The 288358-nt window shown below is 40.2% G+C and overlaps 1 protein-coding gene and 2 long non-coding RNA genes across 6 annotated transcripts; 1 reads left to right on the forward strand and 2 right to left on the reverse strand.

Annotated features, from left to right (window-relative positions):
- The first annotated feature begins 95405 nt into the window (after positions 1-95405).
- Positions 95406-112959, forward strand: LOC119153806. Its single transcript, XR_005106226.1, has 7 exons — positions 95406-96580; positions 96698-96790; positions 97090-97180; positions 102083-102223; positions 103551-103641; positions 106547-106653; positions 108530-112959. It is a non-coding gene; the product is annotated as an uncharacterized LOC119153806 (long non-coding RNA).
- An 82-nt stretch (positions 112960-113041) lies between these two features.
- Positions 113042-162421, reverse strand: LOC119153805. 2 transcript variants are annotated; one of them, XR_005106224.1, is made up of 13 exons: positions 158149-162421; positions 157852-157985; positions 154130-154283; positions 146591-146790; positions 129912-130026; positions 129582-129817; positions 128155-128324; positions 127673-127787; positions 126931-127093; positions 123955-124162; positions 118429-118570; positions 117387-117432; positions 116412-116436 (listed from the first exon to the last, which is right to left on the reverse strand). It is a non-coding gene; the product is annotated as an uncharacterized LOC119153805 (long non-coding RNA). The 2 variants fall into 2 exon arrangements; XR_005106225.1 differs by lacking the exons at positions 116412-116436; positions 117387-117432 and adding an exon at positions 113042-113971.
- A 15338-nt stretch (positions 162422-177759) lies between these two features.
- On the reverse strand, positions 177760-223981 carry WDR11 (WD repeat domain 11). Of its 3 annotated transcripts, none has more exons than XM_037400067.1 (29): positions 223765-223979; positions 222375-222486; positions 218545-218698; positions 214713-214886; positions 213411-213597; positions 211325-211490; positions 210508-210622; positions 209348-209543; positions 207358-207461; positions 206036-206212; positions 204145-204229; positions 198886-198992; positions 196680-196755; positions 195082-195190; positions 194632-194756; positions 194053-194200; positions 193094-193200; positions 192518-192632; positions 190629-190800; positions 188954-189062; positions 188095-188157; positions 186824-186889; positions 185895-186066; positions 185528-185623; positions 184046-184211; positions 183043-183140; positions 181897-182042; positions 180999-181078; positions 177760-179947 (listed from the first exon to the last, which is right to left on the reverse strand). In XM_037400067.1, the coding sequence occupies exons 1-29, from the start codon at positions 223848-223850 to the stop codon at positions 179790-179792; spliced, it is 3669 nt and encodes a 1222-aa protein (XP_037255964.1). In that variant the 5' UTR covers positions 223851-223979; the 3' UTR covers positions 177760-179789. The 3 variants fall into 3 exon arrangements, with proteins under 3 accessions (XP_037255964.1, XP_037255963.1, XP_037255965.1); XM_037400066.1 differs by having other exon boundaries at positions 206036-206215; XM_037400068.1 differs by lacking the exons at positions 177760-179947; positions 180999-181078; positions 181897-182042; positions 183043-183140 and having other exon boundaries at positions 184061-184211; positions 185520-185623; positions 206036-206215; positions 223765-223981.
- Positions 223982-288358: the final 64377 nt, after the last annotated feature.

Below are 288358 nucleotides of genomic sequence, written 5' to 3' on the forward strand. Positions count from 1 at the left end.
CCCAGCCCCTGAGCTGGAAGACAGGGATGGGGAGCAGCGTGAAGCCCCCACAACCCCAGGGGAAATGGTCAGTGACCTGCTCCACCACTGAGACACACACCATCCATGGGGCCGGATGGGATCCACCCGAGGGCACGGAGGGAGCTGGCGGCAGCGCTCACCGAGCCGCTCTCCATCATTTATCATTGTCCCGTCCTGGCTGAGCGGGGGGCCCAGCTGGCTGGGAGTTACCAAACGTGACGCCCGTCTACAGGAGGGGCTGGAGGAGGATCGGGGCACTACAGCCCTGCCAGCCTGGCCTCGGTGCCGGGGAAGGTTACGGAGCAGCTCATCCCGAGTGCCGTCACACGGCACGTACGGGACAACCGGGGGATCAGGCCCAGCCAGCGTGGGTTTGTGAATGGCAGGTCCTGCTCGACTGACCTGACCCCCTCCTGTGACAGGGTGACCTGCTTGGTGGATGAGGGAAAGGCCGTGCATGTTGTCTGCCGAGGCGTGAGCCAAGCCATTGACCATTCCCCACCGCATCTTCTGGAGAAAGTGGCTTGCTCATGCCTCGGATGGATGTATGCTTCCCTGGGTAAAGCCTAGATATTAAGAAAAACTTCACTGAAATGATTTTCAAGCCCTGGCACAGGCTGCCCAGGGAGGTGGTGGGGTCACCATCCCTGGAGGTATTTAAAAGACATGTGGATGCGGTGCTGAAGGGGACATGGTTTAGTGGTGGGCTTGGCAGTGCTGGGTTAACAGCTGGCCTTGATGATCTTAAAGGTCTTTTCAAATCTAAACTATTCCATGATTCTACTATAGCATTTGGCTTTATTCTTCATTGTTTCAGGAACCTTGTAGTGAACGTAGTTTGGTGGTTTTTTTTTTTTTTGTTTTGGTGATACTGTGAACAACCAAGCATCTGTTTAGAGAGGATGATTTGTAATAACCTTTATTAGGTGCTCGTCCAACTACTCAGAAGCCTTAAGTGGACTAAAATTGAATAGTGGTGTGAAATATACTCACAGAATGATTGTCATCGTTTAGATGAAACTCATATTCTTCCTGAAAATGTTATTTGAATGAGTCACCAGGTAGTAGCACATTTCCTGTTAGTGATAGATACATTTTCTTATTTGAGTTTTTTATTCATACAAAAGGCATGTGTTGGCAGAGTTTGGCACAGTTTAGAGGAAGTCTGTGAAAAGTACATAAGAAACTCTTACGTGAAAATGTCAGTGAGATCTCTCCCTTCCCTCAGATGTGTGTCTGTGCATGACCCAGAACCCACTGATGTGTGCTTTGAACTTCACCTGCAGTGCTTACTCACAAAATGTATTTTAGAGCAAATTATTGCAAGTTGCTGCTCAAATGTGATGGATGTCACCTTGCAAGAAAAGAAGAAAATCCCTTAATGTATGTTGTCACATATTCTGGCAGAAAATTGAATGGTAGCATGTGTGTGACTCAACACTTAACAGCATTAAGGTTTGAGAGAAGCTGATCGTTTCTCTGAGGAGGTATTTCCTTCTGTCTTGCTTAAACTTTCTCTTCAATTTTTCAAATTGGAAAAAGCTAATGTGTATCAAGGAGCTAATAGTTTAGTAGTTAATCATTGATTTCTGACTGAGGTCATGCCAGTTCTTAGTACATTCATTCTGATAACCACAGTCTCAACCTGGAATGTTTCTTAATATATCATTGCATGCAAGTAGAGCTTGCAGTTTTGAGCAGTTCATGTCACAAGGACAGCTGCTTCTTTTGGAGTGGTTTAAGAGCTTTTGTTTCTTTGTGAGATATTGCCGAAAGTTTTCAAGGAATGGGTTTTCTGCAATAGGTTGTTTTCAGGGCGATGTTACTTTTAGGAGATCGTGCTCTTGCCAATCGTAGGTTCCCAGCTAAGCACAAAAAGTGTGCTGGTGTGCGATATACAGGAGCCAAGCGATGGGAAGGGCAGCTCAGGTACTCTGAGGGATGCCCGGGCGAAATACAAGTGAACAAATTGTGCCAAAATCTCATCAGTGGAGACTGCTATTTCATATTTGGTATATTTCTGCTTTGGAATAAACCTTGTGTTGCAGCCCCAAAGACTGTGGCTGGCCCTTGCTGGATCAGTGCTTGGGGGCTTTCCTTCGCCTTGGGTGTGGAGGGGAAGCACTGCCTTCTCCTCCCTCCTCTCTCTCCTGTGAGCTGTATGAGCAAGGAGAGGGCTGACATCTGCATCAGAGCTGAGCAGTCTTCTTTTGAGTGTATATGTTGAAACACCCAGGGCAGTGGTGTTAAAAAAGGAAATGTCTTCCTGGCACTGATGGCCCTCACTCCAGCTCTGCAGACATGGCCAGACTTCTGAAATTTAAGTTCTCTGGCTGTGATTGTGCAGAAGTAGTAACTGATATAATGTCGTTGCTCCCTGGCTGGGTGGCTTTGAGGCCTTGGGCAGCAGAAGAGTGCCCATGATCCCCAGAAAGCTTCCATTAGAAACTTCGCAGAGTTGTGTGTGGTGAATTATTTTTGAAGCTTGGGAAGAGAGCCCCATGCTTGGGAAGGGTGTTTTTTCAGGTAGTTACTATAACCCAAAGCTTATACCAGTCTGCTGCTATGGCCTCAAGGCCGTCTTTTTCACCAAGCACAGAGCTGTGGTTTTGTAATTGAGTCTAACTGTTTTAGACATATATATGTAATGAATAAGGGTCTTGAATGTTGAGACCCTAAGGGTTAGGGCCAAAAGAATAGCTTGGGATTGACATTGCAATACTGTAATGATAATTTCCTGAAATACGTAGCGTTAAGTTGGGAGCCTGGGCTCCCTGCATCCTTGGTCTCCCCTTTGGGCAGGGCACCACATCCTGGATTGGAGAAAGTGCAGGATGAAATACTGTCAGGCAAAGAAAGCTTCTGAAACCAGCTGCTTGTTGTTTTTTATTTTTTTTTTTTTTATCAGTAGCTGAACGGTAGTTATTTCTTTGGTCTTGTTAGGAAATGGGGTGATGAGCTGTGAGGAACCCTCACCAGTGCAATAGATACGGGGTGTGTGTGTGATGTCAATCAGTTTTGAATATCAGGAAGCTGATACACAAGACAGAAATCAAGGTTTGCTGTGATTTTGGGTTTGGGTTTTTTTGTCAGTAGTGATATGATTTTATTGATTGGAACCATGGGATCTGTCTTCCCAGTAGTGACCAGACAATCAGAGCTCCTCTGACCTGGTGCAGAGCCCCTGGGAGGTGAGGCAGCTCTGGATGAGAAGCAAGGCAGACACCTTAGCCCTAGCCACAGGCTTTCTCAGTTGGATTATAATAGGCCCATCTGACTCAGGGGCAGCACAAGCCTCTTCTCTGTCACTTGTCATTCTAGACGTGCCTTAGGTCTCCCAGGGTTTTAAATACCTGCAAAGTTCAGCATTGTTTCAGGGAATGAATTTCTGTTAGGTGCCACTTTGGGGAACAACTTTCCCAAACACAAATATTGAGTAAGTGACTGGAAAGAACGGCACACAGAGTCTTCTCGTGTTGGTCCCTTGTATGGCTTTCCCTGCGTTTATTTCCCTCTATTCAGTTAAAAAAGAAAAGCTCTCCCAATCTTGGCAAAAATCACTCTGTTTGCCTTGATTTTTTTATTATTTACTCAGCAGGAAGGTTTTGGAGCTGTTCAGAATTTTATAGGAAAGATGCCAGAACAAGGGACCAACTAATGGTTTGTGAACTTGCATAAACCAAGAAGAAAAGTAAAGCCCAAACTTCTCTGCTCTGGAAGGTCTGTTATATAATTCATGGTCTTGCTAGGCTTTCTTGCAAAAACAGGATATAGCAAAATCCTTTAAGATATACAAAACTGCTATTTTGGTGCTGAAAATATGGGAAACTAAGATTATATACTCCATGGTGAATGTCGTAGATGGAAAAAAAAAAAAAAAAATCATTTAAATGCCTAAGTCCCTTTAGGGAGAATATGACAGATTCAAGACAGATGCATGTGAATAAATCTTCTTTTAATGAACGACACTTAGCTCTGCTGGGTTGTATCAAAAATATTGCCATGGTGTCTGTGCAGCTTCAGCAGCAGGAAGCTGAATTGCCAAAGAGGTAATATCCTGAGTCTGATCAGTGTATCATAATCAAACAGACTCTAAGCAAGAAGGATAATGTGTCTCACAAACCATATTGGATTAAACAAGCTTGCTAACTATCTGTAATTTCTGTGGGCTCCAATAACTGTCTTAAAGGGCTAGACAGAGGCAGGATCATGGACTACATTAGTCTGGAAGATCACCATCTCCCTGAACATTGCCCTTACTGTAATATAGCGATGAATGCATCACGAGAGTTAATATTCCATTATAGACCTCGTTTTCCCAGGGTCTATAACTCACCCATAATAATTTGCTGAAGGTTGAAACTTGGCAGACAGGGCTGCAGACCGGGAATTAATTTTGGTAACACTATAATAAGTGCTCTTTAATTAATGTTAAATGAAAATGGAATTCCTAAGAAATTACACACAGCAGTCATGCGACATGCTGAATGAATTCATCATGATTAATGTTACTAAAATGAATCTCAGTAGTAAGTGGGATTTGCCTTTTATTAAAAAGTGTTGCCAGCATCCTTTTATTGATATTTGGCACCAAATTGCTTTTAAAGGGACAGCATGAGGAAAGCACCACCTGTTTAAAAAGGAATAGGAAAGTGCGCAGGCAGGTCTTGTGTTAGTATGCGTGTAAGGACATCTTAATCTTGTGAGCTCGGGTTACTCATGCAGCCTGGAGTCATTCAGGGTAGCCACCTACAACCTGCTAGTGCTGGTGACAGCTTTGCTTCAAGAAGGAAAACTCAACTAAAGACTTTCATCAGTCCCTTCCAGCCAACATACCTATGACTGCATGAATAATAGTAAAATTTATGGTCTGGATTATATGGAATTATATGTGGAGATATCTGTGCAAAAATGTTTCAGGGATGAAGGCATTAGCTCTTTCAAGGCATTCTTCTGTCTCTCAAAAAATAGTGTTAATAGTTATTCCCACGTTACAATCAGGGAAAGAAGAAAGAAAAAATCCAAAAGGTACTATCCAAGGAAGTCAACCTTTTGATGACAGCCAGGAAATTTAAGGTGAACCTATCTGTGTTATTTCCTATGTTAGTGAACGTCCCATCCACGCTCTTTACCTAATAACATCTTTGACTACTGAATAGCTTTCTAAAATTCAGAGACTTTTAAATTACTTTTCACTGCTTAGAGATAAACAGTTATTTACCAGTTTTGGTGTTAATGTTACTGATCTCAAACAACAGTACCATAAAGCCCAAGAGAACAGGCTTGGAAATTCTTCAGGGAAATACACTGATGAACACTGGATGGACCAGAAATGGCTTGATGAATGCTGCCACAGTTTCTGCATAGGAATGCTGGGGATTATCCAGGCTGCCAGATTTCCCCTTACTATGGGTTTAGTGAAACTCTGCTCTGGAATGGAGGGAAGAAGCCACCTGGGAAACAGCCATGCTTGTTAGCAGGGGACGTAGGAATAAATTGCCCCCAGCCCTTAAATAATCTCTTGTGATGGTCTACAAAGAATCAGTTTTCCTGGCACAGTAGTTAGAGTACCTCATGCAAGAAGTCCCTGTGAGCTAGACCATAGCTTCAATGAGGTAATAACATGACTCATCTGTTCCATCATATGGCTCTGCCAGTGTATCCCGGTCTACCCAAGGCAGGATCCCCTCATACAGCGAGGCCATAAATCACCTGAACTGCATGTTCTGTGAAGCAGCATGGCAGATACAGTATGCTAATGAGATGTCTTGAAAAAAAATTATCATGCAGTTCTCAAAGTGAAACATTTTGATTTTGGTTGAATTTATCCAGAGAGAAACAATCTGGTTATGTGAATAAGAAATTGAAAAGAAAAGATATTGAAATAATCTGCATTTCAAGAGGCAACGTGTTAATTCGGCCAAAAAACATATACACACATTTCCTGGAAAATTTCTGACCAGACAGATTACTGTTGCTCAGATAAATGGTGGAACTTATTTCTAAATTGCCTGTTTCCTTAGAAGTAAATACAGGACAATGTTTTTGTCAGTCAGGCTGTTAGATTAATTGCTTGCTCGCATGGCATTGATGGCAGGCACAGCAGCCAGACTCTATGCTTCTTCCTGGGCATCAGAAAATTTTCAGTTGGTTGCAAATTGATTACTCATTTTAGTAGTGTGGGGTTTTTTTATATAGCAGATCTGCAAACCTCTCTTTCTTTCTGTTTATTAGTACTTTTTAAAGTTTATATGATATACAAAAATGTCATATGATTATCCTTACCAATATATTCTGTTCTGTCTCCAGCGATGTTAATGTTATCACTCCAAATGTCACAAATCTGGCAGGAGGACATGCCACTAAACACAGACACGCCGGTGCCAAAGAAAAGAAAACTAAACAAAATGATAATATCTCAAACTGCCTATCTTTGAATGTGCATTGTGTCTTTTCTTGTAAGGATAATCAAGTATAATGATGAATGAAGAATAAGATAAGCTATATTTTTTGTGGCAGATGTAGGTATGCAAGAGTCTGGATAAATTCTGGTATTCATAGAGGATCCTTTTCTAAGCCAGAGGATTTGAAATCCAGAAATATTTGAAAGGAACCAAATCACATCACCAACACCACTGTGTCAAGGAAATAAAACACACTGGGAAAATGAATAAAACTAAACCTCTTTTGACAATTACTGATGACATACGACATCACCAGCTGTACAAAATAACACAGTTATCTGGAATTTTCTGTCTGCATTATAAATCAAAACAGAGAAGATATCTTTACTTCAGATCTTCCATATTTCACCCAGCCTAGGGCAAGGGAAACTATGTCTTTCTTTTCAATTTGCATTCTTCTTAATTGCCCCAAATTATCTGTTATGGTGATCCCTTTCCTTCCTTCTTGCTTATCCCTCTGTAGCGGGGACCCCTTTGTGCTGCGCAGTTGGGGCAGAGTCATACGGTGATGTGCTGGGGTGTATGATTCCATGCTGCTCCATGCTGCTCTGCTGCCTCTTGCCCTCGCAGCCAGCCTGCCTGCCCCACCCCCACCCCCAGATAAGCAGCAGTTTCCCCTGGTCTGTCACCTGGTGTTGTGGTTGGGCTTTGAACTTGTTCCTCCCACATCCCAGTGGGAGAATTTTAAGAGGTTTTGTATTCATCAGGACAAGAGAAAAGTGGCAGCAAAATATTGGCCAAGCCCAGACAGCGGTGACACTGACGGGCTGATGGGGCACTAAGGCACCACAGTACTGGTGACGCAGCATAAGGGTGGCTCCTTATGGATAGCAGCACACCTCTGGTTTCAGAAATGACTTTCTGTTGCAGATGACATTGTCCTTGTTCCTCCTGCTTCGTTTTCAGAGATGCTTCCAACACACCAAACCTTAATATTTTCCCAATTAATGTTTTCCCTGAGATGAGGGGTTTTTTGGGGTTTTTTTGTTTGTTTTTTTCTAATTTGTGCTTTACAGTCTATTAATTTTATGGTGAGCTAACAGTATATTTCATGGAGACCTAACAGTATATTAAAAACTATATTAAAATATATCTGCAACATCATTATACTGCTAAAAGAAAAATAAAAAGGAACTCAAATTGGCTGTTTCAGTAGCCTCTAGGCAAGATGCTTTCTTCAGATAAACAGCCTGTCTTTTAAGATTTTTGGATTTATTCTGCTATTGCAATCAACTGTGTATTAATAGACCAGGAAAAACCAAACAAAAAAGACCAGACTTTAACAGATGGCTTTCAGGTCCCACATGTACACCTCTGTCCAACAATCTGTTTACAGTTCAGGTTTATTTTTCTAGTGATCATTTATTTGGACAGAGATAACAGTGTTGCTTTCCCCAAAGAATGAGTGATATCCTCTGTGAAGTGGAGGAGAAGGCTGAATAATTTTGGCCATGTGATGTTAATTCTGATGTGCACAGAACTGTACATTACCTAAATTTTGTGCAAATCTAAATAAAGTTTGTAGAAAATGTGAAGGCAAACTTGCTCTGTGCAGTGCATTCCATGAAGATATGATTCAGAAAACCTCTACAAAACCATCAAAATGGTCAAGTAGAGGGAGACCAGAGGTTTGTCCGTCATTCATTCTCCCCTTGCTGACAGTGCCTTGTAGGAGAGGCCTAAAAGAGTTTAGGACTACAAAAACTATACAGGAATAAGATTGTAGACATCCAAATTTTACTAGCAAGAAAGAATGCAAAAGGAAAAAGAACACCCTGAATTAATGCTGAATTTCTAATGTCTTGAGTGCTTTCAGTGGCACATATTTTAAAAATAATCCCTTCAAAGAGAACAGGAAAAAAGAATTCTGCATTCAAATAGTAAAGGTCTCTCAGAGATCCAGCCTGCCCTGCATACAGAATTCGTGGGAAACGCCATGGTGATTTTCTTCTGGAAAATCCAACAATATTTAATTTCCAATGTCTTTCTTCAGACCACCACACTTGTATCTGAAGTAGTACAGTCTGCAAATCAAAGTGAAACATCATATATGCTATGAATGAATGAATGAAAAGTAAATAAAGACTAATATACCATTTTAGCTTAAAAAAATAAGCTTATATCAAACCACGTTTGTTTTTCCTTACTCTGAGGGTATCCTAAATGCCCAGAGAAATGACACATTTAATAAGAATACTCAGTCCCTTGTGGGTACTTGAGCTTATTCCATTGTAAAAGTTTGTAAGAAAAAGAGGATAAAAAAGATAGGCCTTCATGTCTTGACATAGTGGATTGGAAGGTGGGGGAAATTTGTTGCTGGTTTCTGTGTGCTGAGAGACACGGGACAAGCAAGATCAGACCTTCAGAAAGCTTTGAGCCCTTTGCAATGCGCAGGAAGGTGCATTGCACAATAAAAAATGTTTTCCTGCTGAGTGGAATAGCTCAGGGGTACAGATCTTACCGAGGGTGGTGTTCCCAAAAAGCAAGACTGGAAAAGACTGGGCTGGCTGGTTACCCAAGGGGCTTGCCCTGTCACAAATGACTAAGTAGGAGAATGTAATCTGAAGGCTGAACCTAACTGGAAAAGATCCAACAATTTAAACTCATTGGTGTGGAAAATAATTACATACTGACAGGTCTCCAGGGCAAAGAAAGAGAGAGAGAAACAGGGGCTTATATTAAGTCTCCATGGTTTCAACAATCAATCAATCATTATTTAATTGAACGGTATTTGTAGGCATTTTCATACTGTGTACAAGGAATGACACATTTATTTTATTATTATACAGGAGATAGAGGTATTTAATGGCTAGCAGAAGGAATTAAAACATGATGTTTTTGGAAAAATCAAACTTCCCTGTACCACAAGTTTTAAAAAGTACCTTGATTTGACTAGATCTTTTAAGCTAGTTATCAAGCGTGGTGTATAAAGCTTTGAGCAGAGGGAGCAAGGGAAAGGGAAGTGAGAACAACGTGAATCAGGTTATCTGGGAATTTCTTCCAAATAAGAAAATTCAGCTGTTTGTTTTCTTGGAAGGTTCAATGGATGGGCTAAATTGTTGCTAGATTTGAGGGTCTCGGAGCTGGTTATAGAAGGTTTTTCTCTTGCTCCATTAAAAGCTGAACTGAAGAAAACGCCCAGAGTGCTCAGTTAATAAAATTCAGGTATCACTGAGGAAGATGTATGCAAATGAGACCTCAGTTCCTCGTGTTGCCAGGTTTCTGGATCCTCAATTTTAGTTTCTTTAATAATGATGCTGGGAACAACAATATCTAGTGAGACAAGATGCAAACCTACTTCAAGGCAAAGTGGAGAACATTGCCATTAATCTTATTTCAGAACTGGTGCCAGAAATTCTGGATTCTGTGAGCACCATTCAGAGGGTTATCTGATTGTCCTCCTCAGCACACGGCATGCAGCAACCTATAGCAAGCAAATTAAATATAATCATATCAGAACACTGAAATTACACTCCCTTTCCATATGGGGCCTGTGGGTAATAATCATGTTGTTATCCGTTTATCTGTTTCCCTCTAGGAAGTTTTCAGCCTAACTAGCCAGAACAAATTCGAAGGCTCTGTCATAATTTCAGGAATTGCGGTGCCAAAGGGCTTCTAACACCTCTGGTATTTCTTGCTTTCCTGCCAGGGAAGGAGGGGCTTCTAGGGCTGGTTGTTTTTTGGGGCTTTTTTCTTCCCATGTAATATTTTCTCGTATTCTGTTTTCAAGGTGGAGAAAAATAAGGCTGTAGTGTTTAGTCTCTGCCCATGGTCACACTAACAAATGTATGTATTTCCTCAAAATGCTGATATTATACAAGGTTGAATGACATCACGTTGCTGCTTCCAGTTCATTCTTCCCTTACAAGGGCAAGATTGTATGGCGAGTAATTTGTCAGAGATACTAAAAACGGCTTGGGAGCAGCAGTAATTGTGAATAGGGTGAGTGGGTTCACTGTTCTGACTTGTTTCAGGGGCTTAACTTTTGGAAAAGAGCCTAAAAAAATATCAATTTAAAGAAAGAAAGAAAAAAAAAAAAAAAAGAAAAAAAAGAACCTGGAGCATTTGCTAGGGCCAGACATTAGTTCCATTTAGACCCTAAACCAGCCCACACTTAATTGAAGGTCTGCTGCATTAGCTTGTAGGAGTAGTAACAGCATGTAATTCGATCTAATCAGATGGGCAGAGGAACCTGGTACTTTGTGCCAAGTGAGCCTCAGGAGCAAAAGGACAAATGTGACTGCAAAAACAGTAGTTTTACAGCACTGTAGGAGATTCTTGCAGCACTGCTTGATCTACACAGAAAGCAGCGTCTGAACAAAAATACGTAAGAAAATGCTGGTGTCTAAGCTCTTTGTGTCCTGTCTCAGCAGGGCATCACTTGAAGTCCTCACAGAGTTCTCACTCTTGCATGGACCAGCGCTGCTGGGATTTCCATCTCACCTGTGCTTGGTTGCCTAAATAAAAGCCGGGTGCCCTTTGTGCATTCGGTAGAGATACCTGTCTCCAAGAGGCAGCTAATTCCCTGCTACACTGGGTGTAAAAGAGGTACTGGGAGTTGTCCTCTGCAATTATCAGTCATTCTTGATTCACTGAGAGGAACTTTGATGAAGAGCTTAGGCTGGATGCCTTCTGGGCTCTCACATCCTGAGTTGTCCATCTGGGACAGCTGCTGTGCTGTAAAGTCACACCTACTTTATTAGGAATTAACTTTCCCATGCAAATGATCTGTAGATGTGCCCTCATTGTGAAAGCAGAATACTGTGCAATTCACATAAATCATTCCTGTGAAAAGATTTTGCTGGGAAATTCCGTTATACTGAATAAAGCCCACATGCGGCAATCAAGTAGCTGTCCTCTAGTCTCTTAAAGATGTAATATTGTCTGCATGATAACTTCTTGAAGTGATAAATGCTGCTCTGAAACTTTTCTTGAGGAAATTCTTTGCCTATTTCAGAAATTTTACATAGAAACTTTTTGATATTTCTGCTCTCTGTGCTTTCCATAATATTATCTTCTTGCCGAGATATGACATTTCACATTGTCAGTGAAGATTATCAAATGTGTCCTATTAAGATTCTTAGTTACAGCGTTGCTTTAGATGTTCAATGTGTCTACATTAGTTTGTTGAATATAAGTAATATTTCCTTTTTTCCCAATCTAGTTTAAACATTTATTATTTCAAAAAATAAACACCAAATGAATGTGTAGGAATGGGGGTTTTCCTCTAGAATTTTTTTAGATGCGTTAGAGTTGCAGTGCTGTGGTTCTGCTGGTCATGGTCGATTGCTCATTTTGCATTGAAATCAAAGTTTGAAAGGGAGAATTGAGAAAAAGTATTTTTTCTCCCCCTGAAAGAAATGTGGACAAAAGAGGAACAATAATAAGGCAAAACTTCATGAAATAATTCTATTAAAAAAAAAAGAAAAACAAAAAGGAAGTTGGTTGGCTTTAAGCTGAGATGCCAACTAAAAAAGTAAACAAACAAACAGAACCTAAAAATGTGTTTAATTCATAATGGACTCTTCCAATCAGGAATCAGGAAAATTTGAGAAAATCAAGCACAGTTCATTAAAATGCCGTATTTCTTTTGAAGTAAAGATGAATGAGCACTTTTTTTGTCTGCCACTATTCACCGATCAATTTATTTGAAGGTCAGAAGACTGCTCGACTCCTAGGTCCCTCATTGAAATAGAAAATCAAATCAGTTCAGTGAGTTACTAGAACAGAAAATCACTTCAAATGGGAGCAAGCTCTGTTGGACGGCAAAGGCTGGCTTGGCCAGGGTCCCAGTCCTTTCACCAGTAACCCCTCAGGAGGTCAGACCCACCAGCCTCCTGGACGCCTCTCCCCGACCCGCTGAGGGTTACAGACTGTTGTATCCTGGCGGCTTCTCCCCTGGCATTAGAGAGGGATTTCCTCTACATCCCTGCTACTTCTTTCTCTTTTCAGCATGCCCTCGTTGGGACAATTGTAACATGGCCCGTAAATTACAGCATCACAAAAACTGACACTAGAATTATTTAGAAATAGAAAGTGTGAACAGATTAAGTGGAGCATTAAAAAAGAGAACAATCTGATCTGTCAAAGTACAATGACAAATCCTATGTTTAGGAACAATGAGCATATTATAGATGTGCTACACATTTGTTTGAGTGTGCATGGTTTGTATAAACATTCTTAGCTCACTTAAATAGAAGTTCTGGCTTTGTCTGCATGACACTTTTGTTTCTTACATCCTAAAAAGAGGCCATTAAATAAAGCAGAAATTAAAGGGGAAAACCATGACTTTGATTGTGATATAATTTGGTAGACAGTTAATTGGTAATTAAAGACTGGGTTTGCCTTAGAGCTTATTTATTAATATTTATCTGATATTAGGTATTAGACCAACACTTAAGGAAGTAGAAAGATTTTCAACAGTACTGAGCACCTTTTGAGGCAGAGCTTGAGGATAAAATAGAAGTTTTATATTCTGGTATTTCAACCTTTATTTTATTTCCATTTGAGAGAAAATATCCTGAAATGGAAATGCTCTATTATGAAAACAAATAGCTTACATTATATAGTAAAAAAGCACAGTTTTGAGATCAGAATAGTATCTCTAGACAGCAAGTGTCTACTAGGATATGTAATTGAGACCTTGCATTTCCCTATAACTTAGCTATCCAGCTGTGCTATAGGTCCTTGATAAACTGTGTGGTCTTTTCATATAGCTGAATCACTGTGGCACCTCATTAAAAATGATTTAATTGAAATGTCTTTCTCTTCATTTTTTTTAACTTGGTCTTATTATGCTGTCAATTAAGTCAGAAATCTTGCAGATTCTCCTATAAAAAATCACAGTCATTTGTCTTATTTGCTCAGGTAACCTATGCTGTCATTTCAACTTAAATTCATGACATAATGAACCACTATAACTTTTTAAACCTTCCTGTAGAGATGGAAAAGTAAGAATGAAATGTTATTATGGAACCACCTCTGTGCATTTTAAGCTCTTAATATTTGTGCATACATCAGGTTAGCCTTGGTGATTAATTGCCATGTCCTAGCCATTGAAGATACCATGACTTAGTAGGCAGATAAGGGAGAGCATCGCTAGGGGTGGAAAGAGATGCTTGCAAAGGTACAGTGATATCCAGACATGTTCTTAGTCTGAGGAAGGAGCCCCTGGTCCCCTGGGGACACAAACTCTACCCACCTGCAAGGGATGTGGCTTGTGTCCCCCTCTGTGTTCAGCCAGCTGCTGCAGACAGAAAGTTGGAACCTGTATGTCCTTCCCTCCTGCTGCAGGATCTGATCCTGCACCATCAACAGCGAGGTTTCCACTCTCTGCAGTGGGTGCAGAGCCAACCAGTGTTTATACTGTTAAAGCATGCTGTAATTTGCCTTTGAACACCAAAGGTTTTTTAATTTCTAGCTTTTTGTATCCTCTGGGTCTTACTTTTGTTCAGCTCTGCTGTTTTGGCGAGTAAAAAACATTGCTCTGTAAGGGTGCTATCCACTGGCTGGAGAAATCTTACAGGTCACTTTACCTATCAACTTTAAATTTGGCTGTTGCAAGTTAGACAGCTTTTATATTTAAAGAAGTGCAAGTCCTGATGCCTGACTACTCACCGGGATGGAAAACTTGCTGTTGCAGAAATGTCACACTGCCTTTTATTGATATTTTTATTACTCTCTGCAGAGATATTTTTTCTTTCTTTCAAAACAGTGAGTTAGAAAGATTTACTTACTTACTCTTTTTTCTGTCTAAGGGACAGAAAGAATGACATTGCAGTCAAGTTTAAACAGGATAGGTATTGGTGATATCCACAGGTTACAGAGAAAGTCATCAAAATGGAGCCAGAGGACAAACAAACTTAGGCTATACGGGTACTGAGAGGCATTTTTGTTGCAGCTAACGTGACACAACATGTTTGCAGTGCCATTCTGTGTTTGAAATTTTCCTTTATCCTGGCAGTATTTTCTTTTCTTCTGTAAGATCTTCACAACAGCACAAGTTAGAAAATACACAAAACAACTGTGGAAATTGCTGCTGGGCTGTCAACAAAGACCTTGGGGTCTTCAAAATACAGAGGCACAAATGTACCTCTGAATGTACACCCTTGATCTTAGACAGGCAGTGCGGTTTTGGCACACCGTACATAAAAGAAACCTGATCTGATTAGCGGAAGGTTGGTCACTCTGCTGGGTTTGAGCCTTTCTGGGTGGAGGTTCACATTTGGAGTTGGTCCAAGAAAAGTCTTCATGCTTTGCTGAACCTGTAGACCTCACCAGTCTGCCTATATATCAAGAACCTGTTCTTTTAAAAACACTGGACTTGTTAGATAAAATTTTGATGCATAGTTAACTTCTTGTTGTAGTGCTGCTGGAAAATATATTACTTCATATGAATAAAGAGGAACAGGATCAGACCTTTGGTCATGGCCTGTACAGCACTAATGAGAGCTTTAAGAGTAGATGGGGTAGCGCTGCATACATGTTAGATTTGAGAAATATGATAACACATTGAAAAACAGGCTCCTACTGTGACTTTACCCTTTAATTTTAGCAGTACAGCAATGCCAGGTAGTTAAGAATAGAAATGTTGTCTAGAATCAAAAATTTATGTACAGCTGGAATGTGGATTTATTAAAAAATGAGCTGTGTTTCAGAACTAAATTCAGTTTGGTGTGTATATGATGCATATATGATATCTTTTCATTTGAGAGTACCAAGTTCCCTGTCATTTTGTCTTTGGCTGCTCTTTTTATTGTTTCTTGTAATGATAAGGAAATGGATCATCTCAGAATAAATGAATGCCACATGTACCAAATGTACATGAAAAAGTCAGCTTTTGTGTTGTGTATCACTAAACCCCCACCAGACTTCCATGTTAAAGAAGTTCAGAGGATTTCTTCATATCAGCCAGCAGCCACTCTCTAGCTTCTGTATAAACGGTAGTCAAACCTCTTTTGCTGAAGCAAAAGTTGCTGATGACTCAGTGACAGAACCTACACTGCACGTGGGCTGCTCTTTTATTGCTTACAGAAAAATAAGTGAATGGTTCATTAAGTTTCCAAGGTATGCTTTCTGTTTGGACTGAAACAGCCTGGATGTGCTTTAAAGCAAGGAACAGTGCATTAATCTTTCTATTTCCCATATATTTTTTTCAGGGAAATTTGTTGCTAAGTAACATGAAAATTCTGCATGAAACTACAACGGTTCTGCAGCAAATCCCTTATTTTCTTGTGCTTCCATGTTGATGTGACATACAGCTTTTCTGGAGTTCATGTTAGAGTGTAAGATACAGTTTTATTCTTTTTTCAAATGTCAGCCAAGGAGTTGGGTGAAATCAAGTACAGTTAATAACACAAAGTAAAAAATTACTGAGGATTTTAAATTTTGACAGAGATATAATTTAAAATGTGTATTGTTGTCACTTTGCTGTTTCCAGTTGAGGACCCCTCAAAAAAAGTAGATAAATAGTTTAATTAAGCAATGCAATGTGTATGTCATTTTCATCATTTCAGATAGTGAAAAGAGAAGATTTCAGATGGTCTACAGACTTGAGAAAAATTGTTGAAATTTTGAATAATGAATAAATATATAAGAATTTTTAGGACCAAGTGTAAAGGTTGAACAGAGGAATTATTATCTTACCTTATGTGAAAATCAGTCTCAGGTTTCGCAGCTGTAAAATGGGATAATGATTAAAAATTTCAAAAGCATTTTAAAAGAGATTTAAATGCTTAACTCTAAATAAATTTCACCAGGTCTTTCTTTAGGATTTTAAAAATCCCTGGACTTTGAATTTAGTCACTTAGCTCCAGTCCTAAGTGCATATTTTTTGTATTCCAATACTCCTTGCTGATGTTTGTTAATTGTCTTGTACCATGACTCACATTTTATTCCTCAGTTGATTATAAAAAGAAAATGCTGCACTGCAATAATGGTTAGAAGTTGTTGAAAATTTTCAACTGAAAAAAAAATAATTAACTCCCGTAGCAATGCCTGCTACTACTTTAAAACTCTTATTTCTTTTTATATTTACCAGTTTTATATTAGTGTCAGCCTCACTGTGCCAGATGCTGAATAAAGCAAGCCAGGGGATGACTGTGCCCCAAAGAGATTATCTTCTACACAGAGGAGTGATTGTGTCCTTCAGACTTCTCACCTGTGTCAGAAGACAGTTATGGTAGACCTTTAACCTCAGCTCTGCTGCAGCACTGCAAAGCCAGGAGCACACGCCGCCCTGTCCTGCTCCTACCTCTTCACAAATTCCCCCTGCTCCCTCCAATCCTTACGTGGGCTCTTTGTGCTAGAAGTCCGTCAGGAAGGAAAAATTGGCCCCTGGGGTGTAGCAATACTTCTGTGCCTCATTGGGCTTTCAGGGCAATCCTCCCCTGGGCAAAAATCTGTGGAATTGTCCAAGTCTGCTAATAAATGATGTGCAGGATTGGGTGGTGAGCACCCACAGCCGGGTGCACTACTGGAGCAGGCTGCTCTCACTTCTTGCACCTACACAGCAAAGTCCACTGCAAAGCTCTGGCTGGGGAAGGATTTCATACATGACTGCAACACGAGCAGATCCCCTGTGACCTGTACCACTACAGGTGGAGAGCTCTCCAGTGAACTTAATACAGATCAATGTCCGCAACGTTTTAGAAATGAAACAAATGTTACCGGAGAGGGTGGGCTGAGATGTTGCAGTGTCCATAGTAGCCCAAATGGCATGCTCCACGCTTACGTGTAGTTCAAGCTCAAATGGAAAATTCTTAATAAATATAGCATGCATTAAATCAGGAAGACTATGCAGGTATTTAATAAGGTTGTGTGAAAATTGCTCTCTAAACCCCTGGGATTTATCAGAGAGGGATCATCTTTTCAGTAGAAGTTTAGAACCGTGCACTCAGGCAACATTTCCTCTTGGAGGGCAGTGAAAATTTATTAAATTTTTGGAATATATTAACAACTGCCTTGGGATTTTTCTGTGCAGGAAGAACAGTTGAACAAACTGCTTCTCTGTACATCTGCCAAAATCTTATCTGAAGCAACAAACATTCGCTAAGATTTGTATCTGTTGTTTGAGAAAGCATACCTACGCTTTGGGAGAGAGCACCAGGGCTTTGTGTGTGTACAAATACTTTGCCAGGTTGTTTACCAGAGAGGTTATAGCAACAGATGCTGTAAACAGACATACATTTTCCAGAGCAGGAAGAAGAAACCCAGAAGGAAATCAAGATTTCACCAGAATACTGTAAGTAATTTTAGCAAGTCGAATAAATGTCTGAAGGCTGACGAGCATTAGGCCTTCATTTCCACAAAGCTTTTAAGCGCAGGCTTAATTGTAAACACATGCTTATGAATGTCTCTAACCAGCAAAGTACTTGCACAAAAGATTAATTTAACAATAATATAATAGCTTCACAATAATAATTTCTTGTGCTTTTCAACTTAAAAATCTGTAGCAAATGTAAAAATAAATAGCGTGAGGGAAACATATATGACTTTGCCTTTCCATGGCAAAAAGAGTCATAAAATAGGAGAGGTCATGTGGTTAAGTGTGATTTACCTGAACTATAAGTACTTTGAAAATGAAACACCAGGAACAGCATAATCAGTCAAGAGAGCAATTAGGGACTCCATTACCACTCAGGAGAAGCAACAGAGACCATAATCACTTGCCTGAGGAAACAGTTTTCACATACATGCCAAATTCAGCATGTTTTCTAGGCGTATCAGCGCTGTGTAAGTAAGGGAGTGTCTTAAGCTCTTGACAGGAGTAAGAATAATACATAGGGAATGAGGTGGTTATTGAGGGAATCTGTCTATCTTAATTTATTCGTTCTGCTTCATACCTGGAAGTAGTTGCTAAAAATGTTCAAAGCCTGGACTTGCTGAAGGTATGTGGAGTGTTTCATTTGCTGACCAAGTTTGAGGTGTGTCCAGCAGACTGGGGACACCAAGGAACCTGTAACTCTGTTGTACAACAGGAATAGCTATGGCTGGTTGCTAGACAGGCCAGTTCTCTCCCATTTTTCTCTCTTTAAGGGGAAGCAAAAAGCCCAACAGGAACAAATACGAAAAACCCCCAAGGTTTTTAAAAGCATTCATGCGATGGATATTTGGGGTGGAAAAGAGCTGGTGACTCAAATATGCTATATACGTACCCTCATACACACACAGGAGAGAGATAATGAATATAGGGTCTAGTTTAACTCCAGGCTAAACATATTGCTCTATGACAGAATGTTAGAAAGAAAATACTTGACTTGGAGGAGGACTGTGGACTCCCCCAAATGTCATGTGTAAAAGCCTAAAGCGGCCAGGAAGTGCATGTAGGACCTATTATCTTCGTTTGTTGTGTATCTTTTGTGTTGACACGTTAAAGCGCAATAGTATTTTAGACCCCCACACAAAGTCTGTTCGCTTCAAAAGAAGCATCCCAATAGCTGGAGTTGGGGTGAAAGGGTTAACAGATATGACAGGGACCAACCAGTTAGGCTGGTGGAACCCTCCCCAGAAGAAGGGCTAGATAGGTTTCCTTCTGGGCTATGCTGCTAAAGGACTTAGAGCAGTATATATTGTCTGAGAGGAGTCCAACTGTTTCAGGATCATAAACCTGACAGTTCATGGGAATCATGCAGATGGTTAAATTTTAGGACGGGTTTCACATTACTGAAGGTGATGTCTACTTCCAATTGATTGTTTAATTTTGCGTTTCTGTTTAAAAAAATGAATATCAGAGGAAAATTCAGACATGACATAGTGATGCAATGCTTTTAATAAAGAACGGCAAAAGATTTTGAAAGTATTGGAAAAGGGTCTGTAGCAGGAAAATATGGCATGCACATCCATAGAGAGTGAAAAGTGAATTACATGGTATCTCAAGCTAGGAGGCTTAAACACTTTCTTTTTCCTACCCTTTTTCATTTTGATAAAACAAATGAACGATTTTTAATTCCCATGAAAGGCTAATCAACAACTCTATGGTTGCACTCTAGTATGATGAAAGATAATAATATTTATAAAGGATTTATATGGTAAATAGACTTAGAGCAACTACAGGTCTATAATTCTCTTAGTAAGCCCTCTGTTTTGCTCAGGTATTTTTCTTTCGGTGTGGGTTTTGTGCATTAATCATAAATGCTCAGACATCTAGTAGCCCTACTGTTCTGACGGGTTGCTGGACATCTGGAAATCCGGATGTGCCAAGTGCATTATCATATATGTGCTCTGTAGTTCATGCATGGTAAATCTGGAACATCCAGGAAGTCTTTTCTCAGGTCCCATGTGCTGAGCTGTGCACATGTTCAACATCTGTTTGCACATCAGTGACTTCCTGGCAACTTCCTGGAAATCTTTAGGAGAAACAGAAGAAAACTGCATAGATGTCACTGCAACTGGGGTAAAAGAAACTCATTTTGCTGTAGCACACATGTGTAAGACTAGTGTGTGGCAATTTTCAGGACTGAGTTTATAGTGAAGGAGAGTTATTTAATTATATGTTTTTTTTATTTCTGGGCAACATTGGTTAGAAGAGACCTGAAAGGTAAACTAGAGCTGCATGCGTAGAAATTTTGACTGTGAGTCTTAATCTAACAGCAAAACTCAGCACAGCCTCAGCTTCAAGCTCATAAGTGGTTTTCAGGCCAAAGGTAAGCACACATCAGGGTATTCACCTGCAGGCAAGATTAAGCTAGTAACACTAATCACATGGGCACATACAGTAAAAAGAAAAAAAAAAAAAAAAAGATTTTGAGAGCAGCAGCTATGCTATCAATTGCTCCCTGAAAAACGACACCCTAGCTTATCTGGGCTGGTGACAATGGATGAATTTTAGCTGCCTTCCTTGGGTTTTCTATATCATTTTCAGACTGCATTCATGGTCTTCCAAAACAACTTTGTGTTATGACAGAAGGCATATACCTTTACCTCCATACTCTTCCAGTGCAGTTTTTGTAGTCTCCCTTTGAACGTAACGAGAAAGAGTAATGTGCTAAATAGTGATCTTGCCCAGGTGGGAATTACGGTTTTGTTGTATCTGCAATACAGCAGAATGTGCCAGGATGCCCACATTTACCACTTAGGTTAATAATTAAGGCAGTGGGTGTGGTGGGGTGCTTGCTTTATCACCAGCCTCAACCTATCATAAAAAAACCTTTTTCATCATGCTTTTGCTGCTTGGAGTAGGCTGTCCTTAGAATGACAAAGTCCTTTATTCATCCTTTCATTGTGAATAAGTTTTGGCCAAAAGGTCCAACTGTAATGTTCATATATTCTTGTTAGTTCAATGTACTTACTTGTTTAATATACTCCTTGGGTCATTTTTTCCTTTTGTGTTTAGCATGATCTTACTATATCACTTTTCGTAACTGGCTCTCAGCAGATTCAGTGCTCTGCAGCTTGAAGTGTCAGATTGTGGGTGGTCTGTTTCATTTGAGGTATTTTGAGCCAAATGTGAATAGAAAACAGCTTTTGTTCTGCAATTTTGGACTTTACCCTTAAATACCTACCAGACTGTAATCATCCACACATCACCCACTGCCAATAAATAACCTATTTTATTATCCAAGTCTCTAGATGGAGAAGAACATTTTTGCTGAATTCAGCTAGAGGCAGCAATATACTGGGTCGTCTTTCCTTTTTTCCATATGAAAAAGAGTTAGATATTTTGTTAGAGCGGCAGCAATGTGATTATTTAGTTATACAAGAATACTGATGTCGAAGTTAAAAACATGTAGTGGAGTTTAAATGTTTTGATGTTATATATTGGTATAAAGGAGAGCAAAATCTGGCCAAGAGAGCTTTTTACGTGTATGGGGCCAGAATATATCTGCAGCAGAGAGATTAAGTAAGCACAGAATTTGATAGCCATGATGATATAATTTTACAGGAGCACTGAGGAATCTTGGTGAGATCTAGGCTGCATGGGCGAGGCATAGTAGAGGTGCTTAAAATAGAAATGCTCTCCAGCTCTCTGAAAGCTCATAATCTAGGTGTCAGGTAAAGTCAAACAGGTGAATGAAGAGGGTAAGCAGTGCAGAGAAAGCTGGCAGATGAATTAATGCTGTAACATGCACAGTTTAACAGAAAAGCAGATGCTTGCGCTAACTATTCTCCTAATCAAAGTTCAACAGGAATAATACATAGCTATCCCCACAGAGCTAAGTTTAAAGAAAGAATTTAAAAGGGTATAAATGTGAATTTAACCTTCAATTTTTCTTCCCCCACCCCCCTTCAAATATTTAGAAAGTCCTTGTTTTCCTGTCTTCTTGAATTCCCACAAGGATACTGACGGGGCAGTGTGCAGTAGCTTGGCCACACTGCTACAACAGCTCCTGATTTGAAAGAGTTTGATTGGATTCTGTCAAAAGTTTTCATTCCCATGGGGCTTTTCTATTATTTTTATGATACATCAGAGTCATACTTGTGATGCTGTTCCCCTTCACATAATCTCACAGCTCCGATTTGTGGGTCCCGAGAGAGTCCTTAAAGCACAGATGAAGGGCATTGGGTTAAATCTCATTTTTCTAGGCAACCTGCTTTGTATCATTCTGCTTTTTTTTCATAGATCAAGAATGTATTTTTGGCATATTGTACATAAACAAATGCTGTTCTGGGTGGAAGCCTATCTAGCAGTTAAAGCAACAGATTGTGACTCATGAGTGATTTGAGTCAGCCTCTGGATTCCTGGTCGAGCATTTTCTACTGATTTATAATGTGGCCTTAAACAACTAGCTAATATCTGCCTCCTATTCTCTCTTATTACTTTTGTGTGGGTATAATAGTACCACACTGACCTTTTGTTGTCCCTTTTTCAAAAAAGGCTCTTTTAGATCAGGTGAGAGACTTGGATGGGAGTGGCCGTGACCTGGGACTGCCTTTCCTCTGCCCTGGGCAGGGTTTTGGTAGTGCAGGCGCTATGGCAGACCATTGCAAGGGGACCTGTTGCAAGCATGGGTGCAGGGTGTTTGTGTCTTCACTGTAGGGCAGAAGCATGATCCATTCCTGGGTCCTCACTGTTAACTTTGGGCAGGTCCTGGCTGCATGTTATTCCAGCCACATTTGGAAGGCAACAAAATTTTATAGACACTATAGACATAGCTGCTGCAGCCCACTCTGGTGGTCAGGGAACCACTGGTATTGGTAGGACACACAGTAGAGTGCACTTACTATAGTGGCTGTGGTCTTGTTGGCCAATATTCCTTGGGGGATCTCAGAGATGTTTAATGAATCAGATGATCCTCAGGGGTTTTGAAACTATAATGGGGCAGTGGGAGGCTGGGAAGCAAGGTCATTGTCCCCTATCCCTAATAAACTGTAAGTCTGTGCTGGCCGTCTTCTAGGTACAGCACTAACTCTGCCCTGCAAAACATACTTAGAAATTACTTCAAAAGCCTCTCTCAAAAGAACTACACTTCCTAAAGGAAAATCGCAGGAACAGTTTAAAGGAAATTGCCTGGTTGTGTTAAAAGACGTTGGAGTCAAGGGTTGCTGGACTTGCTGCATGCAATGGCACAAAGCTGACCTGACTTCTGCAGAGGTTACTATGTCATGCGTTCAGGGTGACCAGGCAGCTGGCACATGCAGTGCTCAGATCCTCAGCCACACGAGACAGCTCTAAGATGGTGCATTCTCTGCATCTTTACAGCTCCTGGTTACCTCTCACAAACATACAGTAATATGCTAGGTCATTCGTTGTGTAGATGATGAACGATAGATCAACTTGTAACTTGGGGACAGCTATTGGAAAGCCAGGTTTTACATTTACTGCAAACCTCTTTATGAAAGAAAACAAAAAGACCCTTGAAACAGCAATACATAAACATTGGTTTTTTTGATAGCTACTGTAAACTGATGTTCTGTCAAATGAAACAAGACTTCGCAGACCAAACACAGGCGTGATTGTGTACCTGAGACTTACCATACGCTGTTTACAGCAACAGTATTTTCCTTGACATGTTAGAAAATCGATTGACTAGAGTTTGAATTAATCTTGCCCTTCTTGGGACATGGAGGGCACTGAGCTGTGGGAAATTGAAGGTGTCTTATACGTGTCAGCAAGTCTTAGATATGCTGAAACAGCTGCCTGCTGCAAACTGAGCTGCTGTTCATCAGACCCAGGTGGCTGTTCTTGAGATGTGATATGAAGAGCTATGCCCCACCGTTTCAGTCAGAAGCTGGAAAGTATCTCTAGTAAAAACAGTTTGGGCCTGATGGAGTCAGGCAAGGGAGGTGCTGCGTCATGAGAGGAGCCAGACAACTGAGGCAGCAAAAAAAGTCTTCTGTGTCAAGTTGCCTTCACCAAGCTGTTCAGAGCTGTGTGCATACAACCCACTTGAAAGAGAACAGCAGCATGCTCAGTGACCAGCAGGCTTTGTATAAAGTCTAAGTTGTTTTAAAAGTAGTGGAAGCATTCTCTCATGGCAGCTTTTGCCATTAAAAATAAATAATTTTTTTTCTTTTCTCCCCAGTTTAATTAAAGTAGTTACATAGTAGTAGGCGCTGACGAAGTCCAGGCATTTTGGGACTTATACCAAATCATACTTTTATTTCATTTACGTGTTTTAAGGCTCCACATATTTAAAAACTTTAAGCTTCCTATCCATCCCTTCAACCGGAATTCTGCTACAATGGCAAAATCAACCAGTCACTAGTGGAGCTCTGCCTCAGAAACTGCTAGTCTTGCAATTAGAAGGTAATTTCTGAAGCAAAGAGTCTAAAACTGTAGATCATGTGTTTAGTTTGTAACTATTCCATTGCATGGCATATCCCATGCATAGTGCTAGATAGTTTCTTCTGCAGCCATAAAAAGAGTTGTGCAATTACTGGTCTCCCACTCAGCCTAAGGAAGCTATTGTTTTCTGGAAAATGCTGTAGAAATATAGCAAATAAATCAAAAGAAAGCCTTATTTAATTCAAAGTTATCATTAATAAAAACTATATCTGGACAGCATAAGAGCTACAAATTGCTGACTGTGTCAAGAGGTTGATGTTCACACTTAAAGCCTTAGTTACAGTACTTGAAAAAACAACTTTGAGATGACTACATTATACCATGTACCAAAATCATCTTTCTTTCAGAGTTACTTAGCTTTGATTTGAGAATTTTCTATCTTTGTTAAGCCCTAGTGGTTGATTTCTTGAAAATCTTAGTTAAATTATACAGGTACAGAGGAGAAGAGAAAATATTTTTAAGGAATATGCTAGCAAATAGGAAAAAGTTTACATAAAATCATTGACTTCTTTGGGCCCTTTGAAACAGAAACCTGTTCAGCATTACGCAACTTCATACTGTTTACTATCATACTGATTTGCTAACTTTAAAAAGGCACATCTTTTTTCCTGTGCACTGAAGACACTGCCCATTCTGATTCATAAAAACATTTGCCTGTTCACTTTAAAGCCATACTTCAGCCCCACTGAAATCAATATGATTTAAACAAGTACTTAAGCATTTGATCAATAATGTTTAAATCCAGAAGGAAGTATTAGTATGTATAGTCTGACCTATACAAGACAGGTTTGTAAGATTTCCCCATAAGCTAATAAATTCATCTTTGGCTAAAGAACATCTTTGGAGAAGGCTATTTGATCTTGATTTGGAGGCTAAGACTTGTATCACTAATATGCTCCAACTGTTAGTTATCCTCAGTGTTTTAAACATGCTGCTCTCTACCATTTCCCCCTTGTTTGGCTTCATCCTCCTGTCATCACTTCTTATTTTTCTTTCCCAAAACAGTATTTTCTTTCTTGTATAAATGCACATTGTAATCAAACTACTCTTGTTTTTATTTTTTGTAAGCTTTAAGAGTAAGTCTCAATTTAAGTATTTCAGCTTGCTGTATTTCTCTTCCTATTCAGAAGTAAAAGGAGAGATGTCCAAGCTTAGGCATGTGGACATATGGGCTTGAAGCATGGCTTTGAACACCTAGTTTTCCCATACAGAGGTAAATCCACACCATATATCCATGGAAATGGTTGTGGGTGACAATAGGACTGCACCACTGGACCTAGTTAAAGAAAAATAATTATATATGTCATGGGCCCTAATACAGCCTTCTGACATGGATTCAGGGCTTTTTGACATCTGAGTTCTGAAAAAAACCTCTTGCAATTTAATTCTTCTGTGTCTGTGCGTTCTTTCCCCCTTAAAATCTATTTCAGTGCCATGGATTCTCCAATAATTGCCAATACAACTTCGCAGTGTGACTCCACAGTCCTGCCCAGCCTTCTTCTTAAACCTCCCGCTTCTGCTGCAGGTACATGGTGTAGCCCAGGGCTGTCCTTCAGCGTTGAGCTGTGTTTCCCAGCCATCTCCTTGCTGTGCAGCAGTAGTGTTTTTTTTACGTTGTGAAGACAAACTCTAAGACTGTGAAGAGAATATGCTTACATATGGCTTTGTTATTAATATTCTTTTTTTTTCTTTTTTTTTTTTTTTTATGGAGAGTGTAGCAGAGGAGCAGACAGACTTTGTGATGTGCTGTCAGGCAAAGTGTGGCAGGATGGATCGGATAGACCCCTTGGTGTTTTGCTGGCACACAACTTAGCCCTGTCTGCGGCATGTTTCTTTTGTCATCTGTGATGTTTTAGTCCAAAAGTGCTGCAGGAGGAACAGTGATGTGTAAGAGTATTTTCAGAGTACCATTATGTGGTACTCCCAAACATCAGAACATTATGTGGTACCTGGAATCTTGATCAGCTCTGCAGAAAAGCTTTCCTCTTCCCTTTCCCCAAGCAATTATCCTTCTGTGAGGAGAAGGAAGAAAACTAAACATAAACATATAAGCAGAAAATTAAATCCAGCCTCATGTCAGGTAATGGGCTTTAATTATAAAAACTGTAGATCAATAATATGCTGAAAGTTATTTGATATACTTCTAATTATGATATGTGTTCACCTCATCTGCCCAGAAAGCTGTATAGCAGATATAACCAGACCGTGTGTCTAATCAAAGGAAAGCTGTCTCTGGATATCAGGAAAGCAAGTATTTTTAGACTGATGCTTCAATCTGTTCTTCAAAACAAGTATGAAGCAGTGTGAGCGTTTCTGCCCTTATCAGCTTGCAATAAAAGTGAAATTTTACTCCACAAATCATTTAGTAGAGCTGCATGTGAATATATCAAGGATCAGTGTGGAGGAGCCATGAGGTGAAAATGAATTCACAAGCAGTTACTAAAGCACTCTAATATCACAAAAATATTTATTAGGTGTATTGAACTGGAAAAAAGTAATGGGCATGCCTCAATTGTAGTTCTGGAAGTTATCCAAAGTGACCAGGCTCCATTGGAAAGCTGGTATGCTCGTGTATGTTCTCAGCTTTCTGTGTCTAGTCTGGGTTGAGATTTGCATCTAGTTTTCTGTTCCTCTGTTGATGTACAGGTTTTATGCAACATCCTCTGGGATCACTCTACCAGTTATCCCAAATGCTGCTGAGCAGAAAGGCATGTGAATGTCCCATGGGGTCTTGTTATGAATATTAATATCATCACAAATTTATTGGAAAGCTCACTGAAATTCACTAAAGTTTTAAGTCAAACTGTGCCCAGTTTGAGCTTGGCTAGGCCAAGAAATGTTTCTGTGTTCTGTTCAGTGTCAGTTTAATGCAAAATGCCGTGCAGGGCATGCCCAGAAACACTTCCCGGTGTAGAGCAAACACTGCACTGAAAAAGGCAGGTGCTTCTGGAGATCATATTCCCCCAAGATCTATTGACTGCAGGGTTATAGATCTGGATTTAAGAACCTGTATTATCTTTAGACTCTGTGTAAAGTTAGTGATGAGTCCCATTTTGGAGTTGTCCAAAGTCCAACTCTCCAGTGCTGTCAGCTAGATCTCCCACGCGATTGATAAGTCAGAGTAAAAATCAATTCACAGATTTTTAGTAATGTTCTGAAAAGTTCAGACTGCATTTCTTTACTAGAAATTCATCTTCTCTCTGCTTAATGTTGTTCATTTTATCTCACATTTAACTAAAACCTTTATAAATTTGTTAATCTCGCATATATGCTCAATGTCACAATAGATCCTCTGCCACTGAGGTACTGTATCCATTGTACCGATGTGTTCTGTTCCATGCTATTAAACACTATTGCTGTAAGTGATAAGCAGAAAGCAAATTGCATAGAAAAGTCATCAAATATGATTATACTACACTACGCATGATGGGACAATTCAGTAGTGTCATAAAATCCCAATTGTATCTCAGTCTTGTCACCCGCAAGCATTCAAAAATCCTGATAGGCCTGAAAAAATCATGAGTGATTTAAAATTCTGAGATTATTTTAAAATTACTCTTTGCCTCATTTTCTGAACTTGTCGAATATGCTTCAGATTGAGTTTTCTGCCAGTGACTACTGTCAAAGCTTACTTTCATTATAAAAGTTATAAATGGAAATTGCCCGAGTTATTATTCAGGCAATCTCTTGACTGCAGAAACCTGCAAGTATCACAAGGGTTGTGGTGAGCTCTGGTTGATAACAGACGGTATCTGCTGAACGATGACATGATCGAGAGAGAATTACTTTCTCTGGACTCAGCATTTTTGTGTCATCTTTTCCCAATTTAGAAGGAACCAACAGTGGTGGAGAGAGGAGCAGAGCTGAGGCTGTTCCTCCTCTCAGATACACAAGAAAAGGGGAGGAGAGGGTGCAGAAGTCCTTAGACTCCCTTTTATTCCCCCTCTGGCTGTCAGCTAGCATTGTGTCGGGAGGAGGGTCCTTTCCCCCCACCTCTGTCAGCTGGCTGGGGATAAACGTGCAGGCAGCAATGGTGTGTCTCCTCCCCGGGCAGAAGCCATCTCGGTAACCAAGCTCCTGGGGAAAGGGAGGCCTGGGGGCGGAAAGGTGACTTCCGCTTTTAAATCTCTCATTCTCTAAAACCAGAGAAATAAAAGCTACTTTCTGCTACAGCTCGTGAACAAAGCTATCTCTGAAAGTTTAGCATCTGGCTTAGAAATGTTCACAGGGCAAGACTAAGATGAAAACAGTTAACTGAACACCCACATACAGTTCTTCCCTTTGGTCTGTGCTACCCACCCACCCATCCCACCGACCAAATAGGTCTTCTCCAAAGACTAACACAAAGAAAAGCCCTCACCATGGTATACAAATAGCCAGAACTACGTGAGAGAGGCCCAAGAGTGATAAAAGGGACAAAAGCAAAATGCCTGTGAGAACGACTCCTGTGTGGACTGTGTGAATTCAAAACCTTAAAGCCTAATCCCTACAAAACCGGTCACTTCTAGCAGTTAATGACCTGCTAGTCTGCTAACCATCAGGAGAGGAAGCCAGGGGCAGTTAACACTTTCAGAAACACAGTTGTTGCTAACAATAGTAATGAACCATACCTTGGGCTTGTTATTGTACACAATGTGGGAGAAACAGAAGTGCTTCAGAATGACAGTGAATAATTTAAATATTAAGGCACAGAGGTGAGGAGAACTGTGGAAGTAGAGCATTACAAATATAGTGGGCATGCAGAATAGTGCTGGCGTGACTCAGGGTTTATTTTAAAGCTGGGGACAGACCATTTCCTCCCCACAGTAAACACACAGGAAGAGAAGGAAGAAGGAAAGGGGAATGCAAATAAATGCTGGCAGTTACTTTATGGGCTTACTATTTGCTTGTCCTTCTGGCTGTCAAAGCAAAAGATCTTACAAAACTGTGGTGCCCCAGAGAGTCCAAAGTTTCCCAGGGAACACCGATCATGAGAATTTATCCCTTCCAAAAGCCTCCATCCAGCAGCTCATGTTTCTTTACTTCCCGAATATTAGGACCCTTTACAGGTACCTCTATATGTTACTTTCCCAAAAGAGAGTTGTGTGCATGATTTCCCCTTGCCTAGGGCTAAACCCAAGGCCGTGCTCTAGACAGTACTCACCTTAACAGAACGATGCTTCAGAGCTATTCATGCTCTGCTTTCAGCCTCTTATTTGTTTTCTTATTTTATGAAAACAGCCATAGGATGCAAAGGAAGTATCAAAGGATATTTTGAGGGTTTCTGTGGTTGCCTGTGGAGTTTCAAGGACAGACTCTTCCTATTTGTCTACATTTCTTTGGTGTTCTGTGTGTAGTGACCTGACCTCTTGCTGCTCAGTACTTGTGAGACTGCAAGCTGAATGCTTTCATACTTCTTAAAAATAGATTTCTCTGATGGCTAAAGTAGGACCTTGAACACCCTTGCCTCCATTTGCCTCTTCTTTCAAGAAGTCAATTCAATTATATATAAAAAATTACAATGCAATATTTTTGAAACCTTGGCTCTGCTCCTCCCAGACAGCATGGCTATCAACAGGAGCCTTATCATTACTCTGTAATATCTCATTATTTATATATACCAAACAACATTATTCAAACAGTTTCTGACAGCACCACTGCTATGCAAACTTGTCAGGTTCTGTGATGGCATTGTTTGAGATTAATGGTATAGTGTTCCTGGGACGCTTTTCTTTCTCAGTTACCAATATCTGTGCAAAAAAAGAATTTTACTGTTCCATGTTAGATCAATTATATTAACCAGCATAGAGACGGGGACAGCAGAAGCAAGGGAAATCCACTCTGGAGTTGGTATGGAGTCAAATCTGGGTTCGTATAATTTCTGCTGTACTGAAGCTTCAGAAATTGGGAGTGGTGATTTATAAGCTTTTGACAAATTTCCATCTGCTCTCATTCCATGTAGTTTTTTTTCCCCCTCAGAGTTCAAAGGCTGTCTACTGCAGAGCTGCACTGCTTTTGTGATATATAGCTGTCTCTGAGGCTGTCATACATTCTAATTTTAACACTGATGGAGCTCTATGCCTTAATTCAAGAACCACCCTGAATAGCTCCAACAAGTAGAAAATCTATTCTGCTAAAACCCAGCCAACTGATTAGTTTATGAATTTTGGTGCATAACAACATTTGCGAAAACAAACCTAACAACATTCAGAAAAAGCTGAGCAATGAGTGTTGTTGGGGGTTGGAAAGAGATTAATGATGATGTCATTTTGTAGAATTTCTTTCCTGAGTGCTGTGCTACCTTCTGCTGCAAAAGTGATTTCATTTTTTAACTCTGTGTAGCAATCAGCATTTAGCAAAGCACACTCTGCATTTTTGAGGTTTATGTAGCTACGTATTCCTCAACTTTTCACTCTCTTATTGTGGAAAGTTAAAATCCAGACATGGAAAGAAGAACAGTATTTAGTAACTTGTTCCACCTTTATTGATTGAACATTCATTATAGTAGGGATTCTATAACACACACAGACAAAAGAAGCAAGAGTCTAAAAATCTGATAACAGGACATATTGTTTAACTAACACTATTAACGCTGAATCCAATTCCTCCCCCAATTAGAAATACACAATTCCTAGTGTGACAATAAGGGGCAAATGTAGGAAGAATTCATCATAGTCAGTCATTAGCCTCAGTTTCACACTTCTCTAAGATTTACTTTGTATTTTAATATTTCTGGGAAAAAAATCATGTGCATCATTCTATTAATCCTGCAAACATATCGAAAGCAGCTTTTAGATTTTCTCAACATTTTCAAATAAGAACCTTTTTCATGGTAAGTGCCTTTTTTTCAAAACAAAGATGAACAACAGATATTCACCTCCTTTACTAATATTTAGGTTTTTTAAAAAACAAAATTTTATTCTTTATAGCTAGAGGTAAAAAAGGAAAAACAAAGAAAAAATCAATAAAAGCAATAAAGAACACTATTTCTGCCTTCTCTTCCTCCTTCTCTGCCCTCCAACCCCATGATTAATTTTTTAGAATCATGCACAGGGAAAACAACTTCCAAACTGTTGAACAAAAAAGCTTTTCCAAGTTTTGACCAGATTTCTCTGGTCTGCAGGCTCACAGAACTGTCAGCCACAATTTCCTTTGTCTCTTTGTTTCTGATGCACACTGAGAAAGTCATTAGTGATATGTTCTCCTTTAGGTGCAAAACACAGAAATCAACTCAAACACATTGAGGTGTTGTGCAGCCCTGTTTTCCAGGACGATTGCTCTTACCTTCCTCCTCCTGCCAGGGGATGAATGAAGCTGGGAAAATAATGTTTAGAAACTGGAAAAAGAGCCAATCACAGGGTGTAAGAAGTGAGAATTTGCAGTTAAACTAAGTTGCTCAGAGGAAGGGCAGTGACGGGGAAGCAGAGCTTTTTGAGAGATAAGTCCTGTTAGACAGAAGATAGAGGAATACTTTGAACTTGGGCTGGATGTAAAATGGATGAGGGCTACCAGGGCTGACCTTTTTTGAATTATGATGATCCTAACAGAGAGAGTTAAGTGAAAACTGATGGAAGGAAAGCAGGACTGCAGTTAACTGAAAAAAGAACGCATTTGGTTGTTTGAAGGTCCATATGTAAAAGCAGAAAATCTCAGTGGATATCCACAAATAATGAGAGGCATAATTTATCCGAGAAACATCCTTTCAGTTGACAGCCACAAGTATAGTACTGTGGTCTTTCATTCTGTGAGTAGTCCAGGGGCCTATGTTTTCTTCTTATTTCTTACTATGGTACAAAATTTTTTTCAGTCACAGCTTCTTTTTAATGTTAGAGCTTCAAACAGCTATTAGAAAAAATAAGCAAAAAATTTAACTCTTTGAAACTCTTTTTCATGGCTTCCCATTTCATTTCCAGAAAGTGCAACAGAATTTACTGTTACACTCTCAAGTGCTACCAGTGATGTTATTACTATCTTTGTTGCGATAGCAATGCTTAATAATTACAGTATCAAAGAGTCTCAGTTACAACCCCTTTATTATAAATAACTAATGAATAAACCCAGTTTTTATTATGGAAGAATTCTACTGTAAGCGGTGTTTACTTTGAAGGGCAACGTAGAGGCCAAAGGTAGCAAAAAGGCAGTGATTTTTTTAAAATGTTCTAAACAGGTGACTGAAATTATTTTACATATTTAACACTTGTTTGTTATCTGAAATAGTAGGAGTCGGCTTTAGATCGAAAGCTGCTTAATGCTTTTTAATTGCCTATTAAACTATGCAGATTTTTACTAACATGACACTCAAGGTTTCATGAAACCATATTCTGACCATCTGAAATACTTTTTTTTAATAAAGTTCCACTGATTGTCTCTTTTATATGCTGCAAAGTGCTCTGCTGCTAAGCTGGACAGAATTAGGCGCAAGCTATACAGGATTCCAGAATTAGTTCCACTGCACGACATATGTTTTCAGAAATGGAAAAGCACAGCATGCAGCAACATGCATGTGATTTCTAGGAACCTCAGAAAAGACTTGAGAAAGTTTGGATTACAGTCATTATACACACGGTTCTCGTGGTTTCTGCTGGAGAGAAAGCTTTCGTGAAATAAATTTTATGTACAGCCTGTCAGTTTTAGTACTTCTAAATAATTTATAAGACTCTAGGAGGTAATCTTTGACCAGGCTTAGCCATTAAAGCTATCACAATATTATGTAGCAGGTCAGATTTCCATATTGTAAAGGGAGACCTGATTTGTCAGGCTGTGTCACAGAAGTTAGGACTTTAAGTCCAGATTTTGCCTATGAACTTCAAGTGTGTTTTAATTTATTACTTGCCTGATGCAGCTAATGTAGGTTTTCTCTATTTTGATTCAAGGTTGATATTTGACTAATGAGCAAGGCCCATTTGCCCTTGTGCTTGTGTATATTAACTTTCTTATCCTTGCAAGTGTTCAAGAAGTTTTATTGGGAAAAGGCAAATGTCAAAAGTGTAAAGCTACTTTAATAAAACTGACCGAGATCAAGTTTCCTTGCTGGCTGCCTGCCACTGAAAATCCCTATTTTAGCTTTGTAAAATTTCCTGTGACAAATAGAACCCTTTTTGTTTCTTTCTATCAGACCAAACACATTTAATTAAAATGTGAAAAATTTGACTAAAAATTTCATAGCATAGAAACTTTGGGGGTACTTTCCTTTCAAACCCACCTGATTTTGAGGTTACTGTTATTTTAAGGACAGTTCTAAACCTCATGGATGTAGAAAGCATGAAAGATCAAGAAAGAAAGATTAATTATATTACCAAATTTTAAAGTGATTGTATCCTCCCATTTTCCTTTATATCTCCCATTCCATGAAAAACAGAGAGCATGAGCTGCTGGAAGGAGTGGGGGTGGGGGTGTGGGGAAGAAAAAAGAGAAAAAGAGAAGAAATATGTTAAATGTGAACACAATGAAATGATTAAAGTAAATGAAAGCATTACTGTGCAGCTGGAACAAACGATTGATATACTGTGCACTGGACTGATAGTTGTAGGAAACACTCGTTGTCCCCAAAGCTGCTTTGATTGGCAATATTGAAGTTAGTAAGGAGCTAGCAAGAGCAAATGCAGCGTCCAAGTAAATGTTCCAGTATTTGACTGGAAAAAATCGTGGTTATGGTTTTGGACATCCACTGTTTAAATTGCACTGGGTTATTATGACATGTGAAGTACTTGGCAGGAACAAATATTTTTTACCGAAACAATTAGACTCCATTAAAATGGAGTCTTCTAAAATGCTTGGCATGTCTTAATATTTTGTGCATGAAAAGAAATGTGATGAGGAGAATAAATACAATTTTGGTATCACGTGTATTAGAAATGTCATAAAATATTAACAAAATTGTTAAAGCACAAGTTAAACTTCACAACAAAATCAGTTTATTTAGGGTAACAAGGCGATGTGTTTAATTTCACTTCATAAAGTAGTGCACAGCAGGGCAGGTTGTAGAAATCCCAAGGGATTCAACATTTGGTCTCCTTAGTCTACATCCTTCATTTTTCTGTCCTGTTGATGTGTTTCAAAAGGAGCACAACTACCAGACAAAACTTGTTCTGGCACCCCTGGTATCTTGATAATGTTGAGTGTTCTCACGTGTTCTTTGTTTTGGACTAGCTGGACCTATTCACAGTGGCTCTGTGTGCTCAGGAAGAATAGATTAGTAGTGAAAATGATGCCTGGGCTCTGTGCTGTCATCATGTCAGATAACAAAACCCAAGGCCGGGGAGAGATAAGGTACTTTACAAACAGTACCTGAAGAAGTAGGAGATAGAGACAGGCCTAACACTGGCAAGTGTGGACTCATTCCAAACATACTTTCTTTTTATCCTCTAATCACCCTTATTTGATTCTCTTTGTTCCACTCTCCTCCAAAGGAATAAAATGTCCGTGTGGTCCTTTCCAAATGAGGAACAAATAGGGTTCAACAGAAGTTTTTGCCAAAACCAATAAAAAGAAGTGGCAGTAGCTGCGTTAAAATCCTCTCCTTTTTAAAAACACAAAAGGAGAATTAGTATGACCTAGCCTTGGGCCAAAACTGCTAATTTTCTGCAGTGTGGTGTCATTAAGAATTTAAGAAGGATCTCAGGAGTTGATGCAAACCATCTGAGCCCAGAGCTGTATAATTACAAAGGCATTCCAGTGACTCTGATGAAAGCAATTAACAGGGAGACTGAGACAGAGGTGGGAAGCCCAAAAGGTATTGGAGGCTCAGACAGAGGGAGAGGCCCAGACAGAGGTGGAGGTCCCGAAAGGTGTGGGAGGCACAAAGGTGTGGGAAGTCAAAGAGGTGTGGGAGGCCTTGACAGAGGCAGAGGTGGAAGGCCCAGACAGAGGTGGAGGCCAAAAAGGTGTAGGAGGCCCCAAAAGCCATGGTAGACCAAAAAGGTGCGGGAGGCCTCAAAAGTGTGCAAGTCCCAGAGGTGGAGGTCAAAAGGTGTGGGAGGTCAAAGAACTTTGGGAGGTTGTGACAGAGGCGCGGCCTGAAAGGTGTCGGAGGCCCAGACGGAGGTGGAGGTCTGAAAGGTGTAGGAGGCCCTGGCAGAGGTGGAGGTCAAAAAGGTGCGGAGGCTCAGGCAGACAAATCGTATGCTCCCAACAATCAGTACATTTAGTCCTATTTTCTAACCTTTCCAACCACTGCTTTGTTTTTCCCATGCTTTGAAATGAAATTACCTCAAAAACATAATGCTGGTTCCAAGACTACTCTGAGCTCTGGAGATAGCTTGAGAATCAGAAATTATATGTACATCGAGTTTCCCTGATATTAGATAATAACATAGAATAGGTGAGGTATGGCAAAAGTTAGAATTGGGTCAAAATACAGATTTCTTTGGTCCAAATTTAATTTAAAGGCCAGCAGCTTAAGTTCCCTTTTGGACATCTTTAACTATCAACTGATTTCTTTGGGTCGTTGTTCAAGGTACTATCCTGTTTTGTGGAAGTTAAGGAAAGGAAGTCCTACCTTTAGCTACACTGAATGCGAGACTGAAAGCATATGTCCAAGAGTACCACTACATTCTTCATCTTAGGTATATAAAACCTGAAAGTAGATGTATAGAGAGTTCAGAAATACGTTCCTAGGTAGAATATTGCTGCTACATTTACGACAGTTTATGTTCACTGGACCAATTTTTAAAAAACACTTCTATTCTTTCATTACAGATGAAAGTCATAAAAGTAGGCTAGGTGGAGGATATTTTTTCCCTGTTACATTCAGGAAAGGGGGAGAAAACTACGTGCAAATAATACCGTGTGTTTAATTTTAGCTAAGTGTGGGCAAGCTTCACCATGTCAGTTAAAACTAAGAATAAAATATGCTATGTGTATACAGTCTTTCACCTTCAAGAATCTCAGAGCACTTTAAATACACCAAAAACTCTTCACCCCATGTAGCCACAGTGCTGCTCAAAGGTACAATGAAGCTGTTGTTCAGCTGCATGTAGAAATGCTACATGCCAGTGGAGGGTAGGAAGTTAAGAATAATACAGTATATTCAAATATAACTTTTAGAAGTATTTAGCTAGGCTGAATGTAGCTACCTGGAATTTGGCCACAAGACTCAGCTTAACAGCCCTGCTCTTGTCAAAAGTGGAATAAGATCTTTAATTTTTCCATTCCATTTCCATTAATCACCACAAGTGGTCATGAGGTTTTCCACCCAGCCAACAGTCAAGCTTTCCAACAGCACGTTTCCTTTTAGCAATACATTACCAGGGCACTAGATCAATGTTGCTTCAGAGGTAGGAGTGCCTCCTACTGAATCACTAACCCAATTTCCCTTCATTTCATGACTTCCCACCTAAAAATTAACCAGCTACCCAGACCATCTAGATGGTGATCTAAGAGCCTAAGATACAATGATAACACAAGCTGAGAGCCTGTGTCTTTTTAGAGAGGCCTTTAATCCACATTCAGAAAATCTTTTAGTTGGGAAGATTTCACTTCTCTGACAGGCTAAGTTTAATATAAAACATCAATTGCCCTAATCTATAGTAATTTGCTATTTAAAACATGAAGGGAATTTGGATAATAAAGAAGATATAAAAGACAGCTGAAACTATAAAGGCAGTGGTTTTTTGCCAAATGACCTTAGGTTCTTGAGGGTCTTTGTTAGGTTCTGAATCCAATTAGTGTCTCTATGTAAAGAAAAAAGGCAAAACAGAACAATAAAATCCTCTAATTACATAGCCAAAAGTATCTAGCATACAGTATACAGAGACAGGAAGGAGAAAACTGGTGATATGTGGCATGATAAGGAAGGACAGCTCTGTAGCTCAAGAAGGCACAAAGAATTATTGACAGAAATATTTTGCTGTGAAATTCAATCTATGTAAATAACTTCATTGCCAGATGCTGAATTTAATTAAGATAACTTTAACAAAAATTGCTCCCCCCTGCTCCCCAATTAGAGGATAGTATTTACATTTCTAATCAAAGAGAGTGATGTTCTATAACATTCAGAATAATTGCCAGTGCCTGATTTAAGGGATGTTCCTAATTGGACAGTTCTGTACTTTAGGTTAAAAATTATCTATTGTGTCTTGCATTTATTCTGATCACAGGACATTATGGTCACTGTGTATCCTAGCAGGACTGGCAGCTGTTTCAGTGTCATCTCTTCAGGCTGATTTACTTTCAAGCAATACATGCAACAGAAATGCCATATTTACAAACACATGCTTTGCATTTGAACTAGAAAAAAGTACTGTGAGAACTGTGGAAGTACAGCTTTTTGCAGACAAAGATTAATTTTTACACAATTTGTAATAACTTCTGCTATTGCTGTTGGTCTTTGGATCTTTTGGAAAAGAGAAAGTAGAAATATAACATTTAATTTCTGGAATAGACTTCTTCAGATGTCTCTCTTCCCTGTCTGTATTTATATTTTAATAGTATTTTAACATCTACTGTAAGAACAAGTCTTTGTTCACTAGCTGCTGCACATATCCAAACTCAGGAAGACTTGAAAAACCTTGGAACTGTATAATTCAGCTAAGCTTGGTAAAATGTGGGTTTGATACACATACGCTGCTTTGAGATCCAGGTTATTTCTGCCTGGTGCTGAGCTCTGGTGTTTGAACACACTGGGCTGTGCTGAGCCACATACTTTTTTTGTGTCCTGTGGACAAGGTGGGAATCAAGATCCTATGAGACACAACAATTGATAAGGACCCTCAAACCTGAGTCTGCTCAAGGTTTTCCCGAGTTGGAAAGCACTTTGAAAACCTTTCCAGATGGTGACTGTAACAGAGGCACCAGCTGTAGCTGGTAAAGGTCCTTTCAGACACGGTGAACCATGATGCTGCTCTTGCTGTGTATTTTTCCTCTGAGCTGCCAGTCCTTACTGCTGTCCACACCCAGAGTAGCCCTTGGTCACAAGGGCTTGCAGCACTCATTGGGACACTCTTCTTAAGTTCTTTTTCCTCTGAGTATCTCAAGGGAGATGAAAGCATAGCAACACTTTACCTTTTTGAGGGCTGAACTCAACTCTTGGGTTTATAAGTGGTTTTGATGATGTTGACTTTGATAGGCATTTACTGCCAATATCCCAGAAGTCTTGGCTTTAGGATATGAGAAATCCAAGACAAACGTTAAAAGGGACGGTTAAGCCTACCTGACATTCTCTTATTTCTAAAGTCACTTCAATAGTAAAGTTTATGGGTAAACAGTTCTAGTAATGCTGTTTTCTAAGGCAAAGTCCACATCTATTTTATTCTGTAAAAGGAATATGGAACAAGCCAGTATGAAACAAGGAACACTGACGTTGCTTTTTCTGGAAACTTGCTAAAAAAATAAAACAAGGAAAAGATGGATTTACTAAGGATAGACAGAATTGAAGCCTTTTAGCCGCTGGAGAAAATGACTGCTCACCTTTCTGTTACATGATCTCTTCATGTAGTTTGTCTAATTCACCTGTATTTGTGTTTAGATGAGCAGACATTCACTTTGGTGAGGGCTATTTATGCATGTATTTAAATGATTAAGGCCAACATTTTCAACCTAAGGTGCCAGGAATGCACCTCAGTAGATCCTGTGAGGGCCCAGCTCACCTCCTGAGGGCCTGTCATTTCCGAAGATGAAACACTTGTACTGAATATGGCTTATGAACAACTGTGGTTGGGATGTTCAAAAATGTATACATGAAGTTTTATTTCCAGTACTTGCCTCTTGGGGACTAGTGGTTTATTTGCCATCTGATGCTACCTCTTGGAGGTCAATGGAAACGTTTTTATTGACCTTTGTGGGCACTTTTGAGTTACCTGCCTTGGAACCATGTGAAATATGTCTAAAAACATTCCGCTTCATCTCATGTTGTTTCAGAATAATTTCCAGTCCATTAATTATGGTCTGCAAGCTCTTCTTTCATGGGGCCATTTTAACGTTGCTGAGTCATACTGTTCAAGCTTTCCTCTTCAAGGCTGCGTTTCCTTAAAGTGTAACCTTGGTGACATCTGTGCCAAGAGGCAAACGGCTCTGTGGCAGGATTTGGCCTTATGTAAATACCCTGAAGAGCCACTTCCCTCAAGGCAAATACTTAAGTCCACTTAAATAAGATTTTTAAAAGATGTTTTTCATCTGATGTAGCTCAACACAGGTATTCAGCGCCAGCTAACTCTAATCCAAGCTTAGACTAAGTATTTATGTAGCTCTGTAGCTCATGGGTTGTTATCTCGTGTCCCATTAGCTATCATCCTGGTGTACACGTCTCTGAACTGCTTCTCAGGAAGAAAAGTGTTCGAACAGATGTGTCCAGGAAAGCATCTACTAGTAGAGGTATTGGCAGTGACGGCACCTATCTCTACTCTTGGTACACCTTCCCCACCAGCATGAGGGAAGGTGGGAGAGCTTAACCCTGACAGGGGAGAGAGGTGGTGAAAAAGTGCTTGCGCAGGCAGACACTGGCTGCAGCTGTGCTATTAGAGATCGTGTTCAGGGGGAGACTAGTGCTGATTTTACCGGTACATCTCCGCTCCAGCTCAATGTGTAACAGGTTAACTTCAGCTGTGTGTGACTTCACACCTACCTGCTTGATTATAGGTTGGAGCAGAATTTAGGAGAAACCTTAAGCAGCTCTCAGGGATCTTGACTGTCAGAGATCTATCAATTAAACCAAGACGTGACTCCAGCGTTTGCCATCTCCCAGCTGAGGCATACATCTGTCTACCTGCTAACTTGGGCATCACTGCACTGAGTCAGGAGGCTGTACTGGGCTAATGCCACTGCTCATGCTTGGATCACACACACTATGGACGGAGGCTGTGCTGTGCCTCTGGCCTGCAGAATCAGGCCCTGTGCGCTATTCTTGTGTAACCTTGACATTCTAAAGTCTGATAGTTTTGCAGTAATCAAAGCAGTTGCTTTACTTCCTCCTGTAAGGAAAGGAAGAGAGAGGTTGCAACAGTTTAAGTTTCAGCAAATGGTTAATTCACCTATGAGCCACTTGTACAAGCCTTTTGCAAGACTGGGAAAAAGAAGATCCCACAGTTATGGTATAAAAGGGGGGCTACATGCTCAAGAGCACTCTTCATCAGATCAGTCTGTTTCCTTGTTCATGCTGAAATAGGCTTGGGCTTGTACCTTATGCACTCCGAGGTAACATATGCCTCTTATAAAATCTTGTATTTTGTGATGGGTATTAGAATTCTCTTTTCTCTGTTTCAAGGACACCAGTGGGAAGAAATCAAAACTTTGCAGAAATGTGTTTTCCCAGTTAACTATTATTCTCAGAAGTTACTGTCTTCCTGCTGTCTAATTCAAAAAAGCAGGTTGCTTGTTTCACAAGCATCGACCTGTTTTGTAATATGAAAAAGTCAGTGCAATCACTTATCTCGCACATTATCTTGGAGCAAGCTGCTCTTCCAGGGTAGCCAGCTTGAATGGCTCGCTTTGTTGTCCACAAAGCAGGGTGTCTCTTCATTCCACTGTCTCTATGCCAAGAAGTGGCTTCCAATGAGGTAATTGTTTTGACAGTTTGACAAAAAAAAAAACCAAACCAAAAGCATTAAAAAGTAACAAGTCATACTTTTCTGGACTGGGGGCATTTGTAAAAGGAAGACAAAATGTATCCAAAACTTTCCTTAAAACATCAAGATGCTACTGAATATTTTGATTTTATAAAAAAAGCAACATGTTACAAACCTGGTATTTTAGCTGATGATTTAAATTCCAGTGACTGTTTCTTAGCTGTTGTTCTTAACCGCTGTGCTGTTAGGGTGTTTGTGTCCCCACTGCTGTGCTAACTCTGTTTAAGGGAGATAAAATAATTTCAAAACCTGACAACTATTATTTCCATTTAAGACACAGTTGGCAAAGCATAAATTGCTTTTTTTGGAGCTCTGCAGACTTTTTAAATTGAATCCAAGGTTCTGCTTCTATTGGGTCGTTTATGTGGCTGTGAGACATTTGCAGTGAACCTTGAACCAGCTCAGACTTAGCTTGGGTTCAGCGCTCGCTGCAAATGTGAGCATCAGCCTGGGCTGGTGGAGTCCCTGAATACAAGCTGGGGTTTGTGTTCAGGTTTATGCAGCGGCTTTTTGCCCTTAGGTTAATCGCTAAGCATGTCCTGCAGGTTCTGTGTGTCCTCAGTGCTTACTAATATTCTGTGGTATTGGAGACTTTGACATCTTGGAGGCTTTGCTATTTTCAAGGCAATGCATACTTTTCTGCACGTTATCCAAGAAAAACATGATTAAATCTAGAGAGGGAGAAAGAAGGTAGCATTAACAAGTTTTATATTGATTAAGAACTTGGATATCAATAGAGTTTCAGGGGCAGACATGGGAATATATACACATCGAGAATGTGAATATATGCTATTTTCATTTGCATTCTCATCTGAGTACAAAGACTTCATGATTTTCACATCTTATTGTGTGAGGGTGCGAGAAATGTGGTGGGTGAGACACCACAGACACTTAAAGTGTTTAAGACCCAACTCAAGCTCAGATATTCATTTCTCCAATTTCTCTAGCCTGGAAACCACTTACACTGTTTTTAGGGATAAAACTTCCTGGCTGATCCTTAGTGCAACTCCATTGCTTTTAATAACCAAGGTGGTCACAACCACAGCTACGAAGTTCCTGGTATCATCTACTGCATCTGCCAGTACTGACAGTACAGAAGGTATTTGATTTACTCTCAGGTTCTCTACAACTTAAGGTTTTATCACATGTTTTCTCAAACCCTGCCCATACACCTGGTAACACTAAAGGTGCAGAGTTCATGTAAATTTTATCACAAGCTCATCTGCAGGTTGTTTGAATATGCATCACTGTATTTCTGCTCATTATGGGAATGTAAAGCTGGGGAGCATGGTGGATGTTTTGGAAGCACAGGATTTGCTGGGTTCCTGGCAGGCACTTTCACTTCTCCAGGCTTGAAGCCAGCTTGGCTCTTTGAGGCTCTGCCTCTGCTTGTTCCCTGTCCTAGACAAGGTAGAGTCTGGATCACATTATATGCACCAAAACCTGACTTCTGCTTGGGAAGCCACCTAGTGCTGTTAGCTGGGGCTTCTGAGGCTGGCCTGGGGGCTGCCTGCCTGTGCACAGGGGTCTGGCTGCTCCTTCAGCACCCTTCGCACCACCGCCATGGCTGCGGCAATGCTAAAGGCAGCTTCATCTGGGTCTCTGCCTTCAAGCAGAATTAGCCCCCAGCCCTACCATACAGAATAAACTTCTAGGGCCTTATTTCTTGATTGCTGGAAACTAACCTGATGTTGTATCTGGAATTGCCAGCTTGCAGGAAATTTTAGGTGTTCAGTAGGAGGGGGCTGCAGCATCAGGCCACAAAATGATCTCATCTTCCCCCCAGTCCCCCAAGGGAAAGCTCTCTGTCAGTGCATGGTGACACGGAAAGAAGAGGTTCATCTTCAGGACAAAAAATCTACCCACGAGACCTCCCAGCATTCATTGGTCTGGCGTACCTCAGAATAATGGACTGCTGTCCTCTTTCTGTGTCCGCCACATGTGGGGACGTTTGACCAAGCTTTCTTGCTCCCCAAATCCCCGTTTCTCTCTGTAGAAAACACTTGATCAGATTGATTGTTTAGCTCTATGGAACCTACAAGTTAACCTCCTTTTTCCTTCACTTTTCTACCCATATTATTCCTATTCCTTATCTCTAAATGGGACTACACCTTTTAGCAGCTATTGTCATGATAAAAGAGCTCATGTTGGATATTTTTAGCAAGAATTGAGCAAGATATACTGGAAAAGGCGGGACAAGCAGCTACTACTTATTTCTAAGTCTTCCCAGGAGCGATTGCACTTGTTCCAGGAAAGGGCTATACATATTCGCCCTGCTGACTTTGCCAAGAGCAAGCATATCTTTCCAAAGAAGGTTGGCAGAGTACATACAGGCTTTGAGAGAGGAATAAGCAGACCCAAGGTGTTTGGCTCTCCTCATGTGTCACCAATGATTTCACACCCCTCTGTATGGATTTCATCGTGAATGCTCCAACATTGCCAGTAAAAGAGCAAAGCAGGGAATTAGTATGAGGGATCATACATGCTGGACCAGGACACTGCAGGCTTTGTGGCACTGCAAGATGGTACCAGGCACTGCCAAGCCGGACTGTACTTTTCATTCTTTCTAATATTTCACTTTGGAAAGCGCTTTTAAAAAATGCATTGACTTTAAAGATTTGGTGCAGGTGGTGGCAAACAGTAGAGCACTTTTTTTTGCAAATTGACTTGTCTGGAGGAGCACTGGGCTCTAGCAGATAGCGTCTGCCTCAGCCACAAGTTTGAAAGGCAAACAAGCCAGAAAGGAGGTTACCCTGGATGCTAGGTGTGCCGTTCACCTAGACATACCTCAGTCACCGCTAAGTCTGGAAGACTTAAGCCCATGCTATGTAAAATATGTCTGGTCCCTTGCCACAGACACTGGATCTAATTTTTAGTCTTGCTGGCAGTCTTGCAAGTACATCAGTAACTGAAGGAGTATGGGGATTAAACAGACTGGAATGCTCTCAGTACACAAGGTAATGCTGAGGGGCTGGCTGTGCAGCTCTGCCTCCCACCCCGGTGCTTTCTGCCAGTGGACACCCCACGAACAGACTAGCTTTTCGAGTCATGACTCAACTAATAATTGGATGGTGCTGTGTTTCTGGCTGTGCTCAAATATAAAACTACTGTTCTGCTACAACTGCTTGTGGTCATTAAAAGACCCCACAAGCAAGTTTTGTAAGAGTTTGGGTGTTAGGCCCTGTGCTCTGGCTGGATTCCCAAGTGCCTTTGCTTAAATTCCCACTGCATTTTCAACTGAATATGTTATTCCTCATTCTGGTCTTTGCAAATACAGTGCTGCACTTAATAAGGGCTGTGTTAGCACCCGCTGGATCAGCATGTACCAGTGCCGGGTGAGGTCATTCTCTTAGGTGCAATTTTTAAAGTGCATTAAGATCCTCTGAGATGTAAGTGAGATGCAGCATAAGGAGGTCTTAATATTTTCATCTACCCTTTGACATTTCAAAGAATCAAAACACCCTCTACAATAACAATGCTATATCTTCCCTTCACTTAGCACATTTAATGTAGCATGCTTAACTTTAGAAAACCATAAAACATTAGGCTTAGCACTGCCATAGCCTGGCATGGTTTATTTTCTTCTCTTAGCTTTCAGATAGATCCAATACAGCATATGTAAAACAAGAAAGGTTAAAATAAACAATCAGATTCATTTTACTTGCTTTTAAAACTATTTAAAGACTTTTCTGGATTTATAACTGTAGCAGTAACAGTTTCTGCCTTCTGTCATAAGGGGTAAAGTTATGGCTTCATTTGAAACTGTCAGCCCTGTGCAAGAAGCATCACTGAGAGAGATACTTGGGTCAGGCGTCACCATTACCCAGTGCTTATTCACTGAAACCTGCCACTGAGTTGATTTAGGCCAAGAAGTCTAACGAGTATCATATTTTTAAAGTAATTACATGATTTAGGGGAGGAGTTTTTCACTAGTTTTTCTGTGGGATGTGTCCTCCTAAATGGCTTGTGAGGTACTGATAGGTATTAATCCCCTAAAAAGTCAGGAATTTCTGAAAGGCTACGTACCTGGTAGTTCTCCAATACTAGTCAGATAAACAGCTTTGGAAACCATCTCCCAATTTTTTAGGAATCTAGGCTTGCTTTGGGGAAAATCAGTCTCTGTTTCTGTTTTTCATAACTATGACCCTAACTTTCATCTTCAAACTTTACTGTGATGCATGCTTTTTTTACTTTTTAGTGGCATGAGTCAGGATGAAAAGGGAAATAATCAAAGAGAAGCAGAATCTCAACTTGCATTGGTGAAACTTTATCCTGTTTATTAACTCTGCTCTGCGAGCCACAGTATATTGTGCTTGGATCTTGTAACACTCCATTTAGAAAATAATAGTCAAAGTGAGCGTTTTAGTCGGAGTATGAGGGTTTTCATATAAAATGTGCCTTTCCTTTAAACTGATTGCAAATGTACTTTCCAAATATTTTAATTTTAAAAAAGAATTATTGGAGGAATTCCAATGACTGGTACTTTCCAGCTAGCTAAGTGCAGATAATTCCCCTTTTAAAAACGCCTTGAAAGGTTTTGCAAATCCTGGCTGTATCTTTTGGAGCAATGGTCTGTAGGAAAGGGTGCAAGTTAATCCTTGCAGTGCTCACCCCTGTGTGAAAGGTGAGGTTCCCACATGGAACGTAAGGCAGAGGATCTTACTTGGCATTGACTGCAGGGAACACACACGCTGCAGATGTGCAGTGCGAGCAGTAGTGGTTACAGCTACGCAGCGTCTCCCATAAGACCGGGGCTGCTCCTTGTCCTGCCTAATCCCATGGAAAAGCTGCATTAGAGCTTCTGAGAACTCAGAATCTTTTATTACATATATGAAATGACTCTTCCCAGGCTGTAATGTTTCTGTAGGTGTCTGTCGACCCCAGGGTTTTGGTGGGTATAGGCAGAAGACTCCAAGGGACTTATTAAAGCTCTTTCAGAAATACAGGGGAAGAGGGGAAGAGATTTCAATTATCAGCTCAAAGAATAAATGAACCTTGTGTGGTACAGGCATTTCACGAGGTGAATATCTGCATTTCTTTCTTCCTATATTATTTGAATCTAAGGGGAAAATGGGGGATAGTAATCCACTAAAATAATTTTCTGTAGCACCTGCTTTTGACTAAGTCTCTCTAATGGTGTTGAAAGAAGTCAATTTCTCCTTCCTGAAATATTCAGCAAAGCCTTCATCAAACAGATGGGTGAATATAGGCATGATTTCCATCTTCATTAAATTAACGTCAGGTACTTGAAAAATCAGTCCTTTAATAATGTATAAATATTTTCTTCTTGAAGTAACCGCCTGATTTTCCCCACAAGGACTGGTTTGTCTTTTTGTAATAAAACCAACTTATGATGGAAGAGCTGCCAGTGCATGTATACTTGCAGATGTGTTCTTTGATAAGACTTAATTAGCCATCTTAGTAATTTTCTACTTAATGTGTTTTTAACATTCTTCAGAGCTTGAAGTGAGATATATCTGGGTTAAAGAAAACACGCTAGCTATCCATATTCTTGCCTTGGTCATCGTTTACTTTGAGTTAGGCTAAATGACATATAGAACATAATTTTCCCAAACCTGCCTATTTTTAGTCCTGCAAGAGTTTTCTTAATTTTCTCTCTATCACCTCCAACAAATAAGTGTTTATTTGAAAAAAATATATAAAAAAATCCTGAGTGAGTCTCCAGTTTTAGAACAAGTTTTAATCTCCCTCTCTGAAACAATTTTTAAATCTCTCACTTAATATGCTGGTAAGAAGTTTTTGATGGTACGGGCAATCTGAAACAGTTACATGAGCAAAAAAGATGTTTTCCTGTGATTTCATTTAGAGGCTTAAGCACTGTGCCACCACTTGCAGCAAGTCTAGAAAAGTAGTTTTCTATCTGACCGCCCAGTTCTATAACCATGCACAAGTCCCAGCCAGTTGCTCCAGACTGCACTTGTGCAGAAGGGAAAGAGTTGTCAGCACTGGGGACCCTGCACAGAGCCTGGGAATTTCATGCATTTGATCTCTCAGGATGCAGTGTGGCATGTTGTCTTTATACATCTTTTTGCTGCTGGGAGAAATGGAAGAGAAGAGGATAAAAGCAAGTGGAACAAACCCAAACAAGTACTGGGAACCACTAGGCCTGTGTGCTGGGGCTGCATGCCTGGCCCCTGCGGACTTCTCCCCTCAACCAAGTCATTATGTTTCATTAAGGCTTTCCAGTTAACACTTGTTTGTGGTTTATTCAGAAGAAAATAACGTCTGATTACAAACACAAGATATTCTCATGCAGGTTCCGCGTTTGCTCTGGGTGTGGGTGGGTAGGTATATAAAACAAATCCATTTGTACCAGAGAATATACTTTTAACGTTCTCTTTTAGAGACAGGGGCCAAGCTTATGTTTTCATACTGTTCGAAGACTTCCCTGCCCATTTTGCTGATATGCAAAAAGGTTCATTGCTCGGGATAGGTTGTCACTGGCAGCAGACAGACATCAGTTTTGAGGGTCCCATGCAGACCTTGGCGGTGGCTTGTATGCATGGGCTGTCATTCCTCTGTCCCCTCTTACCTCTTTCCATCTGTTTGATGGAGGTGAGAAAGGTAATGAGTCTGATGGATTCCTCCTCCTGAGTGAATTGGTCATTGCCCGCCTGGCAGCTGATTTCAGCTGAGATCTGTCTGCCATCCTGCTGTCCAATTCAGCAAGCTTCAGCAGCACATAGAGCTACTGGCTTTATTAAACCATCTTTATTACAGTACATCTTACGATAATCAAATCAGTTATCTAGGAAACTTCTTCATTAGTTAACAACTAATTAGTTAACAAAACAATTAGTTAAATTATTTTCATATTGCAAGGCTGCACTGCTAGTACTCATCTCGCTAAAGCTCTTAATAGGGATGACTGAGGCAGGTAGAGAAAACACCTGCTGCCCTTCATGTTTGCTTCTTCAGAAGAACAGCCTTGATATACCCCCTGCCCTGCACCCATCCATGTCACTGAGAGCCAGGGCCCTGACAAAAAACATGGATTGCTTTGGAACTTACCACTTGAAAGGTGACGATTGCTCGAGAGGTCGGTGGTAAGGTATAGTATCGGTATATCTGTATTTCTGTATAGGTCCTCAAATGTGCCATACCAAGGCACATGAAAAGATAGCTTTGCATCTTCCCTCTCAGGTTTCAGATCTGAGAGGCCTGTGTGACATGGATATTTGCTGGCTTTGATCAAAAGTCACTTCTCTTTTGCCACGATTCTACTTTCAGCTCACTTCTTCAGCACAGCCCATGTCCCTGTGCACAAGGACACAAGGGGAATCACTGATTTCTATTTTTCTCTCTCTGTGATAGATGCAGACACTAAAATTCCCTGAAACCGTCTCAGAGGCAGCAGGAAAATCTTGGGGAGGCAGGTCTGTCTCCAGAGCCCTAGGACAGTATTCACGATCTGCTCTCCAAAGCAGATGAGACTAATCTAGTACCCACCCCTGAAATGGAAAGAGCTCCTGTAGAAGAGTTAAAATGTTCTTAATGAGAGCAGTGGTAGGTGGAAATAGGTAATGACTGCTTACATATACACAGTAAAATCTTTTATAGAATTTTTACCATAAGAAATTTAAAGAGGTCTCATTTTCCTTTCTTGAAATGATAAATGAGTATAATCTTATGTTAACAGCTGCAGGGTCTGTTCTACTATAGATATTCCTGCAAAGCTTCTGTTAGCTACCTCAGTAGGAACAGCATGTATATATCAAAGACAATAAAACCTTTAAAACTTGCCATAATTTGCCTTTTTCCCCTCATTATGCACACACATGAACCACCAGTACTACTGGAAATTGCACATATTATTGAAACAAGAGTACCTTGTACTTGTGTGATTATAAATGGGGGGGGGGGGAGGGAACCCAATTCCAGGGAATATATACTGATTTTAAATACAAAGTAACTGCCAGATATTTTCTGATGTAATCTATAGCATTAATAATCCATTTATCAATATGGTAACTTGGGGCCTGTATAAGGTAAAATACTTTAAATTGACTTTTTTAAAAGTTTTTCTTGGAAGATACTGTGTTAGGAGAGCACCTGACCATAGGAAATAAAGCTTGTTTCTTAATATGTTTTGTATCTTTACAAAACCCTACTTTTTTTTTGTAATTTCAGCTTTTGGGTAGTAATATAAAATTGCAGAAATATTGTGTGGCAAGTCTTATTTGTTGGCCTAACAAGAACTCAAAGGATTACTAGATGAGTTATTTAAGTTTACAATAGCTGTTGAACTAAAAATGAGATATTCCAAAACGACAAACTGCCACTGTAGACAAAACTCAATGAGTAATACTGTTTATCAGAGTACTGTGATTTCACCTATTGGAATATTTTTGAGTGATAAATTTCACAAATAGTTGGAAAAATCTTTAAACACAGCCATATGATATATTTCATACACAAAGAAAAGTTAAGTTAATTTATAGGAGATGTAAAAATACACAAAGAGGAAAGAATATAATAAGAAGTGATGTGTTTGCCCTTTTAACTTTGTAAAATTAACTTTTCAGTGCAAAATTATGGCATATTGTTCTTTGAAGGCAGGGTCATGGTAATACAGACAGGAAAAATTCTTTCAAATACAAGTGTCATCTGTTATGACCAAACGTACTTTATCTCCCTTTTTATCTTTTGCTGTAGTCAGGTCTCTCATCATGCATATTACAAACCCTGTCAAAATTAACTGGGAGTTCTGCAAGCTAGCTTAAAACAACTAGTCTGCTGGGTAAGCTAGTAGAAAAATCAATAGTCCTGCCAGATTGTGTCTGCATATGCACGTGGATGGTCCTTGTCTCTTGTGAATGAGACACCTGATTAAAGCAAACAAACAACAAAAAACGTGGCTCTCCAGGCAGCATAACCATTGATCAGGAGCCAGTGGTGTCCAACGGCTCCATCTAGCCCAGCTGAGCACCAAAGTAAATTTTCAGAGATGAGCCGCTCCTTCTTGCACAGTGAAACTCCTGCTATATGTGTGCCCATCCACCTATTTTACTTATTATCCCTAAAAAACCAGCACTAAGGATCTCACTCTTGAGTTGTATACCTTTACACTTTAGTCTGACCCTGTCCCCAGTGGAGATATTAATGCAATTTTATATTCTCCACCCACCCACCCCCTCCCCAGCCTAGACTTCTGTTTCCATAAATTTTGAGGACGTATGTCCCTGTGTCAGATTTGATTGAAATTTTTCAGGAGGTTTAGAGAGTGTTAGATAAGGATGGACATAGAAGGTTGTATGGACAGCAGAATTCTGAATATTAGAAGCAGATCGTATGCGGTAAAAATGGGAACTCCAAGCTATTAGGGTTTACATTGGTCTTGAAGCCAGTAAAGCTTTAGGCCAAGAACGGCTGCAGAGGTTGCCAACTTCTGCTCCTGATGGTGAACTAACATTTCATTCAGCTGAGAAAAGGTTCTTTGGGCTTTTTCCAGATCTCCTCAACACATTACTAGGCATTGCTGCTGGAAGATGGAAAGGACGGCCTTTCCTGTTTCCAAGACCATCCTGTTATGCCTTTAATGTAGAAGCGAAACCCACATGTATATTGTAATGAACCTGTAAGGTGAAGAACTCAAACCCAGAACCCCGTAGGTAATTCCACAGCGCAGTGGGCCCTTTTCTGTGTTACATACAGCTCTCAGAGTTGTTCTTGAAATCGAGAACAATCCATGGAGATATGGCGTAAAAGACAACCCTGGCTTACACAAGGCTATTATATTAGACTTAGTTCTAATTTCTGCTAGGGTAGGGTAAAGAGAGCCAAGCTGATGTTTGAGAGCTATTGTATTATTTTGGGGAACTTTGGGAGGCAAGCAGAAAATACGGGAAGGACTCAAGATGGCTGTGAGGCTGCTGTAACTTTCAGTAGGAGGTTTGTAGGCTTCTAGCTGTGCCAGAATCAGTGGGATGGCAGGTAATGTAAAATTACTTCTGGCCCTACACAGAGTCCTAACCCACCCACAAGTATGAGTCACCATAAACGGGAACCTCTGTATACTTCATGTAAAATTAATATTCAAATTTTGCGATGCATAACAATATTTGAAACAAAAAAATTGCTAGTGCCTACAAGGAAAATAGAAGTAGTTTGCTTGGATTTAACACATGTTCAAGTTAATTAGCTTTCTTCTACACAGTGCACAGTCTGCCGGTGAATTTTTTCATGTTGCTGGGTCCAGAGAGAAGTGCTTGCTCAGCAGTGTTTCAGCCCCTACTACTCCTGCCATATAATGGGGCATATTCTTTGCTCCAGCAAGCTTTTTGCACGACAAAACTGTATAATTGGTTTTGTTTTCATTGCTGGCAGGAAGCAGACTGTTGTCTTCTCATTGGTAATACTACTGCTAGGGTTTCTCACTGCAGATCCAAGATACCTTGCCTAGCTTTCTTAGCAAAGAAGATGGGAAATATAGAATCCCACTCACAGATTAGGATAAATTGCAGGCTAGCATATTGCTTGGTTTGATTTTTTTTTTCCTCTGATTTTAGTGGGGTTTTTTGTATGATCACTTCTTAAGCTACCTTCTGTTCATCTTGAATGCCATTATCTATATTCCGTTGTATTTTCATTTCTTCTGGAATAATAGAGTAGACCCAGGCAGGGGCTGGTAATGTGTGTCTAAGATATTTCACAAGAATAATGTTTTCTGGAGAGTAACAAAAGAGTGACCAGTGAGCCAAAAAAGTGCCCTTGTGTCCTTTCACAATTAGCATTTGCAGTTCAGCAGAACAGACTGCAGCAGGTGCTTGAATCTATTCCTGTTGAGCATCAATCATGTTTAAATCTTATTGGAACTAAAATTTAGCTACTTGCTCTAAGGCTTATAAATATAAGCTTAATTACCCAAAGAGTACATTTAGTTAGAGGCAGAAGAATCTTAGCAGAAAAAAAAGCGTGATTAGGGGAATGAGTAAGCTTATCAGAAGGGCAGCAATATTGCATAACACACCACTCTTCATAGGCTCTTCAGAGCAATGGATAAAGCATAAAGAAGCTGTCATGTGGAGGAATTTGTAATTGAATCAGACCATGAATGTAACGCCTGAGACAAAGGTTTTATTTTTAGGAGAAATAGGGCAGTTTGGTGGTATTTTGGGAAAACATCAGTGTAAGAGTTCATGGAAGATGGGTGAGGAACAAGTGAAAGCTGAGAAAGGCGCGGCAGCGACACTGATAGCACCGCTGCAGCACTCAGGACTTCCCTGGGAAGCTCTGTGCTGTCAGACCGTTTCCTTTCCTTGTGTCTCTCCAAGCCTCATGTTCCTTTTATCCTGCTTGTGGTGGGGCTCCAGGTTTATATTTTCCAACCCGTTTTTTTCTCTCAAAGAATCTCCTTTTCCTCCACCTTCCCTCAGTCCTGTTTCTATCCAGCTTCTCTGCTCAACACGGTTGTACTTCTCTGGTGACACCATCCTTTCTTTTTTTTTTTTTTTTTTTTTTTTTTCTAAATGCAGCTTTCTACAACCATTGCTTTTTCACAGGTCTTTGCCCCTTCCTACTCCTTTTTTTTTTACCATATCACAGTATGCTGCCAGTTTTATTATTTCTGAGGGCTGCAGATCCCTGTGAGGTGGTTTTGACTTTAAAATATAAACATCAATAATTTACTCAGACATTTCATTCAGCTCCAGCTGGAGAAAGCCAGGATAATGTGCCATCACAGTGTCTCTTCAAGATGCCCTTAAGGGCTGGTTTGCTGACTTTGCTCTGTTACAGTGATCACGTCATTCACAGGCATGCAGGGCCATCGGTTATGGTTGAGATAAGGCATACCTGAATACGGGACAGTTAGAGCAGGATGATTTGAGTCCATCACTACTGGAATTCTCTGAAAAGTCAAATTTTGGAGCTAGGTTCCCTAAATCCCCCAACCCTTGTGCCCCATTGTCACTTCCCTTTGGCAGTTTCTGGTCATGGTGACAAGCCTACCCTCAAGCACACACGTACTGGTCCTGCTGCTCCCAAAGGCATCTGGAGGAAGGTCTAGTCCCATACCCGCAGCCAGTTTGGTTTCAACATAAACACATTTTGTTTGCATGTGTCCCTTATTACCTCCATCACGTTGGCACATGTCCTTTATTTCTTCCCTCCTCCCCCCGACCTTAGGTTGAATAATACAAAATGAATCACTGATAAAATGGTATTTTAGGAAAGAATATGAGACGCAATCTCAAATTCATTGAATGAAGAGAACAGATTCTGCCTCCTGACAGGACCAATATGGAACTGTTTTCTTTCTAACAGGTTAAATAATCACTATAGTCACAAAATAGTAACACACTCAGAAAACAACTTCTGGAGAGGAAATACATTGCCTATTGGTGCTGTATCCAGACATTAAGGGGAGAACGTAATTCTGAGTATATTTCAGTTTAATCTGGAAGGTACAGTTTAATGAGCTGATGATAGGACATTCATACACATGCTCATCCACTAAACTTAAACTACAGAGAAAGCAAGGACAGCTGCTGTAACACATCTGTACTGTTTGGGCGTTGAGGAAGGGTTATTTAGTAAAAATAAAAAGAGACAAAATATGCACAAATTCGAGGGTATGTTTATATGTTCATAACTTGGCACTTCAAAACACCAGCAATGAAAGTTGTTTATTTAGCACTGGATGTATAGTATCAGAAATACACACACATGCACGCACGCACACACACACACACACATATATATAAATTCTAACACAATTGCCTTTGTTTTTTAAGGAATTTTTTTCCTATTCACACTTTGTTTTAATTTCCTTGCTTGTAAATTATTTTGGTAGGGCCTGGTGAAATGTAGTTGGGGAAACTGTGCATTTCCATTCATGTAAAACAGGAAAATCATGTGATTGTGCACAAACAACATCTTCCATTGTAAGTTATTTGTTTTTCTCACTGTTACTAAACCCTTTGTAAGTACAACAGGCATTGTGATCTGAGAGCAATTTGGTGCCAGTGATGCATTTTAGTGTTAGAAACAAATCTTAATAGCTTGTTTGAGGCTGTCAAACAGGAGAGCTGAAGATTTCACTCACCTGAAAATCCTTGGATAGACCATCTTTTTGCGGACAGCTTCAAGAAAAGAGGGGATATCAGTGGTGGAAGGGGCTGATCAAACACATGGCATTTCTCCGATCTCTGGTCTTACTGAAAGTGTTGTTGCCAACATAAATTACAGCTTCCTGGAGGCTGCTCTAAGTTAGACTGGGATGGTGGGAGCGTGTTTATAGCATCACATTGGTTTGGCTTTTCCTTCCCACTGTGCTTTTCTCAGCTGCCAGACCTTAATTACAGAAAATAATTAGCATTGCTGCCACTGCAATGAAACATGTTCGTGTGAATTGACTAACAAGTGATACTGTTTAAAATCAGATTTTAATAATTTGCTATGGATTTGAAAAGATTTTTATTATCTGGGCATGTGCAAATAGCCCAGTTCCAATAGTACAGTGCCTTTGCATGTGCTCAGGATCTTGCCTGCTCAAATGGTTGGGTAAATACAGACAAAATGAAATGCCTTGTCCACAGACACACGCAGAGTAATATACCTTTCTTTATAATGTCTATATTTATAGAGCGCAATACACAGATAGATGAACAGTTTTGTGCAGATGTATATCTTCCTTGCTCTCATCCCCCCTTTTATCTATAAATATAATTTTAAAAGGAAATAGACTTTGAAAGGGGTAAGGGGCTCTAGTAAAGGATTTAAATATGTTGAACTCTTTTTTTCTTCCTCTTTGAAAGTAGTCGTCAGTCATAGCTCTCATTTAAAGTTAAGCTAAGAAATGTCTCCGAGGAGAATTTCAAACTCTCTTTCCAAACACCACTGAGCCAAGTATGGTTATTATCTGAATTTAATTCAAATCATATGAACCTTCATAGTTTTTGCCATACTAAAGATTTTTTCCTTTTCAATCTGGCAATACATTCATCAAGTTATGGGCAGACCCCACTCACATAAAGGAGTAGTTTTGTGAACTTTATAGCTTACAGGGTTTTCCAGGTTCAACACACATTTATGATTTTTTTTTTTTTTAAACACACTAAACAGTCCCATAACTGTATAGTAACAGAGCATCACCATGTAATTAGTTTTCTGTGAGTCATAAATGAGAGAAGAACGAAAGCAGAAGTTTGAAGGATTATCCTTAAATTGCTGTATCTAGAAAAATATTTCAGCCCTTCCAGCAGACCTCACACTCTCCAAAGCCCCTCTCCTTCCTTGTCTCCTGCTCAGTCCCAGAGCTGGTTTGCCTGGATGAACACAGGTAGCTCCCCACAGCCTTGAGTCCTCATTCTGGCTTGGATACTCTCCGAGGACAAGTCTCCTCAACCTTCCAGTACTTTGCAAGGGAATAAGGGTAATAATTACCCACCTACTTCACTGCAGCCCTGTCAGACTCTTCTCAGTGCCGGGGACATGCAAAATGCTATATAAAATGTGAAATAATATTACTTCCCAACCATACAGCCAAAATTTACACTATTTGGAGGAAAGAGGATGGGGGATAATTACACCCTGAACTTTTAAAATGAAGTACTCGGGAAGGGCACAGTCAGCAGAACAGCAGCCGCATCCAGGGTCTCCAAAGACTTCTCTGTTTATGGGCAGTCCATGGTTAGAGGTCCTGGAAATTTTCCAAACCTGTTCACTCCACCTCTACAAGTATGTAGAATATTTTCAATTAATACTCCTTGCATGGAAAGTATGTTGAAAATGTTTTCTCAGCACACTGCTTATCCACAACCTATTCTATGGATTTTCCCATTTCTCCTCTCCATACAACTGTGGCTATGTCTGCTGGGCTTTTGGGGCTTTGGCATCACAGCTGGGTGCTCTTTTGGTGCTTTGTTCTGCCCACTGCCCCCTTGCGAGCTCCTGTGAGCCTTGTTAGTTTGGATTGTTGTCATATGTATTGGTCTGGATTCATACCCTCTCATTAATTCCCAGTTTAGCATGTTTATACTGTTGTTCCAGCGAAGCCAGAGTTATCCAGTTCCTAGGAAACAGCTATTATTTATCCCTTTGGATACTGCCTATATTGCCATATTTCAGAATAATTTTCATTCGTATTATATTTCACTGAGTGGGTATTTTAATAAGGATAATTTAAAAATTATTGTTGCATCATAGCAACACCCACAGCAACACAACAATATACATGGTTAACCTGTATGTACCACCGAGTTGCAAAACATGCACAAATTGCAATATATTGACAGTAAGAGTGACTAAATTAAAAAAAAATAATATAAAAAGCCTATAGAAGGACTGAAGTGAAAACCTTGGACCTGAATTTGAAAACAGACTTCAAAGGAGCTCAAAACAGAGCAGGCTGCTCAAACCTCTCTCTGTTACTAGCTGTGTGTTAGTCTGATCTCTCTGCAGCTTTCTGGCTTCAGGTTTTTAAAGCCAGCTTGGGAGTTTAGGCACCCAAATACCATTAAAATGAATAGTCATTCTGTGTCCTTTGGCCTCACAGTTTGATGTTTATGATAATGTAATTTCTGTTTGGAGGTATTCCTCCTCACGTCATACAGCAATGACTTGCACATCTATGGTCCAGTGTGGCATTTTCCTAATCAAATAACAGAGATACAGTGAAAATAATTATGATCCACGCTTGATAAATGATTTAGATTAACCTTCTCTCAACAAATGGCCTAAACACCAGCAAGAATGACGTGCCCAAGAAGGATTTTAAGAGGTAATCATTTTTTTTTTTTTCATCAGTCCCATAAGAAAATCATCTGGGACCCAGCAGTACATGACTGTTCAAAATGTTTCTTATTAAATTTGCCGAACATAGATTTAGCACAAACTAAAATTTGGCTTTATAAATATTTTATAAACTTCTCAGTGGAAAGCCTGAAAGCTGACCTTTGATAATGGCTAAATTCCTGTTTAAAAAGGGGCTGAAGGCTCATAACATGGGCAATTATCTAAAAGCTGGCAGTACTTCTTTTTATCTTTCATATAGCTGTAGTTGGAAAGAAAGGTATGTTTAACACTATTTTATACAATATGCCTTCTGATTTCATTAAAGTCAAGGGATATAAAGAGTGATCTTATGGGCCAAGGTGAGGTTGCCTGCTCCAGGGATACAACAGGCTGAGTGTTTTATAAAAAGCCATTCTCTATCCTTCCATACTTTCTTGGAGAAGATTAGTAACATAGGATGTATGAGTGTATAGCCAGCCCAGGGCTAAAGCTGCCCAGGTGGTCAGAGCCTTGCCACGGGCCAGTGGGAGCACTGGTGGGTTCACCAGTCCATTAAGCCTCTGATACCAGAACTAAATGAAAATTGCTGTAGCCTTGCAAAATTTCCCTTTGCTTAACGCATTCTGTTGAAGAAGGAAAGCAATGAGACATTCTTTCATCAAAGAGCCTAAGGACCAATCTAATTTTTTTAATGTGGTGGAAACGGACTTCAGTAAATATTAAGGGCAATTATACCAAAAGACTAAGGAGATGTTACAGATTATCTCCTGCAAACAGCCTTTGGGATAAGATCCAGCAGATATGATCAAACATTTTATCATATTGCAGTCACCCCATTAGTTTAGGTTCTGCATTGCTTGAGGATGTCTGTGAATACTTATAACACCGCTTTTTGTAAAGCAAGTCTCAGTTCAGCAAAAACCTGAGTTTGCTTTTGCTTTTGTTTCTTAAGCACCCAGAATTTGGTAAATCTTTGTGAAACAGAATTTTGGCAGCACAGCTTGATTACATAATGAACAGTGATCTTACACTCTGGAGACATTTCCAATACCTCACTAGTGCAAACACTGTATGCACACATGGCATCATACACACATGATATCATAACCATGCAACCACTGTGTACTTTCAACGCACACTTCATTGAGAAAAAAAGAATTATTCATAAATAATTTCTTTACCAGCTTCCTTCATCTATGTGAACCCCTCATGTGAGTTCTTACACAGATAGAAATATTAATATAAGTTCTTTTATTATTCCTATTGCTCTAGTGTCTGAATGCTTCACTATCTTTAACATATCATGAAAGCACCTATGAAAAACAGAGCAGCTAGCAACCTTTATCCCATTTGGGCAGCAACAAAGAGAATAAATTAAAATGTACACATAACCTTCCAGCTAGCTCTGAATTCAGTACCTGTGCATAGCAGGGGTGAGAAGAACAAGAAACCCATCCCTTGATGCCACCCAAGCAGGCAGATCCCAAAGCAGGACTGGAAAGGGAGAAGCCAGAAGCAGGGTCTCCCCATGCTTTTCATGTTCACGGCCCTACTAGAAGAGCAGAGTGCCTGAGCTGAGCCAGCCCTGAGTTCTTGCCCCTGAACAGCAGGGGAGGAGAGGGGGAGACGTGAAGGATCACCTCACGTCCCCTCACCTGTTTATCATGTTTTGTAGACGTACTCTGGCTCGCGGAGGGGCTTGCATTATGTTAAGAGCAAGGGAGTGTAAAAGGTTGGAGTCATGATTGGGAGAAATAATGAAAAGCAATGAAAGTAGTATTAAACCTATCGTTATTTTAGGTACTTATATTTCTTTTCAAATGTGCCTTTCTAATTGGTAATTTTTTTAATATGGAATGTTTGAATACAGAGTTATTACTGTAATGGAGTTTGCCAGAATTCTTATGGCAATTAGTGTTTCCTCCACCATGGTTTTTGAATGCAAATCCCACCATTCTAAGGCAAGAAACCATGCAAAATGCCCATTGTTAAAAATCAACAGGCTGGTTAAGTCTGTTGGAACTGCAGTAGGTTGTAGTTAAGTTAATGCACCTTATGTAGTAGAACAAAAAAAACCAGGAAAAAGTTGTTTGCTCATTGGCTCGTTTTCTTTTCCCCAAATTCCAGCTTTGGAAATAATATATTAAAACAATCATTGTACTTTCTGGGTTTATTTTAGCACAGCCTGTACTGAATACAAATTATTGAAAAGGAGGAAAAAAAAAAGTCAAAGCTGATCTGACCTACACCAATAAAAAAAAGGGAGGCATTCAGTAAAAATCTGGTATTTTTACTGTATATTAAAGTATAGTATAGTATTGACATCAACATAAAACCTCTCTGGTACTTCAGGCTTTATTCTGAACTTTTTTTGCTTAGTTTAATGCAAAATCTTCATTACAGAGTGACCATAATGGTGTCACAATAATTTGTACTGATAGCATAGACGTTCACTTGGAAATTTATATGCCTCTATAAAACATATACTGGGTGCATATATAGGTAAGGACATCATGCAGAAGTTGCAAGGCATGTAGCGCCTCATCAGAAACTGGGGAAAGAGTAACAAAGAACGAGCTACCTAGTGAGCTGTCTTGAGATATAAATAGCTCTTGTTGAAAATATAACAAAGGCTGTGTTGTGTGATGGTGTGCTTGGATCAGTCAGCATATGAGCAGGAAAGCAACCCCTTTATATATATATATATAAAATCCTGAAATACCTATCTCAAAATCTCTCTGCATGTATAAAAATCATATTTTATTTGTATACTTGCACTAAAAATAACTTTTGCCGCTTCTTTATGAGAAACAACTTGAGAGATGCACTGATTTGCTGAGCTTTATGTGTGACTAGTAATATTTTTGTTCATTCATCAAAATGTAAATCTTATTGTCACACCTAGTACTTTTAAGCAAGCTGATTATATATGTTAATTATTAAACATTGGTATTTCATATAATTTTGAACTTGAAATATGGATGTTTTTTGGATGAGAATGTATTCTATCAATCTGAGCAATTTTGTTGAAAGACTGAAAAATTATACACTTTATTTTCCTTGAGATTGTATTTCAGCCTAATTATTGGAGATTGTGGTGTTAGGTCCAGGTCTGAGCAAAATCCCAAGAACATCCTGCTATAAAAGTCCTACCTCGTTTCATCTGGTTTTGAATCCTGTAACTGCAGAACGCTGCAGCAGCTCTTCCACTATAACTTGGATATACCTCCTGGTAGACTGTGAGGCACAACTAAACTTCCACTCATTTTCTACTTACATCTCTCCTACCTCCAGCATGAATTGTTGCGCAGGATTGAGATAAGCTTTGTAGAGTAGAGCGATAATTTTCATTCTGATCCTCAGTCAACTAATAGACGTGATTCATAATTGACCCTATGTATAATAAATACATTTTTTTCCTAAGCTGTGAAAATTAGAATATTATTCATCTTCCTTCCCAGTTAGGTGCATTAAAATGAGTTGAGAATGGGGTGTGCTCTGTGTTCAGGACATGCATTTGGGGCTTGGATCTGAAATTGCAGTTTGAGCTATCTGTAGGTCTACTGCAGCCTTCCAGGAGAGCTTATGCTTTTCCTTTCCTGCAAAACCAGCCATGTGGCCCTGAGCCAAGGTTTCCTTGCTAAGGGCTGAAAGAGCCTTTCAGACACTCTTGGCAGACCTCACAGCAATACACATGTGTACTAAGAGGAAAAAATAATCCTGAGGACATGGGACAGATGAATGGAGCTGTGGGCCAGTTCTAGTCCCCAGCTTCACAAGTTCCTTGATCATTTCCTAAGCAATTATGTGGGCGTAAGATCTGACCGCTGATTTTCCTCCCTTCTCTTTGACCAAGGATATTTGCTCTGTTGTCTTACTATCCCTTGGTGAACTTACTTGCAATCCTACCCTTCTGCAGGCTTTTTTTACACCAGTCTGCCTGCCCAGAGTCCCTTGCTGTAGCAGCCTCAGAGTCCCTGCGGACAAAGTCCTTAAAACCTTATCCCATCCTTTCCTGTTATTCAGAGCTCACTTTGTTATAGTATATCGTGTCCCTCTTCCAAACGGAGCCTTTTTTAGGTAGTCCCACATGTCATGCCAAGCAGCATCTCTTAAAAGAAAAGTGGATGCTTAAAAATGGGTCCTCATTACTGTACCCTTAGCTGTCGTTCAGTCCTGCTGGACACCTGCGTAACAGAGCAGTTACGTTAAACGAATATATGCTCCACATCTTCAAGATCATGTTGGTTAGCTCTTTTCTAATTACATAGTCTGTTGCTGGATAAGGCTGGCATCTGCAATGAAGGAAAACCATCTTGATTTGTAAATACGTAAATAATTTAATGTTCTCATGGAAAGAAAAGGAATTTAACCAAGTATGGCTTTAATAATGTTAACAAAATGCCCAAGAACAATCTGGAGCTTTAGAAAATTCAGGCTTTTGTGTTGTTTAACTATCAGTTTTTGGTTAAACTTTACAGTGTCAGCAATACACCTATAGCGGTTGTTTGCTGATGACAGCTCAGGACCTATCTGAGTCCTGGACCTGTAAAACATTTCCCAAACTTGGAACTTTGGAGAAAAGAGGAGAATTTGAAAATGCATGCAAGGACAAGAGATCTCAATGCAATTGTTTCTCTGTTCCTGTCAGGCTAGATGTGCATGAACCCACTTTGGTGTTCTGTACACAGCTCAGCACACCTGCAAAGTGCGCCTTGCCAGGGAGCAAGGGCGTTGGCGTTGATGCAGTATGAACATCTCATGCAATGCAGAGTTCAGCTGTGCTGCTGTCATTTCTAGAAAGATGTTGGGGGTTACTTGGCAATCTCTGTGCTGTGCAAATACTATCTGGAGACATAACCACATTCTCCAGTTGGGCGGCCAGTGGGGAAAGCTACATGACCAAATCCAAGTCCCAGCCTGAACTGCACGCTCAGCCCGTTAACCGCACCGGCAGCGATCTGTGGTGCAGGTTTGTAAAGTGCACAGCAAGCTGCCAGCCAAGACCTCCTCTAGAGACGTACCCCACCTTTCCTCTCCATCCCAAACACCACCATTTATTTTCACAACATGTAATTATATTTTCTGTATCAAGTCTTATTATGCTATTGCTTTAAATACAATCAGTGGCATAATGGGCTTTTTGATTCCCATTCCTTCTTTTTTCTGGGATTCTTGACCCTTATGTGACACACCCAGCCAGCCACTAATTTAAAAGCTGGTGTTTTGCTTTCATTTGTGTACTTAAATTCTTTTAACACTAGAAATTTATCTTACAATGAGATATAACTGAAAACCATTAAGAAACATCTTAAATGTCTACCCAGTGAATGTAACCAAAAGCTCTCTTGCTTCCTCCTAAGTTTTTATGGCTATCAATTAAATTTATTATACAGTAATGAACCATGCAGGATCAAAACTGACCCAGGATTTACTTTAATGGATCATTAACTTGTCAAGTTCCCCCTTCTTTCTCCCTCCTGATATTTTCTTGTCTTGCCAGAATTCTCATTATCCCAGCTATTAATCCATTTATTAACTTTGGACAAGGATGTATTCCATTAATGAATACTTAAAAATTAATGATCACACAAATTAAAAGTCTACTGTAAAAGAATTGAATACAAATGGGCTCTTTAGGATATGAGTTTTATTTACACTTGAAATGAATGGCACACCAAACAGTGGTTAAAACTGGCAGCAAAATCAGTCATTCAAAAGTAAGTTGAAACTATTTAAGTTTTCTTTTGACTTCAGCAGTAAATTTAAAGAATGCAGTCTTACAGACAATTATTAAAAGTTGATCTTTCTATAACGTTACTTCAGAAATAATAGTGTAGATAACCACAAAAGTAACTTCCATAAAAATGTCAGCGGTGCTTTTCATTCTTGTAGGCTTCAAAGGAATAGATTCAAATGGCAGTTCTGTTGGAATAAAACACTGAAGCCAGTGTAGCTACTGACAACCTCCCATTTTGTCCCTAGTCTTCCTGGAAAGTATGATCAAATATTTAGGACCTAGTTTTCCTAGAAAGTATGACCAAATGTTTAGAACCTAGTACTGCTGAATGTTTGGAAAATGTATGTAATAGGAATCACACTGGCACTGTCTGCTCAGATACCGATCCACAATATGTGTGCAAAACAGGGGACAATGCCTACACCAGATTATGCGTGAAATAATGCGTGGTTTTATCAAATTATGTATTTGTAATCTGTAAATAATAAATGTATTTTCCCTTTCTGTAAATATTTCCCAGAAGATACTAGCTGAGTTGACACCCACTACCTCACTTTCTTATGTCTGTGCTATTCATGGAGCCTCCTGTGAGACAGTAATATTCCAGAACAGCTACCTGAGAGTCAGTAGTTCTGCGTTGGCCACATTTCAAGAGAATCAGGCAGACTATTTTTTTTTTCTTTCTCTTTTCTGCTTTGATCCATTCATAAATGTGTTACTGTTAAGGATTTTGGGGTTTGCACATATGTTAGCATTCACACCAGTTTACATCACAAATTATTATCGCTCCTGCTCACATAGTATCAGCCCTGTACAAGTTGTAAATATCTAATAGGAATAAATGTCAGATTTTGCTATTTTGCATTCATGACAGATGTCATAGTGTTTGTATTATACTGCAAACCAGTATGAAGTGACATAATTTTGTGCTTGTCTGATGATACTTGGAAAGAGCAGTGCAAACTTGGATGATTTCAGGTGTCATGGACCTTGGGTACCAAACGCTGTGGAAATGTCAGTGAACTGATATCTACATGTCGGTGTGCACATTCCAGTCTAAGAAATAGTTTTGTCATCTAATTTCTTAATGTGATCGGTTTGGGAGTTTATCAATTAATTTAGTTTGCTGTGGATTTGGTATCTTCTTGAGCAGAAGGGTTCTTCTGGTTGCTAAGATCAACAGACCTCCACCATTCTGATGTGTCCTGACTTCATGCCAGAGGTAATGAGTTGGGAATGCCATGTCGGGTGCCATGAAAAGGAAGCCCCAGTATGTCTCTTATAAGCGAGGCACAGTATGATCTGGCCTAGTTCTCTGTCTGACCTGTTGGAGAACCAGTCTCCCTGCAGAGAGCATGGCAGTGCACCCTCAGTACTCAGCCCAGACAGAGTCCCTATCACACAATGTTGACAGCAAAACTTACAACACATTATAAAGCACGGACTGGGCGTGAAGCGCTATCGTAGCAGACACAGCAAGAGGAAGTTACACGAAACGTGCATAGTTTATCTCCCTTTGAGCAGAACAGCTTTAATCTAGCAAATGTCCCCCACCTTTCTGACAAATAATAAATAGGATCCCGGGTGTTCTCGTGCATCTTCTGAATCCTTGTACACTGTGGTTACTTTTCCTTTACCTTATGCGAACATTTGTTTAGTCACACTCAGGGTTTGTATTTCTACCAGGGCATATTAATCTTACTAACATCTGAACTTGCTGGATCCAGGAGCTTCCCTTGGTATTGCTTTTGTGCAAACGTCTCTAATCAATTCCACCTATAAGCTTCACTCTATTCTTACAATATCTGTATCTCTGCGTTAGCTTTTTATTGAACCTGAAACTACCTCAGCAAGTCCGTGACCTAAAAATGACCTGCAGTCATCTCGTAAGCATTTGTGCTGAACCACATCACAAGTGGTTCTCCCTTTCCAACAACTTATAGACCAGTGGGAATAAGCAAAGCGCCTTTTCCCATCATCCCTCGCACACAGGCTGGAGGCAAGCAGTCTCAAAAGGGTCCAAAGTTTCAATCCTTTCATCTTGAGGCTACACAGAACTACTTAAAGGCTACATCTCTGTCTCGCTCATTTGATTCATTTTAGGGATTTAATGCAAATTCCTGGCATCATTTCAAAGCATGTTCTTTAAGTTAATAAAATTTTAATATTAAAAGGAAAATAATAATGTATTCTCAGTGTTATAGCTCCATTGTGCAGATTGGGGGACCTTCTGCCAGGTCACCTTTGTTACATTTAATAGCATTCATAGATCTTAAAACCTCATGCAAACTGTGGAAAATTAAAAGCAATAAGACCAGTAAATTCTAGTTTGATGGTATTTATTATTTCTTGCTTTCTTTGAAGAGATTTACTCCCTCTTGGAATAAACAGAAGAAACAAATAAGAAGAATGTTGCAACATGTTTACCAAATTTAAGAGGTTTGAGTTTGGGGTTCAAAGGTGGCAGTCTGGCAAACAGTGCTATTTTTCTCATCTAATGCCCTAGGGAACTCTACCGTGTTTCTGAACAAGGTGGTGGCACCATGTACGTTGTGAATCGCAGCAGCAGCAGCTCGTGACTGACAGCAGCTGCCGAACGCCTGCAGCGTTAATGCAGATGATATGATGCTCAAACCTCTGGTTGTTGATGTAAGACGTACTGTAATAGCTAAATGTTTCTCTAGATGTCTGAATCAGATGAGAAAGTACACCGTTTTTCTTTAGGCCTTGATCTTTGCTACTATTTTTCTGATGGACTCGAAACATCTATTTACAGAGCCTGCCTTAATGCAGGGATATTTATTTATGGCTGCTTCTTGCCAGTAGACCCTTCCATAAAGGATTCCTCTGCATTCCTCTCACGAGGAAACAGCTAAAGACCTTTTAGAACCGTCTTAAAAAGTTCAGAGAAATATGGGATTATTAGACAGCTACATTTTATTATCTCCTTGATGTGTTTTCAGAGATCATAATTTCTCAAGTTTTTGTTCTCACTCTCCTCGGGTTCAAAAGTTCTTGATGCCTATGTGAGAGCAACTAAGGATGCTGATTTTGTTTTTCGTCTAGTAATAACCTTGGATCTACCAAGCCTTTAATTTGCATAACTTTCCTTCCACAGTAGACAAAGAGAACAATAAAGCCCTAATTTGAGAGTCAACCTTGCTAAGATTAAAGGAAAAAGAAACTATATGATTAAATTGTCAAAATGTTTCTGCAGAATGGGTAACTATTGCAATACTTCAGGTCAAAACTTAATCTTCTTTCATCTTTCTCCATATCATCACCTGTACTACTGTCAGGGTGGAAATTTTTCTCAGAGTGTCTGGATTGTTGTATCGGTATAGTTTTATTTATTTACTGGACAAAATATCCCTAAAGGTAATTTGTTATCATGAATATAATTTGCAGCAATCTGACGCCTGCTTCCTGAGATATTTTTCTCTCTTTACTGCCTTACTTGTGATTAAATAATGTTAGGAATACAAAAAGCAAAAATACTGCAGTGAATCTGAAAATTCTAGTCTTTGAGAGTGGTGCTAAATAATAATAATAATAAAAAAGCTGATATAACACTCAGGATATCATGCATACTAGATCAATAGAACATCCATGTTTTACCTCAACAAAGTCATGCTGTGCTGTAGATACTCAGAGATGCTTGCAAATAATTTAGTTCCTGTAGTTTACGTAAGTTAAATAAGATTTTCCCTCAACAGATTGAACACCTGTTATTATTGCCTAAGTTACAGATTAGTATTCCTTTCATTTAATTTCTCTTTCAATAGCTATTTAATCTGTGTAAATTAATTTATAATCCATTATGCCTTATTTCTTTTACATTATTCTTTCTTTATTGTGTGATCCATGTTGTCAGGATGTAGGTAAAGTCCTTTCCAATGCACTGTTGTGAATGCCTGCTTTTCCTGAGGTGCTCCTGCTCCCAGCTGAGGTGACAGCTACACCAATTTGTGTTTCTAAGAGGCCCGGGGCTAGAAAAGACACAAGGAAGACAAACACTCCAAAATGATTTGGAGGAAAGATTGCCTCCTACCAGTTAGGCTCCTTTAAACACTATTTTTTAACAGTAGTTTGTGTACCTGGAGGAAGAAGATTGCTTTTTCCTTAAATTCAAAGGGAGTCTTTTCTACCTTCAGCTTCTTTTTGTAACAATGAAATGTCCTAAAATGCAAATTATTTGGGGGTTAGAAAAGTGCCTCTCCAGCCACAGTACTGCAGAAATTCCGTGGCAATAATTGCATAATAATCCCATCAATTGTGCTGATTTCTCAAGCGCTAAGGTACAAAAGGGTCTGAACCGGCTATGGGTCCCAACAGCTGTAATGAGAAAAATATTTGAAATATTATTAGTAGTATATAAGATATAGTATAATATAATATATAATATATAATATATAATATATAATATATAATATATAATATATAATATATAATATATAATATATAATATAATATAATTAGTCAAATTTTCACAGTGATACAGAAAAGTACCCTGTTCCTGGCCAGCGTGTGATGGAACTCTGCTTTGCGCTATAGAAATCTCTGAAGTTGCGTGAAATGGAGGTCTTAGACATTCCCAGTAAGTGTGGCTATCGGGGTCTCTGTGTCCCACAGCTGCACTGCAAACTTACTGGAGGTGGGACATTTCGTGTATTGCAGGACTGAGTAGCAGACATGAGAACATGCTCGCATGGCACGCTGTGAGCAGACGTGCGCTCACTTTACTTGCAGTCTGAGCTGACCGAGTGCCACATAGCTGTGGTTAGTGTGGCACTGAGCCCGTGCTGACGCCATGGGGAGAGGCAAAGCCTGCTAGGTCCACTTGGCACTGTGTGAACATCATCACAGCTTTGGGCAGCATGCAGGGTGGACACAACACACTGGTGGTATTAATGTCTCACAGAGGTAAGATGTAAGATGCATTTCCCCTCCGTACAGCTGGAGTCAGGCATGCTCTGAACTCCATTGTACCGACCCTCCTGGAGCAACGAAGCATTCAAGCTCAGAAGTAAGGATGAAATTTCAGGGCTGCCAATCATTTTTGGAGCACCTGGATATCAAAATTCCTCTGAAAATTGTAGTACAAATTTTTATATTACCTAGAAATTCTCAAACTACTATTTATAATAGCAGTGATTTATTCTGTAGGGCGAAAGAGCCGACTCCCTTAGAGATGTGCATTCTGATATTCTTTCATAATGGAAATTAAAGAGCAGAGCCTTCAAATACGGGAATATCAGCGTGTTTGTGTGTGTGAAAAGCCAATGGCTCTTTCCTCACCTATGTGCATCATCAGGACTGTTTCTACAAGGAAGAGAACATGCTTTCAATTATTGCTCGACTATCCCTTGTGGGTAAGGTAGTGGGAGAAGTTGGCTCTTACACATGAACTATTGGACCTATAGTCTCATTACATGAAACATGTACAGAAAAAATCAGAGGAATTTATTCAGTTCTGTGTTATACATTGTTACATTTGCAATAGTTCATTTCTTCCTTCTATATATTTTCATATAGTCCCACGCTCCTTTGGGGAAGTTTGAACCTGAAAAAACGTACAGGGGAATATAAATGATCTGCCCTTTTCCAGCTGACTAATGTGAGCCATAAAACACTTTAAAATACAAAGGAGACTTAACATCTGGTCAAGTTTACTCATCATAAACACACCTGAATGAAAAGTACTTCTTGTTCTCTAGAGCAGAGCCAAATGAATGATAGACCAAGACAGACATTCCATGTTGTTATGTGCAAGTGCTCCCTTCTTGCATTTCAGTGGCTAATTTAGAGGTAACTCGATAGTAAAATATGCAGGTAGCCTCAGGACACATCATATATTCTTCTATTCTGAAACCTTTCTATAATCAAAAATGAAACCTAACTACAAACTCCCCATTCTTTTTCTAAAATGTCAAAGAATTGATGTTTTCCAGTGTCGTTGTTAAGTCAATACAATAACAATGCCAGATCTGGAGCAGTGGTGCAAAATTTGTTTTCTTAACAAAATTTACACTTAAAAAACTTTCTACTGGGGAAGGGAAAAAAAAAGGCAATATTAGAGATGGCCATATCTGACGTATTAACCTGGCTGTGTTAATGGCTTTCATCATGGCTTTCCTGGTGTTTTTAGCTGTCTTACTGCAAAAAGAGATCCAGGTGACAAATGTTTCTCCTTTTCCTAAATCTTCCCCCGGGCAGGCGGCTGACAGCTCTCCAGCACCGCCCTCTGTGCTTGAAGAAAGCAAACAGGCTCCGCTGGCGCAGCAGCCTGGGCAGGAGCTGAGGGGAGCTCTGAGGGACCAGGCAAGCACCGGCTGAAGCAGCGACTGTGCCCAGGAGGGAAGGACCCCTTCGTGCAGGGTTTTGTAGCCCCTCCAAGCAGAGAGCCAGAGATGCAATTTGTGGGGGGAGAGGGCTGCCACGGGGATGCTCAGAGCTTGCTGCTGTGGTCGGTGGTCCCCCGCAGCCATTCTCCGGCATTCAGAGATTTGGGTTTGTAAGGGTACTGGGGTGAAAACCATCCTTGTGCTTCAGCAAAACCCCGCTCCTCTAACTGGTAGAATCATGAAATCGTAGAATATCTCAGGGTGGAAGGGACCCGTAAGGATCATTAAATCCAACTCCCTGCTCCTTGCAGGACTATGTAAACTAAACCATATAACTACAAGTGTTGTCCAGGCGCTCCTTGAACTCTGACAGGCTTGGTGCCATGGGCACTTCCCTGGGGAGCCTGTTCCAGTGACCAACCACTCTCTCAGTGAAGAACGTTTCCCTCATGTCCAATCTGAACCTCCCCTGACACAGTTTCATTCCATTTCCTTGTGTCCTGGTGCTGGTCACCAGAGAGAGACCAGCACCTCCCTGTCCACTTCCCGCCCTGAGGAAGGTGCAGACTGGGACGAGGTCCCCCCTCAGCCTTCTCTTCTCCAAGCTGAACAAGCCAAGCAACCTCAACCGCTCCTCTCCTTGCCCTCAAGACCTTTCACCACCTTGGTCACTCTCCCCTGGACACACTCAGGTAGTTTGATGTCCTTACATTGAGGCACCCAGAGCTGCACCCAGCACTCGAGGTGGGGCTGCACCAGCGTGGTGTGAGGGACAGTCACGTCCCTCGCCCGGCTGGCTGTGTGTGCTGGCTGCTCCCCAGGACACAGCTGGCCCTTGTGGCTGCCAGGCACGCTGCTGGCTCACGTTGAACCTGCCATCAGCCCAACCCCCCAGACGGCTTTTCATGGAGCTGCTCTCCAGCCTCTTGCCCCCCAGTTCATGCACATGCCCAGGATCACCCTGTCCCAGATGCAGAAGCCAGCACCTGCCTTCTGAAATTTCTATGGCTGGTGATTGCCCAGCTCTCTATCCAGATCTCTTGGTAAGGCTTCTTGCTCTCGAGGCAGCCCACAGCTCCCTCCTAGTTTAATATCATGGACAGACAATGTACATTTGACTCCTGCATCCAGATCATTTGTAAAAACATTAAAGTGTCCAGCCCTAAAACTGAGCCCTTAGAAAACCCCATTGGTGACTGGCCACCAGCCTGATGTAACCCCATTTACTATAATCTTTGAGCCTGATCTGTCAAACAATTGTTCACCCATCATGTGGTATGACTATATCAGGTGGTGGTTGCATCTGGGGAGAGAGAAAAAGGAAAAGAAACCTGTTTTCTCTGTTAGGTCTCTGAGACACCTGGCTGGAATCTGTTCTGTGTGTGTAATTCATGCTGTTCAGGAACAGCCCTGCTGAAACCAGTGTGACTGTTTGCAAACTAATGCACAACTCAACATGAGTAAACATGCCTGTGTCTGGCTTGTATAAATACAAATCAGCCTGGAGATTGTAAAGGAAATACAAACAAAATTCCTTTACTCCAGCTCAGGAGTGAAAAAAAGGAATGGAGAATGGTTGAATTGTTTTCTTGCCCCCTCGCAACCAACATATAAATACCCCTCTGGAGTTTAGTGTGTTATTTAGTACCTATTTCTACTAAACCCTGAGTCTATACTAGCAAGAAAGACCTTATCTTTCTTCAAAGAGTGGTTTACATGTCTGCTGCTATAATCTGCATTTCTTCCTGCCTCTCTTGAGAATCACTGCTGGCATTTAAATCCCATATGCAGGCAACTGTATTGCCAGTGCATCATTAGTGCAACAACACCGTTGGGTCTGGTTCTCCCTGCTCTGCTTTCATCAGCCACCTTTTGTCATTCTGATTATAAACTTCAGGGACAGGAGTCTTTTAGTCTGTGTTTTGCAACCCGGTGTAATGCAGATTGGGTCTGTGACTGAAACTTAGAGCTATGCAAGCAACACATCTAAAATTCAAAACCCTAATAGCTTATTCCTTTTTTATTTGCAGAGAAATTAAAAAAAAAAAAAAAGAGCAAAAAGTTTTGACTTGTGTGTATTTTGTAAAACATTAAGAAAACAACCTTACATGGCCCCAACCAAGCTGAAGAGTAACTTTGAAAAAGAAAACAGTCCTAAATTAAGAGTGGAATTTTAGCCTCAGCTTTGAATTTCCTGGCTTTTGTTGGTTTCTTATATACCCTCATTATTTCAGCAGCGTGTTGTTTTTGGTCTGACTAATATTTAGAAATTGTTCCATCCAACCTTTAGATGTCTACTGTTTGAGAATGATTCATTTCTCTTTGACTTCATGAACAAAATTCGCACAGCGGGTCTTTTTCCTGCCCTTGGTGTGTCTCTCCCTGATCCCTGCTCCAGACTCCATTTCATTCTATCGCAATAACCTGTGCGGTTGCCTTGCAGCTCCGGAGCGGTATGCATTTCAAACTGGGAGCTGTACCTTTGCAGGGATGTGGTTTAGGGAGACAGACAGTCCTTTTGCTGGCCCAGGGTGAACAGCCTGAATCAAATGCACTAGCACAGCGGTAGGAGTTGGTACTCAGATGGGATGTTGGCAGCTATTCTGAATTCAAGTACTAAGTTATTGAAGTGGGGGTTGAATAAATACTTGAAAGAAATTTAAAAATGTGTGAAAATGTAATTTCAACATTTTTTTACAATACATTTATTTTTAAATTATTAAGTGTTTTGTCAAAGGTATTCCACAGGTTTGCACAACAGGAATTGTGCAATAGTAGCAGTGATTTGGGTTCCTTGACTGCTGTCAGTGTTAGAAAAACAGCTATCGCTTCCTAGTACAATTGTCTTGAACCAACACGAAGTATCTGAAGTGCTTTTTGGCAGGAAGTTATGGTAAATCCTCTAATTTAACTTTATGAATGCCAGGGATCACTTAGTATGCAGAGGCAGATAATTTATAGCGTGCCATGAGGTACAGCATCTTCCTGATAGGCATAACCAAGGCAGGGATAAAACCACGTGGCAAGCCTTGGTGTGGCCTTCCTTAGCCCAACTTGCCTGTTGTAAGCGGTATGTGCAGCAGCTCATGTCCTGGGAAAGGGGAAGGATTGCCAGCCACAGAGCAGCCGATGCAATCAGCGCTGCCAGTGCCTCTCACATACATGTCCCTCTCTTGCAAGGAACTGCAGGGCATATATACCCTCCTGCTATACCCTGCTCTTGTAGTGACACTCAGGGTGCCAGTCCCATGTCGTGTTTGGTAAACTGTACCATGCTGCTCTTTTCAGAATTTGTTTGGAAGCTAAGGACAACTAAAAGACAAGTTAGGCAACCAACAACTTCACCGTCACAGTTAGAAGGAATATCTGTCGTGGGTTATAGGAGAAATTAATTCAAACTGTTACAAAAGCCTCCACTAAAGAGATGCTGTTTGCAAAGAGTGATGTAGAAGAGAAAAAGTGAGACATGGGGAAAAAACAGAGGAGAAACAAAAGTAATGAAATGTGACCATTGCTGATGTAAAAGTTTCCCTGTTTTTTTATTTGAAAAGAACCATTTCTAATAGAGGAACAAATATTTTTTGATGCAATTTGTTTTGTAGAGATATATTTCCAAAATCTTTCAACATACCTGATATTAGGTTCTAAGCTACAATCTTCAAATGTCACATGGAAAAAAAAATTACAGGAGGTTAGGCATGGGATTTCTCCTGTCATTGCTTAATATCAAGTTTTGTGATCTATTTACATGTAAAACTTGTAAAATTAATGAATGAACCAACCAACACAGAAGGCCCTCGTCTGTTTGCAGAATTTCTGAATTGCACTGATTTTCTTATTTAATGTTTTTAAGATTGTAAGCCTTCAGCCTTAAATGGGATTTAGTTTTTAGCCATGCAAATTTTCCTTAGTACTAACAACAGATGTTAGCAATATACCCACATTCAAGGACACGTTTTGTATGTGACCAAACTCAATGTAATTGCCACATCATTTGGTAAATTGGCATTACAAACAAGTCTCAGGGGAAGCAACATGACTCCCTCTGTATGTCATCACTTTTGAAATTTCCACAGTAAAGAGTCAGTGCTTAAAGCTCTTCTTTCTATATCAACATCTCAGATAAAAAAGCTTGTAGTTAGGACTTGCTATTTCCCAAGAACCTGCCGTAGCCTCATTTTACTACTACTTTGCAAGAAAGCCTCGGTAATCTGCCTTTTATACAGCGAAGTGTGCTATACCATGTATTAAATAGTGGCAGACTGTGGAGAAGTAACAGTACATAACTTTTTTGTCACTTAATTAGTCCCAATATACAAGTCGTGTAGTTTGATGGTAGCTGTTAGAGCTCTGCTATGACTGCAGTTATTGCCCATGCCACTCCAGACTGGAAATATTGAACAGGAACAGTACTTTTAGTTTCTCTGGCTAACACAGCCCATCAAATTACCTCTGTCTGCCACAGATGCTATTCCGACATTATTATGTTACAAGTAAATGTGTTTGGAATGATGTCTGGCTATCAGGATTTTGTCATTAGAAAAGAGAAAGGAAGACCAATGGTAGACAGATATTATTATCTAGCCTGTAATGAGTCCCTAAGGAAAATTTAAGGGGTAATTGCAACAAGCCTCTGGATGGACCAAAAATGTATTAGTCGAATCTCCTCTGTTCTCCAGCTTCCTTCTTTCTTTAAACTGTCAACGCTTTCCATGCTTTTTGGCTCAAAACGTTTGTCTTCATCTCAGCTAAGCTCCATATAGCTTTTTACTTCCTTACAAAGTTTTCAAAAAGCTTAAGAGGCTTCTTAAAGTGTCATTTTGGATGTGGTAGTAAATCCAGCTGAACTGGATGCACTAATGAATTTGTCAGAGTATTTACATGGAAGAGATGTGGGGGAAAAGTTCAGTCTGTAATCTGTGCATCTCTCATATGGAAGTACCTGCCAAAACCCAGGGTTTGGTGTCTCCACCTGACTAATGCCCTTCTACAGGAAACATCTGACTGCTAAGACTAGCAATGGGCCCTCTGTTTAAAGGCAATGGATGTTGAACAACAGCTAGAAAAAGGGATCAAATGTATGATTTATTTCATCATGGACAGTTTTACTCTTTATTTTGCTGCAGGAAAATTGAAGTCTTCGTTTTCATGACTAAATAATTCTGTCTAAAATCCCAAACTATTTTCCAATTCAAATAGCCAGTAAAATAAAGATCTCTCCCTTTGATGGAATAAAGATGGTTTCCTCTTCTAAGTATGTTCTTCTTTTAGGTGTCTGCTGGGACACCTAAGCCCAAGTTTCTAGAGCGGACTTGGGAAAAGGGCCATTGCAACAGCCAAGTGTCCATTTGTTTTTTTCATGCTGTGTGGTGTCCTGATGTTACTCTCAGCACTTAAGGCATAGACAGACAAGGTAGAATTAGGAACATACAGAATATTAACATCTGATACCAAACGGGGAAATAAGTATTCTCTGAGATTGTAGCAGGAATCATACAGTGGGGAACACCGTCAGGAAAATCAGAATAATTATGGAGATAGCTATTCAGCATGTCATAGTGTCCTAGCAGATTGCTAGATGACTCTGGTTCTTGGTCTATTTAAAGATGGTCTGGAGGATCTATTACAAGGCTGTGGTCTTGTCTAACTCCTTGGTCAATTTGTTAAGTTTTTTCTCCTTTGAAAATATTATTCTGAATGTGAGCTATAGGTGCTGCTTGGTACTCACTAACTATGGTGCTAGTCCAAGGTGAATATTAGCTCTTTGTGACTATTGGAGTTTATGACCAATGTTTATGTGACACAGAAGAAATGAATTCACAGAGAATTATTGAATTATTGGATCCTTCTGCACTTTTCCTAGAACAACTCAGACCTCTGAACACTGCTGAGCAAACCCACCTGTAGGATAGGATGGAAAATCTTGCAAACTCCTCACTATTTCAGGCCAGTAGAGAAAGAAGTCAAGGAGCTGTCAATATTTATATTTAGACCTAGAGATGAGTATTTTTCTTTTTATTCCCCTCTTTTTTTTTTTTTTTTTTTTTATGAGGGGAACGAGGCTGGTACAGTCAAAAACTTGTTAGACTTAGGACAGAAATAGTACATTTCTCTGCATTTTCTTTTTCTCCTCTCACAGTTTCCTCCATTGACTTTGGTTCAGCTCTCACTGGACCAACAAGCTCTGAGAGCTCCTATAAAACTCTAAAGTAAAAAAGAGTGTGCCTGCCAGGTGGGATTTTTTTTCCCCAAGTGCTTACAGCTCTAATTTTCACCACATGTGAACAAGTGTTTGCAGTTTTAAAGATGTGTTGAGTAATTGCACATGCGAGACATCTTCTCTTTAATGTTCCCAGTGTGTTCAAAGCTCTTCCATGAGAACACCCCTGTTAACAATGGAGTTGTGGCCTTTAGCTTATGCTTAAGTGGGTACCGCTTTGTGTTGAAATATAATTGATAGCACTTGCCTATTCTTATTCCCTTAGCTTAGCTAATGAAAGACACTGCTATAATCTACTTCTCTTAGGATCAGGGTCTGAGCCTAGGAAATCTCTCCAGAAGAAGGTGGAAAGTCACCTGCAACTACCATTACTGGAGGTACCGTTTGGTTTTGTATCAAAATGGGAAACAAGGAGGCTTGTAACCTCCTCTGGTGGGTGAGGCTGTAAAGTGATGTGTTGCTTTTACATACCAATAAAAGGGAAGACCTCCCTATGCAAAAGGGTTTTGTCATCTGTCAGAGAGATGACCCGTGTAGGATGCCTGGTCACCTTCCCCACAACACAGCAGAAACAATGTGCCAGAGCTTCAGCGGTGACCGAACAGTTTCCAACACAGCTGAGAAGATTTATCTTTGACCTTGGTCACCCTCTTTCCATGCACTGATAACCAGGAAAGGGATGACTTAGGTGATGTTATTTCAGTACATCACCATCCAAAAACCCTATCTTTAGGGGAGTGTCTCATAACCTCATTGAATGTCCTGTAGGACTGAGTCTGGACACCGTTAGCAAGTGAGTAAACCAAGGAAGAATGGGTTTGGAGGGCTGATAGAGCTCTGGGACACAAATGAAGTACAAATAGTAGAAAATTAGATTTGAAAGCAGATGGGGGAACAAGTATCTGAGATAGGACTCAGATAACAATTGTGTTTTAGTTCCTGTAGGTTGCTATTCTCCTGCCCAGTAATTCTGTACCAGAATGTTGCTGAAATGTGTATTACCACCAAAACTGATTGCCTTTAATCATTACTAGGAATGGAATTAAAGGCAATGTATTGTTGTACCTCATGGTTAGAAAACTGTAACTATTCTCTTTCCCTCCATTGGTTTGAAAGCGTTGTATAGTGTAGGGGTTTATTTGAAATAATACATGGTAAATAGCCTGGTAAATGTTTTGTAAATTTTAGGAACTGTAATTACTCATAGTCATTTCTGGAAAGTGGCTGACGATAGCCTGTTCTGCACTGCTGTCTGCTTGGGGGAGCACTAGCCCCCCATCTCTCCTCACTGTGCTTGGAGGAACATCAAAAATGCCTACACAAAGACATGGTTCTTAAATCCAAGCAAATGAGCTGCAAGCACTGCTTACGTTTATATTTCTGTAGTGATCAAAGGTTTCAGTCAAGCCCACCACCCAGGTGGGCTATGTGCCGTACAAGGAAGGCACAACCCTTGTCCCACAAAATGTGGCTGGTGGATCAGACACGACGTAGGAGCTGTACAACTATGACCAAGCAGCCATGTCTCAGGGCAAGAGAACTGCAGGCTGCACCTCTCCAGAAGGTCACATATACAGAAGCGTGTGAGTGCGCTTTCCCTTTGAGCTAACACAGCTGCTCCTTAAGCTGCAAATGGAAACGCTCATGTTTTTCAGATCCAGAGGTCTTGGGTTCATTCCCTATAGATAAACTCTCTGGAGATGTGCTTACAGTTACAGTGTAATTCAAGGCAGGAAAAATAAGTGAGCACTTTTAGATTATCAACGCCCTCAGAAAGAAATCTGTTCATTAGAGTTATGACAGGCCCAGTGATTCATTAGTTGGAAAGAGGTTAATACGGATTTGTAGATATAAACCAGAGCTGATCAGAACAGGTTGAGTTCCCTCAGTAGTAGCTTATTACCAAAGTATTAAAGGTTGCAGTGGGATCTGCATCTAAAATTGGAGGAAACTGCTTGGCCAGAAATGCTTTGGTGCTATTATTGTTTTTAACTTGAATTGCTCTTTTCCCTCGTTGGTATTTGCTCTGTGATGTATGTGTGGAGAGCAACTGCAACACTTCTCCAGAACGGTATAAACTTGTCATATTAAATTTCACTTTGAAATTAAAAGGTTTCTAATCAGCAGAGCGGTGAAGCTCTGGAACAGCCTTCCAGGAAAAATGGAGACCAATAAATTTAACCATAATGAAGCCTGAACAGTTTATAAAAGGGGTTATATGACAGAGTCCTTAGAATATTAGGGGACTGAATTTGATGATCTATGCAGCTCATTTTCTGTGCTGGGCTCCTACGTCTGGATACTACAGCCCTTCTCTCACAACGCATTTTTGCAGGTATTTCTATGATCATCGCTGCGTGAAGAATACCGGACAGTAAATCCCAGCACACCATTTTAATGTGCCCCATATTTACAGCTGCTAAACTTCAGTTTAAAAATATACGCTATGTCAAATTATTTTAACGTTACGTCTTTATGCAGGCAATTGAGATGGTTGTTACAGGGCTGAAGGGAATCTGACATAACACAAAAACAGCTGCAGCAGGTTAGAGGTCCAGTTAACCCAGTACCTTGTCTCCAAATATGGATGAAAGAAAAGGCTTAATGAGCAGAGCAAGACTGTAGTAGTACTTCCCTACCCAGAAGTACCTCCCTGACTTCCAACAATTTGGTGTCTAGGGACTTTCCAGAAATCTATTCTAGTTCCTCTGGGCTTCCTAAGCCCTCCTCTGATTTTTCTTCTCTGAATTCAGGCAGCCACTTTTTTAACATGTGAAGACTTTGGACACCCTGGTGCAAGGGCTTCCACAGGAGACCTGCATACTGCGCAGAGAAGCATTTCCTTTTGATGCTGCCTGCTTGTTTAATTTCATGAACAGAGAAAACCAGTGAGTACCCAGCCTACCACAGGCGTACTGCCATTCAGCTGTCTCTTTTCTGGGTTGAACCATCCTGATCTGCCTGTGCCTTACCTTGATTACCCTTGCTACCTGTATAAGTACATTTTCTGCTATAGCCTGTCTGAGACACAGAGACGTTAAAACTCCAGACAGCATTCAAGATTCACACACACCACAGACTGATAAATGTCAAAGTAACATTGTTTTGTTTTCTGTTCCTTTCCTAATAGGCAAGTATTCAGTTTTCTTTTTTCAATAGCTGCTGAGTACTGAGCTATTTTCATAGAACTTTCTATTCTGATCCTCAGATCTCATTCTTGAACAGCTTCAAGCCCACTGCTTTTTTTTGATGTAGTCCTAACTTACATTTTGGTAGAAAATATTTCCAGTGTCTCTTACCATTAAAGGAAGCTGTTCTTCACCATGAATATACATGTTTCCCTCCTCCATTAAGAGAGAGACTCAGTCCTAATTCAGCCTCCAAACCCCTAGTTGAAGTTAGCCATCTTGGCTTCTAGTTTATTTCTATGTTTTCCATTGTAAAACAAGTTACAATCTGTATCTGTCTACAGTTTCTTGTTGCCTCAACACGGTGCAGCTGCATAAAGTTTATAGGTCTTGTTACTTGTTGGAGCTCCAACTAATTGCTCCAGCTACGGAGAGTATCTTCTTAGCAGCATGTGAAACTTGGGATGTTATTAGGACTCTTTGTTTAGACACCAGCTCTGAAATTAACCATTCACTTAAGAACAATTTTCAAAACTTCCCCCACCCACCCCAGATGAAGTTAGATAATTCACAGTCTTTGTAAAAGGAATTAAAAAATGAGCTATTTGGGGCCTTTTCTTAGCTGTTTTGATCCTCATAGAAACAATGGATTTCAGTGTTTACTGTCTGTTATTTAGGTTACTGGAGACTGCATTTATAAGCAAATGCAGGAGTTTCCCACCAACAGTAGAGTCTGTTGGAAATAACAGTGGTGTCTGTTGGAAATAACAGTAGTAGTCCAGAAAGTCAACATGGTTCCTTCTTCTTACTTCGCTTTATTTAGCCTTTACCACTAATTGCCATCCAGTTTTGTCTTCTGATGTTAATTTTTGGCTGGTTTTTTCCCTCTAATCTGTTAATTCTCTGAGAGATTGTTTCGTATAATTAGGTCAGTAGTTTACATTCTTTATCTAGAAACTCATGATGTTTTTTCCCTACCCTAAACAGCTAGTGAAGCAAAATGGGAACTGAAGCAGATGCACATGAACTTCCCCCAAAAGCAGGCTCCACTGGATTTCTGCTTCGCTAGCGAGTAAATCAGAGTGAGTCAGTTAGCTGAAACTCTCAAGTTTTTATCCTTATTTGCTGCATGACATTACAAAATTCATATGACCTGTGCTGACCGTCCACAGGAGGAGCTAATTAATAAGGTCTCATAAGGTTTAACCAGTGCTTGCTATAGCTTCTGTAACCCTTGTAGGAAAACTGTTGTTCAATGTAATTGTGGTCTCTGACCGACATTTCTGTATGCAGGAAAATGGTGACTTTTCCCAGGGATTTTCCAACTATGGCTATTGTATTGAAGAGTAAGTATTCCTGAATGAGTACAGCTTAATGTTATTAATCACAAAGGACAATATAAAAAAGGCAGCTTTTTTTCACCACTCTGAAAAATAAGCCTGTGGAGACTTTACATTTATAAGCTCACAAGGTTTCTTTGAATAAGAAAACCTTACGCTATAAATCACCTAGGAGGATGGTTGCGATACCCAGCGAATATTTTTCTTTATCTGGTAGTTCCTGATTAAGTTTACCTTTCAGATATCTCCATCACCTGTGAATATTCAGCCTTTCCCCTGTCTGTTTAAAATGACATGAGGAATAGCACACACAGGCAAAAGCATTAGTTCTTGTGCGAAATGCTCAGCTCCAAATTGATTGAAGGAAATCGTTGTCCACGGAGGCAGGTATCAACAAACAGTTTAAACAATGATGTTGATGTAGATTATGACAGAATGAAACATCTTTTAAAAAATGATAAAGCTAGTGGGCTGTTTTCTAATTTCATAGCCATCTAGACCGTTAGCGTAGCAGTAAGCATAAAACGCCCTCTACTTTGCTGTCAATAGTGACGCAAACTGCGAAGCCTCTCGGGCTCAGGTTTTCTATATTTAAGACTCACCACATCACTGATGTGGAGCGATCTTCAGCTGTTGGTATTTAGTTGTAAGCAGCACTAGCAAAAGAACATATTTTAAAAGTTTTATAAGCTTATGCTCTCTTCCACGTTAGTTTTATTTCTCCTACTGAAGTTGGTGTAATTTACCTTTGTCTGTGTGTGTGTGTCTAGTAATGTCAAAGAGAATATATCGACTCCCAAATTTATTCAAAGAGAACAATGAAGGAAGTTACTGTTTTCCTTACTGGAGGAAATGTCCCGAGTACTTTGAAATAATAATTTTGATATAATGGATTTATCTGTTTTCACAAGGAAAGAAGTTTTCAGTTACAGTTCACTTTTCCCCATCAAAGAAAAAAAAGCCAACCCCCAAACAAAAGCATGTACACAAGCTTTGCGATTGCACTTACTCTTATAAACGAACCGGCTAGCACTGCACATCCTGTGGGAGGTAGACCACCCAAATGAATATTCAAGAGACACATTTCAAAATTGCTTTTGTAAAGCCAAAATTTTGACTGAGCTTTTAGGAACTTGACTTTTTGTACTGCTGGGAAAAACAGTGCAGCGCTTTGTTTGGTATATGCTGAGGGAGAGATGCGCAGATGCTCTTTCCTGAAGGATTTTCTTAACTGTCAGTACTGTTATTTAACAGCAATAATAAATGATAACATTTTGCACTTCTGCAGTCACTTTATGTGCACCAAATGTGCTCAGAGAGACTCCTCTAGAAGAAACTGTGGGTACAACAGCAAAGGGCGGGTTTTCTCCAGGACAAGCTGGGTTAAGTCCATTGGCCTCAGCAGAGAGGATGTGTTTCTGTGCAAATGTCTTAACTTAAATCACCACAGACCCAAACCCAAGGAAAAACAGTGGCAGGAATGTGGCCTTAGTGATGGAATTACTGACAGAGCTGATAAAAACAAATAAGGAAAGTACAGCTTTATCTTGAAGTCTATTTATCATATTTATTATAGGTTGAAGGTTCAAAAAGGGGAAGGCTTTGAAATTGAGTAGACACTAGCCTATCTAGTGGTTTGGAGAATTGCCATGCTCTTCATTTCTGCAGGTTAGTGTAAAGGAAAGGTGGATCTTTCAATGCAAATGAGAAATGAACTCGTAACCTGTTTGGGACAGAACTGGTTGTTTTGTATCTTGGTCAGCTACCTTAGGGCAGTGGTGTTCTGATTGGGGTTTCTCTGCATTACTCCATGAACGTAAACAAGAATAATCCAGGGGAAAAGGGAAATGCTTTGCTTGTGATTTTTACTGCTGGCAAAAAATATGAATGCAAGTCTGAAAAGACCCTGCACTCAAAGGGACCTTGTAAGAAAACATTCACAATGTTGTACAGTGCTACAACTCTCTGCCATCAGACATGACCCTCCATCCACTGCAGCATCTGATACGATAGCCGTTGTGCTGGGCAATCAGTGACTGAAAGGTAACTGTTCATCTCTGGGGGAGAACAACTGTGGGGAATAGCCATGTTCCTCGCTCTTTGAGTTCCGTTTTCCACGAGCATTCATGTGCCTGGCTACTCTTTATTAGAGAGATTTGAGGGAGGCAATCGTAAGCGTGGGAATGTGGGTGTTTAGTGTGTGACTGCATTTTGGCAAGCCATTTACCATATTTTTACCTGAATTACTCATAAAGGTCCTTGATCTGGATTATCAATTTTCTTTGTGAGGCAAGTAGAACTGGAAAGGGAGTGAGAGGCTCTGGTTTTCTCTTTTTATTGTCTTAATTTCAGCAGTTGCTGTTCTACACAGTGTAGATGCAGAAAAGACAGACAAGTAAGGAGGCATGTGCCAGTGTGACATTATCTGATTCAGAACTGTAGTCAAAGAATCGGACACAAAGCTGGTGTGAACAGGGACACTGGGACAGCCCCAGTCTGCGAGCCAGGAGCGCGCGGTGCACAGCAGCTGCTCCAGGCTCTCCTGCAGCTGAAACCTTGCTGCATTCAAGTGTTTCTGCTTCCCAGGTGGAGCCAGTGCCACACTGAAAAATGCACAAGTTCTCCATGTCAGGGCAAAGGAGCAGAGGTCAAGGGCAGCCTAAATCTGCCTCTTTGTGCCCAGAAAGTCTGTGCCACCTTCAGGGCCAGAGAAGTACAAGGAGGTAGCACATGGCTCATATCTTCAGAAACTGCTGTGCCCAAAACCCGGTGAGAAAAATACCTGAGTCCATCATTACTGTCAGGTCCTACTTGGTGAAGGAGGAGGATGAGCTTCCAGACAAGGGTATTTTCTTCATCAGATCCTTGGTGCAGCTTTGGTTGGAATATTTCATTTGATTATAGAGTAACCCACCGCTTCTGGGTGTATTTATTTGTTTTTCTCTTTTCACTCCTCTCTATCTTCAAAGGCTGGTTCATGTTGATGTTACCTGTAGAAGAAATTGAAATAGCTGATGTGCTTTGAAGGCTATACAAAATCTTACCAAATTTTCTGATTATAGCATTCTTGATTAAAATGAAAATAAATATACAGGTGAAAAAAGTGATGTAAGAGTTTGCATTATTCACATTATTCAAAGGGATCTTTTTTTTTTTTCCCCAAAATGAACTTTAATATGATTATATATATGTTTTATAATATTGAAACTGGCATAATATTCAAACCTAGAAAACTTCATAGTTGTATTTCATTATTTCTACTTCTTTGAAGCTTAGCGTATTTTGCCATATGGCAAGCATTTAATTTTTCCTATTTTTCTAGTGGAGATTAAATTAAAATGGTTATTTTGTTTAGCGAAACCCTTCAACCTATCTGTGCTTCAAGTCAAGGGTTCTGTAGGCTTGTTCTTCTCCATCATCCTGTATTTTACACAACAGCTTGCTCCAAAATCTGGTGAAGTCAACAAAGTTATTGCCACCATCTTCAGTAGGCTTTGCATCAGGCTCTATGAGAACAAGGCGGTTCTCCACTCCTGCTGCGAAGCCAGTGACAGAACCACAATACATTGATATTATCATAGTTTCCACAAAAACAGTGGCTATGTGCCACATGGTGGGTGGTCTTTTACACCAGCCAGAGAGAAATTAATCCAGCAGGCACATAAAATGACAGAAACAAGAGATATTGTATACCCCAGTTGTCAGGGACTGTCTTGTTGCCTAGATTGTCTTGTTTAACCCATTCTGTGACAGAGGCTGTGCCACTTATCCCTCCCGAGAGCCCGCTCGCTTAAGCTTGGATTAAATATTCTCTTAACTGGATTGAAGACTTTGAAGCATTTTCAATCACTGGCTCATCGCAGTGGTAGGCTGCTCCCACTACTGAAATACTCACCTTGCAAACTGCAGGTGAGAAGTGACCTTTTTGTGCCTCTTTGGAAAGTACTAAAAAGTTATTTATATTGGTGATGATAGCATTGAGCAGTGCCTCTCCATGAAACAGTCAAATTTTCAGTAGCAACTAGCAACTTTTACATCACAAAACTGATCTGAAATCAAAGAAAAACCTGAAACATTCTGAAAGCCTCATCTGCTGTTTACTTACATGAGACCAACATGCCTGTAGAAGGAAGTCATGCCAAGAAAACAAGTAAATTCCATATCTGCTGCTGAACAAACCAGCCTTGCCTAGTGGCTGAATGGATAACTCCCACCTATAACCTAATCAAGGTTATCTAGAGGAAAAAAGTAGTGATATGCAAAAGAGACTTCACTTGACAAGACAAATGATGCCTCCTGGATACATTAAAGAATACCTAGGAACAAGCTAAAATTGATGTTTCTAAGCAAGTCCCTGATATTTACAACACTGTTCTTTCTATAAAACAAATTATTGTCGCCAATCCCTTACACCATTTCATTTAGACACATCATGGGGTTTTTTTTTTGGGTAAGGAAACATTCATATTGTTAAATTTAAAGGTTCCAGTATCTAAAGCTCATTTCTCGTTGGAGGCAGGTAAACAACTGGACTAGGCTGCTTCTGTGCTCTTATTTAACCACATGCTTAAACTGCAGTGCAGCAGTTGGGCCAAAAAAAGCAGGTTTATACGGAAATGAGAGAACATTAAAAAGTTCTCGTCTAATTTACCATTCATTGTAGAGCTGTTTTGTAGTTCCATGACTTGGCTTCTTGCAAGAAGCCTTGGTACTTTTCAGGTGGCATTCAAACCTGCTACCTACACCAGAATTTTGTGCTGAGACTAAAATTAGGAGGCAGTATATCTTTTTATGCATTGCAGTGTCCTGAATTGGCTAACCTTGCCATGAATACAACACAAACTGTGGTGTTCGTAGAGTCCAGTTTCATGTCTGGAAAAAAATCTTTGCTCCAGGCACAGAACCACTCAGCAGGGAGAGATAAGCTTTGTATTCCAGTCTTCTGGAAGAATGTTTGTTTAAGGAAATTTAACCCAGTTCCTTAAAAATCACGTTTTACAGTCCTGTGTCCCTGTGTCTCTTCATCCACCCATCTTCCCAAAAATTTTTGAAACCACTGCCCTATCATCACAAAACTTGTCAAGAAACTAGAAATCTCCAAGGTAGAAAATTCCCATATAGCATAAAAAATGACTGGTTTCATAGAGGAGAGAAAATCACTATAGTATCTGCAGAAAGAGAAAGTTGAAGCTCAACTTGGCCAGCAGCTAAAGTGGCCAAAGTAGAAATCAGGAGCCTAACTCTCCTCTATTGAAGTCTGAAAGAATTATGGCTCTGAATTTGTCATTTAGAATAAATCTCTACACTTTAAATCTCTACTCTTTCTAAAGAAAGATTTTGTTAAAAGATTTTTTAACTGCCAATAAATATTTTTGTTACTACAATATGAAAGCTTAGATTGAGCTTGATGTAGTGAGTGAAATTATGTTTCCATTTAATATTGTGGGAGTTTTAGCATTGACTAGCCAGCATTTCTTGCCGTCCTATCTTCTTGAATACAAAGTGCAGCTGTGAATACATCTGTTGCTTTGTTTTGTTTTGTTTTCTTTCACATTTTGCATTGCTTGGTTTGGCTGTCAGGCAGAGGGGGAACTCGGGGTAGGAAGTTGTTGCTGTATCTGTCATCTCACCTGAAGCAGTTTTTGAGCTTGCTACAAACTGTATATTCTTTGGCTCTTCTACAAAAATGTGAGACTATTCAGATAGAGCTGTAACCGATGCTACATCCGCTTCTTGGAAAAAGAGATTTAATGTAAAGATTACTCAAAAGAACAAAAGACCTTTCTTCACTTCCATTTATTCATTGCATATTCAGTTTAGTTTTTATCACTCCTTTAGCAAAATAAAACCCCTACACACAACTACATTTCTGTAAGAACGAACCCTTCCATTTCAGTCATGTTATAGGAATTAACCATGCAGAATTCCAGCCATTTGCTTGAGACATGGAAAGCCAATCAATGTTAAAATGTAAAATGATGCAATTAGCCCTCATTTAAAAATTCACAATATCCAAGCAAACAAAAAAGCAAACACTGTTTGTTTTTCTTCAGGAAATCATATTCTTCTACTTTTTTATATTTTTCCAATTTCCATGGTTCTTTTGCTTAAAGAAGGTTTATGTCCCCTTTCCCTCTGTCTTATCCAATAAATTGTTTCTCATTATAATGCAGTTTTCATTCTTCCTTGGGCTATTAGATGTCACTGGCTTGAACAAAGGAGTCTTCACGTAAGTCATTATATTTCACATAAGTCTTTCATTTTTCTATCAAAATCCTAAGGCTACAGTTTTAGGGGCATGAATTCCAGTCTTGAAAGACACAGGTTGTCCTTAATCCTATTAATTTAGATCACATTTTATGGCACTATGGCCCTTGCAGGCTGAAACTCTTCACTGTACTTAAATAGTGATATTACTGCTCTGATATTACTGCAGCAAGGCGGCATTAACCAGATTCTACTCCTTAAAGTCTCAGGGAATCAAATCTGATTTGTAGAGAGGAAAGAAAAGAGGCAGAGAGGGAGAGGGAAGGAAGGAGGTAATAAGGGAGGGAGGAGAGAAAAAGAAAGAAAGAAAGAGCAAGCAGAAATGTAAATGAAGAAAGGAAAGGAAGAAAGGAATAAGAAAAGAAAAAAGAGTCATTTGGGTAAGGAGAAAAATCAGGATGCACCAGTGAGGAGGGTGCAAATTGTTTTTTTTTTTTCCCCATGGTGCTTACCAACAGCAGGATTGTGCATACTCACAGGAAAGATCCCGGGGTGGGATGTGAGGTTTATACAGACATGCTTCTAGTGACCTGACCCCAGTTAACTGCAACCCAGAAAACAACAGTAGTTTGCAGAGCAAACCTGTACATCTCCATGGTGATCCAGCACAACAGCAGGCTTCAGTAGCATAACCAGGGTGCAGACACACGGAACCTGCTCCAAAATCCACAGAGGTATCTCCTCTCACTGCCTTTAGGAGGCTTTCACTCAGGTCCATAATGGTTGTGCAAAAGGCATCAGACTTAATTTCCTCTGCCCCAATTCCTTTGTCTCAAGCTTTTGCAGAGCGAGCCAGTAAACGCTCGGGAAGGAAGGGCATAGCACTCATGTTCAGAAGAGCAAAACACCTGATATCCTCGTAACTGCACTCAGATTAGCATGAACACCATCCTATTCACTGCAGCTCCCCTTGGGACCATCCCCCAGGTCCTCCTGTCCTGCTGTGGGGAAGATCAGTATGGCCTACCCAGCGCTGAATGTGGCCTGATTGAATCCGAACTGCCAGGAGGTCGGCACAGTACCAGCAGTCAAAAATAGCATCAGGGACGCCCTGAACTTCATGACTCACTAAAGGAGTTTTTTTACTCCAAAAGTTTCTGAGTAAGACTGGTGGTAGTGGTGCCGGACATTACTCTTCAATATATTGCAAACTATGTACTGAACAGCGAACGTTATTTTCCTCCGCTCTCTCCTACACACATTTTACCATCTAAACTCCAATGGTGGCGCTTGCAGAACGAATTAGTGCTGCACACATGGATTGCGTGGATTTCCCCTTTAAAATATTATTTTCCTTTTCCAGGTACTGTTGGCTGGGTGCCTGCGTACAGCACATCCAGTTTGTTTTTCCAGCAGCCACCACTGCTGTGGGAGCTCACTCAGAGATGAAGGAGACAAACCTCTTGGAGCTCGTCTCCCAAATCCAGGAAGAGTGAATACATAAGCAGTATTTACAGGAGTTTTGGCTGGAAATGTGAGTGCCAAATCTGGACTATTTTGTTTTCATGTTTTGCCTTTGTATTTCTTAGTCAAAACAAGTTAATTTCTAACTGAATGTTTTCATTTTGAAAAAAAAAAGAAAAAAAAGGAAACCCAGAGTAGCTCTTTGTGAGGTGTTATTTTTAGTTTCACCAATCCAAAATGACTGACAGAGGAGTTTCAATTTCTGTTGTCTATAAACCCTTTAGGTTTAGGCTTTGCAGTGTTATTTATTGTTGAATAAACTTTTGTATTACTTTTTAGACCTGGCTAGTCAAGGATTTACTCCTGGATGAACACTCACGATCCTCACATAATATAGCTCAGCAGAAGCCAGTGCTGACAGCACCACATTGCTGAAGTACGAAATCCCACACAAGCACTGAAAAGACTTCTGTTGGGCAGAAGCCCCATTAGATTTCATCCCATTGGATTTCATTTCTTGTTGGGTTCTTGTCCTGTCTCACGGCTTTATTATTTTTCTTACTGTGTGCAGCATAGAAAGCTGCTAATATTTCTAATTTTAGAATTGCTCATTGCTAATATTTCCACATTGTTAATATTTCCTGATAAAAGATATTACATTTATTCTTACCCTCAACTGTTACAAAAGGATAAGAAAAAATATTTTTTGTATGCATTTGGGCAGACTTTCTTCCCAGTGTGTATCTCGGATAGCATGCTGTCACCTTCATCCCTGACCTGAAGGTATGGTCAGCCAGTCTCAGTGCATCAGCAGCACCCATGGGCAGGTCCTGCAGGAGAAGAGGGCTTGCAGCACCCTGATGCCCTCTCTTCACTGCCCAAGCAGTTCTGCTTCAATAGCACCTCCAGATTGCGGGGCCTGATTCCCAACAAGCAAGAAGCAGCTCCGTGTTAATAGTAAGTACTCAGCTGAAGTACACAGCATTACTCAGCTAAAGAATACGACTCCTCCGAAACCTCTTATTTTTTATTCAGGAAAGGCAATTGTGTTTTTATCTGTTAATCACAAGTATTTCAATTCAGAAACCATTAACCAAGCGGCCTAATTAGTTCAGTGTAAGGTGCTTTGTTTTGCTATCAGATGTTCCTGTGCCCACTTCTGACCCTGTTCTCAACCTTCTGTGGCCACTGCTGAGCCATGGGTTTTATTAGCTCCACGCACAGGTTTCTGTACCCGCTGCTCGCTCAGACAAACAGGCCCTGTCTTGCTGAGCAGAGCTATTTGACAGGCTGACGAGCATCTTTCCTTGCACAGCCTGGGAAGGGCATAATGTTGGTTTATATTTATGAGTGCCATCAGGATGCTTTCAAGCTTCACAGCAACTGTTTCTGCTGTTCTTGCTCCCTGCAAGAAGCCTGTATATAAAGGGAGGGGGAACGGAGACTGCTCCTGAATTGCTGGCCCAAATTAAATGCCATTCTGAACAGTGGGTGAGACTTACCTGGGAAGAGGTGCTCAGTGTCAAAAATGATCTTTATTTTACCCTCTTAAAATTCATTCTGGCAGGATGTGGCTAGACTGGATAGTTTAGTGCAGAGGTACTTGAAGGGAACTCCTTTCCTACCAACCAGTATATCAAAAATATCTTAACCATAGAGACGTGCAGCTTCACTGTGAATAATTCGTCCAGGAATACTTCTTTGTAAGACTGTACAGGTATTTCTATAGGTAGAAAACACTCCCCAGACACAGGTGGTAATAATTTAAAAACAACAAAAAGAAGTATATGTCTGCTTTTTTTGTTTCCTTTCACCTTTACCAGACTGAGTATATTCTAAGGTGATAAAAACCATGAAGATGAACTTACATGGATGGGTTACCCTATACAGCTCTGAGAACTAACTCAGACTTTTTATCTTCATGATTCTAAAGCAGCATATACTGTGACAGTGTAAACTAGACTAAGCTCCCCATGTGAGCATTAAACCAGCTAGCTGAGCTATTGCTAGCATGGACACAGAAGTAGGCAACCACTGAACTGGTTACACATTGTAACACCAGGACTTGGTGTGAATTCATGCCTCTTAATGAGTGAACTAAAGATTCTTTTGATTCTGTTTCAGACCAGTGCGAAACTCATAGTTTGATTTGACTTCAATATGAGCACAGGTGAGACTTGATGGATTTGACTGAATTTTGCCTTGAAAGCTGGTGTTGGTATTTTTTTTTTTCCCTAAGCCAAGTAAAGGCATAGTAGAAATGTGTAAAATATTTGCTTCTGTGACTGTAAATATTCAATCTTGGGCTCTGGCCTTTGCAAACTGAACTGTGGGTTTGCGGTTTGGTGCATTTGCAGACCTCAGGCCATGCTAAGAAAAATTCAGCAAACACAGGCTGGGATTGTTGGCGTTGCTGGGAAGTCATCAGATCTCCCTCATCCCACCTCCTTCCTTCCTCCCTCGCAAGGTCTGAGCCTCCTGAAGGTATGCATGCATGGGAGCACTAGAAAGTGCAGGGAGGCTTTAAATGTGAGGAAGATTTTATTTGGGAGTCAATGATTTGGTTTGAGAACGAAGGGCTAAGCTCACACACTCATGTTCCTCTACAGCAGGAGTTAAAATCCTAGTGAAAAAAACGATTTGCTCTTAGCAGAAAAGCTAATCACTTAAATATTTCTTTTTTACTTCCACAACATGAGTCACACAGATGGAGCTGAGAAGCAGACTGCAACCTTCATCTGCCCATGGGGACTGTCCCCATCTAAGAAAGGCACGTTTCCTGCAGAGCATCTCACCGGCCCATCTACTGCGCGCCTCTGGCCACTGACAGAGGATGTCAAACATTACAAACTGGGGACCAGCTCTGGGTGAGCAAAGATCTAAAGTTTCAGTGCTCCAGGTACTAAACAGCCAGTGCATGACCAGCAGAGAAGTCCCTGCTTTGCTCTTGCCCATGCTGAAACCCAGAGTTCAGAAAAATGCAGCATAAAACTCGGGGCGGGGGGGGGGGGGGGGAGAGGTGTTTGGCTGGACACGGTGGGAAGGGGGGATGGGACGACGACCCTAACCCATTTCCTGAGATTCCCCTCATTCATCTACGTGAGGAAAGGATGATGTTAACAGCAAATCTCCTAAAAAGTTGTTTTGTTGTTTTTCTGCTTAGATAGAACTTGTGGGGTATGAACTTATATTTTCATATATATAAATTAAAATAGCCCTTTAAGAGTTCTGGTACCCAAAAGTAATCCTATAATAAGTCAAGCCCTCAAATTATTCATACCTTCAGTGGTCAACAGGTTCATAAAAGAGGCAACGAGGAAAATAAAAAGGGGAAAACTGAGGTGGAAGGTCATGAAGGGAAAGGAGACAACTGTGAGGAATTAAAGGTAGAGAGCGGGTCTGAGAAATAAGGGGTGCTGGGATGAAGCTCTTCCTATTGTCCACATCCAGGAGTACGTGGCTGAATCGCAAGACTCCTATAGATAATTAAAGTGTTGGATGCACGGAAATACCTGCATCTTCCCATGGCAGCGAGCTTAGTTTGGTTCTGTTATTACTGTCTGTGAAGTAAACATGACCATAAAAAGGGAAAAGTTTTACCTTGCTTCATTTCTTTTATTCCCACCCAAAGTAATTTTATTCTTTATACTTTTTGTCACATACCAGTGGCCTTGCTTCCAACATTTTGACTTTGGCAAGAGGCAGCCTAGGTCTATAAAAAAGAGCTCCAAGTGTCATGCACAATAAAAGACTGGGGTACAGTTTTCCAAATGTCTGATTTCAGTAAAATTTACTGAAAAGCAGGCAAAGAACTTATATCTAGAAATCGAGTCTCTGCTTGTAAAAGTCAGAGGTTAAATTCTTTTTTTAAAAAAGCTCTCGCATGCATCCCTCAGGCATGCCCTATCCTTGCTTAAATATTTGAGAGGGGGAAAAGTATCTGGATAGGCGAGAACATTTCCATAGTCGTATGTTAGAATTCTACAGCACAAAATTAAATTACTTCACTTTTTTAAATAACATTTCTAATTTTCACTTATCAAGTATTATGAGCTGTAATACAAGTTTTTAAAGGCAAAAGGAAAAGTGAAATAACAGCAACAAAAGGCACGTCCCAGTGTGTATTTATTTTACTTTGTAATTCAAGTCAGTCCAATTGTGCTGCAGGGTATTTAGTTTATGCAATGCTGAAGTTTGAAAACTACACCCAGAATTATTTTTGGATCGTATTTAGTGAGATATATAACACAGGAATGATTGATTTATTTGCGTGTTTTGAGGTTTTGTATTTTTCTCAGCGTGTGCCTAAATTCTGATGCAGGCAGAACCATACTCATAGCAAAGCAAGAGAAACAGTATCTAACTTCTATTTTCTAATGTGAAGACTAAATTTTAAAAGTAAGCACCGACAGTTGTATGGTGAAAATACAAGTTTCTTTATTGACTTCCACAGGTCAGAGGAAAAGATCTGTAACTGCTTCCCTGGTCGCCCAGTGCACATTCATGGAATGGCTGCTCCTGGCGGGCAAAGGCTGGTTTCACCGTCCTATTAATTTTACTGTGGTAAGTACTGGTCTTCAGAGAAATGGAGTTCACTGCTTAATATTTAGTGGCCAGCTTAATTATATAGCTTCTGGTCTGAAAGAATGACATATTAGGACGTTCTCATTCCCTTTGCTGGGAACTGGGAACAAACCTCCACCATGTCTCCCAGCAGCGCGGTCAGAGCTGGGAATGTGCTGAATGCCCGAACCCAGCAGGCTTTTCCTGCTGTGTCCCGGTGCAACCAACAGCATGGTTTCGGGTGGCCTTTCAGATGTGCCCTGCCAGGGCTAATTCTGTTTATTGCCAAAGGCAATAATGCTCCTGACTCCCTCTGGAACATTTCAAAAGCCTCCTCTAGCTCAGAATAGAAACGACTTCCCCAGAGCTGTGCGAACGCAGGGATTAATTGCCTTTTAACTCCTGCTCATCCTGTGGAATTAATACCAAAATCACGCACTCTTGGTCGGCAGCCCAGAGATTCACAGATCTGGTTTGTTTCCCGCTGAGGAACCTCAATGGTGTTGCAGCCCAGAGGTAAAGCAGTCAGGGGGAATCGGTCACGCTGGGTGGGGGCTGAAGGCTGTGCACCCCACTGCACTCCCCGTGTACGGGGGATGGGAGACAGCCTGTCTCCCTGAGCATCTCCCCCAGGCCTTTTGGGTCATGGCCCCAAGCAGAAAATGGGAAAATGAGGTCGCTCTACCACCTGTGCACCTTGCCTGTAAGCGCTGAAGAGGGCTGCTCGAGGTGCTGGTCAGCAGGGTGGTGCAGAGGCAGCTGCCCAGTCCCGCTGCCCACCAGCAGCAGAAACCCCAGACAGCAAACCCTTCAGCTGCACCCCATGGCACGAAGCAGTTGTGGAGGGCACAGGTTCTTCCAGAGCAGCTACCACCCAATTCAAAGCCACGTTAAGAGGTGCCTCATACTGCAATGAGCTCATGCTCCATTTCACGCCGGGGGCTGGAGAAGGGGCCGTGCGCTGAAGGGAAGCAGTGGAGCACACCTGTAAGCACCAAGCAGGCTGGGGCTTGCCTGACTGCCACGAGACCTTCCAGCCGTACAAAGTAAACCTGAGCACCACGCATGTTTTTAAGTGGGTAAACTATGTCCCCATTTCTTGGTTTTAGACAATTCACTGTCTGTGCCACCCGTCATTTGGACAAAGGGATATTCTCATGACACCTAACCTCGCCACTGCGGGGAGCAGAAGCTTGTCCATTCATTTTGAGGAAGAAGCAACAGAAGCAATATAGGAGCAAATACTTCCATAACGAGCACTCCTTAAAAACGTAAGACTGACTTCTTTGTCCCTTTCCAAGTCAAACTTCCCTTTAGGCTTAATTCACAATCAAATGGGATCTAGCCTTTGCCACTAACGGGGCTCACTTTGCTCTGCTGTTGTTGACTATCTCCAAGGGCCGGCATGCTTCTTGTTGGGTTGGTTTTTTTCCATGGTAAGACAGAGAAAGTGTTTCCCCTGTATTATTTCTCTAGATCAGGTTGGACTTCATTAAAAATACATAACTTTGCTAAATGGATAACTAAGGATACATGTCAGGATATAGGTAGCTGAATTAAGAGGTGTTACATCTGCTTTAATAGAAGAGAAATACCACAGAATGCAACAAAATTAGAAGAAAGCACAGTCATGAAAGATGTCCTGTAGTATTTATTTGTATAATAAGCATGCCTCTAATACATACTTCCATCATTTTTTTCCTGTAAAATAAGGTTTACAAACCCCGCTAAATGGTGAGGAGGCAGACTACTCATGAACATTAGCTTTTACCTCCCATAATCCAAAGAAATGGAAATACGTGGAGTAGCATCTGACCTAAAAAAAATAGTACTTTTCTTTCTGAACTATCAAACTGAGTCATTTAACAAAATCCATACTCTCACCCAGTCCATCCAGATTGTAGTCCTGCAGCTTTTGTCAACAGCAAAATATTTTATTTTTCTTTCCAACAGTTGTATTAGTGTGTTCAATGGAATCACTGGAAAGAAAGAAATGTCTTTTACGCTAGTCTGGAAGGTATGAGTATGAAACAGATCTTCATAAAGAATTAAATCTTTGAAATCAGAGCTTCACTTTGGCCATAACACTTATATAAGAAATGGCCACTTAAGAGCTAGGTTTTTGACACCATCATAAATAAATCTGTGGCTGAGGAACGCTACTGAGTCACAGGCAGAGCTGGAAAAAATATGGAATCTAGCCCTGTTTGTGTCTTGCTAATTTTATACACATCTATCCAGTGGCAGAATGATTGATGTCATCTGTTTTTGACTCATGTCATTTTAGCTCCAGGAACAACAAAATAGAAATGCTTCTATGATTTAGGGAGATTTGTTTGGTTATGCTATCAGCACTGTTTCTGTAATGGCAAAAGAAATGTTAGCATTAAAAATAATTACAAGGTTAAAAGAAACTCCATGACCTAAATTAGTGGATGCACTGTGTTATCTACAGAAGGAAGAACTGGGTGTGTTATGTACTGTGCTCAAGGCTAACTAAATTCCTTAGCTTTAGATAGTTTAGCATTAATTACCTGTAATTATTTTGGTCCTTTCATTGAGATTTATGTTGGTCTGAATCATCATTTAAAACCTAATTAGATCAGCTATTTCCTTTTCTCTTAGTCCTGTTCAATGATGAGTTTGTTCTCATTTTCTTCATATTTGGATATTAATCTTTTAAATGTTTGCAAAAATCTCTGGAGAAGAGGAATTTGCATGAAACAAAGTGACATGACTGGCTGCAGTTCACTGATTTCTGAGACATTTTATGTGCTCAAGTGACTAGATTTTCCAAAGTATTTAGAGTTCTTGCTTGATGCCCAGCCTTACAGCTCCCTAGTATCCTCAGTTCAATCCTAATGTCAGAGCAAAAAATGATGGCTATTATAATTGCAGGACTAATACTAATTAATAGCTGTCACGGTTGTAAAGGGAATTTTGACTGCACAACTAAAGGATTCTCTCTTTGTCTTTTTTTCTATATATGTATACAAATACATTTAAAATTCATTTCTATGCTTCACTTTCAACAAGGAGAGAAGACTTGCTCTCTGTGAATTCCTTTTGTAGCTGTTTTCAGGCTGCGGGGTATTTATTCACTTCCTCTGACAATGAATCTGTAGAAACTCCAACAAAACCGAAGAAGCTGCACCTGTGTGAAACTGGTTTCAACACTACACCTACTGTGTAGCTTGAAGTAAAATGTACACATTTTCAGAATCCCACAGAACCCAAATATTTGCTTTAAATGGATGTGAGCGAGGTCACGGCAACACCTGTGGGATCCTCGGCCTGAGTTCATCACTGCTTTTTTAAATTCTTCTTGTATGATCCATGAAAGTTAGGAAGTAACAAAAACTCTTGAAGATGCAAGCAGTGAAAAAGATTTGTAAAACAAGAACAAACGTTGACGTTTGGAATCCAGAACTTGGTCTTATTAAAAAGCATAATAGGGGCTCACATAGACATAAAATTTTAATGCCTTCAGGTTCTCTATATGCAAGAATGTGAGTATACAGGTAATTGTCTCTTAAATTAAAGTCCTCCTCATAATCATGAAATGCTTTTAGTAATTTTAAGGCACTCTCCTCAAACTTTTAAATTTGTTCTTAAATTACAGCACCTTTTGCACCAGAATTGTATAGTGTACACTAATTACTGATCCTGACTTACTGCTTTAGTGCGCCTCATTCCCCTGTAGCTGTGTCTACTTCCACATAACCATGCCCTTTTCCACCCCTGTGCTATGCATATGCAAAGTGTGTTTTAATTCCCAGCAACCCCTCAGCACGTGCAGTTTCAGTTCTGAATTCTACCCCAAGGAACAAGGGGCTGTGCTCTGCAGAGCTAGTGAAGGCGTGAAACACAAACCCTCCGCTGCTACCAAAGCATTATCAGGCACACAGAATTCAACAGGAATATGCACAGAATAGATATATGTATTTTTTTCTTCCAAGCAGTGCAATAAAAGCGGATTATTTAACAGAAAAAAATCCCATAATACTGTTTTGTGGAGGAAAACAGGTAGTCTTCAATTTAAATGCATTTCCAATTCTTGTAGCCGGCTTATAGATGTAGGTGGGGGAGCTTAAAACATTTAATGGAACTTTCTGATGATTTTCCTAGCTAATATCTAAGGAGAAGCAAAGTGAATTTTAGAATCTTATGCTGCATTTTTTTAAAGCTGTTCACAGATGTAATTTTGAAGTATGAAAATACATTATTAATTCTGTTAATTGCGTGAAATGTTGTCTGTTAAAGTAATTGGGGAGTAAATTGTTTTAGCTGGAAGTCAATGTCATGCAGCCAAACCACCAGATTCTAGAGGCAAATATCAAAATCCAATTTAAAGAGCAATGGCTTGTGTCACATCAAATCATATTCACATAAGCAGGAATAAGAGGTTTTAAGCTGCTCATATATTTTGTATCGTAAGAAACTACCTGATGGTGCAGAGGAAGAGAGTGTGGATTTACAGAGGATGATGACAAAATGTCTGCTCTAGCCCCAGTCCTCCACATATTCTAAAGTCTGAATTTGTTCCAAATTCCCAGTCCTATCTAATTTATCTCTTGCTGCTCAGTAGATGAGCGTTGTCATGCGGCAAGTCCACAGGAGTCACTGCAGTTTCACCAGGGATCACTTTCTCCCATTAAGTGTCAGCGTTGTTGGTTACCAGACACAGGAATGAATACAGGGGGGCACGCTACAGACCTGAGACATCATCTGCTCTGCAACGCATGTTTATTTCTGGCAAGCTGTGACACAGCCTGAGCTATGTGTATTTCATGCATACAGGTGGATGGAGTGAACGTTCATGAGGGCATAGGCAATAGTGTCTATTTTGCTAGAGCTATCCTCTGAAATTCCTTGTGTTTTCTTCTTAAAAAAAAAAAAAAATGCATTAGAGTTGTTTTCCTTTTCAATGGTCGCTGACAGTGCACCGCACGTTAAGCACAAAGGGACGAGAGCTCTGTGTTGTCAGCCAAAACCTGAACTGATGGAAATCAATATTCAGCAGATCAACATCTGTTTACATCAGCTGAGAATTGAGAGCAACACTGTAAAGTGAGTAGTGTATGCTGAATATGAAATGAGCTTCCTGCAGATACTGGGGCTGAGGAGAATACCGAGCTGGTTTTCCAATGTTAACACTAACTACTACATTTTTTTTTTTCTCAACAGATTGGATTGACTGGGCCAGTGGGGTGAGCTCAGCCCCCCGGTAGAATCCTGTAATACAATTTCTTGTGTAACTGCTAACATATAATCTTACAGGTAATTATAGTTTAGGAGCATTTTACTTAAGGAAACAATAATTAGTGCTGTAATGGTTAGAATAAGGTTTGAAGGCTTTATGCACAGCCAGTAGCTGATAATCAGTGCAATGTCTAGAAATCATAGGGATGTGAGACATGAATAGATTTATTTTTCCTGTTGCATGTCCAAACAAGGGAAAAGAAAAAAAAAAAAAAAAAAGACTATGTAATTCATGCTTTTACGCTCATGGAAGAAGGAGAGGAGGGAGGGAATTGCAAATACACCTTGCTAAAGTGTCCCACTGTTGGATTGCACAGATGATCAAGAATAGCTCATTCACGTCCAGTGAAGTCTGTCTTTATTTGGCCCAGACCCTGAGCTCCATGAGGAACCACCTTCCAAAACAAGGTATGTATATCCACAGTTTTGTCGCTCAATAGAAATGTTCCCTTTCCTGGGCTACCTTCTATATTGAAAAAAAGTGGACAACTGTTATCATCTTAGACTACATTATCAGCTAGAGATCAGAAAATCTCCTTTCCAATGGCACATGAGATACGTAAGATGTGAGTCATTACACCAAATTTCAATTAGCTTGAAGTGAAGCTAACCCAGTGTAAGCCTATGGCCATCCCTTAGCTTCTTTGTCTAAGGCAAAAGGGCAAAGGCACTTCCAGAGGGCAATTTTCCCTTTTTTTCCCCCAAAAGATTTATCTTTGACTGCAATCACTAGGTTGTTTGAGAGGCCTACCTATGATATAGCAAAAATGAGATCTTAGTCCAAACGTAGTTTTGATGAAGACAAGTAGCAATATTAGGGGAAAATGATAAGCAACAGAGCTGAGGCCCAGGGCAAAGGGGGAGGCTTACTAGGCACGGCTCCGAAGCTCAGATGAAGGTTGGGGTTTACATTTCATTTACCAAGGCACCCTTAAAAGAGATAAGCTATTCATTCCACCCGTTATAAGGATACTGTGCATGTGTGTTGTGGGTCCATATTAACAAGTAACTGCTTTTCAAGGCAAACTTATTGAAAAAAAGTTATTTGACATTCCTTCTTATGTGCCGACACATAAGTTGAAGGGTTTGGGGTTTGTTTTTCCTGTCAACAAGTGAAGACATCACTAAAGAAAGGAAATAATTTCTTCTGCCTTGGGATTTAGCGGTTTTCACTTTACAAACAAAGCAAGCTGAACCTGAGTCTTGGGCAGGTGAAGAATTCTGGTAAAGAGGACCTTCACAGAGACATAGGACTGGATCAGGCATTCATCGATTTGATCACGCGGTTCCTGCAGAAGCGTACCAGCTGCTGCAGAGGAAAGCACAGGAAGCCTTACAGAAGGCAATTATGAAATAACTTGCTGACAGGAATAAATTCTTACTATCGCCCATTAATTAGAGGTTATCTTATGTCCTGGAAGCATGAAGACTTACATCCTTTCCAAAAAGACTGTCATGCTATTTATCATTTTTGATCTTCACTAGCTTTTAAACTGCATCTTAGAACATATTTCTTGGTTCAGCTTTCAAGTTTTACTGGCACAAAATGAACAGTGTTTATTTACAATGAAGACATAAACTCTTTTGTATAAATCAAACCAAATTCTCACAAATTATTGCTAAGGATAACAAAACTGAGTCATCTGGCACCAAAAAATAAGCAGAGCTTTGAGGATTTCCCTCATAAATTCAGCAGAACATAATCACGTTTTGTAACAATGAATTATAACAAACAAGATGAGTTTTCCCACTTTAAAAATCTGCTGTTAATTATTGACTGGATCAAGCTTCTCTCCACTTATCTGACCTTCTGTCAAATGTGTTTGGGAAGTTTCCATCTCTGTAGTTATGCCTGTCCCTCTCTGACACATGGTGCTAGGGCACACACTCAAGCTTACGTCTGACAAGTAGAAATATAAACGAGATGATCGTAGCCCTGAAGCTGGAGACTGCAGACATGTAGCGGTGGTGAGAAACACCCAGCCAGAGTCCCTTACAAGGTTTAAATATAACCGTATGTCACCCGAGGCGATTAAAACCAGCTTGCTGTTTCCCTCAGTGCTAGACACTGCTAACACTTCTACTGGTTTTGCAACCGATTTTTAAAACAGCGTGGCAGCGTAAAAGGCTTATGATGGTAGAGGCAAGGATGAGACCATGCAGCTGCCTTTTGGCCACCAGCACTCCCAGTTCGATGTGGTACTGGCCACCCTGCTGCCAAGTGAAGGGGCTGTGGGTGAGGAAAGGGGCCCGGAGGCTGACCATGCTCCTCTTCATCTCCCCCTAACTCCAAATGGGTTGTGTTTTCGTTGGTTTATGCTGGTTTTGGCTGGTGGTATTCAGTATTGCCCTTGCTGCTGAAGCCACCCTCATGCAAACCTAGCATGCAGCCACTGGATTCAGCTGGGGCTGGAGAAGTCCTGACCTGCCTCTGCAGCTGCTGGCTGGGGTGGAAGGACCCCCTCGGCTCCCCTCCGCCTGGAGCAGCCTGGGCTAAGACGCCACAAACTAGGTTTGTTTTCACTTCAGAGACCCCTTATACCAGAAGGGGTCCGATCCACCCTCGTACGCTGTGAAACCTGCCCGGCTGCCTGTGGCTCAAATCCAAGAATGGTTTTACATCTCCTGTCATGTACCTCAACTGCTGCCCTTTCAAAGCATACAAATATTGCCTTTGTTTCCGTGACAGACACCATCCTGCCCACACCTCTCAACGCTCCTGGGGTGGTTTCTGAGATTTTTTTTTTATTCTGCTGGAACTCCCTGCCACATCTGTTACTGAACAGAAACCCGAAAGGAAATCAGCTTTCACCTGTCAGGTGCCATGTGCGTATGACCTTCCCTTTTCCATCACTTTCCATTAGTGTCTTTCATCGTTTCAAGGGCTTTTTCCCATTTACTTCTTTTTCTACCTGTTCCTTTGGGAAGTGCCGTTTTCCTTTATAGCTACAGCCCCTTTGCTTGTCATGTTTACTGCATCAACCCTACACATAACGCCGGCTCCTCTTTGTCCTTGGGAAGTGCATCCTTTGGCTGTGGGAAGAGGTCTCCCCATCTGCGTTCCAGTGGTGGCCTTCCTACGAGAAGGGTTACCTCTGGCATCCACTGCTGCTCACCAGCCCAGCTCTGCAGAACCGTCTTTTGTGCAACAGCTGTTTGGCTCACAACACTCCACCGTTTTCCCCACCCTACTGACCCAGTGCTACAGAACAGCGCCGGCTTGCAAAAAAACCAGATGGATGGAGTAGAGAGATGGGAGCTTTTTTTATGTGACCCCGAAGACCCAGAATTCAAGCAGATTTGGCAGATACTGTATATACTCTATAGCAAGAAAAATCCCTAAATGCAAGGCAGAGGATTTCAGATGGAAGAAGCTTAAGCACAAGTTGTGTACTCCACACAACGGTTGCGCAGCAGTTGTTCTGCATTACAGCTTAGATTTACATACTTCCCAAAAGTCCCCAGTGTAAATAAACTGTAAGTCTATACTACTTACATGCATAAAAACACACAGCACTTAAAAAACAGCCGATGCGTCTACCATAAATACACAAAGAATTAAGCAACAGCACATGATCAGAGGCCAACTGTTAATGTGGAAGATCGATATTGCTTGAAGCTATGAATCATTCAGGTTTGATTCTTCTCAGACTTACATCAGAATGCTATTATTACGACCAGAACTGGGTGAAGTAATTTCTAATTTTATCCATGCAATGTATTTTTATAGATCTAAAAGTACAGGAAGAAATCTTGCCCCACAGAACTTGATCCAAGGTTGGCCATTGACTTCCATAGAACTAAATGTTCACCCACAGGATTTTCTTTCCTTTTCTGGCCTCCGTTGCAGTTCAGGGCTTAACAAAATACAGAGAAGCTCAGAAAATAACCATTTTATTTTGAGCACCAGTAAGGGATCAGTCTCGTGGAAATTTGGAAGCCTAAGATTACTGGGGATAGAGAGTTTTCAGGGGGCTGCCCTCAGATGGCTCACACCATCATGGTGTTGCTTTTGCAAAAACTCTTTCTTTGGAGGTTTTTGAAAGTGTGTCTTCATAGTACATGCACTGTTAGGTACTTTCCAGAGGAATATTTACGTTCATGACCCAACTTGGAAAACATTTCTTAGACGCAGTGCTGGTTTCCAGCGAGGTTCTGCCTGGCTCGTTTTGGTTTCCATGAAACAAAAAGAGCTCGTGACTGGCCCACGGTGATTCAGATCCTCATCTGGTGTGAGATGCCGGCAGCCTCCAGGCACTCCATCCTCCCATCTGACCACATAACCACATGTCCTCCTAAGTATAAAACTCTGAATTTTTCTGCTTTGTTCAGTTTTCTACATGCATAGGCCATGGTTGTTACACCTTACAGGTTATGTTATGATCATACACATAACCTGAGTGTTGTTCCAGCTCTGCTTCTTTCTTTGTTGTTTTCTATCTGGGTGAAGCCAGCAACACTTTAATTTCAACTAAATGTTTTTCTTCATGCAAATAGCATCAAGATTTGGCCCAATTCACGTTTTTTGTTTTATCCAGTAGTTAGGGTATCTAGTATAATTCTTTGTATATCCATGCCCTAGTTACACGTTTTAACACTGACGTTTAACAGTCCCAGTCAGACACTGTTTTGTGAGGACACAAAAATGAGTTTTTATTATTTTAATCATCATTTTAGTGCTTACTTTCATTTGACCCTTATCGGCTTCCATCCAGAAAGTTTTCTCCCGCATAGTTAAAGATATAAACATGCACCCACACACTTATCTCTGTGTTCATACACATCCACACAAATAAACATTTCCAAACATTTTGGGTGGTGGTGAACTGCTGCCTCTATGAAACAGGTGTGTGAACAACATGGCCCTCCACAGGCTCACCTGAGGAAGTGGTGGCCAGCAGAAGTGATGACACTGACTGTTGGACACTTGGTACCAGAAACTATCGTGAGGAAAACCGTAGTCTAGAGTTGAGAGGATCTGCAGGGTAATGTTATAGGTGTGCCTGTGGACCTTCAATTATGACCATATTCCTGGATTAGTTTTTCACGTACGCAGCAGAAAGATGTACTTCTGAGGACTGCTTCTGGTTTAAGTAAATAAGAAATCTTATTTCTTATTTTGAAACGATGTGGCCCACAAAAGGTGCCTCAGAGAATAATGACCAGGAAGTTCAAGTGTTAATAAGCTTTCACGTTAACCGTTTACAAGTGTAAAACTTGCCTGTGCAGGTCGTCTTTCATTTTTCAAAGTTGTCAATTCTGTGCACAAAAATAGATTAACTGAAATGCTCGGGATCTATTTTTTTATAGACACTTTGCTCCCAATACAAAGCACCATTAAAGATCTTGCAGTAACGTTTAGCAGTGTCGTGAAGTGCTGGAGCTTGGAAAAGAGCTTCTTGGGACCTTCCCATGTAACAAAGGGCAACGCTGCTGGCTGCAACTGGGAAGGTAAAAGGGATTTTCTGACTTTCCAACCAGCTTGTGTTTGTGGGTTATGGGTTCACTCTGACAGATTGTGACCCTCCAAGGTATTCATGCCCCTAAGCCTCCTTGGTGTTAGACCTCTAATGTTAGGCATTAAAGAACTCTGATCACTACTTCTTAACGCCATGATTCTGTGTACCCAGGTCTCTGCCTGCCTGTCCCTTCAAACCCACAGAAAGACAAGCACTGTCTGACACTCATACAGCTGCAGCAGGGGGGCTGGGGAGGAACTGCAACCCAGACTGATCTCCAGCATGGCTGTTGGTCATGACTTACAACTAGGAGATATGGTCTAAGTCTCATCTACCATGAACAGAAGAACGCTAATGCTCTATTTTTTAAAATAACAATTTGATATTTTTTTTCCTGATTAATTTTTGAAAGACAGTGACAGCCACGGTGCTTTTTTAATAAGCAGGATAATGTATCAGCATGTGCTGGACATAATCTGGGAATGTTTCCCTCCTGGAGGCCTCATGGGATGGGGTGGGGACCGTGTGCCTTTGGGGACCCACTGGAGCGGATGGCGTGCCAGGCTGCTTGGCAGGGTCAGGGCTGAGGCAATTCTGGGTTTGCAGGAAGGCTCAAAACCAGGGGAAACTTTAAAGCCAGAAAGTGACAGCCGCGTGTAGCTGAGAGGCAGGCCTCTGAGGTGAGGCAATAAATGATTAGTGGTTTCCATGATCTCACCTTTTGACTTCGCTGCCCTATTTAGCCTCTGTGACTGTTTACATGGAGCTAGCCCTTAGAAACCTACTCAAAGTGAGACAAGAAGCGTGTGCCCTGATTAAGAACCAGTCTTTCACATCTTTTTTTAATGCTTTTGGGGCTCTCACTGAATTTCCTCTCCTCTGTTTTATCCAGAAGGCTATACCTGCAAGAGGTAAAGCCACCAGCCCTGATACCAAAAAGGGGAAGGAAATTTACCCTTCACCAACTCACACCATAGTTTTAAGGAAACTCACTTTCCTGACTATAGGCAAGGCCCTGCTCATGCGGGAGAGCTTCCCTAAGCAGTGAACATGAAGGATGAATATTTTTTTCTATTTTCACTAAAACTCCCAAGTATGTTTTTTAATAGCACATACTAAAAATGTTGGTGGAATAAACTCGGAATCAGGATTTGTCAAATTTCACATAGATGTATTTACCAAATTTCACAGCAGAAAATTACATGTCCAAAGTCTGGAGCCTCCAAAGCCAAGTTAGGTTTCCAGTTGTCTAATTTTTCTAGGTATTTGGTTTCTGCCAGTGAAGTTTTCAAAGCAACTATGTCCTTGTTTCTGCACAGAAACTGAGCCTTAACGTCACTGAGAAGACTGGTACCTACTCAGCCTTAAGCCACGCTGGGCTTCATGGAATTCCCTGCCTGTTGATCCCAGGTAGGTTTGCTTAAAACATCCATTTTTACAAATGAAAAAATCCTTCTTTCATGTGCAATCAGATACAAAAATAGGCCATCTGAAAGCAGCTGAAAGTCATACTGTCACTGCAAGTGAAAATGCTGGCACTTTCCTCAGGAATGTAATGACTCAAGTCCCTAAATAAGACAAAACCAAATAAATAATAACAAACCTGGGACACCTAAATTCTAAAGCAGTGCTTCCAAACTGGTATTTAAGTCATTGCCTATAGACCACTGATTAAAGTACTCACCTATAATGTAAAACTCCAAGGATATATTTTCCTTTGGTTGGGGTGACTCAACTCTTACCTCCCACAACTGTGCTCTAACCCCAACCGCTAAAATATATGGGTTTCTGAAGTGGGGAATTTCTCATGTTAAAGGTATTTCACTTTGCATGGAGTAACTAAATAGTCCTTGGGCAACTGAGAGTATTTGGGAACTGTGCTTTAGCCTGTGTTTAAGGATATTAATCTTCCTTGGCAGGTTGGCTGTCCCATACAGCATAGACTAGCAAGTGGGTTGTAGGTGTTGCCAACAGAAGAAGGTGCTTTTCTATTTCTTGACCAGGTATTTCAGCCACAAGCCCCATACTGGGCTTTTTAATTGGTTGATTAAGAAAGCCTGCTGGGAGTAAGTGAGCTGCCCCAGGCAGCTTGTGTGAAGAAGAGAGTTTGCTCTGGCTTCAACCAGCTGCGAGGGAGCCGACCCCAGCCCTCTTGCGGTATGATGCTGCTCTCCAGCTCCCAGTCCCGATGTCTGAATTGTTTCTACCAACTGCCTGGACCATTTTGCCTTTTTGGATTCAGTGGCCACCAGCAGTGTCTCATGTCCATTGCAACCCAATGCTATGGTCCTACCCTGTTGTGTACTCCCTCTATGGGTACCCTGGCCATCTCTGATACCATCCTGGTACAAGAGCATCCCACAATTGCACACCCCAGGCCACTGTTGACCCAGATCTCATCTGTTCTCGTTTGATAACAGCATCACCTTGTACCTGGGAGAGTCTATGACACTTTCTAGGCCTCTTAGTTATCCTTTGGGAGCTGCATATTCTCCGTGGGCTGCTAGCTGAAGAGCCCTGCCTGTGCTGCAACGCAAATGATGACCTCTTCTTTTTGGAAAGAACGTTACCATGACTGCCAAACTAAGTGTGGTGTTTGTAGGTATTGGGCACAGTATGAGCACATGTAACTAACTAGTCATCTTACAGTACCGGACTGGTAGATGCCTTAGTTTCTGAACCTCAAATGGATTGAAGGATAAAGATATGCTCTGTTTTCTCTGTTCAGGCCTTAGGGCATGTTCAGGAGCAGAGCACTGAACACCAGGCAAAATCAGTCACCTCAGACCTCAGTGGTGCCAATATGGATTACATGTCACTCTCTCTCTCTCTTTTTTTTTTTTTTTTTTTCTGGATGGCTCTTGAACTGTCATGGCTGATGCCTCCCAAGTTTACTTTCAGACTCTTTATTCAAATGTTGAATCTGCTCTCATGGCTGACTTTGGCTGTGATTTTGAGTGAATGCCATGGTAACGTTAAGGTTGTCCTGAAAATCAGATGTTAGAATGAGGAGGCTGAGTCTTCCCAAGAACGTTTGTGCTATGCCAACCAACCGTTGTGATAATACTTGCCAAAGATTTTAACCAGCTCAGCTCTTTGATTTCCTATTTTCTTCAAAGCTTTTAAACCATCCTTGTTCTTAATACTTTTTGTTCATAAAGCCCTGTGGGAACCCTACAATACCCCTGCCCTGGGCAGGACTGCTAACAGCAGGGTTAATCTAAAAGTTTTCTTTTTAATGTGACTTTTCTGGCCCCAGCTCATGCATACAGTTGCCCACGCATTTGCTAATGTGAACAGATGCTTTGCAAATATCTTTGAGAGGAAGGTCAGTTCTGTATTTCAAAAGTTCACAAGTCAAGCTGCACTGAAAGGCCTCTTTAACTTCAACCTTAAGCATCCTTAGCATATCGTTAGGAAGATTAGCAAAGCCTTTAGCACCCCACTGGATTTCCTTATGTATGGAAAGGCCTGGCAGATCAAAGGAAACATTACTTCAAATAGCTGGTGACTTATCTTGTGCTTACCCTAGCACCACTGACCTCTCAATCATCATATTTTCTTCCAGTAGGAATTGCTTTTAAGGACAACAGTCTATCCTCCAAGAGCCTTGTTTTGACCTTTCCAGCTTTTCCTTACTAAAACGTGCAATTAAGACAAGCAGCAAACCAAATACTTGGTAAATAAAATGTGTTCAAAATAGAAAAGAATTGCAAGTCATAGTTACCACTTAGTTCTGCTAATGAAGTGACTAAGAATGTGAGTAAAGTCATGTTTATTGTTTATAGATTTGCCTCGTACTTGGCAGAAAGTCTTCACAAACACTGAGGTCAATGATATTTGACCTTCTTTGGCATTTTCCGCCTAGGAAAAGACTTTAGTGAATGGCTAAAGAGGGCTGAAAGGTTAGCCCTTGTTCCGCAGTGGCATCCATGTGGGGGTGTGTATGGACCTTTACACCCACACAGAGACCTAGATATGTCAGCTAAGTGTTTTCCAGCTGCAAGGCCCACCCACATGGATTGATTGCAAGCGTAGGTGCCTGATTCATGAACAAGCTGTTTATAAAACCATATTATTCATCAGCTTAGGGTATTAATCACTTTATATTTAAATTTCCTTCAGGGGCTTGTTATTTATTCTGTAGGTGTGTTTTAGCATGTTTTAATATGAAATTCACTTTAATTTAATCAGCCATAAAATATTTTCAGGTTTATTACTTAGACTTAAAGCTGAATTGAGATATATACGCAATAACCAAGAAATGTGGTTTTGTAAACAAGGTATTTGACCTTTACCTTTTTCAAAATTACAGTGTTGGCAACTGATGCTTAAATGAATCATCTGAAGAATTAAAGATCAGATATATAATTGTTACTCCAACATATCTATTTTGCTTGAGCGTCAGCTGCCATTTCCATCGTAAGTCCCATTTTCATGGCTATAAAATTTGATGTTTTCCATTTTATGGGGCTTGAACTTTGCTTAGTACTCTTAACAAATAAGCATGGCAATTCAAAGTTAAACCACTGTGTAGTCAGAGCTGGTTCAAAAAGTGTCATTTAACAATAAAAGAATAAGATTTGTGTTGCAACAGTTTTGTACAGATGGCGAAAATAACCACGATAAAATTATGTTTAAGATCAGTTCAGTTTGAATTTAATGACTGTGACATTTTAACAGCATTTTAAACTAACTCTTTTGTTACTTCCATTCCATTTCTTTTTTCATTAACTTTCAAACACTACACTATTCCAACAGCTGGAATATGTATCATCTACTACGTATCGTCGATCCCTCATCCTTAGACAGACAGGGTATGTAAACAGTCTAATATTAATTAGCTGCAATTAAAATCAGTATCAGACAAAGAAAACATAGAGTTTTTACGCAGCGGTCCAGAATCTTTTGAGTCGGGACCTGAGATATTTTTAAGAAATGTGAACGATGTAGTCCCAAATTCTGTCACATTTAACTCAGTGATAGCTGTCTTCTAACTCTGACTTTGACAGAGAAAGGGACCCTTCATACTCTGCTGTCGTGTAGAGATTAGATTTGTCAAAACTCCAGTGACATACAAAAGCCTAGAAAGAAATTCATTAAACCCTGTTGTTTTCCAGAGGATAAATTTCAGCTATTAAAGTCTATTGGTCTAAGAGGAATTGTGTGTAATAAGGGAAAAGTTAGTTGCTATATGAGAATTTTATCTATGTGTCACTGTTGCTCTGAGAAGCACAAGTCAGAATTCAAGCTGACAGACCTGTGAGGGTGCTGCGTACCAAAGCTGATGAGATGGTTATCAGACCATCTAAAAGTAGAAGCTCTTATTTTTGCCACATATGCTAACAGGGAATGTCACACCACCTATCAGTCCTGCTGCCTGCTGTCACAGCAGCATGTGCAGCCTTTGGGACAGGATTCATAATGCAGGAGCCCTGGGCCATCAGTGGGAGAGCTCAGAAATGTCTCCTGTACACAAGCACATATGTATAATATGAAGCAATATTTATCCTCTCACTTTACATGTGTAGTGGTGGTAGGAAGGCAAAGATGGACTGCAGAACCGATCCTGTTTTAGTGATGAAAGGGATGTGTATTTGTCACAACTAGGTCAGTGGGCTGGAGAACCACACCATCACTGGTCTGAAAGCTGAGGAGCGAGCGTAAAGTCATAAATCAAAAGATGATATAAAAAAGTAACAAAAAGACAAACTAGCTAAGAATGAAGGGGGACTTACTGGAGTGAAATGTACCATCTCTAAGCTGATGCTAGCCTTGTTCCTCAAACTTTCTCTCCAAAACACAAAACCTCTTCTCTTTATGTTGTTCAGCAGGAATGACACTTTCCTCTTCTGCATGTCTCAGTGGTGGGTCTGTTACTGGTTATTGCTGCATGCAACAGAGCCAGTCTCACACAGGCCAGGGTAAGGATTGGCTTTGTAAAGGTGCCTTATGGCTCTGCTGGCTTAAATGAGAAGAGAATCAGTCTCCCATGATCTGATGGGACCCTTGATGTCACTACCTATGTATGGGTATTTGCAACTGTGTGAGACACGTTGCAGGAAAAGTTACCCACAAAAGAGATACAGATGCGCCTAAAATACAATCATCCAATTCAGTGTTTCTTGTAACAACCGTGGAAAAGACCATGAATCTTTAAGGGGTATGTCTGCTCCCCGCTGAAGGAGACACCACTGTTCATCATCACATAAACTGTTAAGGGGCTTGTTGCAGCAGCGGTCCATTGTTCTCTGTCTTATTTCACTGCTAAGGAATTCTTTCTCATTGTTTCCATCAGGACGTTTTAGAAAGGTTGATACTCTTTGCTGGCTGCTTGTACTCTAACACCAGGGAGGGAAGAAGTCCCCTCACTCCATGCACTGACCTGGGAGTCACGGCATGTAGGGTGCTGTCATCTGTTTTGTCACAGGCTTGGGCAAGTTATTTAGGCTTTCTGTGCATCCTTTATTCTGCGTGATGACAGGTGTGGTATAATATTTATCTACATAAAAATTTATTATTAATTGTGATGTGCCAGAAAGTGTACCAGGTACCTTACAGTACTAGGGGAGATCCGTCGCTCAGCTGGGCATGTGTGAAAGCCACCACTGTGATAACTCACATTTCAGGACGAGGAGGAGGGATGTTCTGGGTGGAGAGAGGTACCTGGGATGTGCCACGCATCAGTGATCCACTTAATGCTTTCAGGTATTGTTACAAGTCAAAGTGAAGTTGAAAGATTGCTATACACTGCCTTTGGGACTGGGCGTCAGCCCTGAGGATCAGGGAGTGCAGGATGTAGCACAGACCCACCTTCACCTCTCTGTGCTGGAGGTTACGTGACACACTTGCAATACCATGGCACCCTGATTTCTGATCCTCCCACACCAGGGCTTCTGACATGGCCCCACTGATTAGTCTGGCCCACTAGTTTACAAGAAAATTTCCTTGCACTCGCTAGAAAATAAAGGATTACCACACTGAATGTTAATGTCCCCTGGGAAGATCTGTAGATGTGATACGGTTCAGCATGAATCCCATTTTCCACAAGTACTTCCTAAGGGTTAACTCTATTTTAATAATTCAGTAAAAAAAACCCCCAAAAAATCAAAGAAAGGGAAAGAAAAACAGATATCTCTTTTCTCTTTATATCCAAGAGTTACTAAATACACAGTCAAAGCCCAGGTAAACTTTGTAAGATAAGGTTAAGAAGTATATGACATATTTATGAAAAATCAGTAGTATTAGACTGAACACAGCTTTAGCCAAAGGATGCTGCCAGGGTTTGATTATTTTCTTACATTTCCCTTCTTCTTGGCTTAATTCACAAGTGCTGGCTGTTTTTTTCTTTTTCCCCTGAGGGTGCACTCATAAGTGCCTGGGCATGGCAGATGATAGCTGATCCCAGCCAAATGTAACATCACTGGCATCTAAGGACAAGGTCTTCCTATCATGCTCCCAAGTTTTTACCTGTTCACCTGGTATATAGTTGTAGTCTGCTGGCATCACTTTGGCTGCAGATAAGAGACTCTGGAGGTAGAGAACTAGACAAATTTGGTGCCTTTGGTGCTTTCACTTTTCAGGTGCACATCCCTTTTCAGGTAGGATCTTAACGGTCCTAGATCTCTGTATATCATGGCAGGTTTTCTGCCCGGGGTGGAAGCAGAGATGATTAGATTCCCTTTACTCAACTTTTTTTGGTGCTGATCCCCTCTCCTAGGTTTGACTTGGCATCCCAGGCTTCTCCTGGCCGCAGGTGAGCCACACAACAGCTTGCATACATGCAGTGCTAATACAGGATCCCTCCTGCATGCATGTCTGTCTGCCTGCGATGGCTGTCCTGGGAGAGGTGAGGAGACTCCAGCAATATCACCCGCTGCCATGCTGCTTTCCGGCAAAGGAGAGCCACAAACCCAGCTTGGCTGCTCCCCCCTTCCCTTCCTGCTGCCTCCACTCACCTTGCTGTTGCAAAAAGAAACCCATCGGGAGTGGCAGAGACCCTGCTGCACTGATGCATTTGGGGTGTGTGGGGGGGGCAATTTCTGTCTCAGAAGGCTCGGTAGATGGCTGCTCCCAAGGCTAATCCTACACAGGCACTGGGACTTTCTCCAAAACCTGTGGTGCAGAGCAGGGAAGGTGTGCGGTGCTGGCACAGAGCTGACGAACCTTTTTCTGCAGTGGAGGGAACAGAGCTGTGAGACGGGCTCCAATCATATATCATTAGCATTCATAAACCACATTTCCTGCCAGGAACAGCCACTTAGCACTGAAAAATCATAATTTCACAGTAGATTGCCATGCAAGTTGAAATAAATCCCTGAGGCAGTGCACCACACACTCTGTCCTGAAGCGAGGCATGCAACCCCCAAGAAGCCTGCTAAAGGAGATAGTTGACACTCTGTCATAAATGGTCTTTTTTAGATACATAAATATTTGGGGTTTTAAAAAATATAAATGTATATATATGTAAATGTGTGTATATGACAAACAGATAAGTACCCTGGGAAATATAATTCCCTACGAATGATAGTTATTATTAGAAAGAAATATGAGACTGTATTCCACCTCTGTACCATCTGTGTTAAAAAGCAGCTTTAAGGCTCTAGCCTCGCTAAAAAAGCCGGCAGTGCATTTTTTTTATTTCTACTGTCTCCAAACAGAAAATTAGCGAAGATTCCCCAATATTGAGCAATCGAACATGTTTACCAAAAGTGACCGCCAGCTACACACAATTCTGCTTTTGATTCTGTAAAAAGATGACCTAAATGTCTTCCTTATCATTTACTGTGCATCTTTCTCATACGCTTATTTTTCATAGTAAGTATTTTAAAATACCCAGCATTGTCTTCCCATTGAATTTTTCACAGTATTTTGAGCAGATAAGCCATTTCCTTACTGACTTCTGTATTTTGTTGAGTCAGGTCTTTGCACTCAATTACAGTGAACAGAGTAACAATCCCTCCTAGTACTAAGCATTTGGCTCTTTCAAAGATAAGTTGAAAGCTCAAAATTTTTAGACTTTTTTTTTTCACTTTTATGTCAGATTCAGAAAACAAGTAGTAGTTTTCCCAAATAACTCTTTTCTACGTGGCTTCTTTGATTGCAGACAGAAGCAGCACTATACAGCTGAGGTTGGTTAAGACATCAAAACCCGCAACAAAATTAAGTAACTGGAAGATGGATGAATTTCAGAAGATGTAAGAGTCAGGAATGCCTTCTGCCATCACTGAAACTGGTAATACAGCAAGTTATTGCTTATTGTAGCCCTGCACAGAACCAAAAAGAAGAAAATATTTTCACAAAAGAATCTGGTATTAGAAGGACTAGATTCTGCTCGTTATTAATGGACCTGGGGCCAGCCTCTGGTACCACTGCATATTACTCTTCTAAATCAGCATTAAATCACACATTCAGAGTCAAAGACCTTTCACTTAGGCAGCTCTTTAGCTGGTATGATTTGTTTCATGTCTATAGATTGTTCACATATTTAAATTGAGTTATAACATTGCAGAGTTGATCTCACCAAACTTGATGTGTCCTAATTCATCTTTGTGATGACTGCCTACTTTAAATCATATTGAACAGCACATCTTGGAACATAACTGTGTCTGAAAGCCGAGGTCAAATATGAAACTTATTTTTTATTATCCTGGTATTAAGAGCTGTGAACTGTTCAATATGTATGCTAGTCTTCATCAAAGACATAGTGCTTTATTTAGTTTAAACTTCTTTTAAATAGACATGCCTTTTTCTTGTACAAGTTACCTTTTTCAACCTACTTCTCCATGATGCAATCCATTAAATTAATACTAAGGGGCAAATCTGGGTGTTACAACCTGTAACCACAATGAGGGCATGCAGATAGATTACCAACGTGAACACAGGGGTGTGAGTTTGTGCTGTAAAAGTGGCAGGTGCATTGCATGACTACAAAGAGAAACTGCTCCATTTGGGAAGCCTGCCATAAACACAACGACCTAAGCAGTAAGGGTTACAATGAGCTCATATTTGTTTTAATATTGTTTGCTTCTCTGCTCAAAAAACTCCCTGGATTATTTTGACCTCAAGTGTTCCTTCCAAAAAGGCGCTTATCTGTAAACACCACCTGCATGGTAGAGCACATCATGAGCTACCGCTGCCACTGTATTGCTTTCTTATCATTCATAATGTGAAAATTTGATTGCCCATACAGCCAGCCTGCGGGCTGCCAGGCCCTGCAGATGGTAGACACATGTGTGCACAACATTTGCATTTTATAGCTTTGATGAGAACAGTCAATAAAATGAAGGCTTTTCCACCTCTGCCACTGTCTTGGTACAAATGGTCTTTTTTTAGTTGCTGTTTTATCTTTATCCCCGCACTTTCCAGATGATACTGTTTTTAAATATTTGTACTTAATTTTGGCATTGGTAAGCAGTTGGCCCACCCATTGGATTTTCCTGGAGCCAATATTTTCTTGGTGTTATCCGGTATTTTAATTCATTAGCTTCCCTCCCTAGTGAAGGATTAACTTCCATCTTGTCTTATCTGCTGTTGTGTTTGTAATCAAAGTAACTTCTTCAGTGTAATTCTTTATTAGCTGGGTTTCTGTGGCTAGGTGGTAGACTTGGAGGTTAAAATCAGCTCCCCTCCTCATGCCTGTGGTACCTGAAGGCTATGCAGTCACCTCACCCTTCTCAAGGCATTTGCACAGACAGTGATGCGCACCTCTGAAGATGGTGATATCGATGATCATGGTGAGAGCAGCAGCAAACCCGCATTTCATACCGTTCAACAGTGTATGCTTTGGTTTTGAAATCACTACGCAGCGTTTATGCAGCGAGGGCTTCTACTGGTTTATTGTCTGAACGATCAACATCTCCAATGACTTGTCTGAAGATAGATAGAAATGGTAAGGACATAACTGGATTACCACAAAACAAGCTTTTTCCTTTGTCTTAGTTTGGAATAGGCAAATGGTTGAACCTCTTTAGGGACTGAAGAAGGAGAGGTACAAAACTCTTCAGACAGCAAAATACACGAAGTTCAGCCCTGTTTTCATTTAAGCAGACCAACTCACTGAAATATTTTCTATCTCTTCTGGCTTTTGAGAAACAGTTCCAATAATGCAGCTTTGGGTATTAAAAATAAAAGCTTTGCCTATGTATTTATTTGTTCAAATACCCGTTCCGGTATGATATATCAAATACACAAGTGGGGTCTTTATAACACTTTCTGTCCCAAAAAGTCATACCAGTCATGTAGACTTCAACAGATGGCACTTTCCACAGGTTTTCTTACATAAAAATATAAGGGCAGCGATCACACCAAAGGTCTGACTACCTCAGTCCGCTCTCCCTGACAGCATCCACAGGCAAAGAGCAAGAACAGAGCAAGCACGGAGGATTTCCCAGCTCAGGCTCTCTCTGCTTCTGGCCGCTCTCAGCTTCAGATGTCGTTTCCATGATTTAATTACCCTCAGTGGATTCCTATTCCATGAACTTGTTCAATTTCCTCTTAAACCAGACTAAACCTTTAGCATCTACGATATCATCATTCATGATTTTATAGACCCTGTCATTACCCTTGTCAGCTGCCTCTCTTCTGGAAGAGTCCTAGTTGATTTGATGGTTTCCCATGTGGGAGCTGAGAATCATTGCCACTTTGTTGCTCTTCAGATCATTTCCAATTACATAAAGAAGTGTCACAGGTAACCAGAATAGTAGGTAATCTAGCAATTTCCCATGTGAATTATTCTGTGCTGGGAAATGGGAGACATATGATTATCTCCCACAGATATAATCAATTCATAAAAATCCTGAAGCAACTTCTTGTCAAGTTTTCTAGTTCCTTCATGATATAATGATTAACTGTGGGTATTGGACTTCAAATTGCCATTACATGAATGACTCAGCCATCAGAGGAATGGTACATTTTGTTATATACAGTGTTTAGAGGATTGAGAAAATACAAGTTCTAGAAAATTGTTTTTCATGATGCAAGTGTTTTAAGGGCTTTCTGGCTCTTGGACTGAATAGAGGGATCGTTCTCAGAGAATATTTACTTTTTACTATAGTTCCGATAAGAGGTTGTGAGGAGTACTACCAGTATAACTGCATTCAGGAACACATAGATTAACCAAAGTACGAGTTGCCAGGGCAGATAATGGTTCTGTCTCCTTGACCACATGCCGTTCTGCAGAGATACGGGGATTCTAACCGCCCAAGTGCTCATTTACACTTCACGTGACCATTTTGATTGTCTTACTGAGGACTTTGAATATCATAATTATACTCCCAGGTTTAAAGCTGGGCTGAACATCTATTTTAATTGCTAGCATTATAGTAGCTAAATAAATGCTTGTCCTTCAAGCAGTGTGTATAGTCTTACACACTTGCTATAGAACTTGTTATTGTGTTCCTTCATCTTAAAAAAATTAAAAGCAATTTTAAGCTGTAAAACTGGTGGCACCACGAATAATAGCTCCCATCGATATGTTCTTCCAAAAGTGAGTCTACACGAACTGATGCAGTCATAGTTTGACTTATCTTCTGGCTTAGCCAGCCATAAACTACATCTTCTTTGAAAGCAAAGTAGATGCACTTATATACACCCAAGGAAATGTGATGGCTTTAATGTGGCTACCCAGGTTTTGGTCTAAAGCGGGCTTACGTCTAGTCAGGTAGGTCTCAGGGTGGAGCAGGCATCATTGTCTGCACTTGTTGTTTAGTCATGCCCGTATGTTTTCCAGAGATCACAAAGTAAAGGGTACGACTGGGTCAGAGCAAACACTCCAGCTCTTTATAGCCACAAGCCTTTAGGGTAACTAAAATCAAACTAGCATTTTGTGATCAGGTCCATTTATGCTAAAAAAAAAAAAAATTAGAGAAGGGCTAAGTTGAGGTGCCTGACTGCCTCTTTTACTCTCGTTCCATTTCTTTTTCTTATCTGCAAGTGACATTTTTGTTTAAAAAATAAACACAGTAAAGAAAATAAATTCAGGAGGAAGGAAATGTGTATATCTTTGTCAACAACTTTGCATTGCCATAGTAAATGCGATGCAATAGTTCTAGCATCCACTGGAAAATAGCATCACATTTGCTGCTGACAGTATTATCACTCTTTTTTATGGCAGAAAACCAGGAGCTTTCCCCTATGTTAAGTTCTCATTTGCTTAATCTCGTTCACTGGCTGGTACCAGACTTCACAAATTGGACATTTTTCTTTTCAAGCCATGCATGGATGTACATTTTGATTCTACCATTAAACTTAATGGAAAAAAATTTGACCCATCTATGTCAGCACATTTTTATGAGTAAAACCCCAGAGCCTTTTATTCATACTCTTGGTAGCTTATAAGTTTATATGCAGCTTTGGTAAGGGCTTTTAAATAAGTGAATGTATTTTAAAACAGTATTTGTCAGAATTCTGTATTATTACATTTTTCCAATTCTGTTGATTTATATATAATCTTCTCATTTCCTCCCTCTGGCCTGTAAAAATGATCCTCACTGCTACACTGCTCATATAGCAAAAACTGGCTGACTTTAGTTCAAATAGCTATTGGACCGACTCTCTCCTGAGAGTGTCCACATGCCAAAAAATTCACTTGATAATTATTTGTGTCTTGTAAATCTTCTTTCCCTCATTTTTCCAATCCATTGAAACCCTTTCTTGACCTAGATGTGTTTCCTAATTTAACACAGTTTCCTTGTATACTCTAGTTGCCCTTGATCTTGTATACATTTTCTTCTCTTTTGCATTACATGTAGACAGTCTATACCTAGCATGCTAAGAAGGATCCTTACAGCTTGCCTTTCTACAAATTAAACACAAATTACAACACAAGCCCCTAATGAAGTCTCACAGCATGAAAACGCTCTCAGCCCTCATGTGGAGTTGCTTTGCCTTGTGCTTTTCTGGGGGTGGGTAAAGACTAAAGCCTCAGGAGGCAGAACCCATCAATGGTTAACCCCATCTCTCAGACACCTAAATGCCGACCAACTGTCTCTCAAATGCTTTTGGGCTTTGAGTACTCTCCCAACATGTATATTCCCCTAAAAAAAGTAAACCAAAAAAACAGAAGTGGAGTAAGCCCTCAGAAAATTTGCAGGTAACAAATACACAGAGCTGTTAAATTTACTTCAGTGCTAAGAACCACGCTGCCAGCCCTCGTTCCGTTTTCCTGCTGCTCCCAGCATGAGCAATAGCAGCCGTGGGTCAAACCTGTGATAATGTTATGCACACAGAGTAAAGTTAGGCTGAGTACAGCTTCTTTTCTACTGAAAAAAACAAAACAAAACCAAACCAACTCTAAAATACAGTTCTCTGATCCTTTAGGATCTTTTGTGGGGAAATTCGAATGGACGTCTCCATCCCCTAGGAAACAGCTGCCTATCATATTTCCTTAAATCTATTGCATAGACTGAACTTATGAAACTAAGTTGCTGCAATACTTAAACAGCTTTAGTGAACTTACATACAATATACATGTTAATAATAATCTTTTTAAATAAAAGTGCATTTTCAGGTTCAAATGAAAAATTTGCAGATTTTTTAAACCCTTTTTTTCAAGGTTACTTTTTTCCCAAAGTTTAGCCCCCAAAGTCACAAATTATTGGGTGATATATTTCTTTCTGTAAATGTATTTATTAATTTTAATAAAGAATTTTAGTTTCATTGCATTTTTCTAGGTTCTATATTTTAAAACACAAAATATTTACCAAAAGAGTTCCTGAAAAATAATAGCGAGTTAGTTAAATAACAAAACTCCTCTAAGATTGTTAAAATAACAGGCTTTAAAATAATTGGCTGTTTTCCTGCAGCTCTGCTTAGTACAATTATTACCATAAATTATATTTATTTTCTTTTCGTACATTCCCAGTTCCCATATCTAGTTGAATACTTTCATTCTCTTTCCTTCCCCGGACAGAAGTCTACAGTCCCTAGAGACCACGTGGGTGCTCACTGTGCAAGTCCTTAGGTCACTATGGCCCCTGCCCCAAAGTCAGTACTAGTACAAAATTAAACAGTGGCACCCCAGTGCTATATATTTGTGTGCTTCAAACGATCTTGAACAAGTGACCCCATGGACACAGATGACTTCCATGAGCTGAGGGACATCTTTCATGGAGCAGATGACTCCCTGTTCATTGAACAGTTGTTTGGCAGCCTACCTGTGGGCAATGTCTTCATCCTTTCATTGAAATTCCATCTGGGTCCCTGGAGAACACAGCTTTATTCACACAGCTGTAAGACTCTCTGACTTACAATCTGCTCCTGCAAGATAACCTCTTCTTAATTGGGTGTGTTGTGGGCTTTGCTTTGGCTGATGACTCTAGTTATCACTTTGCAGCCTGCATGAAAAAGGGCCTAGAACCTCTTAATGAACACTTTGTCTAGGCTTCCTGTCTCCTCTGTCACTGAGTGACTAATTACTAATTTCCAGCTATGAATAATTTACATTACATCCTGCTTCATAACCCCAAGGGTATTTCCTTGAACTTATGTGCTTTAAATTTCTGCAGACATCTTCATGCTCCTGCAAAGGCTTCACTGAACACCTACCTGAAATACACAGCAATTTTCCAAACAGGTATTTTTAAATATCTGACATCGCTCACAGCAATTCAGAAATTTATCTCTGAGTGCTCTGCTAAATCTAATGTGTCAAATTGTTCTTTTTCCTTATATAGGATTCTTTCAAAATGTCTAGTTTCCCAAACAGCTAAATGGCTGCCCTTCCCCACACACCAGCTCTTGACTAATCCTCTAGTCTTCCCCCAAAATCTCTCTGCAGAGCCTGGATTATGATTATTGCAATAGATGTCCTGGCTGCCACCAGCTGACCTGGTTATTTCATTATGCTTTTTATCACAATCATTTCTAGTGATCTGGGCAGACTCTGAATGCCCAAGGGGATGTTTTTCCAAACATGTAATTATTCTCAGTTTACCACTTCAATTGTCAGGACTAAACCCCTGGCTGGTCTCTTGATTAGTTAGAATTAGAGCCTGTGGCTCTGTGCTGTTGATCTCTCCTCCCTGCCTGACCTAAATTCCATTGTACACCTGCCATCATGCATCCTGGTACTTGATGTTCTGCCAGCCTCGGGTTTTAATTTGGGGAGCTGACTGGGTAAGGCAATTTGTCTCTGCATCAGCTTGTGGACCTGCCACAGAACTACCATGCACATGCTTCTGAGTCAACAAAGCTCACCAGGATGGAGGACACATCCGAGGGTGCAGCCTTTGCCCAGCGCCTCTCACTCCTCACGTGCTCAACACCACGCGGCTGCTTCAAATGCGGCTGCTGGTGGTGCTGCTCCTGCTTTTGGCTGGCACTCCATGCGCAGGGAAGTCTGAACAAAAAAATGAGCACAACACTCAGTGAGAAGTTGTGGAGTAAAAAAAAATGCCATGGAACAAACATATGTAGAAGTCATATTTAAAGAGAGCAGTGTCGCTCAAAGAAAAAGAAGTTTATTGGAGAAATACCTCACTGTCTCTACACACTTGTGCTTAGCTAGAAGGGATTTGTAGCCTTATTATGATTTTTTTCTAATACATGATATAATCAATGTTTTGCTCTTACAAATAATAACATGAACATCATCCAGCCAAAGCCTTGCAACAAATTGCCTCCGAGGCAGGAGGCATCTAGGGTACTTTCAACAGCTGGCAACAGCTCTGGGGCTATGAAGTGGGGAGCTACAGTTCTTGCTGTCTTCAGGTGAAGCTGTAGAATAATTTTTTTACTTCTGTAACTCAAACTGATAAAACCTTAGGGCAGCTGGTTAGAAATCTGACATACTCAAAAATTAGTGAACACTAGAACATTTTGGGCCAAAGAATTTGGTCAGAGCCATAACTGGAGTTCAACTGGAAAAGCCCACAGTATACACCAGTCCTATCCAGGACAGCATTTGACACTGCTGTTCTCTGAAACAAGATCTTTTGGAATGTTCCTGTAGCTCTACCAGAGCTTACCATGCATCTCTGCTCCCAAGCAGTGCAGAGGTCTACTCTCCATTTTCACAAGACAACAGGACGAAAATAATGGGCCAGTTGCCAAAGTGTCAATAATTTTGGACACCTGAAGGTTTATGCAAAAGATGGAGTGTCCTATTTTTGGAAATAGGCACCTAAATTCTGCCAAGATCCGATTTAGGTGTCTACATCCTTGAGTAGATCTGACCAAGGTGATATGATCTAGATATATTTAAAATTTAAAGACTACTTCTATACATGGATACCTAAAAACCTTCAGATTCTCCTTTTCTGATAAGAAATACCCAGATTATCTCCAACATATACTACTGAAATGTATGAAATGGAATAGTTTAATTAAAATCAGGAAAATAGGAAATGTTTCCAAGTAGTCAGAAATGTTCATGTTTCAAACTGTATGAAACTCATATTAATTATCACTGCAACATATAAGTTCAATTAATGGTGCAACCAGAAAGAAAACTATTGACAGAAAAAGTGAGAAAAATTATTAAGACAGGTAGTAAAATGAATTATTTTTGTCAGTGTGTCACCAGTAGTTTGTCGGGTGACTATAAATCTAAAATGCTTCCTTGTGTTCCATGAAGGTAGAATTATACTGAAAAGCACATCTTGATATTGTAGGCAGCACTGGAGAAAAATTAAACCTTCGGTGTCTCCATTTGAAATGTTCACTGTTGTCAAAAATACAGACAAGGAAATAATTTTTTTTTTCCCAATTGTTTGCTATATGGGCAAAGACTTTGCCTTTGTACATGTGTGCACAGTGCAAAGCTCGTTTTGGGTGTGACTGTCTTTTGGATCTGTTCTACTTTCTATAAATAATTACTTATGCAACAAAATCTGTTTAACTCACACGATGCAGCCAGGAGTGGTATTCGTTAGTCTGTTCTCTTTTACCACTAGCAAAATCTCTATCCTGAACTGACCACTTTTTTCTCGGAAGAAGGTTCTCAAAAACTTATTTCTCATCCTCAATTTTTTCTCTCAGTCCTAGCAGGGAGAAAATTTCAGAACAGCTTTAAAATCCAGAAAGAATCATCAGCCAAATTACTGTAACATTTGTAAACTGCACCTATGGCACAGAGTCTAGACTGGATAAAAGGTCTGACCCGTTTATTGGGTTAATTCTAGTATAATTTAAATACTAACAGTTCTTCCATCTGATACGATATTTGCCAGAGCAGCACTGCACATTCCTGCTGAAGGTTGTTAGAAGAGATTGGCAGGGCCAAGTGTCCCATTCCCACAGCTCCTGAGCACCGCAGGGCCAGTGAGCAGCTTCACGTCTCAGGAGCAAAGCTCTAGCACAAGCTGGCCTTTAGACCTTCATAATTAGTCATGAAGTACTCACGGCAAAATTGACATCATGAGATGAATGCATGTGTTAGGGTTTTCAAAAGAAGTGAAGGGATCAGAGACAGCTCATAGGCAGCTGGTGCCTACAGCCCTGTATCTTCCTTTAAAAATTCCAGCAAAACGTATTTCTTCTAACAAGGAGGAGCAGGGCCCTCGATATTGCTAGTGTCTTTCCAGTCAAGTACCCAACTCCTCTGGGGCCTTTTAGCATTGTAGCCTTGGAGACAACTAAAAAAAAAAAAAAAAATTTCTGAATCCATGCCAAGTGGGAAAACAGGACAAACAGCCTCCCAAGAGCACAGAAAGCAAAGATGAGACAGGAAAAAATAAACGAGGAGAGCAACAGTCCTATTTCATTCTGAAGTGGGGCTTATATAAAATAAATGATGATGAAATTGCTGTCCAAGTGGAACGTAAGAGAGAAAGAGAGAGAGAGCATGAGAAAAAGCTTTCATACATTAAATATCTGCAGTTAGCACTTTCAGTTAAGCTGGAAACTCCCAAGTTTCCAAGGCATCTTGCAGTAGACTGTACAAATGCCTAAGAAAGAGTAAAGGTGTCTTGGATCAGGCAGCACCCAATATGTTTATGCAGCCTTGATGGAAAGGGACATGTTTATTCAAGCTGCTAGCCAAAATTCTATGTGCTAGAGGCTGTTAAGGAAGGGAAAGAATTTTTTATTTGTAACAGTGCAATGTTACATATATATATATAAAAAACCCACCTAAGAAAAATGGATTAATAGAAATTTCAAGCCAGGCTTTCACAAACTGGAGAAGGAATAAGGGAGAAGAAAAACAGGGTGGGGGGTAGGAAAGCCCTTGGAGTTGGACTCTTGCTTCCCAGAACTCAACAGTGATTCAGTGTCACCCAGCAATCAGGCACTACAGTGAGGTGTGCTACCATGGGGGCTGCACCACGGTCCCACCCTCCCTCTCTTCCCAGCACTACGAGTATCTCTGTCCTTGCCCATCTGTGGTCGTGCTGTGCAATGGGGATCAGAGTGCCAGCTTAGCTAAACTCCAAATATTTTTTCTTAGGGATCAGATTTCACCCAGGTGAATAGTCTGAATCAATGCACAGCAAATTTGTAGGTATTTTGGAAAAGAGTATCTGTATCTTCCTCTAAGAATGTGGCTTCTCATCAATAACACACACACAAAAATATATATATAGCTGAGAACTCCATGTTTCTGTGTGTTTGAAAACTTGCAGAGCAATACTGCTAGATGCTGCAGTGACTCAGGAAGGCACATTTTCTAGGTAGAGCCTACTCACTCTAAGCACTGGAGCTGTATCTCCTTGTTAGACTGAGTTGCATGTCACTATTGAAGTATAACTCATGTGTAAGGGGCTCATATAATCTGCCTCAAGGAATTATTACCATACTTAAATTGTTTTGCAGGCACTGGATTTCTAGTTTGGCAATAAATTTAGAGTTTCTTTGTCTTGCTTTATTTTGTTTCAGTGCATAACATCCACTCACCGCCTTTTCTTCCCCAGATATTTGAATACTTAATATTTTCAAAGCAAGAGGATTTGTTTGTGTAAGTGTAAATATGTTTGTATAAATTTGCATACCTCAAAATGCATGCAAATAAAGACAGGGGGATGAGAGAGAGACAGAGTGTAGAGAAAATAAGAGGAGCAGGCTAAAGGAGAAAACCCCAGAAAAGACAAGCTTCCCCTGCTTGAGTCACTGCTGGTCTTTTGACTCGCGTTTGTGATTTTTGCAAGGGAGCTTGAGTTTACAGTTCTCAGATAGTACTTGTGAAGATCCAGCTATCTAGCAGATGATTTTGTGGACATCATGGTCCCATCCCACACAGCCTGTCTCCCTCTGTCCGCCTCGCCCGGCCACAGCCGGTGGCAAGCACAGGGGTAGGGTCTTGCAGAGCGTAGGCTGGCTGGGTCTGGGGCTTTTTTACAGTAAATGGGTCTGCAAATTCCCTTGGATATTGTTTCAGCATAAAGGAAAAATCAAGGTTTTACCAAGATTATTTCCGTCACTTGTCAAACCAAACAAGACGGGAGAGGAACGCTTTTCTGTTGCCCTACAGATTCTCTCACAGGGTGGTCCTAAACTGTTTGCCCACTCTCTGGGACTGGGTCCTTACGTGCCCCATCCAGGCCCATGGGAAAGTAGCAGTCATGCAGGCAAGGGTGCTGGTTGCTCTTATGCTGATGGACGCTGTGGGTACAGTAAGAAATTAAACAGCTATTGAGCAGATATCGGAAATGTGAAGAAGAAAGGGCTTTGATGCAGGCTGTGTTTAGGCGTTTGGCTGCAGTGTGGGCAACATGTCCCTTCACAAAGCAGTTCACACTTTATCATATGGAAGCTGAATTCTTTGGTTTTTTTCTTAGACAAACAGAATCTTGCTGTACTATTCTTAAGGCAGCAGTTCCTCCCACTGGAAAAGCCCGGACACCTCAGCTGTAATTCTTGTGATCTAACTGCTTGGCTTCCTAGCTCAAGCAATTTATTTGTTTGATATCATAACTCAGTAAAAAGAGAAATTATAATAAAATCTTCAAAACATTTAACAGAGTGGACTTTGAAGTTTCATAGACTTGGAAGGCCTTTACCCTGTAGATTCACTGAAGTACTTTGCATCTGAACAAATTTAAAAACAAATCTAGGAAAGGATTTTGTTTTCCATGATTTAAGCATAGTTATAAAGAACACTTGGCACACACTAGCTTTGTGTTTTGTGTAAATGTATTAACTGTTGCCAATATTGTTTAATCTGTATCTGTATTACTTTGTATTTCCCATCTGTTCTTTGAATGGAACCTCTGTAATAGATTATGTTTAACATTAATTTAATGAAGAAAAATGGACCTATAATTAAGTTTTATAGTAAAATGTTGTATCAGCTCTATCTTTAGTGTCATTTACAGCAGGTGGGAAATGGCAAGGGATTTTGTGATGGTGCCTCTGGAGCCAAAGCGGGTCATGGCTAAGGCCCTCCGTGTGAATGGATTACCTAGTGCACTGCTGGGGTAAGCTGGTCCTACTGCCAGTGCAAGGAAAAATTCAGTAGAACGGGGCATGTTGGAATTCCTGAATGATGCTACGTAAGTGATGAATTACTAATAGTTCAGTTAAACAGGAGACACAATGGACACATCTGTTAATTTGGAGGATTCTACTTGATAAATTCAAAGTTATACATGAGTGAGTTTGGACCTGTTCACAGCCCAGTGAGCATACAGGAACTGGGTCACTGTTCATCAGGCTAGATCAGACGGTGAGCTGAGACTGGTTTCACATGTGTCTGACTCTACCATGCTGTTACACACACCTTAAAAAGCTGCTCAATCCTATTCACTTGGTAGATCACAATATCAGGCAAAACAGGTTGCATTATACCTGGAACTGAATGTCACAAGCCAGGACACTGTGGCTGTGGTCCCCCATGGCAGGCTCTTCTGCTTTCGTCTTCCTGAACACGTGCAGACTCCAGCACTCTCTCCCATTTCTCTGGCACACACTCGCAGTCACATTCTTTTGCAATCCTCCTCCTCTGTTCAGTATCCTTTCCTCAGGGATCTCACCCCGATGTTGTAGAACTTCAGGACTGGGGGAGAGGAAAAAAAAATAAATAACCCAAGCCAAGATGCCCCATTACATCAAAGAACCTTCTTCCATGTTTCTATCTATTGGGTTATCCTGGTTAACAGCTCTGGTTAAGCCCTTCAGAGACACCATCTGTCGGAAGGCTCCACGGCCAATTGCATTCTACGTACATCAACATAAGGGATATTTATAGCATATATCGAGATGCTCCACAGCCAACTGCATTCTACTTACATCAACGTAAGAGATGTATAGCACATATAGATATTTATGTCACTATATATATATATATATATATGTAGATATAGCAAAACAGTAGCACAGTCAAATTCCTTCTACCAGATTTATTTTTTTCATTTTGAGGCTATGTCCTTCCAGGATCCTTTTTCTTCATCACCTTCCCAGTGTACAGTACCCTTCCATTTTACCACCCAAGAGTTTTTAAAAAAACCCAAAAAGCATTTATAGCCACCCCCCTTTTTCACAAATAATTTCCTAGTTTCCTTTGTTGGATGAACACCTTTTAATTAGGGGGCCAGTGTGGAATAAAATGGAACAGAAATCCCTGTTACACTACCACAATGCCATAGGTCCCAAATACAGCACTAGGCCACTAATTAAAAGCAACAATTTTTCTAGACTGAATAGAAATCTTGCTATTCTGCTGCTACTTCTGCCACAAATCGAGACCGAATTCAATCTCTGAAACCTGGAAAATGGTTTTCTTTAAGGTCTGCTCTCTGGCTGATACTATTTCCAGGAATTAACAAGGCCCATCCATACTATGCAGTTGGGAAGTGCCCAACAAATCCCAAGGTAAAGCTCAGGTGAGACATGAAGCCTTGGATGCCAGCTGAAAGGAGCAATCTGATTAGTGTCAGCTCAGGTATCAGAGCACCAAAATCTCCAGCTCTGGGTTGTTAAATTATCTCTCTGATGTGGTACAAAGCTAGAGCTGGGCTCTCCTGAAGTATGCCTGTTTGCTCACAAATCAGGTTTTATGATTGCTAGAACCTCCTTCATTAAGCCCTGGACAGTCACCAGTCATGCTGAGGGATGATTCCATTACGCACAGGTATAATGCTGGAAAAGCTGAACTGACTGTTATTTCATAAGAGAGGAATCCTGTTTCAAAAAATTAAACAGGTTTAAATGTCGTGGACCTTAATGGGCTTCCAAAGTTTTAATATGTCACATTCTACTTGGTATGGCATATAATTTATAAGGATTAGCTCATCTAATTTCTGTCCAAAATGTTCGTTTAAAAAATAATTTGGGGAGAACATTTATGTCCACAGTCAGAGCTGAAGTGCTTTACAAAACCCTGAAGTGGCTGCTTGTGGTAAAGGATCCAAATCCCTTCCATACACTGTGCAACACATACAGTGAGCCGGGAGCCTCGTGAAAAACTTCCCTATCACAGGCATATCCTCTGCACTGCTACGGAGTGCTGCATCTGTATTATCACATTCAAGAATGAACAGAGCAATCACCCTTGCCAGGCCTTTTGCCAAATGGTTAGGGGAAAGCTTCTGTAAGTTTTATACCATAAGTCCTCATTGGAACATAAAACTACAAAACCACCATGAGAACACATCAAAATATCTAATTAATCATTCACTTCAGAGATAGTATAGCATATTGTGGCTGGAAAGGACAAACCTGTACTGCTAAGCCAGTATTTTCAACTGATGCATTTATTCAGAATTTTAGATTTGAAATAGTTGTCTTCAGAAGGTTTTAGAAAAGAAAATTCTAAGGACATAAATAGTCGTTGTACTGTCTGATATCCCAAGCCATTTGTGTCAAAAAGGACACCCCAAAACTGATGAGCTTGGAATCTGTGGCCACTTCCAAGGAATTCTGGCCTAGCAATACAGTCCCAAGTGCACACACACGAGAGTCCTTTGAAGGCTAGCATGTCGCATTGAGAAGGAAAACCTGGTTCACACATCGTTTTGAAATTTCTTCCGTGCCTCATAGAGAACATACAAACAAAAAGAAAGTAAAAATACACAAATGAATCTTCCAAGAAAATGTTGCAATGAAAGCAAATGACAAAGAATTTCCTTTGTTTGGAATACCAAATACAAAGAAAATCTCTACAAACAAACTTCTTTCAGTGATGCTATGAGTTAAGTTCACAACGTAGGTCATGACGTCCTGAACCATTACTGCCATTTCAGGAGGAATTACTGGAAGGAATTCCTCATAATCTCGGTGAAGTCTGTTGTATTTGACAGCATGGAAAGGTCTCCAGCTAACTATTATTAAATGATTAACTAATGCTAACTAATAACTATTAGGATTAACACACACCGCCACTGGATCTGCTTATCTTAGTTCCTTCAGGAGAAAAGCTCGGTACAGAAAGCTGTAAGGCTGCACAGACAAATAGGAAGTCTCTGCTATTTTTTATATTGGTCATGCAACATGGAGACTGCCACCTCCAGCTCACTGGTTAAACTATGACACGAGAACATCAGCTGGGTCTGACGACTGTTGTGAAATCAACGGAGGGTCATTGCCCCGTTCCAAACGTGCCCAGCAGCCTGCCTCAGCAGGAGGTTCAGCACACAGCTGTGAAGGTCAAGCCCATCTGGCCTCGTTTTATGCCCGTGGTATTTTTTCCTACGCTTCACTGTCCTCTAGCTCGCTGATTTCATCTTGGCACTTTTTCCAAAGGTACATAATTATTAAACACTGTGCTCTTGAATTTATCCTAGCAGGTTCTAGCAAAAAAGCTGGCGTTTTCTACCAACCTTTTACCTGTGACAAGTAGAGCTGCTATCTATACGAATGATGCGTGTGAAAAGGAGGTCCTAGAAAATGCCGGGCACTGCCGCAGTGCCGGTGCTAACGCTGGAGGCTGCGTGCTGTGTGAATGCAGCACATCTATTAAAATGCAGAGAAGATTCTTCCCCTGAAATACCTGTGGAAAAAGAATGTTCACTTTTAATCTGTATTTGTTGCTTTCTGAAAAATGGAAAAAAAAAAAAAAAAAAAAAGACATTTTAAACCTGAAACATAACATAAAAGGCACAAGCAGTGTCTTTCAGCGTAAACCTCTGGACATTTTCTATATGAAGGTGCCTGGATGATTCTTTGTTTTCTTCACGTATTTAATCGAAAGTGCTTTGCTTTTTCCAGCCATTTCTTTGAGTCACATAGCTGTGACCTAATGTCTTATTTCTTCTGTGTTGCTGGTATTTCACTGCAGCGCTCTGAAACAGTAGACTGTAAATCTAGGGAGTACATGGCAAATGTCAAAAGAGAGGATTAAACTGTTAAAAATGCTCAGAACTGCTTCCTTTCTTTTTCTTTCTCTCTCCTTACTTTTTTTTTTTTTAAAAAAGTCAATTATGGAAGATCTAAAAAGCGGCCAGAGCCAGCAAAAAAACCCCTCACACTACTAAAGGGAAAAAGCAAAGGGCCCTTTAAACATGGAGCTTTTTTAATCTTCATATTTTATCATATATAAAATGAAACATTTCAATGTTTACTTTCTTACCTCTTTGTTTTGGGTTTGGGTTTTTTACTTGATTTAAAATCACTGTTGTCACTGTGTTCTTCCCTTTGATTTTCCATGGGGACACTGGTACCACAGGCATTGTGAACACTTGCTCCTGAACAGAAGAGATGGGAATAATAAACTGTATAAAAAGTTGCTTTAGAAACAGTTTCTAGCGGTTCACTTCAAATTCTGTGCCTGCTAGCCAAGAACATGGATGCTTTTTGAATACAGTGGAAATATCTAATTTTAACAGATGAAATAAATGGAACAAAGCATGTAATAAGGGTACTATGCGGTATAAATATGGCAGAGATGGTCCAATAAAGATTACCTAATGAGCATTAGATTGCCTCCTCTAGTTACAAAGTAAAAACAAATAGCCCCTAACATTATGCATTAGTAACAGGCCCTCAGGAAATGCCCAAACGCAAACTTTAAAACATCAATCTCCAGTGTAGAAAATTTAATCTTTTATTTACCAACCATGATGCTACTAGGTATTCCTTGTATGAATATCAAGAAATCATACAGCCTAGTTTTTCACTGTCTTGAAAGCAAGTGATGACAGCCATGAGAGTACTTCCAGATGTTTAATGAACCCGCCACATTTCACAGATTCAGAGTTTTCTTTTTAAGACCATTTATAGAACTATGGAAAGAGCACAGAGTATCATGTTATTAAAAGGTAGGGAGGAGCATTTTATTTTTACAACAAATTAAAGACATGACTTAGTTTTTTGCAATCACTGTTAGCATCTGTAGTCCAAAAAGAAATGGCTCCAAGTACCTAAAACTAAAGAAGTTCCTACCATTACATTAGTAGATTTGCACCAAAGAACATGTCCTAAACTTGGATGTAGCAAGTTGTAAGGCACCCAGACATTCAGCTGGGTCTGATAATATTCTGAAGTTCACAAAATTTAAAACTGTTTAGGCTGCCGTGTTCGGTGCAACGAACTTTGTGATCCTTGAAGTATTAATTCCCAAACAACAACAACAACTAGAGAGCGACTTCTTAGAAGTATTGCAGAAAAGGGGTATCTCTGTGCAGTTGCAGGGAAACACAGTAAGCTCACAGCCAGCCTAGAGCCGAGCAGGAGCAGCAGCCAGTGTGCTCTGTTGTGATGCTTCAGGCAGCATCTGCTGTCTCCAGAAAATGGAACGGTGTATACAAATAATAAGAAGGGAGACAGGAAGATTAGGAATACCCACACATGAAAACAGGACTATCGCCATTTAAGACAAAGTTGAATTAATTCCTTTGCTCTAAAGTTGGATTCACTTTGATGAGAATTGGAAAGAATGATCAGCATATTTAACAATTAACGTGGTCTGCATTTTACGTTAACAGGCTGTCTACCAGCCAAGTCAGTTTGGTAGCCTTGTGCTTGCTTAGTTCTGATTAACTTATATCTTTTATGCAAACATTAACTCACTCCTGGCATGTACTGTTCTTGCAAGTACTAATCATGGCATAGATTAGATGAACATGAAACAGATTTAGCATATCAAGTTCTGCTAAGGATTATAGGTGTGCAGTCAACAGCAATGTGCTTGCCAAAGGCTACAAAACAGGGAAAATAATACAGAAAACACCCCCTCGTCTGCTTAGTTACACAGCACCATAGTCCTACTGTGTGACAAAGAACTTTTATGGCAGCTGTCAAGCGACCAGGAGTTTTACCGATCACTCTGTGAGATGTCTCCATGGAATGGTCATGGTTATTCAAAGCAGATTCTACTTCATGAAGCTGGTGACTGCATAATAAAGTTATCTACAGGTCCTAACCTATAAATTATTCCTTTTAGAAGATGAAAGTAGCTGCATTGTTTATATGCATATTAGTTCTGCTATACAGGAGCAAAAGTTAGCGCAGGTTCTCACAATGAGATCAGTAAATCATACTTTTCAAAGCCTCATGCTCAGCAGGCTGAACATGCATCTGAAGCTGAGCTTCAGTTCTCGTCCTTTCTTTTACCCATGGCAATCTTAAAAAAGGTACCCACCTGTCATCCCATCTGGCTACAAGTCCAGTCTTTCTGGAGTTGCTTTTACATGTCTCCAGCAACGCCCTCGTGGAAATAGACAGGAGTCCCTCCTGAATCCTCAATCTTTACATCATTTAGGACCTTTCAGAAGCACTGAAACACACGAGAACACAAGGATGGAAATCTACCATTCCAGTTATTAATAACTCTGAAAAAATTAAATTGTGCAGAAGAAAAATGACAGTACCTGTTCTTGGCTTCCAGGTGCTTGAAACAACATTGTTGCTGAGCTTCAGGGCTTAAGGGGAGAAATTGTATTTGCCGGCTGCAGTTAGATACATAGTCTTTAGGGATTCCAAAAACTGCGTGAAAACATGGAGAAGAGAGGAAATAACTCTTACAGAAAGAAAATCAGTCAAGCCATCTTTATAGTTTTTCACTCAAACAAGAGAGCATACATGTAAGCCCAGCTGGTTTTTTTACAAATAATATTACTAACAGAGGCAATTTTTCAGCCAAGTATTAAGCTTGTTTTAGGAGACAGAAATCAACATGATTTACAAGATAGAACACATGGACCTTTATTGTATAGCTTCTTACATACAGAAGGGCAGCTGGGGCTGGAAAGGGTGCTACAGGATCCAAAGGAATCTATCATTCCTTCTTGAAAGTTGCAAAGTCAAGCCATTCCTCACATATTGATTTTAATTAAAGGAATTTTATCGTCTATTTTCATCCTGTTCATCGGTGAGAGTGGCATCTGATCAGTAACCATTGCCTGTAAATACGTTGAACAGTCTCTGTGCTGGAAATTTTTTAGCTAGTGTGAGTGAAATCCTTCAGCTGAGGACACAAAAACCCCTTTTGAAGGGGAAAAGTTACTTTCTCATTGGTATGGTGGAAATTTGGCATCCTACTCCTTTAAACGATATGAAAAATCTTAACCTGAAACAAGCTCAGATATCACTCTAACAGCACCCAAATGTATCACATGATGGCAAGCCTTTAAGATCACAACAGGAACAGTAGCAGATGAAGCAGATGGACCACCAGTATAACCAGTCAGTGACATGGGTACCAAAGACCTGTATTTATACAGTGCTTTAACCAAGAGAAGTCTTACACCACAAAGTGGAGCACAAGGAAAGGCTGTGTGCTTTCCTTTTGCAAAAAGGAAAATAGCTCTGGAATTAAATAGATAGGCTTAGGCTTGTTGCCACAGTAAATCTCTCCTAAATCCTTTCACCCCACTCCAAGGGTGGGAGTGGGAGGTACAGGACATGGTAGGGTTAGCCAAGATTTCCATTTCTCCCAGGAGGACTGGGATTGCTTCAGCTGCTAAGACGAGGAGCATGGATTTATGCCACGTGTTTGAAATAGCACTTGTGTCAAGTAATACATATATTACTTAAATCGTAATATATTTTTTTCTCTAGCATATATGACATGGCTATACCATTTCCGGAATAAGGAAAAAAACCCACACACTTCAAGTTGTTTAAGATAAATTCACACAAAATTTCTGCGCAGCATGCACGGTACCACTCCACGGAAGTTACAGGGAGCCAGTTGTGTCTGAGGATGCTGGCTGATCTCTTGTTGTTTAGCCTTTTGATGACAATGACAGGCACTTCCCAAAGTGACACTGCACCAAGAAAGGAATGAATGGAAATTTGCTGGTTTACACCAGCTGTGAATTCATGCGGGCATTTAGTGGAAATATCACATGCTTCTTGTAGTGCAGTGAGAAAAACAGACTCAGCATTGAAACTGATCTCTGTATTATTCAAGTAGCCTGCGCGTATAGAGAGCAACATGGTGTCCTGTTGCTCTTTACAGTTTTAAGAAATTAACAGGTGAGTTCAGGGACAAAAATTCCCTTCTGTCCCTCCAAGAAAAACCACGTGTAGTCATCTAGTCCATTTTCCCTACAAACATTTTTAGTATAATGGATGAAGTGAAACAGAATCTGTAGGTGACTTCGAGTTATAAAGTTATAGCTGCTTTTTTGTAAGTCAGGTTATTTATATCAAGTTTAATATAGCCTCAGTTTCAATCACTGTTATTTTAACTTATTTATTTAAAAATTAAAGAATGCCTTAGGTTGCCTGCCAGCTGTATCACAGCCACATAAGCTATCGTGCAAGAGATCAGTCATTTAAAATCAGTGCATGACAAAGTGTAGGAAAAAGAAATATTCCCACAAATGCAAACATTATGAGGGAAGCGCTTTATACGTCGTAAGCCACATAGTCAGCTGGCTGTTTTAACTGAGACATTCACTTCTCTCTCCATGTTTATAAATAGCATTATGAAGGGTGTGTTGTATACTCTACCCCAAGAACATCATTTTAATATTCCAGAATTCGCATGTTCATTTACATATGGTGAGAGAATATAATGTTAACATTGATTTGGAAGCCTCTGAACCCCATATTGTCCTGATGGAAGTAATTATGATGAAAGCAAAGCAACAACAAAACCGACTTCCAAAATCCCGGGTGACACAAGAAGTCACTGGGCTCCACCATGCACCAAAGCGCAAACTTTCACCTTGTTTTCTTAACTCGCTCAGAAAGGTCTCTAGTGTAAAAACTGAACTTGTGCCTCGATTTCTGTGACAGGTCAATTTGGTTTGGGTTTGACACTGCTGGGGGGTTACCTTTCAGGCTGATCAGAAAAGACAGAAAAAAATACTTGCAGGGAATAACTAAGACACAATCCAATTAGTCAGTCGGAAGGTGATGTCAAAGGCAAGTTTCAATTACAGCACGATTATTAACTGCAGTCATGCTAGCCCAAGATAAATACGCTCAGTCTAACACTAGACATCCTAATTTAAGCCTGTATTGAGCAGCCACTATAACAAAGCGTTAGGCACCAAGTGCCCAGCGGCAGCAATCATCAGAGCCATTAGTGTGGCTGAGATGCTCACGGTGAAGACCACAACGAAGCGGACACAGTTTTGACCTGTTTCAGCAGCCCTGAGGGGATCACATCAGGGATGAGCCAGGAGCTGACCAGCTCCTTCGGCCCTGGCAATGGTCCTTGTGCAAAAAACAGGGGAGGAGTGGACACAACACTGTGGTCTGACTAGAAATATCATTATACTAAGGTGACCGGGCCTGGGGATGCCAGCTCAGTGGGGTGCCAACCAGCAGAAGAGGCTTGCTCTTCTGTTCCTGATGTGGTTTTCCATCCCTAGGATAAATTTCTGCTCCAGTGCATAGGGACTGGATCCTTGTGTAAGAGGCAGCAGCGCAGTGCCCAGGCGAGAGGTCCCAGGCTTCCAGCAAATTCAAGCACAAAGGAGAATTTACAGTTGGAGACATGGCTTTGAGAAAACATGAATGAATAATAGAATCACAGAATGGTTTGGGTTGGAAGGGACCTTAAAGATTGCCTAGTTCCAACTCCAATAAAGTGGGAATGGTTTAGGATTGACAGCTCATTTTTAGTGTTAGCAGAGTAAAAAAGGTCCTACTGTGCTCTTGTTATTGAATGTGAGAAAGCTGATAATGAGACAGCAAGAGAAAATCTACTGGGATCATAGGAAAGGGCAGATTCTTCCAAAGAAGTGAAGCTGGGTTAATGGGCAGGATGGCTTAAGCTACAGGAGTACAAACCTGAGCCTTTGACTTCCAAAAGAGTGGCCTCTTTGGAGAACAAAACCAGGCACATAGCCCATGCATGAGGAATTTAATAACCAAATAACTGCAAAACTTAGGGGATTTCAGGACACCTGAGGACTTACGTTTTCAAGTGAGTCAATGGGATCACAGATGCTCAGCACTTTGAGTCTCAGGCACTCTGTCTGTCATCATCTGAGTAGCTCCCGTGGGGCAGGAATCTGGTGCTGCTCTCAGAGGAGCTGAAACAGGCTGATTACCGCTAATCATTCCACTTCCCACCGCATTTTCTCCATATGTTTTTGACAGAAGGCTGTGTGAGGCTTTTCCACTTGGGGTGTGCAATGGACCTGAATCAGCTGAATCACAGTCTTGGATTATTTAAATGTGATTTAGGACCCCAGATAGCTTTGAATTCTTTCATAGGAAAATTCAAGGTAACTAAGTATCCAAAGAAACTTCAGCAGCTGCTTTCACGTGTAATCAGTCACACAAAACACACACAGAGTTTGGACTAGAGGAATACAGAAAGCTGAGCAAACCAGCACACTAAACTGGATCCACTGAGGTAAACTCATTTCTTCTCTATTTGACAAAATTAAATCATCTCAGTAAATCATCATCAACTATCCAATTATTTTCTGAAGACCCCATGATTCTCCCTTTTTGCTGATCTCTAAGAATTCCATTACTGCCCCACAGGAGTTGAACCCAGAAGTCTGTAACTCTTGATATTTTCCAGAACTAATTGCCACATATAAGAACAGTTACTTGAGAAGTGCAGAGTGTTAAGAGGGTTATTTCAGAAACGCTGATATCTGAAAGGCACAGAGTTAATTAGAGGAATAGGGTTGCCCTTGTATGTTATGCTGCTATTGTTTTACAAAATTATATATAAAACCAACCAAAGGTCTAATGATCTTACAAACCAGCTTTGGTAAATTGGTGTTGAAAAGGCCATTTGTGAGACAGAGACACACAAAAAATTCTGAGATCATTCAACTGAAATACGTCACTCAGATCCTGTCTAAAACCCGAAAGTTTTGCTGGCATAATTTTATTGGTTAGGAAAACAGAAAAGAAATCCAGGCCTAACCAGCAAAGCTCTGTTGACGAACAACCTAAAATCAGTGCAATCATTGCGGCAAAAGCCACACTTTTGGCAGTTTGATTTATTTCTTTGAGGATCCTGGGTGGAGGGCTATTATTTCGCCACTTCAAGTTCCATCTCTCCCAACAATACTGCTGATAAGCTTAATTGATATATCCTTTCTCATTTATTGTTAAGCAAAACACAACAGTGAACAATCCTTCCAATCCACAAAACCTCATAGACTGCTAATCTAAGTAACGTCTCCTTAATCTGAACAGTTACAATAAATTTAGTTGCTGATCATGGTCTAAGCCTGCTTTTAGAGTTTCATAACTCCCATTAAATGACCTTGCTTAGCCTGAGGTTTTTTGCTATTCAGATGAGGAAGCCCAGCTGAGAAATGGCAAATGACAAATTTTATCCACAGCTTCTCCACCCGACTGACTGTAAACTCGGCTGCGGTGATACTGGGTAGGTGACAAAACGGCTCCTTCGGTCTTATTAAATGACCAAAGGTATATACATGGGCACTGAGTAAGCACAAAGGAATTAATGTCAGGATTGCAGGGATGTTCCTATATAACAACTGCACAGGGATCGCCAGCCAAAGAGCCACTGGAGCAACCAGCTGCTGCTGTATGGTAGAGAGGTTCGTTTACACCAGAAGACTAAGCTGGAAGTTCCTACACACCAGTAGAAATCCGTTTCATGGTTAAGATCAACCCTGTTACATCATTTTCTTCCATTGCCACCATTCTATAACATTATACTTAACCTAGGTTCCAGAGAAGTCCTGCTTGGCTTGTCACAAGCTTGGATTACACCACCAGCTATGCACATGAGCGTTGCAGCCTGATCAGCCATAAGAGTTGACAGGATTGACCTTTGAATGAGTTGTCAATGTACCTTCTGACATCATCTTCCCCAAAATGGATATAGCTGCCTATCCTAAGGTTTGTCTGGTTGCAGGAAAACAAAGAGAAGTTACTTTTGAGTGATGTCTTTAATTCAGTTAGTGTTGTTATGGGTTGGAGAGTTAAAATTGTCTTGTGTGGTCAATAAATGATGCATCTCTTGCTTCTGAAAACATACTCTTTATAATAAAAATAAGAGTCAATGGAATCTAATAGTACACAGATGTTCTAGATCATGTCATCTCTGCCATGTCATACATGCCAACATGTATGGAGTTCTATGCTTTGCATTTGCTATGCAATAACAGAAAATGATACCAAAAATCTGTTCCTGGGTTCCATTTTCTCTTTAAAAAACAATCTTGCACAAAGTGAACCCTTTCCTCTTTACACGGTTTCTCTTCATGAATGTAATCTCTTTAGAGAAGACAGAAAGATTACTCTCCAGTTCTTATTAACAGAGGTTCTCTTTGTTTCAGTGACATCTCCATTTTACTATGTAAATCTATTTTAGAGTTCTAAACAAATATCAGCCCATCACATAAATTAAGAAGATTAAATAGGGGCAGCACTAAAAAAAGCAAGCCAGGCTTAACCCTGGTGTAAAGGATGAACTAAGCATAATGACATCAAACAGGAGCAGGAAACTTTGAAGAGCAGTAGGTGATTACTGGCTCTTAATTTATGAGGAGGATTAGAGCGTGAACGCCTGAAGAGAGCACACAGAAGAGAATAGATGCTTTTCACTACGGAATAATTACGCAATGTAAGACGAGGAGATCCTCTGCCTACTCATCTCGCCACAAAGCACTCACCTCTAGCCATAGAAAGCCTAAAAACTTCTGGTGCTCTAAAAACTTTTTCTCCATCACATAGTAATGAGAAATTCAGCCCTCCCTATAAATCACTTCAACCTGCCCCTTTTGTTTAATATTCTGTTCCCTTGTTCCTCTCTGTATTATTAACTTCAACTCCACAGGGCATTACCATACTTCACATCAAGGACTTCCAACCTGTGCTCCATCACCCACAGAGCTGACAGAGGTACAGCCAAAGCCGTGCATTGCCAGCGTCGTGCCGTAGCCATTTTCCTCCGTGCGGTTAAAGCTGTAACTAGTGATCGATGTGATCCAGCTTGACCTCTTTCTAACCTGTCTTGGCAGCTCCCCTCTTGGTACGGCCCCTCTGACATTTCTTGATTTAAATGCATAATGTACAGCTAGACTGTTTTCTCTTTCCTCTTCCAAAAAAGATTAAAGCATGAATGAGGGGAGCATGATTGTTTCAAGGCAGGGCATCTCTGTGATATTTTAAAACACACCAGAACATTAGAAAATCACCAGAAATTTGAGATGATCATTATAGAGCTGGCTACATTCAAGAATTTCAAAAGAATCCACCACAAAAACCGTTGCAAGAAGCAGTCACAGCTCTACCACTGAGAAGACATATGTGAATTTTTCTTAATCTTTTTTTTTGTTGTTTTTGTTTCAGTTAATAAACATCCACCTTTAAGACACAAGCCATCTCTTGAAACTGCCCAAAGGATCTTGTACATCTTGAACTAAGCTTTCTTGTAACTGCTAGCACAAAGTTCTAATGACAGAAGGTACCACTTACTGACATCTCTGTGGCTGTAAGCTGGCTCCAAACTAAAAATCACATTACATGTGAGAAAATGAAAAGCATCACAGAAATTCTTAGCCTTGATCAAAAACGAAGATGATAGCCGCTTTACTTTTATTCTGACAATGTATTACATTGCATCAAAACCACATTTCTATTAATTGCAAAGTGACATTCTTATTTTCTTTTTTGGATTGGCCTTATTGGGGCTTCTGGGAGTACTTCAAGACACAAAGGAAAATTGATTTTTCCATTTATTCATATCATACTTCAGTTTTCAACAACACATTCAAACCACTAACCAAAATGTTTTGTCTGACCACATCAAATTCATGCATTCTGATAAACTACTGCAAATATGTTACTCTTGTCTCAGCATGCCTGAAACAGTATATGTAAAAATGTCCTTAAAGGAGGGGAAAATTACAGCAAGAGGAAGGAAAAAAATAAAAAAATTAAAAAGCAAGACAGAAACGACATATTAGCGATGAAAAATGCTACTAAGAAGAAATATATTTTTGCTTGGCATAAATAAGTGGCTTATTTTTCATTGCCAAAGGAAAGTCAAATTACTTTTCAGAGTTATGCAAACCTCAAAGTTTTGCCTGGAGGAGATCCTGAAAGAGAATTTGAGGAAGGTTCATTCCGATTCCTGCTATTTGATCCACAAAGGAGAAATACTGCTGGCATCAGCTCAGCACGCCCTGGGATGCTATTGGCCTGTCATCCTTGAAAGAAGAGAAGTATTGCTGGTAGGGAAAAAGGCAAGTGGTCTCCATGCGTGACTTCCAGTGAGCCCCAGGCACAGGTTATTAGAAAAGTAGACCTTCACCAAACGGGATTCAAAATCCAGTGTGAAGTCAGTTGGCTATTTTCCAACAGTGCTGCTGTCATTTTCAGTATTTCTCTATATTTCAGCTCCAGTTAAGGATCAGAATCCTCAGTGCATTTGATAAACATAAGAAAAGCATTAGTTTCTGTGCAAAATGCAGAAATGACCTTTCCTTTTATGGTTCCAGATTTTAGTAGCAGCATGACAGGCTTCTGACAGCAATGGGATGTGTTTTGTTTGTTTGGCATTCCAGTACTTTATAGTGTGACACCAAGAAAGATGGAAAAGACACTTTTGGCACTTGCATACTTGTATCATGCTACAGCTTGCCAGGAGGAAAGGAACAGACCCTGAGCCTGCAGAGACAGCCTGTATTAATGGTCCATTAATCCAAAAAAGAGCAATCAGTTACCTGTCAGAGAACAAGAATTTAGAAAACATTTTAAGTAGCTTCTCTGCTTATCAGTAGCGTAAAGAGCAGAAATCTGCCATTTTCTACAGTCTTCTAAGCCAAAGTCAGTCCACTGCACTTAAAGCAGGAGTGCAGCCCTTAAACTTTCAGGATTCTGTTAATACAACATCAGCTTTCCTTAAGCAAAGCAACATTTCCCCAGAGCATCGTCCCCTGTAACTCTTTCTTCTCCCTGACCGAGATGATTATCATGTCACTGACTACAATATGAGCACAATCTGCAGAATGTAAAGAGGTAAAGAAATAGGTTAATCCTCTTATTTTCTTTTCATCATGCTTTCGGATTTATTCTTCTTTTCTGACCTGCCTTCGTTGTGGCATACGGCACCAACTGTAACGCTGCCTATAGTCACATCATGCCAGCAGCGAAAGTAAGACACGAGTAATGTCCCATTACAGCTGGGACATGGAATTCATCGGAATTAATCTCTGTCTTATGAGAGATCAGTCCCTGGACTGCAAAGTCAGTAGTGTTTTGCAGGACACAGGTGCATAGCACTGCACTCCTTTCTTCCATATAACTGAAGTGGGGAGACTACCTGAGAGAGGAAACTTTCAGAAGGAAAATTCCCTGGCTCCTGTAGGACAGCAACAACATTTGAGCAAATCACAATATATTACTTGAACCCATGTCCTAGGATGGGACAGACATATACCCTGTCTTCTCTCTTCTTTCTTACAATGAAATCTCAATATAGAGCCATTTTCCTAAGTTGACTTTTCACTATGAAAACAACCCATGGAAGAAAACTTCAAACGGTTAGACATATGATCTTAATTTTTTTAAAAACCTGTAAAAATCCCAGGGTTTATAAATGTTCCCTCAACCTCAGATGGTGTCCTTAGGCTTTTTAATTCTATATTTTTTATATTATTCCAACGAAGAGAGAAGATCTTTCTTTTGCTGAGAAAACGTATAAAACAGTAGAAGCTCAGTGATGTGTGCTACAATGTGCTTTGTGAAAAGCAAACCTGTAAAAATTGCATCCTAGGAGTCCCTGTTTATTACCTTGCAATTATTTCTTGATCAAACCTATCCAGTTTAGCCCTGAAAAGATGCGTGTGTTACTGCCTGTCACTGAGAGCTCAGCAAAGGTGAAGCCTGATATTTTCTGGGTCATGCTCTCTGCAAAGATCTTATAATGTGAATGTTGAAAACCCTCACTCACGGTATGTGAGCCAGAACCCCACTTACCTTTCCACTTCTCCAGGACTGAGAAACCCCCTTAACGAGTAGCAATAGGTTATTTAAAGATGAAAGTAAACAGATCTGAGTCCAAGTGGATGCAGGAAACAGATCACTGTCTTGATTGCACCAGGGGAGGTTTAGATTGGATATTGGGAAAAAAAAAAATCACCAAAAGGTTTTGTCAAGCCCTGGCACAGGCTGCCCAGGGAGGTGGTGGATTCACCACCCCTGGAGGTGTTTAAAAGATGTGTAGATGCAGCACTGAGAACATAAGTAGTCCTGGACTTGGCAGTGCTGGGTTAACAGTTGGACTTGATGATCTTAAAGGTCTCTTCCAACCTAAATGACTATGATTCTACGATGGCAAAATCTGTACAGCAACTTTTTGACAAGAGCCCCAAGCTGGGTGTCATCCAACAAGTCTTTCCACCAAGTGTTTGTTTAAGCCTATAGAGATGCAGATTAGCTTCAGCCAGTGCAGGATAGTGATGCATTTTTGTATTTCCTGTAATCTTTTAGTCTTGGGGCATGACTACACAGTGGTTTTGTAGACAAATATAATCCATTTCTATCCCTTTTCCAGTCTCTCTGCAGGGTTTTTTTCCCCCCTTAGAATTACTCCCATATCAGTCATAGCTACATGACCTCCACTTTGCTTGGATCAGGGAGAGAGAAAGGCCGTGCATGCTGGTAAAATATGATGCAAATACTTGTTAGAGCCTGCAGCTAGAGTCCAGGAAAAGGCTTTTGACAAAACAAACACACTTTGTGGTCCAAGACCTCTACAGCTCCAAGCTGTAATACTGCCACGTCTTCAGACCACTGCTGTGATGGGTTTTATAGGGATGCAATGACATTAAATAGTATTGTACATAACCGTGGCATTTCCCTAAGTTGTTACAGATTAGATGAGTTAAGTCAAACCTTCTCATAGCAGAAGACCTACTTTTGGGGCATGGGGCTCCTTCAGTGCAATTCCATTTATTCTAATTTACTGTACTTTGGGCTGTGTTCATGAGGATCAGGACACCCAGGGGCCCGGGGAGAAGGGGACGTGTGCTGTGTCTCACGGCAGCTCATCAGCTGGGAAGGTGTCAACCATGTTACAACCAAGGGGCAAGTTTATAAAGAAACATAGAGGGAATAAGAAATTAAAAGACCTAATCTGGAGGAATTGTATGTATTACTACTGTTACTGAAACATCAGAGCCGGGTCAAAAGGCAGATGAAAGAATACAACAACCTGTAGACAATTTGGAATAATTTTAGATACTACATGTATTCAAGCTTCCAAAGGTGACCTGCCACTAGCTAGACCGTAATCTAGAGTGAAATGGATAAAAAAAAAAAAAATATCTGAGGATTTTTAAAAAAACATATCAGGCCAAGCCATAGTAAGACTGAAAGATTGGAAGCTGAAGCTACATAAATTCAAACTGGAAAAAAGGTGATGACTTTTACTCGATAGCAGTCAATCACTGCAATGACTTCTCATGCATGGTTTCCCCATCACTTAAACTTTTTAAACAAAAGCTGGTGTCTTTCTAAAATACATCCTTTTGTGGAATAATGCAGTCTGCCCTGTGTTACATAGGATGTCAAATATTCCCTTCTGGCCTTAATCTATGAAAGATTATAAACTTGTTATACGAAGTTACTTGTTCCTATATTAGAAGTTTGTCCCCTCCCTACTCGAGGTGATGATATTTTCAAGACATCACATGCAACTAGCCAAGACAAGGTGTGTTTGACAAAAATGTGCTGTTAATTTGACATCTGTGAAGCACAGCTGTACCTGTGGGGATTGTAGTAAGTAAATCTTGAGGCTGAGATCTGGAAACACACTGGGTAAACAGCCGGTGCTGTGTCACACAACTGGTTGCAGGTGTGCCATCCTGGGCTGGGCTAGAGGTGACAACCACCCCCTCTGGCCCATTCTCTACCCCATCTTCCCCCACTAATAACAGGGAGACAATTTGCATTCACGTTTACAGTGGCTCTTGTGTGCCCCCGTGTTCATTTTCACAAACAAAACATGCCCCCTCAATAGGTGCATTTTTTTCCCCTGCCTTGCAGATGTTGTTGCAACAGCTTTGCAGAGAAGTTGCAGGTGGGCTTTGCACTCCCATCAGGTCCCACCATAGAGTCCCATACAACAAAGGCTCGCAGGTGTTTCCCATATCTTTGTGGTTATTCCTTTTGAAACGCATCTGTTGAAATGCATCTTGCCTACTGCTTAAAATAATATTGCTTGGCAATGCGGGTTGTTTACCTTAGCTTTAACTGCCCACCCACACTGAAGCAGAGTGTGGTTTATGTTATTTAGAAAGGCCACGGGTACAATGTGAGCCTTTGAACAACAAGGCTTCCCTCCAGAGTGGGAGGCTCAGAGGGGAAAGGTGACCCAGAGATGTGGTAACATTTTTCACCTCCACTTTACTTTCCAGAAGGGCAGTGCTGTAAGATTTGGCACCGGCTGCTTTACCACCTGCCGTCTCCTCAACATCCCAACAGAAAACTGCACAAAACCCAGCCTGTCTTTAGGTAATTGCACTTGTAAAGTAGAAGCGGGTCACTTCAGCATTACACATGGCATCTTATTAAGCACCTCATGATACATAAAATTAAGACAAATGAAAAAAAATTTCCTAAAACACTTCTGTGGTCACAGGCTGTGTAGTTGACTTGAATTGGGTAAAGTTTCCTAGGCTATGAGTCCCTACTTCCTATAACCTTTTGGAAAAACTTTGATTTAATTTCATTTTGCTTCTGTAATAATTACTGTTATCCTGTGAAGCAAACAAAATAAGTGATCAAAGCAGGACACAGGAAAACAGACCCAAAATACATCTAGCCTAATGTAGACGGAGGCTGTACTCAATTTCCTTCTGAATTCTTAACGTGAGGTAATGACTAAGTTGGACTTGCAAAGTGGTCTGGAAGGGACCTGGAAGTCAGAGGGTTATATTGGACAGTACTAATCTACTTTACTCTGTTAATTTTATTCCAGGAGCAGCATAAGGGTGGGATTTTTTTCAAGATATGGTTTAGAAACCACTGGGAGTTATTTGGATGCTGCCTTCCAAATTCAATGCTTTTATTTTTTAATATCATCATTCATCGGACAGGCCAGCGCTTGCCAAATTCTAAACAGTTCCTTTAGAAGCAGAGCCCAAAACAGGCAGGACCTCACTAGCACCTAATTGCTTTTTGGAAAATAAACACTTTACTTCATATTTCCAATGCTCTGCCTAACAACATGGTAGGTCCCCTGCTTCTCATACATGAAGAGAGATTAATGAGGGCTCAAGTACCCACCCCTTCTTCAGACAGCCATCTACAAATAGGTGGGAAGAGTTACTAACTGGTGTCTACCTACTTCCTTTGCCTAGACTAAATAGGATCCTAACTTTTAAACAGTTAATGGCTAGCGCAATAATTCCTATCTCTACTCTGAAGTTGAAAAATATATTTCACAGAAATTTTTTGCTCAGAAAACAGCATTGGTAACTGTAGAAGTCTACCAGTGTGCTCCTAACCTTGAAGAGCAAGTCTCTAAAGTTTCCATAGGACAGTAATCTACACTTCCCCCCCCCCCCCCCCCATTGCCTGCTAAAAAAGGAAACTATATTTTTGGTACAATAGATTCCCTGAAGTGTACATCTTTGTAGCCAAATGCTCTGTAGAGCACATTCCTGCCATTCTGTTCAAAAATTGTATTTCATTAGCTTCCAGTTCAGTCGATTCTAAGCAGCAGTGAGCCCTAAGAGTGAAGACTTTTAATGTACTTGTACATTATGCATAGAAGTCCTAAATTCCCCGTCTTTTATGATTTTTGGTATTGTAGTGGTAATAATAGAAGTTTCAGAAGAGTTGCATATAAGCAACTCTATGCAGACAAAATTCTTCCAGTCATGCTGAGTTGGTGTAGGCAGCTATCACAGACTGGCAGGTCTAGTCCATATCCCTGAAACTAGGCTTCTAACTGAACATATTTACTTAACTTCATTATGCACCCGAAAGGTAAACTTTCTTATGTATTTTAGTCTTTTGTGTATCTTCAGATAACATCCTATATAATTTCTCTTAAGAATGTCCAAAGCAATTGACATATAGTGATAGATTAATGAATGACACTCTACTTCACAGTCCTTCTTGTTCATCTTTTCCCCCTAGATACCTTGGTCTTCATGTGACAGGTACTCAAACATTTTTTACCTTCTATTTCTTTTTACCTTAGGCATACTGAGTGTTTTAATGGTAAGATACACTGTCGTAGTCCCTTATTTAGAAGCTTTTAAAAGTGTATCTTTACCCACATAGTCCAGGTCAACTGCATTTGAAACAATTGCCCTTAAACAAATTCAGCACCTTCTACCTCTTTAACAAAGTCATTTTGTATCATTGTTGAGGAGATGTTGGATGGGCAAGGAGAAATGATGCACTGCACAAAATTTGGAGCTACAGAATTGCACACTTGACACCTCCATCCATAAACATGTCACCTCATTTCCAACAACCGGTGATACAAGGCTGTACCAAATGTTATGCAGGGCCGTGTGGTCGCCTACTCAAGCAAATGAAAGGCAGCGTTCATAACCAAAGGCTCTTGACCTGATGATGACCCACTGACTCCGCTTCTTAAGAGACTTCTATGAGGAAAACCCCCAACACACTAGAGTGCTCGTTTGGGCGGTTTTCTGAGGAGAGGCAGAGGGAAGCTTGTGAATCTTGAAAGACGTTTTCCTGAACCTAAGGAAGGCTCCTCTGTATTTTTCAGATTCGTTATCCTGCTGTAGTTAAATTAACCAGAATATCTTTCCGATGCCTGTTCTGTCATTTACGAACAATACTTGTCATTCTGTCCTAAGATGCACTAAAAATGTGGAATGGCTCTTTCTACAGCATGACAGCAAATGCAATGCTGAAGCGGTCTAGATGAACAGAGAAACACGTGGAACAATGTAGCCTAGGTGCTACCTTAGTCGTCTCAAATACTGCAAAAATCTCATTTAGATGTCTGTAATTGGCAAGAGAGCTGAAGACAAAAACTAAAGTATCAGTGGGAAGGCTAATGCAGGTAAAAACAAATTTGTAAGAGAAGATGGAACTGACTTCACTCTAAATCTTGATGATTTAAATCTGCTTTAAACTCCACAGATCCTGTCGGTGGAAAAACAAATAAAAGACATGAAAAAATGGAATGGGAAAAATACAAGTTAATGCTGTTCAAATACAAAGTGAAATGAGGCAACTGAAGGCAGTGGTGCCATTGAACAGGGCGTTTTTACACAGATGTCACCTCAGAATAAATGCTATTGTTATTTCTGGGTGAGACACCCGGGACTGGTTTCACAGAATGAGTACATGCCTTACAGAAACTCTTCTCAAGTGAAATGCAATGAAAACAGAGCACAGTGCTCCACCAGAGGAGTACCGATGGACACCAGCTGAGGTCCACCCTGCAACAAGACAGCTTCAGCTCCGGGCTGCTACCACCCAGCTCCACCTGCACCCAGGAGCCACCCACATGTTATTTTTGTCTGGGATTTACAGTTTGCTTGATGGGCACTAAGGGAAAGGAGGTCTGTATTAAGGAAAACGGGAGACATAAAAGGAATGAAGTACACATCTAAGAACATTAGATGCATACAGTAAAGATTTAGTAGATAAGAGGGGGAAAAAAGACAGAAAGACAAGAAACCTCATTAGTATGTTAAAACATACCAAAAGATCCATATAAAAGAGATACAGAGCCATTGGACGGTTCACAAGTCAACACCTTTGTTCAAACTTTGGTGAAATCTATACCACTTAAATAACATAGGAAGTATATTGTCTAATGCTATTGAAATCAGTCCAGCTGAAACTTCATGCTCAGGTTTGAGAAACTGTGAAAACAGTTTTTGAGAAATTCTGACAGAAAGAACAACAAAACTGAGATTTGGGTTCATGTTTATCACTATCAGAGAGTAACATCATTTGGAGGTTGTCAGCATGAAATAAAAATATTCAATATAATGTTACCTCAGACAACTTTCTTTTTTTTTCATTGGGCTTAAACTTCACCTAAGTCTTTGGTATCGAAAGCAAATTTGGCTCCTCAAATGCCAAAGACATAAGTGAAATATTTTCAAAACAATTTTTGAAATGGGGCAGAAAAAAAATGACCTGTAATCAGACAGTACAATTCCAAATAGAACTGTTTTCACAGGTAGCATCGCCTCCCTTTTATCAAAGAGGTTTTAGTTTTTTCTCACTATAGCATTACTGCCTAGTCACCCCACCAATGTCAGCCTCGAAAAACAAATAATTAACCAACCAACACCCACTGGTCGTTCAAAGCCCTTTACCTTTGCAAAGAATACATTTCACAGCAAGTCCACTGCAGAACGATGTTACACTTCAGTTGCACTGGACCTAGAGCAACACTTGGCATTGTCCCCATTTCCCACCTCTACAAAAATAATGGCTGGACCTGCAGCCTCTTACCCTCCCGCAAGCACTGGCCTCTTCAGCAAATTCTTGTTACTGTCTTGTCCTCAGGGAAAACCTTAGATGTACAGGCTTATCTCAGTGATTTAAACACAGCTACCTAAGGATGTGATGGATTTCCTTTATTTGCAGTCTTCCAGTCAAGACTAGATGGATATCTAAGCAACATGTTATAGCTCAAACAGGGAGAGAGGTGCCTGATGCAGAAATTACAGGGTCAGATTCAAAGGCCTGTGTTATGTGGGAGGTCAGACAAGGTGAGCTTGTACTTCAAACCAGAGCATCTACACTATAAATTTCAAGGATGTCCGTAAAAGTATGAAATGCACAAGGAATTTAACGCAAAGCATTTAGCTTTTCCCTTTGTCTGAGCTGTAACCCCAGGTTTTGCCTTTCCACCACATCATTCTGAAAGGAAATTAATTTCCCTGCTCACTACTTTTACTGAAATTATTTAAAGTAATTGCTCAGCTACCACTTACTTGAGCACAGAAACTTTCTTAACCCCAAAGCTCTCTGATTTCAACACTTCCCTCCAACAAGAGCTCCACCTGAAACAAAAATAATTTCTCTCCTTAACCTTTCAACCCAGAACTCTCCATTCAGCTTAGAATGTAACCCTAGGGAAGAGGATTTCCCTCTCCTTTTCCTTCATATTAGATATTTACTCACCTACCTGTTTTCATCTTAGCCTTTCCTCAGACCCTGTCCTGGTTCACAGGACAGCCATGGAGCATCATTGGAAGCAAGGAGGGTCGACCTGCAGGGAAGTTCCTCAAAGGGTTCAGGAAATCTTCAAAGAAAGGATGGAGTGGATACACACACATATAGCACACTGGTGTGATGGAGCTTCTGCCTCTCCAGGACCTCTTGCTGCTGTAGGAACATAAAATTTAAAACTTATTATATGGTGTTTACTACATGGCTGTGGGACAGAAGTCCTCAGTAACTGCTCAGGCTCCCTTAACCTCCTTGGTTCTCTATAGCTTTGTGGCTTTTTCTGCCCCTTCAGGGAGGGGTTGGAGAGAAGGGAAGGGGGCAACAGAAGGTGGGTCCACTCCATCAGGCTAGATGTATCCAAAGGTCGCAGCCAAAGGCTGAATTAACTTGCCTGTTACTTTCCTCACCCACAGCCAAAGGCTGCCTTTGGTTACTACTTCCCTGACCTAGAACCAGTCTTTGCTCTGTAGCCAAGAGTGTCAGCTCAGGGGAAACACTGGCAGTGTCCTATTAACACGTTCCTTTCTTAAGTCCCAACTTCTTCCGAAGATCAGGAAAGGACAGCATGTGCCACGCTTGGCTTCTGTACAGCTGCTAGGGAAGGGTGGGCATGCAGCACGCTGGACCTGACTGCAGGGTCATTCCTGGAACCTGAGGAAGCTCAAAAAGAGAAGGAAACAACACTGCGAAAACAAGTCTCCTGCTTTGTAACAAAACAAGCCAAGGAAGTGCCAGGTTATCGTGAAACGGAAGCAGCTGAAAAATAGTAAAAGAGCTGATACCCGCAGTATCGAGAAAAGAGCTCATTCCAAATACAGTGTTGGGGGGAAACTGAAGTCATGTAACTCTAAACAGAAACGGGATCACGTTGGCTACCTGCAAAAACACAACCGTAATGCTAATCTCAGAAAGTGAGAGCTGCGAGCTGAGCAAGCCCCAGTGGGGGTGCCAGCAGCTGCCCAGATTTCTTCTCACGGGGCCTTTATGAGCTGAGCACTTTACTGAGCATGTTTTCTTTAATATTTATTTTCCCAGAACCAGCCTGATCTCATGTTCCAAGAATGAAACCCTGGCATGGAAGTGGCATATCTGCTAGTTAATGTCAACATTTGATGTGCAATCAGACAGCAAACAGAATTTCATATTGTGGTAAAAAAAAATTAGTTACTATTTGCTTTAATTCCATTTTCTTTCTGTCAGATACATTAAGAGTCTTGTAAATAAGTAAAAGAATTTCATTCTTACCTGTAAAAAGAAAAAAGGAAAAAAAATCCACCTCCTTCTACAAGTTCCAGCAAAATGTTACAATATCCAGCTAGTAATGAATAGCTTGAAATATCTTTTGCAGAAAATATCATAATAAAAGACCCCAGTGACTTGCACGGTACTAAACTATTAAGGAGGGAAAGAGCAAACTTAACTGTGACTGTACTACCCTGTAGCAAAAGGAAATTCCTCCCCGACTTAAAAATTGGGAAGGCTAGACTAAGTGATCATACCGAGTGGGTACAGCTAGCTGTCTAAATCCCACCAGCTACAGAACCTGTGCCCTGAGCGAATAACCCAGCTCATCCGTGTGCTTTATTGTCCAATACTTTTCTGGACAAAAGACCACAGGAGATCACGTTTCATACCGTGATGTCCCACGTCCGGGAAGAAGCGAGCAGTTGGGACTCCCACTCTGTGCAGAGGTGGTGCTCACAACCACTAGGACTTAGTCTTAGGCTCACAAATACGCTCATTAATGACAACCACCGCTGGCAGAGCACTTCTGTAAGTCTTAGAGCAGAAACACCTGCGGCATATCCCACCCTGGCAGGGAAATGGAGCTGGTGACCTAACAGTCTTTTCCACCTCTAACTTCTGGGGTTTTATGAATTGTCAGTCACACCTAAGTGTGATATCGCTATAAAATCCCAGCCACGTAAGAAGCTGGCAGAAATCTTGGGCTGTGCAGCTCTGTGGTTTTAGGCTTAGCTGTGTCCCAAAGACTGAAAGGAGGTAGAAGACTTTTAAGGATCAGTGTTGACAGTTGCCTTCAGATATATTCAAAGGTACAAAATGCAATTACGTAGACAGCAAACTCACCTGCAGTTTGGGCTCCAGGACAGACGTAGCTTTGAAAGAAACAATAAAGGAAAAAGAAAAATAAACCCAACTCCCTCTAAATACCACCTGTATGGAGGAGAGACTGATACGGCTTTGGTGTTCCAAAGGTTGGCGAGGATTTCCCTGTGTTGCAGGAAGTCACTAGAGCAAGACAAGGGAGGTAACGCAGAGCCTGTGCCCACTGCTGGCTCTCTGCTGAGAGATGGCCACGTCAGGTCCATGGAAGTGGTTGAACATGGGTTCTCCATGACCCCTACCTGGCCACTGCTACCTTAACACTGGGGCAGATCTCACTCTTCAGTGCATTTAGTGCACTGCAGTGGGATGGTCTCTTTGTTTCAAGTATGGCAACAGTTTAATAAAGCAATAAAAATGCATACGAAACAGAAAGGCAGAACTGTTTTCTCCCCCCCTCAAAAATCCTGTAATGGGGAAAAAAATGCTGGAAACCAGGTCTTCAAATCATACACCAGTGCTCTAAGCCTGGGGCTGTCCTTCATCTCGCTGTACGACTATCAGAGAGATAAGTTTGTCTATTGTATATATGTATACGGCACCTGTGTTTTTCCAGAATTTGGAAGGGGTTGTTCTATAGCATGATTTAAATCATGCCATAGAAAAGGGCCACTCAAAATGCAGAGCTGCAAAGCAGAACTGCCGAGCCATCTGAGGTATTTTAAATGAGATTTTGGTCCAGGTCCCTCTCCACCATGTCCTCATGTTGGGAAAGTATATCCAGAGCTGACCCGGCTTTCCCAGGTGTTTTCTACTGGGACAGAGTGCAGAGTGTGCAGTTAATCACGAGTGCATTCAAGTGTCCTAAGGTCTTTGGGTGAAAGCTGCTACAGACATTGAAAAAGTGTTTAATAATCAGAGCCCCATGTCCTGAGTGCAGGCTGGGTTCACAAAAGTTCACACACCTCTGAAGAGGTTTCAGCCAAAACGTAAGCAAGCCAGAGCCAAACTGCGGTTTCAGGCGGTGGCAGGGACTGCACGTTGCTGGGAACCCCTCCCGGGAAAAGCAGGGCAAGTACATCTGCAACGCCCTTTGGGGTGACCCGTGCGATGCACCTGGGATGGGAACCAGTCTCAGAAGGTGCCAACACCCTCTACCCAGAGAGACACCCATTCAAATCACCGCTAAGGGATCTCGATCCAGGGGCAGGCAGCTCAGGGGTTTTATCTTGTTGTGAAAGGCAAGCGCATGCTGAATTTCCAGGATCGTGACTATGTCGTAAGGGGCATGCTGAATACTGCTGCAGGCACAATGTTACGGTGTGCAGTGGCTTACAGTCGACAAAACCATACTGTTTATCACAACTACCTTACTTTCAAATCATTTCAGTTGAAAATATACATAGTGATCATCCTCATAAGAAATCAGTATATGGTCTTTCAACTAACTGGAAATGCATTGGCAAGTCAAAATGCCCTGTTTTTTCTCATGTGCAGTACGCTCTCATATAAAGAAGCCGGACATATGAAGGCTTTTTCCTCTGGAGGAAGAGGAGTTGGGATGAAGACTTTGCCTCTCTTTTAAGATGAGGGTGGAACAGATTCAGCATGTTCCTCTTACAAATACAGACAAATGCAGCACTCCAGTCCGGTGGGGTCAGTAATGAAATGGACACCGTATTCCATGGTATTACACTGTACGGACTGTTATGGCACAGCAATCGAGCTGTGAAACACACACAAAAATAATAATAAAAAAAAAATGCCAAAAGAAAGAAGAAGGTGATTTCTACTTCTGCTTTATGCAAATAGAGGCAATGGAAGATCTGCATTGTGTAAACTTATTCTTAAGAGAAGAAAAGGACAAAATCATCATAAATTAAAAAGTCACACCCATTGTAAAAATTTCCTAGCGCTTTTTCCTTAGTTTTGATCGATGTACTTTAAGACTACAATTGCAAAATGTTTGGTGTATTTTTATTACATAAAAAGCTTGGACAGGATTATTGTCCTCTGCTGGGATAGGAATTATCCCAACCAACCTTAGCTGGCTGAAGATGCATTTATCTGCAACTTCTGTAGCAGTCAGAGAGAAGGTAAGTAAACTTCTCGGTTCTTCAGGAACGAGGCACGGAGAGGAAAGAGACTCTTACCCTATACAAACCAACATATATGCAAGGAGGTATCTGCAATAAGGTTGGCTTAGGGAGTCATGTCAAAAAAGGATTGCATTCCCATTATTCTCTGGTTGGCAGTTCCCCACAGAGGTCGCGCCTCCCGCCGCCGAGGTGGGGGTAGAAGCAGACCTTGGCCTTTCACAAATCGCTGGCAGGGGCCCACCTGCCCCCACCCCCTCTGTCCACCCCCCCGTCCCCACTGCGCCGAGCGGGAGCTCTGCCGTGGGCCTGCAGCGCGCCGGGGCAAGCGGGACACCGGCCTTGAGGCAGAGGGACTGGGGGGGCGGGAGGTGGCACAGCCTGACACAAACACCTCAGCAGCACAAGGACGTCTGCATCCACTGCGCTCCTGCAGGCTGCAGGCTCCCTGCTGCCCTCCTCATCCTCCTGTGTTAAATGCTTTTGATTATCATTGCATTGTTTCTCCGAGGTGTATCATACAGTTCTCTGTACCAGCTGTATGCAGGTTTTGTATCACTTTAGACAGCGCAGCAGACACCTTAACACAACACTGAACCATGCCATGGCGCTGCGGGTTTTTTCTACCATAAACTGATTAAGTATCAAGAGAAGTTAATCATTAGACGGCTAGTTGTACATTAAGACAGACTCCCTTCTTTGTCTTCCAGCATATTAAATGCCTTCTTCTTTGAAATGCCACATAAAAGTGATAGATACCCTTTCTTAAAGAGTCAGGCATCTAGTCAAGTTACGTTTTATATTAGTTCAGTGACAAAGAGCCCTCCTTGTTTAAATATAGAAGCGTAAAGCAGATAAGGTGAAGTAAGCTGGCTGCAGCGAGAGCGCCAGCTCTGCTCCCCGTCCAGATAAGCAGCTGGAGGGGCAGGGGAGTATCTGCTGTGCAGGTTTGCACCGTGTGAGTTGCAGCGTGGAGAGTGGAGACAAGGGTATGGGGAGAAAATAAATGAAGCTAAGGCCAAAGATGCAAATGGTCAAATGTATTTGTGATAACACGATGGAAAGCTGTTGGCATTTCCTAAGGGGCATTTAATGGATTTGGAAAGATAGTTTGGCATGGAAGCTGCTTCTTAAAACAACTTCAGAAATGGAGCAAAGTCTCCCTGTGTACGCTGAAAAGGGTGTGTGCATGTGTGTACGTGTGCGCCCGGGTGTGCTCGCTTGCGTGTGTGTGTGGGGGTTATCCTTCCAGGTAACATTTGTGTTTAGAGAGCTCCAGGAGTGCTGTCAGAAGTAACGCCATCTCCTCAAAACACACACACAGAGTTCTAAACAAGAGGTGAATGAAGAGGGAGGCAGAAAAGAGGACTGAGTGAGAGACCAAGCAAATCCCCTTCCTGAATCAGTGGGAAAAAAGTTTCTTCCCAGAGGAATGATAAATTATATTTTAGCTTACCAGGTTTTACAAGGTAAAACTGTTGCTCAGGAGAATAAACGCCTACTTTGTGTGTCCCCCTGGAACCAGAAGGCAATCAAGTCAGGGCTCAACTAACGTATAATCTATATTTACATGTCAGAAAGAAACAACCACCCTTATTTAGATTCTTGATTTACAATCCCTACTTTTCATACAAGCCTGTCATTCCTAGTGAAAGAATGCAGAGTAGATTTATGGGATCTGCATTATGCCTTAAATCTTAATAGCATTTTTAAAGCACTTTTATGACTCATCCTAAGTAATGTTTTCCCTCTATTTTCAAGACATTACTGTGTAAAAACAGATTCAAATCTTTACCTTAAAAACAAGATCATTTTAACTAACCATGCTGGCATCAACACTACTGCAATGCTAAACCTTGTCAGCAATGTCCTTATAAGCCTCTGTTTTCCAGGGTTCATGGCCTGAACGTAAAATGTGCTTTGTACTAAGGTTTGTCTGATAAGATCTCAACCTGCAAGAACAGTGAATTTGTTTTCACCATCACAGTCAAAATAAAATAAATCTCTGGAGGCTCTGTAAATTAGATAAAGGTAAAAAGCCTGATTCTGTGCCTTCTCCCCCATACCAGGCTCCTCTTTTCTTTCAGAAGTCTACTTGAAATATATGTCAGCTCAGGTTCAGTTCAGTTAAGAGCAGAAATATCCCAAGTATATTAATCAAATGCATACATACAAAAATGCTGGCTGGGCACAGGTGTGTGTATCCACGCATGGACACAGCAATGCAGAGCTGGTGGTTAAGCAGCACTCTCAAGAACTGACGTCCTTTAGGTAGAAATTTAAATATTATCAAAGAAGTAAATAGTGAAATGTCCTTAAATGAGTTTGTAAGGAATGAGTTTCTTAAGCTTTTTTTTTTAATGAAAGCAAGCAGCAAGTAGGTCATGTTAATATGTTATTAGAAAATATAAATATATACACTATAGTCACTAGTAAGATCTTTCAGTGAGACCACTGACAGCAAGCACAACATTTAGGAGATATATTTGCAGAAATGATGTCCTTCATTAATGACAAATCGCATAGCACAGATCTCTGCATCATATCTAAACTGTTGCTAAAATTTCCTCACAATGATTGCATCTTTTGCAAGAGTCCTAAAAGAGTTGACATGGAGCTGTTGGAGTGGGTCCAGAGGAGGCCACAAAGATGGTCAGGGGGCTGGAGCCCCTCTGCCATGGAGCCGGGCTGGGAGAGCTGGGGCTGCTCAGCCTGGGGAGGAGAAGGCTCCGGGGAGACCTTAGAGCAGCTCCCAGCACCTACAGGGGCCGGCAAGAAGCTGGAGAGGGGCTTTGTACGTGGGCACGTGGTGACAGGCCAAGGGGGAATGGCCTTAAGCTGGGAGAGGGGAGATGCAGATGAGCTGTGAGGCAGAAATTGTTCCCCGTGAGGGCGGCGAGGCGCTGGCCCAGGCTGCCCAGAGCAGCTGTGGGTGCCCCATCCCTGGCAGTGCTCAAGGCCAGGCTGGATGGGGCTGGGAGCAGCCTGGGCTGGGGGGAGGGGGCCCTGCCCGGGGCACGGGGTGGGACTGGGTGGGCTTCGAGGTCCCTTCCAACCCAAACCGCTCTGTGATTCTATGACTCAGCTTCACCAGACAGGAACACCAGTGACAGGGACTAGACAAGTATCCCCAGCATCCCTCTGGCTGCAAGCCCGACTGCCGCCCCCTCTCCCGGCAGCTGTACTCATACAGCTTGTGTTCTCGGCGGCACGGTAACTCAGCCTCAGCGAGAGATGGGCGATACCTCAGCACAGAACAGCCAAGAGCCTGGAGTGATCCACACAGTTTGGGGAGAACTGGGAACTGTGGAGGCAAGAAAGATCAGTTCACCTACCTCTCAGCTGATGCAGTGGTCATGAGTCAGCCATGGAAAAGGTGAGCTTTGGTGACACTGCCCACAGCCATAGCAGACGCGGTGCCATCCTGGGAGGAAGCAAGAGCTCCATCAAGGCAGCCCCGCCAGGTGCTAGGCACTCAACTTTCAAAACCTGGGCAAGACACAAGGGACAAAACCAATCCGGATCACTTTCTTGATATAGGTCTCTCAATTCCAATGACATTTTAAGTATGCAAATTTCCCCCTGGATTTTGCCATCAGGGTCTTCAAAATGACTTCTTGGAAATGCAAACATAAACATATAAGAATCCATTTCATGGCTCAGATTAAGCTTCAGTATCTTTATTTTATATTTTATCTTAAGGTCTTAACCTTTTTTTTATGATGAAAGAAATGGAAAAACTTCGGGGTTTGTTTTTATTTTTTTAAAAATAGAACATGTTCTAACGTATGGTTACTTAACGTGAAAGTGTTCAAAATGGGTAGAAAAGTCTGTTATGCACCGGGTTGTTACAAGCCAGAGTAAGTATATATCAAATACTATGAACAGAGAAAGAAAAATAAATTGGGAACAGCAAACACTTCCAGTAAATTATAAACATGCTTTAGACCATCTTGAATAACATTTAAAAGCACTCAGAATATTATCCCACTAAATTATGTGTTTACTCTGGATTCAGCCTCGCAACCTTCAGCCATATGAATAGTGTCATCCATAGGAACAGGATTGTGAAGGTAAAGACCACTCACTTGAGTACATGTTAAAATTTTAGAGTCTGCTGTTATTTCCTTAAATCCTTTAAAACTAATTTTTTCCATTTGCAATAGCATTTGATAAGAAAACCAGTTTTTAAAACATCAGTCTCCGTTCCAAGCTGGTCAAGCTTTACAGATCAAAATCAGTCATAAACACATCTACTACCTTGGTAAATATTTAGATTTTTCAGTAGCTTTTCTTCAAGTGTCAGAAAACCAAGCAATTGGTTTAATTTTTGTGTAAACAATATTAAAAGTCAGTATCTACTATGCACAGAAAAGAGCTTCAAAATATACCATCACACTGTGACACACTATATTAAAAATACCTCCTCCTCAAGGATTTTATTAATAAATATCCATAAAGTCTAGTTACTGGTAGGTGTTAAAAAGAAAATCATATTTTGGACACATACATGCCACTTCTAAAGCCACAAAAGAGGTCAGGATCAACAAGTAAACAAACTCAAAATTCCTACCTCCTACATTCCTACTGATGAACATTGATATTTGTATACAATTAGGCTAAATTCTAGGAGAAGAATAAATAAATAAAGAAAGAAGAAAAAAGAAAACCCTGGGGACTTAGCAACAGAGTTCAAATTACTTGCAGACACCCAGTATTGATAATACTCACATACTTTAACAGGCATCAACATGAGATGTGATTATACAATATTTAGTGTTCTTGGCTTTGGTCAGCCAAATCGTTAAACAGATGCTTAAACCGGAGTGTGTGAGGAGTCACACTGAAACATCACGCAGCTGCGTGCCAAACACTTCAGCTCCACAGCCTGCTACTCCGAAGCGTGGGTTTGCCATTCCCCAGCTATTTTCAATATTTAAAGTTGAAACTCGAGTGCAGTTTCTGTCCTTTGCTGCTAATCTTTGCAGCATGGGAGGCGAAACAAATAGCAAACCTTTCCTCCGAGGGAAGGAGGTCCACGACCTAGCCTAAAAACTCACAGCTGGGAGCTCATGGGGGGCACAGGGTTAAAGCCTCTGAAAGCCTGATCCGCTGTTCTGCCATGACAACGGCACCTGAAGCCCCCAGGAAAGCTCCTCGAGTCTAGACAGGGACCAGACTGCAAAAGCTCCGTCTGGCACTATGAATCAGCGACTCCTCTTCCTTCCCCTACCTGATGGACTCCATCCAACGAGCAGAGCCCCCCTGACAGGTAAGACCCCACGTGAAATACTGCACAGCAAAGCATCAGCAGGTATTCCTGCCCACCGCCTTCCAACAAGGGTCCAACCAACAGACTCCTGCTCGGTTTACATACCAGAAATTTCTTAGTTGGAACAGCTCCGTTGGGACAGGTTGGATAAATACTTTCCCAAAACAGGGTGCTCTAGTGACAAAGTTCCGCCTCCAAAGCCCAATGATGTACGTTCCTGTCTTTTCACAGAAAAAGACGTGGCTCAAAGGCCATTAGTGGTCACATTTGTCTCATGGTTTCAAATATCTAGGGTCAAGTGGCTTAACATGCTGATGGAAAAGCTTTCCCTCATAAGGCTGGTGGAGCGGGTTGCCCCTAGAGCCTGCGAGGTCTCCATCCTTAGAGGTTTCCGAGCCCAGGACTTCAGGAAGCCCTGCACAACCTGGTGTGATCCCAGAGCTGACCCTGCTCAGTGCAGAAGGTAGGACTAGAGCTCTCCTGAGGTCCACTCCAGCCTCGATTACCCTGGAGTGCTAAGAATGCATTCTCCCTCTCTCCCTCTGCCCCCAAATTATGTTTTCTGTAGGAATATTTTCATTTGTGCCTTATCACTTCCTTCAGAATGCCTGCTGACACCAAAGGAAAGCTCAGGTTTGGTCAGAATTACATATTTATCAATACTGCTAGCCATCTCATCCATACACTGTTATTCTGCTACTGTCAAAGCCACAATAATTTTCCCCCCCAAAGTGCCAGCTGCCAGCTGCAGCCTCCAAATGACCATTGTAATGAAACGCTTTATTTTCAAATGTGTCATTTATAGAAGCAGGAAATGTTTTTCGACTACTGAACTTTCCAATAGTCAGGAGCACACTTTTTCCCTCTTAACAAAAGCTTTTACTAGTTCAAATGTATAACCTGTGTGGAGGAGTTTATGGCTGAACGCATTGGAATACCTGGATGCCTGTTGAAACTCAAAAGGTCTTTTAAGCTAAACCAGATAACGTAATTTATACAGACAACAAAAATATTTAATGCAGACAGAAAATTAGAGTGTAAGAGTCCGTGAGAAGCCAGTTACCTAAACTTCTGCCTCTGCACGATCAATCTGCGCTGTTCCTAGCATATCTGTGCCTTGGTTTCCTTACAAACGAACCTTCTCTGGTACAGATTCCAAAATCTCCCTTGGCAATTTTTACGTCAAGATGCTATCTGACAAGGATATCATCACACGCTCTGATGGCTTTGGCTCTCATTGCTACCTGAAACGTGTCTTGTTTTCAGTATCATTTTTTTCTCCCCATCACGTATATACCATCTAACTGGAGCTCGTACACCAACTGACCTCGTGCTGAGTAGATGTGTTTACATGCTACCTCACCAACCCATACGTGTGAGGGAACCTATTCTCTGACAGCTTAGGAATTGTTCATTTAAGCATTGAATCTCTTGACCACTAAAAGCTGAACATTCATTTAGCTGGAGATAATTAGCATTGACAAGTAGGGGCAAGTTATCAACAACAGACACAAAAATGCATATAACTTGTTGAAGCATGAGCTATCCTTGCTCTAGGACTGCATTAGCTCACGCATTCCTCTCTTGAAAGCTTTTTATTAAGTATACACTGTGTATGCCTTAAAGCTAGCGCTCCCTTTTTGGCTTCATCCAATTTGGGGTATGAATAAACCACTTCAGAGAAAACTTTTCTGGAGATGATGAGAATAGTATTGGCTAATGCCATGTACTCCCTGCCTTAACTTCATGTCCCAGTGCTGGCTCCGAGCCTGCTGATCTGGTTACCTTATTGCATGACCATAAGCAGACTTTACAAAGGTCTCTTGTGAGATACCGAACCAGCAAAGATGTGACGGGATGTAAGCCTGAGTCTCCATCCCAGCTATAGGGAAGCCTTTAGAGGAAACGGGAAGGTGACACTGAAAGAAAGAGAGAGAGAGGGGTCAGGAAAGGGATTCTGAATGAGGAGTGACAAGACAACAGGAATTCATTCTACAATAGTTTAGAAAAACAAAAGGTTATCTGTGGATTTCCCTCCCTCCCCCACCCCCCAAAAAAAAAATGCAATGGGAAAGCAAATACTTCTGGAGATTTACTAGGTTGGTGGCCAGCTACTGACTTGGTGGTCAGGTGCTCACAGGTGTGTGTGACCTCCAGGCTGCTGACTTGACTCTGATGTCCTCATTTGACCAAGATCCATCGTAGCCACGGCAATCTTAGCCGTAAGATCTGGTTTTGGAATCAGATGTGTTGCTATGAAAATTTCAGTTCAAAAAAACTCCACTTACTATTGAAAACAAAACTTTTATTCAGCTTTTACCTTCTGACCAGCTCTGGGTACAGTTTGGTTACAGGACAGATGACTTCTTTATCTGGGCCACAGGATCAAACAATCATCTGCCAACCGAAATGCAGGCTCATTGACAGATCAGAAGCTATGACTACTTCCCAGGGCATAATGTAAGAGGTAATAACTTATATTTAGAAGATGGTAAAGAAATACGTAGGATTTTAGGTCATTTCTGATCAAAGCGACCTCCACAAAACTCGTAGTTTACTGTGGGTCAGAAGCTATCTGAAGGTCACGCAACTAATGTTGCATGTCCTACCTAAACTTAGAAGATGAAGTATAAAACAACACCGTAAATCAAATACCTGTGGATCACAAACATCGTTTCTCAATGTTACAGCTACCACAATAAATGTGAAAGCTCACAGTTCATTACGGACATCCCTGACAGAGAGATTATTCCTGTTTCCCCATGTGACGGCGTAAAATTCTGGAGTGAAGGCTCAGTAAAAAGCCACTCATGATTTCCTTCCCAGCTGGCATACAACAAAATTTCATTAACCTCAGATGACCAGAAATGAGATTACCAAATACCTCGATAAGGACTAATTAATCTTTTTTTGTGCTTGTTAATTTTGTGATACTGCTATATATCTGAATAGTTTTATACGAGAAAATATAGCAGCATGGCTGCTTCTTCCCCCCTCCCCCCCTTTTTTTTTTTAAATTGAGATTCTTATTTGTTACCTTTTTAGAAAAAAATATCAAAAAGCATGAACAGCTTCTCTAAACTAGGCCTGGGTCTGCAGAGGGATCAAAGGCACGCTAAAGCAGTCATCATCTTAAGTAGTTCACAGTTTGGTTTTCTTTAGAGGATTTTAAATTTGGGCTCAAAATGCTATGAGACAAAACATATAAGCAGCAACCCCCAATAAACTCAAATCTACCAGGATCATCCATGAAAATTGTTATATATTCAACACACAATTTTTTTTGTATGAATACAGTTTCACACGCAGTGAAATTTGGTGTTTTGCTAAACGCAATCTTTGCGTTTCATCAATATTAAAGTAAGTATCATTAACCTGTTGCGCATTAGTGTACACCCGAATTAGTAATGATGATCCCGGTTTAACTGCCTGAGTTTGCACAAAAACCTCAAAGGCTTGAGAGGGGTAGATAATCTCTGAACAGCAAATTTGGACAGTATTCACCATGATTCAAAACCATATGCACCAAAAAACTTACCAGACCCCACTAACGCATCTAACTGAACGTTTTTCACTGGAAAGTTGTCCTGCTTCTTTTATTCCCCAGGCAATTTTGGTGAATTTCATGTATTTTTTCATCCAAGTTGAGCCAGACAACACTGGAAAACTCAGGACAAGGACAGTTTTATGGGTACAAATTCTTCCAACGACTTTATTTACCTTGCCCTAAGATGATCCCTGTTGCTTATTTTTAGTGCAATTGTCTGGTTTTTTTAGGAAGCCAACCTGCTTTATGTCTGACCAGTCTTCCCAGAAGGTCTGTCCTGCTATGGAAAGCTCATCCGAGCAGCTTTGGGTGTTCAGTCACCAGAAAGTCTCTCTGCCACCAGTGGATCAGAAACAGCTCGTATATTTGGAAGCTGTTGACATTGCTTTCTTATTTTACCAGTTTGTTACGAAACCTTGAATTCTTTACCTTGGGACATTTAGGTAGCATTTAGGTTTCTGCATTGCAACCTGTGTGTGAATGAACAGCGGCAAAGGCATCGTGTTCGCCAGAGAAGCCCACTGCAGGGCACAGGAAGGGTTCAGTAAATACAACCGCTGCAGTATTTCCTCATTCCATGATTTTGCGGCAGCAACAAGTGATTATACAATAAAGTGCATTATACGCTTTTCCATTTACTTTGTCTTTCCAGTGCTGAATCTGCCCCTAGGATCCTGTGAACTCCTAGTCTGTTACGCCACACCTTTTAACCTACAGATTTCAGACAGTTTGCTATAGGAAGACAGAAACCACTCTCACTTAACAGACAGGTAAGCACAGGAGAAAAAAGCAAGTGACTCAGGGGCAGAGCAAGGTGTAGAATCCATACATCCTGCATCCTCCTAGGAAAGGCTGGGGCATTGCTGTGGAGACGATGCAGTCAACAGTCTTAAGGAGAAACTTTCCTATGGTAAATTGTTTATTGACATTTGCTCAGCTTTACCTTATTTAAACTCCTGTCCTGTTATACGTAACCTAGGTAAGTTAGTCCAGCTTTTCAGATGAAATTATCTGGTGCTGTAGGCAGAAAGCAAACACTGCACCAGGAGCGCTCCTCCAGCCTCCTTCATTAGCTTTACGTCTGCCTGACTTAAAACATTTGTTACCATTTTCCTGGAATCTTTAAGTTTAATTTGGAAGACGGTCACTATAAAAAGATTCTTCCGGGTACAACATGTGAAAATATGATAGCTAATAAAAGGTGCTGATTTACCAGCAAGAAGAGATGACAGCTTCTGCTTTAAAAAAAGAGTAAACCACCAAACAAATTCATCAACAATGGTTCTACAATGTTTCCACTCAATTTGAATTCATCCTCTGGATTTCACTCGACAGCACGGGACAAAGCGAGTCCTTGCAGCATTGTGCCAAATGTGCTATACACTGTCCGTTAAGCGGGCTGTATACAATATTTAAACTGAACCATATTCCTTAGAGTTACCAGTCACAACTGCCACTGGAAAGCTGGTTTTATTGTGACCAGTAGTGCTGAACACACAATTTGCTTTGGGCTATTCGGGACAGGAGTAGCGAAGGTTGCCTGCTTCAGAACATCATGCTAGGGCAGCATGCAGAAATGGAGAGCAACATTGTAGGCATGAGTTTAACTTTCTTTATAACCATTGATACCTATGGAAAAAATAACAGATCAGGCAATTATTTGTGTCTAGAAATGTCACCAGAAGGTGCGAGTAAGGACACATTAGAGCGACCACTTTCTATCAATTAGCAGCCCGAGAAATATTTTTAGTGTGTCCATGTCTAGATTTTTCTGTTTTCATTAGGTGACTTGCCCGATATTACGGAAGACCTCCTGATAAAAGTCTTTCCTGAAGGAATCACTACCGCTGGGAAGGTCAGAAATGATTTTCAGCATCTGAAATCTGACCACAATGCAATCTGCGTTTGGCTTTCAGGCAGAGGGCTGTGCAACGATGCCTTGGCGAAAGCACTCCTGAGCGGGAAGGGGAGCAGAAGCCATTTGGCAAAACTCACATGCCGCGTTTCAGCTGGGGCTTCGAAAGGAAAAGACTGACCCTGTCCTGCAACGGCACCAGCAACGCTGAACGTCACTGCACGTGCCGACGTAGCCAGCGGCCTTTCGTACTTCGGGAAGAGCCGCAGCGGACAATGATGGTTGGCGTAAGCAGGGGGAGCCGGCAGTGAAAACCTCGTGCACCCGCTGCGCCCGCATGGGGTGCCGGCAGAAGGAGCCCCCCCGTGCTGGGATCTGGGGGACCCCGGCCACCCGGCACTCCGCCTGAAGCACCCAGCCTTGCACAGGGGTCCGACCTGGCCGCTCTCCGGCTTCCGCACGCCGAAACGCCCTCAGCTTGACTTCGTGACGAACGGCTCGAAGCTGAAGCTGGACTAATTCAACCTGGAAATACAGCAGACGTTTTTCCAGCAGAAGCTGCAATTTTAAATGAGACTTCAAATCTGGAGAGGGCACCTAAGAGCTGACCTCCTGCCTAACCACAGCCACCGGGCAGATGCAGAGTCATGTGGCACCTTGGAAGACAAGCTGGCTTTTCTACCTAAAGAATCCATGTATATCAAATACGGGCTTCATTTTTATCCTTTCCCACTGTCCAGAGACATCAGAAATCAGTTTAATTGTGTAGACTGTCAAGACTCCCTGGGAATTATGTGCATTTTCTCTCTCTGTCTCTCATAGAGAATCCATCTTTGCTCTGAATAATTACTGCCAGAGCTGAATTAGAACCTGCCAACGTTACAGAAAAGAATCCAACCCTTTTCTACAAACTTTCAAAGCAAATATGAGTTTGCTTTGCTGGCTTTTTTTTCTCCTCCCTTTTTTTTTTTTTTTTTTTTTTTATGTGCATTGTCATTTGATTCTCTTTGAATAACTTAGCATGAATGAATTTAGTGAAGGCGTGGTATATAAGAAATCTTTGGGCAGGTCCTCAGCTAGTATACAATTGGCTTCAGAAAAGCTGTGTTCAGTTACATCCTGAAGATGCATCACAGTGAATTTGAAAAGCTCTCTTGGAGATGATTCACCTCACGTGACTGTCAGTGTTCCCATCAGCTATCTCAGTTTAAGGATTTTAGTTATTGAGTCAGAGGACAGACAATCGTACGGGATTGAGCCCAAGCAATTAACTCTTTGCTTGGTTTTATTACAGAATCCTGAACTGGAGTCCCACAGAGAACCTGTAACACTGTTTGTCAAAGAAAACAAAGAAAAAAATTAAATAATCAAAAGTTCGGAAGACAAAATTAAACAGCAGTCCATGATTTGCGCATAGAACATGTTTTTAAAAACACAAACCCAAAAGGACATTAATCAAAACCTTTAATCCCAACAAAGTATTCATTCTGAGATAATTACTGCCACAAAATCCTCTGCCACAGAGACATGGAGAAGAAAACCATCCTCAAAAGTTACATACGTAAGCAGCGTGGAACTTGAGAAAAGAGTTGGCAAGGAAGAAACCCTACAGAGACATGAAAAGAGGGAAAGATCTTGGAGGGAATGGAGCCTTTCAGCATAAGTCATTCCTCTGTGAAAACATGGTATCTTTTAGAAGACTCTGAAACGGGAAAAAGATGGGGAAGATTAGCCAGCAGAAAGCAAGTTCCTCTTATAAATAAGCAAACAAAGCGTAAAAAAAAAAAAAAAAAAAAAATGAATAGCAGCTAACTGGATCTTGAAAAACAGTTGGGCCAACTGTAAGCAATACAGGTGATGAAAACTGAAATTACACAAGTTTTTACCCATGGCACAAGAAGTGCTATAATCCACCAAAAAATGTCTTCTGCTATTGGGATTCCTCCATTCTCTCCCATTACAATAGTTTCTGAGACACCCAGCGTTAAAACTGGCAGTGTCCTTTGCTCCAGTCATGCTTATTTTGGCATTTACCCAAGGATGTTAGCAACTCTTTGAGCAAAGCAGTGTTCAGTCCCTGCCATAGCCGTGTTTCCTAAGTGTTGGGTTTGGTTTGTATTAGTGGGGAAATGACACGTGCTTTTTAATATAAACAAGGTTGACCAATATCTTGCATCACTTTCTCACTCTCTAAGAAGCTTTAGAGCTCTCTAGCTCACTGGCTAAGCAGCTTTAGACTGCCAAATAAACACACTTGCAAAGATCTCCAAAGTGCTCTTTTCCTCTGGAGCAATATCGCTACAAGCCTCCAAAAAGCCACGTCCATGGGTATGTATGTCACACCAACAGCTGTCCCAGGAAAACGCTCCAGCCCATACACTAGAGTTCTTTCCCACTGACTACTTACTCCTATAGGATTTCAGATAAAGATAGCTTGGACATAATTTTTTCCTGAAATTTCTATATGGCAAAGGGATATATTATACATATCAATGTCGTTGATATATTTTAAAATGTTTTCAACAGCTGCAGAGCTAGTCAAACATATCTACCAACAAATGTGTTGAAATTTTGAAACAAAACAATTTGGGCTTCCCCCCCCCCCCCCTTTTTCTCATCAATTCTAATTTTATACTTTGGAATACAGATGTATACTTGATACACAGAGAGGTCACCTTCTAACAGTTACATTTAGCTACTGTGAAAAATATTCTTACTCTAGTAAAGCTAAAACCACATACAATATAGAAAATGTTAGCAGGTATTTTTTTTTTTTCCGCCTTTTTTCATTTTGCTATCTGTACTCTGACTATTATGCCAAGGCATATGGGCGAGTCCAGAATTTGGTAGCCATTCCCATGAATTTAATGCAAATCACCAAATCGTTGCACTGCACATCATAACGAAAAACTGCCTACATCTTACACGTATGGACCCTTTCAGAAGCCTGCCTAGAGAGACAAGGTGTTCAGCTACCAGCATTGCTCTGAATATCCATCGTGACGAGGGCTGGAGAACAAAGGCAAAAGTTACTTTAAGCCCTAAAGAAAATCGTTTCAGCTTCCTCTGCCACAGGCTTAGAGACGTGGTGACTGAGCAGGCAAAATCAGGAGGCAAAACCATTCCCTCGCTTTCCTTTCTGACTGCTGCTGCTGCTGGGAACTGCGCTGATTCCCTGCCTGCAGGCAGTCCTGCCGCTGCTCCCCGCAGCAGTCCCGTTCGCTGCGCGCCTCTAGCAGACAGTGTTCAAGGAGCCTTCCAGTGTCCGTGCATCAAGCATTAGACACGGTGTTGAAGCTTGGGTGAATTAGTTTTGTGGAACACTCAGTAAACTGGTTTTTAATCAGGCTGCTTGTCTTCATGAGTCTTCTGGCCTTTCCAGCAGTCAGGGGTGAATTGTGGCATTTATACTTATATTCACAGATAGTGAATCATCCACCAAAAGGATGCTTTAGAAGTTCTCACCAACAGAGCAAGGAGCCGTGAGAAACAGGTATTTTAAAAAGGAAATGAAACTGATTCTTTCAGAACAGATATTCCCGATTCATACCAGGGTAAATGACAAAGCCCCTTGCAGCCAGACCTGTAGCACGGATGGGGGGCCGAGGCAGCCCTGCCAGCATGGCCCAGCTTCGCTGCTGGGAGAGGGAGATGAATTTCTTGGACCTCTTATAACAGGAGAGCTGAGCACAGGCTGCATCAGTGAGCCCAGAACTGCTTTTGGGAGGGAGTTCCCCTAACATTGCCAGTGTTTACATCATCTTTATTTATGTAAGCAATTTATCACTCTCCTGGGGTGCAAGCGCTGTCAGTCTGAGCTGGCTTCAGACTAGAGTTGCAAATGAAAGAGATAACGCTTGTTACTCAGAGCATCTTACTACCTCCTCAGACTCCTGGGTGAACAAGCCCAAAGCGAGCGCAGCCCCCAAACCCGTGGGGCAAGGGGGCACCTCTCCTCCGTCCCCGCGCTGCAGTGGGGCCAGATCCAGGCAGCAGCTGCCGAAGCCAGCCCTGCCGCAGGCCAGCCTTACACCCTGCCATCGCCTGGTCCCTCGGGCACACACCAAATGGGACCCCAGAGCGAATTAAGACCTTGGAGGGGGCCAATTCAATAAGGACTAGGAGCTTCTTTATACATAAGCATTTCTTAAATCCCTAGATTCAGGGTATGAGCGTGAGCAGGTCTGTGCTTTAAAATAGAATTACTTGCCTCATAAAACATCAGTATTTGAAGAAAGCATCAAGCAATACTTATCTTTGTGTTTGCTGCAAACCCTTCTTCCATAAAGACATTGCACAGCACGTGTCTTCAGGGTTTTTGGTGCGTTTTCTTGCTGATAAGCTGTGATCTTTCCTGAGAAATGGTGTGGATGATGTGCAAGGTACAAATATAGTCTCCTTGGTCCCCAAACCCATGTAATTCTTAAGCCTGCAATAGAAAAAGGGCAAGGGATCGGAGGGGTTCTGGGGAGGTCAGAGGATGGTACAAGCTCCTTGGAGATACTGTCAGGGTGAAGGTGAGACCTTTCAGTAAGAAGGTCCTTTTTGATAATAAGGTTCTCTCGATATCAGATCCATCGCTCCCCTTGTTTTCCCACCACTTTTGACTACGTTAGCAGAAAAACTCTACCTAGCAAGTGAGATGCTTTGCTTTAAGCACAGGAGCAAACCTCCCCGTACTGGTCACCCACCTGAAGCTCCGCAGGGACACGCACACAGTTTGAACAAACCCACCACCTTTTGCAGAGCTGAGCCTCAGGGATCGGCACCTCTCTGGACTCTCGTCACTAGTTACAAATGTTAGATGCTTCTACCAAAAAAAACCCCAAAACAAACCTGCATTGGTTTTCCAGCTAAAGATGCAGGGGTTGCTTCCTGCTGCAGCAGGACAGCTCTGGGCTCAGCGTTCTCTCCTGCAGGGCTTTAAGCACCATGGCAAGTCTGCATGTTGAAAGAGAAACAATCCAGTTTGGTTTCCCTTCGAAGGGGATGCCACGAAGCCAACAGGAGCATTCAGTGCGTGATGCAAGAGTTAATAAGCTTTAATAACAATAAAAGATTATTTCAGCATATTTGTTGTGCAAAACACACCGGTGTCTCTGGCCGGTTGTACTCCCAGTGCTTTTAGTTGACTGAAATACGCTAAAAATCATACTCAAATTCACGGACAACAATTTGCTGCTGACCAGAAACGCTCATACCAGCAAGTGCTGAGGTATACATCTTTGAAAACCAGAGATAACTTTTCCTGTCATAAGTTTTCTCTGCTCCTTTCTTCTTCCTCCACATACACATAAACCCCAAGCCTCTGTGATCTCTGCCGGTAGGCAGGAATGCTGCCAGGCGTGCACGGTGGGCTATTGGCATCAGCATCCCCTGATCCTCCAGGTAACCATAGAAGCAGTTTATTTCTGTCACCTGAACATGGGATACACTTGCTGTGATGTCTGTGTGCATCATATCTACTCTCACTATTTTCTGGAAAGCAAATCTCCCCTTTATTGTAAATAATTAAGAGGCAATCCTTCAACACCAACATAAACTGAACCAGACTTGACCACTACCAGCCACCAGGTTTTAAAGCAATCCCTTCCGTTCCTGCATTATATGCAAAACAATGTTTTCAATCGTACTTATTATTTTCAAGCATTTCTTATTTGCCAAATTAAAACAGATTTCCAGTGGGGTGTGCACTCTTGTTTAATAACAACCCTCGCTGCTACTTCTTGCTGCTTTAGAAGGGAAGCGGACACTCTCACTCTCCTCCTTTCCTTTCCAAACCACCTGTGGCTATTTATCAATTACACTAAAATCTTTTATAAGCTACACGAAAATCTGTAACTGAGATTGCTCCTGCTTGGCTAGTGTCTTGGTGCTGCCAATCGTTAAGGAGTGAATATAGGGAAGAAAAATCCCAGTTTTTGGTTCCTGCTCCCTCACCCTGCAAGTGGCTGCCCCCAGGCTGCTCCATTCGCTGAGCTCTGCTGCCCTCTCCTGCAGGAGCTGGAAACTCCTTCGATGAAATAATACGGGTTTTATAAAAAGCTGTTAATGGTGATTTGTTTAAATCCCGAGGGAACAGGACAGGACTTCTAGAATTAAGGAAAACTGAAGCTGAAAAGGGAAAGCGATCGTGACAGCTTCCTGAATGGAGTAAGAGACAAAATAACAACAATCATTATTATCATTAATAATAAATAATAATAGTAGTAATAACAATAGTAATAATAAAAATTAATCCAGATATTGATGTGTATTTGAAGGCTATGCTAGGGAGATATCCAGCAGACAACAGAAATTTTTAAAGTGGTAAATGTATCTATTACACGTATATAAATAGGTAGCTGCTCTGTTGCTCCCCTGAGCAGCGGAGTCGCTGGTTTTGCACGTTGGCTTTCTGCTGCAGCCACAGGGTCAGCCTGGAGCCCAGGGTGGTGCTGGAGCCCGGTGCTTGGGGAGCAGGATGCTCCGCTGCCCTGTGCTCCCCGTGGGCAGCCACCGCCTCGGAGATGCTCGCGCTCCGGCTCAGGAATGAAGCAGCCCCATCTTCACGCTGCCTTCAGGTGGTAGAAGACAAGTTCCGTGGCTCCTTCAGTTTACAGAAAAAATGTCCATCTTGTTCTGCATACAGAATCGGTGCACAACTCGCTCACCTCCTGCAGAGTCTGATCTCCTTTATTTCTCCTCTCCAGTCTCAGCATTCCATCATTCACTGACTTGCACTCTGCATGCTGTGGTTTTGGGCTTTTGGGGTTTTTTTCCCTATTCTGTCTAACTTTTCTGTTATTATTTAACTCATTCAGCATTTCTTTGACTAAAAGCTGAGGAATATTAAGAACTAGGATTGCCTATGGGGGCTGCTTGGGACAGTAATTTGTAAGACACTGATTTCACACTACCTCTTGGGTTTGAAAGCTGAAGTCACGTAAGATACTATCAGAAAGCACTGGAATCTCACAGAAACATGAACACTTTAAACGTTCATCAAAAATGAAAATGGTGGAATGGGAAATAGAAAAAAATGTTCGCAAATAATTTTGTGGCTGAGGAATTTGCCTGCAAAGCAGTCAGAAAGGATAAACAGATGATTTCAGTTCAGTTCAAAGAATGTCTTGGTTTTTTCGTGAGATGGTTGTGGCATAAAATAATAATAAACCCCCTATGCATTGGCTTAGCCCTACTGGGAGAAAAAGCTGCTACCAGAAAACAGCACATCCAGGACCAGGCGACCACTGACAAATTAACCTTCCTGCTCTCTTTCCATATTAGCAAGGCTGCTTTTTCTTGCGATGCATTAATCTGCCTTTCAGCTTGCTTTTAATCAAAACCAGGCTTAACTTTGCAGAGTGGAAAAAGAAAGCAGATGCTGAGGTAAACCACAGAATAGGACTGGAAGAAACAGTCAGAAAGAAAAGTCTCTTTGGCTTGATAAGTATTTAAGAATTGTTTTTCTAGAGGGAAGGGAGAAAGAAAATACTCCATTTTGTTCCACTTTGGAAAAATGGCTATGCCTGCCGCCTTCTCCCAAACGTAGGAAGGATGAGCTGGTTTGTACAGCATTTTGCAGGCAGCAACACCGATTTAGTTGTGCAACATACAAAACCCAGAAAAATCAATGATGATACATTGCAAACGAGTCCTCTCAGATCGTGGAAATAAAATTTTGGGGTTGTCAGGAATTAAGAAACAGGCAAACAAGTACTCCAAACTAATCAGTTGATTTATACGCCAGGGAAGGATTGTATGCAAGCAACCAGAAGTCATGATACAATACTTCAGTTATTGTAGATAGCAGTTAAAATGTCAGAGGTAAGAAATTACTGAAATAACAACAAGGTAAGATAGAAAAGACTCAGATATTTGCAACTTCATACCTTTGTTTTATGTTTTTTGTTGTTTGTGTTTTGGGATTTATTTTTTTCTCCTTGTAATGATTTCCAGCTACTGACAGTACACACCATGAACACCTGATGTATGCTGCCTCCAATGCAAATGGTTGTCTTGGTAACTTCAAATATAGATGTTGCAAGTCAAATTTCGTAACTCAAAATAAAAACCAAACCCCTCACGTGTTTCTTTCTCCCCTGAGGCTTCAAATCAAGAGTGCGGTTTCACGTCTGCACAGGCAACCTGAAGCCAGACGACCCCCCGCTCCAAACCCTCAGATCCATGCCTACCCCTCTGTGCCTTAGTAAGCACATAGCGAACCAGGCCAGGGAACCCATCCAGCAAGATGTTCATCTGAAAAAACCCACAAAGACCTTAAAGCAATCAAACCCCACTATTTTCCAGCCAGTTCAGCCTCTGGACCTCTCTCGTGACGCTGCCACACAAGCACCAGTGCCACGTGAGCGGGACCGTGCAGAGGAGCGTGGGTGCGAGGGAAGCGAAGACGGGCACGAGGACGTGACATTTACTGCCCCAGCTCACCAGGGAGTGACTCAGCCCTGTGCCTGTGTGACCAGCTCCTAGCTGAGAGGCTGGCCAGTGCATGCTCCTTGATTCCTGAAAAGGACGTTACGTATAGCCCGTGTATGACATACGACATGCATACACACATAAAGTGCTGTGGAGATATGCCAGATTATTCAAAGAATTAAGAGCCGAGCAGAAAAGACATTTAGGGGAATTATTTAGGGGAATTTTCCTATCAGGCAAGGGAAAAAGACTAATTAATATTATTTATATTCAAGAGAACTGGCTTATCTCAACTTGTTCAGGAGAAACTGCAGAGTAACAACGGCGTGTTCTTGCTCCGTGGAGATGTGGATGCTCAGAGAAACCTTCCTTCAGCACGTGGCTTTGGCTTTAGGTTGAAACCCTTCCAGCCGGGGCGGTTCTGCCAAGCCTCCTCTCTCCAGCCAAACCCATGTGCTAACAGCACGGCTCAGCTCGGCTTGTCCTCACCCCAAACCGGGAGCGGAGCAACAGATACGTAGCAAGGGAAGTGTCAGAAGCCACTGACCTCTTGAATTAAAAAACCCTGCGCCTTGCCATCCTGAGAAGCCAAGGAAAGACTTTCTGATTTTGTTTTCCGTAAGCAAAGGCCAAAACCAATTCAGAAGTTGTGAGGGTGTGTCTGATTATGAAGAAAGACCCAATTATTCTTAAAATACGAACTTACGTTCATATGACTCTCGACATGCATAACTCCTGACTTCAGAGATACTTCCTCTGGCAGGATGAGGCGTGGAAATCCTGTGTAAAAAGGAGTATAAAGCTGCTGTGTTTGTAGCTGTGTACCAGTGCCCAGGATGCCCTTATCACCCAGAAATGAATAGGAAACGGCTTTTTTCTCAGGCAAATGGAATTCTGTTAAAGTGGAGAAATAACTTGTTACTTAATAAACCATATTTTCTACTCCCAAAGTTCTCCAGTTGTTCTCCAAACATTAGGTCCATTGCTTTAATACGTGCCCTCTTGTTCCCAGGGCCATTTTCTTCTGCAACAGAAAGGTGCCTGGTTACCAAACCACGTAGTACACAAGGAAGAAGTTCATCTAGGAGCCACAGAAGATAATTGATCAAGAAGACTGAATAAAATCCATTCTGACAACAAAAAAAGAAGGATTAAAATAGGTTTTTTCAGCCCAGATTATGAGTTTTATGAAAACTTGCAAATCTATTGTGCAAGGGACAGTGGGGAATTTGACTGATGGAGTAAGTCAACGTGCTTTAAGAAGTCTTGTAGTTTATAGCTGGAGGTTACGAGTCCTGAACCATCCCGTATTACGTGTACAAACTTGCACACCGTGATAATGGCAGAGCAGCTTCCTCAGCAGAACCAGAGCAAGCCGAGGTGGGAGAAAGACAAAGCAGCCAGTGGTGCTCTTGGGCCGAGCCAGGTTTGGATCTCCTCCTCCTCTTCCCCTCCATTTCCCCAGCACAGCCTGGAGCTTTTATTGTCGTAGCACCGTGCCATAGCTCCACCTTGGCTTAAGGAGGTGGTTGCTTTGTTTCATTTTCTGCTGCCATTTCTGTGCTTCTGTATCCTGGCTTAATAGTAGGAAAGCAAGGAAAAATGGGAGGGTGGCCCAGAGGCAGAGCTATGACAGAACGGCATATTTCCAGGGTCATTTTGCTGCCATTCATCTGTCCGTAACTTCATCCTGCACTGTCCATCTGATAAACAGCTTCTTTGTAAAAAAAATGGGAAAAGAAAGAAAGAAAAAAACCCACCCAGCTTTCTACTAAACATAAGAAAACATCAAAGCCCACAAAAATCAAAACAAGTGTTCAGAGGGGGAGTCCTGCGAGCTGAGGCTGGAAGATAAGACCAACTTCTTGACATGGTGAATAAGGAGTTCAAGAGCACGGTGATGTGATCAAAGCTGTGGTCTCGGAAAACGACTCCTGCAGCAGCAATCTTGTTAGTTTTCCGTCGCACAAGATAATGCTAGGGCTGAGGCAAGAGGAGACAATTACACAGTAAATCCAGATAAGAGATACAGAGCCCAGAGAAGATGAATTATATCGAAAGCCTCACCAAAGCTTGCTGACAAAGCTTGGATATAGACTAGACACTAGTTCTGCAAGTAACGTGAAACACCAGATTAATTTACTGCTTATATAAAGCATTGCTAAAGACAGAAAACAGAAAGGTAAAAAGAGATGTGTCGTAAGTGGCAGATGGAGAAACTTTGAAAATGAGGGCACCGATACTTGACAATCACTGTTATGTGGCATATTAAAAAACAAGTATATGCCTCGGTAGTAGAATACCCTGAGTATTTGGAAATGTTCTGAAATGAGCCTGTATTTTATTTCTATTTAAGTATTTTGCCTCCAAACCTGCAAGTGTTAGTGTTATATTGCACTTCACCGTGAAAATATGTTCAAAAACTCGTCCTGGCTGCTGGGTAACACAGTGACCGCATTTCACAGACTGTCCGAGAGAACCAACCTACCTGCTGGAGAGACTTCTCCCACCTTCTGTCCAGACAGCCATTTCAGATGCCACACCAGGAGGAAGAGGAGAATCTAAAAGCCTTCCTAACAGCCCAGCATACTGGAACAACCTTGAAGACAGTAACTGAAAAATACACTTGGAGAAGACAGATATGCAGAAACACGGTAACCTTTGCCTTTGTATCCGTGAGCAACCACCAGCGACGAGGGAGCATCGCTGTGAAAAGGCTAGCAGCTTCACCAAGAGGGGTTTATCAACGTTATGTGGTATACTACCAAGGAACTGTGACCCGTGAAGACATATGCTATGCATTTTGTACTTTTTTTTTTTTTTTTCTTTTTTTTTTTGTCGTCAAGATCTGTGACTGCTTGTAAGCTATGGTAAATTTTCATTCACAAACACCACTGGCAAAAAACATTTTCAAAGGGTCACCAAAATACACAATTATTCATGAGTCTACAGTTGGATTCAAAAAGCAGGTGCCTCAGCAATGACAGATCGACTCACTAGGGTCATGGCTATGAAACATGTATTTGGAAAAAATGACCATTCACAAAAAAAAAACCCCACAAAGATGACCTTCTTTTTGCAACTGAAAGTTGTGGCCTATAGCTTTTTATTAATTACAGCAAGTGAAATAGGAGCCAGACAAGTGTAATATAACTCCATTATCTCCTGCTACCCTAGGGTGGAAAGTAATGACAAAACCCTGCCTTTCTTTTTTTTTTTAAAAAAAAAAAACACAAAAAAAACCCCAACACACCTGTTGACATCTGGTTTGAACAATATATAATACCACCATTCAATAACCCTCTGGAAAGCAGTCACTGAAATGAGAGTTTGTCAGTGGGGAACCACACCGAACTACAGCCGGTATTTGCTAAATGAAATAGTGGTGACAATGACATGGGAAAAAAGTATTTTCAATTTATGGACCTAATTCCCAGAAAGAAAACCATTACGTTGGGCCAATAGTGTCACCCTGAAGACGTGTTTAAATGTCCTTTCCTTTACCACCTGCTGAGTTTGGGGTCTAACAGACAACCCCACAGCATCCCTGCCCTGCTCATGAGCTGCTCCCTAACGCAGGCGGTTACAGTCCCCGCCGACCACCCGCCATCCTCCTGCTGCTGCTGCACTGACAGGGAAGGAGGGGGAAATAGGAAGGTGGAGGGGAAGTTCTACCTACGGAAGGGGACCAACAGTTTCAATGAATACCATGGAAATGAACCTAATGTTGTGTATTTGCTAATCTCAGATTTTCAAGACTGAAATTCAACTTAAACTTCCCTTCCTCCAGCAGGCATGGAGCAGGGGGCATCACTTACCTTCTGCAATTGCGTTTTAAAGATGTTAGATGGTTCCCTCCTCTGACTATGCACGTTTTTCCTTTTCTTCCACAACTGTTATGTCCAAGCTGAAGAGCCATTTACATCTTAAGACAAACAAGTTAACAGCAAGTTAGACACAAAAATTCTAGAATTTTCAAAAAATAATATTAAAAAAATCTAGATGCTTTAGTTCAACTATATTTGCACGTTTTCTATTATTATACTGCCAAAGCAGATGGAATCAGATGGATGAGGTACCTCATCCACAAGGTGTACCTACAACCTATGCCAAGATGTTATGTTTTACCCCTTTCAGCATTTCACATTTTAGTTGTGTGGTTTTTTCCACACCCAACCCATTACAACTTCATTTCTTCAGATGGACTGAGGAGACAGCAAAATAATAGCGAACTCTGAAAAGATCAACGTTCTCTGTTCCAGGAGGGTGAAAGCCACCTGGTAGTTGACTCTCGACTGTACCTGTGCAACTCCAGGCTCCCTTTGTTACTAAAATTTGCAAGAGGTAAACCAGCGACTTCCATTTCAGTTGTCAGCACATACTTTCGTAGGATGTCTTAACTCGCTACACATAATAAACACTTGACAGAAGCCAGACGTTTTTTGAAAGGTAGACTTTGACTTTTCAACAAGGGAGAAAAATACAATAGGGAAGGCCAGTACTTTGCACGTGGGCAGCAAAGTTTAATTGTATGGGCTGACAGCTGCCCATCCAAAGGGAAGCCGGCTTTTAAGTCCACATAGAAAGTTTGTACATGTTCCATAGAAAAAAAATCTTCACTGTGTTCAAATTCACCAGTCTGCTTCAAAAAAAACCCAACTAATTTCAGATTTTATCAAGGTCCCCCTCCTTCCTTTGGATCCACAGGTGCAGACAAAATCCATTTTGCCTGGGGGGTAACTTACTATTGCTATGAAATTCCCACCTACACAAAGCAACACACAACATTGCCAGCAACTCATGCAAGCAGGTATGAAGTTGGCAAAGAATCTAAATTATCTTGGAAAATGAACATATACTGACTTTGCTATTTAATTTTTTTTAGTACTACCGCCTTTGGAGAGGTAAGAACATAGTTCTACTGAATGCCTTTAAGAATAAATCTGTATTAAAGCTGCCACTCTTAAGCAAAATGTTTATGCCTTGAGTATCTGCCAATACATCATCAGCATCTAGCCCGCGTTTGTTTTGCTGTTCTCCCATTCCCACATTTTAACAGAAGCCTTTTAAACACTCTTTCCCCCTGACACTAAGAAAAAGGACTTTTCCCCTCCAGTTCAATTTAAGAATTGTCGAGTTCTCCTTCCTTCCCAATTTCTGTAAGTTTTTCTCATTTTTCTTGGAAATTTATGATGAGCTTTGATATCTGTTTCCACCTGCCTTTACTAAACCAGGAGGCAGGGACAGTTCTTCCCACAGGATCGCCTCTGCACAGCAAATCGCTGCGATGTCCTCTCCTCTGACTAACAGCTCAGTGTGTGAAAAATTGTGCAGGATTAAGGCCTTCACGCAACCAATTTCAGCCGATTTGTTTTTCTTCCGATTTTTCTGATGTAATATAGAATTTTTAGGTGCCAGTTTTTCACTAGTCCTCATACAAACCGACCAGTAAGATAAGTCACGTGAAAGAAACCACATTACGTGCCAACACGTTCCAATCTCAGCCCTTTCCTTTTTAATTTTGCTTAACACTGCCGCCTCCCAGCAGAAGCAGATGAGATACCTGGAAACCATCACGGCTGTGGCTCCTATCTTCAGTGTTTAAGTAGAACACAACTATCAAGTTTATTTACTATCAAGAATTCCTAATTCAAAAGTACTAAATACTAGTATGGAAACAACACTTTTAGCTTGACCTCATTAATGAATTCTCTTACCAGTGTCACGTTAATATTGAAGTTGTACTGAATTCTTCTGAGAAAGTAATAAGCTAAATAATTAAAAAAAAAAAAAAAAAAAAAAAAAAGCCCTTACTCTTTCCCAAGCTGCTGTTATTCTACTGTTCACCAGCAATTCGATTTTTAGTTGAGCTGCTCTGGGCAGCCAGTGATCACCCAATCCAAACCCATTTCCCATTAAAGAATCTGTGATGGTCCTTGTTTTCTGCCTCTAGGGTCAACTGCTGAGAAGCATCATCTCTTAGATTATTGACTCAGACACTCAACGCATCAACGTTCCGGAGCAGGTTTCCTTTATGTATCATATATGGCCCTATCTGGCTGCAAAGTCTTTAAATTGGCAGACTGTTTGCATTTTAATGAAAGTAAATTATAAATAATTCACAATATAGTAGTAATCATTGTTACACTGCAATACAATAATTTTGTCATTTTCCATAATTATTCCCCCAAATAAAATATATGCATATGTGTATATATATACAGACATATAATATACATATATATTTTTGGAGAAGTACTTCAGAAACAGGTCCAAGTTAGACAATTTTAGAGACACTTAATGATTAATTTACAGAGACTGCCTTTATTGTGAGGCATGCCATGCTCCAATTAAAACTCAAATTAGGGCTTGCTTATATTAAAACTAAGCTGCCAGACTATTTTCTAGACTTTTTATTTACTGCTAGAACAAGTAAATCCATTATCGTAAAACTGAAAGAATCAAATCAGAAATTTAAAAAAAATAGCCCTGTTTTAATTTAAAATTAAGTACAGGAGTCCCATGATAGTATTTATCATAAGCTCCTCTCGGGTTGTAAAACCACTAGTTGAGTATGAGCACAGAGATCCAGAAAGAAAATGTCTGCAGGACTGGATGAGCTCCACACAGACGTACAAATTGCAGAATGCTTCACTGAAATGGAGACAACTTATGCATCCCTATAGATCCAGTCATATGCACGGTTTTACGTTGGTCATACAAGTCCAAAATGATTCACGTAACGCAATGAAAGGAGTAACCATCGCTAGTTATGCTTTAAGATGTTCTCCATATAGCAGTTCTTCATCTAGACAACCCAAATGTGCAAAACCCTCCTTATTTATGGACAAAGGTTCTGGCCTTTTGCAAACAATCTTAAAATAGCTACTGAATAATCTGCTCTGATAATCAACCATCACGTTCCGTTGTTCAAAGACAAATGAATAAAGAATCTCAATACATTGGCTCGCAAACCCAACTCCTCTGCCGTTTCTTCATTGCCAATGGCCAAGGACAGGTTCCAGAATTAAGACTCTACTGTTGACAGAAACTTCAAAATGCAAACCCAGGAAAACACGGATTATAAACTGCTGCTGCTACTTGGGACTGTTCACAGTGGTTCCAGGAAAGAATTCTCAAAGGGATTTAAAGGAGTTAAAACTGGGAACTTCAGAAAATTTATTCAATTCTGTTTCTTTTACATTCCAAACTCTCAGGCTTGCCCTTCAAACATAAAAGTGAGGATCTTCTCACATTTCATTCTGTACAAGCCAGGTAGCGATCAGTTACCTGTATTTTTTTAGACAGCTTCTAAGTCAAAGCGACAGAAGCATCCTAGGAGCCAAGAGGAAAGCTACGTGAACTAGGAAGGAGAAAAACAAGACTTCACTGACGTCTATCTCAGCATGGCTGAATACATTTCCTATTTTTGAGAAGCTGATTACCTGCACCGACGTAAGTGTACCTGCCTCCTAGACAAAAGCAAGATGTGCAATGCTCACCGGCGTCAGCTGAGAAGCAAGGAAGTCTTGCATTATTGGCTGCAGGGCAGCACCAAAACAGAAGGGAAACATTTTTCTTACATCACCTATTTTCCTGCATTTAAGAATCAGAAAGCACAGACAACGTCCTGCTCTAATTTAACCCGTACAAATGTTATGTATGTTAGTAAAGCTACTGCTCAAACCCAATGTCTCATCAGTACCGACATGGAAAATGTGACTAGTATGTACGGAGGATAATCACTTCCTCCACTAAACCCAGCCGTGAGCATTGTTCTGGTCCAGAAGGCAAAACAACTGTTTTTAACTACACAATCAGCATTCAATCCCAGTGCAACCGATGACAGTTTTATATTGAATCCAGACACACAGAGATTTTAAAAGTTTGGTTTTATTATTGTACTGTGACTGCATTATTATCTAAATAAACTATTCAATCACTTTTACACTCTATTTTCATCATAAAGGTTTCACTTGGGAATGCCACACAGTATTCTGCAACCTTCACACTTCACAGTTTATAGAAACATTCAGTATTAAAAGGCCTTTGCAATGTGTTTCGTTTAAAGACATCACATTTATAAATCCAAGTGTATATCAAAGCAGATTTTATTCCAGAGACCCACTGACAATTCTACGCCATCTGTCAAAGAACAAGCTGGTGCGTGCTTACGCCAACTCTGCAGTAACCTTGCCCATGAGTATGGCTAGCACAAACGAGCAGGAATTGAGGAGTGTTGTAGCCGTCAGTGTGAGCCAGAATTTAGGCCTTCGTTAATGGCAGTTAATTTTGCTCAACTATGTTGCTCACCGGTTAATACTTAAGGCAAATTTAATTGTACACTTTTTTCCCCAAGCTAATGTAACTATGTAAGCGTTGTTTGTAACACTAAACAAAGTATTTTATGGTGTATTTAAGATGTGCCAAGAAAGAATAAGATACACTGCAGTTATAACAGTTTTCTATTTAGTGATGAAACTCACATTTTCAATTTGTATAAAAAATATCATTATTGAAAAGCCTAACCTTTCCAAAGTTATTGAAAATGCCATCATAGAAACTAGGAGGTTTATGGAGTTAAGAAATGTCCAGAAGCTGGTGCTCCTCTAGGAAGGCGTGAAGAGTATGTATCCACAAATACTCAAACCTAAGGAGAATCCAACGCACATTAAGTAGACAAGCCATTAATTACTTCCAAACAAGAGACCTCTTCCATGACCTGATTCTTTTCACTACTGCATACTAAACTTCAGTAGCTCCAACAACTTGTCTTAGCCAAGACTAATTTTCACGTGCCACGGTCTTCAATTTGCAAGGGCAGTTTAACATCAGCATCCACTCCTCAGCTGTAAAATTTCTCAGTCAATCAGTAGTAAGTAGAAAAGACATATCTGACATAAAAAGCAGTGATGAAAACAAGTACTTAAAATACTGAAATACTGGCACAAAAATGAGAACAGATTCAATCAGTGGCATCCTTAAGTATCTGGACCATAAGATGTGTTAGCATAAAAAGTATCTAATTAAAAAGCCAGCATTTTGGCTTTGAAAAAATGCTTTTTTTTACCTATCGTTAATCCCACATTCAAATAACAAACAAAACAGTAACTGTAGAGACAGAATTAGCGATCTCCTGAATATTACACAGGAGCCTACCTTGCTGCTGTTGAGGTAGGGTCTTGTCCCATCCTTTGATGCCATGAACCAGTCAGCACAAGGCAGAATTTATTCCCTGAGGCGTGCAGGGAGTGCACACTTCAGAATAACAGAATATAACAATACCTTAATTGAAAAGCAGGTCGTTTCATGGATTTTTGGAATGTTAGAAAACTTTCATAAGTAAAGCTGTTAAAGATTCCATTCGAGACAGTTACGAAAATGACAATACAGCGAACTGATTTAAACAGTAATTTTAAACAGGAAAATTGGATTGAGAAAACACAATGTTCCAGGAAAGACCCATGTGTTTTCTGATCTATATTTATTCTTTAAATATATTTATATTTTTATATTACAGACTGAACCATTTATACATATCATTACAACAGTAGCGAAGAACTATAAAAATTTGATTTTTTGAAGTAAATGGACTAGACTTTTACACAGGTACAGAAGTCTTTCAGCATGTTTTTAAATTCGGTTTCTGCTACGGTTGAAAAAGTTGGAAATATCCTTGTATAATTTTACCATAGGTTTCTTTCTCCTCTTGTGAAAGTGAGGACAATTTTAACATAAAAATAAACATAAACCAGTTCTTAATCTTGCCTCCACACACATTTAACAATATTTGCTCAGATCACACATATCAGCTAGTACAGTGATTCAAGAGAAAAAAGTATTTTCACACAGTGGAATCTCAGTCTGATAAAGAACCCAAATCTCCTCATAAATGCAGAGTTCTTACTCTTGTATCACTTCCTCTTTAGGCTGTTTGAGCTCAGTCAATAAGTCTTTACCAGCTTCTCCTGCTTTTGAGGCAAAAAGAATAGCTCCCTGTTTAAAGCCCAGGAGCTTCAAGCTTCTGGCATAATCTGCATATACAGCATGGATCAATTTATGTAAATGAAGCATTAAGGAAAACACAAAATAAATAGCAAAATGAAAAAAATATTAATCCTTTTCTTTTTTTTTTTCACACACTTTAGCTCTCCCAAGCTGAAAATGCTGAACATTGCTGCCAATTGTGCTAACCCAGTATGTTTCAGCACAAATATAGACAAAAAATTGCTTTAAATTCTACTATTGATGCATATTATCATTTATTAGACAATATGCAGAGTGCTATAAATAAAACAGATAGGTTTCAGATACACTTAAGTACCTACCATAATACCATGTCATAACTTGCAAAAGAAGTTAAGAAATTGTAAGCTCACACTACAAAATTCGTTCGTTAAATTAGATTTGGAGTTATCTACATGACTTATTAGTAGCCTTTTTTATTTACAAGCTGACATCAGTGATGACTCCATAAAATACAATCAGGTATTATTTACATATGCATTATTTTTTACTGCACATAATACAGAAGTCAGCACAACTGTTGAGAGTTTCCAGAACGCTATGTTAGATGTGCAGACTGCAGTGACCAATATTTAGATACTATTAAAATACTACATTTTCAGCTCATCTGATCTTGACCTTTAATTTTCTTTGTTGTCACTGTCTCAGAACTGACTCCTTCCTAAAGAACCTCAACTGCTAAAACAGTATGTTGATCTGTAGAGGGGTTCAATGAAGGGATTATTTTTCCTGAGATACAGAGTTTAAAAGATAACTGAACCACTATACAGGCTGCAGTAATGATTTCAAGTTCTGCAAAGAACATTTTATCATCCGCTCTTTTCTCTCCTATGATTATTTTTTCACTTTTAGTTTGGTTTCTAGTGCCACAGGCCTCACAGAGCATCAGGAGGAGGTAATGTTAAGGATTTATGCAAATGTCTTCCTTCCACTTGTTTCCTCATACTTCCTTCAAACTACATTACCTGGAAAATAAATACTAGGAACACCTATTCCTGTGCAGACCAGTTCACCTAACACTGGCTCACGCATACTCACTGTTTACGAGCACAAAGGTGCAGAAACAGGATTTCAGAAAAAGGATATTTGTATCATCATTCATTTCAAACGCCCCGTACTTCAGACAAGCTTCAACAAATAAAGCCGCTCTATCAAAGTACCTCATGCTGTTAAATGAGGAAAAGAAGGAATAATGCGTTTGTTTTGCATCCTAAGTATTCCAGGACATCGCATCAGAAGACTTGCATACAGGCTTTTAAAACTTTGCACCTAGATCTGGAGAGGCAAATCTCTTCTGCCCTGAGGGCTGAACAAGGCTTCCGATCATCACCAAGGTTAAACAGTCCGGCTGTTTAGCTGCCACTACGGCACATATCCACACCTACAGCACATGCTGCTCTACCTTGCTCTCTGCTCCTCCACGTTTCACAGCCCTTGAGTATTCACTACATCACCATGGTGCTAAGTGCGTTCCTCGGGCAGGGATGCTGCTGCCCCGCTCCCAGGCAGGATGTAGGAACAGGTCATACTGTTACTCTGGTCCCTTGTACTGCATCGTGCTCCTCTTGCACCTGTTAGTCTGGCACTTCCCTTTCCCCAAGCTTTTTTTTTTTTTTTTTTACATCTCCCCTTTCTCCTTGCACTCAAGGAACTGACATTTGATGCAAAGTTTTTGAAAGATCAAGGCTCAACTTCCTGCAAAATAATCATAGCTATTATAAATTGTTACTGCTTGGTCAATGGGGGCTAGAAATCTTAAAGCCAGCAGTAAATTTAAATGCCGGTGTATCTCCTGAAATTTCACCAAAAACATCAGTTCCAGCATGCACAAACGATGCAGTGCTGAGGTTAAAGAAAAACATTCTAAAATAGAAACAAACGTCAAAACTGCAGACTCCCTCCTTCCCCTTTGACTTCTAGTCACAAATCCTTACATAACAATTCTGGGCGTGAAAAAATACAGATTGCGCAGTTTCATCTTTACCTGTGCAACATCTCTGCAACTTTCGTAAAGCATCCAAGTGACAAGAGGACAAGAATGGCTCTGGACTTCTGGTTGACTTGTGGAGAGCAAAGGTGATCTACCCAGCGCTTTAACACATCAGCACACTCCTCTGAGTTCAAACGAACCTTTAAGAGATGGGAAAGCCCATTATGAATTCTCAGCTGCCAGTTAAACAGAGCGTTCTGCTTCTGTTTCATTTTTTTCAGTGAAAGACTTTGAGCAGAAGTAAAAGCATCTGAAATTACCAGTTTTTTAATAAAAAGTACGCTTATCCCTTGATAGAATAAGTAAGAAAAATTAGAAATATATAGAGATAAAAATACTCCACTCAGATCACTCCACGTTTAGATGTGATTAACATTATTTTTACCACAAGGCTTTTCTAAAACCCCAAGTATCAAGCAGTTAGAAATTTTTATGCTTTACTGAAGACTTAAGGACAAAAAAAAATAATAAAAAAACCATCTTATTCTTCTTAAGAGTGAGAGTCACTCATTTAGAAAATTTGAGCAGGCCTTTTTCCATACTTTCTGCAGGAAATTTAACAAACTTTTCTTAGAGGCAGTGAAAGGTCATTCTTACTGACTCCTGTCCATTATAATTTGGAGAATGAATGCTATGTCTAGGTTCCTTTACTGTAATTACATCTGCATACCAAAAGAGAAGTTCATGCAAATTTATGTGGTTGGTACTAACCTTAAAATCAGCTCACACACTACCTGGAGCTCAGCACAAAGTCACTGTCTAATTGCCTCTCCACTTCCAGGAGTGGTTTTTTGCAGTTTCTTATGAACTCTGTACTGCCACAGCTATATGCAACTTCACAAACCACTGCTCAAAAATTAGATAATTGAGTATTCCAATAATTTTTAGGTTCCAGTCCTGTAAATCTGGACAGGCAGGGCAGACCTCTGTAGTTAAAAGGCCGAAGAGCCAGCTGCCAATACCTACTGAATGGATTGGCTTGTTACAGCTCAACACATGGTAAGAACCAATGATCCTATTTCAAATTGGTGTTTCAGTTTTTTAAGTTTTGAGAACTATAGCACTCTCATCAGCCTTCATGCCTACATAAACTAAGCAGGTCATTTATGTTAGCAAACTGAAATGTGAGAGGTGACATACCTTTGCAAGCCATGCTGCACGATTCCACTCACCATAAGTTTGTAAGTAGCGACAGGCGTCAGCAGCCTTATCAATCAGACATAGTAACTGCACACCCTCTGGAAAATAAAAAGCACACAATATAATAAGTTAAGGGAAAAAAAAAAAAGAGTTGCTACGGAAGTGTGAGCAGGTCAATCACCCTCAGGAAAAGGATCTCTAGATCCTTCTTAGGTATGAAGATATCAAAAAAAACTGATTTCTACCACCTGGCTCTCCATATACCCTGGGTGTCAGTTATTGTATCTTCTTCCTGGGCTACAGAGCTTAGAAGGACCTCACAAAGCTCTCATTTATCTTTGTCCTAAATACAAATGACAAAAGAAGTTCACTCGACGTCCCACCGTCAAGAGATAATGATCTTTGTAAGTCAAATAAATGGATTTTGTATGTAAATTTTAACGCTGTCTGTAGCGTAATTATTAACAGTGAAGTCTTAATTGTCCACAAAGTGGAAAGGATTTTTTCCAGGCAAGTACAGGCATTTGTACTTTCTCTGGGTATCTTTGAATATTTCAGTCAATCACCGTATGGTGAACATATCTTGCATTAAGCAAAATTAACCTGTATTATAAGAACACACACTTGTTGAAACAAGTTCTGAACTGGAAAGGAAACTAAGTCCATATTTCTATTTCAGTAATAAGACATCAATAGTTAATTAATTCTTTAGATTGGGATGTGGAAAATATGTAGCTTTATGTGCTCGGCCTCTTTTTGTGCAAAGAATTACTAAGAGAATCACTCCAAAAAATGGTTTCCAATGAAAATCAAAAGTTGAACTTCATATTTGAGTTACTGATCATTTCTGCATTAACTACTCTAGGTAATGGACACTATAACATATGCAACATATAAGATCTATTACAACAGGACTTCCTCCTCTCCCATCTCCATTAGCAGCCTTAATCATGTTCAGAATTACTAGGTAATAAGCAAAAGAAAAATTCAAACCATATCTTACCTGCGAGCTTTCCATTGGCTATCATGTTGGTTGCTACCAGTTTAATAGTACTTTGAGATGGACCTGATGAGGTGACAGTTGTGACCAAGCAAGCTTTGAGTGAATCGCAGTAATAATGGGCATTCTCGGAACTTGTCTCTAAGAGTAGTTGCACTGCTCTGTCAGTCTGGCAGGAGAAAAAAACACCACAACTTTGACCACAAAGTATTCACTTTTGTTTAAAAGCCTTTCTGGTTTTACCCTTTTGAAGACACGGAACAAGCAAAGTTATTCTAAAACAGACTACAACAATATATACCAGCATAGTATTAATTAAAATTCTATTTAAAGAAATCATCTGTAGGAAGTATAGCATTTAAAACCCCACCATGAATATAATGTTTAATCACAGACTAATGCTTTTAGAACAGGCCAAAGAAAAATTTTGTTCAGTATGTTTATTTCCTTGTTTACTTAAACTTTTGCTATGTTATAAAAGGAAGAAAGGCATTTAAGGTAGGCAGAGAAGAAATAAAATTGTAAAGATGCAGAAACTGGCCAGATCTCAAGGACTGACTCAGTACCTGATATTTTAAAGGTAGAATTTGGCCATTTACAATGTTCGCTACAGCTGAGCACCTAATCAGCTGGGCTCATTACACTGCCTGCAGGCACCTGTCTCCAGCTGGAATGAATCACTGCAGGTATGTCATCTCTGCCTGCTCCTGAAATGAGGTGCCTAACTTTGAGAGGTCAATTTGGTAAGGTCAGTCAAGCTGATGGCTCAGATAATTACAGAAATAATGAAAAGTCACATTAAATACATATTAAAATCCAGTACAGTGATTCAAGAAACCGGCATTTTAATATTTTAAGAAACTGGCATTTTAAACAGACTATCTACAGACTAAATCTTTCTGGCATCTTTTACTGGTAACATTTGTTGACGTTTTTGCAAAGTGGCATAAAAATCTTTTAAGTTCAACCTAGCATTACCACAGCTATTTTTGGAAATGGATTCAGCACAACTGCATTAGTAGGGAATAGCTCATGATATATACCGTACAAAGGCAACAATACTATCAGAGTCTCAGTGAGCAGCTCTGTACAGCATCTCTGCTCAGTACACAACTCCCAAAAGCTTAGCTACATCCTTTGTTACCTAAAATGAGAATGTGAAGTGCAGACTGAGTTATCCCAGAGATGTTAAATTTTAGTTATTTCTGGGAAAAGTAAGTTTTTTCCAGCCACAAGATGGAAAGAAAGATTTTTATAGGGTTCCCATGTAAGTCTGAAGCGGGTAACAACAAACATTACCATACAACATGTCATTACACAAAGTCTGCAGTGTAATAATAACATATTAGTACAGCAAAAACCATGCACTGGCTGAATCGAAGTATGAAACAACAGGTATGATTTAGACAAAACTTCACTTGAATAGGGTAAGTACATAAAATGTACAGTGAAGAAGAATAAAAAATTCAAATATTACCCACAAACCTGGCCCAAGAGAAGAAGCTGATCAGCACATTTCCTGGTATGATCATATGTTGATCTCTTCACTTCCTGGAGATTTACCCTTTCAAGTTGGAATTTCTGTACAAAGAACAAAAAATGTTTTAAATATTAAGACTACCATAAGAAATAAAAATAAGCATTTAAAAGATATGGAAGTATTTTGAGAGGTTTTGGAACATCTCCTATTTTTAAATAATAGGGAGTGATTTAATCCAGAGTGGTATGATACTAACAGAAGTGAAATATGTCTAGTGAAAAGCTGTAAGATAATAAGAATGTTACAACGCTGAGCATTTATTCCGCTGATGACATTCTTATTAGAACTATTTTTTAACTCCTTTTGAATTACCTGGAAGTAATGATTTTCACACAGTGTGTCATAGCATATATCCAAGGGATTAACCAATTGTTCTTGAAGGATAGCTGTGTCCGTTGGTTTTGCAGGCTTTTCCTGGGATAAGCTGTGCAAATAGTGGGCAGCAATAGTCCAGAAATGCAGTTCAGACTCATCCCCATACAGTCTGAGAAGAAACAAATCGGGACAAGAATATGGTATTTTTTCATATGCCACACAAAAATACACATTTAAAATCTTTTTACAGAGACCACGCATTCTTGAGGGCACCACAAGTACTTTGTATGATCAGTGGGACAAACTACATGAAAAAGATTAAGGAATGACAGCGAGCAAGCTAGGTAAGTAAGAGGTTGGACAAAAGACTGTTACAATAGCAATTAATCTCTGTGAATTTCAGCAATGTGGAAATTTATATTTTATTACTATTTTACACTTCATTGCCAATATCCTCTTTCAACCACACGACAGTTACCAAGTTTGAAAAACATCTCTGAATACAGACAGATTAAAGTTAACTATAGTTTAGGCAGAATAACACAGAACAAAACATTTGAAATAAAAACCAGGCCTTCCTCTGTTTGCATATAATCTATTGGGTGTTCTGAAGTTCTGAGTGACATTTTTGGGCATTGTCCAACTAAATGTTGAGTAGTTAGCAGAAGGACATTTATGAATGTATCTCTAAGACTGAAGGAAGTTTTCTGCATCCAGGAAGTTAATAAAACTAATCATTTCAGCAAGGTAACATTTCCATTCTCAGTCCTGAAACACTCTAATACGGGCATAACAAAGTAGTTTAGGCATTGCACTGACAGAAAGGAGAACTAATTGAGTACTTAAACTTCAGCACATTCATATGCATTAACTGGATCAAGATTTTATTAGGAAACACTTGATATAGTTATCTGAATCGCTACTACCTGGCAACTAGGAGACATCTTTGCAAGAGAGTAAAATCCGGATCAAGCAGAAGTTTTTTTATGTCACTGCAAGAAGACAAAGCCATAAAATAATCTGTTAAATGCCGTGCAATTATTTCTGTTTCGCTGGTTTTGAACACAAATAGAATATATCAGCTACAAATTAAAAAAAAAAAAAAAGTCAAACCAAAAAATACACATTTTTTTCTGAAGAGAAAAAAAATGCACCTATAAAACCAATTAGAACAGGAAGCATACATAATTTGAAATATAACTGATCTCAAGGAGCAAGTCACTCTACCAGTTTAAATAGAAATAGTGAGTCTATCAGGAACCCCTTATTCTTGTAATAAAAGGAACAACCACAAGGGTGTATACAAAGCTATAAATTAGCCCACAGTGATCCCACAAATGATAAGATTAATTCAATTACATATAACTTTGCAACTATGTAGTGCCATAGCTTAAGAGATCCACATGCATGAATTTAGGTTACCTAGGTTTCAGACCGGATAAAAACATGCTAAGTTATCTTTTCCATGCTACTAAATGAAAGGACAAAAGGAAAGTGGAAAAACTTCTGTTTACTAGCTTTAAATGTAATTTTCATAGTTTAAATGGAATGTCAAAATCTGTTCTTTGTATAAGCAGTATATGTTCAACAAAAGATTTTTAGAATTGTTTGTCTTTTCTCCCTCGGAGCTTAAGTTTCTTAACAAACCTTGGAGCATTTAAGTAGCAGCATCCAAGACAGCCTGGACCAACATCAAAGAACCATACATCACTGAGAAGTATTGCCTAAAAAATTATGAATGCTCAGTGGTCAGTTACAAATTATATACTAACCTTAATCAGTATCTTCAAAACTCTTGCTGTCAACCAGTACTACAATAATGCACTGTTAAAAATTCAATACTGGCTTATCACACTTCATATATTCAGAACAGTACATTTTGAATGTTGAGTCAGTATTTAACAAGCTACTTTGAGATAGTTTGCTTGTTCAAAAAAATGTATTTCAGATGGTATTATGGTTTATATTAGAAAAATAAAAATATAAATATTAAAATCTTCAATAAAATTAATACAGCACCACCTGTAAGTTACATAAAAACAAAAATTAACTGTTTAAAATAAAAGCTGTTGTTAATCTTATTTTTAGAGAGGCAAAAATAGTTTTTTTCATTAAATTGTGAGTTCCCACAGATTTCACATTTTTTGCCTTCTCTGAATTCCTTAACTTACTCAAATATTAATAGGAAAATTCTTACTTGGACAATGAATTCAACTGCTCTTGAAGAAGGTTTTTAATATTTTCATTCTCTGGATAATCACTGGATTAAAGAAAAGGAAAAAAAAAAGGAAAAGAAAAAGGTTTCCTGTATTACCAAAATGATAGAATTATCTGAAATGGAAGAGTATTACTGGTAGTAGAAAAACGCAAGAACATATATGGAAACAATCTTTTGTAATCTTATGGTAAGCCATTCATGCAAGATTCCTTGTCCAGTTGCTAGTTCCAAAATAGTAATGAAAGATTGTTCCTGCTTTCTCTCAACCTCAAGAGTCAGAGGTTTTCCGTTTCCCACTTTAATTCACTAACTTGAGATTAATGAAAGGGTCAATACCTCCTAGCCCGTTGTTACGTGGCCACCAACAGCACAGAAACACAATGAAGGATACAGAAAGGTGCCCCTACTACGATGAGAAGCATGGCTCTCAAAAGTAAAGACAGGCCTGTCAGACTGGCAGTTAGACTATCACTTTCAATTACATTTTAGGAACCAACTCCTGACTGTCCTTACACTAACTTCTTGAACAAAGAGAACACAGTTTTTCTCTGAAATTATATAACCTTTAAATGAAATAAAAATACTGCCAATACCTTAAACCAAACAGTTTTCAATAGCCAAGTGCTACTGAACGTCAAAAGAAATACAATACTTGACTTTAAAGCTTTTTCCATTTATTACTTTTAGTAATAAATAATGAAGCTATTATCTTTTCGACTGTCCCAAAGAGTGAGGAAACTTACAGTTTCAACAGTTAATTGCACAGAAAGACTAATAAAACCATGTAGGGTTTAAAAAAATACTAATATTTTATATAGAGATACATATTTCTTCTTACATGTTTGTAATTTCTAGAGAATATTTCTCATTCCATGGCTGATGCAACAAGAATGCTTTTAAAGCTAACGAAGCCCTTGGAACAAGCAGATAGGGACACCATGCAGGTTCTGAAACAAAAGGGAAAGATTCATTGTTGAGTGGCTAACGTGTAATAACACTGTGTTCAGTAACCATAAAGCGTACCACCTTGTTTGCAAGCACCAGAAGAAAACCATAAATCACGGTCTTTTCATATACACAGCATGGGTTACTAGAAATATAAAGCTTATCTTTACACTCAAGCAAAAACATTTCATAGAAGATACAGGGTTATCAGCCATGCTCAAATGAGAATTTCAGGATATTCCATATTGAATTTCACCACAGACTCCTGGAATAGATTTTACTAGCACTAGGTAGAGCTGTATATAATTATTATTACTATTGCAAGGACATGCTGAAAAAATAAGCACAGCTATCCCAAAATGTATCATAATGCACGTTTCAGTTTTACTTTGCATTTGTAGTTTGTACAGTATAAGACAAGGATTAACACCCATCATCCAAAAAGGATGTTGTGAAGTTTAATACACGTCTATACTAGCAAATAAGATGAAAATTATAGTACTAGCTGTTGCAATACAGATTTAAAAGTCTGTAAGCCTGTATTCAGTACAAGGTTTGGATGATACGCTGTAAATGGTACCCAGTGAATTAGGAGCAAAACAAGTACCAGCCAGTCACATTACTAAATATACAGCAACTCCCTGTACTTCATATGCGCTGAATGTTGTAGGAATCTTGTAAATGTCATTTTGTAACTAAAAGATTATCACAGTGTAGAGGCAGAAGGAAGCTAAACCACACTCAACCTTACCACTGGCATATCCTAATTTCAGCGTGCTTGGTTTTATTAATTTTTATAGCTTACTATTAAAGAATATTCACTTGATACTAAAAAAAACTAAGCTGTGATAAACTACATATTTCCTCAAACAGCCCACACCACAGCTCCCCACATCATGACTTTGTTTATTACATATGTCCTAGTCAGAATCTACATGTTTTAATGAAATTGTATGAGTAAAGGCAGGATCAACCAGAAAGACCAAACCAAAAGCAGTTATTTGGAACAATAGTAATAAAAAGTAGAAAAATGTATCTTATTTAAATATTTAAATTCCCTTCTTAAACATGCGGCAAAAAAAGTCAAACAGCCATAATACTGCTATTTCAGAGTTCAGTGGGAAAATCTACTTTGGAAAGTAATGAACCAGTCTACCAGTTGACAAACCGCCTTTTGTATCTGGAAATATCAGAAAAGACATTTTCATACATTAACAAATGTTTCAAAATCATGTAACTAATATCAGTAATGTAGGTACTGATACTAACTGATTTACCGATGCTTTTTAGGTCAACTTGCTAGACATCTGTACAAAAAGCTCTTATTTTGTTAATTTATATTCCAATTAAGACATCAAAAAGTATAGTTTATTAATTAAACCTCTACGAAAAAACACCCCTATTACCTAAGCCTAAAAACATTTATCTGCATCTACGAGAACACTATAGGAATTCCAAATCCTCTACACGTGACAATTCCCTGTTCTAATACAAGTGCTGAACATTTTTATGGTCTACTTACAAAATGAAGTATCTAGCAGTAAACAGCAAAAAGGAAATCAACATACCTATTAAGTCCTGTTCATCCATTCTAAAACACGATGCTTTCATGGACAAGTCTAGAACTCGAATGCATCCATCATCTGATGCCAAGACCACTTTGTCTGAAGTGCACCAGTCCACATCCAGGATTCGGAAATTGACATTTCTTCCACTTCTTATACTGCTCACCATTTGTACCTTGAAAAGTTGAGTTATTTTTCATTTTTAGTAGGCTTTCCATCACACGGTGTAAGACTCTGTCACACGCCCGTGAGGCAGACCACAAAATTTGCAATAAAAGGTGAAGTTAGTCATAAATCATTTTAATGATGGTCTTTTCTGGAGAGAAGGGAATTTAAAAACCTTGGAGCAAGGCACGCGGTTGCCCAGAAACAGTATTTTCCCCAACTGAGGGCTGGGAAAAGATCCTTTTGAGGATAGCTGTACAGTTGCCTTTTTTGTGATCTTATTCTGACGTAGAATTTTCACAGTAAACTGGTGGAAATTTACAATCCCTCTTTAATTCCAGTCTGTGATCTAGCATACATGCACCAAGGCAGAAGTGAGGTTCTCATTAATTAACTCATGCTCTTCACAAACATGTTTTTCCTTGATAAATACTGAACTTGTCTAAAAATACATTTAAACATACTATTCACATAAGATTATGGGAACAGGATGATTTGTTGTCCATAAACAAAACATTCCAAACCACACTTTTAACCACAGGTCAGTAGTTCGACATCTTGTAGCTCTTCTGTAACATAACAGACCATTACAGTTGTTAATACAAGGAAATATTAACAAAGTTGCTGCTGCAGTCAACACTCCTGTTTCCTTTCACTTGTCTTAGAGCAAAGCACGGAGTTAGATGTAAGATACAACAGTCTAGAGCATGTTTACTCTTAGCAGTGACAGAATTAGAGAAAAACGTGGAAATACTGCATAACTGATTGTAGGCGAATGTAAAGATCTAAGGACAGGATTATATGGATAACAGGACTGAAACTACAAAATATTTCTACAGATATTCTGAAAGATTTTTGGCCGAAAATGTGAATTAATTTTAAATGCTTTCATGTAGAAAACTCCTTCCCTTGTTCCAGAAAAAGAAAGGGAACAGCTACAGGAGGAGCATCCTATGGCATCAAAACTATTCAAACTTCAAGCAGAGACGCAGGACAATATTCTGCTCTGCCTATGTAATTCACAGTTGTTGGTCACATCTGCTCTCCAACTCGTATCATCAATGGTGAGTTTCATATTGCTCAAATTACGTGTCTGATTTCAGAGCTGATGCTCATTACAAAGTGAACAAAAAAAAATTAAAATTCCTGTTTCATACCCTCATACCCTGAACTTACTCCGGGACATGTAAAAGAGTATAATTCCCTTTCCTTCCCCATAGTACTATAATCCCCTGAAAGACCTATGAAAAACTCCAGAAGATTTGTGAATGTTACTACAGAATTTCTGAGTAAGATGAGAAGCTAGACAATGCTAATTACCAAGTGTCTAGCTTTCCGGTATATCCTAATAAATTAAATACTCTTGACTATGCACAGAAGTTAAGAAACCTGTAGTAAAAATACTCTCTTGTCCACAGATTAAATTCTAAGATCGAGGACTCCCCCTTCAATTTTCAATGTCTGCCTCAAAAACATTATAAGGGAATGACAGAGTATCTCAGACACATTGGCAGCTTTATGAGTGAAAGATGCTTTTTTTTTATTGATGACTGCTTAGAAATGCTTCATAGGAACGAGAAGTCTTCCAAGAAAAGCCATACAACTTTACCATACAACTGTCAGCAAGAAATCATGACTAAGTAAAACTTAATCCTTGACTCATCCTGATTTTCAGATGTAGTATGTGTATTTTGCAAGGTAGCACGTATCAAACAAGAGATGCTTACCTCTTTGGAATCCCAGATTTCTGCTCCATCATTGTACATTGCAAGAAGCTTTTGATTTCCTTTCCCTGGGGCAAAACGTATCTTTTTCACCCAGCTTCGGTGTGTAGGAATCCCCCTAAGAAAAGTACAAATTAATATAAATCCTTCTACACCTAACATTAGGGGTAGTTAAAACCTTTCAATGAACCCTGCATATCCTATTATTGTACAGGTCGAGAAGGAGAACTATCTATCGATATACGCACAAATGGCTATCCAAATTATGAAAACTAAGATCAAATGCTTGAAAAAGAAACTACAATACTTTTTACCAAAAGCAATTGCAGATTTAATGTAAGAAAGATATCTAGCTGTTTTAAAAACCTTGACAAAATGTTAATCCATTTGAAGACACAAAAGATGAAATACAGTAAATTGTAACACAGTGGGCATTTTCTGAAATTTTATTTCAAAATGCTTGCATTTTTCCCCCTCAAACACCACAGATGACCTCTTACAGTGAAGGACAAAAATGAGGAGCGGGGGAACACTCTAACACTCATTACCTCATATTTGTCAATTAAATTGCATTCATACCTGGATACTCTAGCTTTCAAATCCCAGAAGTTTAAGTTTCCATCAACATCCCCAAGAACCAGGATATCCCCTTTCCAGGCAATACAGGTAATGCTACCCATACTTCCCTGGGAACAGTTAAGAAGCAGAACAAAATCTTGTGATTAATAGAGTCAAACATAGGAACAAACATTTCAACATTCGTATTTAGTTTCTTTTTAAATATTATATGACATGACAGACCACATTCTGCTCAGTTAAAACAGAAACAATTCTGTTGAATAGAAGTATTTATCTAGGCAGTCATATTTGCTTCAATATGCTTCAACATATGTTTCCTTCCAAGAAATTTTGGGTTTAAAGCAATGGAAATCACTTCTCTGTCTCTTGTTGCAAGGAAACATCAACATGACAGACTTCATTAATCAAAATAGTAGCCTATACTAAGGTAGGAAACAAAAATAAAAATAATTCCTATTTGTGAGTTCAATTTATCAAAGCCTTCAAGAACCACTGAAAAAAGAAAGACCATTCTTCAGAGTAACTGGGAAAAAAACAAACTTAAAACTCACAAAAGGGTGCCCTGGCCCACTTCAGTTGTCCTTATGATGTATAATAAAATCCATTAACAGAACATAGCCATGTTTCAGTAACATTCTCTTTTTTATTTAACCTTCTTGTATATGTTTTACTAAAATTCTTTAAAATATGCCATGTTATTTATTCAGAAAGCAAGTCAGGGCCTATGAAGAGTCTAACTTGTAAAAAAGTCATTAATTTCAACAGCTTTTTCAATAGAAAACATGTAAGATTGTGAAAACAGAATTGCTACCGTTTTTGAAGCTGGGCTTTTTATTTCATATTTCAAACTACTATATTAATGACCATGTGTCACCCTAATGCGTATCACCAATCCTTTTTCTAGCAATCACAGCTAAGAAAAAATTAAAGCATCAATGATATGGAAAATTGGAACTCACATCAGGAGGAATTCTTGCACTGTCTTTTACGGAGTTTCCTTCTACTGTGAGGTGATAAACCTGCCCATCAGCACCTGTAAATACAAAGTGCTCTCTGGCAGAAATGTTCTGGCTCAGCTCCGATTTACTTTCGGCTTCCTGTAACAAGCTTTAAAGAGAATGCAATGAGACACAAGAGTTTCTTCCTTGAAATTTGAACTGCAAGGGAAATTCTCACTAACTAATGAACAGAGGCAGCACAAAAATGCATATATCCTCCAAAACAATGTATCCAGAAGCAACAGTTAACCCATTTATCCACATGTGTAAACATTCCGGGGCAAAAAAAGAGCTTTATTTCAAGAATCAGGTAACTAATGGACTGCTATGGACACAATGGAGAGAAACAAGTACACTCTTTCTCTTATTCAGCAGTAAATCAAAGTTTCACATCTAAAAGATGAAGGGAGACCCCTAGAGTTGCTTTGCCTGGTGTGTACTCAAGAATCAGTTCCAAAATATTCTGCTCTATAGATAGAACAATGGCACATGGTGGAAAACAACTGATACAGTATAGAATTATATCAGAATGAGAAATACCTAATCATAGAAGATTCAACACTGCTGACTTCGGTATCTGATGCAACCGTCTGCCGCGCCATGGCCTCACGGGCTGCTAACTGCTTCTTCCTCAGGCTTTTCAAGTTATGAGAAGGTGACCATTCCTGTGAAAAATTGTCCAGGAAAAACGGAAAAGACAAATGTTTATTCCTTGAGTTTACTGGGTGTTTTCCTGTTAATTATGATTTCAATGAAAACTGCTTTCTATGACATCTCCCTCTGTCACCCAAGTTGCAGACCGTATCTTTCCACCAGTACCTCCTTTTTTCTTCTTTTTCTATTTGATGACAGATGAAAAGGGACAGGTGAAAGCACTTATCTGTATGCTACCGGTAAAGCAACATTTTGCTGCAAAATTGTTCATATATTTTTGTACCATCTCAACATATTACATTTACTAAACAATAAGTAACAGATATTATTCCTTACCAAAGCAGTCACTGTAGGGAAGTTTTTAGACATTTCTCTGAGTAGAGTGCATGTTCTGACATCCCAGATCTCCAGTGGTTTGTCTTTAAACACGACAGCTAGATACTGCCTAAAACAAATAAGAGCTTACTATGTCAAAAGTAATCATTCCATTTTAATTTGAGCATTTTACTTCACACACATTGTTCATATCAGCTCTGGAAACCCTCATAAACTAAGAGGAAGCAGAGTAAATTAACTTGGCTCAAATCCCACACTGAAGCTTGTGATTTCCTTGAGTTACTAAGGTACAAAAGAGACCTCCTTCAAAGCTAAAAGAATTAGAAATTTCTGTCAGGTGGTACTGCTCAATTACTGTAAAGGAGACAAGGGAAGTAATTCAATTCAAGGGAAGGCAGCAGCACCTCTCACTTAGCCATATTCAGCCTGAGCCGATGACTGCACGAGATATCAGAAAGGCATATCAAGACTGTAGGCTGGACAGATATTTTTTTTTTTCCTCACTACTCCAGACGCATGCCACTTCCCTAATCCAGTGATAAATGAACACAAAATCCTCTTACACTAAACCATTTGTCACTCATGTCTTCAGACCTTTCGCCTGTGGAGCCTGCCGAGTAAAACACCTTCCATCTACCACTTTTCACATTTAACTTGAAAATACAGAGGCTCTGCAGCTATACACACTCTTTTCAACTGCATTAACCTCTATTCAAATGAACTATCCTTTCTTGTTCTCACTTAACCTTCCAGTCTCTTCACCTAAACCCACGGCTGTTCTTAATTCTTAATGTATTAATAAGACCATTATATAGTTGAATTCTTCCAAATCCTCTGGAACACATAAATACTTCTGAAAATATTCCTATGCAAGCTAAAGAACATTAATCTTTTTCCTCCACTGTAAAGAAAAGACACTTAAAATTTAGACAATGCCTTATTCAAGGCAACACTAATTTCATTTACACAGGAAAGTAAAGTAATCTCACAGAGTACTGCTGATGTTATTTTTGATACTATGAAGATGAGGGCCTCCTGTCACAGGCCTAACCTCAAAATAAGCAGGATTTGATGGTAAACAATGTGGTTATTTATCAGCTGACTTCCCAAACAACTAAACCTCACACGTGGTTTTCCAGCAGAAAATTATCATAAAAGGTATGAAATATATAGTTAGAAAAAATTAATAAACACGTGAAAAATCATCCCACCTTTAATACCAATCTTCTGGTTTTAAGTAAGGCTTAAGTTATAGAAAAGGGAATGAACTCCTAACATAATCAAAGCTGACAAAAATTGTTCAGCACTTTTACTCTCCCTAATATAATCAAAACATCTGTTCAGTGCACACAACTCTGAAAAGAACGAAAACATTAATGACTGACCCTGCAATGTGATCGGGTCCTGAAGTGACAAAGTCAACGAGGGGAACACTCACAGTTTTTGCACTTTGAACTAATACTCTGAATAGTTTTCTCTTGATGCTGTTGCACATTTTTCTATACTCTCTGGACTGTTTTTTCCTGGAATTTCTATTGTCATGAGGATCTTCATGCAGTACAGTAAAATTTACAAATGTCACAAGGCTAATTACTTACTTCAAATGAGACACCTTTATCATTTCAATAGCTGGCTCGTCATTGCCTCGCTCCCCACGAAATGAAATGCTCCTGCCTGGAATACAAAAACATCAGGGAAAAGAAAAACATTTACTAAACTAAATATAAATACAGAAATAGTTTATAAATTGTTCTGTGTGTAAACAGAAACAGTTTACAAACTAAACCAGAACATCTCTAAGTAACCTGCCATTTTTTATATTAGTCTTGTCATTGTTGAAGTTTTACTGCATTTCGAAGGACTAAACATAATGTAAACTTTACTAACGTAAGAGTTGACTTGCATCCAGAGCACTACTGAAACTGATGCATCATCAGCGTTACATAAATACAGACTTATTTTGCACTCAAAGCCAACGAGCACTTATTTCCCCAAGGAGGAAGTTCACCAGTTTTCAAGTTTTGTAAGAGAAATTAACTCTGCAAGTATTTCCATGGTGAAATTAACAGAACCATTCTCTCTTTCCAGCTAAACCAATAAACCTTAAGAACTTACAATCTTATCCCCAACAAAATTTTCACCCATATGTAAAACGTGTTGGAGAATTAAAAGTGTTATACATATCACTAAAATAAATAACAATGTACAAACACCAGGGTATCACAGCAACTCTTATGCAAGTTTCATTCTCCTTAGCTTTCAAGAAAATTTCAAGTTTTCGAACTCCAGCTGTTCTTGTGGCTACTCATACCTAAGTTACTTATGCCAGTTATGTGAATAAATCTAGTTATCAACAATGCTAGTTAGTGCTCTCATGTCAGAGGCCAGGCTAAGGAAACCTTCCAGCTCTATTTTCTTCGTCAGTGATGAAACACCTTTGGAATTTTTGTCCTATTTGTTTGTTCAGAGATGTAAATGAGAATTTTGTCACAGTATTCATGAAGTAAATACATATCAGCAGAGTTTTCCTAGCACCAAAACAGAAAGTTGAGCTAATTAGTGACAGAAGAACCAGCAATCAAACAGTTAAGTAGTTATGCCTTTCTTGTAAGTTTTAAAAGAGGAAATGTACCTATTTTGAAGCAAACCACATGCTAAGGTCTCAGGTATTCACATTTACTTTAAACTTGGTTGCCCGTGGAAATACTGAACCTTTTATCACTTATATTTATAATTGTTTCAATACTGATTTAAAAAGTGAGTGAAAAATCAAAATACCATTTTATATGAGATTAAAATCAAAACAAAAAAGATACATATTTTGAAAAATTAAACAAATCAACAAAAGACATATGGAAAAAAATACAATACTGTCATGTTAAAAGAATAGCCTCTTTGTGCAGCACCCTGGAAATAAAAAAACCTGGTCTTTTCCATAAGCTTAAAAAAAAACAATAAAAAAACCCTTTATGCTAGATAAAGCAATTCATAATTAGCCATGTGTTACAAGATTTAGGCTCTTCAATTAGAAATTAAATGGCTTCAGATTTTCACATTCAAATATAATTTAATATTATTGAAGTGCTTCCTATTTTTGATTGTCTGATCTCCCAAGTTATACGTCCTAGTATTGTACATATATCGAGTTTAGTCACAAATATATTTGTCATCCGTTAGAAAGCCAGAATGTTTTAAAAACACACATAACATGTTAATTTTGCTATCAACAGTATCTTCTAAAATGTAATTTATTTTTAAACATTTTCAAATATTTACAAAAGTATCAGATTTTATTATTATAATACCCATTTTACATTTATACACCCACTCAAATTCTGGCCACATGCCTGCCCTAACTTGAAAAATTATCTGTTGCTGACACAAATCACAATAAACGGTTCAACGCTATTTCAGGCACACAGAAAACAATGGGTGTAACTGTGACAAAACACATTTTGAACTACATGCATTTTGTGAACAAAATACACCGCTAATACCCGTGGCTGCGGGAATGCTCCTAAACCTCCTGCTGACACATAGTCATTCTTTTAGTAAGTCCAAGCCAAAAACATCTTTGCAAAGGTGGTGTTTTCAAGTCTGTCTGCAGAGCACCAGATGGAACACATTATGTGGCTTCACAAGGACAGAAGAGCAGAACCAGTTAAAACTCCTCATTACTTTATTTTGTCGTGACAACAGAAGGGAAAAAAAAAAAAAAAAAAAAAAAAAGGTCTAAGAACTTATGTTTGTCACTCCCCAGCAGATCTGTCAGCCTCTTGTACAAATGTCTTAGGAAATACTAACCTGTTGGTAGGTCCACCAGCTGCAGCTCATTCCTTACTAGCCCCAGATTGTTAGGTGTTGATGTGGCAAAGGAAATAAATCCAGTCAAGCTTATCCACTCGATTCCCCTGTCATCAGAAGAGAGTATATGAAGCATATTAGCCAAAATAATCAAATGGCTAGAAAAGCATAAGAAGCAGCTATACATTCACAACTATGATAAAAAATTACCAAATTTAAATTAAAGAGCAGCTTTCTTTTCAGACTACACTAGTTCTTGTCTGGTTAGAACACAAATTTCAGTTAGAAACACTGGCAAATTTTGAAAATATCCCTCACAGATACTCAGCGCTTGAGTGGACTATAAGCACTGCTCCGATTAAATCAGTGGTTTACTAGATGGGAAGCACTATCAAGTAACACAATTTTGCTGGCATACAGAAAGAAAAAAAAATATTAATATGGAGAGCAGGGTAGGTAGACTTGATTCTTTCAGTCCAGAAAGGAGAAACAAAGATGATTAAAAAAAAAAAAAAAAAAAAAAAAGAGGCGCTGAACAAATTTCAAAGGCTATTACAAAACAGCTGAAAACCTGTTCGTTGTTTCTCTTCTTTTAGACCATGCCAAGGCAGCCCTGAACCACATTACCTTGAAGTGTTGCAAGTAGGTAAAGTTACACTGTGTACAACATACTGTCAGCACACACGTGTTCTAAGCAAATTCTTGAAATATACCACAGACCACAACATGACAGAAAGCAGCACTAGGTGGTCCTGTTCCAAAATGAGAGCGTCCTCTTGGCCCATTTCACACACACACTTTGTGCCAGCAAAAATTGCTAAGTGCTTTATCTGTGAAATAAATCAAGGAGCATAATCTACAAGAAAACTGAGACTGTTCTAATACATACATATACCCAAGTTTATTTTAACACAAATAAAAGGATTCAGGTTCTCCTCAAATCCTTGAAACAGATTACTTAGGAACTATTTTCAGGACAACTAAGTCTTCTGTTACATCAATTGTAAAATCATGGTCTGTTTGCAAGAACATATGTGAAATACGAGAGAGATAAATGACTGTATGTATTATTTACTGTCAGTAAATCCAACTCACATTGTATTAACTAGAAGTTTCCTAAATGCAATGTAGATGGGTGAAAGCAAAAGCACTCCCATAATACTGCGCACATGTAAGTTACAGCCATATTTATCTTTATTTTTTGAGTTCAAGCTTTAAAAAAAGGGAAGCTTTACTCCTAAATCATCAAGTAAAATAAAAAATTTAGGACCCAGCCCTTTTCCCACCAGGTCCTATGAAAGTCCAACCAATAATTTCAATCAAAATGAAAAGTATTCAATTATTAATTTAAACGTTACAGGAATGATTGAATAGAAATCTAAAATTGCAATAACGTGTGACATTGCAAGTCTCCGAAGGGTCATAAATACAAGGAGCTTTCTGAAATGAAGAAATATGAATCCTGACACCTTTCTAATGTTTATCTATTATTCACCTATGTTTTTTGGAAATAGCAGAGGATACCCATCATGCATGGTTACTGCCAGGAGCTATTCACCATTCTCGTTCACAGACCTGAGGCATTTTCCATACTTCTTTCATCAGCTCAGATTTAACAGGACAGGCCCTTTTACTTTGCTGCTGGCTGGCCATCTGTCAATACCAATGGAAACCTTCAGAAACCCAAGACACTCATAACCAAAAGGAACCCTTAGCTAACTGCTAAGCTACCCTGAAACAATATAATATTTGTTATCGTCACACATGTAAACTGGGAATCTGCAGACAGTGGTTCAAGTTTTAATGAAGGAAACAAGTAATGCCTTCCCTATTGAAATAGCGTCATTTGCAAAAATTCCTCATAAAAGACATCTCTGTCTACTAGAATAAAGGGCTACACTCAGCTGTAAACTATTTCTCAGACTGGATATGAATTTCAGCTATTCTGTACTTTCAACTCGTCTCAGTTACTTCAGGGGTAAGATTCAGTTGTTTTGATTAATGTTTCCAATGCAAACAAATTACAGAGTGTACTGAAGCAGATAAAAACACAAATGACTTTTCTAGCTGGGAATGGATTGTTGTGGCTTTATGACAAGGCAGCTGCCACTCAAATTAATTATAAGAAAAAGAGGTAAAACTGGAAAAAAAAACCATACTTTAAAGAATACTATGTTAAAATCTGAATCATATTATCAGAAAATACCCTCAGTCTCCAATTTTGTTACTTAAAAATAATTTTCCTAGTACTTCAAAAGTATTTGTATGGTCTCCATGTCCAAAAGTGAACATCAGCAACGAATCAAGGTTTTCCTTTTTAATAAGGGGAAGGTTAAGAAAAAGAAATTACAGTTAAACGCTGAAAGTGGAGGTAATTGTATATCCTGTAATGGTGACTTCAAATTTCAATTCCAAATACGAGGATTTCACTGCAGCACTGCTTACGCTTCTCAGGCAACGGGTATTTACTAATGCACAGAAATAAAACCAGCACACCAGCACGTGTGTGACCGAAGTGGTAGATATTTTTCATTCATCTTTCTCTACGTGAAGCAAGTTGTTTTTAAGGAGGGGATGAATGTTTGCAAAGCAGTTTCCCAAAGCGGAGTCAGCTTAAATTCACCTGCTAAAACAGCTTAAATTCAACCACTAACATTTAGTTGCAATGCAGTAATTTTCAAGTTTTGCCTGCAGGCCATGCAAATTCTTGTTACAGTCAAGGAGATTTTAATTTTAAAAATTAAAGCTGTTGCAATCTTGAACTTGCTGAGCTTCAGTGAAAAAGAATGAGAAGCCCTGCTCTAGTCAATTATCTATCTACCAGAATAAGCAAAAGTAGCAGTGAGAGGCATTGCAAACGCATCAGTTTCACTGAACTAGAAGTTACATCACAGGCATTTTACTTACATGTCTCAAATATTGTCTTCTCTGCATTGAAGGTGTATTAGCATCTCCTATCTTACCACAATAGCTCAGATTGCTCCACTTTGAAGACAGAACAGGTATCAGACTTAGTTATTTCATGGATCTTCTTATTCCTCTTAATAATAGCAATTACTTGCTTTTCTCTATCCTGAAAGAAGAAAGACTGACCTCCTGCTCACAGCTTCTTTCACCCAGCATACATGCTCTAGTCTCCTTCTGGATTTTTCCCTCACTTGCTCCTAGCAGTAGCCCGACTGACTTTTCCTTTTGTGTGCTCTGAAGCGTTTCTGCTGCTTCTCACCTCAGTCTCCTTATAAAAACCAAATTAAACTCAAAGGAGAACGATTTACTCACACAGATCTAAACAAACAGTGAAATAGCCAACTAATAATCATAAATGAAATGAATATTTCAGCGTTACTCACGAGTATGAACTATCTTAAATGGAGGACAGAAAGACAATTCTCCCTCCTCTTAAGCACAATACAGAATTGCAAAGTTTAAAAAAAAACCAAAAAACATCATGTAGCATGTGACTACATTATGTAGCTTCTACAAAAGAACACTTCAATAGCCAAAAAAAAATATGTCAGAATTGCTAGTACCTACACAATTCAGTGGCCATGGTTTTAGCACACTTGTTATGTACAGGACAGTTGCCATTCCAAAGACCTTATTTTTATTACATTCTCTTCTCAAACTACAGAGCGCTGAAAACTCTGCTGGCCTTGAGTTACGATTTCAGGTTATTCTAAATTACATACTAAAATAATGATGTTTGCTGAAGGTGTATTTTCAGGTAAAAATGAAATAGAGGCATTATCCAATCTATCTGCATTTTAGAGGTAAAATAACAATTCCCACTGAAAGAAAAACTGTTGCACTCCATGAATATTAATTAAAAAAAAAAATCCCTCTGCCTTATTCTACATTGCTTAAAGCATTCCCGTGAGCCTGTAAAAATTATGTAGAAAGTCACTCAGATCATTAAGTAGACAATTGAGGAAATTAAAACAAGTATTTAAGACTTACCTAGATAACAGCTCACAGCTAAATAAAATTCACAATAATTTTAATTGTGTTCTAGAACTACCACTTTTATGACGACAGTTGCTAAAAAGACAAATGTATTCTTTAAGTTTTTCAAAAAACTTTGGAAAACCTTTAGAAATTGCAAAGCCCAAACTAACAATACTTCAAATAATCATGAAGCCTAAATAATAGATAAAGAAGTATTTTTTAAAAAGCAGAATTTCTTCTGTCTCCCCATTTTAAATATTTTTTTTTAATCTCTGAAATGTTATTAGTGGTTTTCACTTTGAATTCTATAATGACCTTAATAAGAAAAAAGTAATATCCTCTTGTGCTGCACGACAAGAAATAAAACGAAAATAATTTTCTGCGTAGGTAATAGCATGAAACCATAAAACTGAAATGGTTTATAACAGAAAGGGACAATGTTGACTAATCACACCAAACAAATATACTGAATAATTTGGTGGTAGATTCAAAGCAGGTTTCCATAATGAATTCCTAAAGCTATCTATTCTCTGTCACCTGTACTTTTCTTAACATTTTGTAGAATGAATAGTAAAACGAAGACCTTAACCTGAGGAAGGCTTCATGCCACAAGTCTGATACAAATTTTTACTCATATTACTACCAAAATATGTTTTATTTCCACAATTAAATCTGTCTGGAAATATGTATCCAGCAAGCACCATCCTGAGTATCTTTGCCATTAGTTATCCAAAAAGTTATGCCATTGTCTACACACAAACACACAGTACAACAGCTTTAAAACTAACCCTGTGCCTTCTGAGGATGCATAAATACTGAGTCCTGTATTCAATCTTTATGATGTTTCAACAATAAAATTATTTTTACTTCGGTTAGGACTAGAACTGTCTCAATAGCAATTTCAGCCCCAAGGGGGCAAAGTAAATAAACCCTGGCGTACAAAACAGAATTATTTCAAAGAATGCAATCTATGAATCATAACAGTTATAAAAATAAGACACTGTAATAACGTTTCTTGTCTTAAAAAGACTTCTTTGTACTACAATGGACTCAAGAAACGAAGTAGTTGATATCCATCCTAGATCAGCAGGCACAGATACAATTCTAATATTTAGTTCAATGTAAGTTTCACTGTGATTTTGACAGTGTATTACTGCTTATATATTGCAGAGAAACTCTTAGGGTTTGTTACTCAACAGGAAATTTTCTTGAGCATCACTGACAAATGAAGCAAGACTTGCACATTGCTGGTACAATGTTACATGTTTTAGTATTTGTCTCCCAGAAGGATTATAGAAGGAGTTAAAATCTTACTTGACTTCACAGGAATGGATGCTTAACTCTTTGTGTAAGAGTCCACTTGTAAGATGAAACACCAGGACAGAGCCATTACTTGTACCTATAAAAAGTGATTTTAGAAAAAGAATATTTACACCCATTTTATTCTTCTCTTCTGTAACTTAGTGCAAATGCAGCATTTACAGTTGTTTCTCTTTCTCTCGGTTTATTTTTAAATATCTTTAACTATTATATTTTACAATTAAAGAAGTATTTTGATATCTAGTGCTTAAATCCCGAACATTAAACTCTCCAAGGTTCTCCACAGCCAGTGATATCCATTTGGATCAAGACATTTTCCTGAACCTATTTGTAGAGCCTGTAGAAAATCTGCTTATTCTTGCATTTTCACAACATACCCAGCTGCAGGAAAAAGTAATGTTTCTTTTTGTTTTGATTACTCAAGATCAGGAAAATTATTAATTGCTACCCACCAATAATCCCAGGGGTGAATATTGGGTAAGTTTTACCAAATCATTAAAGCAATTCTGCTTTCTCATCCCTGAAATAATGACCTCTTTCAAATTACAAATCAATAACTAGTAGCTATGACCTTTAATAAGATCAAAACCCTCCAGAAACACCAAAAGTTACAATTTTCTATTAGACACTGGGAACACTTACTTGTTCTTCTCTTTTTTCTTTATATCTGTATCAACTTTATTAAACACAACAATGGATACTTAAAGAGCAATTCAGGTACCTTAAGTGTAGAATGTTGCATACCTTGCTGTAAACGTTCTTTATACCTACTGTTAGTTTCCTAATCTTATTATTTCACCTGTTTTAACAGCCACAGCTTACATAAAATCAAAAGTTATATTTCAGTAGCATCACATCATGTAATGATAGCTTGCCTACATTTTAGAACACAGCTACTGATGGTACTTTTAGCTCAGTAATAACTGAAGTACTACGAGAACTGCGCACATACATACATGCATTATTATGGTGTTTTCATTACTGGAGTGGGATCCTCTTTGTAAGCTCCTGTGTAACATTCATCTTTGCAATACCCCTGTGCTCCATCCAAAACCCTAAGGCTCCATACCACAGGCAACCTTAAGAATAACAAGAATCTCCCAAGTCTGACTTGCAACAGTCAGTCTTGACTGGGCAGCTCAGAATCAGCTGATATCTTAAACATATCAGAAGCAGGTTTCAACAACCTAAATCTGCAAGTCTGATCTGAGAAACTACTACGATCTTTAAATTACAGCATCTCTGTATCTACAGTTCCAGTCTGCTGACTGCAGAGAAAGACAGCAACCTGTATCGATACACTGTGAAATCCGTGGTCTGAAAAGGCATGTCAGAAGAATCACACTTAAATAGGGAGAACTTACAGTTAAAAATCAGGTGCTCACTGGCAACTATTCTGATATCTAGAGGAGTTCAACTACATTTGTAATAAGACAGAATAGATTCATTCGGGGAATATTACGTGCTTTAAGTGTAATTTTATGAACTTACACCAGAACAAAAATACAGTCTCTATGAAGCTCATTTACTTACTCTAGCAACGCAGTGCCGCAGAAGTCCATATTTATTGGTGTTTAGAATGAAGTGAAAGCAGCACTTAACCAGAGTGTGTCAACAGACCAATATCATAGTAAATGAAAGGATAAATACAAACCTGTTAATATATTGCAATTCTTCAAGTAGCATTACTTAAACCCTAGACAGAAAAAAAAATATCCAAAGGCTATCACGGATGCAAACTAATACAGTGGTTGCTACCTGTGATTAGTTACAAAGGATCAAAAGACAGATTGATTTGTTTTTTTTCTGTATCAGTAACTACACTTGTATTTAATATAGAATATATGATTTTGAAAGCCATGAATAACCTATTCAAGGCACTTACCAACAGCAAGGATTGGTTCATACTGTTTAATATTTTTTGTTGTAAGAGGTGGGCACATACGGATAGCAAATGGAGGCAAAGGAAGTCCTGAAAGAAGTCCCGTCAGCAGAAATTTGAGGTGCACTTCTTGCAGAAAAGAGCTCTTTAACTGTTCTTCTCCAGCAATTGTGCCTTGCCCTGCTTAAAAATTAATTACTTGTTAGTATTAAATTTTAATCAGAGGTGTTATGGAAAGTTATCAGACACAATATAATAAATACTACAATAAAATAAACAATAATAAAAACTACAAATAGCCTAACATATAAAATAGCAATGTTTATTTAAAGACACATTCCTTCCTGTTGAACTTTTGGTGAAACTTTTTGGAAGACTGCACTTCTAATTTCTCCAATACTAACCGTCTTCCCTAACAGTAAGGAGAAAAAAAAAAAAAGGAGGGGGACGATGACGACGACGGAGTAAGTGCAATAATTTCAGTCTTCTTCCAGAATTCAAGGGTAGCTTTATTTTTTTATTATTAGACCAATTCAAAAACTTATGGAGATATAACTCCAAACAGTAAAAACTGAGTGCAATCTACCACTAGAAATACAGTGAATTTGCTCAGATACAAGAACACAGATGGGCACAAAAAAAGATTTAATTCCACTGCTGTACACCACCTGCAGTCAGGAAGTACAGGTAAGCAAGGTACAAAATAACAATAGCTATGATGTCAATGACTACAGGAAATGCAGGTAAGAGAAAAATCATGCCCTAAATGTCATTTTTAAACATAAAAGATAAAATGCGAAAGAACCTGCCACAGTGGTAAGCTGCCTGCAGTGGCTAATATAATTTTTAATAAAAGCAATCCCAAATATGCACCTTTGTATCTTTGAGCAGCACTACTCGCTTTTCCAGCAAAAATTAGTTTTAAAACATAGCAGTAACCATTATCTTTATGGAACATTTATCAATATTGAAGTGTCAGATACTATCTAGATTTCACAAAGATAGGATGCATCACATAAATTCTCTTCATCCGTTTAAGATTACTTTCAAAAAATGAAGGAGCTTTAGTCAAATTCCATTTGAAATTTCTTTTTTCTTTCCTCAGAGAAAATGAACTTTGAACATCAGTCCTCAACACAAAATCCTCAAAAAGATTAACTGGATAATTTCTTTAGCAAACAGGAATTCTTTTCTTTCAGATTTACTATTTAAATTGCATATAAAATAATTCTAACATACATACTTCTTAAGTAAGCTAAGATCTACAAAATTATTCAAAAATCCTAGAAATGGGCAGCAGTAATATTAGCGAAAGAAATTCTTACCAATCATATTGTCTAACGAGAGGTCTGGAAGTTTATTTTGGAATGCTCCTACAGGAATTCCACAGAATGAGACTGGGGAATACAAAGGTGATGCACTTGAACTGCTGTAAAAGAAATGAAAACAAGATCTTAATACAAACTGCATTGCCTGTTGACTTAGGTCCTTGACTTTGTTTTTCCCCCAGGTTGTTCTTTCAGTATTCCTACCACTTATTACTTGCACAATATTTTAGGAAGATTATTCCCCCTATCAACTTCCATGAGCATAATGCACACAAAAAGGAACAATTTACAAAACAACTTTAATCTTTCTTAGAGATATTTGTAAGTAACAGAAAAACAGATACATCCCTTGCTCTGAAGCGAGCATTGAATGAAGGCTTTTAAATATATTGTGTATTAATATGCTGAGCTATGTTAATCAATACAGCTGAGCACCAATCATAAATATTTTGACATTTAAGAACAGATTCCCAAACTTATGGAACAGTTTTTGTTAACCTAGGTAAACTTCTTATGTAAGTTCCAGATGACGACACCCGTAACTGAAGCAGTGCCTTTCACCTAAACATACGAAACACGACTGCCTCTGCATATACAAAGCTACAGCAGAAACTTAATGGTATTACCTACGTTTAGAGTCTTGCGGGATATCTGTGCATCAAGGGCTTGTGTTATTTTTTCCCCAATGAGGGTGACTAGGTTCCAGCACATCTCCATCTAAAAGGGACTCAAACAGCCCTTGCAGCATTGGCAGTCGTATCTTGCTGGGCTGAGGGCAGGTCTACGTCATAACAAAGACCAAAGACCACTGACTGCACCCAGCTGTACACAAAAATGCACTTTAAGGCACATACACAGCCTTTTTTCTTTAAAAATCACACTTTAACAGACTTTGAGTTCCAATTTTAATTAAGACCATCAAATCCAGCAGGATCAAGAGCCAACAGAAGAAGATTCCTTCAAAATCCATTACAGCCTGTGCCAACTAGAAATAAGCTTTACCTGTCAGTACAATTCAACCATACCCAGAACCTTCTAGACTCAGTAGTTCTTATATTATTATTACATTTTCCCTGGCTATATAATCATGACAAAGATCAATTTTTTAGAAATGGGTCTAAGAATACAAGTAGTAAAACCCAGCAACATATGGATCCTAAAGAACTGTCTTGGATATGCATCACAAAGAATGCATCTAACAGTATTTTTGTAGAACACCAAGAATAAAAACATTAAATGACTGATAAGCAACAAAGGGATCTACATTGACAATATGGTTCTACTGTCATTTAAAAGCGTACTAAGAATTCTTTATTTCTTTTATGGCAGGAAGTTCTTGATTTTATTCAATAATACTTTAAAAGTTTATTGCAGCTGAACAACCTTAATACACCGAATGTTCAAAAAACAACGCTACTTTGTATAGTATTTTTAGAGACCGCTCAAAATATAAAACTCTAAAGGTTTTGTATATAACAATATTTAGACCACTGTATTCCAGCCACCTGCCGTGCAGCCTCATATTGTGCCGTGTCAAATTCATGCATTATCTAGCAGAAAGCCCTACTAAAAATTTAGTCCTTTCAAGACTCTCATTTTGAAGTCCTTTCATGTAAATGAGAGGGAAGATCCATTCCTGAGGAAAATTATGCAGTCTGAAGAAAGCCAAATGAGAAGAAAATGTTTCCCCCAAATAATATGAACATTCATTCTATCTTTTGTTTCCTTATTCCGATCACTTAGTATGGTATTACTTTTTAAAGAAAGAAGAGTAAATAAGTTCCTTAACTTCCCCAAACCAAGGGAACTAACCTATTTCTATGATGTATTTTGTTACTATTCCTTTCATTCACACAAATGTATAGCACATGTCACAATACCATACACACAAGGACATCACTGTTGCTTTTAGAATATAATTAAATATTACACACCACTTGTTAATATAACAGATGGAAACTTTGGTAAGAAAAATAAATCCCATTACCTGTTACGCACATTTCTGCCAGAAATACTGGACTTTAACTCCCAGATCATTACCCTGCCATCACTGACTATGAGAGCTGCAGAGTTCTCATTCACTGGGCAACACACCATACTGAAGGGCCGAACAGTTTTTGTTACTCTGATAGCATCACACTGACTTCTTAAATCATAAATCAGCTCCTGAACTGGGTCTGGATCTGTAACATCAATGTCCCACAGGGGACAAACAATTAGAGTGGAAAACATGTGGACGTGATCAATCAACAGAGGTAAATTTGCAGCATGACTGAGTTCTTTGGTTGAAATCCACGTGCTTCCTGTGCAACAATTAGGAAAAACAATCAAAAACTATACGCTGTTCATCTTGCTGTACACAACACAGCTCTGAAAAGTTCTCCAAAGTGTAACTTAGTCTTTAAAATCTCTTATTCCACATCAATCTTGGAAAATGTACAAAATTACTGTTTCATCTCTGGGCAGAAAGTGCATCTGCCCTCCACAATCCAAAACTCATTTGGTTTATTGGTAACACTGGAAACAAGTAATTTAGCTCACTAGAAATTACCGAAGTGTCAAAACCAAAGCGAAAAAGCCAAACAAACTCTAACCAAAAAGAAGGACTTTTTTACATTTACAGAACTATGGTTTGTCTTCTTTTTTCCAGTCTCCTCCATTATACTTAAAAGGCTATTCTTGGTAACATTACGTAAAAGAGACAAAGGTTTAATAATTTAAATTTTAATCTTTAAGCCCATGTCTTAGTTCTAAACTCAATTCTTCCAATTGACCATGACATCCAAAACCTTGTGTTTCCTTGAAAAATATGGTTTTTTCTGAAAGATAAAAAGAAAACTCTAATCATCTTGTATCTAAAACATTCTTGTATATGTGACTGTTAAGCCACTTCCATAACTGAGATATTATTTAGTGATAAAAGGATTTGCAGGATATTAATATATCTTACTTTGTACTAAATATCTGAGAAGTCAAAAACAAATTTGGGAAAGCACAGCATAAATTTAATTTAATTTATAAGAGAAAAAATACCAGAAGGGCTGTAACTCACTACCCTGTATGAAGCATGATGGTTAATATTGGTATTAAAGTATTAATTAAAATGCCTCAAAGTTCACTTCTGGACTTTTTTGATACAAAACTTACCTGGCTCTTCATTTGGAGTTCCAGTTATAGTGCAGTTTGATCTGCGAACTCTTAAAGTTATACAACCATTTTCATGTAGGCAAAATAACCCATCACGCTGAAAACAAGGAATTACCTAGGTAAAGAGATACTACATTATATTCCATTATCAAAATTTTATCCTTTGCAAAGTACACTTGCAAATGAACATGCAATTCCCGATGTATATACAGGTCAACAAAGAGTTACCATTAATGCAACATTTCAATGATTTCTTTAGCTATAGTACTTGTGACTAGAAGTCCATTAATTTGAGAAATTCATTGAAAGTTTTTGTTTTAATCATTTGCTGGTTTGGGCTTTGTTTGGGTTTGGCCATTTGTTTTTTTATAAACACTGATGCACTCCTACATACTCCTTTTAGCTATCACTTTTTTAAAAGAACAACACTTTCTTTTTTGGCATCAGAATTCACGATTCCAAGTGAATAATGATGTATCAGTAAGACCACAGGCTAGACTTAGCTGTCTAATTAAGCAAAGGCAGATGATCAGAGATCTAGTGTTAACTTGTGCATAAGCAGCTTCACCACCGAAGAATGAAATGTCCTTTTTCCACAGCACTATTTCCACACCGGTAACTTTTGTAACACCTCAAAATGAAGTGGGTTTGCTGCAGACTTCAGAAAACTAAATTAAACAATGCTTGGTTTAGAGGACCTTTTTCCTCCTGATAAGCTAACTCCTTGTCACCCTCTAGAACTAATCAGAGGGTCACGAACTCGTATATCATCTTAATAAACTACCACAATGATAGAACCCAATCAAATTTTCATTACCTGTAGGAAAGGCACACCTGTTCTTTCAATTGCAATCACACCCACTGTCTGATTCACTTCCAAGTCAAGAATCAAAATTTCTCTGGGATACAACAGCAGCATGTAGTTTCTTTTGGAAGGCAAATAAGACAACTGAAGACAGTCATTGAGTGTTACAGATTCAGCACTGTAAAACATCATATATTAAATTTAATCAAGTTGTGTCAACAAATACGTCAAGTTCAAAATAAAATTAACAGTACACATTTTCCTGCAACTGCATTTTTTCAAATATTCCTTATTTTGATCACTAGGCAACTGTAGGTTTCAATTTAATTGCTACAGCTATAGCAAAGCATCACTGACCTTCAAGATACACACTCTGCTGACTTTTGTCTAAATAAGATTATAAAATAGTTTTTAAAATAGTATGTGATTCAAATGGAAGAAGTGTAACTCTTGCATATCTCAAATACAAACCAATTCAATTATGAACACTGCTAGCTGCAATGACATTTACTGGTATTCATGGGAAATTACTCTTAAACATACTGCTGAGTTCAATTTTTATATTATTATGCATATTACTTTATTTTGAAATGAATTGAAGTAGCCTATCAAGAACACTAGCCTTCAAAACTCAGATAAAGTAGCAAAGAGCAGGAAAGTTCATTATTTTGTTGAATGTTAACAGAAGATTGACTGCAAGGTAAAGAGGTTCATTAGGTACATGCAATCCAATGAACTGTACTTAAGTGACACTGAAGAAAACCATTCTCATAACTGTGCTCAGTTCTGAAAGCCTCTGAACTCATTTAACGTATCACACCTTCCGAGTCGTGTTTTTTAATCTCCTGATTCTACCACACAACTAACCCCCCTACACAGTTGTATCTCCTGCCTTGCTTCAGAAGTACAAGTCCCCTTTTGTCTGCCATCACCTTCCTGACAACCTCCTGCTCCTCTTTCCCCAAAGTTCCCCTAAACTCATGTAAAACCACATAAATCATTGCTGCTATAATTATTCTTCCCTTTTTCCCATTCTAGTTTTTTCAGGTGTTCCAGATGGAAAAGGAGGGAGAAAAGAAAAGACTATCATACCTTTGGCAATATTCACATACAACTGAAAATGCAGTTGGCAGAATGCAGGGAAATTGTATTTTTGTGGATTTGGTGTTACTACATAGCACATATAAGGCTGAAGCAGCATATGTACTGTCTCAGTACTTGCAAATCATGTGTTCTGTCCAATGCAGCATAAATCAGTCATTATAAAACACAAAATGACAAGATCAATGCCATTAACTTCACAGGGAAATCACAATTCTTAAATGATTACAAGAGGAGGTATCAAGTCTTCTCTCCAGTTTGCAGTTTAAACACCTTATTAAAACAGATTATAAATTTCATAGCTTCACTAAATTTTGGTGTCAACTGCTAACTGATAATTAGCTTGTTCTCACATTCACTAGAGGTTTGAGAAATACTTGTATTACTTAAGTAGAAGATACAAGAGGAAAAAAAAGAATTATACTGGACAGGAAAGTGGCCTAGAGAATTTCTAACAAAAAAAAGTGTATCTCAAAACACAACAACTTCAGTTTTAAAAGGTCAGAAAATACACAAATAGGTATGTATAAATTCTATTTTTATTTATACACTATTAACTTAAAAACCGCCTCCCTACTGCAGTATCATCTACATCAGAATGACAAACTCTTCTCAGGGATCTGTACTTACATGATTTTTATTCTCTTATTATATCCCTTCTCATTCCACAATTGAAACTAATTACATTAGGCCATTTTCAACATTTTTTCCCCTAAGAAACTCGTTTCTGAATTTATACCTGCACGAAAACCTGTTAGTGAAGGGAGAACATTATGGGATTAACTTATATACAATATACTGGGATGATACGTCTATTTTTACAAACAGAACAGGATGAATGACTGTCAATGTTTTATTCTTAAATAATGTCCTCACCTAGCATATCTATCTGCCTAACCCAATGAAATTTCTTTTTTTAAAAACTAATTACCTCATTATATATATAAAATATGTAAGTATACAAAGCATGATCTGAGAAGAAATATTTGCAACCTACCTTGGTTTTTCGTTACTGATCAAGATTTTTACTTTATCAAGGGCCTTTTTGGCCCCTGTAGCAGCAGCCAGCTTGTTGTGAGAAGGACTGGAGTGGGGACTAGAGATGTAAACTTTCTTCCCTGAGCTGGCAGGAGCTTTGGAAGGGGAGAAGTCAGAGATGAACACTATTCCTTCACTGGTGAGCACTGTACCAAGAAAAACAATTTTTATTATAGCAAAATGCAATCTGCAATTTGATTGCGACATTCCATTTTAATGAAATTTTGGTGGAGATAAATGCTAATAACTTTAATAATACTGTATTAGGTAGAAAACTCTTAACCTGAGACCACTGGCGCACTCTACTGAAAAAATGGTCATTACAATTAATTAATATCCACAAAATTAAATCTTTCAAAATTAAATCTATACTAAAAAAATACTGTGAGGATTACTGGCAGAAACCTCTTGGTTGCTCAGAACAGTTATTCTCTCTCATCAACTTTTTTTTCTTTAAGCTTCACAATGCAAATAGAAGGCAGGGTTGCCCGTATCAGCTACATCACCAGTTTCGTTCTCATGCAGAACATAGCTTAAAGAATCATTAACTTACATTGTTTATGTTGCAGCATAAAGATTCAGCTAAGCTGTAAAGACGGAGCTAAGATTTTACTACACGTTTATAGAAGGTTGAACGATATGACAGATTTTTGAAAAATACAACTACAAAGCCTCAGAACTGCACTGTCTCATTACAGATCAGGACTGATGAAGATTAATTAAAGAATAAAACAGTGACTCTTACTTCTCTTGGGGTTTTTTTTCTGCTAAAATGTGAATAAATCTGCACTACATCCCCCTTTGATGTCTGAATTGCTTCTGAAATCGATGCTCACATTGTATTCCTTTAAAAAGAAATCCTTTTTGTTGAAAAAAGTATTTATTTTTTGTCTACTCATCTCACTCTATATTCCCCCAGCATCCATTCTTTTCTAGCTTTTTATGTCAGTTTAACAAGCCTCTCTGTACTTGGCTTCCTCCAGCTCCCTACCTACATACTTTACACCTTCTTTTGTAAAGTCTCAAACATTTCTTTTCAGAATTCTAACCTCTCTACTCATGCCTACTTTTCATCTCCCCTTTACACAATGGCATCTTATTTTAGAAGATTCTACACTAGCCAAAGACTCCCGTCTTTGTTCTGAAACTTCTTCTTGGCATTGATGACATTATTCTCTCCAGTCCATTACTTTTCATCTCAATATTAACATTTTAGTTTAACATTTTTCCTGGTCACATTATTTTATACATATAAACTTACAAGCTAAGTGTGATGGATCAAAGGGGTCAAATGAAAAAGACAGGATATTTTCAGCATAACTTTTCTTCCACAGTTTGGTGCCTGTGTCTGCATTCCACAGTACAATATAGTTAGGCGGGTGAACTGCAAGCAGTAAATCTCTAGAAGCATCTTGATTCCACAACCACTGCATGTCTGTCAAAAGAAAGAAGGAACAACAGTGAAATTAATTCTCAAAAAAAGCCTGTTCTATTTTAAAACTATTCTTCTTCTGTAATACCCCACCTTTAATGAAATGAACAGTGACTTGCTAGTAACAAGATACCTCTATTTCACAATTCTAAAAAAATAAATTTTTTTTACGGCCTGAATTTCTGTTTTTACCAAGCAGCAACAAACTGGGTTACACACATCTACCCACATGCACACAACCCACACCCTCTATCTGAGGAAGTCAGATCTTTTCAGACAGTGAATTCCTACCTGAAACAACATACCGCACTGCACAGAACCACTGTAGAGTAGAAACAAAAGAACCATGCACCATCCCAGGTAATATCTGGGATGACACCACAAACGAACCATAACGCCATCCGAAGTTAATATTTGAGATGGTATCAGTATTGGACCTGGAAACAAATGTCTTCTCCACTTCAAATACTTTTAAACAGAGTCTTAAGTTCAAGAGTAAAACGAAACGGACTGTAAAGCATCATCAAGCATACAAGTACAGTGATTAAATGCTAGGGTCAGCCTGAAGAGGTCTGGTCACCAGTTATCATGGCTGGGCATCATTTAAACATTCCAGATAAATGGACATGAAATACTAAGTTTTCTGTCAGTAAGAACAGTCAGAGATGCCTCAGTGACTTGAAAAGAGCTGTCTTAAAGCTACCTGCATGCTCCATGGGGCAGTACTTTAGACAACAGAATGGGTCACCCAGGCAGTGGATGAAGTCCTCCCAGTCCAGCTCCTACACTCACTGCCTGATCCCACCAAGCCACACCTTCTCTACAGCATATTCGTATGTATTTAGATACCAAAAAAACTTACTTCCTGAGCTGTTCCTCTGTACTATCAATTCAGCTTTTTCAGAGCTGGGAAGTGCTCTTCACTGGATTTCATAGAAAATAAATAAATAAATCAGCCATGTGTGTGCTAATCAGCTACACCGTAAGTTAACAAAAGGTTAACTCCTCCTCAGCTGAATGCTGAGTTTGGATCAAATAAAGAGTGCCTTACACCGATGCACTGCTTTTATCCTCACTGAAACAGTGAGGCTCCACCCGTTATCCTACAAAGCTCTTACAGGTACCACACAGAGAACCAGCAGGTGACTCTGGTGCTCGATCTCTGTATTTGCACCATTTTCTACAGGCTTGTAAAAAGCCAGAGGCCTCAGAAATGGAAAGGAAAAGAATCTGCTTTTGTTAGAGGTTATTGTTGAATCAAATCAGGGACTGAGGACAGAACAGAATTTTAATTCCGTTGCTTACTAACTTTTTTTCTCACCCAGCAGACTGGAAATTCTTCATTGGGTCTGAAAACCTAGAGAAATCTTCAAATGGCATGGTCAAAACTCCACCAAACATTCAGTGAACTGGTGTCAGGAGTAAATAAAATGCAACTTATAAACACACACACAGAGAAATAAAATAATTAATAAAATCAACTGCAGTCAACAGAATAAATTTTCAGTGTCCCACTATCAGACTTACAATATTGCATCTACTTTCACAAGATTTATAAAAATAGAATAAAATTAAACCCACTTAATCTCATAAGTGGACTTTCATATAGAAATCAAAAATAAAAAACAGGTATAACACAATCATCATCACAAATTTTTAGAATAGTCCAAATAAACTATAAATTATTCTTAGAAACTCATTATGGTAGTTTCTCAGAGGGAAGGGGGAAAAAAAAAAAAAAAGTGTTCTGAATTTTACTTCAGAAATAATCTGCAGACATACTGCTAGCATAGACAGCAGTAGTAATAAACAGAAATCTGGAATATGCAGCAGAGCGTGTAGATGCTGCTGTACTTGCAGAGTTATTCCTCCCAGCTAATTCTGAAAGAGCCACTCTGATGCTGGCAACAGTCCACTCGCTGCATCCGCAGGTTCTGGAAACGTGACAGCCACAATAGCACAGCCACAAAGCTAACCAGATGCCAGTGCCCCAGCCAGCTCCTGGTCCACTCTGTTAGAACTGGTTCCAACAGACAGAAAAGTGCCTACCACAAGTAGGTAGAACCAAAAAACCCAAGTGTTACAACAGTAGTAGAGTACTTAGTACCAACTACAAACTGCACCTGTTAAAGCAACACTAAAAATGGTATTGAGTGCGTGATGCAGCAAGGAATGAAGTCTAGATCTTTTGATTCCCTGTTCTAACGACTACCTTATCTTTTTCACTGATGAAGTAAAAGATGCTAACGAATGAAAAGGAGCATCCGATGGACAACACCTTGCTAATAGACGAGCACAAAAAAAAGCAAGGAAAAAGACACTCATTATTCCTCTCCAATACATTCTCTTAATTGTGTTACACGTGGTCAGTGGCTACATTTTCCATTCTCTCTCCTTCATCAGACCAACTAAGATAGTACTGACTTCTGTGGCAGGCTTCTAGCTTCTAGAGATTTCTGCCTCTAGCACAAGCAAACATAAATCTTCTATAGCTTACATCATAAATGCATAGCTCCTTTCTCCACGCTTGTTTGTTTGTTTTGGTTTTTTTGTAGGATTTTGTTTGTTTGTTTGGGGTTTGTTTGTGGGTTTTGGTTTTGTTGTTTGGGGTTGTTTTACTTCCCTCAGAGACTTGTGAAATTCCTGAATGAGATCACAATTTCTTCTCTGGTAATGGGATAAAGAATCTCCAAACATCCACCTGTCCAGAACTGCTCGCATAGAGTTTATTGGATATTTTTCAGACCTTCCCAGCTGCACTGGGCTACCACCCACAGAACAGAATCAAAGGACGAGAACACTACCACTAGATTTTTTCAAATGAAAGCCAAACTCAGTTATTTATACCATCTCTAAATTTCTTTTTTTCTCTGGACTGTTTATGTCCTCACCATTTACATATACTTAATTACACTGAACCTACTCAAACATGTCATACTCAGTTTCAAGACTTCATAAGACCAACTCCAACGTGAAACCTACCTGATTTACAACTGTCCCCTATGCAAGAATTTACACAGTATCTCATTCTTTCTCCATTTCACTTTTCACATCGTAATATTACTATGCACAGAAAAGCCTCCCTGCTGTTGTAAATTTGACAACTGCACAGATGCCCAAAATCCCTGTCTCTCTCTAGTTACATTGCAAAGGTATGTTAGCATGATAATATATTTGATCAGAAGTAGCTACATAATGAACGATCTAAATAATTGTCAAAGTATACGTGCATAATCAAAACTATCAGTATTACATTGCTGTAAGTTAAGAAAGTACTACACCACTACAGAAGGCATTAACGTTCAGGTGCAAACTGCACTACATCGCCAATTCAAAAGCAGGTTGAGGTGCCTGACACTAAATATTCCTATTTCAATCAACAACATTAATAAAAATAGATACTTTTTTTGCCACATTTTTTGCCACTTTTTGCCAATCTTGGAAGGTATTACCATAATGAATTAAATCTCACAGCATCCATCTGGGAAACAGTAAATCTTACATTTACATATAAAATGAGTAAACAAACATACAGGCAGCTAGTATCCCACCAGTAAAATTTAATGGCAGAACTGAGCACAATCTACAAAAGCTAGGTGATGGATTTGTACACAATGCACCATAAAGTAACTTCCATACAAACAACACGCACTATCATTACCTTGAATTGGTTTCGCGTGTTCTTGTATTTCACAACGAGCTGTTCCTGTTGCCACATCCCACACAATTATTTTTCCACTAACATCAGCAGAAGCTAAACGTAAAGAATACGGAGAGCAAATATTGTGATGGTAATTTTCTTTAGCCCATTTAACCTGAAGATACAGATGAAAATTGGTCAAAGGCGGCAAACATATCTAACAAAGATACCAAACTTCACGTTTTTCAGATGGATACACAAATAACAATTAACTTAACAAAAAAGCGCAGTAATAGTTAATATTAATAGCATCTCTGTGAGCATACCTTTAAGCGATCATGAGTTGTGCAAATTTAAGTTATGTTGTAACTGTGCTGCGTGGCTGATGGTTGGTATTTTCAAATTACATAAATCAACAACCCTTGTTCCTGATGGTAACTAAATCAATCCGTAAATATATGCTATATTTATAAAAAGTTTACACAAATGTTTATAGAGGAAACTAAATGGCAATGTTTAAGGCTCTGTGGGCATCCACAAACCTATACCCAACGATTTCCAAACAAATGCAAGGTAAAAATTTGCCACCTAACTTTCATATACCTCCTAAACCATGTTGTTTTCCTAATCCATCAAATATAAATGTATTACAGTATTGGGAAGGAAGGTTAGTCTTTAATCTATGTGTTATCTCATGCCACGCTATTGCTGACATCTACTATCTTTTTTGTCCTCAGCCTGTTGCCCCCACTGATTTTTCTACATACCAACTTTCTGGTTTGGGATTTCATGCTGCACAGGCTTGCAAGTTGGAAATACTTACGAAAACTGTGTCTTAAAATTTGAAACATTGTCTACATTATAAGGACATTATAATTAATGAGATTATAAGGAGATAACACTGACCTCTTCCTGATCTATTCAATACAGACTTGTTTTGCTTTCTGCTTTAAAGGAGAACTTCTGCCCCTAAGAGAGACTGAAGACAGTAACAGAATAAAGAAGCCTTAATGCTAAGCTAATGGGAATTTACCTATTACAAAAATGATGCTGTAGATCGCTATGTGTTGTCACAGTACCAGACCAGAGAAACAGTGAGGCCAAACACAAGACTTTTTGCAGATATTGAAAGCATGACATTAAAAAAATACAAATAGAGTTCTCATTAGGCATCACTAACTTTGCAACATAAATTAAGATTTATAACGACATTCAGAGCACTGTAGCCACCTTTGTGCTACATCCTAGTCACACCTCCAAGATACGCATCTCAAAAGCCTAGCAGAATAAATTAAACACAACACATGCACGACAAGCAATCTTCATAGAGCTTTAGCTGTAAACCCAAACCATGTTTCTACCAGAATAACAAAGAATTATTGGGAAACTCTCCTCAACCTGCAAATTTCAGTTTTGCAGTTCCTGCTTCCCTGCTGTTCAAAAAAAAATTACCCATAAGGATACCTATACGTAGCTATTAAAAAAAGGTAATTGTAGATACCTACAAAGCTATTTATTCCTCAGTTAAACATATATTACTTTGAAGCAAATTCCAAGTCTGGAAAACATTATTTCCCAAGGCAGGAGTTGTCACCAAATTATGAAAAACAAAAAGGAGATCTTTACACTATCAGTCTTAACCACAGCTCAGGTGGAGGTATCTTAAGCCCCCTTTCCTTACTGCAGTCGCACTGCTCCAACAGTGTCCCCACACACAACTTGAACCTCTGCTACAAGAAATTATTTTCTGACTGTATTGGTCACTGCGAGTCTACTCTCTACCCTGACTTCAAAATACAGCAGCATTTGTCAGAAACAGGAACCAGAGGCGAGGGTTTTAGTAACTGTATTTTTTTACAATCTATCTCACCTAATTTATAATGCCTTATTATCTGTTTATTAATACACTGAAACAGACACAAATACAATTTCAATCTTCTCATTTTTGTGATAGATCAAAAAATTCCTCCTGTAACTAGATTTTCTTTTGTAAAAGCACTCTTTCAAGTACTCTTTGTTAAGATTCAAAAAAAATCAGACATAATCCACTCCGTACAAACTTATCAGTCTCCCACAAACACCCTGTGGACAGATGGACAACTAAAGATGGATCAATTTTCAGTGAAACCACGACCTATTCCATGCACAGTTATGACAGCCAAAGGCCAGGAAGTACTTCTAGAAAAATAGTTAAATGGACTGCAGAAGAATTATGGAACAATTGGGTTTTTATTACAGATTCACGTGTGTTGAAATTCTTCAGAACTGGAAAGTGGGGTTTTGGGGAGAAGACCACCAGCAGACTGAGCCTGCTGGCGTGAACCTCTGCTACCAAGAGTTTAAGTCAGACATACACAGCAGACTTCTTACAGATCCCCTCCAATTTATTTATGCTGTTAGCACTTACAAACGCTTAAAAAAAAGTTAGGAATTGTACAAAATTTCTCAGAAATGTAAAGGTATCTGCAGTGTTCATGGCCTTATAATAACTTCCTCATATAATGCCTATTTCTTAAAGTAAAACAGAATTTCACTTCATTCTTCCTCCTTACAAATTACTCTTTTTCTTCCAGTCTATTTCTATCAATAAAGTATCACATAGTGGTTTTGAAAAATTATCTTATAAATTATATAAAAACTATCTGGACTCCAGCATTTGGCTTCCCATCGAAATAACGCTGCTTCTCAAAGCCAGTGAATGTAGCTGAAGCACATTAAAATATTATCGCTACATGGACCAAAAACGGATTTTGCGACAACTTATTATCCAAGCTAAGTGAAAACTTTAAAACACAGTCACCACTACAGCTGCTACCTCTGTACCACTTACATTTTCTGTTTTTTACACAATTACAGACATTGGAATGGATATGTTCACCTTAAAGGGCAGCTTGAAGACAACTGAGGCTACAGGCATGTTTACCCAAAGAAGTTAAGTTGCCAGAAGGCAAGCAAAAGTATTGATTCACAGTGCTGCTCATTCTCTGTGGTTGCTGTCATGAACACACCTTTGCTCTGAGATAACTGAGAAATAATCTCTCCTTACCGAGTCAAAGAAGTTGCCTAACATTTACCACCAACGAATTCATAACAGTGACAAAAGCTGTAAGTTGAAAGCAATGTTTGGGCAACCCTGAGAACCCCCAAACTTCACAGAAAGATTAGGGTACCTACACAAACATGCTGGAAAAAATCAGTTTTCAGTCCTTTGTGATGTTTCAGCATTATTTTTAAACATGTCACAGTACACAAGACTCAAAAAACAACATAAATATATCTAATTTGAAACCTAACCCTTCTACCTTCCTTTTTTGCCAGTCAGTTTAAAAATTCTCTCTAATCAAATAAAATTCCTTAAGCTTAAATTTTAAACATTTTTTATTGCTAAATACATGTTCAGTTTAGTCTGCTATTGTTTCTTTCCTATAGGTAAGAAGAGAAGTAAAAACTTCAAAGTAACTTTCTAGTTGAATGGTGCACTGGTTACCCACACAACAGGAACGATCAGCCAGGATATCAACGAAGACATTCATTTGATATTTTGTGATGTTCACTTGAAATTCTGTCACATGAAGAGCTTTCTTGGAAACATTTCTGTCTGTGTTCTATAATGCTACCAAATGTTTCTGTATATTCTGTACCTTCTATGAAGGTATACAACCAACCTCAGCTCGAATTTCAGCATGTAAGGTTTGATTTAGCTGTAAAAGAGATCATGTAAAATACAGACATGTTACAACAGATTTTATGTGAAAATCAAGGGCAATATAATGTCAAGTATTTACAGTGATCTAGAAAAATAATACACACACCAGAATCAAGTAATATACCTTAAAACACGTACATCTCACCTTGACAACGCTAGCTTTGTGTCTTTCCAAGACCTGTAAAGTCTGAGCAGTATTGGCATCAACTACCAGCACCAGAGAATGACATCCATATGCAATCAAACCTTGCCAGCCCCTAGGAAAGCATGATCATCATCAAAGAACAAAAAGCACTTCACATCAAGAACGAGGCTTTTTTTTATAAGTTGGTTGCATGCTACTAGACACAAACATCAAACAGTGAAAATTAATAACATAAAACTCAAAAGTATTATAAAATGCCATTGCTGCACTATCTGTTGAAACATTTGCTGATGGAAACCTATGCCACCGCAAAGCATCTCTTTGTGTCCATCTATAAAATCATCTTCTGTAGATTTAGGACTTCATATTGGAGTTCAGGAAGAGCATTCCCAAATTTTATATATAAGCACGCAGGTAAGCTATATATTTGAAATCATATGATTAATTGCATCTCTCTTTTTTTTATTTTATTGAGACAAAAAGGAGCATGTGAACAATGATACAGTAATTACAAAATCTGCTTAGGCCTGACTTCAGGAGAGGTTACTGCGGCCAGAGATGACAATTATAAAATGATGGTGGAGTTCAAGCAATGGCAACAAAGGAGAAAACCAAAGTTTTAAAGTAAGAACTTCAGAGTACTTCAGCGTTCACTGCTTTGCAAGCTGACAAACCTAAAAATTTCAAAAAAATGACTTGGTCCAGCTCTCAATTTCTTGCCCTAAGATTCAGCAGCGTTAGGGTAATGCTTTACAGCACAACTGGGTGAGCTCATTGTTCAGAGCAAGGAACACAAACCCCGAGGTATGTACTGGCTTTGCACATCAAGCCTCAAAAACAACAGAAAGGCAAACCAGAAGCTGCTCTGATCTGTACAGTTCGCTGCACCAACGAGACCTCTGCCCGGTGAGGCAGATGCCATCGCCAGGAGGGAACGTTCTCCCCTAGGGCCGCGGTTTCGCTCATGCCCGAGCCAGGCAGCAGCAACCCCGCCCGGCCCCGCGGCGAGGCCGGGCACGCAGCAGCTCGCACCGTGGCTAGTGGGACGGGGCTCGCCTCGGCCACAGCAGCACAAAACAAGACCCAAGTGCCTGCGCTGGCCACCGCTGCCCCCGCCGCCCTGCTCGCCCGGCAGCTCCGGGCGCCGCTGGAGCCTCGGCACCGGGGCGTGGGGCTGTGCGAAGGGCCCGGCTACCAGCGCGGGCTGGCGGGCGGCGGCAGGAGGCAGAACCGGGGCAGGCAGCCGAGAGCGAAACCCAGCCCGCGGCTGAGGCGGAGGAGCCGCGGGGCGGCCCCGGGAGACGCCGCGGGGAGAGGCCGGGACCCCGCAGCCGCCCCCCTCCCCTCCCCGAGCCCGGCAGACCGCCCCCGCCGCGGCCCGGCCCCTCACCAGTCCGCCGCGCCCCTGTTCGGCGCGCTGAGGGCGCCCGTCAGGGTCCGCGCCGGCAGCTTGATGTTCACCGTGAAGCGCTGCATAGCGAGGCCGGGGAGCGCCGGGCCCGCCGGGGCAGCCCAAGCCCGGGCGGTCGGTGGCCGAGCAGCACCGCGGCCCTGCCGAGCGCCGGCGCGTAGGAAGCGCCGCCTCAGCGGTGCCGCCGGTCCGGCCCGCCGTGGTCCGCCGGGGCCCCGTGGCTCGGGAACGGCAGTTCCGGCGGCGGCCACGCCCGCAGCTGCTCGCTGGGCCTGCGCTAGGCCGCGGCGGCCCCCGCACGGCGGCGGCCCGTCGTCTGGGCCACCGGCCCGCCGTGTCTGGCTTCCAGCCCGCCCCACGGTGCCTGCGGGCAGCGCCAGGACAGCCACCGGGGCCAGGGGACACGGGCTTTGCCTCGCTCGCTTTAAATCAGCAGTCGGGAGGGAAAACACGCCGTGGGGCTGCGGGAGGCCCCGTCTGCCTTGGCTGAACAGCTCCAGGGAAACTCGTGCTTGATGTCGGCCTGGGACGCGGCACCCGTAACACCTTGCCGTGTGAAGGGCTCCCCAGCCATCTCCAGGTGCATGGGTGCCGCAGGAGCCTGTACTAGAACCAGAGAATTTAATTCACCATAGTAATTTCTGGTCCAAAGTTACCTCATAAACGCCAGAACTCAACAGCAATAGGCCTCAACGGTATTCACTGTGTTGCTGCAGCATCCCTCAATGGCAGCATAAAGCGCTTGCCTTGCATGATAAGGCACCAGGTCCTACCTAAAGCAACTCCTCCTCCAACCTGCTCCTCAGCTGCGGCTCACACTTGGTAGTCATCCCAGCCTGACACACCCGTGTGCGAGAACACCGCATTTGCACGGGCACACACCAGGCTGCAAAGCGCTGAAACATCCAGAACCTTTTCCTGTGCCACAGCATTAAGGTGGCCAGACTCAGGTAGCTCTGGGCACGTTACTTGACATAACATGCACTGTTTGGGCATTTCTTTCTCTTCAAGATAGAGATGGCTAGTAATTGTTTATTTCTTATTTTTCGTAGTGAAAAAGATGCCACTAGATGGCCAAGGTCGGCAAGATTGTAACACCAGCTACACGTTTTTGTGATGCCGCAGTGTCACTTTGTCACAGAAGAGGCAATAATGCTATTTCACTCCCCCCCCCCCCTTTCTTTTCTTTCTAATCACAAGTTAATTTGTGCAAGTGTGAATGAAAGAAACAACTTGCAGCTGATATGCAAAAATCCCTTCTAAAGAAATCTGCTTTTGAAACAGTACATTGCCCAATACCGCTTTAAGGTCACTTTAATATTGGAAGTTATTTCTCAAAACCTTCTCCTCCCAAATTATCTCTCTTTACTCTTAAAGCTTAAAAATCACTGGAGAAGTAAAGGGCTTTATTGTTCCTTTTTCTTTTGAGAACATTGATTTGAGGACATGATCTACACCTCCAGATATCAGTTCTGTGGGAGCCTAAGCAGCCACCAGCATCATGACTTTTAATTATTTTTTGCTAATTCTGTGTTTTTACTCTGTCCTTGGACAACCTGCTGCTGCTCATGTTTTTGGATGGGTTTGGTTCTTTGCTTGCTTTGCTGGATTGGGATTTTCTGAGAAGGGTGCTTTGGAACTTTTTTTTTTTGCACAACGGAGCCTCTTCTTGACAGCTTTCGGTCCATTTTCTTGACATGAGAAAAGGGATAAATGAAATGCTTAAAGAAAATAGGTACTTTAAGGTAGTTGAAGATAAGGACAAAGGTACCAGAAAAAGGGACACAAAAGAAGAAATGGGGGCTGTGTCACCAAAGTGGATGAAAAATTAAGAATCTAAGTGTTTTTCAGGGTCAGATAGTGGGATGAAAGTCAGGGTGCATGCCACCAATACATGCTGAAGATTCGTCAGGGGGATAGAGAGGAGATGAGGAAGAGGTTTGTGAACAATGATAAGGATCATTGGAAGAGCTGAAAGGAACAGGAATGTTGTGAGATGTCAAAGAGAAAGAAGGGGGTGTGCTGGCTGAACTACACGTGATTCCTGGGGTCCATCCATAGCTACTCACCAACACAGAGACTGATGCACAGTAAATGGATGTGAACTAAAACCAGAGATGCTAAGTGGTCCTTAACAGCGTGCCCTCTTTTACATCCTATTGTTAATTTAAATCGTTGCCACACAAGAATGCAAAATACATCAAGGCACTTAGTCCTCTCATTCGTCTGTAAATGCAGCAATACACTTTTCCCTGCTATACATATAATAAATACCAAACTTAAAGCTGTTTAACTGCATATTCAGTAGTACTATGAAATCCACGAAAATCTCTGGGACTAGCAAATGTCCAAGGTATGATACCCAGTGGGAGAGACTTAATTCCAGACAGCTTGAGCTCCAGTTGTCCTCTGAAAGTACATATGGAGGATAAAGTTGTGGGTGATGATAAAAAACATTTGAATAAATTAATGATTAAATAAACAGTGATAATTATGATTTTACATAGCTTTTGGATCATGATTCTAAATAATTGTTCTGTGAGTTTGAACAAAAAAAAGTGAGACCAAGGTAGAGTGCACAGTCTCCCTCTTTAAGGTTTCTCTTTTATATAATAATTACTGCAGGAATAATCCTGTGAAAGCTTCTGAGACTTCTTTTAATTACCAGGGTCTTACATTATTGCTCCAGAAGCTCTGGGATCCACCACTGAACCACAATGGTCTGAGACTCTGTACTGTTGCATTCCATTATACAAAACCAAGTTTGAAATGTCACCAACCTATATATTCTATGGGACAGGGTTATATTTGCCTTGCAAGCTATGTTGCTATTGCCTTAGTGTTATCATTTCTACTCTATGCATTTAAGGCTTCTTAAGTTCTCTCCTAGTTAAGTGTCCCTTGTTCAATGGGGTCTGACGATGAAAGCTATGCACAGAACTGGTGCCTTTCTCTCTTACCAGGACTCAAGCACAGAACATGAGACTTGTGCAGTTGTCCTTTGCCTTGTACAGCCTCACAGCTGTGTGTATACCTTACACACCCCCAGCTCCAGGCCATGTCCTCTACCCCCACAACTGGAACCTTCTCAAATGGCAGATAGCTCATCTGAAACAAGCTGCCCTTCTGCACCTGCAGCTTGAGATCACCAAGTGTAAAGGCAGATATGGTACAGCCGTGTCACGTCACAGACTCTGTGTTCAGGAAGGTAGTTCCCTTGAGAAGACATGTTCCCCATCACTTTACCTGTCCTGACACTGTGTTTTCTCAAGAAGATAACCGAGAGGTCTACATTTAGAATCAGCAAAGGATTAGGTCCTCTTTCAGTGAAACACTCCAACAAAAAAGCATGAGCAATCACATCCTTATTCAGCAAAGCATGCTGTGCAGCAAAACACCTCAGGTATTTCTAAAGCTGCACTAAAGAAAGGGGATGGAAGCATCTCAAGGCACCCCGGACGCAGGTGGGATTCAATGTGCCCTCCCTTGTTTTGAGTGTTAGTGTAAACAACTTTGTTATTTAGTATCAAGCAAGTGGAGGGTTTGGTTTTGTTTGGTTGGGGGTTTTTTTGGTGGGTTTTTTTTTTTTTTTTTTTGCAAAGGGAATGTGTCTGAAGTCAAGACTCATTTAATCACAGCTTAATTTTGTAATCCTAATTGGAATCTTTGTATTTCATGTATTTTCAGAAAAAGATTAAATAAAAGGTATTGATGAAAAAGATTCTATTTCTGGGACTTCAGAGTTCTGCTAAAATTAACATAAAAATAAGTCACTATATGGATTTCAGAGTGTGAAATATTTGGTACCTAGAACCCTATCAGCTTTATGCAAGACCAGATGTTTTTGAACAAAAGCTCAAATACTTGTCTCCCTTCCCTAATGCTTTCAGCTTAAAAGATCAAAAATTAACCAGAAACTGTCCTCCAAGTGAGCACCTGTGGTCCAATCCAGTTCCACTGAAACTGTTGGACCTGTAAATGTAAACTTTCAAGGGCAGTGGAGCAAACTATGAAGAGAGCCAGTTTCATTCCATTTCTTTCTGATTTCATCCTAGCTTCGAGTATCTGTGACTGCTCTAACACCATCACAGAGGGGCTCTGGCCTCTGTGTTTCCTTTTGTGTCCTTCCTTTGCAAACTGCTACTGATGAACATTCACCCACCTCCCTGAAACATATTGCTATAACTGAGGTCACAGCTGGGGTAGATTTGCACTCTGCCATCGTTAAAGAGAATTTTCACTAAATTTTAACTGTTTGGGGTTTAGGTGTGATTTCAGGAAATCTTAGGGACAGCTGTTAAGAGAACAGTCCTCTGACCCATGATGCTCCTCTTGTGTCTGGTAAAGGTGATGCTGGCAGCCTCTGTCAAGGCTTCTTTTAGCTGTTTTGGGGGCAGAAATCTCACCCCATGGGTGTCTGTTCTTAGTGTGCAGCTCAGGATGTGTCTGAGGAGATCTGGAACGAGAGTGAGCATCTGGTCAACATGGGAAGAGCATGTTGAGCAAAGGCCAGGATGAGCTTCCTACTGCTAGTGGTTCTATGTGACCCATGCTGCCTGTGGTTGATGAAGATCCTACGTGTAAAAGCAACAGCTTGTGTCCGCTCTCTCTTTTAAATGTGGATATGTGTATTTTCCTCTTTTGTCTGGCTTTGGTAGACTTTTATGAAGGGAAACTAAAAAACTATTTTGGAGCTGGAAACATAACAGTGTAATGATGCTATACCAAAATATTGGGGTGGCTTAATCCTCTGAATGAGGGATGAAATGAAACATAAAAGATTTAAAGCTTTTGTAAAAAGAAGAAAGGATTATTCTGTTACCTGGGCAACATCTCTTCTGAGTGTTGGTGCCATGAAATAATTAACTGGAATAATCTTGAACAGGTAAATTACTTCTGCATCAACCTTGACTGTTATAATAGTTTGTTGAATACTTTGAAACACAGCACCAGAGAAGTCATTAAAAAAAAAACAAAACAACAAAAAAACCCACAAAAACACAAAACAACAGAGAGGGCTAATTAATAGGATAGAGCTCAGTCTAGTTCTACCACAAATGTGCCGATCTCTAAATCATTCCACCTTATCTAGTGCTGACCAGTGTAGTCCCATGCATTAAATAGTACCCAGGGAGAGTGAGTTTATGTGAGTTTATTAGAATCTACATCTCTTTGCCTCATTTCCCAACAGTACAAGACAAGGAAGCACATTTTTTCTTCCACTTCTCTCTTGTCTGTTCAATTTATGAGGTCTTGAGACAGGGTTTGTCTGTTACTCTGCATTTGTACAGCATCTCATGTGCTCAGAACTCATGGAAGTTCTCAGTTAAATTGCAGCATAGAGGGCCTACATGAAAATATCAAGGCAAAAAAGTGTACCCATCAATCCTGTTATATCCTGCACACTAACTGTGAAAATTCTCCTGAGAAATCCGTCAGATAAACAGATAGATCTGAAATATGGGTGTAATCACTCATAGACACAAAGAAGGAATGAGAATGCTAATCCCAGACATTCACATCCAATGACCGTTTGATTTATTTGGACTTCAAAAATTATTTTTTTCCTAAGAAGGGAAATTAAAAATTCCACTAACATAGCCCTGAGCTTTTTTAGTGGTGACTATTGCTAAAGTTCAGACACTGGCTCTTGTGCACACATATCGGCTGTAGGTAAGCATGGGAGTTTTGTGCCTGGAATGCCAGACTGTGCAATAAACATGCGTGCCAACAAATGATTAAAAGGAGAGAAGCTTGGAGTATTTCAGAGAAATCTGAGAAAGCATTTGTTTACTATTTTATTAGTTGTACTCAAAGTAATATTTTTTTGTAGCTAATAATTTATCAGCATCAGTGCATTTTAATATACAGGGCAAGAGTAACAGTGATGTGAAGTTGGGATTTGAAATCTATGTGAAACAATGCAGCGTACTCAAGACTGATAAACCAGTCAGTGATCCTGACAACCCAATGTTCCATGACATAAATATTTAAGGGAGAAGAAATCTGTGAGAAGACATGCTTCATGAAAAAAATCAAGGAAAATGAAGTAAAGATTGATTTTAAGAGCCATCTGCAACTCCATGACTACAGCTAATGAAAATGTGAATGTAGCAATTTATTGGATTTTATAAAGTGTATATTGAGAAGTAAGAGTGTCTTTGTGTATATTGCATATTAAATGGATGGAAAAGTTTTAATGCCATTAATGTTTCGGGTTGTGTGTTTTTTAAAAAAAACTGAATTTGGATATTCAAAAACCCACAGTAACCATGTATATCCAGTAAAGTATCATTAATTTCTGCATGTAATATATCCTACACACCAATATTTAGATTGGATACAGCTCACAAATGATTCTTATGAGAGTATAAGCCTTCAGTTATTCTTATTTCATAATGTATAACATTTTCATTAAAGGGTTTTCACATTCTTTGGAAAAATATATATTAGGATTTGTCTAATTCCAGTGTCCAGTGACGTTTGGCAGTTGATGCCAAGTATGGCCCTGCTTCCAGGATTTAGATGGAAGACATCCATGGAAAATCTTGATACAGTGCAGAATAACTGTGTGTAATTCAGTATGTGGCACTGCAAACTGCACATGGCAAGGAAACACACAGCCTAGCGTATCAGCCACATGAACCGCGGTGATTCCTTCGCCAGTGTCTCTCCTCCACAAAATGGGATGTGAATTCTGTGGTCTGGCCTGGTTTACGACCAAGTGATAGCGTGGAGCTCTGAGCCTCAAAGGGAAACTGGGGATGCTTAAAGCATGGCAAGATAATACGATATAAAGAATCAAATCAAAGGCCAAGATGGCCTGTGAAAGACAAAGTCCCTGTTTAAACACAGACGGCATTAGCAAGCAGACAGTGATATTAAAGTAAGGTTTTGTTCGACACATTTGAGAGGCCTCCAGTCCTCATGGCAGTGGCTTGGCTATCAGTTGTTACAATAGATGACCACTAGTACAGGTTATGGGGGTATTCCCACCAGTTCCTCTGAGAGGTATCAGGAGCTTTAGGTAGTAGTTTCTGATGAAGCATTACGTATTCAGTCTCAGTAGCAGCTTTGTAATTTCCCATTTTTTCCTAATAAAATAACTTTTCAGAGCCTTACAAAATATTTTGCTGTGGGATTGGGGTTCTTTGGTGAACCTTAATGCTCTGTTTTGAATAACCCCCTGGAAAACGCTCTGATCTCTTTGATATATGGATGTATACTAGGTGGAGGACCAAAGCCTTGCAGGTAAATGAAAGCAAAAAATAGAAGTTCCAGAAAAATTCTGGAAATACAATGCACAAAGTTTGCTTTCCTTCCTACTTGGCACAGTGATGACCTGTAACTTCTCTCTGGCTGTGCCATGATTTCTTTTTCCTCTGGAGTAATTATGAATTGATCACAGGCAGGAGGAAAAGATGCAGTTTTTGGAACACAGAGTGTAAGTGCATCAGAGTTCCTGGTCAAATTGATTTGGGATTTGCCACTCTTTCAGTCTAAATAAAGCAAAGACTGATCTCCTAGGAACCAGTCTGTAAGAATCAGAAAATCATGCAGCAGTCTGGCAGAACAAAATTATGGTCTATACAGTCTGTATATTGGCAGCAGAAAAAAATACCCAGATTTGTGACAGTCAGAGAGAAATTCTACAGAGTCATTGGAATCCAAATATTAAATAGAAGTGTTTAATAAATCAGTTTCTGAAGTTGGTTTCCTGATGATGCTTTACAGGCTCCTTCACAGGTTGTGGCCCTTGGGTGGGCAGGGGAAGGACACTGGCATATCCTGGAGGAGGGAGCAACAAACGGCCTTTGATGTTGGTAAAGGATGAAAGAAGACCCTGGAAAAGGCTCTGAAAGCAAGCCAGCATGGTGAGCAGCCCAGAAGCATGGGTCGCAGGCTGTGGGAAGCTGTGCGGTTTGGGTGGCCCCCACCTCATCAGGTGAGACAGACTGGCCAGGGTCAAAGGCAGCTCTGCAGAAACACCACACGTGCGAGAAGTGGAAAGAAATGGAAGTCAATAGCAATTAGTGTAGATTAGAGTCTGGGAATGACGGCAAAGAGAAAAATACGTGGTCAGTGGAGTGAAGGCTGGTCACAAGGGCCTTTTCTTCCAGCAGGCTGACTCCTGCCATGGCTGTTTTTCACACTCAAAAGTGCTTTCTTATGTGGCATTAAGTTAATGAAAGAAACCAAGTGAGTCTTCGTACTATTTCTGTGGTGTGGTGTTACTGTTCAGATTTTAAAGAGCTTATGTAAAGGTTTCCCATAAGTACAATAATTATTTGACCTGACTTTGAAATAGTGCTAAAAAAGCAAGTTTTATGATCACTGGTAAAGGTAATGTAGAGGTAAAAGTCATAGAATCATAGAATCATTCAGGCTGGAAAAGACCTTTCAGATAAATCCTCACAAGACTCATCACATTTGACATATAAAGTGTCCGGTTCTTATAAACGTCTGCAGGGTAGAAAATGACTGAAATACTCTATTAATAGACAAATACCATGTATCTATAGATATGAAAATCATCCTCTGAAGAGTCCATTTAAAAAAAAACAAAACTCTGACATTGTAGTCGAGATCAGACCCCTGCCTCACCAGCTGTGAGTAAAAGTTGCACCTTTACAGTCCTGTTTGAGCTGTATCTCTGGGTTTATATTCTGTGGCATCAGCAGTGTTCATCTGTTTTTCTCCTTTGGTTAAAGTAGTGGGGAGGGAGAGAGTTGTGTCTTTGCTTTATTGGTGATTTTCTAAAATGTTCACGTCCTTTTCTTTAAAGAAGATTCTTTAAAATGTAAAGTTGTTCTCCCAACGTGCAGTGGATATCAGAGAAATAATAGCAGCTCTTGTTTTAATTCATTCTACTGTATGCAAGAGACGGTTTCACTGGCTTCAGCCATGTGATAAATTGACTGTAAGGCCATCCATACTGTGGCAATATTCCCATACTTAATTTTATTTACCTTTCCATTTCTGACCTTTCTTTCTTCAGCACAGAAGAGAAAAAAAGGCAGATTAAAATAATAATAATAAAAAAACAAACCAAAAACCCCAAACCCAAACAAAACCTAAACCCACAAAACCAAAACAAACCAACCAAAAAAAAAAAAAACCCAACCAAAAAACCCCTAACCAGACCTTCAGGGGTTGGCTTGAAATTCTTTTTAGGAGATTTATCAGTTAAAGACATCTTGCGCTTCAGAAGTATGATCTCTGTTCAGGTGGGAATTATGATGAAATGCAGGACTAAGAAATCTCTGAAATCTAGGATTTCTGGAAGGATACACACTGTTCTTCCATGCCTCATTAAGCTTGCCTGAAGTGACCCAGTCAGTGTTGAAAAGGTTCAGAAAAGATAAACTACCTGATGTGGTTTTTTTAAACTTCATTCATTGTAGGGTCATAGAGCAGAGCTGTAAGAAATGCATGTGGAAGATTAAATTTACAGGGCAATTTATACAGGAACGCAAAAATGTGTAGTGATTTTTTCACACAAGTAATATTTGGAAGCATCTGACAACTCCTTTTTTAAGACAAACGTATGTGGAAATAACCTTTAAAAGCAACACTGCGTAAGGTAATTTAAGAAGGCAGATTTTCGCAGAGTAGAATGTGGCTGGGGAATTTAAAATCTATGGCATTAAGTGGGATTTTGTTACTCATGAAAATGATACCTCTACGTCTTTCTTGCAAAACATTTTTGGATTATTGCCTTGAAACTGTGCCATAAAGGAGTCACTATATTCCTGTGCTGCAAATACTGGAGATTATTTCAGTTTACCATTGATTCTCCTCTCCAAAGTAGGATTCCTGTGAGATCAGGAAGGAAGGGATATATTCCATTTGAAGCCAGTTTTTTCAGGCCATATTTACACTAATGTACTTGATGACTGGCATTCTTAATGGGATGTAAATTGTGCCAGCAAGAAACCTTTATTCCCAAATATTTTTATATGTAACCATTTCTCTTTTTCTTCTACAAAAAAAAAATAAACCAGATTTCACTCTAAGCCAAATTGTTAATTCTGACAGTGCTGAGTGATAATGAAAGTACTTCTTTCCATTAAAATCACACCTGAACTTTTGCTTCTTTATTAACAATTTTGTACCTACATCCTAGAGAAGGTGCTCTTTGTGCTGCACAGTTGGGCTGGCACAAAGGAGCATCCCAACCCTGGGGTCCCTACCACTGGAGCCTGCCCATCCAGCTTGTAGTTTGTTTGCCTAAATTACAAAAAGTGCTAACAGAAGGTTGAATACAAAACAAAACTATTTGTCTTCCTCTGTGGAGTCAGGGGATATTTTCCCTAATTCAAGAAAACCACAGTTCACTTATGTCTGGTTTCATCTCGCTTTGTGATGTATCTGTCTTCAAACTTTACCAGACCTGGCAAGATTAGGTAAAACGTATCTGTACTTCATTATGCTAAAACCTCCCAGATCCCTTATAATAGCATTTTCACAATATCTCCAAAGCGAGAAGCAAGAACATTCTTCTGCTAGGGACATGATGTCCCTTGAGAAGGAAGTCATTCAAAAAAAATTAGTACTGCTAAAATTTGCATATTTTAAGGACTATCTATTCCTTATTTTTTTATGGATATAATTTGATAAGTATGTGTATTGGTGACCATGTGGCACCAGTATACTTGAGGCTTTCAGTGTAGGAGAAATGACTTTTCTAAGACTTAGTGCTCTTGATGGATGTTGGGAGAAGAATATTTCTTGAACTCACTTGGGGAACAAACAGTGAGTTTCAAGGCTTAGAAGTCTGTACTAAAAGCACAGTTTCTGATGTCACCAAAGTTTCCATCCTCAAAACTTTAATGTGCAGCAGATGTGAGCAACAGGTGGCTGCTTGTGGTAGCAATGGAGGGAATTCAGTTTCTGCACGCTGCCAGTGGTGTAGTGCTTAACACATGAAGCATTTCTCACATACCCTACGAAGCAGAGACTACCTTAGTCCCCGCTCCTCTTTGACCATGAAAAGCATGAAAGAAAGGAGGCTCCGTGGGCTCAAGAAGCACCAATGTGTAGAGAAGTCAATTGAAAAAATCAGCTCACCTTTTATCAAAAGTTACCAACAATCTAAGCAATATCTGACAAACTAAAGGGATATTCCTATCAGAATGCTACTGTCTCCTACATACCGTGGGGAGATGGTCAGGTCTCTCCAGTCCTGGGATGATGTTTCTTCACATGATGTCATTTGGGATTCGTGGAGAGCCCCAACATTCCAATGTCAAAGGCTGGTATTTCCCTCTGAGTATACTTCTGGCAGCACAAATAGAATCACCCCTGTTTTAAGCAAAGATTAATTGTATGATTATTTATCAAAGTAAACAGACTACTGCAGTATCAGAACGAGGATATAATTTCCTAGTCTGGAGAAACAAACACGCTCACTCTCTACCAAGGAAGCTACCACTCTCATTTCAATAGGGAGCTAGTTTCCTATAGCCTAACATCTCCCTTCAATCATCGTTTTATTACCAAAAGAGGCTGATGCCGTGGTCCATGGTTAGAACTTTGCACCTGGAGCTCAACAAGCCAAGCTCCACAACCTGAGCTCCTAAAAAGTTACTGAAGTATCAGACAAGAGACAGCAGAGAAATCTGAAGGATGAAGGACTATAGGAGGACACTGAAGCAATGCTGATCAACAGAGCTCAGCTGTTAGCAAACCAGGAGGAACATGAGTCTGTGGTAAATATAATTTTCACAGGCTACATCTTCAGCTACTTTTGAAAGGCTTCCTTCATTTTATTTCCTATTCCCTTGCAAGCTGTTTCTTCCAGCAATTTTTGGAATTTCTGCTATGAGAAGAGACCCAGTATGCGCTTTTACAAATTAAAGAGCCACTTTTTCACTGACAATATCAACAGATCTAAAGCTGTGAGCCCAAAGCATCTTTTCCCTGCTTATCAATTCTCTTCCATCTTCATTCTTGTATTTTCATGTTCTCCTCTTTGTCTCTCTTTGCTACATTTTGCGCATATGGGGGAATAGAGATTTTTTTCATGTAGTGGATTTAGTTTTCCATGATAAAACAGCTCTGTAGTTTCCTATTTTCCACAGAATTTTAAATAAAATATCCCTGATTTGAAGGCACATTTATCAATCTGAATCACATCCCAGATGTGCAAGCTTCAGAGCAGAAAACATATTAAAAAATCTAAATATTTAGCATGAGTTATACAATATTAAAATGAAAGGAGATTTGAAGTCAGCAGTGACATTTAGAAAGAATTGTTAATTTTGATACCAAAAAATATTCAACGCATCAACAAATAATTTCTCACATAAAACTACAAGTTCCTATATTTAACTTCCAAACTTTTTGTACAATGTATCTCTGAAAGGATAATACATACTGCTCAAAACTTCTGACGTGCATTTGGACAGGTTGAAAGCACAATTTAGATTTAAGTTTCTTTTGCTTCATAGATACGAGTATTCGGACTTTTTAAGGCTTTCTAATAACAAACCTTTTTTGTTCCATCAGCTATAATACACGGTAGCCCTTGCAGGGGGTTTCAGCCTAGTGGAGTCACAGTTCTCCTTGTCCCTGCCCATCAGCTCCTCACTGCTCACTTCCCCACCCGTGGGTGCTGAAGTTTGTGCCTCAGAGAGCCCAGTGCTGAGACCCTTCACCCCGTTACCCCTTCGCTAGCATAAGAGGTGCTGTCTCCCTGCAAGAGGAAAGGCAGCCAGAGCAGGTTGCCTTCAATCTCCAGGAAAGGAGGAGAAACCATGCAGAAAGAAAGAACGTGCTAGCACAAGTTAATCCCCCTCTTACTTGGTCTGGACATAACCTTTTGTGCACGCTGTACACACAATATTGTTGAGCGCACAAAGTGTGCTGTAGAAATTAGACAGACATAGATCCATAAGGTTTTGTATTTGGCAAAATGTTTTCAAGTGGGAAGTCTTAAATTCCAGAAGATTTTAAGTCCCCTGACTTTCCAGTGTATAGAAATGCTGATTGGCATGTAAAGTCAACAAATTGGATAGATGCAGATGATTTGCATGGCCAGCAGTCATGATTTCTTGCACAATTTTAAGTAAGAAAGCCAGTTTTGAAACATATTTTGTAGTCCTTAATATTTTGTAGTCCTTTGTAAAGTAATTTAAACACAAGTGATCTCAAGGGCTTGATTTTTACATGGTATTGACAAGCATGTCTAATCCTTTCTACTACAATGTACTGCGGGATAATTGCTCATTTACAGAGAAAAAACATCACAAAAAAACTTACCCATTTTTCCCCTTTAAATGATATCACATTTCTTCAATTTTTGCTTTATTTTCCATGTTTTAAAAACTTGGAAGGACTAGGTATGTGACTCAGAGGAAAGTACTTTTGCAGCAGATGAGACTAATTATGCTGGCACTTAATATTTGCACTGTTCTAGCCCTCTTCCTAGCCTTATTTATGCATTAAATGCTGGACAGTAATTTAACAGTTATTTTAGCAAGATTAGAAATTACACAAGGATGGTGGCAGGGAAGAATAAGCAGGGAACCAAATAGAAACCTAATTATTTCAGATATTACCATTGGGATTGTATAATTAAGTGCATTCCTCATTTCATTGCAAAGTTCAATGAAAAATACAACTGCATTATTCTTAACTGTCAGCAACCTCTTTTTGCTGTTTTCCAATTTCCATGTTGATCTCCTTCGTCCTCAGAAAGGCTACTGGGCAAAATGAGTTCTTGCATCTTTCATTAGGTTGAAAACATTTTGATTTGCAATTTTTCAATATCTGTCCTATTCAGCTCAGTGAGTCACTGTCTGAGACACCTTAGTGTACAACAAGTAATAGGCGACGCTGCCAGATTGCAGAGAGATCACAAAATCCTGGTAAATATGTAGGGGTGGGGAAATTATGGGTTTGTTCATAAGTAGCTCTGAAGCAGGAATAGAAAAACCGTGCTGCCTGTGCACTGTGTGTCTCAGTTACACAAAGGAAGCATTTACTGGTTCGAACTCAGTGGGACCCTAGACTCCAAAAAGTTTTCCTTTGGTTAATTGTGATTCCTCACATGATACCAAGTGGCAACTGCAGCGGCAATTAGTCCCGTTAAGAGTTTGCTGCTGGGGTGGCCTGGCAAAGGCATTCACAGGAAGGGATCGGTGATGGAATCTGCCTTAAAAAGAAAACGTTTACCTGTTTACCTTCTTATAGCTGAAATAAGAATGCTTATGTGTTGTACTGCACTTAACATTCCTCACCGTATGCTTCCTAAAGGAAAGAAGGGTCATGATGCTTATTTTGCTGCAGGAAAAACTGTCTCAGAGGAACATGAAGAGGCTCATCCAGGTCATCCAACAAACCGGTGGCACAGCTAGGAAAAATGCGAGTCTCTTATGTCCCAATCTGATGCCCTGTCTGTGTTCCTACAAATAAAAGGATTCACAAACAGCAGGAGGCTGTGCAGCGAAAGCTCCTCATTAACTGATGCATTGTGGATTTCATATCAACTTTTCTTTGAAAATCGCTGTTTAGCTGTAAGTAACCCATGCATTTCCCATAAAAATACTTGTAACATTGAAACCACTTGCAGCTACTGGGATACAAAGCACATCTGTCAAAAGAAAATCCTCATTAATAAAGTATGAGCATTCTGGCTCTTTTACAAAGCCTTAATGTGACACAAAACCCCTTCCCACTGCTTGTGATAATTTTGCTTTTGAAAAGAATGAAGTTTTCTAATGTGAGCTCACATCAGTGGATTTACTGCAAGGATGAATTTGATCCGTTCTTTTCTCTCTTAACAGCAAAGAAGAAAGCAGGTGCAATGAGAAGTAGTTGCAAAAGACATGTGAAAGCAAACGAGCTGTTCTTGGCTCTTCTGGGTTTTTGCATATACTGTGGAAGTGGAGCCGATGCTGTGCACAGCCTGGGATGGGAGCGCTCTTGCCATGCACATTTGGCCAATCACTCTCCCGGCGAAAGGGGTGCTGCCTGGAAGCAGCACTTGATGCATTCGCTCACAGTTCACTGAAATGCAGCCTACTTGTTAGAATTTATCATATTAAGTAACCTCAGCCTTGATATTCTGATGAAGAAACACAACAGCAGCAAATTAATTGTTTCAGTGAAATATTTTTGCCTTTTCAAACAAAGCTTCCAAGTTTCCAACAACAGCAACTGGTATGAAACTTGAGACATTTAAATTTTTAATTTTCCCTTGCCATGGCTGGTTTTAATTAACAAAAATTACAGTGGCAGTGACTGGCACAGATAGATGCTGGAACTAATTACTCAGATGGCATGAGTTAAGATTTAAAATGTAGATTTAATTTTGGAAAAGAACAATATTTAAAAAAAATCAGCCCTGCAGCCTTTCTAAAGATTATGGATTGCACCAGTGAGATGACCTGTCTCTTACAAGAAAGTGGATTTTGTCAGCATATTTGCATACAACACTCTGCCTTATTTACTGTAGCTTTTCCCAAAGGCAGTTGCTCGTACATTTGCAATTCCTATCCATCTCTTTGATTAAACATTTGAACCCCCTTGTAGCTTTTCTATTTTTACATATTTTGATCCATTTGGTCACTGTAGAGATATGTTTTCAGAGCTGTCTAGAAACATGCAAGAACTTTAGGAATTTTGATTATAACACCTGGAGCCCTCAAAGGCAATGGCATCTTCTAATTAACAAACAGCTCTGAGTATATTAAAAACGTATCCCCACAAGTTCATGGCTGACACAAAAAGGTTTAGGCATTAGCTTGACTTGTTTTTCATTATGTTTTATTGCTCTCATGTTTTTGTAAAGTAGGTCTTTTCCAAAAGCCAGAAAATAGGGAGAGAAAGATCAGAAACTGGAAGCAAAGAAGAAATGCAAAGAAAAAGGACTAGAGAATGAGATTTCAGTCACATCCAGCAGTGATAAATCAAAGGTTTCTAAAAAGCTAGGTTGAATATGACTGTCGTTTTCCCCTGACATACTCTACCCACGAAGTCAGCAAGTGGCTGACTATTTTTCTGTTTAATTATTGTAAATCATTTGGGTAAAAGTCATGTTTTGCAGACTAGCCATCTGTTACTATTCCCTAATACCTTACAGTTAAAACGTTTGGATATTATAGGTATCTTCTTTTTGTTGTGTTTAAATATACACTGGGCTTATATATTTCACAACACATGCTGTAAAATGTTAATTTTATATTTGTGATTTTTAAGTCATTTTCTGTGTTCCATAGGTAAAAGGGACATTACCAAAAAAGTTAACTCGGTCTTTGCAATAAGTGATTTTTCAAAGAGCAAGTAGCAGATTCCCCAAATTTCCCGTTCCTACCTCATGTTTAAGGTTCACAAGCAATGAGGGGATCTGCTTTATCACACTCTCAAGCCACAGGACTTCTTAACCCTAAGGCTAAAGACTGGATAGTCACAAATCAGAACGATGGAGACTCCAGACTTCATTTCGAACGCAAACTAAACATCTCTCTTCCTGGCACCTCAGAAGAGAGTTTTCTTTGAAATGATGGAAAAGTGTAGCCAGAATAGCCTTCAGGGCATGAACTATTTCATAGAAAGTCTCATTCTAATATTGCCCAATGCACTAATGGTAAAGGCTTCCCTCTGGATTGAAGTGTATCTTTGATTAAATTTAACCAATTTCTCTATTTCATTATACTGAAAAATATATCGTTTAGATTAACACCTAACATTATCATAAGTTTCCCAAAAGTCAGAAATTATGCCAGTAATTTCAAACTTCTGAAAATTAGCTTTATATCTAAGATAAATGCAAAACCACTAGGTTTAATAAAAAATTCTAGTCTGGCTGTAAAAGAAGGATGCAATCAGTATGAAGCATGACTTTATGTTCTTTTTGGCTTAGCATTATTTCATATATTTACTGGGATGTATGAAAGATAATAAGCAAAATCTCACCTACTCATTTCTAATAGAATTTAATCAATGACATAATGGTAGGTCTTTGGCAGCTGTGAGGTGTTGATGGACTTCAAGGACAGAGCTCCGGCTTCTGGTCTATAGCGCAGCAAATGTGCATTCATCTGTTGACCCATTCATATATATCCTGGTATTCCCTAATAATTGGATAATATTTCCATAAACAGCTTATGAGAAGGAATTAATCAGTAATACCGTGGGAGTGACACATGCATCTAAACTGATCAACAATACAAAGCTGCAATCAATAGGATTATGCAATCACAGGGCAACCAATCTTTCAGATCATAGACAGGATATATAGTAATGTATTGTGAATTCCAGAGGCTGACTAGTTTGGTTCTTTGTCACTTTGGACTAATAAAACTAATCTGTTTTTAAGAAGAGTGGTGAAAACATATGATTATAATACTATATATTATGAAAAAATACAGAACATTCTTTTACTGAAAGTAAGAATAAGTGCCTTCATTCTACAGACCCTAAAGGACGCAAGAAATGAAATTGTAGGAAGAAATTAATGTCTTCTTACCAAAATGATCAGGCAGAGGAAACAACTTGCAGTTTACTGTAACAGTACCCTGCAATTTCTTTATTAATTATATAGTTTATTATCACAACAGTAATATAAGTCTTTTCAGCCAGAGAAAATTTGATGAACTAATGCTTACACGGTGTAAAATGACTTTCCTCTGCAGAAATGAATGTGGGTACGCTGAGTCATATGTGAAGTATAAATTAGCTGATCATTGTGAAAGTGGGAAAGCGAATCAACACTAGCATTTTGGGTGGACAGAACTTACTCGAGTTTGAGAGGTGCTAAGTTTAAGATTCCAGCATGTGTAAAAAGCGAAAAGCAATCTTTCTTAACCACAGTCCCTCGAATGCCTCGCACAAAGACACTTGATAAATCGTGTTAAATCATTCCCTCAGAGTGGGAAGGAAAGTGAAGGGTGCTGCCCCAGATTTGACCTCAATATTAGTATCACAGAATCGTTTAGGTTGGAAAAGACCTTTAAAATCACTGAGTCCAACCGTTAACCCAGCACTGCCAAGCCCACCACTAAACCATGTCCCTCAGCGCCACATCTATATGTCTTTTAAACACCTCCAGGGATGGTGACTCCACCGCCTCCCTGGGCAGCCTGTGCCAGGGCTTGAATTAATTACACTAGATTTCCCCAGAAATCCCCTATCACATTTTCCCTTCAGAAAGTGAAGCTGGCAACTAACGCTTTTGCCAGGCAAATAGCACTTCTGTGGTTGAGACAGTCTTCAAGTAAAAGTGTTTATGGTTTTCTCAGTTAGGGACTGCTAGACTGATAGGCACTACTGGACAGTTTTAAGAAATACAAGTCTAGGAAGCTCAGGATATACTTTAAATAACTTTTTTTGTTTGTTTGTTTGTTTTTTTGTTTTTTTGGGGTTTTTTTCCCCCTAGAAAGCAAATCCCTTTCAAGGGCGTTTGCTCAGTCAGACATCCTCTCCACCTGCATCCTCTTCTCTGCACACAGAGCTCATGGTGCTAATGAGGACTACAGCCAACCCTCAGACTCCCTTTTGGTAAAAACCTGAATTTCCCCACCCTTGTGAGATACAGCAGAAACTTGTACAGTTCAGCCCTTGACTGAAACGAAATGGAAACTTCCCTTTTGCTTTCCAAGCGTTCCCAAACTTCTGTTTGCCTAAAAGAATCCCCTGTGAAATAGTAGTCTTGGCACTTACATTTGTATATAACATTTCTTAAACACCTGTAATGAGGATATACATCAACTGGATTATATTTTTAGATAAACCTTACTTTAATCCTGATGTTCACTCTAAGTTACAGATGAGTTTATTAAAAAATCCTTCCTTACTGGCTCTTTAAGGTGTCCAAGTACCCTCACCAGCATAAACGCTGCCATTATCTTCACTCGCGTTGTGCAAAATATTTTAACTTTCACTGCAGAGCTGAAAACCAACTCAACATGTCTGTCTGGCAAATTCAGTCGAAACATCCCGGTTTCCTTCCAAGAACCCAGCTCTCTCCTCAGACTGCTGAAATTGTGTTACATTGATGTATAAATTATAGAAAATGCTAACAACTGCCAACAGCCAGGACCAAAACCTTGCAAGCCCTTTCTCTTATAGATGAAGATCTGAAACTCCTCCAAAACAACAAATAACACCAAGATTCCTGCTGCAAGTTTTACTCACCTCAGCAAACGCATTTCAAGATTCTTGGAGATGTTTTGCACTGCATTTGCGTTTATTGCTATTCCTGAAAAGTAGCTGCTCCCCAGTTGCAATCCCCCAATAAAAATCCTCTCAGAGATATTCTTGACTGAATACAGAATTTTGGTTAAGAAACTAAGTGGACCTAAATCAAAATCCATTGCTATAGCTCATCAAGTTTGTTTTAATAACCTAATAGAGATTCAGCTGGTGCACAATGCTTTTTCATCGTGATTTTTAAACAAAATCAAGCGTAAACTTTAGAACAACGTATTAGTTCCCAGTCCACGTAGTTTGCTGAACTTCAAATCGAGAGGAAGAAGCTGTATTCAGAACTGCTTTTCATTGCAGCAAAGGTCTCTGTAAGACCTTCGTCGTTTTGTACAGCCCAGGGCTGTCAGCCCTGACACCGACTGCAGCAGGAGCAAGCCTTGCAAGGGGGGCGACCACGTTCGCACTGCCCCCACGCTGCTGCAGCGTGCGCCCAGCTGGGTTTGTCCCTGTGCTCCTTCCCCTCTGCCCATTGCTACCCCAGCAGCTGTTCAGGCTGGTTTGCCTACTTCAGTGCTCAAATCCACACCTGATTCCCCAGTTCAAATTACCTGATTTTTGCTTGCATTAAAAGGTCCTGATTTTGCTCAGTGCCTTTGGAAAACAGACCGTCTTGGCATGATGTGTATTTATAGGTCTTCAACACACAAGTCTGAAAAATGTTGGCTTCCTTCCTCGGCTGAAAACTAGGTTAATTATGAGAAGCATCTGCCAATCTGAGAGTACGATTCTGTAGTCCTGGCCATGTGGCATGCATGTCATTAAAGGCAGAAAATCCAACAATTTAAATTAGGAAGAATATTAGGAAAAGAGTTATTTAATTATAGTAAGGATTTCAAGAAAATCCTCTTTCTTTTTCTTTTTTTTTTTTTTTGTTTTTGTTTTTTTTCCCCAGAGATGAGCAGCTGAAAGTCTCAGGATGTTATTTGCAACACACAGAGATAACTCAGGTGAGCTGGCTACGATTTCCCCTCTTTGTCACTACCAGTCTGCAGATTCCCAGCCAGCAAGTAGGAAGAACAACAGCCACTCCAGGATGGCTGCCTCTGCAGTTTGTCTTCTGCCACTTCTGATGGTCAGAGCAACCAGTGGCCTGACTCTCCAGGACCCCAATCCTCCACTGAGGGCAGGAAACACTGAAAAGGCAATAGCACAGCCTACAGTGTCCCTTACTTGAGGTCTGTGCAAACAGGGAACACAGGAGGAAGAGGTGATGCTGATAAATTCCCTGTGATCAGTAATGCACCCTCTATAGAGGAGTGACCGTATGAAGCCCCCATCTCTGTTTCCTCTCCTGCTAACAGATGGCACAGTTCAAGGAACAGCTGCCGCAAAAGACAACTCCAAAAGCCTAGCATTTTCTTGTAGAAAAGGGATGAGCAACAATGTGCAAATAAATCTTTAAGCTCTGCAGAAATGCTTCATAACCTTTCAGCCCAAGAACGGTTGTACATTCCCAAGCACCACAGGCTTCTTTATTAAATTGCTTGGCTGAAGTTTTGCAAAATCAGTCTATTCCTTCTGAAATATACTGCACTGACAGTCTGGCCAGTGACCTTATGAGCTTCTCTGCTCTGCCCTGTCTCAGCTTTCTCCTGAAAACACTGGCAGAGATGGGAGAAGTCTTTGTTTAATCTCAACAAGCTGAAGACAACACGTACTCAGAGCGTATAGTGGTAGTTTGCTAAACAATCATCAAAGATTCAGTTTTTAAATGGTGAATTTACATACAAAACCTATGAATTTAAAACCTCCAGTTTCATTCCCTGATGTCCAGCAGGTCTTCAGTGGTCTCCAGCAAACGTTATTTGCAAACGCTTTTACAAGGTAGAACAACCTATTTGTAGGACATCATCTGTAAACATGAATGCAAAATCATGAACTTCTTTGCAGAAGGGACAGTATCAGGAAAAAGATTAACAGGTGAAAACCTCGTTCAAAATATCAGCTAAAACTCATGGATGACGTGCACATATCTCGAATTTATATTCATTGTTATTTCATCTCAGAATGAAGTCCATTCAAGAGAAGTACATTTTGAAAACCAAACAGCAGATTTAGATTTCTGAAGCGACAGATTCAAACTGACTGGCAACTTTTTTTATGCTTAAGCATATTTTTTTATTATTGTTATTTTTTTAGTTTTATTCTACCGGCTAGGCAGAAATTCATGTGTTGTGCGGGGAGGTGCGAATGGCCAGGGGGATTTACTACAGCTAACATTCCTTCATCCAGTCTGCCCCAGAGGACTTCATAGCCTGAAATGGTAACAGACGTGTTGAAGTCGCAGTTAACGTGCAATATTTTCCAGGTATGCCGTATCAGTGCCATTCTGTGCTATTAACAAGTAGAGCAAATGTTAACCAGTTCATTGGGATTACTCTTTCTTTAAATAATGAAAGGAAGTCTTTTATATCTACTGAAGCAGTCCCAATGAGCAAATACCGACAGCTCTGCTTAATTAATTCGTATCTTTTCCACTATGAGTTTTAACATCCCTATCATAAAAAGTAGTGAGATTAAATTAATTCTTCACTAAAAACTTATAGTATTGGTAGAAAGATGCTAAATCTTTATTTTGCAGAATTGGGTAGTATATTTTGAAATTTGATACAGTTGCTGTTGAAACAAATTGCAGTCCCAAGAGGTTACGAAGTGAAAAACATTTTAAAAATTAGCATGATAATTTTGCTAGAGGGCTATCATCAATTAGATGCTTATTCCTTTTCTAACTATCTCATTTCCTCCTTACCAGTGACATATGCTAAACATACACCTTCCTAAAGCACGGAAGGAGGAGGGGGTGGTATTGCAAGAACCATAAATCATTTATGACAGAAAACTTCCTATCTTGGTGCTACGGGCAAAATTAGGGTTTTTGAGAAACAAAACTCCATATAGATAAAATTAAAACTGTTTTCCACCACCAAAACCCCTATGCTGTTGGAGCACGGATAGGCACTTACAAAGCTTTGTTGCAAAGATTGTGATTTTGGCAGGATTTTAATTGCATCTGTTATCCATGGGGGTATATAGCCTAAAACATACATAAATGTTTCTTGAAAGTCTTAATTAACTGGTGACATTAAGCTAAAGTAGTGATCTGGGCAGGACTAATGTTTTTACTGTAATTTAGTAACCTAATGAGAGTATATTTTGGATCACTGTGTTATTTTCTTTCAATAATTTCTAAAGCTGTTTCATTTTTGCTAGGCTTGTTTCTTCTCCCAGAATGTCCAGTGAAAGCAAACACCGTAGCACGTCGCCTTTCCAGTGTGCAGTGTACCATGCTGTGATAAATAGCTGCTTGTGATGACATTTCTGGTAGTAAACCTTGTTCATTTTTCAAAAGCCTGAGGCTTGAAGGGACCTTCCCACAGCAGCTACGTGTGGACTTTCCAAGCTGCAGCAGACCTGGACCCGCTGAGATGCTGAGCGTCAGCGATTTCCCAAGTGTTTAGAGACATGCGCCAGGGTGAGAAAAAGCCTTTACACTGTCCTGGGACTGTGGATAGGTAGGGAAAATCCTAGTGCACTCCAGAAAGGTGGGAAATTCACACTGCCGTGATCCTTCTCAGCCCCTCCAGAGGCTGTGTGCCCCAGCGACGCTAAGCTGAAGTCTTTCCTGACTCCCTCTGCAGTGAAGGAGGCCAAGGAGCGAGGCAACCCAGGCTGCAGGGACTGAGGCAGGGCAACTACCCCAAATCTCCACCAAGCCTATAGCTGGGCAAGGAGTACCCCCCCTCACCTGCAATGTCTGCAAGTCTCCCAGCTACCAGCCTCTTAAGACTGTCTGCCAAAGCTTCCTTTAAGCTTTCTGGGTCGTCCTAATCCACCAGTCCTCCCCCTGCCTGTCCTTTATTAAGCTAGATGAAGTGTTAGACCTACAGTGCCGCTGTAGCTGCCTCCCATCATTTTCTCATCCCAGTAGCTACCCACTTAGCAGAACAGTCTGGCCCAGGCTGAGTCTTTTCACATACCCAACTCTGACTTGCTGCAAGCTTGGCTTGTTGCAGGGCACTTTTCTATAAATTACTTCATTTGTGAACTTAGGTAAAGCCTCTTCCCTTGGACATCCTGGCTGCGAGCTATAGAAAAAAGTTAATTATTGGAGCTAGATAGAATTAAACAAGTAAAATATTTCCCACGATTTAAGGCATATGAAACAGCGAATGGTTCATATACCCTTCAGAAGGGTCACAGGACACTGAACATAGCATACAATTAAGAACACTTAAAAATAGTAGCTGCATTTTATTTTAGTTAGGCTAAGCACTTTGAATGCATTCACTGAGAGAGTCCTTAATTGCACAAACTAACATATTTTAAAAAGTAACTGAGTAATTCAGACGTGAAAATTCTGGGGTGGTTCAAGGAGAGAACAAACAAACAGTTTAAGACAAAGTCACTCAAGCAATATAAGCCAATTTTAGCTCTTTACTCAGCTTTTATTGACTCAGTGTGTTCAGTGAGCCAAAGGATGCTCTCAGCTGCCACATGGCAAAGTTGTTAGACTCCACATTTCCAGCAAAGCAGAACAGGTTATTGCCATTGACTGCTCCAGGTAGTTTCTCTAATTATATGTCAGAGAAAGATGCAATAACGACCTAGAATTTGGTAGCAGATATTTATTCCTCTTCCATAGCCTTTAGCTAACTAAATTTAGTAGGAAGAATTTCCATTAAGTAGTAGGCTCCATATTAGTATTCTCCTATGCTCGTTATCTAAGCATACTGTTCGGAAAGATCATTTATTGCAGGTCAGCATTTGCTTATTCTTATGTATTTGCAGCGCAATTTGTTATTTCCCATATTTAAGTGAAACACATGGTCTTGCAACTCTAGTGGATTTCTTACAGAAACATTAACTTGTCTTAGAACAGCGTGAACATATCAGAAAGGGAAGCTTATATCACAGGGGTGAATGAAGAACATGAGTGATTTTATTTTTTGACTCAAGCGAGGGTCACTGAATGTTGCCATTTCTGTTTTTGCCTCTAAGATGATGGCAAAACCCATTTTTCTTCCTATGTATTCTCTCTCACACCACCATCAGAAATTTTGCTTTTGCCTAAATAATAGCTATCATACTTCCCCACATAATTCTGCTTTTTTTTTCTACAAAGAGGGTTTTTCTTCACAGTTTGGTGGCGGCTGACTGGACCTTTGGTGCCTTTTTCCTCAAGACTCCTGGTTAATCCCTAAAGGCATTCCCTACTTGCCTTTCATCTGCTACCACCTCTTTGATCCTGGGGACTCTTTATCTGTCTTGAAGCTTATGGGCCAAATTTTCAGAATTAAAGCTGAAACTGCAAAGGACAGAATTGAATAAAGATGTCTATTGTTAGCTCTGACCATGCTGGAGCAGAAAATGAAACATAGTATCTCACCCAAATGAAAATACGCTGCAGAACAAGACAACAGAAGATAACCTAAGCAGCTGAAATCACACATTACTCTAAACACTGGGTTTTCTCTGCTATGAGCCACACTAAATACGAGTCCTTGCTGCCTGGATGGTTTTTTTTTTCAAAATAGCCCCTCTTCAATGACATCCAGCTATGATAGGAAGCCGAGTCCTTAAATCCCGCTCAACAAAAATGCATCTTAAATATGAAAATCTGCGTAGTAAATAAAAGGTGCTAAGAACTTTGCTTGACAAGGAGTTTGTAAAGATAGCCTCACTTTGTCATATGATTCAAAGTCTGCCCTGGGATGTCTTTGACATCAGAAATATGAAGGCTGTTGCAGTGTGGTGCAGCGACTGGGCAGTTTTGCTCTCCTTATTGATGAGGAGATGTCAGGAAGCCAAGAGCAGAGGTGTGGAGCAAAGGGAGTACTGCAAGTCAGAGACGTGCAGAAGAGCTGCGTAAAGGCTTGCAGGAGGAGGAGAACCCCCTGGAGCAGCAGCAGCTACAGGAGAAGAGTTGGAGGGCTGGTAAAACACAGAAGACGTGTTTATGAGGTGTACGGAGGGACTAGTGCTTTGCCTTTTCCAATCCAGAAAAAAAGCAGAACACAGATCTGTTCAGTTACGACTGCAAGGACTCAGGGCAGGGGCTGTACCCAAGCTCTCCAAATTGCTAATGATGTTTCTGATTATTCAGCCTGAAGTTTTTTAACAAGCCTGATTTGCAAAGGATGAACTTTCTGCATCCTCAGGCCCCTTTAACGTCTCTCTGGCCACAGAAGCGTGGGATGTCCAAAGCAGCCGATATGCTCTCGGTCCGTTGTCTTTCCTGTCGCTTGCATACGAGGGAGAGGGAACTCGAGTCTAGATGGGTGCTGGGACAAACCGGGAGGACAGAGACCTTATTAGAGCCCACGGAGATAAGGAAGGTGGAGATCAGCCCTCATCTGTCCCAGGAGGCAGCTGGGCAAAGGCACGGCTCTAAACCAGCCAAGCAAGCTAATCTCAGAGAAGCAGGGGAACTGGGGATATTAGGGAGCAGGGAAAGGTGTTTGGAGATGTGGGAAGAAGGTGGAAGCTTTCCTGCAATGCCGTCTGAAAAGGACGGTGAATAGCATGAAGAAATATTGAGACAGCTCTTGGGAAAGAGGAAGCTGGTGAGCTTTACTGTTTTAGTGGGACATCCATATGCACATCTGCATGCTTTGTTAGTCTGTCCTCTCACCTTCTTCAGAAACACTAGGCCAGATTTCCTTCTTCCTTCCTCTGTGCAGCGGGAAAACGCACAGAGAGGAACCCAGAGCAGGACAGCACAGCGAGGCTGGACCTGTGCCTCTGGGGCTGCCTGGGCATCTCTTGGTGCGTGCCGTTCGCTCTCCAGCTTTTGGATGTTTCCAAACTGGCTGCGTTTTTATACAGTCTGAAAACCTACATTTATAGCTGCTCACAGAGAAGTTGGTTACTTCTCAGACTCCATAATAAATTGCCTTAGTTAATAACTTTTTTTCCACAAGAATTATAGCCTCCAATTTATATAGAGTTATAAAAGCATAACTTGAACTCATGATTTCATTGCAAAGCAGAGAGATTTGGAAAGAATTAATAATTGATAAGACTTTTCGGACTGTAATAAACAAGAGTTTTTTAATCAACATTTTGTGCTTGGCAGATTAAGAGAATATAAGTGCTCTTCAGATGTATATTTCTGATCATGCACAGACTGCGCAACAGTAATATAAAAAAATTAAAAATGATAAACTAGACAAAGACATTGACAAACATACTTATGGGTTAGGAGATTCTGATAAGTATGGTATTACATTTTGTAATGTGATGAGCAACCTAAAATGAGATGTTATAGCAAAATCAATGCTCACTGCTCAATATGCACATGTTTAATATGGAGAAGTAAAACTTGTGAAGATCCTGACCAGTTCATAGCAACATCCATGTGACTATAATAACTTACAGAAGATCATTCATGCAGGAGATTACCTAGAGATTGTTACAGATCTTGGTTCTCCAGAATGTCTCTTGTTTTAACAAGTAACTATGCAGAGGTATCACTAATGAAAGGCACTGGACAGTGAGTTTTGGAAGTAAGAATTTGCTAGCCATAAGGTAAACACAAAACAGCTGCCAATAAAACCCATCCCATTTTTCCTCTGACACACCTCAGCTGTCGTGTAGAGGGACTACCTAAAATGAACCAGTAATTCTGCTTCCAGTCCTGGGTTCTCTGTGGTGATTGCTCCAGATTGCTGGTTGATATTATCTGTGCCAGTGCACGTGTCTAGTAAGGAAGGATTGGGAGCTGAGCACTGCTTAGCTAGCACAGCTCCAGCCCACGGGAGGTCTGCTTTACTTTATCCATATAGCAGTGGAATCATTAATTTTGCTACATTGAATTTGGTGAAGGTAAGAAGTGGTCTGCATCAGGTTTTGATGAAGTGATAGGTACAATCTCAGCTCTGTGCGTCCTCACCAGGGCTGTTTCCTAGTTCGTAACCAGATGTGTCTCTCCATGAACAAGAGGAATCTCTCGGGAAGCTGCTGACCCTGAAGCTATCCGCTTACCCAGCATCTTGCTGTAAACTGTACTTCCATGCCCACCCCATTTCTCTTTAGAGCTTGGAAGGCAAGGCTGGCCAGCAGCGAGGTGGCCTTTCTGGCAATGGTGACCACACTGCAGCATGAGACATTTTTGGGAAATTCTGCAGAATCAGAATATCATGCAAATGCAGCTGCATGTGAGCTGGGTGGATCTCCAGAACTTCAGTTTTTCAGCAGGATAAAACCTGCAGGAATAAAGCCATGATACTGGGGCAGAACTATTTTTATGGTAGGAATCATACTAACTACTGGCAGTCTATGGTAACCTGGGAGGATTATCTACCACCTTCAACTTCTGCTCATTTATTTTTTCCACGTAATTTTAGATCAAATTTTAAAACTTCCCTGGTGTGAATCACGGGCAGCCATAGGTGGTTAAAAGAAAAGGAAGATAACATCCGTGACAGCCTGGGGATTTCCTGTCTAGAAAAAAACTGAAATTGAAAAGTAAAATGTTGAGAATATTCAAAAATATTTTAATGTTACAAGCAGACAGGAACTTTTTCTGTTACCCAAGAACCTTCCCCACTGCCTTCTTAGGTCAGACGTGTTTTATTTGCTTGCTGTCATTTTTACAGGGCTAGCACCACCACAGTTCTCTGTGTATCATCACTGATCTCTTTTCCTCTCTGAGGCCAATTATTCAAATCGTTAACTGTTAGTACTTAATGAAATTTCTTGCTTCCAACCACATTAGAAGTCGGTATCATTTGTCAGCCAGGTAAACATCCAATGCATTTTCTCATTAACAAAGCTCCTGCCAATAATATCTATTGGTGCAATGCTGCTTAACATAATATTGAATATATATTCTCTGCAGAGGTAAACACTGACAAACACATTTCCTCATCAAGAGGGAAGAAACTGACACTTCCAACATAATCAAACTTTGAAGACAACATAAAAAAAGATTGCATTCAGGATTGCTACAGACAGCAAGGACTGAACAAGTGACATCTGAGAACTGGCAGAAATTTAATATTGAATTATGCAGCGGAAAGGGAGAAAACACCTACATTTCCACCCCTCCCTCAGTCTAACCTAATTATCTATTAGCATGATGCTTAACTGAAAGAATTACTCTTGTCCTTGCAGCTATACCTTTTTGCAAAAGGTGCTTTCATGTCTGCTGGGTTGTGTATGTCAACTGTGAGTGGGTTTAAAAGTGCTCGTAAAGCACGGGGTGCTCTGCAGTTCAGCTGCTTCCCAACTGCAGAGCTGAGTTTTCACCCAGCTTTGGCAGCACCAGCAAACTAGCCGTAGGTATAGTTGTGCGCAATGTCTAGAAGCCTGTGAAACTGCTGGTGGGAGTTTCTGGGAGCCCATACTCTATGTGAGAACCGCCACCGGCCATGCCTGGGGTCACACTTGCTGGCTGTAGGAACAGTAAAGCTAGTGTTTGGCTGCACTCCTCCGGCAAGGTAAGCCTGCAGTGTTGGACATTCAAGTCTCTGTTGAGAGTCAAACAGTTGGTGCTTTAAATGAGACCAGTTTTCCAGGTCTGGCTTGCACAGTAAGACCCATTAAGAATCAAATGCCCAAAAGTATCAGACTTTCATCCCTGCAAAATACCAGCCGAGGACCCATTTCAAATGGGTCTCGTCTGATGCCTACTGAACACTTCCATTGACTCTAGAGCACTTTAGAACAGCTTGTAAATATACGCCAAAGAGCTGAGTAATCCTTATTTGGTAAACAGGAAAGAAATTAAAAAGAAAGATCTACATCCAGAAATCAGGACCTGCACCACAGAATGCTGGCTACAAGCATCCTTAAATCATCAGTCTCAAGCTAGATCCAAACACTGTGATTGGTGTAACATTTTAACATGCTACAGCTCTCTTACACAGAAGATTTATTTTAAATACCACCAATTATTCATAAATGACATATTTATGTCATATCCTCTAAGGCAATATACTTAAAACAATGTATTCTTTCAATCTCAAAACATTGTCTTGCTCTGCAGGCTGATGTATTACCTTGTAATTTCAGACACACGTGACTTTTACTACTATGGTTTCCTTTAGTCCTTATTATTGATATTATTTATACAATTCCCAATAGCACACAAGACATTTGTTGATATACTGTGGTTTGAAGTACTGAATGTAAAACAGGTTACCCGTAGGAATTTATTACCTAAGCTTCCTAGTTCATCATATCATTATGAAATCTAGTATGTTTATAATACAATTCACTGAATTACATATTCGTGGGGGATAATGTGGCTGTAAAGCAGTTTCCAGACAGAATGGCCTTTTCAGGTAATAACTTAAAACTCCAGAACTACTGTGATGAGAACTTAAAGGTACCAACTCGACCCCAGGATCGATGGATGGCCTCTGTGTGTTGTTATTTCACTCAGGACCGCAAAGCTTTGGCCAATTCCCAACGGCCAGCCGACCTTCCTGGCAGCAGAGCTCAGACAGAAGTGGCCCAGTGGGGATGTCCGTTGTAGCTTGATGTAGAGAAGGGCAAGCAGGAGGCCCCACCAGTTCTTGCCCAGCTCCTCTAGATATGTCAGATTAGGTTTTTTTCAAAGAGAGAGCCCAAAGGGCAAATATTGATTTGTACGATTGTCAAAATCATACTTGCAGGCTCCTCTGTTTCTGTTTTCTTTGGATCAAAATATTTCTTGTGTTCCAACTTTAGTTAAAAGCTTCAATGGAGAATTTTTAATAGGATAATGTCAGCAACCACTTGAAGGGAAGTTTGAGCCCTTTCCAGAGCCAAATACTACTTATTACCCACATCAGATGTGGTAAGTACACACTATAGACCGCTTGAGCCTTCCAGCTTACTAGAAGGGAAACTTTGAGGTCTCCTGGAGCAGCTCCCCGCTCTTTCAAGCAACGTGGACAGACCAGACGAGGAAAAGGCATGAAGTCTTGTGCCTAACAATATCCTAAACTGACTTCTTAACACAGTATGGAGACTTCAAGCCCAACCTATGAGTGTTTACAGCCGCTATTTTGTACAGAAAAACATATTGCTCAGGAATAGCTTCCACTGGAAACTGCTCTTTACGTGACTGTCCATGCAGCCCAACAAGCTGTGTGAGACACTGACCACACTCAAATTCAGATCAGACCAAAGTAGGAAGCCTGAAGAACATCATTCACTTGTAAATTCAATATCTGATTCAGGTTGGGTGCTTTCTTTTTGCACAGAGTCTGTGTTTTCATTAGCAAGTAGTATCATGAAGCAGGAGACAGTCACCAGAGCAGAACATTTGTCTGAGGATCTGATATTCTTACTCTACATACCTCACTATGTGCTTTGGACTTGTCTGCTCCAAAGAACTGGACACCCATTAGTAGGAGGAATGCATCTTCTAATTATTCTTCTTCAAAAAGGATCCAGCTGTGGACTCTAAGACCACTCCACAACATGTTAAATGTGTTGAGGGTGGAATAACTGAATTGCTCCCAAAGCTCATGCCTGACCTGATCGGAAATGATAATGTTGACCTGCCCATAAAAAAAAAAAAATTGTTGAGTGGCAACTACAGAAAGTTTTCCTTTTGCTGGTGTAGATTCTTCCACTGTTACTAATTTTCTGGACTATTACTCTACATCAATTCTTTGAAAGAGGAAATATTGATGCGTTACAGCCTGAGTCAGGGAGAATTGGTTTATCAAAAGGTCAGCCTCAAAGGGTAACTGTCAGCTTCCAGTGAGTGATACCATTAGTGGCCTTTTTCATAGAGGTTGAATGGCATTAGCGGTGCGGATTTGTAATTTTAACAGGACAATCTAACTCCAGCTGTAGTGATATATATGGGGTTTTTTTCCTAATATCTGAAGTACTTCCCCACCCCCTGTATGCTCGCTTTCTCCCTGACCTTGGAGAAATCAGCACTGACTGTATCTGTACTTTCCCCTCTTTTTAAGAAAGTGGTAATAATACGTATCCAACTGCAGTCCTAGCTTTCAGCTAAAAGCCTTGACAAGCAGGTAGTGTAGGGATATGAATATTAAAGGAGAATCACAAGGTAATATAAAAGCTACCCTTCCACCACTGGCACAGAATAAGTACCAAACATGCTGAAATGCTTGCTGTATAGCAAAGAACAATCACAGAAGGAAGTGCTGCTCAGAAGAGCTTCACAGAGCTGATTAGGATGGAGGACTTTCAGATCCCAGTACATTTCATTGACAGAACCAGAAAAATTTAAAGTTCCTGCAAGTTAAATCCCCAAATGTGTGAAGATGTTTTCAGTAATTTTCACTGAAGTAGTAAAGAAAAAAAAAATAAAAGGAAAAAAGAATGCACAATAGAGCATCTTTATGTTTACCTGATTGTAAATGAACTTTTGTGAAAAAAATATTCTCATTGCTCATATCAGCCCCAATACATTCAATATAACACTGAACCTGCTAGTGGGAAGTACAACTCAGCATTGTTCAGTTCTGACTGAAAGCAAGAACTTGTGTGCCAGCTGTATGTGATAAGAACTATCATATTTGCTTTCCTTGACAAATATCCTGGTCCTGTACACAACAAACCAACACAAATTGCTTGTCTACTACAGACAAGAGTCCTTCATTTAGTGATAATTAAAGTTGAAAGCATGAGTGTTGCCCTTCCCATGGATAAAAAGTTAGAGCTATTTCTCTTACAGCACTCCCCCAGCCTCAGACCGCAGGATTGCTGGGGGGGTACTTCCCATATGAGTGACACATGGGTGGGGAATAACATAACTGATGTACCATCATTTTTTCTTTGGTCATGAAAACGTTCCTGAGGAACACACTTGAAAAATGTATTTTTTTGTCATGAGAAGTCCCCACAGAAAACACAACCTGATGATGCTCGTGATAGCGTGACACCAGTGCAGAAGGTGTCAAGATGCTCGAGGACAAAGCTTGTCATGCAGGCAGCCAGAAGCTTAAGATCTCATCAACCTCTGTAGGTTTAAGACCTGGATTCACTTGTGGGCTAAGCAGGGAATTATCCGTGGCAGCTTGTCAAACACCAAAATCTGGCCACATCAATAAAGACACAAACTTGTTACGTTTTAAATGGCACAGTGAAGGGCATGCCGACTGATGCCCAAATTACGTAGAAGAAAGAGAAAGAACAAGGTGGAGTGGCTTTTCTTATCACATAGAAATATCCAAACAGGATAACTAAGGAAAATTGATCACCATAGATGGCTTACAGCCTAAGGTGACGTCTATAAAGCAGGTAGAGCACTCTAAAGGAAGAATCTGATCACAACACTTTCAGGGGGAAAAAAACCCCAAACTAAACAACAAAGAAAACCAAAAAACACACACCACAGAATTTCTTGGGTTTATATGAGCCCTGGCATCCAGTAGTTGTCATGTATTCACGTCAGTGATTCATGCCACACCACAAGGAACGAATCCTGAGTTGCTCCATCTTGGAGACTTGCTCAGAGACACTTTCCCATTGTTTTCAGTAAAGCCAAGACCCGAACTTTGGCCAGATTTTGATACATTGAATAAAAAGCCAAAATAATCAGGTCACCACTTCTTAGAGATCAAACCAAACCTGTTTCTTTTGATTGTAGGGTATCAAGTCAGCACCTGGGTCCTTAAGCTCCATTTTTTTCATATCAAACCACCCTTATTCATCCGCCCCGTTTTACGGCAGCCAGGAGAAAGCTGGGTTTCGCTCTAAGACAGACTGTGCTTTTTACAGGTAAGGCTAACTTACTGAACACACGAGATTTCTTCTCCCCCACTCTGCACCTGCAACATCCTGCTTCAGGCTATTGTCTTAATGGATCCTTACTGGTTTCCAAAAGGACAACTGTCATTTGTGTACAATTTCCAGTTTGTTTTTCCTCTTTTATGGGTTTTTCCTCCCTTCAAGGTCATTTAGAGTCTCAGTCCCCGTGACAAGCTGTGAGGCTGGGAGACAGTGGTGAAGCTTGCTTTAGTTTATGAGGATACCAAAGTATCCTTTAGCTAGAAAACAGTTATCTTCCTTGTTAATCATAGCACAGGGTAAACATAAGGACAGAGGGTAGGAAAAGGAGGTGGAATTAATTAAAAATAATCTTTAGGCTATTAAATGCAATTTCCATCTAGGATGACCGTGGTGCATAATGAAAGAACATGGGAGTTACCCAAGTGCAATGAAAGGAGATAAATTAGGTGCAGACAAAACAAAATTAATCACAGGGCAGTGAGGGGCAAGAAGAAAAGGACAAAAGGGAGATGCTGGAGTTAGGGGGCAAGAGACATAAAAGTTGCACAGACAAAAACATGCTTAGTGGAGTGCAGGGTGGGGATCCAACCTGAAAGCCTGAAAATGACCATTAAGAAACCTCATTAAAGAAGGAAAAGGAAATACTTGAAAGGAGAAACAGCTGCTAAAAGGAGATGAAAATCACAAGAGGAATCATATGCACTTGAAAGGTTGTGAAAAGACCCAAATAACAGACTGTACATAAGACAAAAAAAAGCCTGAGGGTGAAATTAGTCTGGAAAAGAGAGCTGGAAAGTAAAACAACAGGAAGTGTTCAAGCAGAGAAAAAAATAAATATATAAAAACATGGACAGGGAGAACAGAGTGTGTTGTATTATATTTTATGAAAGGATGGAACATACTTACCGCTCCCAAGGTTTCCTGCTTTCTTAGTCTGAAAAGATTTAAACTAAACTCAGTAAAACCATTTTCCTGGAGCCTGATCACGGACTCCTGTTTTACAAGGATGTCATTTCTCTGTTTGTTTTTCTGTTTTGAGATATTACCCCTTTTCCATTACCTTAAAACCAGCACACTGATGATCCCAAATCATCTGGCTTCCTATCACCAGCTCCTGTTCCCAGCATCTGGCTTTGAGGGCAGCAGCAAAGAGAAAACCTGGCAGAGCAGCCTTAGGAAAACATCCATTTCTTGCCTGATTCCCAGCACCGTTTGCTGCAGATCTCATTTTACTACCTTCATTCAGGTTTCTTCCCTATAAGCAATAAAGGATATGCATGACTTTATTTTGAAATTAATGTGTGGAGTCACTGTAATTAAACAGTAAATAATTAACAAAACAACAAAGAAGTTTTAGCCTTCACTGGTGCTAATGAGAACCAGGTGTAGCTGCAGTGACATTGTTCCAATGTCAGGTAGTATTTGAAAGCAAAAGTCACATGCAACTGGTTCTTCACTACCACATGCAGTGCCAGGGAGACAGGAAAATAATTTGCCTTCAGATTTAGGAAGATATTTTATTTATTCTAAAAGAAACATTTTAAACTAGTATCTTTGCTTATTTAAAATACTCTATTTCACTATTCACTTCTATTCTTCAAGAAAATAAAGCCAGCAGTCTACTCTTTCACAGAGCTACAATGTACAGAGATATTAAACCTGAGGTAGGGAGTCACAGAAGTATCAAGAGAAGGAGGAAACTGTGTTTTAATTAGCAATCATTGATTGTTAACAGTTTAATTCCTGACATAGAGAAGATTTTCAGCATATCTTGAATTTAAACATGCTGAAGTCTGATGGAAGACAAAATTAACACAAGCAGGTATAAATTGCTCTGCAGAGGCATTTTATAGATTCAGAACTGTAAATATAATTATTTCATAACTCATTTACTTGCTAAAATTGATAGCAAACGAATGCATGACTTGCTTTATAGCTGCAACATGCAGTGGATCCAATAAGTGATATAAGCCAGAGCCATATTTTATGCTCACACTTGCATAGCATCCTGTGTCAACGAAATTGTTTGCCATTTCAGTCCTCAGACACATACACACACCTCTGCAAGGAGATGTTTTGGACCACTAAATAAATGGAATCATTAGCAATACACACACAAAAACCCCACAGATGGTTGTAGGCTCATTACAAATGATGTTTCCTGGGTTTTCTTTGCTTTTTTTTTGTTTTGTTTTGTTGTGGGTTTTTTTTCCCAACAGTTTAAAACCATCAAAGCCAATAAACTGATGGATGTGTGTAAAGTGTTGTTCATAGGAAATAGGAGTTCTTTATCAGGAAAAAATAAATAAAAGAGGGATGGTCATAGTAGGGTTTAATGGCAGAGTTAAAGTTTTAGTCTCTCCTGAATCTCCTGCAGGCATCCATTAAAAAAAAAAAACAAACCCAAAAAAAAACCCAAACCCAAAAAAACCCAAGAGACAGAGGAAAAAAAAGCAGCATCTTAAGATATGCTATCAGGGCTTTGGTTTATTTATTCTCTAGGTATCACAGATTTTCTTGAGATGGCTCATTTACTGTAAGAGAATTCTTTTCTGGACTTCAGAGATTCCAGCTTGTCTCCAACCAAATGTTCACAGCTCAAGGGGCTGCAAGGGAGTTTAACAGCAAAGTGGTTTCAGCAGTGCATGGTTCTGTAATCTTAACTACTTCTACAATTTAAAATGGATAAGAAGCATCATTTCCCCTGTGCTATAACCACGCTTTTCCAAAGAGACAGAACAGATTAATAATTATCCCCTCCCTGACTTTTGGACATGAGTGCCCCATGGAAATCCTGGGAGATGGGGGCACAAGGGTTGCCTCTGGCTTTTGCTTTGCTCTCAGGAGCCCCCATAAGAACGCCATCACAGGCATTTTTCAATGTTCCTATAAAACTACTTTTTCTGATTTAGCTACCAGTGTCTTACTAGCCTGCACTTTTCATTGCCCTCCTCTGCTCCAGCCGGCCACAGTTCACCAATTTAGATGCAACACAGTAAAGTTTAATCATATCCCATCCCTGCTGTCCCTTAGTTACTTGGCTCTGGAAAGCTATAAACTCACTCTAACTAACGCTGATATTTTAATTGCAATTGGAAGATTTCCCTTCCAATGCGCTCTGGCTGCAGCAGTGAATTCCAATGGCTAATTAATGCATTTGCTTGCCCCTTGTCATTATGCAGTAAAATATGCTTTTCAGAAAGAGGCACATTTGTCTGGATCGCTGGGAATCACTGACAAAGAACTTTTCCCTTTTTGAACAGCACTGAACAAGCCAAATTCAATGTTTCATACACAGCGCTCATAACCACCTTGGAGATTTTCAGAATATTGTTTGATTGCTCCTCATCAGAACATGTATTTCTATGGCTCATTTTCTCTGAGATATCGCTTTTGTTAATGATGATGGGCTTTCACTTTAAACAAAGCCAGTTTCAGTTCTTAGGTACCAAGGTAATTCATTACAGCTTGCCTGTCACAGAAAGCAAATGCTGAGGCTGTGCATGGACGAAATCCAGCAGCACACACCTACCTACAGAAAAAAAAAATAATAAAAAAAATGCTTGAGCCTAAAAGCCCCATCTCATTGTGTCAGTCTGTGTTTGAATAACCATTCACATATCCCCGCCTGGGGCTCTTGTGCTACCATTTTGTAACCCTCTGACAAGCACCATTTGGATTTTTAGTGACTTCCCTATGGAAAGTAATTAATGTGGATGAAAAACTTTGTGCTGCAACCGTTTGGGGCTTTTCTTTTGCTGGTAATTATTTTGATCAAAAAGGAAACCTTTGTTGCAGTTCTTGGTACAGTCGGGTATTTTATAGCTTTTCCTCTATAGCTGCTCTGAACATTCATATTTGCTGGAGTGACTCCCACAGCTGACAATTGCCACCGTGCTCAGGAGAAGCGGTGAAGGAAAGCTGCCCTGCCATTCCTTTCTTTTTGTCATGCCTGCCTGTATCTCCTACCACAACTCATGGCTATCTTACACACCGTGACTGAAAAGTTAATATACGGAACCTTTTGGCCGTTGAAGTAGTAAAAAAAAAAACAGAACAGAAAGCAATCTTGCTTTTTTGTTTTGAATATTTCATTACACTTTCCAGTCACCCGGTTGGCCTCAATACACTGGTACCTGAATATTAAATTTTCTAATCAGGGTCTTTTTGCACAGATATCAGGATGTTTTTTCCATCCAGCAGCCAATTAGAAATATTTGTTTTGTCTGGCAAAGAATAAAATGCTTTCCAGAAGGTACTGGAAAGAAACAATTAATAGATGATCTTCCATGACTGCTCTTGACAACAGTATACATTTCATTATGGTTTGTCATCTCTTGTCTTCATAATCAGGCAAAGATTTTCCCAGGGGTACATCTACGTCAACACGTGGTGCTATACTGACAGGTTCAGATTAGAGGTTAACATGAATTACCATAAAGCATGGCATCTTTCCTCTTCATCACTGAAAATGAAATTTAATTGAGGAAAGCAGCAGCAGATGGAATTAAATCTTGTCCATTTAGAGCTCTAGTGATACATACTGGAGATTGAGAAAATGAATACTGAGTTTAGAGAAGAACTGGTATGGAAGAAAAAAGATTGGAACAGCAATATGAGAACTTGGGTGATGGAAGAACCCAGTGTTTGAACTGTAGAGATGGGTATGAGACAACAGCAGACAAAGTTCTTGGCTGAAAGCTAAAGAAGAGGTTTTGGCATCATGAAGGGATGGAAAAAAGACTTGACATTAAAATTGAGAAGAATAAGGTAGAGTAAAATGGTTTAGATTAAAAATAGCCAGGGAAAAGCATTGACCAAAACTTGGCTGGAAACAGAAAGGATATGAATAGTTTGGATACAAACCATTCATTTTTATTTCAAGAGAGGAAGGGTTCTGTATCCCAAACGCAGAAGGCAAAGTGCTTGGAAATCTGTGCTCGTTTCCCTCCCCTGCCATGAGGATTTTTTTGCTCTTGAGCCAGTCACTTGTGCTAACACCTTCAGATGCAGTTGTCCTGGCTAGACCATGACTTCTAGGCAGTCTACCAAGCATCCACAACACCTACGGCAATAGAGACACTGGTAAGCATCCACAACACCTACGGCAATAGAGACACTGGTAGCAAGGAAAAGACAACTTATTAAGCCCAGAAAACCACTGAAGAAATCTACTTTTCTGAGCTATCTGTTAATTAAGATTAGATGTAGAGCTGTAAACAAACAAACTGCACCTCTTTTTTAGCATTGTTTTAGTTTGTGTGGATGTTAAAACCCTCAAGTTTTCCTAGATTTCAGCATGTGCATGGAAAAATAAAACTTCAGAAGAAGTTCAAATAGGATTACCCCGGCTAAATCACATGCTTTAATGCTCAGTTCTTTCTTGATACATGTAGAACACTGCCTGTTGATAATGGCTGGGCAGATGGTATACAAACCCCTAGTCTCCAAAAAATCGTGTTAGCACAGCTTCATTTAAGAGGCTGGAAGCGTTTGGTCTGCATTTTCATACCCTAAAACTTAATCTGTTTAACATGGCTAGATGAACAATGTTTTGCCCTCTGCATTCAGAGTAACTGTCCATGACAAACATTGCAGGAAAGATTTAAGTGACTAATGAAGGACCAGGCTTTCCCCCCACGCCCTAACTTGTCCCATTTTCATATTCCACCAAGCACCTCTGCTAGAGTGCCCAGGTTAAGCTAGGCAAATCACACACTCGTTATCACTGTCCGCTCATCATTTTGTTGGTTCTCAGTTTGGGAACAAGATCTGCAGAGATGCCATCACTCACTCTGGGAGTTTCCTGGAGGATTTGTGGGAATCTAATGAGTCACAGGCATTGCTGCTTTAAACCTGCTCTACTGACAAGCAGGATCTGCTGCAAAAAGAATATGTAACAATAAAGCTTTCCTGTTTATTTCTTATTAAGATGTAAAAATTATCATGCAGTAAGTTTACTTATTCTGTCATGTGCTTAATATTATCAATTAAAGAAACACCCTGGTCATTCTTTCTCACATGTGCTTCAGACAGTGATGCTGAGCTCCACATGGGATTTCTGTGATTCTTCAGTTTTGTTGAGATCTTTTTTAGCAGATTCCCTTAAGAGTTTTCAAAGAACGACTGAAACACTGTGGTCTAAGCCAGGTCTTTCCCCTTAAACATATAACATAAACCACTTTGCTTTGCTCTTATTTTTTGTTTTGCATTAAGAAAGAGCAACCCAGGCCATTATTTATGGAGACATCAAAATGTAAAATAGGTTCTCATAGGTTTTCAGTTTATTCTGCTTAGAACTTCCATAACAAAGTCATTCACATTAGTTCTACTTTTAAACCATTACAGTATTATAAAGGTGACTATTTTCACTGTCCAGCAGAAGCAGCAGTTGGTTAAGGTGCCACGGCATTCCAGTGGCTGAGCAAGGCTTCAGACCTGCAGTTCCTATATTGCATTCCCAGGTCTCTCTGATGTGCCCTAAAGACACTGGCAGGGCAATTGTGTGACTCCATCCCATGTCACACAGGCTCACACTCTTAGAATCACAGAATGGTTTGGGTTGGAAGGGACTTCAAAGATCATCTCACTTCACGCCCGTGCCCTGGGCAGGGCCCCCTCCCCCCAGCCCAGGCTGCTCCCAGCCCCATCCAGCCTGGCCTTGAGCACTGCCAGGGATGGGGCACCCACAGCTGCTCTGGGCAGCCTGGGCCAGCGCCTCGCCGCCCTCACGGGGAACAATTTCTGCCTCACAGCTCATCTGCATCTCCCCTCTCCCAGCTTAAGGCCATTCCCCCTTGGCCTGTCACCACGTGCCCACGTACAAAGCCCCTCTCCAGCTTCTTGCCGGCCCCTGTAGGTGCTGGGAGCTGCTCTAAGGTCTCCCCGGAGCCTTCTCCTCCCCAGGCTGAGCAGCCCCAGCTCTCCCAGCCCGGCTCCATGGCAGAGGGGCTTCAGCCCCCTGACCATCTTTGTGGCCCCCTCTGGACCCACTCCAACAGCTCCATGTCCTTCTTATACTGGCAGCCCCAGAGCTGAATGCAATATTGCAGGTTGGGTCTCACAAGAGCAGAGAAGAATTCCCCCTCCAGCCCTGCTGGCCACGCTGCTGGTGATGCAGCCCAGGGCACAGTTGGCTTTCTAGACTGCAAGCACACATTGCCAGCTCATGTTGAGCTTCTTGTCAACCAACACCCCCAAGTCCTTCTCCTCAGGGCTGCTCTCAATCCATTCTCCACCCAGCCTGCGTTTGTGCTTGGGATTGCCTAACCCAGATGCAGCCTTGGACACAAGCAGCACTTGGGTTCCACCATCCTTCCATTAGACACTTCTCAACAGACAAGGCACACAGGCTAAGCTTTTTCCATGCCATGTCACGCAAGCACTGCAGCCACATGCTGTCCATGACAAGTGGAGGAAGGTAAATTGTGTAATTCCCTTGTATTGCATCCAGGATCTCCTCTCTAGGCATTGATGTCCTGTGTACCGGTCTCAGAGGTGACTGATGGGAGTTAGGTAGCTGCCAGCGGTGGCTCGGCTGATAAATCTGTTCACATCTGAGGCACTGTGCCATGAGATCAGGTGGCCTCACAGTGGCATTGCACTCCCCTTAATTAGCCTAGCAGATTGCTGGATTAGGTAGTTGGCATGCAAAGAGCACAAGAAAGAAAAACTTTCTCATGTGAAAGAAACAGAAATGTCTGGTAGGACAGTACTGAAAATCAGCATGAGAAGGAAACTGGTGGGAATATCTGTTGAATCAGTAGGCAGGCTCAAATGTAGACCAAGGGAAGCAGATGCACGGAGCATTTTTTTCCGTCCTTTGTTCCAATATTTTACCTAAACTGGTCTATTTGCCATTATGACAGTTTCAGATACTTCTATTGATAAAATAGCTCTGTAAGTCACAATAAAAAGCTTGGTGCAACAGTCAGTATTAGTTTGATATTTGTAAACTACTTTCTAAACCAGTACTTTTAAATTTTTTTAAAGTTGGACCCAGGACATCAACATAGCGAGTTATACCCTTTCAAAAGGGAACGCAAACTGAAACTAGAATGGATCCTTTTTGTTAGGATTTTGTAGCTCAATTGTGTTATTCTCTTTGCCCTCCAAGTAACGGCTAACCCAGCCATCAGCTGCTGCCTCCCAGGAGTGGAGCTCCCAAGCCCTCCTGTGCCAGTGGCTCCAGTCAGACCATTAAGCAGAGCTGAATGTGTGCTTCTCTAATTGCTACTTGGCCCTACACCATAGGAATCCGTACGTCCAACCATGAGTAGCACGCATTAATATTAGACAGCTTTAACTTTATTTTATTTCTAATAAAATATGTTAGCCATTAAGCCCAAGGATGGAAGCCAACCTTGTGTTGTCTCAGCCCACTATTTTGCCTACATTTTTTCATTTGCATCTGTTACCCGTGCTCATATTTTGATTAGAATTGAAACAACTATGTAATAGCTATTATTTCATTTTCTACTGTAATTATTCCTGATTGCCACAGCCAGGATTCAGGATTTTGGTGCCCAAGGCACTGTGAGCTCTACTCAGATGGTATAATTTCTGTATAAGCCCCTGAGCCTACAGTTTTGTGTAAGGCAAGAGACATACTGAAGAGCTAGGACCAGCCAATAGGGTGTGAAATCATAGGGTCGGTTTTGAGGATCCTAGAAAAAAAGTCCAGAAAGAATGGAGAAAAAAGAAAGAAAAGACAAAGTAAATTGAAGCCACTGAGGATAAGCCCCTTTCTGACCAGCCTGAGCTGGCTGATGGCTCAGGGATTCTCTGCGAGCGGTTGGGATCTCTGCCTGTTCCCCCTGCCGTAGCACTATCCAGCTCCGTGTTGATTCTTCATATCCAGATCACAGCAGCTGTAATATCACCTATTTCCACTGAGGCGAACGCAGCCATCCTCGGAACCTGGCCATTTCTCAGCTCCATTACTTCGCCTGCACTCAGGTAAATGCACTCAATGCTACCGTAACAGCAGATGCAGTAATGAATAACAGGACTCGGCTTGTTTTTTAATCAAGTAAGGCTGTCCCCATTAAGCTGAATTGTTTGTATTTCATTATAATGGTTTCATTTTACTTTAAGATTTACCCCATTGAAGATAATTTTACAGATCTTGTTGTCTATTTATTTTCAGGTCCTTAATGTTTTCCCTTGCCTAGTGAATGGGAATTATCTCAGCATCCTGTAATGTCTGTGTTCTTCCAGCGACGATCATTTAGAGGGTACACAAACACTTCCACATGTTGATATTTTGAAGGCTGGAGTTAATTACAGTAATTTCTATTCAAACAGGCATATCAAGAGTAAAGTAAGAGAAGGCGGGATTTCTTGGTGTAGTGCCTGAAGATGTGTGTTAATTAAAGACATAAGGAGCCAACTTTTTTTTTTATTTTCCACTTCAGATGCCCTTAGAATACTAAAGCAAGCACAGTTTGTAGGAAAATGCAATAACTTTTATTCCACCAACTGGTACATCCAAAAGAAACAGACACACTCTTGGGCACATAACAGAGCGTAGCAGCTGAAGACCAGGTATTTATTTGCCTAGCTGAGGCCAAGTGGCCTCTGTCAGGGACAGCATGGATACCCTCAAATATTCTCCCAGACACTGGTCCCCCTCCAAATGGGGACAGCAACAGAGTCCTCCCACAGGGACAAGTGGCAACGTTGCTCTACCTCCCTGTAAAAAAGGAAAAGTGATGAAACTCTGCCCACACAGTGCCCAGCTGTGGGTATGCCCATCATGAGTCTTGTAGTGAGTTTTTGTCATTTTTTTAAGCTACAGAAAGTACAAGGTGAGTGAAGGCCGATGAATGAATTACCCGTGACTATTTCTCTTCATCCCAATACAGAAAGAAGTGCAATGGCAAAGAAACTGCAGAAAGCGTATGTTCAGGATGCCCCAACAAACCCCGCAAAAAACATCCCCAAACCCCCACAAATACAACAAGAAAAAACAAAAAAGCAACCACCACAGGGCAGAATTTTGAATCTAAGTCCCCAGTAGCCCCACTGAGCTCTGAGGCATTAGGAAGACATCTAGGACCAACGAGCACGGTATTTTCCTATTCAGAGCAGGGCCATGACACTAGAAAGAAGGATATGAGGCAGTTCATTGCACTGGTTGCACTATGTTTTCACCATGCACCTACTAGCTCTTGCATTGTCCACAAACTTGCTTGGGCTGCTGCAACTCTGTCATCAACTAATAATTAAAAATATTTACTTCAGTCTCCAGTCTCTTATTTAACATGCCACAGCAGACCTCAGCTCTATTCAATCGTCTCAGTAGCCCTTGCCAGCAAACATTGATTAAAGGAACATGTTTTATCACACAGAAACAACCTTCAGGCTCTGATCTTTGCTATGTACAGATATCACTACGTATTCTGCTCAAAAACGCTCTACCATAGAGGGTCAGGAGCAGGTTAACTTTCAGAAAGAGGAAACAGCATCCCAGAGCAAGCATTGGGAAGCATCCGATCCCTCCCGGGTGTTCAAGTAATACAAAAGCAAGCAGCTGTATTCTCTTAACCTCCCAGTTTGTGGGTTAGAGCAGGTTAGTGACACATACAGAAGAGGTATTTTAGGACACAACACTCAGTGGTGGGATCTTACTCACGCACCCAGCACAGAAGCCACAGAATAAGGCATAAATCTGCCATCTGTATGTAGGTAGAGGGAACCTGACAGTATCTTACGTGACAAGATGGGCTTTCTGATCATCCCTGATACTAAAAGCATTCCTGTGACTAAGGCACATCCTCAAGGGTGGGCGCACACAGGCAGTCCATACATAAGCGATGATGAATTGCTTGACATAGCATGTATTCAGAAAAAAATCTCTTCCTAAGTACATGTACCAATACAACCAGAACTGGGATTGCCGGTGGTTTCTTTTCTAAGTTGGTTTTTACTTCCCATTTTGTAGCCAGAACTGGTATTCTCCAACCAAATCATACACCTTTCCGCGTATTTCTAAAAGAGATTGTCAAGCCCACTCATAAAAAGATGTGCTATATTTCCTGGTTATATTAAATCTCAGGCAAATCTGCCATCATCCTGAGCTCACAAGTTTCCAATATCCTCATCATACTCAGTGGAAACTAAGATTTTAAGCACACATCCAATAGCAGCAGTCACACAGCTATGACAGCTCAAGAACTTTAAACATCCACATAGACACAGAGCAGCTGAGGTTAAATTTACCCAAACCATGGAACATGAAGCATCCACAACCACATACTGACTTTACTCCAAGGAAAAACATGCAGAGAAACAAAAATATTTTTTTAAAAAATGCTTAACTAGGGCTAGTTTTCCAAGCAGAAAATTAAATTTTCCACTGCTTTCTATTCCTTAGGATTTTTAGAAGAGCTTCATTAATCACTGAGCAAGCCCAGCAAGCCCAGGTTTTCACTTTAGCTTTTCCCCATTTTGCTCCACAGCTTTGGATCGGCTGCAAACGCCTACGGACTTAAATCACGTTCAGTATCTGCTGAGACCAGTATACATAATGAGCAAACCAAAAGTTACAGATAAGTCAGAATTTCTTGATTTGAAGAAAATAGAAACTCCATGGGTGTAGGGGTAGAAGTGTTGAGATGAAGAGTATGGAGAAAAGCAGTATGAGCTTATTTCTTAACAAGTCAATAGAATTTATATAAAGAAAAAAAGAAAATATTTCTTTTTTTCTGTTCAGTTCCTACACAAGTAACAAGTATAGTATTTAAAAATTAATGACTAGCTTAAAAAAATTAATTCCCTTTGCCCCAACAGAACGTCTCTTTCCCCCAGAAAATTTACAAGATTCTGTAAAAGGAGTTACAGAAGGGCAGTATTTTTTAAGCTAGCTTCACAATAGTAAAACCACTGAGACTCTTCTTTTCTTAATATAGGAAAAAAGTTATTTTTTCAACAGATGCAGAGCTCAGTAGGAAAACAAATACCAGCCCTTTTGCTTCCAGATTATGTATACATGGAATGAAGATGAACTTACCTTTTTTTCTACTACCGCATCAAAGTTGCATTGTTAGACAGTCTCAGAGGAAGCAGGAGGGTGTACTATTGCGCTGGTTTCAAAATAAGGCATATTGCTAAGGCTATTCAAAAAAGCACATAAAAAAAAAAAAAAAAAAAAAAAGGAAACTAAGAACCCCCCCACAAACCAACCCTAAAAATGTTCTAATTCAGAGAAAGAAAACACACACAAACAAAAAGCAACCATGCACAAAAAGCCCAAGCAGATAAATATATATAGCTAAGAACTTCTGTGCAAACCGTGTCTCTGAAGTAAGAGCAGTATGTGCTGCCGAGCTCTCTATTCCCGTTGTGATGCTCGCTGGCACGGGGTGTGTGTGGGGGGTCCTACCCACCTCAGCTGCCCGCTTTTATGGCAGCTCTTTCCTACCCTCCACATTGCCTCTGCTTGGGGGGGATTTATCCTCCTTCCTGGACATGGTTTATGAGCTCAGCCCTGGAGAGGGGTGTAAGGCAAAAATATCTGTGCTAACATGCCTGGGTCTGCAGCGAGGGAAGAGGGCAGGCGGCCAGATACCGTACAGAAACGCTATGGCAAAGTCTTAACAGTAACTCGCTGCAGGTGGGGTTGAAATCAGCCGCCGACCCCGAGCATCGCACGCTCTGTGTGCTGCAGGGGGCTGGGGCTGGGGCTGAAATTCTGCCTTTGCTGCAGCAGGGAGCAAGTGCCTCTCAACCTGGTCCTCAAAACAGTGGCATGCAGACCCCTGCCAAAGATTGCAAAGGGCAGCCCATTTCCAGATTAGGTACTCTAGGGAGAAAAGTCTGTTTGTGGTAAACAGAGACATTTGTAAGAAATTCAGAGGGGAAAAAGTTGAAATCCTAAATACAGCTTTCTATGCGCACACTGCAATGCGCAGCCGGAACCCAAAAGCCCTCACCCTAATACAGTAAACTTTCCAGCTTGCATAAAGATGGGTACGAGTTATCCCTGTGCTTCCTGCTTTTCCAAAGGAATCAGAAGCACTCAGTGTGGGTTTGTTAGGAGAACAAAAAACAGTGTTACAAATTTTTTTTACAAAGAGATCTGGCCAAGCCACATGGCTTTAGATGTAGAGTAGTAAGTTATCTTGAGTTCTCCAGTGTGTGTCTGGGTCACAGGGAGTTGACTTTTTACTTAGACTAGGTTTGGTTTAGTAAATATTTGCTGTCAAGGGTAGTGTAAAGAAGTAGAGCTCTTACAATTTTTGTGGCCATTTATTTAATGATGCACCAATATTGGCAGGTGCTTACTGATGGAAATACATGGTCAGAACACCTCTAGAAAGAACCAACTCAGCAATTAACTAGAATTTATTTTGAAGCTAATTGTCCAGAGGACCTCACAGTGAACACAGTAAAATTTTCATCTTCATAAAAAAAAAATATATCACTGGCCAGTTGTCACATGTATGGCTCGTGTGCTTAACCCATGTACGGCTGCTCCTCCAGAGCACAGTCAGCATCTTTGGAAGGCTTTGGTTTTTAAGAAGTATCCCCTCTCAGCCACTGCTATCTGATTCAATTTTCTTCTGACTGGCTGCCTCTGGGACTTTTTAATTTTCCAGGATGTGAGTTTTGCCTTTCGGCACGCTACCACTCATCATGGAGGGCTACAGCCTGTACCTTTGCATGCAATAAACCATCCGGGCTGAGAGGGAACGGCATAGAGTCCTCTCTGGCATTCCATCGGCTCTGTCAGATCTTTAAATATCCAGAGTACTTAGCTCATATTCATAAAGTCCTTCCAGATCTTGAAGGGTCTGCAATTCCCTCGTAACCCAGCGGAAGGAATAAGTGCTTTGAAATATCCACTTTCCTCACCTCCCTGCCAGGTAAGAGCAGTTTGCAGCAGCTTTCTCAGCTTTTCATGCAATTCCCCTGCTCTATTAGAGTCAAATATTGCTGTGAGCTGTTGTTCTAGGCTCAAAGCACTTCCTCTCACTTCCACCGTACACAGAGATATTTTTATATCAGTGGTAGTCTGAAAAAGATTAATTGGGGAGGAAAAATGCTTCTGAAAGGATTGCGTTCCCATCATATTTAATTCCTTCCAGTCTCTTTTGTAGCTTGCCTGAAATGAAAGTCACCTGCTGTCAGTACTGTTGTGCCGTTAATACTTGTTTTGTTACCAGCTCTATCAACACTTTCAGAATATTCAGGTTTTTTCACCCCAGTGGAAGGCTCTGGTCCCCCCTGGTGCAGACTGATGTCCATCAGTCAGCTCACTAGCAGATCTTAAGTCATGCCAGAAATTCTTTAATATCTACTTGTTCCTGCTTATGCCTACAGCAGATACCTCCAAAGCTGTACTATTTTATTTCATTTATATTAACTGATTCTCTCCTAAGCTCCCGTGGTGTTTTCAAGAAAATAGTGTATCACGTTACCCTCTGACTTGCAGGAGGCAGGGAATTAAACAACTTGTTCTCACCAAATGTCTTTATTGTTACAGCAGTGACAAATTAACAGCGCTTGCTCCAGTGCAATACCCTTCTGATCTTTCAGAGTTTGAAGGCGGTGAATCCTCGTTTCTTCTGAAACAAATACAGATGCATGGGGGATATCCTTAGGGGTATCACCTTGGGCTTTCAGCAATGCTAAACCTTTGGCAGATGCTCCATGTCTTCTTCTTTGCTGCTTCAGACAGCTCCAGATTGCCATCAGAAATCCTTTTCACTGACACAGATAATGAGCAATGTCTATTTGGAATAGCAAAGCAGTGAGAAGTAGGTTTTGATTTTTGTCACGTTTTACGCTAGAGCCGGACAGAATTTTTTTTGCCTACAGATTAACCCAATTTTGATGAAACTTTTTTCATGGTTTTCCAGATCCAGGACGGGGCTTATAGAAAGATGAAAGAGAAAGGTAAAATAATCTGACCCCAGAAACCCCAAGACTATTGATGTCTGGTCAAATGGGATTTAACAGTAAATACACAAAATAATCTAAATAGGAGCGAAACACTGGCTTTTTAAAATCACAGCTTGCTGAATTCTTATGTGCTGTAGGAAACTGATACAGCAAAATTCACTGCAAAACCTTATGAAATTGCAGGTAATATTTAATTTAATTCAAACTCAGTTATTACACTCCCCTTGTATTCCCATACACCAAAACACACACATCAGAACTGTCTGGCCAGGTAACTGGTGTGTGACACAGAGAACAGCGTATATCAGTACATACCCATCTTTCAGACCCACTCTATTGTTTCTTCTGGAGCTCTTGCACACCAACGTTCCATTCATACTTTTATCCAGACCAATTTTAACATTTCTCATGTAAATCTCAGCAATGCCATGGGTTTCTCCGTTAGTCAGGGCCAAATCATGAGAAATGAGCAAGTCACATCCTCCTGTATCTGCTATAGAGAATTGAGAAACTCTGCTTTTCCCCTGATTTTAGCCAAAGACCAACTGTTCTGTGCCAGCATATCTTAGTCCTGCTTGTTTGTTTGGGATGAAGTTTCCTAAACATAAATGTATTTGAAAATCAATTCCTGCTTTTAAGGCACTATCATCTTCAGGAACATTTAGAATTTTTGAGTCCTCAAAACACATTACAGTATTGTGGCATTTTTCTATCTCATTTGAGAGTCAATGCCGTGTAAGTTTAAGCAGTTCTCTCCCCTTTACAAAGTCCTCTGACCTTGAACACAGTAGGAACAAAAATCCTATCTTAAAAGCCCTTAAAAAAAAAAAAGCCATCCTCCTACTTGCCATGCATGCTCCCAGCTGCATCACCAAGTGCTCTACTAGCTTCCAGCCCATGAGAGCCACCACTTGATCCTTCAGACGAGCCACTAGGGATGTTCTCATAAACATAATTTTTTTATTATGTAATAATAGATAAATTATTATTTTATTTATTTAATTAAAGCAAATACCAGCTGCGATCTCTTCTCTGACACTAGCTGCTATGAAGCTTGCTTGGTCAGGCCGTGCAGGACTGCTTCTTGCCCATTTTGACCAACACAAGTTTGGTTTGTGCAGACCCAGTGTTTAGCTCTGACCCACTCTTGCAATTCACAGCTGTTTTTCCTACAAAATGGGCCTTGATTGCTCTTTTTCCCCGAGCTGGAAGGAGTGCTTGGCATTTCCAGCCTTTACAAAGGCTTAGGTCTGAGGCGGTCCTTTCAGTCACAAGCACCCTGGTGACAGTCATCAAGGGCTTTTGGTGTGACAATCACCTTCTAACAGTGAAAATCCAACTTAAATATTCAGGATGTGGAAACAAGTACCCAAATTGTCCTAGCTACAGAAGATGGCAGTTTGTCCAGTGGAAAGAAAATGCCTGCCGTGGTCTGTGACCACCCTGCCAGGGTTAGTATTGCCCTGGTGGAATGGTGTGGGAGGTGGATGGCTCTTCCCCCAGCCACCAGCACCAAGCCCTGCTGTTTCTTACTGGCCCTCCCCTGCGATGCTAACAACCTCTCTGAGTTTATGGGGTAAAACAGAAGGGAATGGGAAGAGAAGCTCTCACCAGGGAAGAAGCATGTTCATGAGAAGGCTCTCGCAGATGTGCTGAGAGAAGCATCACACTGCTTTTTCATGCTATGGGAAACCACAGCTTTTGATTGAAAAAGGGTATCTGGGCAGTCTTACACTCATTCCCTTCCCATCCTTCTGCTGCATGCCCATCCAAAGCCACACGGTGATTAAACCTGAGGACAGTCCAAAATAACCTGGGGAAACAGGCAATTCCGCATTCTCATGACTCCCTAGTCCCAAAATACACCTTAAGGACCCCGTCTGGAGTCCCTGTTTAAACAAAATGCAACACACCACCTGTAAGCTTCAGATTTGGCAGCTTTATGTGCTAAACCAGGCGTGCTAGGGTGGGAGTGGATTATTCAACATTCCACATCTGTTTCAGACACTGGTGGCTCCACACTGAGCTAGCCTGGAGACTGCAAACAGGAGCTGCAGGTCAAGAAAATGAAACTATTCTGCATCTAAGTACATGTTGAAGTTAACTGGTTGTCTCAAAATCCATGGCAGCTATTGCATTGAACTTGGATCCAGTGAAGCCATGCTTTAAAGGTTTCCTGAACTGAAGCCACATTTATATGAAAAACTCTGGAGTAAAAATGTTCACCAGAAACGCATAACATGTTTGCCAGCAATCCTATTTAAATAGAAATAAGTTTAAAAGCAAAACCTCCTCCACATCCAAAATTTGGATATTATCATTTTAATATTCCAGGTTCAGGAGAGCTCTTCAGAAAAAAAGTAGGTAAAGATTTCCCACCTGACATAAACTGCATATATATTAATTTTTGCATTTTTGTCACTTCATTTGGATATGAAATTGAAAAACCTAGCCTAAAAAATTTGGAAGGACTTACACTGTCTTTGGCAGTGCAGGAAAAACAGTATTTTCATGATTGACCTTGAAATGGGAAAGGTGAAAGCTAACTCATTTAATTTTAACCCACATTTATTTCATCAGGTATGTCAAAATGGGAAGTTAATTTTTCCCTTGATGATTGAGAAAGCATCCCAGATAATCAGCAAATCAGACAGGTCTGTCAGGGAAAACCACTGAGTTCCTTGTATTAAACCCAACCAGGCATTTCCGAAGCCCAGGAGGAACACAGGCTGAAAACTTGGAAATGAGGATTTGCTATTTGAAATTGACTTGTCAACGACAAGGAGTATGTTATTGTGACAGAAAATCAATGCGGAGAGGTGGTGGTGGAGCTGAACAGTAAACAGTTGTTAAATGAATGCCTGTCTCCTTTGTGGTTTGATCCCAAAACCTCTGATATTTTTTCCCAGGAAATCAAAGTGTGTTTATTCTTAATTTGAATCATGGTTTCCCCAGGTGCCTACAGACGCTAGAAGCACCCACCTACCTTTGTATAAAAAAAACAAACCTGAAAGTAAAACTACCAACGACACGTTATAGGCAGTCAATCTGACTGGTGGATTCCTTGCTAGCTTATAACAAAATTATACCGATGGATTTTTATTGTAATGTTTTACTAGAAAGTGAGTAAAATTATGGTCATGTTGCCCTCCGCGTTCAACAGAAGCTATTAAAAATAACGTGGTCATTTGCAAGGTCTTACAATTGTGCAAGATTAAAAACACTCCTGATACAGGAAACTGCCGGCAGTAAAATTAACATGGAGGCACAAGTAAAGTTTTAGGCATGAAAGGGGGCATGAGGGGAAAAAAAACAACAAACCAACCAAAAAAACGCAACACAATGAACAAAAAAACCACCCCTACTTGCAAATTTCAGCCCAGCGAGCTGGTGAATATCATCCAGTGCCAAATTCAAATCAGCAGTCCGAACCAGAAACCTCCCTCGGCTTGTTCCAGCAGCAGTTGCCAAGCAATAATTAACAATGCTGGTTGTACTCTGCACAAATATCATCATCACAGGCTCCTGCGTGCCCTGAATCACCGAGCGCTTCCTGAGGTGTTCAGCACGGCTCTGGGAGCTCATGCCGGAGCTCCATTGCACCTTGACAAACTGCAGCACCCTGGAGGTGATGGGGATGGGGATGGCCGTTCATAAAGCAGCTCAGAAACACAAACACATCCATGTAAGAGCTTCAATCAACAGAAGGTTGTCGTGGGGTTGTTTTCCTTTGGGGAAGGTGGCGGTAATGTAATTGGCTTTGTTCCTCACTGTTCGCGCAAATGAATGCTGAAGCGCAGCCCAGAACATTTCATTACTATAAAGGTGGGAGATTATCAGTTGCTGCAGAACTGCCCCGACTGAACCCATTTTCTCAAATAAACAGAACAGAGTGAAGAAGATGTTTTAATGCGACTAGTAAAGCAAAAACGGCTTTTACTGGAAGAGATAGGATGATGTAGTGATTTTAACCCCATAATTAAATATACTTATATCTATTCTACTGCCCTCATAAGCTGTTACAGACAAATCTGTGCGCCCAGTTCAAGAGCTGCCTGAGGGAAACAGTCCAACTTTCAGAAGATCTACCTTGCTGCCTTTTTGTTTTCTGTTGTTGTAGGAAAGCAGCATCTAGTTGTAGAAATAATAGTAAAGTCACAGCAGCTTAGAGAAAGCAAGCAATGGATGTTGCATGTGCATTTTGCAGCTGTGGAACTCATCTAACTTCTTACCTTTCAATTTTTGAGATTATTTAGTACAAATGTGTCCTGATCCATGAGTGGGATTCTTAGGTTTCAGTGCAGTACATCATCCGTATTCTTACTAACACAAGACGTCCTTTAGCTACCCATTCACCTTCTCCTGCTCGTAAGGCAGCCCAGAATCTGGACAAACCCTTATGATTTGTAATAATTAGCTCTGAATTTCATGAAAAGTGTGAACGGGTAAAAGGATGACTGTAGAGAATCTCTATTTCCTGAAACAGAAGGATGCTTTTGGCATTTTATTAATTATTGTCATTCAGCTGAAAGACTCTGGCTTTATGGTCTTATATTTTTCCTTTCAGTAGCAGAGATTCTATTTTGAATGACTCCAGAATACCTAATCATGTACTTCGTTTTCTGTTTATAAAGCTCAATATCAAAAGAACATGAGAATCGTGATATATTGTTCTGGGTTCAGGGAAAGAATGGGTATGAAGGCAGCATCTAGGTACAGAAACATATAACAGCAGGCACACAGCAGCTTGGACAAAGCAAGGATTTGACACTGCAAAATTTCCCATTTTTCAGCTGTGAAACTGAGGTATGGAAAAATTAAATTAAACTCCTCTAAAACAATTCAACCTCCGGGTGACAAGATCTTCCTTGGATGAAGTAATGTAATTTTTCATCACGTGCATAGGTGTAAGACACCTTTCTTCTCTACACGCTAATGTAATTACTTTTAGTTGGCATCTGCGTCAGAAGTTGAAATTGATGGAAGAGGCAAGGGAAGATTTCAGCATGTTGTTAATAATATTTGCACTAAAAAGCCAGACCCTCTAAGAAAAGAGTGCAAAACATGTTCGTCTGCATTAGTAAATCCCATCACTATCAAGCTTGACTACAGAGAGAAAAGATTAAGTATAAAACAAGTCAGAAATGGGGCTTAACTGACTGTGTACATCCTGAGTTGCTACAAAGTGTTTGAAAGATAAGAATATTTGGCAGCAGTTGACAGCAAGAGGAAATAATTTGCAACCCGAGCTTCCTCAACCTTGTTCTACCAACCAGAGGAACAAAGTCATCTTGCTATTTGCTTAAAAAAGCCCAAGTCTGTTCCTAGGCTTGAGGAGGAGTGAGAGATGAAAATGTTGTGCTTTCTCTAAAGAAGATGCAACAGCAAAGGGGAAAGGTGAGGAGATGATCCTATCCCTGGAGCAGAGAGCAGCTGAGTACGTGTTGTTGGATTCAGCCCCAGGACCACCTGTTTGGACAAAAGCACTCGCTTCCAGCAGAGGGCATGAAGGCATAAAGATGACAAAATTGAATAGGGTTTGTCAGGAAGAAAACCCCAAACCTAATAAAATACCGATTTGCCTAAAACTTTCAGATAATTTGTTTGGTTTAAAATTATTCATGGGTATATCAATACAGAATCATGGACTTAATTTTAGGTGGGGTGATCTAAATTGCCTTGAAAAATCTGCTTACATTGAAATGCTATATGGCTACGTTTAGATTAATTTAAACTAAAACCAGAATTTATCTGAACATCAGAGGCTCTGCATCTGACTTCCTTATAGACAGAAGGAAAGGGATCCAAGTTTGCACCAAAACCATAGAAAATTTACTTCTCTGAGAAGAGAAAAAAAAAAAAAAAAAAGTACAAATCATGGTGATTCCTTTGGAACAGAATACAGCTGCTCTGAGCCTTAGGTCTGGCTCTCAAATATTAGAGAAGTCACAGAGCTTCCAAAACCTATACAATTTCAGGTTCTAAATGTAAAACTGAGAACTAAGTTTGGCTATCATGATTTTAAATCATGAGGCGGTTTAGAGAAAAAAGACGACATGATTTGTGAAAAGCGATCTGAAGAAATCAGACATAGTCATATGCATACTGCAGGCAAAGCTCTTGAAACAGCTTGGGTCATGTTTCTAAAACTAATCTGTAGGTAAGGCTGCTAACTGCATTTTTGGTAACCTAAATAAAAGTGATTAACTACAAAAACATGGTGCCACAGATGTCTGCTGGAGTCATCTTTGCAACCAAACCATTTATATGTCTAAGTATGGATTTCAAAGTCTACATGGGGTTTCAAAAAGCTGATTTGTTTGGAAATTTTGGCTTCCATTTCTAAGCACCTAATAAAGCTAAACCTCTAATTCTACAAAACATCCCAAGATCTTTTTTATAAATACACTGTGATAAATAAACCTTCCCCTAAACGCAAAGATGTAAATGACTGCATTTATTATGAGAGATAAAAGTACATTCCTCAAAGGAATTCATTAATATAGTAAAGTTACTATCACACACTGAACTTTAACGGGTCTTTGAGCAAAGAAAGAACCTGATGCTTGGCACTGCTATGTATGTTTCATCTTTTCAAATAATGAAAAGGGGGGAAAAGACGGTCCTTTCAAGTTATTTTCATGCTGTAGCCATCAGGTTTTGAACTATGTATATTTAAATGTTTTATCAGACAGACAAAGTTAAGAGAGGTGTGATATTTTTAGAAGTTTGTGGACTTGCTGACAAATACCTGGTGCTAGCTGGGACCTCAGTGACTGTGCAGTGGTATCCTCCATCTGTCTTCAGCAGGGTAAAATCAACACCAAGTTATCAACCCCATTGATAGATCATCTTGATGAAGACCTTTGAGGAACTCTTGTGAGAGAACACGGATCGGTTTACTTGTCTCTGAGTTCGGGCTTTTAGTACCTAATGCTAGCTGTAAAAGCAAATGTGACTCTTGTAATAGAAGCATGCCGCTCCTATGAAGTGCAGTAAGGTAATTTCCAGACAGGTACATATGTACCTTCACTGGCTATATGGGTGATCTTTGCCTTGAGAGGACATCAGACTGGGCTGTTAGTCAGCGATCACCATCTGGAGGTATCTTCTGCACCCACTGACCTGAAGGACTGAGGAGCTATTTTTCCAAGTCCTTAAGCCTGGCTGAACTAAGCTGTAGTTTAGCTCAATATGGCGTCTGCCAGCTGAGTGCTGCCTTAAAACTGAGTTAATTTGCAGATATAATAATTTTGCCATGTCACAGACAGAAAGTGAGGCAGTCCTGTTTGGGCTTTCATGGACAAGTTGTTTAGTTTGCATTGTTCACCTTGCCCATTAGAATATAGGAAACTGTCTCCAAAATGATCAGTTTGCCCTTTTTTCTATCAGTGATTCTAACTTTTGACAGTACGGGGTATTAAGCCAATGACATCTTGCCCTTGTCCAGTTTCCTTTTTCTTACGAGAATGATGATAAAAACACAGAAAACAGTCTGGCTGTGAAGATCAAAAGAGCTCACCCTCATTCGAGAAGACAGCACAAAATCTACTGAGAAAGCAAAAGGAAAGTGAAAATATTTAAGGGTTAGATTATTCTGATGACCACGGCTACAGGACAGTTCAGCTGTACTGAACAGGCTGTGCCACTTCATTGTGATACCTCTAAATAAAAAGGACAAATACAGATTCCACATTTAATAACCAAAATGAAAGTTTAGAGTAATTTTTTGGTATTCAGCTGAAATAACTTGAATATGTATTCAAGTGGAAGCAGGTGAGAAGAGTTTCTCTATAAATTGCCTTCCCATGAAGGCCATTTGATCCTCCTCAGTCTAAAGAAAAAAGCTGGCAGTGTACACAGACAGTAAGGCCTTTACCCTCTACAAGTCATAAAAATGGGTAACTTGACATTTTTCATAGAGCTTTGACTGCTACAAGACATTTGGGAAATCAAATACAAAACAAGTTCAGAGATAGGGGTGTTCAGTTTAGAGTAGCCGCTTATCAGTGAAAGCTAGATAAATTCTTCTTGCATGTTTGTTTTCTCCATTATTGTGGTCTGCTTTTCAGATAGGACATGTTAAAATAAGTTCTTGTTACAGAGAGGTAAAAAAAGAGCATTACCATATTCAATTTCCCAGAAATGTCTATTGTAGCAGTAAAAGCAGATGGCACCAGAAACAAATTAACATCAATTATTCTTGAAGTATGTCTAATTAGAACAGGTTGGTTTTGATGAAGATAATGATTTTTGAAAATTCATCAATTTTTATGCAATAAAAAGAAATTGAAGCGAACACTTTCAATAGCCTGTAATGCTTGCATGCAGGCAGTGAGTTAATTTAATTGGTCTTCCAAGGGTTGATCTTGCAAAGCTCTGAGCACTTTTTTTTCTTTTTTTGCCATTTGACAGAGAGATTAAGGCACTTGAGGTTTTTGGGGGAGCCTGCTGGCAATGTACCCCGACTGAACAGAGCTCAGTTTGGGTGAAGGCACGGCTGTCACACTGCTGTGCCGGACGCTTCTACTGACCTCTAAGCTGCACATTTACTGCTGACTATTCTGAAAGGCTGTTGTGGTTTAATATCGGTGGCACCCCAGCCCCACGCAGCCACTCGATCGCTCCCCCTCACCCAGACGGATGGCGAGGAGAATCGGAATGTAAAACTCGAGGGTTCAGATAAAGACAGTTTAATGGGTCAAGCAAAAGCTGGGCGTGCAAGCAAAGCAACCCAAGGAATCCGTTCCCCACCTCCCAGGGCAGGCGGGTGCTCGGCCATCCCAGCACAGCAGGGCTGCAGCACCTATAGCGGTCGCTTGGGAAGACAAACGCCGTAACACTGCCTGTCCCCTCTTCCTTCTTCTTCCCCCAGTTTATGTACTCCGCGTGAGGTCCTATGGTATGGAATATCCCTATGGCCAGCTCGGGCCAGCTGCCCTGGCTGTGCCCCCTCCCAGTTCCCCGTGCCCCCCCAGCCCTCGCGCTGGCAGGGCCTGAGAAACCGAAAAGCCCTTGGCTTGGTGTAAACATCACCCAGCAGCAACCAAACCACCCGTGTGCTCTCAGCACCGTTCTCACACCAAATCCAAACCAAGCGCCGCTCCGCTACCGAGAAGAAAATTAACTGTCCCAGCTGAAACCAGGAGAAAGACACATGCTTACACTGGGTTAACTCCTGCCCTGGAACTATTATATTTATGCTGAACATGTAATACAGGACTGTAGATGCTGTGGCTGTGGATGTAAGTGATTTCAAGCAATCTGGATTTCAAATATCTATTTATGTATCTCTTATTCAATTATGTGGAGCCAAGGCTTAAGGAATTTGCTACCACACAGGTCTGAACGGAGGATGGGTGGGTGTAAGGCGGGACAATAAGACATTACCACACCTGCACCTTGTACAGAATAGCTGTAAAAAGTTTCTCTCCATCTGCCCAGGAGTCTTGTAGGGATTTCCAGAAGATTCTGATTAAATCATTCCTATTTGAAGAACATATTGCTATGCCTGTAATTTTTAAAGGCTTCACTTCTCGTTTCTATTATTTCCTACATTCAGCTCAAAGAGGGCTTGGAGTTTCCATGCTCGACATCTCTGTCTCTGACCTGTTGTACCTGCAATCACTTCTCTCTTGCTTTTTGCTGTGAAATTCCACGACAGAAAACGTGAAGGTTGCTACTACGTCTAGCTTTCCTCATTTCATCATTCTGGGGGATTTCCAGTGCTTCCCTTCATAATATCCTCCCTAAAGTCTCCAGGAATAATTGGACAGAAATGCCATTGAAAACAAATACAGGCATTAAGACTTTTTGAATCCCCCTGTCTATCCTAAAGAATGGTATTCTTGTTTCTTCTACAAACATTACAAATCAGACACCTGGAGAAAAGAGATAACACAAATATTCTCTGGAACAGTCTCCTCCTCTCAAGCACTTCTGAGAATATGCAATTCACATCAAAACCAAGCAGACCTGCAAATGCCTTGTCTCTGGTCATGGACATTAAAGCATGGATGAATATGGACACTAGCAATTCATCTCAGGCTTATACGCCCACTGTTTTTCAACGGCAATTAAAAGAAGATCACACCGCTGTGCCTCCAAAGTGGCCCAATATCATTGAATTGATCAAGTTTAATAGGATTTGGCAGTTAAGATATAAAACAGTCACTAGGTAAATTGAGGGAGGTCTGGCTTCAGCTCCACAACTCTAAACGGTAACTCACTATGGAATACTTATGAGTGTTTACCCAAGAAATGCAATTTTGTGAATTTGTTTCTAAGAGAACAGGAAAATTAAGTACAAATATATTTAACCACAAATAAAATATTGGCACTTTTCCATGTATGCTGAAAGTCCAAGAAATGTTTTGTAGAATCTGGCCTTCATGCCTCCCCAAAGCGTATAAACATTATTTATGACTGGAAAACGCAATCTTTAGAACACCTGTAATCTGAGATTTTGGCTTGAAACCAACAAAGATATATTTTCAAAATACTGCTCAAGGTGATTTTTTAAATACAAAATAAGTAATGTATCTGACAAAGGGAAAGCTCAATAAAAGAAAGAGAATTTATTTTAAAAATACTTTTCTCTTACATAGGGTGACATTCATTGGGATTAGAACTATTATAATGATGAACCCAGGCCTGACGTGCAGGAATAGGATTTTGTTCAGTATGAATAGAAAAAGAGAGGGAAGGAGCTTGGAAACATGGAGCCACTGGAACTTTACCATGTAATATGAATATATTAATGTATGTCAATGAATTTTGTCTAGCTTAAGCATACTCATTTCCATATCACTTACTGGAGATGATTACTTAACATTTTAGTTAATATTCAATGTTAATTAAATAGGCTGACAGGAGAGACATGGCTCAACATCTTTTGCCTTTTCTTTCTCCTTTATTAAAGCAACTTTGGCTTCAGGACAGTAAAAGATTTTGCCACTTAACACTAGCATCATTAAGTATATTAAGCAGCATCTCATCAAAGAGACTGTGAATTTTCAAATGGTTTTCTCTGAGGTTTCCTCAGACTGCTCCTAAGTACTGTAAGTTATTTCATTACATTCAGTGCAACTTTGCTGGGAGAGGTGGCGAGAAGAATATCCATCAGGTTCGCATCCAAGATATTAGAAGGATTCAGCCAGAAAAAGTTCTTTGATTTAGATATTTTGTTACCATGCTTTGAATGGGTATTTTTGGGGATTTGGGTTTTTTTCTTGCAAAAGTTTGTATAAGCCATGAAATAGTTCACTGATTCCCTAGGCTTACACAGGTCTGGTTCTTTTGTAATTTCTAACAGCTGCAACACTGGCAGCACTGTGGGATTTAATTAACCTGACAAAATATCTGCTGGCCCTCTCTCCCCAGAAGAAGAGCTTTTGTTCACTGAAGAAGACTCAAATGTTAGGAGAGCACTGTGAATTGTGAAGGCTGAAGTTAACCGGCAGATGACCCCGTCCCATCCGTAGACGATGAGGCACGTGCCTTCCCTGACTGAGTGAGCAGAACCCGGGCAGCTGAAGCTCGGGCACAGAGTGATGTCTACGAGGAAATACGGCACTAATCACGAGTCATCCCGCCTAACCTGGATGAGTCTACCGAGCTAGGTTGTAACGTGCTTCTCTGCAGCCTGGTGGGGATCCCTGAGATATACTATGGTGGCTGACATTTTTCACTTTTGGAAAACTGGAATAGCCCATAACGTGTTTGCAAAGCTGGCTGGGAGCCTGGCAGGGACCTCCGGGTGCTGCTCCGTTCACTCATTCTCTGGGTACGCACAATCTTCTTTCTCACTGAAGCAATATGGGGAAGCTGCCTAGATTTTCCCAAAATACATTGCTAACAAGGCACTCGTGTGCAGACATGACTTCGCCACACAAGCGTGGCTGTAACAGAAGCATATAGATGAGGTCTTGGCAAGTGCTTTTCTGCCCCGGTCCCTGTAGCGATTGCTTTGATCTCTGAAGGCAATGGAAACACATTAACAGAAATAGGCATGTAACAGCAAACAGGATATGACAGCATCTTTCTTCTTACAACAGGATTCCCTCGCTTACGATCTCTCTCATCCCTTTTTGCTTGGCTCTTGTCTAACAAAAAGGCTGCAGCTGGGAGATTCAACCCATTTATCACCAGCGCTTCCAAATTTTAGCTCTCTGGAGCCACGGCTTACAAATGAAACAATCCTGACTAGCCTTCCAGTGCCTGTCAGCAGTGCGAGGTATGGTTCATGGACAACCGGAGCATGGGAAGATGGAATCCCTCAGCCTTGTCTTTTGCCTTCAGCAACCACGTCACATGGCCCTTGCCTCACAGGAATGATCCCATTTGAAAGGTGGGCTTACAGTCCACTCCCAGTTATCCCCAGCTGCTGCCGTGCATGGAGAAATCCAAAGTGACTGAGCTGAGCTGGGGAGGACAGCGGCTATGGGTGGTGGAGCTGATGTATCGCAGCAGCGGAAAGCAGGATCTAAAGCAGCCAGGGAAAGCCCTCTGGCACCAGGAGGGACTGGGAGGATTTAAAGTGATATAAATTGATGATCCAGTTTCTTCCCTAAGTAAGCACTGAATCTCTGCCCATGGATAAAATGTGCATTTATAAATCCATAGGAAACAGAACAGAAACTATCTGTGAGCAGTAATATAAGGAAGTGCAAATATCATTAAAAAGAAAGAGGAAGGATTATTTTTTTTAAAAAAAAAATTGTTTTCACCAGTGTTGGTTTTTTTAACCGATTTATTACAGGCTTTTGAGAAAAAAGTTCAAAAGCCCACCTCCCAAAGTCATTCCCAATGGTCAGAGAAGAGCAGGACATTTACCAAGAACAAAATCCGTACTGACAACTTAATTTAACACTGTCGCATCCCACAATCAAGGTTTTCCTTGCCAGCTCTCATTCATTTCCCATCACAGCCAGTACAACCAGAAGGACTTAAGGAGCAGTGCTGGGTAAACATGGACTTTATAAGCTGACACTGTATAAGGTAACCCTCAAAATAATTGTCTTCTCTGAGCAGCAGCTGTGGCTGTTTCTTTCCTGATGTACATGTACAGGCTGTAGCCAGCAGCCGTGGGGCTCTGCACCGGCCACGGTGCTGTGGTCTCCCCGACACTGGTCGCCTACTGGGCATGTAACATCAGCCCAGCAGGTCCTCGGTACCCAAGGCTTTTCCATTTGTAGCCTCAGTAGGTTCCTCAGAATAATTATGTGCTTGAAATGGATTAGACAATTCTATACTGGGACTGCCAGAAGTAAATGCAAAAATCTGTAGACACACCTACTTCAGTTCCCAAGAAACTGAAAAAGGCAGCTACTCCTTGTCCTGTCTCTGAAAGATGTGGATCATTACATATTACAAAAGCTAAGCAAAAATACATTGCTTTGGTTTCAAGCAGCTGTTTTAATGTTCTTAATTATTTTTGCTAATTTTCTTGCTTTAAGAATAAAAGAGGAAGTATCTTAACTTGTAAAGGATATTTCCATTTCCATCCTTTGCTGAAGCTATTGTCTACACTAGACCTGAATTTGCAACAAATACCTGTCACTCTGAAAACATATTTTCCAACAATAATCTCTTTAGTAAAATGACTTTGCTGCATGTGTTTTATTCCCTGGTTGTAGGCAGCATCAGGTCTTTCTACCCCTTGTCAAAGGAGCACTGTGAAATGACACCATGAGGACACTAAGACCTAAACAAGCTCTCCCAGCCCCATGAGGAATCCATCACAATCCCAGTATTTTCTTAAGATGCAGTCTCCCCTCCCCAACCTGCATCTTCTCTGCAACATTAATGTATTTGGATTTATCACCCCCCTGGGGCCAGCTGGTATGGACTTACTTGAGTCCAGACTGTTCAAAACTGGCACCTGTAAAGCAGGCTGGAGCTACACTGCCTGCACTGGGAACAGGATAAAAATCAGGTGTTTGATTCTGGAGTCAGATTCTAGAAGCAGTCTTCCTCCAGTGCCTGAAATGGGGAAGACTGGCAGTACTCAGTTAACTGTAAAAACCACTTTTGAATTCAGTTTTTGAAAATTCTGTCTGCATTGTAGTTTCTTCCTTGGACTTCAATGGAAATATTTTATTTTCTGCTAATGAAAAATGCAGACTATTGAGCAACTGATGTACACCTAAAAGAAACTCAAAGCTTGTATCTGAATACCGTCTCATGATCAAATTCACTGCTAACAAAACCCCAGTGAAGTGCTAATATTTTGAGATAGTTAGAACAAATCAGAAAGGAAGTCAAGGTGCTGATGGAGCTCTTCAGAAGGGGTGCTTGTAATCAGGAGAGTCAAGATGTATAAACACTTCAAATGTGACAACGTAAAATATCACAGTTTGGTAATGAAAACAGAGATTGCACATATAATGGAAACTCATCGGTCAGAGAGGGAAAAGGATGAGTGGCAGCCTAACTGAATAAATGCAAGACTCTCCAGTGAGGTCCAAAAATAATGCGCATACAAAGGTGGACGGGGACTAAAGGGAGGGTGCCTATCACATCCCACTTGTTTTCAGCGCTGGAAGAACAGGTAACATGCAGAGGGTAGCATAAATGATGGTATGAGATGAAGACATGTGGACCTGACGGTACATTTTGATCTGGAATACAGTGTTCCATGAGGTGCTTTAGCCAAGCACAGAACAGCCTCCCTAATCTGTGTTTAAACCAGGCATCCCATGATAACAGTAAATACCCAAACAGAAAAGCCTCTTGCATAAGGGTGAAGACACAAAATTCTCTAGAGCTGCTGTGTCCACCTTACCCTCATCTAACCACTGTGAAGCACATAAAGCACTCCTTGCCCAAAGAATCACTTTAAGAAAACTGTGAATATAGTGAGGAACTCTTCTATTTTAGCAATTTATGCAGGGGTTTCCTAAGTTCAAAATGCACATTATCATTTTCTGCTTGCTTTTTATTTCTCACGCAAAAAAAAAAAATTTGTCTTAAAATTTCTGGACTTTACTAATCTATTCCCATTATTTTATATACTTTTTTTTTTTTACCTTGCTGGAGGCTTTATATTCACTGTGAAATCTACCTTGGCAAGCAAAAGCATTGTGCACTAAATTTTCTAGTAGAAAACACGCTGCGTTTTGTGAAGAAGCCAGAGACAGTTACCATAAACCTGGGACCAACAATTTGCTCTAGGGCCAGGATCCACACGCCTCCATGAGATCCAGGCTTGCTTTCTGCCCCTGGCTATGGGTCATTCCAGTGGTGGGCTGCCCATCGGGCACTGGCATGTTTCACTGATGTCTGCCCAGAAGTGGCGGACACTTGGAAATCTCATCCCCATTTTTAACTTCTCAAGAAATGTTCCAATGGGTTGAAAATACTATGATTAAAATTAATGTTTAAACCAATACTGATACTGCAAACTTACTCAAAGATAACTAAGGGTTCCTGAAAAAAAAAGGTCAGAGTATGCTGTTCTGTTCTTGTCCTAAACACAGACAGATAAAAAGAAGCCAGTGTCTACCAAAAGTCATTTTGTTGCACTTGTCAGTGAAATTTCTTTGTAGTTTCAGGAGATACTGGTTTGTTGGTTTTTTTTAAGTGCTCCAATAAAACACACAAAGGGAAGAAAAGCGATGATCTTACTAGCGTGGGGCAGATTTGATTCCCACTTATTTTTTCCTCCCACTTCTTTCAGAGTTGGAGTACTTTTATGTTTTTGCAGGTGAAATAGAACAAAAGCAGGAATGGCAGTGTATTTTCCAGACTACGTAGGCTTTTGGTTTTTACTTGGTAAACCTTCTATACCTCTTCCTTGCAGCACAGGGATGATTTTTAAGAAATAAGCTGCAAAGGAAAGCTGACAGGCAGCATTCATCATCACTAGACAGCACAACTGCTAGGATGCAGCAAATTTCATATTCAGTTTGCCTGTCAGCCTTGAGGGGTTTACAGGGACAGATTTTTGTTTTGTTTTCCAAGATGTTAAGCAGCAACAAGAACTCCGAGAGCACCCCGGACTAGCTCACTGTAAGGCTGCATCTGCAGCGAGGCAATAGCATAAAGGAGAAAACAAAGGCACATCTAACTGTGGGGTGAGCAATTAGAACATGGCATGGCCAACAGCATAAATAGATAATAATGTAAGCAGAGTATAATTTCAAATCGGGAAATGGTTTTATTCAATGCTAATCTGCTATTTCAATCAACTGAGGAAAAATTATCCATGATTGTGTTGCAAAATTCTAAATCCTGGTCTGACCTCCTCTTGCAACTTGTTTTGTTTGCTTGTCTGCAAACAGCCACAGGACTGGATTTTATTAGAGGAGGAGTTTAGGAGATTCACAGATGAACAAATCTCTGCATGCAAATGAATCTGAGTTTTACTTTACTTACTCCAGATTTAGATGTTGGAGAAAGGATATGCCTTTATTCCACATGAGCAATAGGAAAGTCTATCAAATTCTCTGAGTGTTCAGAGATCTTTAACAGATCTATTCTTATTCAGCCAACCCAGTTACAGAATTGTTTTCTACTCCTTAGCTATGGACTGAGCAAAAACCCCTCACTGAACCCATCGGTTTTGTAGCTGACCTGTGGGAGTAGCAAAACCAGGAACTGCTTTGATGTGGGAGGAAAATAAAAAGTTCCTGGTTCCTCATAACCATTTCTGGCTTGTCAAAATTTTAGAAGCGGGATGAGGCATCCCTGACAGCTTTACCAGCCTGGCTGGGGCACTGGTGTTGCAGTGACACAAAAATACCGTGCC

This window comes from Falco rusticolus, chromosome 9 (assembly GCF_015220075.1).
Source record: "Falco rusticolus isolate bFalRus1 chromosome 9, bFalRus1.pri, whole genome shotgun sequence".
NCBI classification, from domain to species: Eukaryota; Metazoa; Chordata; class Aves; order Falconiformes; family Falconidae; genus Falco; species Falco rusticolus.

What these genes read in the sequence shown, in the direction of transcription:
- WDR11 (XM_037400066.1), bottom strand. Translation starts at nt 223,850, where the DNA reads ATGCAGCGCTTCACGGTGAACATCAAGCTGCCGGCGCGGACCCTGACG. An exon ending in TGATCCATCACACTTAGCTT is followed by an intron (nt 213,598 to 214,712) that starts GTAAGTTTATAT and finishes TTCTTGGTACAG; the next exon opens with TGCTCACCAGTGAAGGAATA. An exon ending in CAGGTGTGCCTTTCCTACAG is followed by an intron (nt 210,623 to 211,324) that starts GTAATGAAAATT and finishes CTCTTTACCTAG; the next exon opens with GTAATTCCTTGTTTTCAGCG.